This window comes from Cyprinus carpio, chromosome B24, assembly GCF_018340385.1.
Source record: "Cyprinus carpio isolate SPL01 chromosome B24, ASM1834038v1, whole genome shotgun sequence".
NCBI classification, from domain to species: domain Eukaryota; kingdom Metazoa; phylum Chordata; class Actinopteri; order Cypriniformes; family Cyprinidae; genus Cyprinus; species Cyprinus carpio.
Genome location: NC_056620.1, coordinates 15,754,697 through 16,036,821, shown reverse-complemented (window position 1 = coordinate 16,036,821; position 282,125 = coordinate 15,754,697). Strand labels below are relative to the sequence as shown.

The 282,125-nt window shown below is 36.1% G+C and overlaps 10 protein-coding genes across 33 annotated transcripts; 5 read left to right on the top strand and 5 right to left on the bottom strand.

Moving 5' to 3' along the window:
• Nucleotides 1-4,110: 4,110 nt before the first annotated feature.
• On the bottom strand, nucleotides 4,111-30,235 carry map3k15 (mitogen-activated protein kinase kinase kinase 15). 4 transcript variants are annotated; one of them, XM_042751696.1, is made up of 31 exons: nucleotides 29,392-30,235; nucleotides 27,643-27,782; nucleotides 25,871-25,894; nucleotides 22,556-22,633; nucleotides 21,777-21,970; nucleotides 20,923-21,091; nucleotides 20,733-20,839; nucleotides 20,436-20,606; nucleotides 19,384-19,496; nucleotides 19,129-19,288; nucleotides 18,887-19,037; nucleotides 18,697-18,804; nucleotides 18,563-18,612; nucleotides 17,184-17,280; nucleotides 17,010-17,096; nucleotides 16,792-16,925; nucleotides 15,735-15,862; nucleotides 15,508-15,638; nucleotides 15,321-15,426; nucleotides 13,717-13,874; nucleotides 12,789-12,972; nucleotides 11,739-11,747; nucleotides 10,509-10,686; nucleotides 9,176-9,350; nucleotides 8,913-9,098; nucleotides 7,974-8,079; nucleotides 7,659-7,890; nucleotides 6,926-7,041; nucleotides 6,454-6,565; nucleotides 6,250-6,324; nucleotides 4,111-4,913 (listed from the first exon to the last, which is right to left on the bottom strand). In XM_042751696.1, the coding sequence occupies exons 1-31, from the start codon at nucleotides 29,696-29,698 to the stop codon at nucleotides 4,802-4,804; spliced, it is 4,098 nt and encodes a 1,365-aa protein (XP_042607630.1). In that variant the 5' UTR covers nucleotides 29,699-30,235; the 3' UTR covers nucleotides 4,111-4,801. The 4 variants fall into 4 exon arrangements, with proteins under 4 accessions (XP_042607630.1, XP_042607631.1, XP_042607632.1 ...); XM_042751697.1 differs by lacking the exon at nucleotides 11,739-11,747; XM_042751698.1 differs by lacking the exon at nucleotides 22,556-22,633 and having other exon boundaries at nucleotides 29,392-30,234.
• A 4,461-nt stretch (nucleotides 30,236-34,696) lies between these two features.
• Nucleotides 34,697-85,793, bottom strand: sh3kbp1 (SH3-domain kinase binding protein 1). 3 transcript variants are annotated; one of them, XM_042751849.1, is made up of 18 exons: nucleotides 85,477-85,793; nucleotides 74,117-74,274; nucleotides 55,543-55,666; nucleotides 54,042-54,148; nucleotides 53,803-53,932; nucleotides 52,075-52,268; nucleotides 46,649-46,724; nucleotides 46,424-46,518; nucleotides 45,678-45,779; nucleotides 45,267-45,318; nucleotides 43,430-43,501; nucleotides 42,985-43,144; nucleotides 41,872-41,945; nucleotides 41,519-41,622; nucleotides 40,357-40,506; nucleotides 36,412-36,632; nucleotides 36,201-36,264; nucleotides 34,697-35,461 (listed from the first exon to the last, which is right to left on the bottom strand). In XM_042751849.1, exons 1-18 carry the CDS (start codon nucleotides 85,478-85,480, stop codon nucleotides 35,423-35,425), a joined length of 1,926 nt encoding a protein of 641 aa, XP_042607783.1. In that variant the 5' UTR covers nucleotides 85,481-85,793; the 3' UTR covers nucleotides 34,697-35,422. The 3 variants fall into 3 exon arrangements, with proteins under 3 accessions (XP_042607783.1, XP_042607784.1, XP_042607782.1); XM_042751850.1 differs by having other exon boundaries at nucleotides 41,519-41,592; XM_042751848.1 differs by having other exon boundaries at nucleotides 41,519-41,628; nucleotides 85,477-85,792.
• Nucleotides 85,794-88,687: 2,894 nt separating this feature from the next.
• LOC109049919 (kelch-like protein 24) lies at nucleotides 88,688-106,175 on the top strand. The gene is made up of 7 exons (XM_019067583.2): nucleotides 88,688-88,878; nucleotides 90,003-90,981; nucleotides 92,518-92,702; nucleotides 94,600-94,718; nucleotides 98,537-98,725; nucleotides 102,803-102,991; nucleotides 103,935-106,175. Exons 2-7 carry the CDS (start codon nucleotides 90,062-90,064, stop codon nucleotides 104,133-104,135), a joined length of 1,803 nt encoding a protein of 600 aa, XP_018923128.1. The 5' UTR covers nucleotides 88,688-88,878; nucleotides 90,003-90,061; the 3' UTR covers nucleotides 104,136-106,175.
• A 35,678-nt stretch (nucleotides 106,176-141,853) lies between these two features.
• On the bottom strand, nucleotides 141,854-144,209 carry LOC109049923 (calcium/calmodulin-dependent protein kinase II inhibitor 2-like). Its single transcript, XM_019067587.2, has 2 exons — nucleotides 143,813-144,209; nucleotides 141,854-143,178 (listed from the first exon to the last, which is right to left on the bottom strand). The coding sequence occupies exons 1-2, from the start codon at nucleotides 144,207-144,209 to the stop codon at nucleotides 143,108-143,110; spliced, it is 468 nt and encodes a 155-aa protein (XP_018923132.1). The 3' UTR covers nucleotides 141,854-143,107.
• Nucleotides 144,210-144,327: 118 nt separating this feature from the next.
• On the top strand, nucleotides 144,328-150,183 carry LOC109049920 (cholinergic receptor, nicotinic, delta (muscle)). The gene is made up of 12 exons (XM_042752064.1): nucleotides 144,328-145,501; nucleotides 145,924-146,069; nucleotides 146,237-146,281; nucleotides 146,492-146,601; nucleotides 146,687-146,842; nucleotides 146,944-147,056; nucleotides 147,136-147,336; nucleotides 147,408-147,519; nucleotides 147,699-147,813; nucleotides 148,744-148,954; nucleotides 149,056-149,174; nucleotides 149,769-150,183. The coding sequence occupies exons 1-12, from the start codon at nucleotides 145,444-145,446 to the stop codon at nucleotides 149,949-149,951; spliced, it is 1,569 nt and encodes a 522-aa protein (XP_042607998.1). The 5' UTR covers nucleotides 144,328-145,443; the 3' UTR covers nucleotides 149,952-150,183.
• A 5,707-nt stretch (nucleotides 150,184-155,890) lies between these two features.
• Nucleotides 155,891-242,996, top strand: LOC109049924 (connector enhancer of kinase suppressor of ras 2-like). 16 transcript variants are annotated; one of them, XM_042752426.1, is made up of 21 exons: nucleotides 155,891-156,611; nucleotides 169,967-170,130; nucleotides 179,802-180,004; nucleotides 186,642-186,747; nucleotides 193,548-193,589; nucleotides 196,278-196,397; nucleotides 197,325-197,384; nucleotides 198,463-198,531; nucleotides 201,097-201,243; nucleotides 202,128-202,264; nucleotides 202,451-202,644; nucleotides 203,457-203,546; nucleotides 207,416-207,624; nucleotides 212,644-212,692; nucleotides 214,105-214,280; nucleotides 214,966-215,039; nucleotides 215,116-215,255; nucleotides 217,665-217,768; nucleotides 219,375-219,894; nucleotides 226,403-226,602; nucleotides 240,874-242,996. In XM_042752426.1, the coding sequence occupies exons 1-21, from the start codon at nucleotides 156,548-156,550 to the stop codon at nucleotides 240,913-240,915; spliced, it is 2,910 nt and encodes a 969-aa protein (XP_042608360.1). In that variant the 5' UTR covers nucleotides 155,891-156,547; the 3' UTR covers nucleotides 240,916-242,996. The 16 variants fall into 16 exon arrangements, with proteins under 16 accessions (XP_042608360.1, XP_042608361.1, XP_042608352.1 ...); XM_042752418.1 differs by lacking the exon at nucleotides 240,874-242,996 and adding an exon at nucleotides 227,877-232,171 and having other exon boundaries at nucleotides 155,892-156,611; nucleotides 214,108-214,280; nucleotides 217,668-217,768; XM_042752419.1 differs by lacking the exon at nucleotides 240,874-242,996 and adding an exon at nucleotides 227,877-232,171 and having other exon boundaries at nucleotides 155,894-156,611; nucleotides 202,131-202,264; nucleotides 214,108-214,280; nucleotides 217,668-217,768.
• On the bottom strand, nucleotides 232,813-235,744 carry LOC109049928 (kelch-like protein 34). Its single transcript, XM_019067590.2, has one exon. The coding sequence runs from the start codon at nucleotides 235,655-235,657 to the stop codon at nucleotides 233,894-233,896; it is 1,764 nt and encodes a 587-aa protein (XP_018923135.1). The 5' UTR covers nucleotides 235,658-235,744; the 3' UTR covers nucleotides 232,813-233,893.
• Nucleotides 237,699-248,011, bottom strand: LOC109049929 (small muscular protein-like). 3 transcript variants are annotated; one of them, XM_019067592.2, is made up of 5 exons: nucleotides 247,939-248,011; nucleotides 243,138-243,202; nucleotides 240,836-240,922; nucleotides 239,803-239,937; nucleotides 237,699-238,887 (listed from the first exon to the last, which is right to left on the bottom strand). In XM_019067592.2, the coding sequence occupies exons 2-4, from the start codon at nucleotides 243,174-243,176 to the stop codon at nucleotides 239,812-239,814; spliced, it is 252 nt and encodes an 83-aa protein (XP_018923137.1). In that variant the 5' UTR covers nucleotides 243,177-243,202; nucleotides 247,939-248,011; the 3' UTR covers nucleotides 237,699-238,887; nucleotides 239,803-239,811. The 3 variants fall into 3 exon arrangements, with proteins under 3 accessions (XP_018923137.1, XP_018923138.1, XP_018923136.1); XM_019067593.2 differs by lacking the exon at nucleotides 247,939-248,011 and adding an exon at nucleotides 247,355-247,498; XM_019067591.2 differs by lacking the exon at nucleotides 247,939-248,011 and adding an exon at nucleotides 245,908-246,125.
• A 1,370-nt stretch (nucleotides 248,012-249,381) lies between these two features.
• On the top strand, nucleotides 249,382-255,172 carry LOC109049930 (membrane-bound transcription factor site-2 protease-like). Of its 2 annotated transcripts, none has more exons than XM_019067596.2 (11): nucleotides 249,382-249,562; nucleotides 250,283-250,431; nucleotides 250,876-251,014; nucleotides 251,134-251,237; nucleotides 251,849-251,976; nucleotides 252,154-252,272; nucleotides 252,355-252,535; nucleotides 253,057-253,151; nucleotides 253,494-253,689; nucleotides 253,770-253,845; nucleotides 253,965-255,172. In XM_019067596.2, exons 1-11 carry the CDS (start codon nucleotides 249,536-249,538, stop codon nucleotides 254,185-254,187), a joined length of 1,437 nt encoding a protein of 478 aa, XP_018923141.1. In that variant the 5' UTR covers nucleotides 249,382-249,535; the 3' UTR covers nucleotides 254,188-255,172. The 2 variants fall into 2 exon arrangements, with proteins under 2 accessions (XP_018923141.1, XP_018923140.1); XM_019067595.2 differs by having other exon boundaries at nucleotides 249,383-249,695.
• Nucleotides 255,173-265,872: 10,700 nt separating this feature from the next.
• Nucleotides 265,873-280,864, top strand: LOC109049932 (phosphate-regulating neutral endopeptidase PHEX-like). The gene is given in 23 exon segments (XM_042752120.1): nucleotides 265,873-266,051; nucleotides 266,180-266,525; nucleotides 272,150-272,206; nucleotides 272,453-272,614; nucleotides 272,695-272,778; nucleotides 273,838-274,064; nucleotides 274,184-274,252; nucleotides 274,357-274,470; nucleotides 274,583-274,666; nucleotides 275,457-275,599; nucleotides 275,801-275,894; nucleotides 275,991-276,119; nucleotides 277,134-277,235; nucleotides 277,327-277,404; nucleotides 277,527-277,630; nucleotides 277,715-277,773; nucleotides 278,539-278,593; nucleotides 278,693-278,760; nucleotides 278,854-278,984; nucleotides 279,086-279,151; nucleotides 279,607-279,711; nucleotides 280,151-280,227; nucleotides 280,321-280,864. Coding segments are annotated over 22 exon segments (2,235 nt in total). The 5' UTR covers nucleotides 265,873-266,051; nucleotides 266,180-266,401; the 3' UTR covers nucleotides 280,424-280,864.
• Nucleotides 280,865-282,125: the final 1,261 nt, after the last annotated feature.

Genomic DNA, 282,125 nt, shown 5'->3' with positions numbered 1-282,125 from the left:
TTTTCAATGCATGGAATTCCAGGCTTATACTGGAACTGTATTATCTGTGCATAAATCAAAGTGTGAGATTATTCTTTCAGTCCTTTATGTTGCAACTATGAGCGATCGCTACGATGGCTGTCACCTATAATGTAACCTCTGTTCTTAGCGTGAGTAAAATTCCCTCCTACACAAATTCCCTAAAAACTCTCCGCAATAACCACTTAATTTGGATAGCTGAACAACAAATATGACATCATGCACAAAAACAAGATGATTTCATTTCTATGTTAGATTTGCTGAAAAGAAATTTCGCATTGGTCAATGTTGTTTCATATGCAAACATCAATTTAGGCTAATGGGTGCACAATGAGACCTAACAACAGAACCAAACTTTCTGCATTTCTCACACATTTTTGACTTGATTCGTAATGACCAGAGTTAAAACGTCAATTTAATCATATTTATGTCTCAGAGGTCTGACAAATTTTATCAGTCAGTGTCCCTAGTTTATCCAAAGCATCACATTCCAACTACATTAAATATGTTACTTCAAGATCATCTAGATACTGTACTATCACTATATCAAACACCATAGAAATATCTGTTCCCTGGCACATGCACTTTCTTCTGAGGCCCAAGCAGAAATGCATGTCATTTTTAACTTAAAATCTTCCTCTTCACGTAGCGAGCTGTTAAATCAAGAACCGTTTGACCTTTCTGATGAGTGAAGCAGATTGATTCATGACCAAATCGCTTATTCAGAAGGTTTTTTTTTTTTTTTTTTTTTTTTGTAAGAATTGAGATTGCGCTTAAAATAATATAATATATATATATATATATATATATATAGAGAGAGAGAGAGAGAGAGAGAGAGAGAGAGAGAGAAATAAATGGAACTTGACTTAATTAAGCTGCATGTGATGTTAATGAGTAACTTTATCTAGCATCTCAGTCATGTTTTGACTGAATACTAAAACATATTCCAAAACATGACGAGTTTCCAGAGAGCAGTTGAGGTTAAATGTATTTGCAAAAATATGCAAAATGTGCAGGTATGACCTTTAGGTAAAATCATATCACATTGTGTCACTGACAGAAAGCATTACATTAATAGGCTACTGGATCTAAAACAGTAAACTTAGTCACCAAAAAAAAAAAAAAAAAAAAAATTAACACCATAGAGACACATTTTAAAATTTATAGAAAACACTTTCCTTTACATGATACAGAACAGGAAATGGTACAGTAAAAATTTTTAGGTCCTTATAAAATATTCCATTTTTATTTCATTCTTAGTCGTTAATGATTTCAAATGCATGTCTTTTCCTTTTGACAACGTTCCCAGCGATTACAACATTCTCCATAGCTTAGAATATGATATTTGAAGGGAGTCAGATGACTTGTTTTTACTAATAACTGCCATGTGACTTTTATGGGAAAACAAATTGTTTCAGCCATTACAGTAGCTCGAGGAGCGTGAGTCTTTTGCTTGTCTGAACTTCATTCACCTGAAGTGTTTTATCTCAGATGCAGCCTGAAAATCCAGTTTACAAATCATTTAAGTCAAACGTCAGAGAAAGACATCTTTCATCGTCACATCATTTTAGTTGCACACAGCAGATAAATCATTTAAATAGCTTTGACGGAACATTGGTTCTCAAAATTCTGCAGTTCCCACGATAGATCAACGCCTACAATGCATAAATGGGTCAAAATCATTATAATGTGCCTTTGGTGTCCTCATCAGAATCACTCAGTCATCATGAACATAATACAATATAATGAAATTCTGAAATTATATGATAAATGACCAAACATTTGCACACATATAACTACAACTACAGTCTCTTGACATTTATTTTTCTCATTTTATACCATTTTTATTTATTTATTTTTTTGATTGGATGTGTGATTTTAGCATGTCCCTCATGCAGCTCAGCTAACTTCAATGAGTGTAAAAAGTGGTTATATAACACAATATTGAAATGGTTTTTAAATATTGCCCTCAGCCAGTTGTTAATAAAACAAGTAAGATTGTTCATTTATATTCTGTTTTCATAAAAATATTAAGCATTTTGCATGTGTCCCTGAAATTGCTGCCCACCCTGTCATGATGTTTTAAATGCCCCTTTAAGAAACCCTCTGGTCTACTCAGTGAAATCTCCACCCCCATTTTGGCTTTCTTCAGTGGAGGTTAAAACATCTGCTGCAAGTACACTAAGTATCTACACTTATATTTCCTAATTTTCATCATATTGTGTTTGTAGTTGCATGTAGCCAAGCTTAACATGTCCACCCTGTCATAGAAAAATATTAATTTACATAAAAAGTTTTTCAGAAATTTAAAATATATATTTTAAGCGGTACATATTCAGATTCAACAATGAACTACTTTGCTGACTGAAGGTACACCATGTGTTTATTAAATGCTAACTTCCATGACTTCCATGACAGGGGGACATGTGCATAGTTTTTGCCAAATTCTGATAATGTTTTAACAAAGGCTATTGATTTAACATGTTAAACTGGTGTGATTAATTATGGGGGAAAATAGATTGAATTGATAAATTTTGCATTTAATGCACCCCAGCCCAGAACTGTATGCTATCGTACATTGTATGCATTTGTTTAGTGATGAACATGATGGAAGGCAATGACTCACTGTGATGTAGCCTATTAGAATGCAGTTAGAATGTGCCTATAATTCAAGATAAGTGGGCAAAAAATGCCCAAAGCAAATGGGCCATTTTCCTGAATATCTGCTTGATTGCAAATGTGATAATGACTTTATGCAACAGTTCAATAATGAAAAAATAAAATAATCATAGTTACATTTTAAACATAAATATTCCTCCAACAAAAATAGTTCCAAAAAATCCACAGTGAAACTGTTGTGCATTTCTGAGCAACATAAAGCAGTGTTTGGTTACTAAATGAATAGTTTTTTTTAACAAACCTTGTTTTTTTAAAAAAGTGAGTGGCTTTAGTTTCATATTTAGAGTATCATTTCATTTTTACATTACATGTTTAAAAACCCCATTAAAACCCATTTAAAACCCATTCATCTCATAGCATTATTTATGCAATTCTTAGTGCAGTGTATACAGTCTGTGAAAATAAATATTATATATATATATATATATATATATATATATATATATATATATATATATATAATGATTTCATTTGATTTTAGAACAGCCCCATAGTGTCTTATTATTCTAATTTAAATTATTAATTAAATTGTAATTTGACAAAATATCATGCATACATCCTATGATTTAAAATCTTTTTTTATTAATTTATTCTTTAAATAACTTAAGGGTTTCTTGTTGTTCCTGATGTTTATCTGTTGTCCTCTTCACCCATTAATGCTTGTGTCCACCCTGTCGTGCCAAGGTCCACCCTGTCATCTTCATCTTTTATAAAAATAAACAAATTATTTAAACAAGTTACCAAAACCTTTTGTGTGATTTCTTTATAAAGAAATGAGGGCCAGTTAGTATTCATTGAAAGTTTGACCAGATATCTTTGTCGTTTGATTTTATTTAGATTTAGTTTGATTATATTTAGACTTTTCCCACTTAGTAAAATGTATTGTTGAGAAAGGGACAAATTATCTTTCTGAAAATCTACATTTTATACTCATTATGTAATGAAAATGTATATACTCTACTCTGAATTTGTGGTTTACTCGAAAATTGTCTGCGTGCAGTTATTTTATAGAAAGTGCAGGAGCTTGACCAATAGGCATTTCTAACAGTCTACAGTCTCCTTAATACAACAAATATGAAGTTTAATAGAAAATCTCATATTTTTATTTTGGAAATTGTGAAGTCTTAAAGGCACTTTAAAGTGATATTGACCCAAACATTCAAAGACAGCATCTGAAATGTTAAACAAATTCAACAAACAAAATATATATATAAGAATCTGTGAACCTGGGACAAGCACTTTCGGTGCTTTGATCTATTCTGTCTTCAGCTCATAATGTAGATCTGTAACAGACTTTAGCAAGGCTAAATGAACTTGAATTTGAACTGCTTCTGACACAATAGGCCACTTCATTCTTAAGAAAGAAGATACATGTTTGTGGAATGTGGATGGCGGTTTAAGAAAAACACATAGTTTGCTTTTAGCAAGACTAGTCTTGCACATTTTTATAAAAAAAAGATAGTCAAGCAACACTTGAAGCACACGTATTGAATGCTACTCAAGTTGCAACTGAATGTTATGACTAGTTTGTTTATTCTTCTACATACTGGGGTAAATACATCTAAACTTATCAAAATACATCTAAAGAGGCTTCTTAGCCCTGGTCCGAGAGTTCTGTGGTCATTTTGTCCAGACAGTCCCTCAAAAACGTAATATGAATAACACATTTTCCAGACTTGTTAAGGTAAAACAAACAGAAACTTAGATAGACTTTTTATAATTTAAAATGGCATGATCTGAAGCTTGGCTACAGTACATTAAGTAGGTAATACCGTTTGCCCTGCAGTCTTAGGCCCATTCCCAAGTTACTTGGAGAGGGTCAGATGACCCTTCCCAGCCTGCCAATGCAAAAAGCGGAAAGTGCAGTCTTTCCTAGACAGAGCTGTTTACATCCTCATGGCTTTTCCTATTGAAATCAGATGCAAATGAGATGTAAAACTTGGAGAGGTTGAAAACATATACTAAAAGTAGCACAAAAACATTAGGTCATAGCGGAAAGACAAGTAAACATATCCAACTGGGGCAGAGCATGACATAATTACAAGGTTAGGGCCAGTAAGGATCTCTCATTATAGGGATGTATTATGCTGGCTCAGGTGTCGATCTACTTCCTGCTGCTTTCATCCTTCTGAATTTCCCTCGTCATTTTTTCCTTTCTAAGCCCTTTATTACGGTGTCTCTGAATGGCTTTCCAGATACGACACAGCGATCCTCCCCTATAGTGGAAAAAAAAATTATATTTAAAATTAATTGCAGACTTTTTATAAGAGACAACAAGTGTTCAATCAAAAAAAGTGCCTAGCCCATAATGTCTGAACACTAAGCTTCTATTGGTCTTTACACAAATTACTTGAAAGGAAGTCAGCAAGAATTAAATCAAATGCATTCCTTAAGCTGTCTATCAAGAACAAAGTTTTTGTCAGAATACAGGAAGTTTGTTTCAGAGTAGTTTGGTGAATTTAGGTTATGCAATGCACCAGAGCGGTGTCTGAAGATCTGGTGAGAAATACAATAGTGAATTAATTTCTATCACAGTGAAGCATGGAGGAGGATGCTTTGGAGTATGAAAGAATATTGCAGAATGGTGTGCTTCCCACAACTGAGAAGTTGTCAAAAGATGAACGATCAGATTTTATTTTTCAATAAGAAAATGCTCCTGTCTACACTGCAAAGACAACCATAAGTGGCTTGAGAAGTCCATTGGGATCATGTTTTGGCTTGGTTGGAATCCAGATTTGAACCCTATAAAGAATATTTGGTCTCACATTAAACTCCAACTAACTGGGAGACATTTTTCAACTAATCATTAACTGAAGACATCAATTTTGAGTCTTCCCGTAAAAAGTAGTGGGCATGTTTACCCACACAGCATAAACATTTATAGAAAACAAATGGCTGCTTAGTACTAAATTACTTGCAAATTGCCTGACTAATGATTTGTGGTTAAAATTGTATAATGTTCACTAATAAAAGTACTATTTTGGCTTTGCCTTTTTTTTACACCCAGGAGTGGTTCACATTTATAAATGTTAACATACAATTTACATGAAGTCTGTATACGTTTATATAAAGTCTAAATATCCCTTATTTTATATATATAAAACAATAAAGAAGATTTAAATAAATAATTATAGTTTGGGGTCTGTAAGATTTTCTTTTTAAAGAAATTAAAACTTTTATTCAGCAAGGATGCATAAAACTGACCAAAAGTCCCAGTAAATGTTTTTTTTTTTTTTTACTTTACATTCATTACATAATCATAGTTTTCACTAAAATATTAAGCAACACCACAGTTATCAACATATAAATAAATATATCTGAGGGGCAAATCAGTACATTAGAATGAATTCTGAAGCATTGTGTGACAATTAAGACTGGAGGAATGATGCTGAAAATTCAACCTAAAAACCTTAAAATAGAAAACAGCTCTTTTAAACTCGTAATAATACTTAATACATTTTAAGTGTGGCTTAGGTGACTAAATATTTAGGGCCATTTTATGCAAAGGAACAGAATACACAATCAATCAACATTTATAAATTAAGCCCTCACCTAAGCCTCAGGCAGTGCAGGTCTTCTTTAGTAACATCACAAAGAATATCGCTGAGCGTAAAATCTTCTTCAACACTGTCAAACACAGACAGAAACCACAAGAACTCGGCATTAATCTTTATTTATTTATGGAACCTTCAAACGGTGAGTCATTTTGCAATTGTGGGAAAGATAATATAGGCAGTGTTAATGGTGATATGTTTCACCTTGTCTATGGTCTCAGAGTCGGCACCCTGCTCCTTTAACCAGTCAGTCAGCTCCTCGTCAGGTGCTGGATGTGTGGCAATGTGAAATATAGAGGGGGTTGAGGATGTCTCTGTTGAGGGCAAAAGAAAGATGTAGGAATATTAAAGCACAGATGCTAAGATCTGCATTTTCATTTTAATTTGAAATCAGTCACTTATTGGATTCGGTATTATTTAGAAAGTTGCCTGTGTAGGCAGCAGACAGTACGGCGACTCACTAGTTTTCTTTTAACAGAACTTGTATTTGCTTTGTACTATAAACTTGTAAACAACTAGAGGTCAGAAAAGGATACTGGAATCAAACAGAGGTGAGCTGACACTTTCCCTATCACCTTAGCACACAGGCATATGATTTCAGTGTAAATAAAGACAGTAAATGGATTATAAGCGAGTCTAAATCAATACATGTGTGATTTAGTTGCACAACTAACCTGCAGCAGACTGCTGTCTGATCCTGATAAGCTCAATGTCGTGTACCCGCTGTTGGAGAGTCTGTCTCAGTACCTGCTGATATTCTCTCTCCTTCTGTACCAGTTCCTCAAGCAGCCTGAAGTGGCAACATTACATTAAGACACTCTCCCGCTAACTGTTCAAGCATTATGAACATATTCTAGTCATCTAAGATCACATTTCACTGACTAAATCCAACAAGAAAAGACAGAACACATTTAAAAAAACAACTTAAAACCATTAAACTCCATAATTAAAACTAGAGGCTGTCTTATCTTGCATATAATGTATATAATGCATATTATTATTATTATTTTTTAAATTAACAGCATATTAGAATGGTTTCAGAAGGATCATGTGACATGTGATCAAAATTCAGCTTTGCCATCATAGCAATAAAATAGGAAAAGTTTATAATAAATCCTAATATTATTACAGAATAATACTAATGTTTTTATTGTATAGTTGATTAAGTAAATGCAGCCTTGGTGGGCTTTTTGAGACTTTGTTCGAAAACATAAAATTGAGCTGTTGTGTATATTTGTAGTAAATAATGTTAAGTACAGATCCACAACGGGAACAAGTGTTTACAAGTGTTTTGTATTTTTAGTCAGTATTTAGTCTCACCATCGGAGGGGGTGGCACAAGTGTATTTTGTATACTGTTTATATTTAACTGTCGTGTTTTTTTTTTAAAAGGAATCACAGTGTGTACCTGCTGGTTTCCTGTTTGAGGCGTCCAAGCTGGGCTCCCAGCGGGTTCTGTGGCCGCTGAGCCTCTTGGGATATGACTGAACTGAGGGTGCTGACTCCAGACGTGAGGGCTTGATCTTCCTGCGTCGTACGTACCACTGATCCAAAGTCCCCATCTTCCTCTTCATCTACTTCATCTGCGTCCTTATCTGCACCTTCACTTTCCGATGCAGGCCCGAAATGTGTCTGCAGCTCTAGAAGAGAGACAGATGCAAAAGCATCAGAACAACAAGTTCTCTGTTTTCTCTATTTCTGCCCCTCTCTCACACATACACACCTGGAATTAAAATGGTAACAGCTGCCTGTACAGCCCGCCTGATGATGTTGTCCATAGCAAACATCCAGTGTGGTTTAATGTGGTGGTTCCTCAACACTTTATTTACCTGCAACAAACAGTCGCATCACTCTCAAACCAAACCACAGGAAGGAGACAATGATACACTGAGGCGGCACTAACAAAATGATCAGAGAACAGTCCCATCGAATGTTTTGAAGCAAAATATGCTCCATAATGTTGAACACTATAGAGAAAAAAATAATCATGTATCTTCTTGCACTGGATTTCTCCAATATTTGACAATAAAATGAACTGAAGATACAATATAATATAATAAATAAAAGCAAAATATGGCAGGATGCAGAGAAATAAGTATAATATAGGTGTAAAACAAAAACTGAACAAATCAGATCAGCAAAAAATGTAACAAGTTGAATAAGATCAATAAAAATACACAATACAAAAGCAGAGCTTAGAATAAATTATATAAAAAGTTATTCTCAGTGGCTCTGTCCACAGTTCATTAAAGATCATTCTTCACAAATAATTAATTAATTAGATTAGATTTTGAAAGACGTTTCTTACATTCACAAAGACTAAATATACTATATCCAAATATACTTTATCAAAATACAGTAAAAAATATCGTACTATTGTAAAATAATACAAAAATGGGAAATAACAGTTTTCTATTGGAATATATTTTAAAATGTATTCCTGTGATGGCAGCTGAATTTTCATACACACACTAACACACACAAATCTTACCCAAACTTTTGAAAAGTACTATATGTTCAACATTTGTCTTTAAGAATCTAAAAATGTATACTGCAGCATAAATAGGATTTTATCAATAGTGTATCATGCCTGGGTAGGAAACTTTGCATGCTGTACAAAGTAGCATTGGAAAACAATATATTTATACTGCACTCCACTCACAGAGTCCTGGAAACCAAACAGAACCAGTTGGATCTGGTTGATTGATGTGCTGTCGAAGTCCAGGTCCAGTTTGAGTTTCGAGATAGTTGTTGCCATGACACGTCGCTCAGGGCATCGTATAAAGTCCCGTAAGATGCAGATGATCTGTTTGATGTGGTCCACTGACAACTTCAGCTCCTCCTGACCCTAAAAGACAAGAACAGAGTCCTCATTGTATGATTCAGACATGCCATACACACAGTCTAATACACACGGATACACACCTGGATGTGGTTCTCCATGAGGTTGGAGGTCACTTTATCCTGGTCCTCATTGAGGACCTTGTAGAGTATGGCACGTCTCTCACTGTCTTTCTTCAGCAGGAAGAGGCCAGAGTCGCTGTTCTCAGAGGAGGCTGGAGAGCTGCGGTCTTCTGCTGTAGGACTCTCATCTGGAACACTGAATCACACATTTTACACTGATTCAGTGAGAACATATGAATCTAAATAGTTTCATGCAGCTGTAACATTATGTACAGTTCAATACTGTTCAGAAGTTTAGAGTTGGTAGGATTTTTTCAGTGTTTCTGAGAGAAGACTCTTATGCTCGCCAAGGCTGCATTTATTTAATCAATAATACAATAAATAATTTTTATTATTATTTGTTTTTAGAATTTAGGTTAATGTTTATTATATAATTTAATTTTAATATTAAATTTTTTTTTTAAATATAACATTTAATATATTAAATAATATTAAATATATTTTATATATGCCATTATTCCAGCACTATCAATAATAAAAAAAATCACAATTAATCTCTCTCTCTCTCTCTCTCTCTCTCTCTCTTTTTACCAAAATTAATCTCAAATAAAATAAAATTTAATTAAATTAAAAAAAAAAAAATTAAATTAAATTTAAAACAGTGTGTTCCACTCATAGGTGATCTCTCATACTTCAGCTTTAAATGTCAGTTTAGGCAAATTAACTAACTGAATTTAACCGTGTTAAACATTTAATTCATCTTAAATGTCAATGTTAACTTTAGCAGCAAAAGCATAAATACATCTGGAGTGGTGATTAAAAATCATGATTTCATTAGAGGAAAGAGGAAACGTGGTTAATGTGTGACAGCTCTGTGATTTGGTGTGTGTGTGCGTTGAAACCGAGGTGAAGAAGTGGTCGGTAAAGTGTTCATGGGATTATTTTATGAGCAACCAGAGAGTACCTGTTGTAAAAGGCATTATCTCATTACACACACATACATACACCTGCCCAGAAACCACGGCCCAGCACACCTGTCTCCTCATTCCACCGCGTTAATTAAACAGCGTTTCCAAGGAGTCAACTAGCTGTCAGGACAGGCCTCAGCGCTTCATGCCCAGGAAGTTGATTTACTGTTGGTCTGAGAGCTGAAGCGGCTGTGGATACTCAAGCTCCGTAAACACAGTCACATCATTAACATTCCAGGCGCTAATCCAACGCTCACATAGGCCCATACATATACACACTTATAGCTATCGCTGACCAGCGCGTGACCTAAACTCGTCTGGACCGGTTTGAGGAGGCTTGTAAGGTAGGCTCTGTATTCACCTTTAGTCTCATCTTCTGAGCTCACCTGAGGAAGTTTGAGTTGGGTTGTTTGATGAGGTTCTCTGAGCTACAGCGGTTTTTCTTGTTGAAGAACACGTCTTGTTTGGAGTCGCAGTCTGGAGACACGGAGCCCGGTTCACTGCTGCTGCTCCCTGTGGCCTCCGTCTGCAGCTGTACTGGTAATGAAACACTGCGAATGTAGTCTAAAGGGAGGAAAACACAAGCAATGCATGGTCACGTGTGTTAACACACATACAGTATGCACTAAAAAAAAAAAAATCAGTTAAACAGATCAGAGTTTCACAGCATTTTTGGCTTTTATTTCCCCCCTTTAGTTCGAACCTTTAAAAAATATGAATGATTACTAAATAACAAAGGGTTAATTTTTTTGAATGCGAGATCAGAGTCAAGTGTTATAATTTATAAAATAATATATAAATCGTGCCCCCTACAGGCCAATAATAGACGTACGCTCAATGATATGGAATTAAAACCAACAATATATTCACTTCTAAAGAAACATTTTGTAATGCTTGTTCGGTGAGAAATAATAAATGCAACAATAAATGTCTTTTAAATCAGATAATATTGATATATTATTGATATGAGAGTAACTGATTAAGTGGATTCATTAAAACAATAAAAACTTATAACTGACAGCTCCAATTTAATTGAATACAGTAGATATTTCTATCAAAATATATAATAGCACAATAATACAAGCACAATATGGTAACATTTTACAATAAGATTTGATTTGTTAATATTTGTCAACTACACAACAAAAAAGACTTTTATAGCAGTTAATGTTAATTTCAGCATTTACTAATACATTATTAAAATCAAAAGCTGTATCTGTTAATATTTTAGACCTGAGCTAACAAGAACTAACAATGAAAAGTTTTATTAACTAATGTTAACAAAGATTAATAAATATTGTAACTTTAGTTAAAACATTAACTAATGGGAACTTAATGTAAAGTGTTACCCACAGTGTTATAGTAATTAATTAGACTTTTCGAAAAAGCTTCCAAGGTAAGTTAAAACACTGGAACTGAATTAATATTAAACAACAGAGAAGAGAAAGCAAAACAGAAATGAAGAGAATAAAAAAGATAACAGGAAGAACCAATCAGAGTGCACAAAGAGCATAAACTCAACACAATCACCAGTAACCAGCCAAACACCAATGATTATGAGCATATGATACTCAAAAACACATAGACCTAGAACATAGATGGTGGATATTACAAACCTTGCCATACTGTTACACAGAGAATCCAAGCCAAAGCAGCCGATTGGGTGGCATTAAGGGAGAAGGAGATATTGAGTTATTAATATTTGGCCAAAACTGGGAAGACAACAGGCCTACAAAGCCCTTTCTTTGTTCCAAAGCCTCCTCCAAAGAGGAAACTTAACCAAATTTAAATGCAGAATCACATACATCCTTTGAAGAAATTCTATTTTCTGTGAAAGAAAGCATTGCAATAACCTGAAAAAAGAAATTCAAGATGAATGTTAATTATACACTACTGTTCAAAAGTTTAGGGTCAGTAAGTTTTTTTTTTTTTTTTTTTTTAAAGAAATTAATACTTTAAAACATTTTTAAAAATCTTACTAAGCCCATACTTTGAACTTGTATTTAATTAAAAACCAAAAAATATGAATAAAAATATTACAGTGTTATTAAAAAGTCTAACCAAATACATTACAATATTTGTGTGGGATGTATATTTTTAACTTAGCTTAGTGTCAAGCCATTAGCTTAGGAACATGCAAACATCAAACTATTGTACTAGTTTGGATAGCAGTAGGCAGCTCACTAGCTCACTTCTGTCACTCACTGACAATGTCAAAGAGAAACGCTAAGAATTTTCTGAGAAAGCAGAGCGCATGTTTGTGTGAAACACCACACCCTGAGAATGCTTTTCATGGACCGTGGGATATAGCTGCCATGTGCGGCTGGATGGAAATCATTTGTGAAGTTGGTGTAAGGCCATATTGTCGATTTTCCTCGGACTCCTCCCCTTTCCCAGGTCCTGTTGTTCCTACCCATCTCTTGTGTAAATTCAATCTGGACTGCGAGAGGCCGGCTGAGGGCAGTTTGGGCCTGTTATGAGTATCCCAGACAGCGGTGAAATGCAGGCATGCTGGGCTTGGGGGGTTTGGCAGCTCTGTGTGTTTGCCTGCGAAAAAATGTTCTCTCTCACAATGCCCAAAATGCCTTACACACCATGGATGTGACCAGAAGGGTTAACCCGGGTCGCAGTGTGATCACAGCTGCAGAAAGCATGTTAGACGTTACCTGAGGGTTTGAAAGCGATCTTGTTCTTTTTGCCTTTGATGTTTTGACGCAGGAATGGATCCTTGAGCAGGTCCCCGGCCATCGCTCGTTTACTTGGGTCAGGCTCAAAGCAGGAAAGGATGAAGGATTTGGCTTCTGACGAAAGAGACTCTGGGATCTCCGGATGGATCTTAAACATGCCCACCTGGTACAAACAGAACAGAGACGAATGGAGGAGATGATTTTGATTAATAGTCTATCAAAAATATGAAAAATACAATATTTTACAACTAATCAAAAAATATTGAATCTGTATTTTAAAAACATACTGTGATGCTCCATACTGTTTTATTCATATATTCACATATTTATAATCTATCATTTTTATAAATATATATATTTTTTATTTTCTTGGTTGATTATCTTCTGTATTTGCAGAAAATACAAATTTTCTGCAAAGAACTAGATTATAAAACAAAATTATCTGCATGAGCTCCTTCAAACTGAGTCAAATATATATACTATATATACATATATATATATATATATATATATATATATATATATATATATATGTAAAGGTCTAAATAAATAGATAACATTTATTAATATGAATACATCACTTTCTTGATTTGTTATCTTCCATATTAGCAACAAATCCAAAATTTTCTGTTTTATTTTTTATTTTACTTTATAAATATAAATTTGACATTACACTTGAAATAAATATTATATATATATATATATATATATATATTTTTTTTTTTTTTTTTTTTAATTTTTATTTGAATATATATATATACACACACACAAACACACACACACATTTTTTCCAATATATTATTTACAAATCTACTTTCTACTTGTGTAACTAAATTTGAATTTTTTTAATCAAATCAAAATCTGTGTTAACAGACTACTTCATATTTTTAAGTACAAATATTTCTACCTTAAACATGGCAGCCTGTGGTTCTCCCAGCTCATGGAAAGGAGGTTTGCCTGTCGCCATCTCTATGATAGTGCAACCTAGGGACCAGATATCAGCAGGTGCCCCATAACCTCGAGGGCCTTTATCGATGATCTCAGGGGCCATATATTGTAACGTGCCTGGACAGAGATTTACAGGGAAAAAGCAGAACTTCATGAGATAAAAATGTGCTGTGACAGGATGTTAAACAAAATAAAAAAATCAAGGAGAGAAGCGCAGAAGTGATGATGATGACAGTGGAAGGCAAGGGGGAGGATAGATGAGCACACCTGCTCTGATGCTTCAGCAGTCGCTAATGAAACACAAACACACTCCTGTCTCAGACGCTATGCTAATCTAATTACTCCCCCACAGAAGACATTATCATGTTACCAGTGACCACGACTCATAATCGCTCACCGCACTGGAAGGAACGCTGTCTATTTTGTGTCAGGAAATAAAAGTTATCCAAGCCCTGGAGAGGCGAGCCAGTCCACACCAGTGTATGGCCAATTTAGTCATTTTGCAAGGGTTTTTAAATATGAGAAAGGGTTTTTAACATTCTGAAATATAAAGGCAGCTATATATACTACCAGTCAAAAGTTTGGGATCAGTAAGATTTTTTCCAACACAAAAAAAATATGCATTAAATATCCTCGTGGTTAGTGCGATGACGTATAGTGCAACCGCGCTTACAGCGACACGAGTTCATCGAGTTCCCATCTTGAGGTCCTTTGCAGATTCTGTTCCCTTCTCTCTGCCCAATGCTTTCCTGTCACCTCCTGTTCTTTTGAACTTTCATAAAAGAATCCTAAAACCAAAAGTATCACAGTTTCTAAAAAACATTACTGTTTTCCAATATTTATAATAATAAGAATGCTTAAGAAATTCAGTTTTACCATAACAGGAACACATTTTACGTTTTTTACTGTATTTTTGGTCAAATAAATGCAGCCATGGTGAGCAACCAACTTCTTTCAAAAATAGCTGTGTCATAAGAATGTTTCTTAAAAATTCAGCTTTTCTATCAAAGGAATAAATTACAATTTCAAATATATTAAAATAGAAAACAGTTATTTTAAACGGTAATAATATTTTACAATATTACACTTCTTACTGTATTTTGAATAAATTCAGCCATGAGACTTCTTTAAAAAAACATTAAAAACTCTAAATAACTTTTGATGCATTTTTTCATTTATTTTATCTTTTAAAGATTAATCTATGCATTATTTTAAAAGTAGGCATTGCTATTTTTTACATTTTTTTTTTTAATTATTATTTTTCCTTTAACCTCTTTGTATGTTTGTAATTTAGTGATTTAGAGAATTTATAAATTTATAATTTTTTGATGTGTTGGGGTTGAGTTGGTGCATTATAAAAGAAGAAGAATGAGACTCCCTTAGATCCTGTATGTTGGGGCTAATGATAGACTAAACTTTAACTAAGCCTAAAACCCTGACCTGGCAAGAACACCAGGATGTATGATGCATGACACACAGCACAGGTCAAATGGAACGGGGAGAGGCTCACACGGAGGGTGCATTTTGCAATTAACAAAACACAATGAAAAGTGAAACAAATACCAGTGAACGTCTCTGTGCAGGGATTGACTCCAGCAAGCCTCTTGGACGTGCCAAAGTCAGAGATTTTCAACACTCCACTGTAGGTGTTGACTAAGACATTGTCTCCCTGTTGAAAGATGAGAGGTCAATGAACATCCACATTTTTGAGAGCACCCAAATATAGATCCAAAGGATTTGTCATAGTTACCTTGATGTCCCGATGAACGATTTGGTTCTCATGCAAATAACGAAGTCCTTCCAAGATCTGCCGAGTGTAGAAGATTATGGTGGCTTCTTTCAGAGGACCCCACTTTGAACGTAACAATGCTGACAGACTCCCTGTAGAGGAAATACGATGAATATGAAGAGCAAATCAAATTTAAAAAAGTAGAAAAGACGTACTTGATGTTCTTCTTTCAGAAACAATACATGTACCTCCAGGGACTTGTTCCATGAAGATCTTAATATATCCATCCTCAGACACCGAGCCCAGGTACTGAACAATGTTCCTGTGTTTCAGGTATTTGTGGAGGGCTATTTCCTCATGCAGCGGTTGGGAATACCTGAATGCATCAGAATTATTTTAGTATTTTTTAAATACTTTTATAGTATTTTAGTTATATTTCGAATTAGTTTTAATTTTTATATGTTTGTATTTTAGTTTACGTTTTAGTAATTGGTCATTAAGTAATTTGGAATCGTTTTAATAGTTCTATTTAGCTTTCATTTATTTAGATTTTTATAATACTTCAATTTAAACTCATTAAGTGTCAGTTATCTGACAAGGCAACAGTTCACATTTTCTTTTTCATCTCACATTTATATTTTATTTAAGCTTTTCCCATTTAAAAACTATTTTTGATAGTTTTAGTTAACAGTAACGTGTTACAACATGTGAAAATACCATCTAAAATCTACCGTTTGTAATACAGAGACCACTTTTTACAGTCCATTCATATATATATATATATATATATATATATATATATATATATATATATATATATATATATATATATATATATATATATATTTATATTTATATATATTTTATTTTTATTTATTCATTTATTTTAATGGTCAAATATCCCATTTCAGGTTAAATCAGCTCGCTCCAAAAAAAGTGTACTGTGATTTTTTTTTTTTTTTACAATCTAATATAATTTCAATATATATTTTAAAAGTATTCATTTAACTGAACAGTTAGTGAACATTCTCAGTCTCACTCACTCTCATGTTTCAAATAAAATATTTTGACAAACAGCATTGTAGCACAATTATCTTCATCGTACGGACAAAAATAAAACACTAACATTTTCTGAAATATCTTTTATGTTTCACTTAAGAAAAACATGATAAAGTTTAGGCACGACATGAGGGTCATCTTTGTGTGACCTAGCCCTTTAAGAAGCCTGACAAAAAACACCTGCATCCAAAATACAACATATGCTTGTGAACATCCATGCTGGTCTGCTTTTCAGATGTATCTCACCTGCTGTCTCTCTCTGGGATCTCTTTGATGGCAATGCGCACTTGGTTACTCAGGTCTCTCCCTGCATAGACCACTCCATAAGTTCCCCTACCCAGAACCACCCTGTCGCCATTCTCATTGTAGTCATACTCATACTGCAAAACAATTCAGGAATTAAGTACACCAAGCCTCACAAATCCAACAAAAACAAACTATAGGCGAGTTTCCGAAGCTCTTACCTCCAGAGTATCTCCTTCTCCCTCCCCCTCCAGCTCGACAGCATTTCCTGATCCGTCTGTGATCAGCTCCTTCACCATGGAGCAGAATTCAAATAAGCGACAACCATTCACACATCGGTTACCTGCATGTGCACCACAGTTTGAGAGCTAATTGATTAACTTCAAGAAAACTAACCTGCCACACTGGTCCTCTGTGGAGAAGTAGATCTGGAAGTCGTCTGAGTTGTCATGGACATACAAAAAGCAGCAGCGCTCATCGAATTTTGAGATGCTAGAGAGTAGAAGAACAGAAGATTTGTTTCACATCTCTGAGATCATGAATCAATCACATTTGAATGGAAAGCACCAGAGTTTCAACTTGTATTTAAATCATGTAGACAGTCAGAGATCTGCTGGTTTTCAGACAATGTTTGAAGATGACTCTGGATAAACATTAGGGGTGCTCTAATAATAAAAATAATGCCATTTTCATGTTATGGCTGATTGATAACCAATATAGTCAATTTAAAACACACACACACACACACACACACACACACACACACAAACACACACACACACACACACACACACACTAGAAATAAAACAAATATATATATTAAAAAAATGCTATTCTAAATTGAACAGTCATCACATTATTTTTTATTAATAATTTATTATAAAAGTTTATTTATTTTAATTTTATTTTAAAGTTTTAAGAATTTTGTGTGCTTTTGTCTTTTTTATTAGTTTTATTTCAGTTTTAGTGTTAGTGTTAGTTAATTTCAGTACTTCAGCTTATTTCACTTAGTTGCAAAGGCAACATTTCTCATTTTAGTTCAAGTTTTTTAAATAGACGTTTTTCATCCAGTATTCCTATTTTATTTCAGCTTTATTTTAAAATAAAAAAAATAGTTAAAAGTTTTAATTAACAGTAACGACACTGCAGTGAGCGTTCAATTCATTAAATAAGATCCGGCTGTGAATGCGCAGTCCTTGGCGAACATCTCAGAGTGCTGACTGTTTCTATAGCAAACGGGACTTCTAACAGCAGCTGCAGTGATGCGCTAACTTTACCGATTAGCTCTTTTGCTCAGAAGGCGGGGCTTCGTTCGATAGAGCGGCCATATTGAGTGTTGCATTTTTCCCTATTCAAAACTATGAGTGACACGTCTTGGGTATTCGGTATAGACCGAGCGGCAACCTTCCGGTCTCTCTCATGAAACCATCACGGAGGTGACTAAAACTGCAATTCATCGACTGGCTGGTAGAGGCTGGCTCCAAAAGGGACTCTATTGTTTTTGCCAAGTAATTGCCAAGTAAAACAAGTAGAACTAGTTCCTACTTAAGCACTGTTTGTTCATCCTTGAGAAACATTCCTGTCAAACAGACAGAACTAACCCTCCTAAATCTTTAACCATTAAGTACCCATAAATCAGTGAGAAATTATACTGTAGGTTGATAAGGAATGTTTTTAAGCCCTTGACCTATCTCTAAAATCAGGATTATTTAAATATGGTTTCCAGACTATAAAAAAAACAGAGACTGAAAGGTAGAGACAGAGAGAATGTCACCTTATGCCTTTGATGGATGATGCTGTGAAGTTCCACTCATGTATTCCCTTCTGCAAACATGTCAGTTAGGAAAATGATATTATATAAACAAAATAACATTATACAGCAAACATGGCTTCAAATAAACCACTGACCGTCTCAGCAGGTGACACATGCCATATAGAAACATTCTTCTCCTCAGCTTCACTGTTAATGGACACATACGAGGGCTGGTACACTTTTGTTGGCTCCAGAATCAACACCTGTGTAGTGGAAGTAATAAGGTCTGTTCAGTCAATACAGGTGTGTTCTTAGATGAGATACTCATGTGAGGTGATGCACTACCGGAAAACGCAGGCCGTTGGTAGTTCCCTGTGTAGCCTCCACGATAATGTCCATCCAGAAGTTGAGTCTCTCTCTTTGAGGAGAATGCTCAGTGTTCTGCTTCTTAAAATGCTGAATCAGCTGAAGGTTTTGGACGACTGATCGCAGATACCTGAAAGATGAAATGAATGTGAGCTGCTCCAACTCTATTTCTTATAGTTAACATGTACAGTATATCTGTAAATGATTTATTCTATATGTACCATATGGGTGGTTTGAGTTTGAAGAGTTTCTCTGCAGCCTGCACAGCTTTGGGGATGTCATTAGCCAGCATGCTGACAGTAAAGAACTGCCCCACGTCCCAGTAGTTATTCATCTTCTCCAGACTGCCTTTACGGCCAAGCAGACTGTTCAACCTCACACCTGAGAGAGAACGAGAGGGTGAGAAGGTGGAACCTGTCGTTAATGAAGAGAATGTTCTGAGAGAAACAGGAAACAGGAAGTGTGTTCCTCCTCACCGATCTTCCGGAGTTCTATGGAAGTCTCAAACTGCTGTCCGGACACTATAAGCAGCACTGCCAGATTAATGCCTGAATAGAGAGTGGGCTGCAACTCAAAGCCTTTTCTATACCTACAACATACGTGCATAAATACAAAATTACTTTTTTAATGTGATGCTAGAGTGCTCTGGGTGTTATAACACATTTAAGTTGGTTGATAGTGTGTTTTTAGCATCTAATGCATCTACTAGAGTGTTCTGGGTGACTTTAGTGCATTTATTGCAACTGCTTGGTTGTTTTGGGTGTTTCAGCATAGCACATTTAATGTTGTTGACAGGGTGTTCTGGGTGTTTTGTGCACATGTAATGCGGCTCCTAGGGTGTTCCGGGTGATTTTAGTACTTTTAATTCAGCTGTGTTGTTGTTCTGGGTATTTCAGCACATTAAATGTGGCTACTAGAATATTCTGGGTATTTCTGAGTGCATTTAAAGCAGATGCTAGGGTATTCTGGGTTCAACTACTTGGGTGTTTTTGACACATTTGATGCACTTCCTTGTTGTTTTTGTGCATTTAATGCAGTTGCTAGAGTTTTTTGGTGTTTTTAACACATTAATGTAACTTCTTGTTCATGATCAAGTCAACAGAGCCCAATATAAGGCATTGCTTAAAGGGATAGCTCACCCAAAAATTTTAATTCTGATATTAATTTCTCAGCCTCATGGCGTTCCTAACCCATAAGACCTTTGTTTATATTCAAAACACATATTAAGATATTTTTGAGGTCACATGGACTATTTTAATGATGTCCTTATTACCTTTCTAAGCCTTAAACATGTCAGTTGCGTTGTTGTCTTTGCAGGGTCAGAAAGCTCTTGGATTCCATCAAAAATATCTTAATTTGTGTTCCGAAAATGAACAAAGGTCTTACGGGTTTGGAATGACATAAGGATGAGTAATTAATCACAGAATTATAATTTTTTGGGTGAACTATCCCTTTAATTTAAAAAACATATATCACCTTTAAACATATTGAGATTATGAGCTTCAGGAAGCTCATTTAACTCACTCACCACTGGATGGCATTGTCCCTGTTCTTGGTGTCCTTGCAGTCAGAGTCGAGAAAGATGTCCTTATAGATGCGGCCACACAAGCAGAACATGTCAGGTGCAGGGTGCTCACATGACTGAAGAACCTGCAACATCACACGCAGCGCCTTCTCTCGATCTCCAGGGCTATTTCGCCTGTGTTCACACACACACAAACATAAATGCATTTGTTCCTGAGATCAAAGGGCTCTAAAGGATAAATGTCTGTTTGCCAAGCATATGAATAGGAGAATATACCACACAATGTAGATTTGTGGTCACCTATTGAGCGCAAAAGCATAGTGGAACTGAATCATGGGCTGGTCGGCCAAGTCACAGGTTGGCAACATCTCAATGGTCTGTACCAATTTAACCATAGCATCATAGTCCTGAAAACATGCACCAAAGATTATTAAAGCAACAACAAAGTCTTTAATTTTTAGACATGCTTTGTTTATACAGTAGTATATACCTGTATATCTCTGTAGGAGAAAAGCAGGTTCATAACAATGTCCTGAGTCAAAACCTCAGTGTTGTCGATGCGGAGTTTGATACGGGAAAGCTCCTTGGCCAGCTCCTCACCCTGGTATTTATCTCGAGCTTTTCGGATGTCGTTCAGTAGGGTGTCTTTGTATGAAGCACTGTCAGGAAAGATAGGATTTAGTTTTTGTGGATAAATTTGTAGGTAGTATCAACTTGAAATGGGATGCTTACAGACCTCTGAAATTCACTGACCATGTAATGATCTAAACACCATGCAACAACAAAACAAACTGTGGCTTGTCACTTTACATGGTCTTGGCCAGCTGCAAAGTGGGTCAGACTTCATACTAATAGTCCAAATCTGAAACTAGTTTGTACTGTTACAGGACGTGAAAATCTTGGCACTAGAATCTACAAGGATGTTCTAGACTTCTGATATCTGAGCTCCAGGTGAAAGGACACTCTGACACTTGTTATTGAAGTTCCTAATAAATCTTGCATGCACTTGTGCATGTCTGTCTTGATGATATAATATGAGCATTACATCCCATTTGGATTAAGTCCCATTTCATTACTCCATGGACGATGAGGATCATTGCACACCTAGTTTAGATCTATGATGCAATGTTCAACACAAGATACAGAATTCCACTGCATTATTGTTGTTATGTAAAAAGTAGTTTATATTAATCATTCATTTGATATTGTTTATGAGTCAAAAACTGGAAGACGCTTGCTTGATATGTTTAGCTAAATATGGCGTGACACTGTTACGTAACTCTGTAAAGGATCATCTGAGAATGGGCATCCTGCCAAAAGTTATCATAAATCTAGCAGTCATACCAAGACGTGACATGAATGTCTTTGAGCAAGTTGACAAAGCGGTCCACCAATGGGACGCACAGAGGTCCTAGAAGGTTGTCCCAGTTGGGTTGCATGTACTCTGATGCTCTCCGCTGGGCCACGTTCTCACAGCACAAGTACTCATTGTTAGGCGTCATCAAGTACGGGATGAAATAGTAATTCCCGCTGGAGGCCTACAAAAGATAAACAGATTCTACATTTTTGCATTAAAAAAATAATAAAAACCTTTTCTTAGTCATGTCATGCAAAACATGACAGTCTGCACCACTGTGTAAAAGTACAGACTGTCTATGTGTTAGTGATCGTGTACTCTGCAGCTGGCATCCAAGAAATTCAAAGTGCCAAGGAAATCTTGTTAACACCTTTGTGACCATGTACTGTCCCAGAATTCCAGAGTGAAATGGAGGAGGTGGCCAAAGCACATCTTAGCACTATGCCACATTAACACCTCAAATGTAAGGGGTCAGCTAAAGCATGATGGTTTATATGTATAAAGTATATTTTATTTAATCTGTTCTACTGTTATTTTACATATAAGCATACAGGCACCTAAAGTCTTTGAATTCACTTAATGGTAATGACTAATCATTTAAAAGTAACCAAATTTCTTTGGTTCAGAGCTTTTAATTCCTCAACATGTCAGCCAGACTGAAAGGAAGTGAGTCAGACAGTAACAGACATCAGTGGTCACTCTCATTCCAGTACATGCATATGGGATTTTTCCAGCATGCACTAGCATGCCTGCTGTACCTACATACTTTGTTTCTTAGGCCGGAGCCCCTGTACTCAGGAGGCAACTGGACCCATGGAAAGCCTATTTTAACTGGCTTTGCAGCCTACTCCAGGTAACAGACAAAATAAGAGAGAAAGAAAGGAAAAGAGAAAAAGAGAATGACAGAAAAAGAATATACAGACTATAGAGTACTAATGGAGGCAAGAATACATTGATGAATGAGTAAGCCAAGGGATTCCATCCAAAAATTCTGTTATCATTTACTTATTCTCATGTCATTGTTCATTTACAAATGAATAGCTTCAAATTGATGCAAAAACCTAAAGTATCAAATAAGTAGTTCATACAATTCATGCTCTATATTACAAGCCTTCTGAAGCCCCACAACAGTGTTGTATGAGGTAGTGTTGTGCTAAACTAAAAGTACAACTAAAACTATTATTTTTTTTATTAATTTAAATAAGGCAGAAATAAAATAATATATATATATATTTATATAAAATAAAAAAGTAGACAAATTTAACTGCCAACAAGCTGAGTACTAAAAGTGAAATAAAAACAAATTAAAGCTAGATAGAAAAAAATGAAATTAAAAATTAAAATGACAAAAGCACAAAAATTACTAAAACTAAAAAATTACTAAATTAAAAAATTACTAAAAAATTACTAAAACTTCAAGTGAAATTAAAATTAAAACTAAAAATATAAAAAAAAGCTAATTTCAAAATATTAATAAATATTATAATAGTATATTAAAAAAAATACTGGTGCGTGGAACTGATATACAGTACCAGTCAAAAGTTTTTAAACAGTAAGATTTTTAATGTTTTTAAATAAATCTCTTCTGCTCACCAAGCCTGCATTTATTTGGTCTAAAATACAGCAAAAGCAGTAATATTGGGAAATATTTTTACTGTTTAAAATAACTGCTTTCTATTTTAATATATTTAAAAAATTTAATTTATTCATGTGATCAAAGCTAAATTAAATTTTATAATGTTATAATAGATTTCTATTTCAGATAAATGCTGTTTTTCTGAACTTGCTATTAATCAAAGAAATCTGAAAAAATTCTACTTAGCTGTTTTCAACATAATAAATATAAAATGTTTTTTGAACAGCAAATCAGAATATTAGAATTATTTCTCAAGGATCATGTGACTGGAGTAATGATGCTTTGGAATCACAGGAATAAATTACATTTTAAAATATATTTAAATAGAAAGCAGTTATTTTAAACAGTAAAAAATGTTTCCCAATATGTGACCCTGGACCTCGAAACCAGTCATAAGGGTAAATTTTTCGAAATTGAGATTTATACATCATCTGAAAGCTGAATAAATAAGCCTTCCATTGATGCATGATTTGTTATGATAGGACAATATTTGGCTGAGAACTATTTGAAAATCTGGAATCTGAGGGTGAAAAAAAAATCAAAATATTGAGAAAATCACCTTTAAAGTTGTCCAAATTAAGTTCTTATTAATGCATGTTACCAATCAAAAATGAAGTTTTGATAAATTTCCTACTGTAAAAATACAAAATATCTTCATGGAACATGATCTTTACTTAAAGGGGTCATATGATGCAATTTCAAATTTTCCTTTCTCTTTGGAGTGTTACAAGCTTTTGGTGAATAAAGAAGATCTGTAAAGTTGCAAAGACTAAAGTCTCAAATCCTAAGAGATATTCTACATATTCTACATAGGCTGACATAGAAGAGTGTACGCTATCTGCGTACTGCTCAGAATTGTCAAAATGGTGCTACGCTGATTTGGAGAGACACTGAGGAGAGAATTTGTTGAATAAAGTTGTTATTTTTGTTTTCTTTGTGTACAAAAAGTATTCTCGTCGCTTCATAATGTTACGGTTGAATCACTGACAGCAGATTGACTATTCTGATAATGCTTTTCATACTTTCCTGGACCTTGACACTGTTATTTATTTGGCAGTCTGTGGGACAGTCTCAAGCCTCCCTGTTTTAATTCAAGATATCTTAAATTGTGTTCCGAAGACAAACGAAGCTTATACGGGTTTGGAACAACATGGGGGTAAGTGATTAATGACAAAATTTTCATTTTGGGATGGAGTAACCCTTTAAGACTGGTTTTGTGGTCCAGGGTCACATATTACTGCTTTCGCTGTTTTTGGGACCCAATAAATGCAGGCTTGGTGACCATAAGAGAATTCTTTAGAAACATTAAAAATCTTACTGTTTAAAAACTTTTGACTGGTATAGTGTAGAAAACAGAAAATAGAAAACAGTTACTTTAAATAGTAAGAAGTATTACTGTTTTGCTTTACTTTGGATCAAATAAATGCAGGCTTGGTGAGCAGAAGAGACTTCTTTAAAAAAAAACTTTTGACTGGTAGTGTACATTTAATCAATAATGAATAATAATTTACTCAAAATCTTGACAATCGCCCTAGCTTTTCTTGGTGTTCATGAGAGATGTAACGATTCTATATGATTCACTCATAAACTGACAGTGGTCAACAGTTCACTTTAAAGTTAATATTATGACAGATACAGATTTAAATTTCACGCTGTTCCTCACACAAAGCTATCATATGACCATAGAAGACTTTGAAAATAGCGCTCAATGGTTCTTTTACATGTTTTTTAAAAATATTCAGTACCCATTGTAACTGGATAGAAAACAGTGACCTGCAGAACAAAGAACGTTGTATCAAGTATGGAATATGAGACTGAGTGAACAATGACAGAAGTTTTGGGTGAACTATTCCTTTAGGCTGAGAAAATGTAAAGGATTGGGAGAAAAGCATGAATAATTCCTAAAGAATAAAGGCGAACATAGAATTTTCTTTTTGTTTTCATATAAAATAATGATTTAAAAGTTGATACATATTTTTATTTTTTTTTTTTCTGAGCCATTTCAATGAATCACACAGTTATAAAATACTGTCAAGGTCAGCTTTTTCTCAGCAGCCATTCAATATAAGAGGTTTATTTAAAGACTAGCACTTAACGACCCCCTCCTTTATCAAAACAACTAACACCCACTAACTCAAAGTACCATGACACCTTGCGAACCATTATAAGTTCATCAGAATCAGCAATAGTCTGACTGGGACACAGTGAGCCACCAGAACCTCGTGTCCACTCACAGGTTAGTGTTTGTGCATAAAGGAGAGTTCAGGAAATTTTCTTCTCACTATGTAAGTGTTGTATATATTTTAAGGCACAGAAGGGCATGTAAACATATGTCATAAGAGCTCCAAAAATAGTCTCATACACAAGGTTTTTGGCACACCAACAACAGATGCCAGCCTGTCCTCAAACTTCATCATGTCTTGCAAGAAGTGTTTTGATACTTACTGTGTTTTTCTGTGCCACCATGTCCTATGCAAGAAAAAAGAAAAGAAACAATTATTCAACTCCAAAAAATACAAGCATATGACTTCATGTCACAGTATTATATAAGTCCCAAACCACATGGAAATGTTTTGCCATCATGCCATTTATTACATTTATTCCATGACTGATGGCCATGTGATGCAGTGAATGAGACCTGACTTAATCAGTTGGACACAGCAGCATCCCAGAACATTTACAAATACACAAACAGATCGCGTGACGCTCCTCCCCATGCGTTATTGTCATCATCTCAGTATGCTAGAACACATGCCTTCCAGTGTCTCTGTGGAAACGTGGCCATGTGCAGCTGTCCTGGGACTGACTGCATGCCTTAGCTCGAATACAGACTGTGTTGTTCTGTCAGCTCTACTGTCCAGTGCCCAGAAAAGATAAACTCCCTCCTAAGCTGAGAATAGCAGGTCAGGACCTGGCAGCGGGCGGCCTCTTTGTTCAGATGACAGAAATACCAAATGTGAGTGTAACAGCCTATAGGAAGAGTATAACCTCCCACCAACCCTTCCTAGTGTTTGTGTAGTTATGAGAAGAATACAGTATGTAATTCATAAGCTATATTTGATTAAGTCTCATTTTATGGACATCTTAAAAAAAAAAAGTTAATGTTTTTATTATTATTATTTTATAAATGAATAAAAAGACTTCTTAGATGTCTTTAAACAGGAAAAGTACTTAAGTAGTTTTATTTTAAATAATTAAAAATATATTTTGTCTAGAAATTAGTTAAATAAGACTAAAGCTGCATTCACACTAGCAGTGACTTTTGTCGCTACATGTCACCAGGGGCTGGTGATGAGGTCACTAGTGGGCGTTTTCACGCTGACAGCAAATCAGTTTTCTTGCCACTAAATACAAACATTTTAAACATTGAAATATAAATTGAATCCGTACATAAAAACAGAAATTAATGATGATTGCAAAGATCAGCCTCATTTCCGTCACTGCTAATCTGAGAGGAGAACGATCACATGAGCTCTGTCTTCTTTTCTATTGGCTGTCACTCCTGAAAGTCGCAGTTCATTTGCATAAAGTTAAAGGATTCAGAACTTTGTCGTGTCGCTGGACACACCCTATTTGTCGCCAACAGCTGCTGTTGCTCGTGTCGCCAGAAAATGCCAGCTTTCCATTGAAATTATTGGGATTATGTCTCTTTGTTTTTACGTGCCGCTTGTAGTGTGAAAGCGGCTTAAGCCTCTTTTAGTTTGTCTTGTAGTTTTTTTTTTTTTAATTAATAAAAAACTTCTTTTTTTCTAGAAATTTGCTAAATTGGACAAAGCCTCTTTTGGTAGTTGTCTTTACAAAAGGTACTTTTTAAAATTCCTATTTATTTATTATATTTAAATGTACAGCACTAATTGTTCTTTCATCAGCAGCACTAAACAGAACTGCAAAAATATTATTACCAAACAGGTTTCCCTTTCCCAAACACACTCTCTAGCTTCCATTGTTTAGACAAAAAATTAGTCCTGCCTCAAACTCACAATATTGATGAAATCAATATTACTTCTCATTATCACTCTCAAAAAAAAAAAAAAAATATGACAGAGCTATATAGTTTTTGGGGAAGTCAACCTACAAATGGCCTTCTCAAAACCACTGAACATCTGAAAAATGACACAGACCTTCTTTATAAACAGAAGAAGCCTATGATATTTCCTTCTTTAGATATCTAGATAAACATATGTGTTTATGTGTGTGTATTAGACTGTAACTCTCACCTTAAGTGACTGTGCCGTGTCAGGGTCCGTGTCGTGGTAGAGGATGACATTGTTGGCCATGTCAAAGCTTTCACGCACACCGAGGTGATAAAATAGAGAGGGCTGTCTAAAAACATCGCTCATGTCCACAACTGCAATGTCTGCAATAAATCAGAGACATAGTAAGCATGTGAGACAACCATTGCCGTACAGTGTGCACTGTAGTCTTGCACACTGCATCAGTCTCAGGGCCTGTTCTTTTAGAAATAATTCATTTTCAATTCTATACGTTTTTTATTATTATTATGACTTTCCATTTAATCGTATAATATGAAACTTAACCATTTGTCTGTTTAAAGTAGTCCTAAGGGCATATTTGTTCTACTGCATATGGCCATATTTGTTCTGTTCCAGTCAAACACAACCTGTACTTATTCTATAGAAACTACGCAAACATCTGAAAATGTGTTTGAAAGACATGCAAGAGTGTAAGACGCAAAATACAAGACCAGACTTGACGTAACCATGAGCTGATGCATGACTCACAGTCTTATTAGGAAAAGGGTGAGTGGGGGTAATGCAATAACAAGAAACTGATCTGTAGAATGCTATATAGAGAGAATATTTAAATGGTTTTGTTCACTTCTGCTTTGATGAAAATGATATTTTCAGCTCTAAAATGCACTTCTTCTAGTCCTCTAGAGTTCCTTCTCCAGAAAAAGTGCTGCACGTGAGCTACATTCTGCATGCACAAAAATGCAAAGGATCAAACTTTTAAAAAGTTGCCATTTTCACCCTCCCAAAGCTCAAATGTAAGAGTGTTTTGATCACTCAGAGTAACATGTGCAGCCACACCTGAGAGAGAGAGAGAGAGAGAGAGAGAGAGAGAGAGAGAGAGAGAGAGCCTTCATACTAGACCTGGCGAATAAATTCCAGGAAAGGAATGTGCTGGAGGCAGAAGATCCTTTTTTGCACTCTTAATATTCCTTGAGAGAGATTGTCATGACCCTATAGTAACACCCTCCCATGGGAAAGCCCAATGACCCTAAGCCTAACAATTTGTCTCTTGCATAATACATTTAACAATAATTTTCTGATCTACTATACTGTTTTATGTATTAATTCAATGTAAATTTACTGAATTTTTATATTTTTCTAGCAATGATATATAATTACTGCTTTTTCTTGTTTTATGTTTGATTACACGTATGATATATATATATATATATATATATATATACACACACACACAGACACACACACAAATATGCACACACCCCTTTTGCATATTACTGTTTTTCTCTTCATTTTTTATAAAAAACATGGAGCTATGCCATAATTTAACAATATTATTTATACGTTGGTTTTTGTATTGTTTTGTTTATTTATGATTGTTTAATTCTCCATCTTTTTGCCCACTATTACTCACATTTCTTAACATATTTCTCATAGGAAGCAAAGTATTTCAATATTTTAAGTATTATTTCAATAACAGACACAAGCTCTAAATCTATAATGACATGTCACTGAGTTTCTATTCTTCTACATACTGTACCATCCTGCAGAATTGGCCAATTTGTGGAAACCCCTTATAAGTCTCATTTTGCATGCTTCCTTAATCCAACACACCTGATTCAACTCATCAGTCCATTCTGAAAACTAGAAGACCTGTACTGGGAGTGCCAGTAGGGAGACATCCCGCGTGCAGAATTGTGGGGCTGCAGGAATTATTCTCGCACATTTAAGCCTTGCAGTGCCATGTTAACTCACCTGCGTCATAAAATGTATCAAGCACTGTTGTCTCCCCAAAGTCTAATCGTCCGAAAGTCACTGTGGTTAGTATGGCACTCTCCGCGTCGCAGGCGCGCTGGAGACACTGGAGCGCCCCGGATTCCGGGCTGTTCGCGGCCACTGCCTTCAGTCCATCATTCAGCACATAAACCGCCCTCAGGGACCTCTGTTTGGTCACCGGACTCGGGCTGGTCACATCAGCCCTCTCGACGCCTGCAGACATGGAAGCCGCAGCGGTGTGGTCGCCACCAGCCTCTGCTGTAGGTTGATTGGACATGATCTCCATAGTGCGAGTAATTGTCCCTCTGCGCGGTCCTCCTTTTCTTTCCGCAGTTAATCAATAATGAATAACCAATGTTTAGTGCGCACCTGTGGCACGGAGAGGCGCGAGGCTGTGACGTCCAGCGTCTTGCGATTCATTAAAGCAGCGCGCATCACTACATATTACAATGTGCTCCAGTTTTATCTCGTTTGCGCCAGCGGTTATGCAATTATACAAAACGCTTTGTGAATTTAGTGCAGAAAGTCAGCAGAACTTGAGGCGCACTGCGCGCTGTCTCCAAAGACACGCATTACTATCCTATTTGAGGAAGTCGTTCCTCCTGCCTTTTCTACAAAATGCACAATCCGATAATTTCCTGTGTCCTTCCGTTCAGGCGTGGGTATATTTCACAAGCGAAGCAAAACTGCGCAAATCTAGAGCGCGAGGAACGGCTCGCTGATGTTACTGCATGTACAGTCACTATTAAATCATCTGGAGCAGATGTCTAAATATAAAACTTGTCCGTGTTGATACGCGCATGGCAGACAGGTCCAGGACTCCAGCTCCACAAACTTGCTTAACTTTCAACAATTATTTTACTTTCGTTTCAGATCAGGGGCCTGTTTCATAAAACAAGTTTACCAAATAAGCCAGGTTGATTTCAGTTAATCTGATTCATTTTGAACCAAATCAGCTGACAATAAATCAGACTAACTGAAATAAACCTGGCTTATTTGGTAAACTTGTTTTATGAAACAGGCCCCAGATAATAATCGTGAAACTGGACTAGCTCCGTACACAAAATACCTCGCGAGGCTTCGTGGAAACTTTTCAAACCCTCCAACAATGTGCATACATTCCAAACAACTTTGTATTTTTTTTTTTCATTTCCACCACATCTGAAATTCTGTTGTTTTTTTATATCATGTGATGGAAATTTTATTCCATCATTTTATTTTATTTTATTGTCATAAAACAACAGACTGCTTTTGTTTTGGCATTTCATAGTTAGCGTTTTATGTCCTGTGCTATATACACACACTTAAAATGTTTTCATACTTTTTGGATTATTTTTGCATAAAAATTCAAATTAAGCACACTAAAATAGCCTATAAATCGACAAGTAATTTTTACTTTAATTTTCTTTGTTTTTTTACACATCACATGTCTGATTTTGATTTTAACACACTCTTCGGTGACACTGTTGTCTTGGTAAACAAACACTAACTTTTTCAAATTCATTATATGCGCAAAATCGCTAAATTGTTTGTTGTGGTGGACGTGACGTCATAACTGAGGGACAGTCGTAATTGCTATAAACAGTTCACTCAACAAATATTATGTTTCTTTTTGTTTATTTCACCATTTTTATTATTATAAATACAATAATTCGTTTTTAAATATTTAACATACAATATGAAATGCTGATTAATTATATTCTAAAGGCAGTTTTCTAAACACCAACCCAAATTCAAATATACATTAATTTGTATGGGCATACTTATATTATTTATTATTATTATTTTTTTTTTCATTAAAGGGGTCATCGGATTTTGTAGTGTAACACCATTTTTACCCTGTCAAAAACATCTCGGTTCACAGCAAGCCGTTTTAGTGCATGTTTCTTTAAATGCTTATGAGCTCTGCCTCTCTCTTCCTGGGGTGACGGGCTGTTCTTGTGAGACTTTTTACCTTAGCAACATTTAGCCGCAGAACTTGCTAACCAGCACGTTATAAGGTAAGGCGATTTGCAAAGATTCATAAAAGAACCTTATACTCACTTCTTCTGTAGGTGAGGCTGGATCACGATTGATTCAAAAACAAAAGTAATCCACTGCGTCTTCAACGGCTCAGATGTAGGGAGTAAATGACGACTGCTATGTTCATTATTACATCCAACAACAAAGCACCTCGGTCACTTAGGAGCCTTTTTTACATTTAGTCATTTTGCAGAAGCTTTTGTCCAAAGCGACTTACAATTGCGAAATACATAATGCAATTCTTCTTAAATATGCAGACAGAGACAGGAGGTGCTCGTAATGCCAAAGTCCTTTTAAGGTATTCTATAGTCTTTGGTAATACCAAGTTTCAGGCATTTGTTCAAATAAGTACAAGCTAGAAATAGAAGGAATAAATAAAGTGAAAGACAACGTTTTTTTTATTTTGTTTTAAGATTAGTATGAAGTCAAGTGAGTTTTCAGCTGTCGCTTGAAAATTGTCAGGGATTCTGCATTCCGGATAGGGGTGGGAAGATCGTTCCACCAGCCAGGAATGGTGAACGAGAATGTTCTGGAAAGTGATTTTGAGCCTCTAGTCTCTGTGATGGTACCACGAGGCATCGCTCACTAGCAGATCTCAGACTTCTGGAGGGGATGTAGATTCGTTATAGTGAGTGGAAGTAGGCGGGGGCTGTTCTATATGCAAGCATCAATGTCTTGAACTTGATGCGAGCCGCAATGAGTAGCCAGTGCAAGGAGATAAAGAGAGGTGTAACATGGGCTCTTTTGGGCTCGCTGAAGACCAGTCATGCCGCTGCATTCTCAATCATTTGTAGAGGTTTGATTGTGCTTGATGGAAGTCCAGCCAGAAGAGCATTGTAGAAGTCCAGCCTAGAATGCAAGGGCCTGGACAAGAGGTTGTACAGCATGCTCAGTTAGAAAGGGCCTGATCTTTCTGATGTTGTGCAATGAAAACCTGCAAGATCGAGCAGTCTTTGCAATGTGTTCTTTGAAAGTCAACTGGTCATCAAAGATTACACCAAGATTTCTGACTGAAGTTGATGGGGTAATTGTAGTAGAACCTAGCTGGATGGTGAAATCATGCTGTAGAGTGTGAGTGGCAGGGAAGACAAGAAGCTCAGTCTTTGCCAGGTTGAGCTGGTGATGTCCTCCAGGCAAATGAGATCCGTGTAGCTACCGTTGGATCATCTGGTTGAAATGAGAGATAGAGCTGTGTGTCATCAACATAGCAATGGTAGGAGAAGCCATGTGCCTGTATTATGGGACCCAGTGATATAGTGTATATGGAGAAGAGGAGGGGTCCAAGAACTGATCCCTGAGGAACCCCAGTGAACAGTTGATGTGCTTTAGATACCTCCCCTCCCCAGGCCACCCTGAAAGACCTACCAGTGAGAAGGAGCCTTTCTTGTCTACTCCTGCTCTGGTTTCAAAACAATGGCGGACTGGTAACAGCTCACTCAGGGCAGGTCTAAGGTAAAATGCTAGTGTCAATCAACAGTCGTGAGAGGGTGACATCACATATCCAAGAAGCTGAGAATGATTTGATTTGAGAAAGGGGATAATAAAAAACATTGAGTGGATTTTTATCATTATAGGGTGGATGTGTACAAACAATGCCAACACACATTTATGTTCAAACAACATGTAAAAGTGATTTTGCATCCGATGACCCCTTTAAGTTTTAATTTACTTCACAAATGTCAAGCATCTCAAACACATTCAGTGAATTTAATTTTTTTTTTTAAAAAGATGGGGTCATACCATTTGACCACTAAATTTGCCAGATACTACTACTAGAAAAAATATTTACACATTTTTTCTAATTTGTCTTTTGTTCATCAAGATAAAGAATATATTAAGTTTTAATATTACTAATTTATCATCTACTTCAGTTGTTTATGGACAAGGCAATTCCCATATATAAGATTAGGTGAATAATACATCCCGTAACTCGCACAAATTACAAAAATATGTATTAATTACAACACAGGATTTGTTTCTTCAGACATGTGGTCGACAAACTGGCGTCACAGACTGAAATTACTTGATAAAACTGGTTTCTCAATGCTCAGCTCCTGTGTGGTTGTGGTGTAATGCTAACTACTATTAACTGTACTTCCTTAAACTTAACTCTTGCAGACAAAAGTGTGTTTAAGCATTTAGGATGATACAACTTTTGTGTTTGAATAAAATATGCATGTTTCCTAATATTCTGTCTGCAAATGTATTGATATATTAACATTTTACACATTTTTTTTTTTTAATGATTCACCCAATTTACATCCACATCTAAGGTGGGTTCACATCTGAGGTTTTACCTTATCAGAGCACTCAGAGGCTCTGATCTTCATTTCTGCATGGGCATCATTAGTGATGTAACCGTACTTGGAGACCCAGACATCTGCAGGCCTCACTGGACAGCACCCAGGAGACCTGATCCTCAATTACCAAATCAAATACCATAAAGAGCAGCAGATGCCTATGGAATGATATCAGTGAATGTCTTACATGTGTTTGGGGGGGGGGGGGGGGGGTTCCATCTGCACACTAGCTGCTGACTCTGTGTACTTCTGAGGGTGGATTGAATGTTTGTTTGTATCTGAGCTGCTTGAGGTGTGATCTTACCCTCTCTATGAGTTGAACTTAAAATGACCTCCATCTTATAAAACATCTCACATATACATGACCTTTAAAATGTTAAATAACAGTAATCCCTATCCAAACACATTTCTAGGAATTATCTGACCACAGAGCAGGTGTTAATGATTGAAGGGAGGCTTCTGATATGTTCTGGAAAGGGAAATCAGCTTTCTATATATGTTATTCTCATTTCAGACGGTCAGTAAGGGTGATCAACATGATGAACCAGATGATACTAAGACATGTAGGTTAAATAAATTTAATTAAATATTTTTAGAAATGCATTTTTTTAAGTTGTTATTTATAACAAATGTGAAGAGGCCATCAAAAAAAAAAAAAAAAAAAAAAAAAAAAAAAAAAAAAATAATATATATATATATATATATATATATATATATATATATATAAAATTAAATTAGGGTAATATTACTATTATTAATTCTATCATTCTATAAACTAAAGACACTGTTATTTTCTTACATAATTGCTTAAATGTATTCAATTGATTAAAATGCATTTTTAAAGTTCGGAGTATTGAGCAAGTAATAATAATAACTGAGAACACTTTGTGTGTGTATATGAATGACATCAAATAGGTTCATAACCATCTAGAATAAACAAAACAAACAAACAAAAACATTGCAACAATTTTTGAAATCTTTTTTAATAAAATCTGCACACATAATTGCATTTAGTACATTAAAATATAAAAGAATATATAGAAGATTTCAAAGAAATAGAGTCAAGAAAACAAAATGTGAGTTTTCTCATCGTCATCACCAACGTAAAAGAAATAGGAAAGACAGAAGAGTTTGGAAAACTCCAAATAAACAAGGCCTCAATGTGGGGTTGCTGTGGAAATCACAAGGGGTGTAAAATTAAATGCACCTTTGCATTTAAAGAAAATAACTGAAGGCCTCCAAGTCAAAAGAAAAGAACTTAAGGTGAACAGTATTTAAGTAAAATGCACTGGTTTCTCCTTCATTTGATGTGTTCTCTGACTAGAGTTCAGAGGCAGTACCAGAGAGGGTGATGATGGGGTAACTGTGTCACGGTTGTGCAGTTGACCAGCTAATCCCCATGTTGACTGCTATCACCTGTCTCCAGGTGTGGGTCATCACCACCCTTTAATCACATGACCCACAGTAAGGCCACACCCGGGCAATGGGTCTGTGAGTCAGTGGCCAGTCTAAGCATAACACGCAAAAAAAGCTTCTTAAAAAACGAAAGCAGAAAGAGTACAAGTGAATGGGGAGTAAACAGTTGTTTTCTTTAAGCAATTGTTCTGATACATTGTTGTTCTTTTTTTGGCACTATCTAATTGGCCTGTGGTGTGGAACCTCAGCCTGACCCTTCATCTCGCTTGAGTTCATTTGGACAGGGATTTCTTAATCTGCTCCACTTCCATCTAAAACAGAGCATAAAAAAAAGACACGGCCTGTTAAACACAGTCACGGGAAATGGAAACAAAATAAAACACACTTAACATTACATATCAGCAAAATTGTTTAATGTTCGAGAATAAAGGGCCAGATTTACAAAAATAATATTTAAAATAACGGTTTTCTATTTTAATACATTTTAAAATGTCATTTATTTCTGTGAATTTTCAGCATCATTAATCCAGTCTTCACTGTCACACGATCCTTCAGAAATCAGTCTAATATGCCGATGTGTGTGTTTAGTATTATTATTAATGTTTACAAAATATTTTTGTGAAAACCATGATAATGAAGACCAAGCATTTGAAAAAATCCGTAAACGATGTTAAAAAAAAGGTAAGTAAACTTTACAGTTTGATAGTTGTAATGTATCTTTACTGAATGAGAGTACTTCAATCTTTCGAATGGTAGTCTAAGAATTATTATTTTTTAAAATATTAACAAAATTGCTGAATTTAAATTAATCTAAATATCTTAATATCAATATCTTAACATGAACGAATTCCTCAAAAATTAAATAATATTTAAATGATAAATACAAATATTAAATGTAAAAATTAATAATGATATTCATAATAATACCTTTTTTAAAATAATAATAATAGCAGCAACACATATTTGGCTGGTTAAGATCGTTTTAATTACTATAAAAAGGTGTTGCACCTGGTTAGAGCTATGTTTATGACTAGCAAAATGCCTCCTCACCTGCAGTGATATGCGAATCCTCTTCTCCTCATCCAGTTCACTCACCAGCTGTTTGATTTCTTGTCTGAGAAAACAAATTTGAGAATTAACACACATTTCACAGACATCAATCAATCAACTCGTTCTTCCCACATCTGATTTCCTTCTAAACTTCTCTCCACTTCTACTTCACTATGTGTTTTATCTAACCCATTGTCCCGTCAGTTCATACTTGTGCTGGCTCTTCATGAGCTCCACAGTTCCTTTCAGGTCTCGTAATTGTGCTTTGAGCTCTTCCAGTGTTGGGGCACCCTGTTCGTTCTTCACTCGGGTGTCAACGGAAGGGGAATGGGGCCGCAGACCAGCGCTGCCCTGGTGGAGAGAAGCCCCTCCGGACCCAGATGATGATGGAAGGGCACTGGGCTTAGGCGGCAAACATGATTTTTCAGGAGCCTGTGGAAAACGCCCATGAGATATTAGAACAAGAGCATATCAATCACATTTAGTCTGTTTATCTTCCATTTCAGGCCGTTCCACAGGGCCTCAGTCTCTGTGTGTTTGTGTGTGTGTGTGTGTGTATATACAGTATAGTGGCACCATAAAGTATTTGGACACTTAAAGGGATAGTTCACCCAAAAAAACATTATTTACTCATCCTCACATCATTCCAAATCTGTATGACATTCTTTGTACTGTGAAATACAAAAGAATATACTTTGAAGAACTGCTGTCCATTGAAAGTCAATGGGGTCCAAAACAACACAGAGTGCTGCAGGGATTATGTATTTTTAGTAGGGCCAAAACCTGAACACGTCTGGTTTTATCAGCCCTGAAGTCAATTGAAGATTGGAATGAGAACTCAAGAACTGTCTTTTAGTCTCCCGGATTTGGATTGCATTATACACCCGGCCTCAAGTGGAGCTATCCTATCATCACCGATCTCAACTAGTAAGCCTAACCGACAGGAAGAGCGACTGAAGCGGAGGAGAGGCAAACGAGGGGGGCTGCATGCTAGGCTAAAGGCTCGAGCAACCAGACCACCCCTACCTAGCCTGTTACTTGCAAATGTTCGGTCGCTCCTAAACAAAATGGATGAGATCCGCACCAGCGTTTCAATTCAAAGGGAGTACAGAGACTGCTGTGCCTTAATATTTACTGAAACGTGGCTAAATGTGGATATGCCTCCGGTAAGAACAAAGGCGGTGGAGTCTGCATCTATGTAAACACCTCGTGGTGCTCGGATGTCAGTATTATGCACAAATACTGCTCACCTGATACAGAACTACTAATGCTGAAATGCCGACCTTTCTACCTACCGAGAGAATTTAGCGTTACTTTTATCACAGCTGTTTACATTCAACCACAAACAGATACACAGACGGCACTCAGTGTTATTCACGATACTATCAGCACACACGAGACCACAGACCCAGACGCTGTTTTTATTATTGCTGGGGACTTTATTCAGTGTAAACTGTGTTCATTTCTACCAGAATTTCATCAACACGTCAACATTCCTACTAGAGAACAGAACACACTGGATCATGTATATACAAAGTTAAAGGGAGCTTACAAAGCTAAGTCCCGACTTCAGTTTGGACGCTCAGACCACAATACAATTTTTCTATATCCAACCTACAAACAGAAGCTGAAACCAGAAAGGAAAACCATCAGAGTGTGGTCTGAGACAGCTGAACTTACACTGAAAAACTGCCTGGCATGTACTGACTGGGATGTATTCAGAACAGCAGCAATACAACATGAATCCACAGTCAATATTGATGAATATGCATCAACTGTTACAGCGTATATCAGCACATGTATTGACAATATCATACCACAGAGGACCATTTGCACATATCCAAATCAGAAACCATGGGTTACTGCACAAGTACGCTCCATTTTACGTGCTCGCTCAATGGTTTTTAAATCTGGGGACTCTGAAGCCTACAAAAAGTCAAGATATGATGTTCGCAAAAGCATTAAATCTGCCAAAGCATCCTACAGTCATAGACTGGAAACTTACTATGCTACACATGACCCAAGGAAACTGTGGCAAGGCCTAGCTCACGTAACAGACTACAAAGGCTGGACATCTGCAAACATCTCTGCATCTCCGTCCGATGAGCTCAATCTCTTTTATGCACGTTTTGAAGCCCTGAACACAGAGCGCTGGACAACACTGGAAGTGACTCCTGAGGAGGGGGAACGGGCACTGACGCTAACGCCAACACAGGTTTATAAGTCACTGAGTAAAGTGAACTCATGCAAGGCAGCAGGTCCAGATAACATCCCTGGACGTGTGCTTAGGCTTTGTGGTTCAGAGCTAACCAATGTAACCACTGACATCTTCAATCTTTTCCTCTCAATGACCACAGTCCCTGTCTGTTTCAAGTCCACCACTATCATCCCGGTCCCAAAAAAAAAACACAGTTTCATGTCTGAATGACTAAAAGCCTGTGGCTCTCACACCAGTTCTCATGAAGTGTTTTGAGAGTCTCGTCAAGAAACACATTCAAAGTATTGCACCAGCCACCCTGGACCCATTACAGATTGCGTACAGGACTAATAGATCAACAGAGGGCGCCATTTCATTTACCCTTCACAAAATCCTAACTCACCTGGAAAATAAAGACAGCTATGCCAGACGGCTTTTCACTGATTACAGTTCGGCATTCAACACTATCATCCCCTCCAAACTCATAAACAAGCTATATAACCTAGGCCTGCATTCTACACTGTGAAACTGGATACTGAGCTTCCTCACCAGTAGACCTCAACATGTCCGCCTCAGAAAACACTCCTCCAGCACCATCATAATGAACACAGGCACTCCCCAGGGCTGTGTACTCAGCCCGTTGCTGTACACTTTTTTCACTCATGACTGTGTTGCTAGCCATCCTAACAACATCATCATAAAATTTGCAGATGACACCACAGTAGTGGCCTTATCACTAACAATGATGAGACCGCATACAGGAAAGAAGTGTCTGAACTGGTCACATGGTGTGAGGCTAACAATCTCACACTGAACATCAGCAAGACCAAGGAGATGGTTGTGGACATGAGGAGGAGTGAGCGTGTCTATCAGCCTCTGCTGATCAGAGATGCTGAGGTTGAGAGAGTGGGCAGCTATAAGTTCCTGGGTGCACAGATCTGTGAGGACCTCAAATGGACAGTAAATACAAAGAAACTAGTAAGGTAAAAGGTAAGGCCAATCAAAGAATGTACTTCCTGAGGAGGCTAAGGAAATTTGGCATGTCATCACAGATTCTCCATAACTTCTACAGAAGCTGGAGAGTGTGTTAACTTGCTGCATTGCTGTGTGGTTTGGCAACAGCACAACACAGGATAGAAAGGCTTTACAGAGGGTGATAAATCTGGCCCGGAAAATCACAGGGACTGATCTCCCCTCACTACAGGACATATACAAAAAAAGGACATGCAAATGGGCTTGCAACATCATCAAGGACACCACCCATCCCATCCACAGTTTCTTCACCCTCATGAAGTCTGGCAAGCGGTACCGGAGCACTGCAGCCAGAACATCCAGAACAGTTTATACCCCCAGGCCATTAGACTGATAAACAGTCAAAACCCACTTCCACTTCCACCTGTATCACCAGGATAAACTCTGCATTTCACCTGCTGGACCGTCATACACTCATAACGCATCTGACTGACAATTTAAACACTAGTCTTTACATTGACCCTTTATCACCACTTGACACTTTACAATTTGTCACTTTATTGCTACTTACACTGCACATTTATTCTGTGAAGAATTTTTTATTGACAGGTTTTTTTTTTCTTTTTCTAATTAGCATACGGGTTCTCTTTTCCTTTTCTTTCTCTTTCATCGCTTTCTTTTTTTAAGCTATTATTATTTGTATTTTAACTTACTTTATTTTCTATATTTTTTACAAACTTTGTATTGCCTGTGTAAGATATATTTGTTCCCATTATACCCTGTCATTCTCGAGAGGATTATGCAAAGTAACAGTTTCATTGTACTGTAGTACATATGACAATAAAGTTCTTGAATCTTGAATAATACTTTTTGTGTCACTGTACATACAATGCTTGACTAGGGTGCTTCCTTGTGGTAGGACAGGGATGTGCATGCAAAAGGAGGGGAGGGTGTCCGGGTGGGGTGACTGGGAGGGGCGGGGCTTACGGTTATGACTGGCACTGCCTTGGGCATCTTCTTGGAGTTGTCAAGACTTTTGGGAGTGAACGAGTCCTGCTCCTCCTTTCCCATCTCCTTGTCTCTCTTCTCCTCCTCTGGGAATGGGGAGTCCAGGAGGTCAGGACTAGAGAGAGAGGACTAAGAAGGAGAGAGATTTTTAAACGATCGTGACCAGATAACCCACAGACAGGCAAAGCAGGGCAAGCCCATGTGACATTCACACATAGCAAATAGCACAATCATATCTGACCGATTTACGTTGAACACCTGAAGAGTCACAAATTTATGAGACACCGTCAGCTGATTGAATCTGATAGGTGTGAAAACAACCAAATGTGATTGACTTGACACTTTAATTGGTTAAAAATAATAACAAACGAGCATTTTTATGTTGTGTGGTAGGGCTATTATAAAGTAGTCAACATTTGAAGTGGATCAAAAAAATTCATCAAAGTTGTCCTAAGACAAAAACGGGTATTGTTTTGGTTTTAAGACAACTTTGATAAAAGGTTTTGATCCACTTCAATGGTTGACTATTATAGTTAACTAAAACTAAGATTTTTGTTATTTGAAATAAAATAATAATAATAATAAAAACTGTTGCCAAAGCAATGCTTCGTATTTTAATTTAGTTTAACTTGATATACTAAAATAGCTTAAATAAAAATGAAAAAATATTCATATTTAAAAGAAATAAAAAAAATATAATACATATGTCTATTTTTAATAGGGCTGCCTCCTAATAGTCGATGAGAAGAGGCTTGGTCGACCCAAATTTTATTAGTCGCAGAAACAAAGGTCCACAGAATGTGGCGAAGTCATGCAGTCAGTGACGGACAGATCGTTAATGGTTGGTGTTTGTGGTAATGCAGTACATCGGGCAGGACATCCAAACGCTCACCTATCATTCAGCAACCTCAAATATGGCTATTCATCTGTAAGATGTATGTAGTAGCAACTTTAAATGGCTGCTCAATCTAATGTAAACCTAGAAAAATGTGTGCTATTCAAGTGTCTTTAGTCGAATCTTTAGTCGAGGGCAGCCCCAATTTTTAATATAGACATAAAAAAAACAAATAAATATTGCAAAAATATAACAAAATTATTAAATCTTCAAAAAAAAAAAAAAAAAAGTATCTGGTGTACTCACAGACGTGAAGATCTGCGATCGTGGCCGTCGATCTGTTACACGGGGCCTTGACGCGGTCGGGTGGTTCAGCTTCTCTGTGGATGAGACGACGAAGTCGAAGTCTTCTACATCCAGCCGAGCGTCACACAATCACAATACACATAAACACACAGGACCACATATATATCACATGCATATGAATCACGAACACAGAAAAAAACGCCAGACTGTAATCACACATCTCCAGAATGGAAGTGAATGAAGTGAGATGGACAGAGAGCTGTTGTAATCTGATTAGATATGGATTATTAGAAGCCCTATTAGTCAGGACAGGGTTATTGTGGATTGAAATGCAACTCTAGACAGGGACTCACCGATATCTATGGATTTGTCTGCAGAGCCTCGGTCAGCTGCCACGCCACTGCCGTCAGACTTCGGACTTTCACACCTGTACAAAAGAGATAGAAACCAGAATGAGCTTTATTAAAACATGAAAATGTATTGAGAAATAATGTGATAAGAAATGGAGAGGATTTCTAATATGTAGAACTGGAAGTCTGATTAATTCTATTGATCGGTCATTATAGGTTTATTCGGAAGGTTTCAAATTAATCTACTTAAAATGAAATAATTCACTGATTAATTGGAATCACTGCAAATAAGTTGTTTTGATGGTTCTAAATAAATCAATTGAACAATTAAATGATTCATTGTTTCACTGCACAGAAGTCATTTGGTTCGGTTCCAAATGAATCCATTTGCTGCACAGATGCTGTTCGGATGATTCTCAAGGAATCCATTCAAAAAAACTAAATGACTCAATGATTCATTGAAATGACTGCATAGAAGTTGCTTGAATGGTTTTAAATGAATCAGTTAACAAAATAAAATGATTCACTGAATCATTGGGATTTACTGCACAGATGATGTTTGGATGGTTCTAAATGAATTCATTCCGAAATGAAACTGTCACTGTTCTGAGATTCAGTCATGTAAAATAGGGTGCCATTTTTATTAATTATTTAGTGTACATTTATCTGTTAAAAGTTTGTTTATCACACTAAGGTCAGCTTTTTTTGTGCCAGATAAAATCTGTTCTGTATTCATCTATCAAAAAAAGAATGATATCATCTGATACTTTGATAAGATATGATGCATCATCGTTTATTTAATCATGACTTGTGTGTGATTATGTGATCATAATATGAGGTAATTGAAGCTTATGAATAAATTAATCAGCGCTGGAAAATGCACTTCTGAAAAAAATCACTAGGGGTCAGTATAAAGTTTACAATCACTTGTATCAACCAGAAGTCTCCAAAAACACCTCACAAAACATTCAAAAGGAAGTAATTCACCATTATTATAGATATTTTGTATCTTTTTATAGTTGTATACAATGGGCTGAGAATCTTGTTACTTTGTGAACGTCTGTGTTCTGTAATCTAGTACATCTAGTGATACATGTGTTTGAGTGTGACACTGACGGTATATTGGGCACAGCTGGTCTCTCGGGTCTGTCTGGGCGTTTGGGTGGCAGGGATGACGGTCGATTCAATGAGTTGTTGTTCTTCGGAGGGAGAGGCTTCTTTGGGAGGAAAACTGGGAGGGACGGCTTTGCAATCTCACCCACCTTCGACTCCTCACCTACATGCAATCATCATCATCATCGTTATTAAAGGGCATAAAAAGTAATACAAGTTTGTTTACAGGAAACTAAGAGAGGGTTTGTTAAAGCAAAGAGGGAAAATGTTATTCCAACATTTTTTTAGTTTACTTCAGAGGAACAAGAAGTCTTTGAAAACACACAAGCAGTAACCCTTTTAGAGGAGGGCAGCATAGAGCTATAGGTTTTGCTGTAGTAGAAGGTCAGAGTCACAGAACTAGAGTTGACCAAAGCAAATTAAAACAGCTGAGAGAGACGTTACCTACCTTTTTCCTCAGCTCTGTGTGGGAGAGATTCAGGCCGCTCTGGTGGAACCTTTTTAGCCTCTGTCTTTTTGTCTGGGGATCAATACACACAATAAGAGGGTTCAACGGGGCACAGCTGACTCATTACTTAAGCTTTCAGCTAAAGTGACACAGAAACATGCCAAAATGTATGGGGTATGAGACCACACGGTACATCTGTAAAACAAACATTATAATATAAAATAAAGAAAAACACTTAAGATTTTGTTTATAGGTCACTAATGAATTTGTATTTATTATTATTTATTTAATGATCAAGTGGCTCTTAGTACAGATAATCAGGTGTTCTTGCTGATATTTTTGGGATAATCTAAAATCATGCTGGAGAATATAATCATCAGGTTTTAAAACTTTAAAAAATTTTTTGATGCAGCTTGACATATCCACTGTATCCCACAATGCAATACAGTTTAAAAGAGGTTTTAAAAAACTATTATATTATACTTAAAACATGATTACATAACTGTTTTACATGGCTGAGATGGCTGTCAAATCGATTAATTGCGAGTAATCGCATTTAAAATAAAAGTTTTTGTTTACATAATATATGTATGTGTTCTGAGTATATTTATTATGTATAAATAAATACACATACGGTATATATTTTGAAAATATTTACATGTTTATACATTTATATATTCATATTCTTATATTTTCTATTATATATAAATATCTTTAATATATAAACAACATTTTTCTTAAATATATACATGCATGGGTTTGTAATTATATATACACATAATAAATATACACAGTACACACTCATATATTATGTAAACAAAACTTTTATTTTGGATGCGATTAATCACGATTAATCATTTGACAGCACTAGAATATATATTTCTTATAATTACGTGCACATACATGCATATATTTATGAAATATATGCAATATATATTTAAATATATTAAAATCATACATAATGAATATATAATGAAATATATACACGCATGTTTAAATATACACAGTACATACACATATATTATGTGAACACAAACTGTTATTCTGGATGCTATTAATCATGATTAATCAATTTGACAGCTCTAGTTAGTATGCTACAAATGAACTTTTTACTCAAATTGTAATGCTGATAATGTAATTTGTGATGAAAACAGAAGTATTTTCAATAGTGGGCTTAGACTTTTGCACCATATTAAACAGTTTAATTGCAAGCACATCACTGAAATTACATAAACACTCAATTTTAACAATATTAAGTCGCATACAAACCGATAATGCAAAAACAGTCAAATATCTGTCTATATGTCTAGCATTTTTCCATATACCAGTGTTGGAAATAGAACTACTGAGTGATCTCTGCGTTCCCTCTTTGTCTCTCAGTCTCATTTCATGGTACATCAGTACGAAAATTATGTGGGCAGAGTTTCAAAACCTCTGAAGGGAAGCTTTGAAGAACTCTTGTTTATATATATTTTAAAAGCTTTTTGGGTAATCTGGTTACACCTACACATATTCACAGAGAATAGATTCCAATGATCATTAAACAGACAGCTGACAGATTTGTCCTCCACAAGGAGAAGACATGAATCTATAACATATAATAAATTATACTTTTATATTAAGATAAACCATTATTTAAAAACTGCAATAATATTTCATTACAATACTGTTTTTTTTTCTGTATTTTTGATCAAATAAATTCAACTCTGATGAGCATAACAGACTTCTTTAAAAACATTAAAAATCTTTCTGATCACAGATGGGCATGTAAGCTGACATACTGAGAGGAATTAAAGAAAAAAAACAGAAAGAAAAGGAAAGAAGAAGAATTTGTTACCTGTGATCTGTTTAGTGGTTGGTGCTGCAGGTGGAGGAGGTTTCTTAGGTCTCTGTAAGCACAGACATAGTTAAAACAAACAGTACACCTATTAAAACACCCACATGCACTCATTAAAACACAGTTCAACTCTAACTAAAACACATACAGTTAACCATACACATTTGTCCTATTAAAAACACAATCCCTTCAGACCAAACAGCACTAAAACATCAAAGGACATGCTGCTACATCAGGCAAAGGGAGAAGAGGGAGTCAAAGGTACAGGGCAGAGGGGAGCGTGTGTGTGTGTGTGTGTTTCACCACAGCTCTGCCTTCACTCAGAGACTGAGGCCCACTGTCATAAGGACTGGAGCTCCCCGCTGGCAACAGCTGAAGTGTGTCAGTGAGAGACAAACAAGAAGATCTCACCTCTTTTTCTACCTCAGGAATGAATAACTTCACAAAGTTGTCTGGAAACACTCCCTGCTTGCCGTTTAGCTCTCCAAGCCACCAGCCAGCGTCTGCACACTCCTACACACAGCGAAAACACATTTCATCAGTCTATTTGTGTTCTAAAAAGACCAGACGTGATGTCAGTAACAATTTGTACAACCATGTTGAAAGCGTAAATTGCAATTAGAATATATCTGATGTATAGTATACTGTAAAGATATCTGAAGAGGATTTTTGGATCAATGAGATTTCATTCTTTTCATTAAAAATGAATAAAATATGATTTTTTTATTTGTTAGTTTTTTTTTTTTTCTTTCTTTGTTTTGTTTTTAATAAACTAACTTTATTTATTGTTGTTAGTATGTATGTCTCTTTGTTTGATTGATAGTTTTTGTTCTTTGTTTAGTTTCGTACGGGAAAATTACTTTGCAAAACTCCTTTGCTGTAATTTGAATTTTCATAGTCACAATGTCACATCAAGCACCATTTGTCGTATCTGCCTACAATTTGACTACATAAACAATTTAAGAATTTAAATAATCCACAGCACAGGTGTGATCTATTCCTGTTACCTTTGGCCTTACTCTCAGGCTCCGCCTTCATGGTTTCCTGGGCAACAGCTGGAGCGGCTTTCTTCACCATCTGAAGCTTTGACTAATATGTAAAATACGAACCTCTCTCTGGTACAATGATTATGTTAAGCGCTACTCCACCAAGCTGTCCTTATTGATAATCGTAACGATGTCTCCCTCTTTGATTGACAGCTCATCTTCGTTTTGAGCTTCGTACGGGAAAATTACTTTGCAAAACTCCTTTGCTGTAATTTGAATTTTCATAGTCACAATGTCACATCAAGCACCATTTGTCGTATCTGCCTACAATTTGACTACATAAACAATTTAAGAATTTAAATAATCCACAGCACAGGTGTGATCTATTCCTGTTACCTTTGGCTTTACTCTCAGGCTCCGCCTTCATGGTTTCCTGGGCAACAGCTGGAGCGGCTTTCTTCACCATCTGAAGCTACGGAGAATCAAATAATATGTAAAATACTACAATGATAATGTATAAGCGCTACTGTTCAAAAGTTTAGGGTCAGTAAGATAAAGAAAATTTATTTTTAAAAATACTGTAATATACTTTAAAATGTCATTTATTCGTTAAATGCAAATCTGAATATATATATATATATACACAAAAATGTAAAAATAAGGTACTTTGTTTACAGCAGTATTCCTTTTACATAGTAGCAGTTAAAATATTGGCATAACAGGCATCTTACGAGTAGAGACCTGCACTAATGCGGGACCCAACGCAACAGAGTGTGGTGCAGGACAAGCGAGTGAGGGTGCGGGCGGGTAGAGACTCGTGTGTGTGTGGGATGCGGGAGAATAAGGGTGTACTCAAACTAGGCAATCTTAACGTTCCCAAGCGCGTTTGACCCTCAAAGCCTGGTTCGTTTGACTAGTGTGATCACTCTGTGCCGCGCTCGGGCGCAGTTCGTTTAGCCATCCCTGGCTCGGTTGGAAGAGGTGGCCCAGAGCGTGGTTCAGTTATATATAGATCAGTGAGTGTGAGCGATGACCGTGCTGGAGCGCAGAACTTCTGATTCATGCAGCATGACTGCGTGAACATTTCTTAGTGGCAAAAGTGATAGATCTGTAAATAAAAATATTGTGAGAGGGCTGTGTGTTACCACGTCCCAAATGACTCAAAATAATAAACCACAAAGTTAACAGAACAATGCACTCCATTTTGCTGAGCAAGAGCACTTCTCTGCTGTCATCACGTGCTATCCAAAACTTCCTATTTCCCACTTATGAGGTTGTGAGTGTTTCATGTGAACGCTAGACCCACGCCAAATGCTCTCATTGGTTGAGATATGATAAGCATGATGACACCCATCACCTCACCCACCAATTTGAAATGAATCGAGCTTTGTGACATGGTGCATTATCCTGCTGGAAGTAGGCATCAGAGGATGGGTACATGGTGGTCATAAAGGGATGGACATGGTCAGAAACAATGCTCAGGTAGGCCGTGGCATTTAAAGGATGCCCAATTGGCACTAAGGGGCCTAAAGTGTGCCAAGAAAACATCCCCCACACCATTACACCACCACCACCAGCCTGCACAGTGATAACAAGGCTTGATGGATCCATGTTCTCATTCTGTTTACGCCAAATTCTGACTCTACAATCTGAATGTCTAAACAGAAATCGGGACTCATCAGACCAGGCAACATTTTTCCAGTCTTCAACTGTCCAATTTTGGTGAGCTCGTGCAAATTGTAGCCTCTTTTTCCTATTTGTAGTGGAGATGAGTGGTACCCAGTGGGGTCTTCTGCTGTTGTAGCCAATCCACCTCATGGTTGTGCGTGTTATGGCTTCACAAATGCTTTGCTGCATACCTCGGTTGTAACAAGTGATTATTTCAGTCAAAGTTGCTCTTCTATCAGCTTGAATCAGTCGGCCCATTCTCCTCTGACCTCTAGCATCAACAAGGCATTTTCGACCATAGGACTGTCGCATACTGGATGTTTTTCCCTTTTCACACTATTCTTTGTAAACCCTAGAAATGGTTGTGCGTGAAAATCCCAGTAACTGAGCAGATTGTGAAATACTCAGACCGGCCCGTCTGGCACCAACAGCCATGCCACGCTCAAAATTGCTTAAATCACCTTTCTTTCCCATTCTGACATTCAGTTTGGAGTTCATGAGATTGTCTTGACCAGGACCACACCCCTAAATGCATTGAAGCAACTGCCATGTGATTGGTTGATTAGATAATTGCATTAAAGAGAAATTGAACAGGTGTTCCTAATAATCCTTTAGGTGAGGGTATATATATATATATATATATATATATATATATATATATATATATATATATATATATATATATATATATATATATATATAAAAGTGCTGTCAAACCATTAATCGGATACAAAAGATTTAGTTTGCATAATATATATATAAAAAAATTTATAAACATGTAAATATAGAAACTAATTTCATATTAATTTTAATTCATATTAAAAATAATAATGCTGTCTGTAAGTCAATGTCATCAATGAGGGCAACTACGAGTACTGACCCTGATGAGGGTTCCAACATTTTTGCAAAAACTGATGCATTTATTAGATAGTAAACAGCAATAATTTGACACACAATTTAATCAATTTACACAATATCGTACATTTCTGGGGCTATAAAAAGCTGTCAAGGGCCCAGTGAATTCAAACATTGAAAACGTGTGTGAATAGCATTCTGTCCATTTGGCTCTGTTTATCTGGCCTCTTTCCGGCAGGGGAGCCACAGTCCTTCCACAAACATGGCAGGGAATCAATCCAACCCGACATACAACAAGCTCTTTAACATCCCACACTCCCAATGTGGCTTTAACACACACACACATTTGCTGTGTTCGCTGAGGAAAAAAACTCACCCCTCTCTTCCTCCTTCTCCCTCTCTTCCTTTTCCTCTCATTTAGAGCAGTCACGATGGAGTCGGACTAACAAGCACCATGTGGCAGCCAAATGTTTAAACGACATAATAGGAACATCATTACAACATCTGGCTGCACTGCTCTTCTCAAAGGCCTCATGACATCTCTGTGAAGACCCTACGATGACTTCCACCCTCAGAACACCCATAATGCTGTGTCTCAAAGCCCAAATTACAGCCACATGAAAGGAAACACATCTCAGTCGTCGTTTAACAGCTCAATTCTAGCCAGTTTTACATCATTAGAATAGAAAGACAAATGGATAGTGAGGGCGATGCAGATAAAAATAGATAATTTTATATTTACCTTTTCGCAAAGCGACAAAATAATCCTTCAGAAATGGCTGGTGTTGATACCTACATCTGTGTGCGCAAGTCCTGTCTGCAACAGGAATCTCCAACAAGCTTTCAGTTCACTCCCCCCTGAGTCATGACAGTCTCTTACAGTCTTACAAGCCCTACTTCTGCTTTAAAACAGCCCTAAAGTCAGGAAACCACTCAGAGAGAGAGAGGAAGAGAGGAGGAGAGGGGTGGATATGGAAAGAGAGCCATGTCAGGGTGTGGTAAATTTGTATATGGGTAAACGTACAGCTTGCAAATGACATCGGATTTCTATATTCCACTGATCACTTGCCTTGTAAAATAGAAAATTGTCTTTGTATGTAACAGGTAGAAGAGTTAAGATATAATATATAATAATAGATATTCAGTGACAGTCTAGAATATATAATAATAGATATTCAGTGACAATCTAGAATATATAATAATAGATATTCAGCGACAATCTGGAGAGATTTCCTTCTCTTTCAGACTAAACAAAGAGACACAAAGTGCGGAAGACGTCCCATAAACACCTCTTTGACAATGACTTCCTTTTTAAGTGACCGAGAGTGCCAGATCAGCTATTTGTGTGTCATCTTCCTAACAGTGTTGGGCAAGTTACTCTGAAAATGTAATTAAATTACTGATTACTCCTTTTAAAAGTAATCAAGTTACTTTTCTGATTACTTTATTTCAAAAGTAATTAGTTACATTACTTTTTACTGTACATCCATGAAATTTACATGAAAAAGTAAGTTTTGTGTTTATAGCCACAACATTCCAGCATAAATGCTCCTGATAAATATATGTTATTAAAGCATCAACATTTAAAAACCACTTTTATTTTTAACCAAATGCAAGCATAGGCTGCTGTGTACATGGTTTGGCATGGCAGAATGCCAGCAAAGGGTGCTCAGTTCATCTCAGTTTATCGCAGTCTCACAAAGCTCTGTTATAAGACAATAAATATAATGAATCTTTCATAATGTCTACAATTATTGTGTTATAATGAAAGGATTCGTGAGCACGCAAATTTCAGCACTGCAAAGGAACTCCTGCGTTTTGAGTGGATTCTAACACGTCTGATTGGCCAATGAGTTCCAGAAATCAACATTGCTTAACGCTGCAAACATTTTATAAATAAAATGTATGCGCCTGTTAATCGTTTTTGTTATATTAGTTGTTTTTGTGCAATAGATGAATAGCAATTTATTTGTTTTTAGATATTTTATGTTTAGATATTTCTATTTTGCTGGAGTCCCGCGAATCATTTTATTCTCCTGCATCCTGCACTCACACTCGCCCATCAATTCTCGTCCCGCGCTGCTTTCTGTTGCGTCTGTCCCGTGGGAGAGCAGGTCTCTAATTCTCATTCTGTCTGCAATGATGTAACGCAGCGGTAAGGCACAGAGACCGCGGCTTGGAACTATAATCTAATTACCATTTTGGAAATTATAACGCGTTAAATTACTTTTTTTAGTAACAAAGTAATCAAATTACAGTAACGCGTTACTAAGTAATGTGTTACTGCCAACACTGCTTCCTACACACACACACACACAGACACAAATGTTATATTTGAAAGGGATTACTTGCTTACTGCATACTGTCAACTATTTCTTTAAATAACATTTGGAACCATATCATGCAACTATAAACATTTTTAAACAGTATAAGCCACATTGTTCCACATGACCTCACCAGTTTGCATCATTTAAGAAAAAAATTAAATATTTATTTTACATATTTATATTAATTATTTTTGAAAGGAATACTTGTTAAAATGCAACAAGTTAAAAATGCAACTAAAAATTCAATTAAAAATAAAATGTTAAACTAAAATCAAGTAAATTTATGCCCCACAACATTGTAATACATTTCATACAGTAAGAAAAATGGATATTCATTTTAATATTGGTTAAATATTACATTTAACAGTGTTAATAAATTATTTGTGCTTTTAAAGATTGACAAAAATTACCATGCATAATTAATTATCCAAAACCAAGCGATACAGCTAAGTTTAAAGAAATCAGTGACTGAAAATGAACCAATTTTGTGCATTCTTAAAGCAAATCACATCTATTTGGTATATACTGTATACTGCAGAAACAGTATGCATAGTATGCTACCTTGCTATTTCACACATAGCCACTGACTTCCTAACCACACTGACTGAGCAAGAACTCAAAAAAAGACAGACACACTAAAAGCAAAGTTTCCACAATAACACAAACCCAAAATAATCAATAAAATAATGTTTGAAAAAGAAATGAAAGACATAAATTAAATGTGGGCCTAATAATGAGAGCTAACAATGGATAGAGAAAATGAGGAAATGAGCAAAGGGATGTATGCCGCTCTCAGTGGGACAGGAAGACGGGAAGGTTTTAATGAACAAGAGACTGTGGGGCCGAAGGCAGAGTAAACGCAGGGGACCAAGACAGAGATGGCCTGACGGTAATTACAAAGTCGTAAAATCCAAGAAACGCACATACAATTTGCTTCATTAAAATACAGGGACTCCAATAATACAAACTCACCTTGTCTCCCTCACTGTCCATGTCCAGGGATCGTGGGCGGAGCTTGATGGGCTGGTCTTTGAAGATGTCCCCGAAGCCGAACCCCCGAACCTTTTTGGGCTGAATCTCAGAGCTGGAGGACACACTGCCCGTATCAGAGCGTAAACTACTGGAGTCGCCGCCATCACTCTCGGAGCCGGTGCTGTCCTTTATACCTACAGATACACAAACACGTTTCAAAGGAGGACTTGAGTATTTGCATGCATCCTTTGCATGCAGCATTCTTCACAGCTGAACTGTTAGAGTCCATCTGTCCTTGCCAAGAGTGCTGTGTAAGGCTGTCACAATAGTAAAAGCTCAGTAGGTCAGTGATAACTGATTGGGACCATTAGCATATTAATTTTAGCTGTGACATTGAAATTGACTTTGTGAAAATTTTCTGGTATTGGTATTATGGGTTCAATGTTACAGCTTAAAAGAATATGGTAATAAGCAGTAATTTATTTGAAAAATAATAATATAAATAATAACTACAGTATACACTACTGTTCAAAATTCTGGGTTCAGTAAGATTAGTTTTGTTTAATGAAATGAAAACTTATTAAGCGAGGAAGCAATTAAATGATCAAAAGTAACAGTAAAGACATTAATATTGTAAAAAAAAATCTATTTAAAAAAAAAAGCTGTTCTTTTGAAATGTCTATTATTCAATGACTAAAAAATCCTGTATGAAAAATGTATTAAATTGAAAAGAATATTAAACACCACATCATTTTCAACATCACTACTAATAATCATTTCTTCAGCATCAAATCAACATATTAGAATAATTTCTGGGTTCTGACAGTTATTTTTATATTGTAAAAATATTTCATAGTTTACTGTTTTTACTGTATTTGTGATCAAATAAATGCACCATTTGTGGGCATAAGAGAAATATTTCAAAAACATAAAAACCCCATACTATTCAACAGCAGTGCACATAATATTAATTAAAACAAAAGTACAAAAAAATTAAAAATACTTTTATTAGGCTAGGGATTCTCAAACTTTTTTTGTCAGCTGAACTCAATTGACCTTAAATACTTAGATAAGTGCCTCCTGTGAATGTAAGTTAATGTTTCAATTATTTTAAAAACACATTTGCATGTTCACAGTTCTCTGTTGCCAGTTAATGGTCACTAATAAATAAATAAAATATTTCAGATATTAGCAAGCTTTTAGCAAGTGTTTTGAATTGAACTGAATTGAATACTTGTAATTGGTTAACAGCATGGGAGGAAGTGAATGTTTAAAGATGATTGTGACATAATTGGTTAGACGTGGCTGGTTATTTTGTACAGTTTATAAGTATCTGGATGCATTTCTTCCATGTATTAAAAATGTTTCACCACTCATCCAAATGACTTTATCAGCCGTAGGGAGGAGGTGGAGATCCCCCCACACTTAACCTCATTTCACTCTGTAACATCCCAAGACTCGCAAATTACTGTGGGAGTCGCTTGCCTAATGGTGCGAATCACAATGTCATATGAGATAGGATGAAAATTTTATGTTTCACCATCTGCCTGCTTGATGCTTTACCACTTCAACAAGTCAATATGTCTTCAATAAAAAGAAAAATATGCTACAAAATAAATTTCATTTCATTTTTTTACGGCCTGGATGTCTGGAAATCTTCACAGAGATGTAGTTAGTAAGATGAGGAAGCTGTTTTAGTGGTCAAGTGAGTATGCAGTGCAGACTGACTGGTTCGTGTGCTGCGTGTATCGTCCTGTGGGGTCAGCTCTTCAGCCTCGGCCAACAGCTCCTTGGTGAAATTAGAGGGGAACATCCCAGATTTGCCATTGAGAACACCTTCCCACCATCCCTCCTCCACCTGAGCGAGCAAACACACACAGAGGTGGTTTTTAGCACTACAAATAAATTAGAGTTCTTTGCAAAAATTTAAAATTATAACGTGACTAGGATGGTCATGCAGTACACACCTCTCCCAGAATCTCAATAACATCTCCGATCTTCAGTTCTAGCTCATCTTCATTCTGTGGAGTGTAGCTAAAGGCAGCTTTGCAACGCCTTTTCCTGATTGCCTCACCTGTTTATATGAAATACACATAGATAAATAATGTTTGTTCTCTTTCAAAAATCTGGGGTCAGTAAGATATCTATCTATCTATCTATCTATCTATCTATCAAAACAACAAAGCAGCACTTACACATTCCACCACTAGGTGTCACTCTTCTCTTTAGTTTATGCCAACAATTAACTACACATTTTGGTCCAAGACTTCTCACTATACACACAGACCTCTGTGGCTCATGAAAACAAACAGCCTTTGACAACAGACACCCAAAGTTTCAGTTCTCAACAGAATGGAGAAACTGGGCAACCCGGCCCTCACCTACCGATATTAATATCTTGATGCCATAAAAGCAGTGAGATTACCTGAAGATTTCAATACTTAATACACTGGAGAAAACCAATGAGACACACATATTTTGCCTCACATTGTCTTTGAAAGTGAACTTCTCTATCTGCAAAACAAATTAAAGTCACATGAACCTACACTAGCGCTGTTGTCTGAAAATCAGGTGATATAAATTGAGGGCTGTAAACAGAGCTTGTGTTCCAGAAACCGGTTGAGTATCTGTCCCATTTAAAGTAAAACAGTGAAAAAGGTTTTTTTTTTTTTTTTTTTTTTTTTTTTGATAAACATATCTATGTGACCTTATTTAGTTAACTAATTGTTTAATTAGGTAAGTCATATTTTTTTTTAGCAATCATACTGAAAGTCATTATTTCTTCACATGATTACACAGTATCACAAAAAAATTTAGTCATTTTTATAAGATCAACGTAAATGTCTTATTGTTATTTTTTATTATTCTTTAATTGTGAATTTGTATTTAATTTAATTTGACAACATATTCACTTCAACTCAAACCTGACCAATTAGAGGATTCATATAACAGCCCCAAAAAGACAATTTGTAAAGTTTCTGTAATTATCTGAGTTAGGGAAATTGAATAATGTTTAATTACGTACCATCACACTCAGGAAGTGGTAGGAGTAAATGGTTTCTGGTCTGAGAGTAATACTGTACTTACTCTCAAAAGTATTGTGATTTACAGAAGAATACACACACACACACACACACACACACACACACACACACACACACACACACACACACACACACACACACACTGATTGTGATTGATATATTCTGGATCCATAGGGGTGACTTGGCAAATTTAAGAAGGGTTGAGTGTCTTTAAAAGAGTATTTTTTTTATTTAACTTTCACACTTTTCATCTGCCAAAGGCAAACCTGAGCCAGATCTCAGTTTAATTGAATCTTCGATCGACGGAAACTTTAACCGCCCCCCAAATCCTGTGCTGTGAGACATGAGGGGATGTATGTGTGGGTGTTTATGCTGAATAAGCACTGGACTACTTTTCGGATTAGGAACAGATCAGACACACTACCTTTCTTTGCGGGTCTCAGGCTGGGTTCTGATTTTGGGCTGGCGCTGCCATTGGACAGGTCTGATTTGGATCCGGCCAAGCTGGACTCCTTCTTCACCTCTTTTTTTGAGTCTTTCTTTATCTCCTGAAAATAGAAAAGGGGCATTTAATGCACAGAAACTCTAGAGGGAGCTCTAGTCCATTCTCATCCACTGTGTGTGTGTAAAACAGAGACAGACAGACAGAGATGCGATGTAGGCCTTCATGCAGCAAAGCAGAGAGGCGCTCATTTCCTGGATGGGCGTACAGTGACTCAGAATCAACCTCCAGCACACACACACACACACAGCTTTAAAACACTTCTCCATCTGTTTGTCCGTCTGTTAGCAGAAGTAGCAGTCTGTACTGCACTTCTCTCTCCCTCCACTAGAGCTGTTAAAGCTGTGAAAATGTGGCTGGTGATTAACTGTAATACAAATATGATTGTGATTTAATAATTTAATTGTCTATTTTGCTCATTACACATGAAGGACTCCACACTGAACTTGAAAACATAAACGGCTTTGTAAAAACCATAATATGAACAAAAAAATTAATATTAACATTTTAAATAATAATAGTAATAACAGCAATAATAAAAGTATAAACTTTAAATAATATTTTAAATATAAGGTATCTATTTTAAATAGTATCAATATAAATTAATTATATTTCTATTACATGAATCATAAAATAAAATAAATTTTACAAAGCATTTTACAGTAAAGCAATCTTTGCATAGAGGCAGTTGACCTAGCTGATTTTTTTATATACTCCTCATTTCCAAATAATTTTTTCTTGACTTGGTAACCTATAATGGTCAAAAGGGTAAGTAATTATGCAAAAGCGAACCACAAATGAATTGCATTGCATTGTAATGAACAATATATATGCAAATCACACTGTGGACAGCAAACTGACCATTGCCTGATATGTCCTGGGGTTGTTTGGAGAGGGTAGTCATTTTCTCGTTCTGTTTAAGACCTGTGCAAAGGTTAAGAAAACTGCAGAGATCTCGAGCATCTCTTGGCTCACGCAGAGCTGTCATCCTTTCTCAATTTCCTGTATGTTATCTTTCTCTGCTCTCGCTGCAAGTTCTTTCTGCGTGCTTTACTCTCTCACTCACTGACATGGTTATTTATTTAGAGGAATAAGAACAGACTATCTGCTTGCTGGATGCTTCATATTTGCAGATCAAGTTGTCAGTCTGCAGGTGGACAATATTTAAAACAGCAACATAAATCTCAACTGCATTTTCAAGAGAGCAGCTTAAATATTTTAAATCTGACTCATGTCTACATTTATCTTTAGCTCTTATTAAAGACTTATTAAAGACTCTATAAGATATAAAATATATATACAATTCTTTTTTCCTGTGGTGGCATGCTTCCTGCTGAAACAGGAAGTTAAGTTAGAACACATTCAAGGGCTTGTCTTTAATTTCAAACAGTTTAATTAGTCCAAAAATCCATTAGAGAAATGGCATTTTCAAGCCATTTGCAATTTTACAAAAGCAGATTTTGATTTTTAACATTAAAACAAGGTCTGTGGTTAACATTACTTGTAGAACAAAATGTGACAGTCCTTTCAACAAAGATAATCAGTATTTTTTGGTCCATCTCTTACTAATTTTAAATATGTAAAAGCTATGAGTGAATTTATCAACATTTAGGAGTGTATAAAAACATAGATGGCTTCAAAGCTATTAGATATCGACTACACACTACACACCAATTTCTAATTTTGGAATCACATGATCTTTTATCGATCGATTCAATTCTTCATTAGAATTACAAAACATCCAGTCTTCAAATATCCTTCAGAAAAGCCTCTCCCAAGCTTTCTAAATTAGCTCAAAACCTCATTAACATTCAACAAAACACAAAGAAACCTGCAATATTTTATTTATATTTCATACATGTTTACAAAATCCAAGAAATATATATATATATTTTTAAAACTAATTAAAATGGGAAGATTTATCATAAAACACAAACAAGGAAGTGTCTCTCACACAGGAAAATGTGATTTTATTTTCTGTGCAGAAATATTACATTTAAAAGTTATCAGCCAGGGAATGAAATAAGGTTACAGTAGTTAGCTTTCTTTATGTCGACTGCATGAGTGTGTGAGAGAGAGATAAACTGAAGGAGAGAGAGAGCAGTGAACAGTCTAGACGTGAAACGAGAATGCAGCAGTGAAAATGTGTGCATTCAGAAAGAATATTCAAGCATAATAATTGTGTTTCATCATGCATTTAACATCTGCTCAGCAGACCAATCATATGCACAAGAACTTTAATACAGACCACAAGATTCTCCTGATATTAGGCAGTTTGATGTCAATGTTTGGTATAGTGAAGAAGTCATTAACAGGGATGCACATATGTTTTTCAGTCTGGTTCTCATGAATGCATCTGGAGATTTGATTTGGTGCTCACACTGCACAGCGTGACCCATTAAATATTACTATAAAAATAAAATAATTAAAATAGCAATTAATAGTATTATTGAACTCATTTTTTTATATAAAATAATAAAATAATAGAAAATAATAAATAAAGTGTGAAAATACTTTTATAATTTAAAATAAAAAGTGAGTATTAAAAATAATTATTTTATAGCACACTTAAATACAATACTAATATTTCCATTTCCATTTTCTTACTTTGCTTATTTACATATTTTTTTAATTCTGAATTTTCATAATTTCTAACCCTAAAATCAGCAAGTTTTTTTATATTGGCTTTTTATATCAGGTTTCCGGCGAGTAAGTAGGATATGCACTGCTGGTTTTAGTGCTGCCAAGTGAAGCGCGTCAGTGAATGAAATGTCAAAGTTTTGCATTTTACTCTGAAACCGGCAGGATATAGCCTAGTTCTAATAGAAATATTATACAATATTACAGTTAGTCGATCTAAAATAGTGATTGTGCATTAACAGCAACCAGGTCAGTATTTAAATAAGCAGTCTGAACTTATTTACACAGTGAATTGTTTTATTTTGGTCAGGTGCACCCGCGCAGCACTTATGTGCTTATTAAAGTATTTGCTCATCTACACCTAAATATGACACTTAAAATAGAACACAATCAGCAATTTTGGCCAGTTTTCTTGGAAGAGAGACAACAAACATTGCAATGCATATACTGTAATGCTAAAAGCTAATTTTGCTGACATTTAGAAATACACTAGTATATGTATTGGAATTAATGCTAAAGTCACAGCAAAATAAGATAAAAAAATATAAGCTTAAACAGCACACAGTGTGACTTAAAGCTTAGCTTAACTCAGCTAAAAAGAAGCTGTTTTTGCCTGGAAATATAGGAAATATAAGTAAGAGAGAATGCTACTGAGAGGTAAAACCAATATATACACACTCAAACACACACATTTGCAGGGAAGCCAGGAGATAACCAGATAGACTGAAAGGACAGAGCCCTCAATAGCAAATAAGAGTTGACCTTGAGCAGAATATCACACACTGGATCCTGTCAATGTCTGTATTGTGTGTGTGTGTGTGTGTGTGTGTGTGTGTGTGTGTGTGTGTGTGTGTGTGTGTGTGTGTGTGTGAGTGTGGGTACTCATCTGTGCTTATTCATGTGTGTTTGTTTTGAGTGCGAAAAAATCTGTGTGTATAAATTAAATTTTCTCTGCCATAACTGCCTTATCAAGTTATTTATGATGAAAACAGCACACAGCAACCAACCTGCTAAAAAAGAGCAGAAGAATTTCATGCTAGCTCAAGCTGGTTTATGATGGTTCCTGCTGGTTTGGTGGACCAAAAAATAAATTTAACTTAACATTTAATTGAATGTGTCCATGCATGTCAACATCAATCCCAATGAGCACAACAAAGAAGCTGAATGCAATAATTTCAGTCAAAAACAAAGTAGTTATTACAGAGCATTTTACTCTATTTAGAGAAGGAAGTGTGTGTGTTGCAGGACATCTTGACACTTTACAGTTAGTATTTAACTTAAGGTAACTTTTCAAAAATACACAGGTATAGTCCGTGTACTTTTGCATCCATTCCTTTTTCTTTTTCTTTTTTTAAATCAAAAATGAAATGGGGAAGATGTGGTTTCTTCTTTAATGGTTTTAACACAGATGAACAGAATAGGCAAATACAAACAATTTTTCATAATAAAAAATTCTTAATGTATCATTATTTTTTAATGGTTTTTAATTAATAATTATTTATATGTGTGTAAAAATTTTTTTTTTATTTACTTTTCCTTAATGGTTCTAACACTTCATAAGCAGATACAAACTAATTTGCTTATTTCAATAAAAACAATTTAATGTATATAATTTTTTTTTTTTTGCATCACTATAAATGTGTCTGGTAACCCATTTACTTTAACAAACCTTTGGCATAGACTGACTCAAGAATCAAAGGAGTCTATACATTTATGACCATAAAGCAGCTTATCTTTATAATTTTGCACAACTAAAAAAAGATGCAAGACATTTTGACTGTGCATTTAATTTTTTGCATTTAATCAGCTGTTCCTGTATCTTAAAAGGATAATTTTATACCCTAAAATTGCCATTTGTAAACAATATAAAACAAAAATTATATTTGTAGCACTCAAACACGTTGTGCTGGATGTCAAATTCCTGCTTCTTTTCCGATCCCGTACTGTCCTATGTGAATAAAGATAAAAAAACAGTATCCAAAATGATTATGACTGTACTTTTATCTGTCTGTTATGCCTTTTATACTGTTTTGCATTGAGAAATTGTTATGTTTAGAAATCAGAGTTGGGTTATGCACTTAAAATCTACAGCATGACTTGCCACTAAAATTAAACAATGAACATTGCATGCAAAACAAATTTCACAGCTATATTTACAACATTTTCACAGCATTACAACAGCTATTTTTTGCACTCACTGTTTAGCACACACTACTAAATAATTTAATCTGACACTGTTTGAAGAACATTGCAAAATGATTTGATTATCAAAATAGTTGCAGGCCTAGCATAAATTATATTGTTTGTTAGTGTGCTAAGTTCTCTGTCACTGTTAGCAGAGAAACAGTCCTATTGATTGATGTCATCTCCAGACTCCACATCTCACTAAGTCCTACTGTGTGCTTGGGATCGGCCCGTGCCAGCCATCAGCATGGAGCTGATGAACTCTGAAAACATCTGAATACATCACAGTGTTTAGAAGCAAGCCTAATTGCAACTATTTTTCTTCGTGTAAAGTACTATCACTGAAAAAAGCTGAATAATGTTTTTGTAGAAGTTGCAGCTCCTCTCTAAAAGGATGAATGGACTTTAACCAATGATTCAAACCACACTTGGTTACAGTTAGAGAGTGGTAAACAAGTTACAACAAGGTAGATGTATCATCACCAACCTAATTAAAGCATAGACGGTATAGCATATGTGTAATGGGCTACCTGTATACCTTATGGTGCCACTGCCATGGAAACGTATTAAAGCCAGGCCCCTAGGGGCCAAAGTACAGCTGGAGATCACATACAGTAGTAGGTCCAACATTGAAACTTGAGCAAGAACAGTGGTGAGGATCATACAGACAAAAACACATTCGAGATGCATCACTATGGCGAACTAATCAAAAAAAAAAAAAAAAAAAGTTTCTCTAGATTGTTAGAATTTAACTTTTTTTATTATTATTTGGCAACCTGTAGAGATTTTGGTCTATCATCTCTATCATGGTTACACGCTCACGTGATGTTGCTGTGATGCGTGGTTGCAAAAAATGATCATTTGCACGCATTTTTAAGCATGCGCTTTTGCTGTCGAGTATCCTCGTAAACACAGTAATTTATGTCTTAAGTGAAAGCAAACAGCTGAGAAAGAAAACATGATTTAACAGTATACTGAATCCGGGAGGTTCTTAAAGCGACAGCAGTCTAATATTCCTGCTGTCTGTTATTCATGTTAATCAAACAACAAATGAGAGAAAATCTCTCACTGCTCTCGGCTAAATCACTTTTGAAACTTTAATAAGAAGAAATACACATTTAATTTACAAAGTGAAGAAAATGCAGTGTTTTTATACATTTGATTACTTTATACAACGTATGTAGCATGTCTTTTTTTTTTTTCTACTGCAGTTTTATTTTTGTCCTATTGTTAAAATCGCTGACTGTTTACTTGTCTTCAGTGACCTTTGAATTTAGGATAGTATTAGTTTTTTTTATTAGTATTAGTGACAAGAATTATGAAATTTCTATGGTATCAAAAATTTTGATATCATAAAGACCTTATTTAATCAGAAATAACTATATTGTGATATATAGTGATGCCGTGAAATAAAATTACTCTTAAGATTTTTCATATTGCCCACCCCTAACTTCTATTTCAAATAAATCCTGTTCTTATGAACTTTCTAATTTAAAAAAAAAAACAGATCACAGTTGTTTTTAAATTGATAATAATAAGAAATGTTTATTGAGCAGCAAATCAGCATATTAGAATGATTTCTAAAGGATCATGTGACACTGAAAACTGGAGTGTTTTCACTAATGATCACTAACTGATTTTTCTTATATGTATACATATTTAGTTCTGATATTTTTAGCAGCATTTATTTAAGCAACAACTAGTACATTAGCTGTTAGTCAGTTTGAAAATGTTGGAAAATTGAAGCAATCCATCATTTAAGCAATCCATTAACTAGTCGACATCGGAAAATACATAGTTTCACTTATCACTACCATATACACAAATATTCACACATTTGGATAGCTATATTAAAACCATTTAGTGTTCTCAGTAAAACATTTCATACACAGTTAAAAAGTCATTTTACAACAAAAATCATTTAAGTAGGTAACTGTGGTGTTTGTGGAGGGGACAATCACAACCCGCCATTTCTCGCTAATCTCGCTTTATGGCATGCAGCTGCAAGGCTCACTTTTTTTTAATATACACTTCCTGCCAAAGTCATAGGCTTCAACAGAGCTCAAGTCACATCAAACCACAGTATGTAGCTGCAAACTTCTGCAGTGCGCCCCTTCTAACGCTACTGTATGCACACACAGACATACAGACCAGACCAGACGAGACCTCTTCCCTTTGAACTGTAAAAATAAACATGCCAGCAAAAACAGTGGTTTTGCAAAGCATTGTGGGAGCTGCAAAGGCCTAATCAGACTCACCTGACAGAAAGGGTCTGTTTATCAAAAGAACAGATTAGAAGGGGGCGTTCACATACTTTAGACCACAAAGCAGTCAACTTTCATCTCAAACTGGCCGACTATGCATGCATAGATCACTAACACGGTCATTCATTTAACACACTGACACAAACAAACACATTCAGCTCCTACTCTGTCATGAGACTCCTATTCACTGACTTCCTGTTCACAAGAGCATTAACAGAGCTCTGAAAGTGTGTGTGTGATCTACATTCCTCTCCCCCGCTCACTGGGCTGTTCCAGATGGTCAATAGTAGCTGGTTTTCACAGTGTCCCATCATTCCTCGGGTCTTCCACTACACAGGGAGGAGAAAAAAGTCATCATGTGCTTCGGGGAATGACAGGCCCTCTCATACACAACAGCGTAGACGACCTTGGTACGCTGGCGCTGCTCTTGATCAATGCCACAGGCCTGCCCCCGCTGAGAATCAGGCTGTACGGCGTACGAAAAAAAAGTCTTGCAATAATTTACTCTGGTATAAAGAGATTTCACAAGATTTTCTGCTTTTATAAGCAGTCAAAACACTCTACACTGTGAGGGGGAGTCTCCTCGTCCACCACCAAATACAAACAATTCACATGAAAATTATCAAGTTATTGCATCTGGGTCAGTACGATCGACTAGTTTTGGATTGTCTTATGTTTTAAATTAATTAGCATGCTAACTGTTATACCCTTACACAACCAGCAGATTAAAATCCTCCTGACTATATTGTGTACTGTAAATATTGTTGGTATTTCTGATGAAATGTTCTGATGTTCCTCATTTGAAAGTCCCTTTGTATAAAAGGTGCCTACTTAATGAATACATTTAAAGGTAAATGTACTTTTAACTACCTTCAAAATTCAAACCACAGCGTTCTTTTACATTTGGTTACACTCCAACTAGCTGATTATAGAGTTTTAATTGTCTTAAGGTCACATCTACTGTTGTTTACAGGCAAAATTCAGTTATTTTGATATGAATACACACAAAGAGGAATTTTGTCGGAAGATTTCACAACGGGTTCAACTGGTCATGCAAATTTGCTGTGTTTACCAACAGAAAGCTGCTTGGTTTGAAAGTGACTTCTGTGTGAGCTGTGCTTCATGCATTGCTACACTACTGACAACAGATAAGGGACCTTTTTGTCTGCAAAATAATGTAACCTCACCTAAGTTCAACCCTTTAACAAAACAGTCAAATTATTCAGTGCTTCTTTAAGACCGATCAGTCGGCTAGGCTATTTATTGTTTAGACGACCCAATGTAGCTCTGCACATGCCTAGTCTTGAAATGAGTACTACATTTGGTAACTTCAATTGGTTAATTTGATAAGTCCATCAAAGACGTTCAAAAATTTCCAAGGCTTTGTGAAATCCCCCATAAATGTCTTTATCAACAGTGGTGGTGGCTGGAAATACATCACGTCAAGATTGCAGTGAAGTGCAGTTTTAAATAGAACAGAAGAATGGAACCAGAACAATGAATGATGTAAAACTCTAAGAATCCAGCACACAACCTAAACCTCTCTCTCAGGTTAGGAGGTTAAATGCTCTACAACCCAGTTACATCAGCAAGTGCTTCAGGATGTTGGGTCCAGGATACAGAATTGCACGTTTCAGGGTGAAATGCATCATTGCCTATGACACAGTTTTGCGAGCTGCCGCCCCATGGATTATCAGTGCAGTGAAGCGACAACAGAGCCCCATGCTGAGACACACATTCCCACATACAAAAGTACAGATAGGTAGAAATGACAATCACATTCAGAAAAACAACATACACATGTAGACATATCCCATGATTGTGAAGGATTCAGTTAGACATCTAAGTGGCCAAAAAGGCTGCATGTGTAAAAAAAATGTATTAACATTAATAAATATGTCATCTCCTTTTCTCTCTATAATACACTCCTTAATAACAACAAATAATGGTGACCGTTTCTGTGAAATGTTGCAAAGACAACACCAAAAAATGAAGATCTGATTAAGCTCATCATGAATATATTCCAAATTTTCAATGCCATGAATGTCAACTTTGCCAATTCCAGTGATTAACTGTTCTGCGTTGCGGACCATCTGACACAGGATCTGAGCAGATCGAGCTTGTGCTGTTGAATCATAAATACACAGGAGATGCTGGTGAGATACATGGTCGTTGCAATTTACTGCTAAATGTAGCAGTGATGGCACATTTATTACACATTTCACTGTCGATTGCGTCAAAGTATGCAAGCTGTAAGTACGCAATAAGTATTTGAAGGAATTAATTTGTTTATGGTGCATAGATCACATTATGATGATGAAATCATAATCTGATCTATGCTACAGTATATATATATATATATATATATATATATATATATATATATATATATATATATATATATATATACACACACATACACATGTGTAATACATTCCCCTTACCCCTGTTTGAAAAAAAAATATTACAATATATTACTATATTATAATATTATTATATTGGTATAAACTAATATTCATCCATTTTATATAGATATTCACCCAACACAGCTTGAAACAAAACATCTAATACTAACACCACAATTTTTTAATAAATTCAATTAATAATAAAAAATGTTCAGTAAGCACTCTTTATGGCATTTAAGTTTTGTGCTGAAACCCAAAATATAAAAAGAATTAAAAATAAAATCTAGGGAGACTAAAATCTATAATTACCCTGAAGGACAGAAAAAATTAAAAGAGGAAAATGAAAGGTTAAAGGTCATTTATGACAGAACATAATCTCCTTATTTGAATTCAGAGAATAGCAGATTATTGGAGTTTAATTTAAAAACGTGATACTGAAACAATCCTTGCCAGCTGTGTCGACTTAAAGAGAATGAAAAAGAGATCAAAAAAGAGAGGGAGAAAAGCCAGCTAGAGGGATGGCATGAGTCCAGACATGATTGAGCACTTGTGAAGAACGGATGCCTGTCTATTGTAAATTACATCGCTCATTTAATCACAGAAGAGGCTAAATTATCAGTCCATTATCACATCACCAAAACAGGACGCTGGAGTGCATGCATGACTGAACCAATCTGCCAGAAAGGAAGACCCACATACAAGAACTAACCGGCCCACGAGAGCGTTAGCGACTGTGCATTTATCATCCTTCATTATCATAACCTCCCCTTTGCATGTGGCGGCTCAGCTGAACTACAAGAGATCTAACTGAGCTTTGTGAAAGCACGAGCATCATGGCAGATCAAAAATCAACAGACTAACAGGATAAGGGTGAGATTTAGTTGTGGCACACCTCAAACAGGAAACACCTGTAGATGGCAACATGCATTCTTGTCTCTTTCACGTAAAGATAAATGCACACAATTAATTTGTTAAATTTAATAAATTCAAACGATTAATTGCGATTAATCAGATCCAAAATAAAAGTTTTTGTTTACATAATATGTGTACGGTGTATATTTATTATGTATACATTAGAAGTCGACCGATTAATCGGCCAATTTTTGGCATTTTTTAATTAATCGGCATCGGCCGATTGTGCTACAAATTAGGCCAATTTATAGGCAGGTGCACCAGCGGACAGCTAAACGTTATTACGGAACTCCCTCTGAGGCTGCGTGAGAGATGGAGCAGTTCACACTCTGCAGCAGCGGCTTGTTCACACGCAGCTTCAGCTAATGGCAGGGAAAAACAGCCCGTTTCGAAAACGTAATTACGTTTTACCCGACTAGAATTGATGCCGGAAAGTTATCATATTCATAAGTGCAACAAGTCATTTGCATGTCAAAGTAGAAACACGTTCAATTAAGACAAAACTTCTGGGCCGATTATAACGTGCATGCTAACTTTCCTCATTAAATGTGTGTGTAGGTCCGACAATATCCTCCACAATGTCATCGCTCATGGTCTCGTGGTTTGTTATTACTATGGCCTTTTTCCATTACAGCAGTGTCCAGTGTTTCCTATCCATTGAGTTATTTGTGACGGCTTGTCACTATATCCAAACTGACCACCACAAATAGATTTTCCAAAAGACTTGCTTCGTTGAAAATGCTTTGTTGAATAAAATGAGCACTTCACATTTCAAAATTAAAATGCAGCACGGGTGTTTTTATATGAATGTATCTTTGAAAAGAAAAGAACCGACTGTCTTCAGAAAAGCTTCGATGTCATTATTTTGTCTTTCCTGAAATGCCTGATAAAATAGTGTTTGTGAGCAGTGCTTATTTGATTACAGCCGTTACTGGAGAAACTGCTATACCTCCGCTCCAACAGTGCCTCCTGCTGGCAGAGAATTCATTTGCAGTCTGTGGAAAACACTGGTGTCTGTCAGTAAACATAAAAAAAAAGTGCTTTAAAACTGTTTTGAGAAGTTGCTTAAGTTTTGAGCCATGTATTATTACTCTAAATTGGGCTACTACTATTACTATCTTGTACCCTGCAATAATAATTTGCTCAAACTCACTTTTATGAGATGAATGGGGAAAAAAAAGAAAATTGGATAAACATATCGGCCAAAAAATATCGGCATCATATATCGGCCATCGGCTGCCCTGATTTCTAAATACCGGCATCGGCCAGTGAAAAACCCATATCGGTCGACCTCTAGTACAAATAAATACATACACATGCATGTATATATTTTAGAAAAATGTTATTTTTATATATGAATAAAAATATATAGACATGTAAATACATGTAAATATTTTTAAAATATATACTGTATGTGTGTGTATTTATATATACATAATAAATATACACAGAACACACACATATTATGCAAACAAAAACTTTTATTTTGGATGCGATTAATCGCGAATAATCGTTTGACAGCACTATAAAATATAAATATAATATGAACTAAATAAAAACAATAATTATAATTAACAAAAGTATACATAAACAAATAAACATCGTTAAGTCATGTACATGAGCTAAGAACAACGAGACTTTGTTTACTAAACTCTGGTTTGTATGTAAAAGTTTCTTTATTGCTCTGTTAACCAAAGACTCTTGCTCTGATAAGTGATTATGTAAGATTACATGCTTCTCAAGTGAGCAGGGGGCCTGAGAATGAAGCTAGAGAAAATTCGACACATTTTTCAGATGCTTATTTCATGACACACTGTGTGTCTGAATGTTCACGCTCTCTTTCTCACAAACCCACAGGCAAGACAAGACAGTACAGAGATTCTCAACAGTTTCTCCTAGAAAGAATTACAATTAAATGGAGAGAGAATGGAGACTTCTGCTTCTCAGTTTCTGCAAGTTTCTTGATTCCTCTCAAGAGAAAAAACTAAAATATGTACACACATGCTTCTCCAAGATTTACCAAAATGAAAAAAAGCACAAATCAGCATATTAGAATGATTTCTGAAGGATTAGGGATGTAACGATTAACCGCGAGCCGGTTGAAAATTGATTAAAACATGAGATGATTCAAATCGGTTGAGATGCTAAACAAATCGCGATTCATTTAGGGGTAGGAGTTTATATGAATGCATGTCTGAGGGGAACTTGCTGTCTTAAGAAAAGTTTAGATGGTATTTTTACTTTTCATTTTGCCTCCTAATAATGCATATTAAAGTTCATAAGTTCAGCGAATCTGCGTCTCGTTCAGCTTGTCTGCTGTTTCTATTTCATGCAGATATATATAATTTTTTTTTTTTTTTTTTTCTGAAAACTGAAACCAAACCATTCTGTTTTTGCTTCATATTTAATGTAATTTAGATTAAAACTGCTCATATTGAATGTATGCAGCATCTTTGTTTGGATCATGATTAAAATGCAGTGGTTGCCTTTAATTTTAAATGGAAAGAGCACAGACAAAGCCTTATTTTGTTTATATGAAGAGATTTATTTTATTTGTGTTATTTATTTGATTTAGGGCTTGTTTTTAAATTTCAATTTAGTTTTGTTATTTACATTTACATTATATTTAAATTTTGTCATTTCATTTTGTAATTTGAATCGAATCGAATCGTGAAACCAAAATCGTGAATCGAATTGAATCGTGAGTTGAGTGAATTGTTACATCCTCTGAAAGATCATGTGACAGAAGAGGTAGCGGCTGACGAAAATTCAACTTTGCCTCACAGTAATAACATTTGACAAATTATTAAACTAGAAAAATTGTAAATTTTTATTTAAAAAATGGTAAATTGTAAATAATTCACAATATTACTTTTTTAAAAAAACTCAAACATTTAACTGTTATATGGGGTGAAGAGATCGTTTAACAGAGAGCATCACTGTTTGGCATTAGCGTCACAGTGTTTCCCACAGGACTGTATGAGACTTGTGGCGAAACCCACAAGTAGAAACCCCAATCAGATAGCAATCATCAAAATAAACAGGCCAAATGAGCGACCTTAGAGCAATAAAACTTTCCTCTAGAAGCGACCTCAATACAAGCCAGCACGTTGACTCACACTCACACATCTTCTTTTTGCGCTAAACTTTTAAGGCTATCAAGCTGCTGAACCCTGAACATGGTGCATAACTTATGATAGCGTAAACACAAATAAGTGTAAATGCTCTGACCTCGCTTTGGTGCTCCAAGACCACTGTGTTGACCGTGTGCTCTGAGCTGTTCAGGTGGAAATATGACTCACAGACCGTTTTACTGATACCCCAAACTCACCACTATCCAAACTCACAGAGAGAACATAACAAAACTGGCCCTGCTTCAGTATGCAGGCACCATCAACCGCTTCTGAAACACTTCAATGCAGCCAAAATCTGCTGTTTACGTTAGCGTTATTGTTCTGAAAATGTGCTTGGATGTGTAAATACTCGTGAGCAACCATTTCGAAGGTAGATTTGCGTTTATTTTAAACGACTATGCAGGATGTGTGGGTGTATGGTAACTATCCGAACCATTTTGAGAATGGAAATCTCGCTCTTGCTTGTTTAGAAGCCATTTATTTGGCAAGCTCAAATTCAGCATGCACAAAATACAATACGCATGGTAGCAGTAAACAAGTTATTATGAGACAGTGTGATAACAGGCAGATTAATTGACAGTAATATTAATCTAACAGTTACATTAAAATGTTTTCTTATTATAAAAACAACGAAATCACAGGAAAATGAGTTTTAGTTGTCTTGTCACATCAAAATTTACTTGCATATTTGTTTTGGAAATGATGCTTGATTTGTGCATATTTTGCACCTGATTCAGACGACTTTCACTGAAGAAAGCAATATCGTAATAAGAGGATTCGTATTTTACCCAGACTCTTTATCTCTTGGCTCATAATAAAAACAAGAAACATCGCAATATTGGATTACGTGTTTTCGAGTTATGCTTTGGTTAATGTTCATTTTTGAATGAACTATTCCTATAAATCTTTATGACTTTTAACTGTTTTTGTTCATATAACAAAAGGGAAAGACAATGGACCCCATTGACTTTCACTGCAATAAAAAAAAACAAAAAAAACACTGTACTTTACGTTTTCACCTTTGGTTGAACTATCCCACTACCTATTTTTATAATCAAGTTTACACAGCCTGTGAAGAAAATCATCAGATTATTTAAAGAAATAACTTGACTGTGATTACATGACGACTGTTTTAGTGTCTTCAGAATGAGTTCATCGGTTGTGCACAAGCTAGGAAAAGTGTGCTTAAATTGCACCCGTTGAATTTCACACCATCTCACTGTTAAGCATCTACCCTTCCTTAGTGCCATCAAAGGAAGTCTGCACTTCCCTCTACCATGAACCATAGAAAAGGAAGTGACCTCACGAACCTGTAGAGTCTCTCTGTACACCGCATCTTTTACAGGCCTACAGACGAGCTGAAGGCTATGAAATCAAAATGCTAATGCTAAAACCAGAACATTTACGGCATTTTGTGATTTTTAAATCCATCACAAAAGATCAAAAATAGTAATCTGAGACTAAATTTAGACTTGATTCAGAGTTGAAAGACGCAAATTTTGAGTGGGCTTTTACAGAAGTAGATCAATGGTTTGTTTTTTAGATGAACGGTTCCTTCCTTACCAACTTTGATTCAAGTAAAATTTCACATGCTTTCATTTACACAAACATAAACCGAGACTAAAAGAACAAGTAAATGTATTGACTTGCAACAAAGTTATAGAACATGCAAAATATAAAACTACTAAAAAACACAAGGGCTTTCGAGACTTTACTTGTAAACATTTCATCCAACCACATGATTTTCACTAAAGTTCACACCAATATTATTGTTACAGTACTGTATAAATAAAATGAGTGTCCGATGAGAACTGTACTAATAAAGAACTAAAACCTATCCCAGTGTAATTAAAAAGAGTCTCATATATCATGCCTTCCTGGTGCTAACAAGTATGTAGCGCTACAACGCTAACAAGCTTTCATGGACTCCTCACACCTGAGCTCATGACAATCTGCTGGTGGAGTTCACAAGTTTCTTTCTGGAATACGCCCATGATGTACTGGTGTCACTGAAGAGAGAGCGAGAGAGGGAGTGCACAAGTCACAGAAATACTCTCTCTCACTTTCTCTTCAAATCAACACTAGCATCCTTTTCATCTGTGACCAATCCTCTTCCAGTCAGCGCACACACTGACACACAACCTCTCCATCCTCTGACAGTCAGCATTAGCGGCCTGCTGAGTTCAGCTCAACACAAACATACATACACACTTGTGAACACACACTCAACAATATAGCTCAACAATTTAACAAGTGATGTAATGAAAATTCAATATAGATCAAAACATGTAGAAATCTTTTTTAAAGCACTTTTTATTTGGAGAGACAGCGCCAAATGTACTAAACATTAGTGCGAGAACGCAATCCCATAAAAGGACAGACAGGAGTGGAAAGTTTTGCGGGTGATCTACTGACAAAGCACAAATTATAGAACACAGAAAAAAGCTGGCTCGTATACATTAAGGACCAATGCATTCAACAAAGAGCAACACAAGTGCAAAATATTAAGACATGCTTTTTTTAACGTTAAATAATGGCAAAATACTAGTAAACTGACTACTGCAAATCTTAGTAAATCATTTGTCAGCTGCAAAAATAACTGTCCATGCCTTTTCATTGCTAATGCTTCAGTGCACCTTAGTAAACTTATTAAATTATTAGATTTTTTACTGTTATTAACTTATTTAAACATTAACTTCTCCTTTCACTAAACATTTTAAATCTACAGGTGCTGGTCATATAATTAGAATATCATCAAAAAGTTGATTTATTTCACTAATTCCATTCAAAACGTGAAACTTGTATAGTATATTCATTCATTACACACTGACTGATATATTTCAAATGTTTATTTCTTTTCATTTTGATGTTTATAACTGACAACTAAGAAAAAAATCCCAAATTCAGTATCTCAGAAAATTAGAATATTGTGGAAAGGTTCGATATTGAAGACACCTGGTGCCACACTCTAATCAGTTAATTAACTCAAAACACCTGCAAAGGCCTTTAAATGGTCTCTCAGTCTAGTTCTGTAGGCTACAGAATCATGGGGAAGACTGGTGAATTGACAGTTGTCCAAAAGACGACCATTGACACCTTGCACAAGGAGGGCAAGACACAAAAGGTCGTTGCAAAAGAGGCTGGCTGTTCACAGAGCTCTGTGTCCAAGCACATTAATAGAGAGGCGAATGGAAGGAAAAGATGTGATAGAAAAAAGTGTACAAGCAATAGGGATAACCGCACCCTGGAGAGGATTGTGAAACAAAAACCCATTCAAAAATGTGGGGGAGATTCACAAAGAGTGGACTGCAGCTGGAGTCAGTGCTTCAAGAACCACTACACAAAGACATATGCAAGACATGGTTTTCACCTGTTGCATTCCTTGTGTCAAGCCACTCTTGAACCACAGACAGTGTCAGAAGCGCCTCGCTTCAAAAAGGATTGGACTGCTGCTGAGTAGTCCAAAGTTATGTGCTCTGATGAAAGTAAATTTTGCATTTCCTTTGGATATCAGGGTCCCAGAGTCTGGAGGAAGAGAGGAGAGGCACACAATCCATGTTGCTTGAGGTCCAATGTAAAGTTTCCACAGTCAGTGATGGTTTTCGGTGCCATGTCATCTGCTGATGTTGGTACACTGTGTTTTCTGAGGTCCAAGGTCAACACAGCCGTTACCAGGAGTTTCCACAGTCAGGTCATGCTTCCTGCTGCTGACCAACTTTATGGAGATGCAGATTTCATTTTCCAACAGGGCTTGGCCCCAGCACATAGGGGCCAGACCCAACAATGCAGAAGAGCTGAAGGCCACTATCAGAGCAACCTGGGCTCTCATAACACCTGAGCAGTGCCACAGACTGATCGACTCCATGCCACGCCGCATTGCTGCAGTAATTCAGGAAAAAGGAGCCCCAACTAAGTATTGAGTGCTGTACATGCTCATACTTTTTATTTTTATACTTTTTAGTTGGCCAAGATTTCTAAAAATCATTTCTTAGTATTGGTCTTAATTTATATTCTAATTTTCTGAGATACTGAATTTGGGATTTTCCTTAGTTGTCAGTTATAATCATAAAAATTATAATAAATAAACATTTGAAATATATCAGTCTGTGTGTAATGAATGAATATAATATACAAGTTTCACTTTTTGAATGAAATTAATGAAATAAATCAACTTTTTGATGATATTCTAATTATATGACCAGCACCTGTACACTACCATTCAGAAATTTTTACTTTAATATTTTTGAAAGTCTTCTCCAATGCTCACCAATGATTTATGTGTCCAAAAATAAAGTAAAAATAGTAATATTGTGAAATACTACCATAATTCAAAAAACTGTTTTCTAGTTTAAAATATAATTTGTTCTTGTGAGCTAAATTTTCATGATCATGCTCCAGTCATAAGTGCCACATGATCCTACAGAAATCATTCTAATATGCTAATTTGCTGCTCAAGAAACATTTCTGATTGTGCTGATTAATATTTTTGTGAAAACACTGTACATTTTCTGTTAGGATTCTTCATTGAATAGAAAGTTCAAAAGAAAACCATTTATTTGAAATAGCAATCCTACATAATGTTTTTACCTGAAAAAAAAACTGTAAATATCTTACTGTACTAAACCCAAAACTTTTGAACGGTAGTATAATTGGTCGTGTGCTGTGTTTGACTGAAAGAATGTTTAAAAACAAACATTTTCAAAGTACATATATACAAATTGAGATATGTATTAGGTGCTGTCAAAAGTGTGAAACTTCAAGTTAGAAGTGTTGTTGCATTTTCGCTCAGCCCTAACACTCTATGTGCACTCACTCACACTCTGAAAAAAGTGTTGACAGCTTGGTCATGCTAAATTAAGGTGAAGAACCGATGGCCTGTGGTGAGACTAGGCTGTGAATCCATCCACTACTTCCTGCAGGGAAAGGTCAAAAGGGAAATGCTGAGTTCAGCGCTTACTCTGACAAAGTTGTCGGGGAAGAGCCCCCTCCGACCGTCCAGCTCTCCCTCCCACCAGCCGCCCTCATCCTTCCTGATGTTACTGATGATGTCACCAACAGCGATGGTCAACTCGTCATCGTGCTGGGCCTGGTAATCAAACTCCACAATGGCTTCCACTGAGAGAGAGAAGAAAACAAACATAGAGATTTAGAGGTCATGGTTACATGCAGGAAGCAGGATATGCAGTATTACTGTACAAGACTCACACAGACACGTAACTTTCACCACTGAATGAAAGTGACAACACCATCTACACAACAACCATTTATATCGCTTATAAAAATCAAGATATTATTGTGATCATTACACTTGACCTTACAGAAAATGCAAATATTTTAAATATGGCTTTTGTGATTCAACACAGGCAACCCACAGAGACCCTGTTTTTGGTAACAACAACACTAGGCTGTTATAGGTGGTTGCTAGGGTGTTGCTATCCAAGTACTAAAATGATTAAAATGTTTTTAGTGTGTTGTTATGCTGCTGTGTGTTCTGGGTTGTTTGAATGGCTCTTGGTTGGTTGGTCATTCTAAAGTATTCCGGATAGTTTCTACTGGGTTGCTATGTAATTTCTAGGTGTTGTGGATGGTTTCTAGAATGTTGCTAGGTGATTCTAAGACATGGCTAGATATTCTAGGATGTTATGGGTGGTTGCCAGGGTGTTTTTATGTTTGGAATATTTTTAGTGTGTTGCTAGGTGATTCTAGGGTGTCCTGGATGGATTCTAGAGTGTTAAGTAATATAAGCGGTTTCTGGGTGGTTGCTAGGATGTTGCTATGTTGGTACTAAGGTGTTTTTGAGTGTGTTAGTGTGCTACAATGCTGTTATGTGTTCTGGTTTGTTTATAAGGTGTTTCCAGATGATTCTAATGTATTCTGAATGGTTTCTAGGGAATTAAATAAGTGATTTTAATGTATTCTGGATTGTTTCTAAGGCATTGCTATTATAGGGAGCTCAGGGTGGCTGCCAGGGCATTGCTATGTGGGTACTAAAACGTTTGAAAGGTTTTTGTGAGTTATTATGCTTCTATGTGTTGAGAGTTCATTCTAGGGTGTTGCTAGATGACTTTAATGTGTTCTAGACGGTTTATAGATGTTGCTAGTTGATTCTAGGGTATTCTGGGTGGTTTCTAGTGTGTTGCTAAGTGACTTTAATGTGTTCTAGATGGTTTATAGGTGTTGCTAATTGATTCTAGAGAGTTCTGGATGGTTTCTAGGGTGTTGCTAAGTGATGTCCTAGGCATTTTTATGGCATTTTGAGCAGTTGCTTATTATTTCAAGTCAAAAGAGCCCATTCTCAAATCACTATGACATTTTGGTCTCTGTATATGACTTGGGACTTTTTTTTGATACAAGTCAAAGGGAGTTTTTCATAAGTGTTCTTCGTAAGTGTAAACACTTTTAATCACAATGATTTATTTTTATTGCAATTTCATTTGTCACCACTATGGTGTAGAAATTACACATTGCACCCTTCAAGGTTTATGCAAATCCCCAAATGAACAATAGAAATAGTGATGCTTACCACAAACAAATACTTTATCATGTCTGCTCTGACAACATCATAACTTATTTTAATCATATATTTAGAGCAATAAAACATTTACTGAGATAGCAAGAGAATATGAGTCCTTCCATAGGGATAAGAACTTATAGGCCCCTGGAGCATAAGCAGGCATCATGTTTTCGCTGCAGATAGGAGGATCAAGGCAGGAGCGAAAGCAACAAAACAAGGATCCGAGAAATTAAAGTGACAAGATATTTTCACGTTACAGCTTATAATATTAAAAAGAAGCTTTTTGAACTCTAGTGAACTACACATGCTATTTCGGGTAGGAAAGTGCAAGATGAGAATGTCATCCTCTCAGCTTTGGATTTAAACTGCATTGTGTGTTTGCATGAGGTCATGACGGTGAGGAGGGGTTACCGTGAGGTTGGGGATAAGAGATGGAGATACAATCTCAATCACAATGATTCGTTTATGAGTCATCAAGACGAGATCACACCCATGCCAATGCAATGCACACTGCACACACACACAGCAGGACACTGCAAACATCCTTTGTGACTTCTATATGACTTTTGATTTATATGGCAGCTCTGACTACAGGTTTCATATCGGATACACCCGGATTATCACTCCATGCACAAGGATATCGATAACCTACTATTAGATACTCAAAAATACATTAATGCATGGTCAATAGGATCCCTCATATGACCCTGCAGAATATTCTGGAAATTGCTGAGCTGTGCAGGGAGGAAAGCATGAGGTCGTGCCCACAGCCATAACAAACACAAAGGTAATAAATACTTCCAAACATCTGGTGGACCAAGCCTATGCATATGCACAGACATAAAAAAACCTTCAGGTACAAACCCACACACATATAAATACAGAAATGCTACAATCTGTTTTATTATATGGAGATGTATCATCTCTAATGGCTGATCAGGCCCAGCCAGACTATTCTCTCCTTTCCTCCTCCATTGCTTTGATGGGAAAGTGTAGAATTTGCTTTTAAAAAGCTTAAATTAATCAAAAACATAAAATAAATAGGAATGGACAATATACCGGGACAGTACTGGTTAACAGTCAATATGATTGATGATTTTTTTCATATCAAACGATTTTGTATGATTTGACTTTTTCATAATATAATATTTATGTATTGTATTGGTCAGTACTAAATATTCACTGTCCAATATCTCAAAAGAATTGTTTTCTATGTTTCATAATGTAAATTATAATGTTGGGATCCCTAAACTAACAAAGCTAATAGTTTTCCATTTTAGTATTTTTTATTTAATTTAGGGGGGAAAAAGTTATAATTTTCAGTATTGTCTAAAATGTCCATCCTTGACTTTTCCACAGGCTAGGAACACAATATTGGATCTTTTATTCTTTAAAGGACTTTATGCTAGACCTTGATAACATTCTGAATGATGACAATCAAGTCGGTCCATCTGTGTTTTTCTTTTGAGCAGTGTCTTCTCTCTTACTCTCAATCTCTTTGTTGTCTTCCAGCTGTTCGAGTTTCTAAAGATGTGACATAAAGCACAGCTGCCATGTTAATGTTGAAACATCTTTCAAAAAAGCCTCCCACCCACACTTACACCCCATACCCCCCCCCCCATTGAGTTTAGTTTAGTTTGTTTTGTATTTATTCTCTGCAACAACAAATGTTGTCATCTTTTTTATTTTTTTTCTCGACCTTCCTTCAACTGTCCCACACAAACGCATTTACACACAACAACACAAAAACATAAAATAACAAAGCTGTTTCCTGTTGATTCTTGTCTTTCTTCTGCTTTTTTATTGGTCACAAGAGAGACTGGAACAGTATTAGCCAGCATCCAGTTATCATATTACTGATACTTATATATAAACTACATTTCAGCCTTTAAACCATTGTTAAGAAAATGGATGAGTCAAAAATTACGATATTATCACAGACCATACATATCGCACACCCCTATGTTTAGAATTTTATAATGTTTTGTTTTTTTTTTTGTATTGTATTTTTATTGATCCACCAGTTCACATTCAGGGTAAAAACATGGGTGGATTTTCGTATTGGCCTGAACTCTGAAAAAACAACAGTTTTATTGAAAATGCTCATTCATTCTCTGCCAGCAGGTAGAGCGTTTGGTAGACATATGGTAGAAAGCTTCCCCGGTAACAGCAGAACACAAAGCAGTGCAGCACCGGACTTTGAACGTGCAGTGCTCGTGTTTATTCAGTGAAATCATAACGTTAGCCTTTTGAAGTTTAATCATCACATTCAGCCATATCACAATTCTGGTCTTTCTGTCCCCAAATTTAAGACCTCTTGAAATCATAATTAAGACTTTCTTGTACAATTTAAGACTTTTTAAGGCCTTAAATTTGATTCAACTAAATTTAAGACTTTTAAGGACCTCCGGAAACCCTGATACATACATATTGTGTATATAAATTTGTATTGATTTGTTTTATGTGTGTAATTAATTATATTAAAGTATAAAGTAACTGATGTAACAAAACATTTTTATATATTTTTTTATAAATAAAATCTATTATTTAAAATATAATACAATAAATGTAATATATTTAACTACTATTTATATTAGTTAATTTAAATAAAATATTTAATCAAAAAAGTCCCCATAAAGGTAAAAATATACATGCAAATTCATTCAAAAGGCCAAATAGTGTCCATTAACTGGAAGCACTGCAGTTTATACAATGCAAACACCACTCACTTTTTTCCAGAAAATAAAAAAAAAAAAAAAAAAAAAAAAATTTGTAATAATTCCTACAACAACATTTTAGCTAAATAAGGACTATGGGTGTTTAACAGGTCAACCACCTGATTCTGATGTCATGTGATTCCTCATTTCATGTTTAAAATGACCTATGCACCACGTGTGCACATTAAAGAGTAAAGGTATTGTTTAAACCAGCGTCATTGCATGCTGGCCAACTCCCCGAGCAGCTATAAATATTCCTCTTCTTAAACAGCTCCTTTAGTCTGTGTGCCTGGACTCAGCTGATTTGCACTGATGTGAGTCAAGTGTTTGTCAGCGTTAGAGGACCTCAGTAAAACCATGTGATGTGCTTTTACGGCAGCATAACTCTCTGAGCTCATGCATTAAGCATCAACATGCTCGATTTTTAATACTGACTAAATTTATGTAGGCCTGATCCATTACCCCATCATATAAGCCTTATATACATAATCCACTGCATATCTTAAGACTTGCAAGCATTATTGTTAGGTTTCATTGATTCAGAACAAGATCAATAATGTTCCAGCGTTGTACAAACAACCTTTTTGGCTAATGATGTGACTGAGCTGAACGAAAATCCCTCATTGTTCTCGTCTATGGGGAGCTTGTGACTTACAGATGATTTTAATTGGTCATTCTCGCATACTGATTCAGAAAGACTGCCTCTCCGTCGAAAAGGTTAATCAAATTTGCAGTATTAGATTGCATTAAATGGAACAGACATGAATTAAATTAATTACATTGGCGAAAGTATTTTTATACAGCAAGAGCTCATGCTGAAGTCTGACTGGATGAGCAAGATGACTGCAAGATGAGTCAAAAAAAAAGAACACAGCTGATTTCATTTGCAGCCAAATCATTTCATGCCATCCTGACCTATTGCATACCTTAGATTGAACTGTAGGCCGACTATAACTGCATATAACCACTGCAAAAATGGCCCAGGCATAAACAAACACTTCGAAATATAGCAGATTCCAACACAACCATACTACATTTAGAGCAGTGCTGTGATTGCAGGCATAGTCCTGACCCATTTCACTAGCTACACTGTGCTGTGGTCTGGTTAAAAGACACATCAATGTCCTTCCGTATGAGTTGAAGTCAGATCTGTAGTCACTCATCATGGCAACATAGGAAGTAACACTGAGATGAATGTACATTAATCAGCTGATGTAATGCTGAATCACAACCACACCTGACCAGAGACATAACTATTAAAGCCCAGAGCCATCTGTCAACATTACCATGGAAACACATGTGCTGAATGCAAATTCTATGCTATTTGTCTAAATTTAAAAAAAAAAATAAAAATCACAGCAGTATTCTTAAAGGTTTTTATTTGTTATATGCATTCATTTTGTATTTTGCCAAAAAAGCATGATAATGATTTCATGATTTCAGGCTTTCCCAATAAAAAAAAAGCAACTAAGGCTGTAAACTTTACAGAGAACCCTCTCATTTGGTACATTAAGATAAGCTTATAGCAATTATTGGATGGGAGAAATGTCGACAAATATGTTTAGAGAAGCTTTATTCGCATATCAACTGAAAACAGAATAGACTAAAAGACTGAGACTGAAATTTAAGAATCAATATAAATGTACTTAATGTTAAAAGGAGCATCTGAGTGCTTCTGGGATGTCTAAAGTTACCTTGCATCAGCCTCAGTTCTCTCAGACATTTTCTCTGCTGCATGTGTGTGTGTGGGGTGCAAGTTGAGACTCTGACTGGCAGTCAAGGGGAATGCATGTGCAGGTGATAGTCTCTGTTCGGCTGCAGTATAAGTAAGCAAATGTTTAGGGATGGGCAATGAATATACCGGTAGACATGATTAACCGGTACAGATTTTGGACTGTCGTCTCTATTGCAGTTACACGCTCATGTGAAGTTGCTGTGCTCTGTGGTTTTTCTTTGCTGCTTTATGGGCCTTGAACGGTTACACACACTTGTATGTGTCAAAATGCCTGTCTTTGCAAGTATCCTTGTAAACATGGTAATTAAGTCTTAAGTGAAAGCAAACCGCTGAGAATGAAAATGTGTGTAACAGTTTATTGGATCCGGGCAGCTCTTAAAGTGATAGCAGCCTAATATTCCTGCTGTTTGTCATTCATGCTAATAAAAAAGAAAATAGAGAAAATCTCTCACTGCTCTTGACTAAATCACTTTTGTAACTTTAGTATGAAGAAATATATATTTCATTTTCACTGTGAAGAATATGCAGTGGTTTTATACAGTTGATTACTGTATAAAAATGATGTAGCATTTGTTTTTTATTTGTTATACTGTAGTTTTTTATCCTATTGCTTGTAATTTTTTTTAGGCTAGTATTAGTTTTTTTGTGGATATTAACACCGGTGGCAAGAATTATGAAATTTCTTTGGTATCAAATTTTGATATCATATATACCTTATATATCGTTACTGTGAAATAAAATTACTCATATCATGATATAAGATTTTGGTCATATCACCCCCCCCCCCACAAGGTATCATAACCATCAATTTTAATATCATGATATACATGATACCAATAACGCTACAACCCTAGTTTCTGGTGGACAATCCACATATTTACAGGACCTTTACAGAAGAAAAGGGGAAGATCCTCTTAAATGCATGACCACATGTGGCTCTTCATGTATCCCGGCTTCTCGAAATGTGTCAGCCAAACTACTGATTATGTGGGTTAGACTTGGGTCATGTGCAGAAATTCAGAGAAACTTACAAACAAATGGTGCAAGATGCAAAATAACGCACTTTTCCTAGAAGCATAAAACATGCAGTAAACATGCCATTAAATGATGTAGTATGTAGGACAGATACTCTTGCGCTCAATTCCTGAGCACAAAGTCTAAAACTACTTCCTTAAAGCCAACACTCACAACTCTCTCTAAAGTTACTGCTCCAAATTCAGACACGTTAATAAATCATGAAGTTACAAAGGACTTGGTTCTTTGTATGTATTACTGCGGATAGACGAGAACAAACGGCAGAGTTCAGATTTCTTGCAAAGTTTCATCATAGCATAAACACATGATTTAAAAGCAAAATGTTCAGCGAGTGTAACAAATCTTAAATTAGTAATCAACAAAATGTTTTTTTCGACTGTATGTTATGAATAAATCTGGAACTATTGAACAATTTCGTACAAAACTCCCTAGCTGTGGTGGAACTTCTTTACCATCACATGAGATGACTCTTGAATGGAGCAATCTCCTGCAGACTTAAGAAATCAATTATTACTCATGCTCCAAAACACATAACTTTCTTTTTCTTTTTTTACAAGGAAAACTTTATTATTCTTCCTTCTGATACAAAACCTTGTGGTTTTTATTATTGCATATTGTGCATTTCTCTACGGTGCTATGCACAGGAAATTATTACGTTGATTCCATCCAAAAAAGCTTTCTTCTGGAATATTTTAAAAAGATCTATGAATACTATTATCCAACATAGGGATGCCCAGAAGGCATCTGCAGAAATTTTCTGTGCTGCATTCAGGGAAAAATCAGCAGTAAAGGATTTAAACATGGCAAGATGTGTTAGGCCTAAATGGAGCAGAAAGTACTTTTATTGGAAGCTGAAAGAATAATCAAATTAGCCAAAATATTTAATAACCATAAACAAAAGAAGTTGAAGATGTGTAGATCTTTCAAATCTTGTGGTAAGTACAACTACTACTGGTTCCCCTACATTGTTCCCACTGGCAATAAAAGAGCTACTATCATAATATGGAGGAACATAGGTAGATGTGTAAATGCTCCACTATATAACAGGAACTCATCATATACAGAAACATGCCTCTCTCGCCACTTCCCTGTTCTCTGCCAAGGAGAAATGACTGAGCATGACACAGCAGTCATGATAGTAAAGAGACCCGAGTACAGTGCCACACTTTCCGGAATCCAAAGCTCACCGCATCAGTTGGGAGGAAAAGCAAAGCTTGAACTTGCAGCAAAAAAGTAACAGAGGAAGCCAGGGCTTCATTAACTTGCATGCGATATGAGGATTCACAAGAAGCCCTTGATCACTATGAATTAATTTACTGATAGCATATTTTATTAAAAAATAAGAGCCGAAAGAATGCTGTCAGTCGGGATATTTAATGCTGAACCCGAAATCACAGGTGGGTCATATATACTAGTCTGAAAAGTAATTATTTTGAGGCTTGGCCTGTTAATACTGCTCATTAAATCACTAAATAATTCAACAAATATTTCATACATGCATGTCTTTGGGAGCGTCACATGAAATCGCTGATTTAAAATATTAATGTAGATGTTGCAAAGTGTTTATCATATTAATGTTGCGAACCTTTTCCCCTTAAGGGGTGCGTATTATTACCTTAAAGGGATAGTTCATCATCAAAGGCCTGTTCACACCAAGAATGAAAACTATAAAAATAACTATATTAGCGTCTACACCAATGCACAATAACATTTTGTTTATTATAAGCTTGCACTGCAGTTTTATCATCTGCCTCTTTAAATGCTTGAGCTCTTTAAAAGCAGGATGGATTTTGATTGGCTGTCAATGTTTTTATAGTTCGTCAGCTGAAAAAAAAAATCATTCTGAAAGTGATTCCAATGATATTGTTCCTCCGTGGTGTATTTGGTAAAGTTATGGTGTGAACCCCGCTACTTTCTTAAAGTTAAAAGCGTTATAGTTATAGTTATTGTTCTTGGTGTGAACAGGCATTTATTCCCCCTCATGTTGTTCCAAACCTGTATAACGTTCTTAATTCTGTAGAACACACATACACAAAAAAATGTCTCATTGTAATTTTGTCTCTACAATAAAAGTTAATGGGCTCCAGTGTTGTTTTGAACCTCACTGACTTCCACTATATAGACGAAAAACATTGAAATATTCTTCAAAATATGTTTTACATAATTCGACAGAAGAAAGGAAGTTCTACAGGTCTGGGACGACATGAAAATGAGTAAATAAGAATATAATTTCTATTTTTGGGTATCTCTTTAAGGTACTAACATGCAGTTTTTAGGGGCGGATAATGTACAAGTTGTTTGCACATTTTTTTAACAGTGAAACGATTTTTCCACACTTTTTAATTTAGAGCAGAGCATGGATCATTTGTCAAATTGATTTTAGATCATATCATATCCTGCAGTCCTGTTTGTGTCATTGATTTATGTTTTGAAATACTTTGTACACACAGCTGGCCCTCAGTCATTAATAACTGTTAGCGTTTATATTTATGCAGAAACGAACAAACCTTTTCCTAACAATCAATCTGGTGGGTTTGTACACGCATGGCTTTACTCTCTAAAGAATGTAACCAAATGTGCTGCGCAATGTGCTCAAAACCCGTTTAAATTTTCAGCACGCATGTCTGTTGATCTAAAGGCTTTGATGAATCTTGCCAAAATATCAGAGACACGTGTGCAACTGTTTCACACTTGTGTTTTGTCAGAGACGCTCCCCTTTTGATGAGCTCATCACGGGAGAGCGCATAGAACAGAATGGATCATAAGAGGATTGTACATCTGTCAGTGCTTCAGTCCATAAGAAGTTGTTTTTAGTTTCTTTATGTAAATCATAAATGGTTGTAATCCAATGTCATTGATAGGCTCTGATCTGCTTAGCATGACACTATATTTGAGATTGCGATTATTTGACTGCAGTTCGGACTATCTCTTTCATAATAGTGAGGCATTCTTCAAAAATGTCTGTCTTCCTGTTTATCATCAATGCAATGTAAGAAAACCACACCAGCAACTATATTTTGGACTGAAATGCTAAAAACAGCTTTGGCTGCAGTTGCCCAGTTATTGACCGTGATAAGCTTGTGGGCGTCAGGGGAGGCCGTCTGTTTAAAACACAAACATCCAAACTAATTCAACTCTTTTTAAAGAACAACACATAGTATGATGGCAACGGCTACAACCTCATGCGAGAAGCATTTGTGGCCTTTTGAACTAAATTGACAGAGAACCAGTTTGACCAATATTATTAACACTTTTCTACTTAAAGGTCATGATGAAACGGAAGTAGCAACCAACCTTTTCTTCCGTATTGTTTGTGACCTATATCAGAGTGAAACAGATTATCGAAAAAGTACCAGGAGATCATATTATGACATTTCGATTAAAATCATGTCAAAAAATTATAAAAAAATAAAACATGCATGGTTGAATTTTAACAATAACTTGCATTAAGAAAATAGATAGGGTACATTTTTATTTCTTGCCGCATTTAATGTTATGAAACAGAATTTTAACTTTAATTGAATCTCAAAAACATTTTTGTTCCATTTTGGGAAAATTTCACCGATTTTCAATGAATGCTTAATTTACATAAATATTTACTTGATATTCTCCAAAATATCTGAAAATAGAAAATGTGAATTAAGAGCCAATCAAATACAGTTAATGCTGATACTTACAATGTAAAATATCAACCGATCAATCACCCCGCCGATATCGGAGTATATTACTATTTATGGATCATTAAAACTACTTATTAATTTTGTAGTCTAATTGTATTTATTAACGTCTAGAAAACATTTAGAGAGTTCAACATATCTATCTATCTGTCTATCTATCTATCAAGAAACAATATCGATGGATATGTATTCGCAACTATGTCTATATTACCTAACTATGTCTCTGTGTAATCCAAACAGACAAACAAATAAAACACGACGAGTAGTTGTATGCAATTATATACATAGGCTATTAAAAAGAGCGTTCCTCCACATGAAACAGAGTCGCAAAAGCCACATCTGTGAAGAGAAACATAACGGACATCTGGAGGAGAGCAGGAAACCTCAGAGGGAAATGAAATTCAGCGTTTAACTCTTCACGATATCCGAGCCGCATAAGGAAACATGCAAACGTGTCCACATCTTGAAATCATCAGATCTTCTTTCAGTGTAGTTCTAATAGTGCGACGGATGCATGATGCAAACACTATCAATGCTTTTCAGTTTCATTAATGTTTCATATGACACATCAACAGCACACTCAGGTCAATATCTGGCTTCAAATAACCTGACTTTCCACAAATCCAAAATTGTACTCACCCATTTATGAACTTGTTTACGCGGCGTGTTTGTGTAGGATGTTTTTCAATGTAGAGGAAAAAAACAGAAATTCGCTACTTTCGAGAGATGCAGCCCCCGGGTTGGAAATACTGCAAATAGTCACTTAAAATGAAAGAGGAAAGCGGCTTCTAAGCATATTTCTTACAGATGATTCTGCCCCTCATTCAAAAGAGCACAAAAAGGCAGGGGCAACAACGCAGAGGGGGAAGAGATGATGTGGATGTTGCCCCAGCCGTGAGGCGCCTCACTACAGTTTTGCCTCCGTCGCTTTACGAACTCCAGCTTGCCGTCACTGCGCTCAGTGGCGCTCGTGAACCGAAAGTTCTCGCGAGAACTGGAGGGATGCGCTGTTATGATCGAGGCCATCGAACGGGATTTTCCGTTCTGCTTTACTAACAAATACCTGGGGCTGTAAATTGCAGGTAAATGGTTCTAATAAAAGAAAAAGAAAAAAGATGTTGTCCTTCTGAGGACATATGGACTGCTTTTAGGTTTACGCGATAATTATAATGCTTAATCAATTGAGTGTAAAATATGTGGTTACTTTTTAACTTTAAAGTGTTTGAAAGGAATGTAAACTGTAGGGAGACTTGGCAGTGTTTTGTTTAAACGTCTGAAGCTGTATGCCAAACTTTGATGTTCTCAAACTTGTATGCTAAATCTACTACTTATTTCTAAACCATGTAATGTCAAAGAGGGATGTTGTTACAACATGTAACACTTAGATAGGAAGTTATACTTTCCTTAAATGATTGTATGTTACAACTCTCCCGTATATGAAATGTTGTTTTATAAGAACATTCTGGTTGATTGGACCTTGGCCAGTAATTACAGGTATATTTTAGAGCATGGGTTCATATCAATTTACAAATGAGCTCTAAATTACCATTCTTAAAACAAATACAATCCCAAATCCCCATTTGTTAACCTGTGTGAGTTTGCAAATTTCCTGTTATACTGTTTCCTTTAGTCTCTGCTGCCACCCTGTGGCTTGTTTAGATACAACTGCCAGTTTGAATTAATTTTTGCCCATGCCTCCTTAATGAATATTCAAATATAAAAGATTAATTTTTTTCAGTACCTGGTTATTCTGCTTGGCTTAAATCAGTGAACTTGTACCGGGCTTTCCCCTGTTGTGCTGTAGTGTGGCTTAACTGACTGGATCCAAGCTCTATTATTGCACTATTAATGCTGGGATAACTACTGATCACATAAACACACAGAGACAGGAATGTGCTTTAGACAGCAGAAAGTACAGTCAGCTGCTGTGGACTAATGGTGTGGAATCCAAGAGAGAACAGAGACACACGATAGCAACAGAACACAAACAGGACAGAGACAGACTGCACGTGAAAACACTGAAAGAGGAAGAAAAAGTCTGCCCATGAATGCTTTAGGCATCAACATGCCTTTTTTTTGGCTGTTTATCTTCACAGTCCAACAGTCTTCTCAATATCAAAGTGAGATTTCAGATTTGGAGTATTTAAGTGTGGTGCATTGCTTGCTCACCAGTGGAACATCTGAGCCAGAATGAGCGTTCAAACAGCTGATAAAAATATCACAATAATCCACAAGTAATCCAAGTGGCTCCAGTCCATCAATTAACGTCTTGTGAAGTGAAAAGCTGCTTGTTTGTAATAAACAAATCCATCCTTAAGATTTTTTATTTTCAAGTACTCTTTCCATAATATTGCCATCTCCAGTAAAAAAAGTCGTCTTGTCTGAACCAGGAGAGAAATATGCACAGATCCATGGAAACAGTCTAAAACCATTCTAGACAATTATGTCGGTGGATTTTAATGTGAGAGGATAACATGGGATGGAATTTTTCATTGAGGAAGAGTTATTATAAAATATGGACTCGTATTTTGGTCAGAAGCAATGGTTGTTTCTTACAAAGCTTTTAACTTTACAAGATATTAATTGATGGACTGGATTTCTTTCTTTTCTCTGTTTGGCTCTCATTCACTGCAGAGGATCCACTGGTGAGCAAGTGATGTAATGCTAGATGTATTCTGTTCTGATGAAGAAACATTTACATCTTAGAAGGCCTGAGTAAATACTAATTTTCAGCAAATTTTCATTTTTGGGTGAACGGTTCCTTTTTTTTTTGAGGTCTAAAAAATGTATCTACTGTCCTACTGAAATGACTGCAAGATCAGACCTTAAACTTATTTTATTTTACATAGTTTCCAAGAATACATTTCTTATTATGAATAAAAACGACAAAACACAACAAAATGACTAAAACTTTAACTAAAATTTAAATGAAAACTTAAAATATAAATAGCCTATATATAAAAAAAAATAAAACTAACTCAAATTTAAATATATATCTTTAAATTTAATTGTATATTTTTGTTTAATGGTATTTTTTTGTTGATTGAAAATGTGTTTTTTATTGGTAAGTTTTGTTTTAAGGGATTCAGAAGAAGAGAGGAAGTCCAACCGCCTCGCCTGCTTTCCAACAGAGCCAGGTGTCTGTTAAACTGTGCCTTTGTTGAAAGGACTGCAGCAGAAGGAAATCTTTGTCTTGAAACTCACACAATGGAGGCGAGAAAGAGCATTGAAACTCGACCACATTGTTATTTAGGCTACTCGAAATTCAACCGTTGCCTAAATGAAACAATAGTATGAAACACAGACGTCTGTGCTTCTGTTTCATATAGGCTACAGTAAATTATGAAAGTAAAAATGTCCTCACAATGTAGGAAAAACAGCAGTTCAGACGGCTAAATTAACACATTAAGCGAAGTCTTAAAAAGAAACCTAAAGTCTTCTGTGTTGTTTAGGGTTAGGGGATAGAAAATAGCCTACCATTTGCGCAGTAGACTACAATAACAAAATACGTCAATGGAAAGTCATGTGTGCGTGATTATTAGAGATGAGAGTACAGTTGTGATTGTTTACTAAAATGTGCATTTACTGTCTCATAGTTTCAGGCATATGAATGTATTTTGTAACATTTAGAACCTTCTATGAAACTCTTAAGAAGAAAACAGAACGTCTTTCAGACACGAGAATCACCTCCGCCACTCTTCTAACTGTTGAAACGTTTACAAACAATCTGTGGCCATGTGGCGTTTTTAGAACTCTGGTACTTGTAGTCTTCTGTGCCTCTACCGTCATTCCTTCAGTCTGCATTGACGACTACATTTCCCAGAACTTCTGCGTCATCAGCTGGTTGCCGCTTGTGTTTTTCGGATGTGATGATGGCAATAAAGCACCCTGTGGACCGTTTTTTTGCCAGACGATCTTTTGGGTTCACTGCTGGGATAGAGATGACCGCCGACGGGTAGACGAACACAGTTTTCCTTGATTGATTTTTACATTGTTGATATTGACGAGACTTTCATAACAAACTCTTCACATTTTAAACTGGTGAGTTCATGATTGTTATATTGTGAAGTTTATTCTATTCTATTCTATTCTATTCTATTCTATTCTATTCTATTCTATTCTATTCTATTCTATTCTATTCAGTAACAGTTTTGTAGCCATAAATATATAGCCATTAAAATACATGAGTATGAAACACATCTTGTGACATTTCATTTAAAAAATATGTATTTATAATGTATGTATTTACATATGAGTCCCGCGCAAACAATGCAAAAAAATATTATTTGTGCACTCTTATCTAAAATTCTTGATATCGAAGTATCTGTTGTTAGCAGTGAGACATAACTGCGACACAAAAATTATGGTCTGCCCTTTTAGGACTTTTGGCTAAGCTTACAGTATGCTATAAATATGTTTTAAATAACCGTTTATAAGTTAATGCCATTTAACTTAATGATTTACTTATGCTTGACATTAGTCGCGATTTAGTGGTATAACAAATATATATGTGATTTAATTTGTTAGTCGACACGTGTTGGCAGGTCCTTTTTTGAAGTAGATTTTGTTGACGTTCCCCAAGTTCTTTGTTTTGATCCACTTGTTGAATACGGAAGTGACCGGTAGAGGGCAGCAGGACCAGAAATGCATCATGTTTAATGTAAAGGTGAATTCACCTGGGGCATTGAGGGGGCAATGTGAGACAAACAAAAAGGTTGCCAGGTTGTCTTTACAATGTCAACTTAAAGTTGATAAAGGCTTTAAACCCTTTAAAGTTGATAAAGGGTTGAAAAAGTACATAAATGTTAGAAAGTACATTTTTGTACTTTTATGTTTAAAAAATGTTTTTAACGTTTATTAAAAAATAGGTTTAATAGGTAACGTGAGACACGTTTACTGGCAACATGGCAACACTTTGTTCACATGAGACTGTGTGGTTGTGACATTAGCTACTACTTCATGTTTTGTGCATTTAGCCTGAAATCTGCATACGCTTTAGTTGTTGTTTCAAGCATATTTTAATTTCATAAAGCATGTTTTTATATTTTATGTATCACCACTTAAAGGTTACAAAAGCTATGACTCAGAAATGTGATTCTTTGTCATTTTATATAATAATAACAAGAATTTCCTGATTAAAATAATGTTTCTCTTTTTCATTTCAGCTGAGGCACCATTTTTGTCTGTTGTTTACAAGGCCTTGGGCCTCATTGGTCTAAAAGCAATGGTACTTATTCTGGGCAGAAGACTGAACCGGGAGGACTCTGGAGTCCGTGAGTCCCCAGCAGTCAAGAGAAAGGTTCTGGAGATGGACAACAAGGCCCTCAGTAATCACGATGTGTTTGATTTCTCCTCGGGCCCGTGCCACTCTGAAAGCATTCTGCAGATGTTTAATGAGTTCCGTGATGGCCGACTCTTCACAGATGTGGTGATCAGCGTGGAGGGTCGCGAGTTTCCGTGTCACCGTGCCGTGTTGTCAGCTTGCAGTAGCTACTTCCGTGCAATGTTCTGCAATGACCACCGGGAGAGCCGTGAGATGTTAGTGGAGATCAACGGCATCCGTGCTGAAGCCATGGACACCTTCCTGCAGTACGTCTACACCGGACGTGCCCGCATCACTACAGATAACGTTCAGTTCCTCTTCGAGACCTCCAGTCTCTTCCAGATCGGCACTCTACGTGATGCCTGTGCCAAGTTCTTGGAAGACCAACTTGATCCCTGCAACTGTCTGGGCATCCAGCGTTTTGCCGACGCACACTCCCTCAAGCAACTGGCCAGCCGCTGCCGCTCTTACGCGCTGCAGAGCTTTACCGATGTGGCCCAGCATGAAGAATTCTTGGACTTGCGTAAGGAGGAACTGGAGGAGTACATTGCTAGTGACGAGCTAGTCATTGGAAAGGAGGAGACAGTGTTTGAGGCAGTGATTCGTTGGGTGTACTACGACATGGACCACCGCCGAATCATGCTTCGAGACCTTCTCACTCACGTCCGCCTGCCCCTGCTGCATCCGAATTATTTCGTGCAGACAGTAGAAGGTGACCAGTTGATCCAAAATGCACCAGAATGCTACCAGCTTCTGCACGAAGCAAGACGCTATCATGTCTTGGGCAATGAAATGATGTCTCCTAGAACCCGTCCACGCAGGTATTACTGGCATCTTACCATGTTCCCTGAAGGTGACGGTCTTTATTTAATTTATTACCTACCTAATGTTCACTAATGCAAGCACCAATCTAAGGCTTAGTCTTTAGCAGTTTAAACTACAGAAAGAGGAGACAGAAGAGTCTTCCATGCCTTGTCACAAACTGATTGTCCAATTCACTATCAAAGTGTTTGTTTACCATGTCTTGAATTCAAATTATTGGCCACCAAGAACTTAAGAAATAAGCAAATGGTGGTTTACTAGTCATAGTTGTCTAGCTTAGCTGAAATGCATTCTTCCAAGTACTTAAAGATCCCAGATACTTCTGGGACCTTTTCAAAAAAGGCTACAATTATAGATTCAGTCATCCTCAAACCGCTAAGACATGATTCAACTAGTGAAATAACTTGAAGGCTTGTTTTTTATAGCTTCACACTCAGTAGTTGAGCACTGGGAAAATCATTGCTTAAATTTTTGGATATGGAACAATTCAAGCCACATTGTAAGTACAGCGAGACAGAGCAAGAAAAGACGGCCCCTTCAGGCCTGCTGTATTGCAGTGCACTGAGGGAAAATAATGTCGCAGTGGGGCTTGCCCATACAAATTCTTCCTCCACAAGCTTCATTACACACAAACACCTAAGTTTCGAAGCATGTTCCTGTTGACCTGATCCTGGTTGCGGCGTGCACCCTTTGTTTTTGTTATGTCTGGAGGAACGTGGGGTGAGAGAGGGCAGGGCTAGGGGAAAACGCACACCTGTGTTTTCCTCAGAGCCGAATGTATAGTGACCTGGAATCTGCCTGAGCACGAATCGCTGAAGGATCTGCCAATGTTACAGGGCTTAGGCCTGAGGCCTATGTAAGAGTTTTCAGAAGGGTGTCGGTTTACAGTTGGCAGAAGTTCCACCTCTGTTTCCAGGCAGATTTGGGATGGTTCTTAAATTTGAATTATTGAATAGGGCCTGGCAGATCTCCCCTAATTATTTTCAGGGATTGTGTGGGTGCGGCGCATTTAGACTAATTACGTCACAGATGAAAGACTGATCTGAATTTTCCATGTTTGCTTGAATCGACCGTGCGACTGGCTCAATACGTTCTAATCTCTTTCCCCCGGAGAGTGTATTCAAAGTTCAACTCTAACTTTAGCGTATGCACTCTCCAACCCCCTGATCATTTACACAGAGAGCACAGTCTTCTAGGCAGATGATTTCAGGGGAAAAAAACTGGGGGGAGTTAGTTCTGGATGAATTGTATTTGCCTGTGTTTTGGTTCTTTGCACAGAGAATACATGTTGTGTTCTGGGCTCTAGTAGACACTAGTGTTGTTTACTGCTATTCTTAGAAGGGGTTCTAAACTCTTCTCATTTCAGTGTCGCTGCAGAGAAAAAATAGGCCAAAAATGACAAGAAAACAAAATGTAAATAATAAGTTGTGCAGTGCTAGATGTATGACTTGAGTGTCCCTTTCCATGTTTCATGACTATTAATGATTTACTTTTGTCCATGTGTCCAAGTTTGACATCCTGTCATGTCCCTGTAGGTCTACTGGATTCTCAGAAGTCATTGTGGTAGTTGGAGGGTGCGAGAGGATGGGGGGTTTCAACCTGCCGTATACCGAATGCTATGATCCTGTAACCGGGGAATGGAAATCCTTGGCCAAACTCCCAGAGTTCACCAAGTCAGAATATGCTGTGTGTGCCCTCAGGAATGACATTCTGGTCTCAGGTAAACATGGATACTTGTAATAATGTTTCATGAATGCTAAATTGTTTCACAGGCAGTGGTGGAAAGATGGGACTTGGTATTCTTCCTTGTGTCGATTCATTTCCTATCGAGACATGAAGTTTAGGCAGGAAATATCAAAGCCCTCTTTCTTTTGAAAACACCAGTAGCCTTTTGTTTACGTCTGAGCCAGGAAGATGATTTGCTGCTTGCTAATGCTAGGATTCAGGGGAAGCACATTCTCATTCTAAACAGCATTTGATTGGATAAAATGTTGAAAATCTTGTCAGTGCAATATGAGCTTTTAATATTTTTGGTCTGACATAGACTATACAAATTTTGTCCGTTTTTAAAGATACATTAAGATACAAATGACATTATATTGAAGTATTTAATATGAGTATTACATATTGTAAAATAAAAGATTGATTGTGTATTGTGTTCATTTGATTCTAAGGCTTGCTTTTGTATGCCCTTCATCTGCCAATCATTTGTATCCTCTGTCATTAATTTCTCAATTATTGTAGATGACCTAGTTTGATGTTTACCTCTTGGCTGGTTAAGTCTGCAGGGATTTGTTAGACACAGCAGGGTACCACACTTTACAGAGCAGCTCGCTTTGAACAGCAAGCATGTTCAGCAAAAAGACTGTGAGACATGATTAAAAGAGACCAGGACTACCAGCTATCTCATGAGAAAAGACTGTTAGAGAGGGAGAGAGAGCGCAAGAGTGAGTGAGGGGGCTGAAATCCTGAGCGATCGGTTTGCATTCTGCATGTGCCAAGCGCTCACGTGTTTCCATGAGAACAGTTCTGCTAGTTAACACTTCTCCCTCTCACGCTCTCTCTAGTTTCAACCTCATTTAAAATCATTCCTTCCCCACACATCTTGTTTCTTCTCCTTCTTTGAAGTTTGTTTAGTAAGCCAGGGCCAGACAGGCTTTTCCAAGGCAGGAAGGCTGTATATGTGTCAAACTATATATATTGTATGCATCAGACTCAAGATGTGAGTCAGAAAGTAATGGAAATTGACACAATAGAAAGATGAGTTTCAGGTTGAACAGCTTTGCTGAGCCTAGTGTGTTCTTTCCACACTGCCGGTGCTTCCAGAAGAACTGGAACAGTTATGTAGATGATTAGCATTTGTTAGCATAATGACAGAGATGTACGTGTGTTAACTGATGCAATACTAGTCAAATGTTTGCTCACATTTACCACTTACCCAGTCATTCTTTATTATGACTATTTTTGCATTGTGTAGTTGTAGTTAAGACACTCAAACTATGAAATAATGGAAAAATGGAAGTATGGGAATTATGTGTTGACTAAATGAATGTTATACAAATCTTATAATTTTAGTTTTTCAGAGTAGCTTAGATTATAGCTCTGGTCAGTTTTTCAAAATTTACAAAATTTGTGAGCTGCATCCTGGGATGCTTTCTAAACAGTAGAATGCCAGACATTTGTTGGCTGATTTTTCTTTACTATCTGTTGTAAAAATAAAAAATTAAATTAAATTAAATTAAATACAATTATGTAAAATTTTATTAAAAATGTCTGTTGGTAAAGAAATGTATATGTCATTTATATTTACATTTTAGTACAAAACCTATTTTAAGCATTGAAGGATTTTTTTAAGTTATTACAGGATATTTCTAGTTAAGCTGGTCTCTAATTACGTTGCTTCACCGGGAATCTTCTCAGAAGTGGTGTAAGATCTGCAATTATTGTTTTATTATTCACACATTATTCATGTGTTTATGTGAGATAACAAAGAACAAGGAAGATTCACCAAATGTGTCATGGGTCATTTACCTATTTACATTATTGCATAAGTATTATAATAAGTGCATACTGAGACATAAAATATTGGTTGTGACCAATTGGTGATGCAATTTCAGGTGGTAGAATCAACAGCAGGGATGTCTGGATGTACAACTCCCAGCTCAACATCTGGATCAGGGTTGCCTCCTTGAACAAGGGCCGCTGGAGACACAAAATGGCAGTTTTGTTGGGAAAGGTGCGTTCAATCACTCCATGATCTGTTTTGAAAGGTAGCAAAAATGATCCTAAACACAAATAATAAAAATGAATAGGTGTATAAGCTTTTAAAAGGAAGGAGAAAATGCTTCCCATATCTTTTGTTTTGAGAGGCCACACATCCAATGAAACGAGAGTATTTCTGCATGAATTCATCTGCCACTTTATAGATGCTAGCAAAATTTGGCTCATGCTAACATGGACAGGTTGTTTAACATGTCCTCAACTATGAACAAATCTACACAAGGAAGACTACACAGACTATGTTTAATACCAGTTGACTGAAACCAATATGTTCCAACTTTTAAGGGTGTTTTTGTTGGCTCAGCTCTCACATTAAAGAAATGATTTCTTGTTTTGATGATGGCTATGGTTTACATAACTCTAACCATGATTAATATTTCCTACATATAGAAATGGGTGTTGTTAGGGTATCTTAACCCATATTTAACTTTCAAACATGTTCCCACCCTTATAATTGATTGCCTGTTTGTCATTTACGGCTCTTTGTGTTGTCCTCAATTTGTCTATTACTTTCAAAGCCTCCATTTGTCCCTCTTTTCCCACTTGGAACTTGTTCCTTGTTTTTATTCAACAATGACATAATTTTTTACCTCTCCCTTGGAGCTGGTTTGCTTGCTTGAAGTGACGTTAAAGTGATCAGACATGTAAAAAGCCCGTACCATAAAGGAAAGACTCTGCCAAAAGCATTTGGATCTGTATACTCAAGCTGATATTGCATCACTCATATCAGGCTGTTTTCAACATTTTTTTTATTACAACCATAATCAGCTCCAGTGATCTGATTTACTTTGGCAGGGGGTAAAACAACTTTGTTCTGTTCTGTTTGTGAAAGATCTGCTGCATTTTATGCATTCAGTGAGGAACCAGCTCAAAGGTACAATAAATTCTTCTTAAAGTAAAGTCTTCTTGTTAATGGAATGAGCCGAGTCAACAAAAGCTACTTGTGCAATAACTAATTAACATGCGCTGTGAGTTATAGCCAGCTGTCTGCATGAACGCCTCTTTCGCTTGGTTTGTTTGTTTGATGCTTTGTATTGCGGATTATTCAGATATTTTCCCCTCAGCTTCCTGTCTCTGGGTGTCTGCTATAGTCCCTCCAACTCTTTGTGTTTCTGTTCAGGCAGATAATAGTTTTGGACTCAAACTAATTTGACCCCAAAAGATCATTTGGGTTTGTTTTTGAGCAGCAGTCTTTCAGACATATGGACTGTTTGACTGTGGTTGGATTTATCAGTCATGAAAGATTCATGACTGATGGATGAAATCTAATCAACTGAAGTCACAACACCAAGACGTTGAAAAAAAAAAACGTTACCACATGGTTATGCTGCAATAATGTGATGTGAGCCATGCTGTACTGTATGTACTGTAGATATACTGTATGTGATTATTGTGTATGTGTGATGCAAAATTTTAATTAATAATTAAATGAAAATGACTCACACTTATGCACACAGTGAACAGGAAACTGAATTCCACTGAACTGATGAAGCATGTTTTTTTTATAGCTTTTTTTTTTTAATATATATACAATCTTATCTCCCGGGGTGAAAGGACTGTCTCAATAATATCTAAGTCTGAACAAAGAGCTCACCAGAAAGCACATGGCTTTGTTTTTGTGTAAGTGCCATGTGGCCCCTCTGTGTTTGAGCATGTTCGTATACCACCACTGGTCCAACCGGTTTTCTTGGTTGTTCCATTAAGGGAAACATGTTTACCTTCTTCTTTATGGAGACATGAGGCAGGAGAGGGAGGAGACAAACTCATCAGGGTTTTTGTGTTCCACTTGTTTTCATTTGAGAGTTAGCGAGAAATTTCTCGAAATCTCTTTGGGGAAGTAGAAAAACAAGAGTGATTGAGTGATGCATTACAACACCGAACTGTTAAAACTTTGCACTCAGAAAGGTCATGTTTTTGCAGTGGTTATGTTTTGGTCACATCTATTGGATGCTGCCAATATTGACTGGTTAATAACCCAGGTCACAGAAATGCCTTCAACTGTCTTAACTGATTTATGCAAAACCTGATTTGCTCACACTGACTTTCACTCTGTTACCCCTATTTTGCTCTGCATGTAAACATCTTTACTGGCATCCAGTCGACTTATGATAAGGGCATATCTATTTATGTTTTGACATCAAAACCAGAGAAAACCTGAAAAGTGTAAACAAGGTTCATTTTCATTACATAATATTTTTTATTTATTTAAAATATTTACACTAAAGCAGTATTAATATAAAATATTATTAGAATTGGCACTTGTTTCTTCAAAAAAACAAACAAAAAAAAAACAGTTCATGTTTTTAAAATATCAAATGATATAACCCCATTTAATGGTTTAATATAACCCCATGGTTAATTAAGGTTTTTTAGATGTCAAATTGTACAACTCCTTATAATGGTGTTTAACCCAAGGTTTGTTTAAGTTTTTTTTTTTTTGTGTATTGGTATAACCCCATGTACTGGTATAACCACAAGATTAGTTCAGTTTTTTAATGTCAAATGGTATAACCCCATATAATGGTATAACCCCAAGATTAGTTCAGTTTTTTGACATTGTCAAATGGTATAAGACCAAGATTAGTTCAGTTTTTTTTTTTTACGTCAAATGGTATAACCCCATATAATGGTATAACCCCAAGATAAATTCTGTTTTTTGACATTGTCAAATGGTATACCCCAGGTTTTTTAGTTGTCAAATTGTTAGTTTAGTTTTTTTGACATTGTCATTTTGTATGTGAAATTGTTTAGTTCATTTTTTTTTTTTTTAGTCAAATGGTTTGTTCAGTTATAATGGTATAACCCCAAGATAAATTCTGTTTTTTGACATTGTCAAATGGTATTTAGTTATGTTTTGGTATATCCCCAAGTTTAGTTCAGTTTTTTAATGTCAAATGGTATAACCCCAAGATTAGTTCAGTTTTTTGACATCGTCAAATGGTATAACCCCATATAATGGTATAACCCCAAGATTAGTTAAGTTTTTTACATTTTACCTCAACAGAAGTTTGAAAACTTTTTTTTTTTTAAATAATGAACAACATTTGTTTTTCACTTAGTGATTATATATACTACATTGCCCATGTTGGCTTTGTTGTCATAGCATTCTCAACTCCTCTCTTTACACTGTTTTATGAACACAATGAATTCATACATACTACTTATTCCACATACTGCTGTACACGTACCATTTAGTAGGAAAGTAGGTATATTCAGATGCACAGTATTTTGTTGGAAATAGACAAGGAAATTGACATTTCAAAGAAATTTTCTCTCGTGTGTGTGATTTATTTTTTTAATTTTTATTTCCTTATCTTAATCTTAGACTTGCCACAAAGTTATTCAAAGTACTTGCCTCTGGTTACTCAAGAGTAAACCAGAAGAGTCTAACCGCTGACACATTTAGAAGTGATGTGTTTACCTCATGAATATTTATAATGCAAACTCAGTTGGATGTAGAATTTCCTTTGAATTGCCATTTGTCGTCAAGCAGTGCTAGCCTCGGGGTTTGTGCATGTGCGTGTGTCTGTAGTAACCCTTTGTCATTACATCAGTTTCAGAATAGCAATATGAAAGGGTAAACAGTAGTTCTTGTTTGGCTAGATCTACATGCTTCAATTCACCTCCAGATTGTGTCATCCTCAGAAACGTCATTCAATGTCAATTCAAAACAGACAAAAAGAGTTTTAAAGTACTTACATTGCACAACACTAATATGGTGTTTTGAAATGTATTGTGTACAGGCTCCATAACTTAAATTGTGTTCATCTACAGGTGTATGCCGTTGGTGGATATGACGGTCAATCACGACTAAGCAGTGTTGAATGCTACGACTCTTTCTCAAACCGCTGGACGGAGGTGGCACCCATGAAGGAGGCCGTCAGCTCACCAGCCGTCGCCAGCTGTGTCAACAAGCTGTTTGTGATTGGAGGAGGACCTGACGACAACACATGCTCCGATAAGGTTTGTTGAAGAGTATGACGCATGGTGTTGAGGAGTAGGGTGTCTTTGAAAACCGCCCTGTTAGTTATCTCTGCATGTCATTGTGCATTTATTGCATGTAAACATTAAATTTATTTTTGGGCCATGCTACTGGAGGGTGTGACACACTTTGTTTTCCAGTGTAGTCATCTTGGGATTTCTCTAAACAGTGCAGTGGACCATAAACCCAGCCACAGTAAATAAAAGAGCTCTGATTATACAGTTTGAATTAAGATATGGGTGATGCTGTCTTTATTTGTATTGCTATGCTGTTACTTTAGTTAATCCTTATGTCCTATTAAAGTCTGTTAGCTATCACTAAGGATAGTTAGAGAAATTTTTGTCATTGTCACGTGCATTATTTAGTTGAAGTACTACTACTACTACTACTACTACTACTACTACTACACAGAGAAGATGTTTGGAAAAATGTTGCTGTATAGACCAAAAAATAAAAATAAAATAAAAAGTGGAGTCCTTTGCTGTTTTGGACCCCTCTTTTTTTATTGCATGGGCAAAAAAAAAGAAACATTTGTCAAAATATCTTCTACAGAAGGAAGAAAGTCATACAGGTTTGGAACAATGTGAGGGTTAACAAATTAGCGTTATTAAAACCACTGTTATTTTAGTATTATTCATGTACTACTATTATCGTATTTATTAATACACTGAATTAGATTTTATAGTTAAATTTTCATTTTTAATTTTAGTTTAAGTAATTTTATTTATACGTACTTTTTTTTTATTATAGTTTTAATATTTATATTTATAATTTCAGTTTTATTTTTTGTTATTTTAGTACTTTGTTATTTTTATTTCAGTTAATTACCAAGGCAATATTTCTAAATTTCATTTCAGTTTTTTTATTCTATTTACTATCAAACTATCAAAAATGATTTTTGATAGTTTTAGTTTTAGTTAAAGGGATAGTTCGCCCCAATATTTTGTCATCATTTACTCACCCTCATGTCGCTCAAACCTGAGTTTCTTTCTTATGTTGAACATAAAAGAAGTAGGGCTGTCAGTTTAATGCATTAACTTAATAAATTAGTTATGAAAAAAGAATGGGATTTAAATTATTTTAACGCAGTTAACACACTAGCCCTGCCCCCAGACTGGTACATCATCTTAATTTTCATACAGTTAAATTTCATACAATGACTTCATAAATGCAGTTATGCACTAAAATTCAAGAGATTGGGGCAAAAATGCCCCTGTATGAGTAATATTTGTCTCATATTTATATTGTATGGTAAGTTATGTCACATGAGCAGCTAGAGCAGGGGTGCCCAACCCTGCTCCTGGCGATCGACTGTCCTTCAACCCTAATCAAACACACCTGCCCTTAATTTTTAAGTGAGCCTGAAGACCTTAATTAGTTGCTTCAGGTGTGTTTGATTAGGGTTGGAGCTGAACTTTGCAGGACAGTCGATCGCCAGGAGCAGGGTTGGGCACCCCTGAGCTAGAGCAATATCATGCGAGTGCTGTATTTGTCACCAGGGCCGTAGCTGGGGTTTGCGGGGCCCCGGTGCAGGTTGTACCAGTGGGCCCTGTTTGAAATTGTTAAATTTGTTTGTTTGTTCTATTTATTTATTTGTGCTATTTACACAATGTTTACGTTTTTTCAAGTTTGTTTTTCAGGTACAGAAACCGAATAATTAAATGTAAAATAGCACAGTCTTCACTGTAAAAATTAAATATACAATCAAACCAAAATTTATTCAGACACCATCAACATTTCTCACATTATGACAGTTTATTTGCTATAGTTTAGAAAATGGTAATAAAATATGACAAGAACTCAGAGTTAAACTGTGTCAGAAGAACAAATTCATTTTGACAATGTCAGATGACTTTGATAGAAAGATATGTAATGGATTACAATCAACTAAAACTTCAGACAACTGTTAGTATGACAGTATTTACACAACTATCAATACTTTGCTGACCAATTATCAAGCAGTGCTTAATTTAGTTTAGTCTGTGGTGTGAAAAGGTTGCATTAGTAATTCAGGAAAAAACACGTAAGCAAAACATGGTTAGGTCAAAGTGTCTGAATAATTTTTGGTCCCAATTTTTTTTATCAATTTCACTAGTAGTCCACTGTATGAAGAATGTTTGGGTATAATATGTCACAGTTTGCTTTATTTTGCTATACTCACTTACATAAATGAACTATATAGTGTCCTGCACTCATAAGTAAACAATATAAACAATTATATCTGGTGTCTGAATAATTGCTGGTTTGACTATGCATTAATTCTTGTTAAAACTACAAAGTAGTTCAGTCAAGAGCAGTGAGTGATATTTTTTCTTTCATTTTCTTGGATTAACTAAATTATAGGCGCGGTCACTTTAAGAGACAATTAATGCATCCAATATAATACACATCCGATTTTTTTCTCAACTGTTTACTTTCACTTAAGACATAACCGAGAGTTTTTTCGAACATACTCTCCAAGACGGGTATTTTGACATATTTTGTATGTATTTATCAGTACAAGAGCAAAAATAGGCAAATTCGGTGTTCAAGCGTTTTGAGACGCATTTCTCTGCATGAGCCCTGAACACCAGAACACCGTGGTGCTGAATTGGGCGCTTTCACATCATTTTGTGTTTGTTTAAACTGCGATTTGTATTTGTTCGTTCAGGCGCAGGAGGAACTTCAAGCAGAACTTCGCAAAGAAGAGCTCGGTACGCGGCTCTCTGCGTGCGCACCGAACACAGCGCGCGAGTAATGCTTTAAACTCTTTTGAATGTTTAAATTTGCAAGTTGTTAAGCTTAAAAACACGTGAAAATTATAAGCTTTCGTAACGACACGCAGCAGTTGCCTGTCATCTGTCCTGATCGTCTTTTTAGGCTGGCCTCAGCCAGACGGTTGAGATCCCCGGGGGGCCCCCCCTTAGCCGTGGGCCCCTATAATTGTCACCACCTTTCACCCCACTAGCGACGGCCCTGTTTGTCACGATCGAACATGAGTGCAAATATGATTTTATACAAAAGTTCATATTTTAAACACAAATTACCTATAAAGCCACAGCAGAACTGTTGTGCATCTCCGCCCAACACTGTCTGAATGAAGCCATCAATTGCTTAAACCCTGAATGTGCCAGCTGTTAGATTCTCCCCTTTGTGGCATGATAGCAGCTTGTTTACTTTTACACTGTGTATATATATTTTACACTGGTTTCCCTTCATCATGGCCTAACTTTGCCTTAAGTATACAATAGATTGGAGAGACGTTGAATGTGCTTTCCACTGCCCCCTAATGGAGATCAACAGTTACGACCATCTGACCTGGATCTGTCAGCCCGCTCTGATACATTCTCCAGGTGTCTCTTTGGAGAGAAACACTTAGCCGCAAATATTTCATTGGATTCCCTTAATGTATTTTGCTGCAATTCAGTGTCGTGGTTCTGAACTAGTTGACCTTTAATTCCCAAACAACACTTCTTTGGACCCATAATTCCACTGAGTACAGCCTGGTGTCTTATTTTTTAAATATTTGTTGTGATTGTTTTTTATGATATTGAAGAAAACGGCCTCAGGGAATTCAATACAGTTGTAGCATTTCCTGCTTCCTTATAATAAGTTCTTATGGTAATAATACCACCTGTCTTAACTCTGATTGGTTAAAGCATGTGTTGTGTGTGTGATTTGACTATTATCGTTATTGTAGTCATGTTTCTATCCTAATAGTCTCCCGGATCATTTGTGCCCAGACCGTTCTTTTGCACAAGTGTAACACCATCCCCTCCCGTATCACATACTCCACACAGAGAGGGAGATAAAAATGCATTCAGGCTTTTCTCAGGAGATACTGTGTCTGTGTGATTATGTTTCCTTTCTATCAGGACACATGATCGCTGATTTCTGTTTTTGTGAGTTTGCATTTCCTCAAGGCAGTTTCATATTTTTAAGTGAAATTGTTAACAACACCCTTGTTTCTAAAATGACAGGGGGATTTATAGATGTCTGTGACTCCGGGAACTGTTTTGCAGGTTTTTTTTTTTTTTTTTTTTTTTTTTTTTAACGTCAGCTTGTGTGTTTTCCCCCAGGTTCAGTGCTATGACCCAGAGTCTGACTCCTGGTTGCTAAGGGCAAACATCCCCATTGCTAAGCGCTGCATCACAGCAGTATCGCTGAACAATCTCATCTATGTTTCTGGAGGCCTGACCAAATCCATCTACTGCTACGATCCTACTGAAGATTACTGGATGCATGTAGTCCACACATTCAGCAAGCAGGTACTGCCCGTTATAAAATTAAGATTAACATGCATGTTTTTCTAATTCACTTTCACAGTAGAGAATTAAAAAAATTCACATTGTCACATTAGAAAAAAAAAATCTTAACATATACATATATATTTTTGTATTTTAAATTTTAAATTCTAAATTCTAAAAATGAAAAAAAAATATATATTTGCAAAATTTGGAGGCAAAATATATATGGTATAAATATGTATGATTTAACCATGTATTACTATGTCTTTGGAAGGCATTTGTCATTCAAACTCATTAAAATCCTCAATTTCTTATTTACATGTAATGCAGGGATTCTTAAACTTTTTTTGTCATGAACCTCTTTGAACCTCTTTCACCTAATATATTTACTTAAAGTACCCCTAAGATTTTAAAATAAATATTTTAAGTGTCACATTGACATATTCAGGGTTCTCTGTTGGTTAACGGTCACATGACATCCAGGTAAACTAATAAAATGTTTCATTTTTTTTAGTAAGTATTTTATTTTGATTGGTGTTTTTACATTTTTTATGATTTAATTAAATATTAGCTTTTTGTTGAACTTACGCACGCCCTGCAGTTTCTTTACGAACCCCAGTTTTGGAAACCTTGTCTTAATGTAATGTTGTTAATTACAACAAATGGAATATATTTACTTACTCTTTCTATTTTTTATATCAATATAGTACAAGATTATTCTTTTTAAATCAGTGTGATAAATGAGTTAGGTTAACAGTAATCAAAAAGTAGTCTGATTACATTACTTTAAATGTGTAATGTAATGGATTATGTTACTAACTACAATTTTTGTTATGTCATTTAGAATCAGTAATGGATTATTCTACCTAGCTCACAATAACTTCCTGAACTCATGTGTTGCACTCACTTGACACACACTTGAGTAACAGACCAGCATGTTTATGCTCTTGTTCTTGTTTTTCAGGAAAGTTGCGGTATGTCGGTATGTAACGGAAAGATCTTTATCCTGGGTGGCCGTGGTGAAAACGGAGAGGCGTCAGACACCATCCTGTGCTATGACCCGTCCACCGGTATCATCACAGGCGTGGCCGCCATGCCCCGCCCCATTTCTTACCACGGCTGCGTCACCATCCATCGCTACAATGAGAAGTTCTACCATACGTGACATTAAAAAGCACACTCACACAGAAACATGGATAAACTGAGCCTTACTAAAGATAGCGTAGCGTTATAATAGATAAGGTGAGTCCCAAACCCCTCAGTTCACAAGCTTTGAGACCAGTCAGTTAAACTGACAGTTACACAATAACTCATTTCAGTTTACAGTATAAACATTCTATCAGTCATTCACCCTCACGTCGTTACAAACCCATATGACTTTTCTTCTAAAGAAAACAAAAGATGATATTTTAGCCAAAACAAAACTTTCATTGTGACATTTGTTATCTATCTTCTACCAGCCTGATTGACAGATACAGATTGTGTATGGATTTGCATATTTCCAAATCCGTTATCCAAATACTTTTAAACTTATTGACAGCTGATTGGCTGTGAATTCTAGCTGGTCTCTGCTCTCATCCTCACTTTGTTGTTCCCGTTGTTTATGCATCTTTATTTGTGATTTGTTTCTTCCACTTTATTACTATTATTGCATTGTATTCTAATGTATGGTGTAAGTGGTTGTTTTGAGTGGGTGGGTGAATGGTGTGATTATTTGTGGCTGGTGGATAGAGTGTTCGATTGTGATGGATCCATGTATATATAAGTGTGTTTGAAAAGATTCAGATGGATGTGTGTGCGTGATGGACAGACACAGAATATCCAGGAACCGCTTTTTGTTGAGCTCCCATTTCTAATGGGTAAATAGTTCACAAAAATCCATCAGGCACCGAAAATTATTGTTTCTTTTAATATTTCTTTACATATGCATGTGTGTATTTGGGTGATATTAATTGTATTTAGAAGTAGAAATTGTGACTATCATGACATTTAACAAAACGTGTTTGCTCTTTTATAGTAATGACATCCATATGGAGCGTTACTGTGTTGATTAACCTCTGCGTTATTATTGCGTATCATTTAGCAACATGCCTTCTTACATATCGTGTAGAATACAAGCAGTGATGTCTTGTTTATAAGTGAATCATATTATGTTCTTTCACTTTTTTAAGTTATTTATTCTTTATAGAATCCGAAAGCCCCAACCAGGCACTTAAGTCAATATATTGTAGTGTCCCAAATGTAAATATGAATTTGATGATCCTTCTTCAGGTTTACTGTATCAGTAAGTGTTTGCAATGGTAAAGCATCAGGCCAAATGGCCAGTTCACACTCTCTGCTCCCATAAAACTCAGTATTTGTGTGTACAGTGCAGTGACGTAACAGCAAAAGATTGTGTTTGTGCTCTGGGGATTCCAAGAGCAGTGATGTCAGCTCTGTTGCCTGCTTTTGGTTAGCAGGATTGTTTAGCTTTGTCAGCTGCAAGAACAGAACAATAGAGGATACACATTTTTCGTTTTACTCTGAGAATTGTATAATGTGACTGCAAGACCCTGCACACATACAATATGCACATAACACAACATGGCCTTTCTATAACCTTTTTGAGTGTAGCTTTTTGGTGTGTGGTTTTGTGACCGTATTTTTGTGTAAATAAATGGTGTGAGTTTGGTGACTTTTTGCTATATGGGCTTGTTTTTTCTGATAACTTTCAGTTGCTAAAAGCCATAGACAGAATGAGTGCCTCTTTTTATTTTACAAATGTTTCTTTTTGAATGAGTCCTTATACACTTTAGAGTATTGAATTATATGTGCATGCCACAAATTATTTAACTTGTATGGCAAAAAAAAAAATTGTTATGGCAAGGATGCGCCTTTAGTGCTAATTAGTGATGGTTTGGTAGAGGAAAGTGCTAACTTAAGAAAATATTACTTAAGTGCATTAAAAGAAATTACTATTTTGTGTCTTGTGGGGGAACGATACACATTTGACAACTAGCCAAAGATGTGTGATTGGTTTTGTCTGCGTTAATTTTACTACATTATTGTAAAATAAACTGCAAGCCTTTTACAGTATGTCATCATTTCATATGTGTAAAACTGTCACTAAATTTTTCATGTTCTAAGTATCTGAAATGTATGAGAGCTTAATGTTGTGTACATGCATACGTTTCTTCAATAAAGCTACTTTTAATATGGATTTGTACACTATTGTTATTAGTTTTCTTTTTCTCAAACCTAAAATTTCTATGAAACAAATACACTGAAAAACGGTGTGGGATTTTTTTGAAACAGTGTAAGTATTAAACTCATCTTGCACTGACACAAACAAGTATAATACCTCTTATTGTGAGGCATGCTATTATATTTTGAACTGATCAGATTTACAGTTTTCGCCTGGAAGATGATTCCAATCCAATATACTTATGCTAAACAAGGGAAACAGAATCAAATATGAAGACCACAATATCTTTCAGATATTGAATACTTTAGTAAGCTCAAAGCAATACCCTGGCATCACTGTGGTAAGTTTTTACAGGTAAATACTACTCATATTTTCTAAGTAACCTTAACCTAAATAGTAAGTACTCTTAAGTTGTCAGGTCATGTTTATCTGCTGTAGCATTGCCAAAATCCCCCAAGCCCTGGTTTCCATCCAGTCTACTGAGGCATTAATTTGTGTACTAAGATACTTTGAATAAAAACTGTCTGCTTACTGACAATAACGCCACACTAGTCAAACAACAAGCAGATGAAGGGTTGAATTACAGAACCACCTGCAGATAAGTGCTCATGAAATGGAGCTACTGTACCTGTCACTGCACACAGAACCCCACCAAGGGAGGAACTGTATAACTGTCGCCACAGGCAACATGGGAAAATTTATCAACTGGACATACTGGTGTTGAAAATGGTACAACACGTGCCTACATGGAATCTGGCTCTTGCTTAAGGCTGTGACTTTTTTTTCTCATGAATGATGATATGTTTAACTGGAAAAACAAAAAGAATTCATAGAATTCTACATTCATAAAATACACACAATTTCTTCTGATGGCTTTAGGAATCAGTATTTGTAACAATTTTATTGTCTGAATTTATGTTAAAAATGAAATAACTGACTACCAAACTTGAGAATTTCTAAACAGTATAAAATGTAAGGGCAAAATGCAGCCAGGCGTATGCAAATGAGAGATCCAAAACACAATCAAGTGTAGTCTATATAAAAAATATATTTTAACTTGTTTTGAGAATGGTACACTTCTTTTCAGCACACATAAATGCACCACCTGTTTATTTGAATGAGCTTCATTGTTTTCATTTTTGTTGTCCATAACTGAGATTGTGTGCCAATATGTGAATGTATTGCATGATATATTTTTGTTTTTAACAGATATTAGGCCACAAGTACGAGCACAGCTGACTTGGGATAGCAAACTGAGGCACTTTGACTGAAGACTTTATTACAAAACAGCAGGATGGGGTGAGAGAGTGTGTGTTTTAGCACAGGTGAATTTGGTTTCCTCGTGCATGAATTACATTCAAATGAGTCATGTGAATTATCTGGAATAAGTCAAGGAAAAGGTGTTTTGTTCAGACCTGTGGAATCCTTCTTAGAAAAGTCGTCGTCATAAATAAAGAATATTTACCCTCCCAGGTATGGATAGAATTTACCTTTAACCTACTTCTGATATTACAAAAACCTTCAGAAAACCGCCAAAGCTCAACTTGTCTTCTTTTGTCTCAACAGACATGCCTGCCATTCACAGGGTAAACAAAGGAATTATTTCTTTAAAATAAAAAATCACTTCTGGCTGCAGGCAAGACTGTTTGAGACATTTAATGCAGTTCATGTAAAATGAGAAAATGTGTTTTTGTTGTCAGAGACGCTGGAAAATAGGAGTCAAACAAGAATTTTGTTGTCATGTAAATCAAATATATAACCAGAAGGTGTCAGTATAAGACGGGAAATGTAGCTTTACTGTGAGCATTCCAAATAAAACTGCTGAGGGGTTGTTCATTATGATTTCACTTTTTTAACGTTAGTTGGTGTGAAATGTTGCTATTTGAGCAAAAACAATATCTGCAAAGTTACGAAGCTGAAAGTTCAATGCAAATGTCTTTCAAAATTCTGGCAGTTTAATGCCTACAAAAACGGATGGTAGGGACTACAACATGTTACATTCCTGGGTTCGTGACATCACAAACCCAGATAAACCCTGCCCTCGGGAAAAGGCAGCAAAGCGGGTGAGGCCATGTGCTGCTTTAGAGAAGAGGAAGAGAAAACTAGAGGTGCATCTAAAAATCTGTTCATATATGAATCACGATTCTGTTTTCTAATGATTCTAATAGATTCACAAGTTTCAAAATCAATGTTCTAAAGCAGCGGTTCGTAATACTGTTCCTTGCATCCCCCGCTCTGCATCTCTCTCTCTCTCTTTCTCTCTCTCTCTCATTCAGCTCAGCTCCAGTAATGAACTGTTACAATTATACACTTATTTTCACATAGCTATGAGAAGCATTAAACAATGGACATGCGTTCACTCAGCAGCGGAAGTCATCATAGTTGAGTTAACTTCGAGAGCAATAACTGGGAGAGTAGCCTACCACAAATATGTATGGGGGTGTGTCTATATATTATGAAAGTGAATGTTCAGGATATCTGAGTGGAAGCAATCATTAGTATTTTTATCTAATGTTTTAATAAAAAAAATTTTTTTTTTTGCTACTAGTAGAGGAAAGATAATTTAAGGCAGTGTATGGGGAATATAATGGAAATATATGCTATATAGCTATACCCTCGTCAGCCCACAGGGGCCACTGTTGAGCTGCAGCACGCTGATGAACTGCGCAGTAGTTTATGTATGTACAGCATCACCTCTGGGGTTTGGAAATCTGTGTTAGGGAATGACGGGAACTCTCTCCACTCTAATGGACTGGCACGGCAGCAGCTATGGCTGCAGAATCCCTGACAGTCACTGCAACTGTCTCTCCACTTCTAATTGAATACAGAGTTTCTGTCCTATGCGTGTTTTGTTTAGCAGCCCAGGCCAGCCACCCTCAAAGCTGTGTCATTTTTCATCCTTCATTCTTCACTGACACGCATGTAATGTGGTCTGAAATCCATGAAGAAGGTAGAGGGTGGGAGAGGAGGGGGATATACATGCGCAGCAACAGAAACACGTGTCTTTATGCTTCTCCACACATGCGTGTTTAATGTAATGCCCTAACCAAGCTCCTGCACATTAAAACATGTTGAACGTTTACCCACATTATACGGACTAGTAATTTTAGAAACACTGCATGCTTGGCTACCTGCTCAGTACTTCTAAAAAAAACTGATGCATACTGTTGTACCCCTTACTAAGATTCACCATGGTAACCATAGTTTCTGCCAAAGAGTCAAGGCTGGTTAGCATGGTCCAGTTAGACCCTGCTGGTAAATGGCGTAACTACACCATCTGGCTGCAAAAAGCATCTTTCTCCACTGATGGCAAGTTTGCAACTCAAAAGGAGCTTTATGTTTTCACTAAAATATTTTGAATTTTGAAAAATTCCATCCATTTGAATGACATGATAAAAATAAATAAAGCAAACATAAGTAAATAAATAATATTAAATGAAATCAGGTAATATTTCTGTAATGGCACTAATACTGAATTTGTTTAAGATACACAATAACTATGTTTATATAATCAATAAATCTAATTTGTTTCAAATGCACACATTCTTATGTATGAATAACAAATATGCATCACATTACGTTTATTTGTTTGTTAAAATGGTGCATATATACAGTCTCTCTCTCTCTCTCTCTCTCTCTCTTTATATATATATATATATATATATATATATATGAAGAGTTAATTTGCAAAAACAGATAACTCCGATTTTAACAATTTTCAAAAATCAGGTTTTTTCATTGTGCATTCTGATTAATCTCAATCAAACTGCAGTTCTATGGAGGACGAGACCTGCAAAAACAATAAATAAATAAATACGCAAATAAATTAATAAATGTGTGTATGAATACACATATTTTTGTTTAAATACATATATAAATAATTAAACGTGATGAAATTAGCCAAATAAATTAAATAAATTGGTGGGCAAATGGAAAATGTTTAAGGTAATGCTAAACTCATCCTAACTCTTTTCTTTTAATTACTCATTTATTTAACATTTATTTTTCCTCTGCACAACATGCTAATCAGAGGGTGTCAACCATGGACTTGGTCAGTGGTGTCATAGCTGGGGGCGCGGCTTTCCCTCTGACAGGAAATGCATGTAAATCCAGTATATATACACACGTTTATATACACACACACACACACACACACACACACACACACACATACATACACACACACACGCACAGGATATTTATTTACACCATTTTAACATATTAGAGTAAATATATTTTTTTAGTATAATTTTAGTATTTTTTATTAAGTAACATTATATAAAATTATATATATACTGTATATGAAGAGTTTATTTGCAAAAACAGATAACTCAGATAAATATGATACACCCATTCTTGTTTAAATGCATATATAAATAATTAAACGTGTAATGAAAGTAGCCAAATAAATTAAATAAATTGGTGGGCAAATGGGAAATGTTTATGGAAATGCTAAACTCATCTTAACTCTTTTCTTTTAATCACTCATTAATTACTGAATGTAGTTTCACATTTATTTTTCCTTTGCGCAACATGTTCAACATGCCGTAATGTCCGTACAGTATCTGTGGCTTTACAAACGACCCAACGGAACGGGCAGAGGCGTCTTTCCCGATGGTCAACATTCACAAGGGACTGTCTCTTAAGTTACATAAGACATTGGTATACACTTTTCTAAATTCAATAGTATTTGAAGAGAATGACTTAAAGTTTTTCTATGTATCTTGCTCTGCTCTTACTCTCAGCAAAAGTGACTTTACGTATATGTACATGTATATGTATATGTATATGTATATGTGTGTATATATATATATATATATATATATATATATAGCAGGTAAAATAAGTGTTGAACACATCACCATTTTTCTCAGTAAATATATTTCTAAAGGTGCTGTTGACAAAATTTTCACCAGATGTTGGTAACAATCAAAGTAAGCCATACATATAAAGAAAACAAAACAAAACAAAACAAAACAAGTAAGTTCAGAAATTAAGTTCTGTGTAATAAAGTAGAATGACACAGGGAACAAGTATTGAACACATGAAGAAAGGGAGGTGCAAAAAGTTATGGAAACCAAGACACCAACAGAAATCTATCGGTAATTAGAAAGCAATCCTGCCCCAATTGTCAGTGGAAATTAATATTAGTTGGTTCAGTCCCAAACTGATGGCCTATAAAAAGGTGTCTCATGACCAACATGTCACACAAGAAACATTTCATGATGGGTAAAAGCATAGAGTTCTCTGAAGACCTTCGCAACCTTATTGTTGCAAAACATACTGATGGCACTGGTTACAGAAAGATTTCTATACTTCTGAATGTTCCAGTGAGCACTGTTGGGGCCATAATCCAGAAGTGGAAAGAACATTATTTCACCATAAACCAGCCCCGACCAGGTGTTCCTCACAAATTTTCTGACAGAGGGATGAAAAGAATTATCAGAAGAGTTGTCCAAGAGCCAAGGATCACTTGTAGAGAGCTTCAGAAAGACCTGGAATTAGCAGGTACAGTTGTTTCAAAGAAAATAATAAGTACAATAAGTAAGTAATGCACTCAACCGCCATGGCCTGTATACACACTCACCATGCAAGGCTCTATTGGTGAAGAAAACACATGTTGAAGCTCGTTTAAAGTTTGCTGCACAACATTTAGACAAGCCTGTGAAATACTGGGAGAATAAAGTCTGGTCAGACGAGACAAAAATTTTACTCTTTGGATACCATAATACACACCATGTTTGGAGGTCAAATGGCACTGCACATCACCCCAAAAACACCATGGTGTAGCACTGGCAAAATTCAGGGTCCACACACTTGGCCCAAGGATGGTATCCAGTGCTGACTGAAGGTTTCTTGTGTGTTTGGTCTTTTCAGCGCGCAAAGTTATTTAGTTTAAAGTTCAATTCTAATCTGACTCCATTTAATGATCTAATCTGACTCCATTTTAGTATGACCTCAAACCTTAAATTGAAAGGCAAACTGTCTCTAATTATTATTATTATTATTCTGACATTTGTTTATTCTAGTTAACTCTTTACTTTATATTTACTCGTTCATTAGGAATCTATGTTGCTCAGGGTGTATCACGCTGGCTGATGTACGGGTACCCCCCGATCAAAATCTCTCCATTTTATTCTGACATTTGTTTATTAAAGCTCAAACAATAATCAGAGGTTATGGCTAGCACTGTGAAATATGCTATTCCAGTCGTGTTTTACCTAGCCCGCTATAATTAATCTAATTATATAACAACTTGAATATAGTGAGACAATAACCAGAGGTTATGGCTAGTACTATGAAATATGCCTGAACCATGCTAATACTTCAATAGTATTTTGTCTAGCCCCCCATCGTTAATGCAACTGCATAACAACTTAACTAAAGTCAAGCAGTTAGTCAGAAATCTAGAATCTCACCTGATGTGCCCCATGCTTCATCTAACCTGAGAGTTAGTATGTACTACTAACCCTGGATGCAGATACACCTTCACTTAATCTACTTGAGAAAATAATTTCAGAGTAAGTCCGAATAAATCAAATGTAACAATTAAAATCAGTCAGGTAAAAATGTATTATGCCAATTACATAGCCAATTCAAATATATCAAATCAATACAAGGCATCAAATTCTCAAAGATGAATCTAAGAGTAAGCCACAGCCAAGGAAACTCTCATTTGGTTTCCGAGAAAGAAAGTAAAGCTGCTAGAATGGCCAGCCAGTCACCTGACTTGAATCCAATAGAAAGTCTATGGAAAGAACTAAAGATTAGACTTCATAGAAGAGTCCCAAAGAACCTTCAAGATTTGAAGACAGTGTTTGTGGAAGAATGGGCCAAAATCACACCTGAGCAATGCATGGGACTAGTTTCATACACAAGGCGTCTTGAAGCTGTCATTACCAACAAAGGCTTTAGTAAGTGTGTTCAACACTTTTTCCCTGGGTCATTCCATTTTATTACATAGAACTTAATTTCTGAACTTATTTGTTTTGTTTTCTTTGTATGTAAGGATTAATTGGGTTGTTACCAACATCTGGTGAAGTTTCAAGTCAACAGCTCAATTTCAAGTCAACAGCACCTTTAGAAATATATTTACTGAGAAAAATGGTGATTTATTATTAGAATGGTATATACAATTTCTATCCATTTGTATATATTATTATATTTTACAGTATAGAGTACATATACATATATATTTAATTTATTCACATTTCTGGTAAGGTATGACAATGCTGATATTTCCAAATATGTTTTGGGTGATCATTTGATTGTACCTGACAGAAAAAGTGTTGTCACTCATGCCCTGCAACACATGATATGCATCACAACAAGCCAGACAATACTCCCCACATTCATATACCCTGCGGCTGGGAGTGAGAGAGGGAGAAACCAAAGAAGCTTCACCCTGCTGAAATATCCATGAGCATGCCAAAGCATGAATTATACTCAAGAGCTGTTATCCACTGCACTCTGTGTGTGTCAGTGTGTCTTGAGCACCCTTGATATGTTCTAAAATATCATCCAAATGGTTCCTCACTTATCTGTATGATGAGAGAGACTACATTATCTGTGCTTTCTCTTTCATCCCCTACTTAGTATGCAGGTGCACGGTTGGGTTCGGTATGCTCTCTGCGCTCTCATTGATGTTTTGCTGGTATTTTGCAGCAGAGAGAGAGCCGGGGTGATTCCCCCCTCCTCTGTGTAGTTCTGCTTCTGTCAGTGGTGCTGCTTCTTATGAATGAGATTCAGAGTTGAATGGAAGGCAGAGGGGCTCCACAGTATCCCCCTAAAGAATCCAATTGCATTCAGGTCACAGACAACTCGAGAAGGAGAAGGAGAAGGAGAAGGAGAAGGAGAAGGAGAAGGAGAAGGAGAAGGAGAAGGAGAAGGTGAAGGAAGCCTGGGCTTGCATGTGCAAAGACAGCACAGCCAATGGGAGGCTTCCATCAGCAGGGAGGATGCAGTGAGTTTGTGAGATGCATCCAAAATTTCTGATTCCTGGGCAATAGAGCCCAGGTGAAAGACAGGGTTGTGCTGAGAGAGGAAGCGAGCTGTGTCAATAGAATGTTAACATTTATCTCTTAAATGGCTGTTCTCACCTGTTAAATTAATCATTTGAAACAGGAGAAAGCTTTAGTGTCAATACTAAAGTCTAACTTCAAAAAAACAAAAAAACAAAACAAAAAAAAAACACTTTCAGTGTTGCAGTATATAAAAGTTATTAATGTTATGTTACCTTATTAGGTTTAATGTAGCATTTTTAAACTTGAAGTACTGCAATTTAATTTTTTTTTTAAAAAAGATGTGTTTCCTTACAATGTACTGTTAAAGACACTATATTAGAAGAACATTCCTGGAAAGTCCTTACATGTTGCATCACAGTTGTTTATATTTTAGTCCTTTTTGTATTTATTACTGTATATATTTTAACAATTTTCTTCATATTAAAATATATCAATAAATAAATAAATAAATAAATAAAGTCAAATATTGTGGGTTAAATAATTGTAATATGAAAACATTATATAAAAACAATTACAATATAATAAGTATATAATGCAAAATTTTTTTTATTTTAATTCATTAATAATTAATAACTTTAAAATATAATCATTAATGACAAATGTATAAACCTATAATGGTTTTTTTTTTTTTATTTTTTTATCTGTGAATTTCTGGCATCCACAGCTGCTAGGTTTTTTTATCTTTACTTTAACAATTCAAATATAAAAAATAGAAAATGCGATAATAAATATAAAATATAAATGTATCATTGTTTTTCAAGCCATCCATAATGCTGCCAGTGCTATCAATTTTTGCTGTCAATTTATAGTATCAAATATATATATATGTATATATATATATATATATGTATATATATATATATATATATATATATATATATATATATATATATATATATATATATATATATATATATATATATATATATATATATATATTACAGAGTGTTTATAATAGGATATTCCTGTATATACTCTTTAAAGGCCATAGAAGTGAAAGGATGCCCCTCAAGACCGTTATGGTGTCACCCTGTTAATTGAGAAGCACAGGGAAGCACAGGTTAGTGGGACAGACGTCTGTGGAATTGAGAAGACATGATGATGTCATCGAGGCATGAGTTCATCTTTAGATACAAAACAAATGACCATGGTCTTAATATATTATAGATTGGATTTGAAGCATTATATCATTTTGTGTTGCATTCTATAATGTATTTATCTGTTAATCTGCAATCACTGTGTTATTTCTATATATCAAAATCTAGAACTACAAAATTAAAAACATAGTGAAGCCAACCCAGAAATATGCCCACACCTTCAAAATCTCTCAAACACACACACACACATGCATACATGCACACCAGTAATACGATGGATTGCATCTGCTGGATTGCAGCAGAGAACACATCTGCCCGTGGTTTTTGCATCTTGTTTGTACAGTCTGTACGTTTCCACTCTCTTACAGCGCAGGAAATCTAATCTGTTCAGGAGCTAAACCCCCTAATAAGCTCTCAAAAGCAGAATGGCAAACATCTATGCAGAATTTCACTAATGAAAGCCCAGCTCACCGACCAGCTCCCCCTCCCAGACACATCACAGAATTTACTAGAATGCTTGCAGACCTTCTCACCAGAAGAAAGTCAGATGACATACGGTAGATATTTCAATGTGTCGATAAGAATTTAGCACTTATAATGAATGCAAACTGATTGAATGACCTGATGTCATAATGTTAGGTCTCCTGTATTAGTCTTTCACCTACCCAAAGTTTGTATCATCAGTTGCCAGCCAAATCACCAAGGTCACCTTAAAATATAATATTATCAATGCTAGAAAATGCAGCACTGATTTCATCTTAAGATATATCTAAACAAAAATCCTAGTAATGTAATATTGATTGTATGTGCTGTGTGCAGTATGTAGCTGTAGTATTGGCTGTTTTAAGATTATAAAAAAGGTTAAAAGAAACTGCCTCTATAATACTGTACAAGGTTAGGATCAGGTCATCATGGACACTGTGTGCTGATGAGACCGCACTGTATGATGTGAGTGTGAGATTCACAGGAGATTATCTGATGTTTCCGCACTCCTGATTCTTCCCTCCCTCGCTGTTTCTCTCGTTCTCTCTCCTCTTCAGTGTGTGATTAAAATCTGCCAGCAAACATCAAGAGTATAAAAACCTTTAAAACCCAATCACTGTTCACACACACACACACACACACACACACACACACACACACACACACACACACACACACACACACACACACACACACACACACACACACACACACACACACAAACACACATATACACATGGAAATAGGAGACCTTGTGTTTAGCAAATGTTTTATGACTACAGAGTTTTTATCCTGGACTGCATCTCTGTTAAAGTGCTCTGCTCTATGGCCATATGTACCTAAAACAATATATAGTTTATTAAACACTGACCCATTTTCTTTCAAACACTGGAGTACGAGCAAAAGGATGCAGATTAAAGTGTGAACTATGATTCAATCCATTACCATGAGCTTTTATGAGAAAGGCTCAAATGATATTTCTTGCTGATTGGTGAGTCTGTTTTTCACAGCATTAAAGGGTTAGTTACTCACCCTCGTGTTGTTCCAAACCCCTAAGAACTTTGTTCATCTTCGGAACACAAATTAAGATATTTTTGATGCAGTCCAAGAGCTTTCTGACCCTGCATAGACAGCAACGCAACTACCACATTCAAGGCCCAGAAACGTAGTAAGGACAATGTTAAAATAGTCCATGTGCCATCAGTGGTTGAATCTTAATATTATGAAGCTATGTGAATATTTTTTGTGTAAAACAATGATTTTATTCAACAGTTTCTTCTCTCTCGTGGTACTCTTGTGAATGTGCGTTGAAGACTGACACAGAAGAGAAGAAATTATTGAATAAAGCCGTTATTTTTGTTTTCTTGGACATTAAAAATATTTTAATTTTTTTTCTAATAACGAACGGAGGTCTTACAGGTTTGGAACGAAACGAGGGTGAGTAATTCATGTCAGAATTTTCATTTTTACATGAACTATCCCTTTAATATGGTGGCCCAGTAGCGCAAAACACAATGAAATCTCCACAACAAAACAAAATTGCCGCAACACATTGGAAACCAGCCGCAACCCTATGAAATCAGTACAGCACTATGGAAACAAGCCGCAATACAATTTGCAGCACAATGGAAACAAATCGCAAACACAATGGAAACAAGCTGCAACACAACAAACTTAGTCCTATGCGTTGTGTTGTGCCAATTTTGTTGTGTTGTGCACTACTGGACTACCATTCTTTAAGGCCTTTTTAGTAAGGTTAATTATAATGCTACAGATTTAATGTTGATGAAGGAGTACTTAAGCATTTCTGTGATTTGCGCTAAAAGAAAAAAGTGTAGGCTGCACCAGATCGAGAGAGAAATCTGAGCAATCAAAGGTGTTTGCACATGGACACAAATATATTCTGAAAGTCAAAATCCCAGCATGCAATCAATTCTCTGACCTCCTTTCTTATCATGCCTTACTTTGGACATATGTTTGGTCCATCCCGACCTTGACTAAAATCTGCTGCGCTTCCCCAGGACTGCGGGTCGACAGACCCTGATTGACAGGCAGTAGGCCTGAAAACAGATCCCGGTCCTCCTCATGTCCGCGCTGATTAAAATATCCCCCAGGATCAGTGATGTAACGCCACAGGCTGGACTACTTCCCCTTCTTACTGTAATAGACCTCTGGCCGCTTTTCCCAAGAGCATTCCTCCGAAAATTGAAGGTCTTAATCTGCCCTGTAATGCTGTCTTTCTGGACAGGCCGAACAGAGGGGATCAGCTATATGAGGGACAGAGTTGTTCTGTTGGCACCGCTGCAGGTTAGAACTAGGAGTTCTGCTAGTAAGTTTGGCTGTACTTTTGCCTCTGAGATATAACATCAAATAAAATGGCGGTACATGCTGTACAGGGGTTAAATACACTAGTGAGAGCACTAGATGAGGAACTATGTGTGCATCAGTCATCTGATTTTGTTTGTGTGTCAGTATATGGGCCCCGAGATTCTCCTTCTATGGAAATAATGGGTCAGGAAGAGACAGACTCATTTTCTTCTTACTGAATTCTCAATGAATGGACATTCATGTACACAAAACACACACACAAATGCAGTACATTCGGATGAAAAACATACATTTAGAATAATGTCTATCATTAATGTGAATCATTAATGTGAATAATGTGAATCATTAAATCTGAAAATAGTTGTTTATTTATTTTGGAACATACATGGAAAAAATGGTGCCGAAACCATTGCTAGTAAATTTCACAAACAACTACAAAGAAACAGCAAGTAACACATTGAATTAATGTCAAATTAAAAAAAAAACAGAAGTTTGATTTTAAATGTATTAAAAAATGTTCCAATATTTTTTTAACTTTAAACATTCATTTCTTTGCAATGTAAGAACAACAAAATACAGCGAGGTTTATATTTAAAAGAAGACAAAAAAGCCAATGGGATGATAAAAATAAAAATATATTTTCTGAAAGAAAACAAACTTAATATCATTTTATGCATAATTTTACTTCTCTGGTATTTTACTGTAAAACAAGATAAAAAATACTGATTAGAATATAAGTGCATCTTTATAAGCATATTTGAAAAATATGTATTGGTTAATGTTAAAGTATATGTGTGTTTTTTTTTGTGTATTTTTGGGATTATATAATGTATGCAGAAACTGATAATGTGGCCTGAACTAAACCAACAGATGATGTAAACATTGAATATCTCTCTTGCAATATATTTTGCAGATGTTGATTTCCCTAAAATCAAAGGGATGTGATAAAGCAGAGAGACTGAAGTGAACTCTTTTTCTTTCTCTCTTTTTAAGAAGGAAGAAGTGCTCAATATAACTAATGGGATTAAAGGAGTGAATGTGGGACTAATAGTCTGGATAACACACACACACACAGACACACACACATACACATACACACGCACACACACACACACACCCCTACATGCTCTTAAAACACAATCACACAATGAAAGTTTGCCCATGAATGTTAAGTGAATGCTGCCATGCATAAATAATGGATGCATTTGCTTGTGACAGATCAATTTGGAGGCCTCATCATCACTAATTAGTGGAGCCCCTCGGGGAGAGTGTAATTGGTGGCAGTTAGGCTGCTCTCTACAGCACCATCCAAGCCCAGTTTCACACACAGACCCAACTCAGCCTCTATCTGTGTGCTTCCAGTATAAAGTACCTCAGAGACAGTGAGATATCAAGATTTAAAGAATGTATCTTGTATATTCTGAGTAGTGCACTTTTCCCCTCTTCTCTCTTCCTCTTATCTTTTCTCAGACAGGAAAGAAGGATGGCTGTGCCAGTAATTTGTATCATTAGGGTAGATTTGCAAATCTAAAACTACTGCCTGCAAAGAGAGTTGCATGGAGAGACTGTTGCTATGGGAACAGTTTTGTGTGGCTCAACCTCTCCAAACTTTGAGAGCTGATTTGGACTGTTGTGTGTGCGGGTATGTGAATATGTGGAAGATAAAGTTAAGCGTATGTGTGTGTGAACAAGACAGAGACAGATGTGCATGCATGATTTACAATTACGTTTACACCAGAACAACAGGGCATTTCATCAGCACTGGATGACATCATAAAAATCATAATTCATATACACTGTCTTCAGAAATTGATAAAAATGGTATTTCATATGCACTGTTTTGTATTATAGAATTTGTAATTAATTTGCAATTTGTTTATGAATTAACATAATCTTACATTTATTTATTTATTTGTACTTAACTGGTATATATCATATATATAATATTATATATATTATATATATATATATATCTATATATCATTATGTCTCGTTATATATATATATATATATATATATATATTTCTATATCATATATCAGTCTAATCATACACATATATATATATTATATTTATATATATATAGAAAATAATATCTTATAACCCCACACCTGTTTCTATCAACATACACACAAAAACAATCATTTGATTATTTTGTTAAAGTCCCTAAACAAAATAAAATCTACAACAACTATTATCTATTAATTTTAATTCTCTTAATTTAAACTTCTAGTTTGTTTGTATATATGTTATACACACACATTAATTTTATTAATTTTAATTTTTAGTAAAGTGTATAAAAAAAATTGTTTTTTATATTTTTTTTTATGAAGACAAAAAATGCAATCATGATAAGAAAAATAAAGATATAAGTGTATCTTCTGCTTATGCTTAAGATTTAGGCATAACAAATTTTTGGCAACATGATAAACTTTAAGTCCGATAAGTAGAAGCAGCAAGCTGTTTCTAAGAACACACATGGCTGGGGGAATCACGTAACAACTGCTCTGTTCGCCTCTGGATTGCAGCGGCCGAGTATTTCAACTGCTGTATGAGTGATAATAGTCTGGTGGGTCCCTGGAATAAAACCTCTCATCCCTAAGATGACATTTTTAGTCTGAGGCATAATGCCAAGTCATTTAAACGCTAAAAAGGTTATGTAAGTCTGTGATTTTTCCGTCCCTCGGCTATCAGAAACACAGATGAACCCACACACACGTTGTCACTGTGCTTTTATCACGGGCATCAGGGTCTTTTCACTGCCTACGAGGCACAAAAACAATAAACATCCCACCAAATCTTCGCACACCTCCTCCTCCTCTTCATCTCAGTTCATCGTTATGTTCTCTTTCGCCCCTCACATCCTTTAGTTTGACACAAAAGCCGCCCGCTCTCTTCACAAACACCTGCCTCCGACTGAACTGAACCGTCAGCGTGTGTGTCTGATAAACTTATAGCTCTGCACAGCTGTTCACCTGTGTGTGTATAATGCACATATGTTGCATTAGAAAGTCTGATTCATTCTAGTGAATCAGTCCATCCTAAACTGTTGTCTCTCACATAGACCTATGTAATGTTAGAAAGTCTTAAACATTCTAGTGAATCGGTTCTTTCTCACTGTTCTAGTGAATCAGGTCATCCTAAATGATTCTTTCTCACATGTTACCTTATAAAGTCTGATTTATTCTAGTGAATAGGTTCGTTTTGAAGTGTTTATTGTTTTATTTGTAGATTTATAGAGTTTGGTTTGTTATATTTATTTTTTTGATCTTTTTCATCCTAAGTGGTTCTCACTCTCTTATCATTAAGCGGTGGAATGTCTGATTCATTCTAATGAAATGGTTCATCCTAAATTGATCTCTCTCATACATGTAGCATTAAAAAGTGAGATTCATTCTATTCTAGTGAATCTTTTCTTCCTAAATGGTTCTCTCTCACATTATGTCAATATCAAAACATTATTTTTGATTAGTAATATGCATTGCTAAGAACTTCATTTGGACAACTTTAAAGGCAATTTTCTCAATATTGTGATTTTTTTGAACCCTCAGATTCCAGATTTTCAGATAGTTGTATCTCTGTATCTCGGCCAAATATTCTGGTAGAATCCTATCCTAACAAACCACACATCAATGGAAATCTTATTTATTCAGCTTTCAGATGATGTATAAATCTCATTTTAAAAAAAAGACCCTTATGACTGGTTTTGTTGTCCAGGGTCACGTATGTTTAGGAAAGAAGACATAAGAAAGTCAGATTTATGCTAGTGAACTGTTTCATCCTAAATGGTTCTCACGCTCTCCTTATGTAGCGGTGGAATGTTTGATTCATTCTAATGAATTGGTTCATCCTAAACAGTTCTTTCTCTCATAGTGTATGGAGCAGTATTCTGAATGATTTAAGTGAATGGATTTAGAAGGTGTAGGTTTGGAAACCCTCGCCGTTTTTGCCAACTAAAACATAGCACTGATAAAATTAAAAAATCATATGCCTGGATATTTTTAATAAACAAATAAGTAACTGTTTGCAGGTTGTAACGTAACTAAAAAACTTTAACTTGAGGCTTGGCAAGCTAGTTTCTCAACACTGTCTATTTGACACATACAGGACAGAATATAATTGTGCATAGTGCATGGAGTGTGTCTGTGAAATCTATAGGGCATTTTCTGAAATGATTCATCCGTGAGGATCTCTGGACAGTGACCCTTTCATCCGCCCACTTACATGGCGAATGATATTTGCCCGTGTGACAGAAGAGGTCAATCCGTGATAAACTGCACCCAATCAAATGAACGCTGATCCCCAAAACATACAGAGGCATCAACAGAGCAACACACTTGCAATCAGTTTCTAATTACAGTACACTCTTTCCACCAGATGTTTCTTTAAGCATGTGTATGTGTTTGTGTGTAGGTGTACGTTTGTTTGTTTGTGTGGTAATAATGGCATTTGCCCCAAATCCTTTGTAATTAAGTTGTTTTCAAGGGGACATGAGTGATAGCTTGAAACCTTGAGACAGAAACCCATTTTTCAAAGGCAGAAGAGAAGCAGCAGAAGATGCTGTATGTGGGAGAGAAGAAGAGAGAAAACATGAAAGCTGTTTCATCATGAGGAGCTCAGTGAATATTTCATCATGTGATCAAAAATAGCTATACACTCTCTCTGCTGTTCCGCTTCTATCCGTGCTTCTTCATACAGCAGGGAACTTCCTTTAGATGTGTTCTAACATGAAATCGAATTATGTTTTTCTGAACTCTCACCTTTACATCTTTATCAAGCAAACAGACATGATTATACCTTTATATCGTAGGGCAGTTAATGGATATACAAAAGAAAAATAATTGCCATATAAATCTAAATATACAATTAGTTTACATATATCCATGATTCTGTTTTGCATTTGAATTTTGTTTCCCGAGGTAGTAGCTTATTCTTCCAATAAAATTTTTGTTGTAACAATTCAGCAATTTTTTTGACAGTGATAGGCCATTATAAGTCTATCATGAAATTAAAGAGTGAAAGGAAGAAATTAAAAATCTATCTGTTATCTCAGATTGCTGATGGTTGTCTGTGATGGGAGCAAGTTATGTAACCTTCCAGGGAATTTCTGACTCCCTGCCCCCAGTATCCACTTGCATTTGACTGTGTTATATACACTATTGCTAGGAATAATTGACTAAGAGGAAGAGAATGAGTATCTAGTTGAGAGAATGAGTATCTAGTTTTTCACATACAAACATACTAACTCTCTGTAATTCAACAGGCTAAATAAACATACTAAACAATGTTTTATTAGGGGGTTAGGGGATAGAAAATATGCATATGGAAAGTCCTTGTAATGATATGAGTACCAGTGTGTGTGTGGGAGAGAGAGACATGGGAGCCTGAGGCAGAGCCCAGCAGGTCGCCATAGGCATACTCTTTGATAGTATCCTGCCTGTGAACTGATGCTGGAAGCTTCGTTTTATCCCTAACACAACCGACATTAACTCTATGCAGCCCTATAATGCCTATCAATTATCAGCATGATCAAGACTTTAATGAAAACATGTTGTTCTCAATCTACTGCATGACTTTTGTTGTCTGACTGATATTTCATACTTTTTTTTAAGCAAGTACAGACTTTTAGCATAGTTCTAAAAATGTCCCCCATCAGATGATGGTATGTCTTTTTAGTGTGAAATATTGAAATCTTAGTAAACATAATATTTTATATTGTTAGTAATATTTCAAAGTGAACACTAAATGGACTGAAGCAACTTGATTATCCATGCATTGCTTTTTTATGACACACCAGGCTTTTGAGGGACATTTATTCATGCAGTGCATTGATTAAATCCTATATAGAGTAACAACTGATATTTATATGCACTTTATGTAAGTAGTCTGCTGTATGGTGTTTTCCCCCTTATGTTTTGGCCATATAAATATCAACAACAGCACAAAAAGTTCATATTTTGCTCATTCTGGGCCCCTCAATATAAGGCTTTTTTCCTCCTTGTTTTGCACAGACATGCCAGTTTATAGATATGGCATGTATATTTTTGCAGTAAATGCAGCATAAACTTTTAAACAGATAACATTTACAGTAATCACACACACACACACACACACACACACACACACACACACACACACACACACATATATTATATATATATATATATATATATATATATATGATTATTGTTACATGTTGCAACAACTTACTGTACCTTTCATCATTTGCTTTCAATACGGTTATGTATTCCTTAATAAAGTAAGTACTTAAAAAGAAACAACTGCAACATTATTACATATGAAGGTGAACATGGCATGTCATCCAATATTTTCTCATACTTTGGCGCTCTAGCTCCTTATTTAGTATATTATTTTACTTCAGTTTTTTTTAACGTTAAAGAGAGTAGGCTGTGAGGTTCACATCAGTTAAATCCTTTGACTAAATCTTATTAGAATGTAGATTGAGACGTCTTTACATGATTGAATCCTTTGTGTAGTATTGGGACAAAAAAAACATCGCTTAGCAGAGTCATGGTCTGAATTCACTGCTGAGTTTATAGTGATCTGTGCACAGCAGGAATAAGCGAGCTGAAACTAGTCTGTCTGCGGTTGTCACACATACTGGATATTTGCCATAATTGGGTCATGTGATCAAAGGGTTCTCATAGCCTCAGCACGAGCTCTTTAGTAATGAGGGTTGTCTGCACTGTCACTGCAAAGACAAGCTATGGACAATGGGGTACCGGGCTTGGATTCAGGTTGCCATGGTGATGCACATCCCATCTAGAGTGGGTGCCGTGAGTTACCGTGGAAACTGGAGATGCCTGAGGGGGCCAGAGGTAATTGGCAGGAATGATAGTGGCAGCCACTTTCTTCTGTGGTGCAGAGAATCTCTTGATGGCTGGGAAAACTTTTTTTTTTGCTTTTTTTGTTTGTTTGCTTTTTTCTTTTTTTGGTTAATCTCTGGAGCTGAGGGCTTTTTTTCCACACGGGTAACTCACAGCCGATGATGGATGTGTGAGTGGGTGTGGATGGGTCAGAGAGGGAGGAAGAGAAGAAAAGAGGCAGGAGAGGAGGTAGATATGTGTTTTGGCTCAGGCCAAACTGTGTCAGCCAGCTTTGGAGTAAGATACATTTCAGATACATTCAGATCAAGGCACAAGTAAAAGATATGAGTCAAATAGTTTGAAAACTTTGGATGTTTTTGTGCATCTTAAATACACTTTTTATATGTCACGCCATGCATTATGTGATATACGGTATATTCTGCAGTGTTTAACATTACATTTTAAATGGCTATATTTTACAAGTAGTAGACACAAATAAAAATAAAAATATTTAGGTATCATTAAACAAGTATCATTAAATAAGATAAATTTACTTAAGAATAAAATTGTTTAAGATAATACATTTTCAAATAATATTTCATCTCATCATATTTTTTAATTAAAGTTTTTTTTTCTTGTTTTACATGTAAACCTTAATACAGTAAAAAAATTACAATTAGGAAATTAATTAATAAATTAATTAAAGATGATTTTACATGATGTAAAATTTGCTTTTATATATATATATATATATACTGAAATGTATAGAACATATACTGATTATTAGGTTTTTTTTCTGTATAAAAAGTGTTATAACTTCATTAATTGGAAATATATAACTTAATCTTGTGAATAAGTTTGTTTTGTTAAAAAACATAAAGTTTTGTTAAATTTGTACTTTAAAAATTTTATATTAATGTTTAGATATTAAGATATTAATGCATTCCTAAATATTAAGGTATATTTTTAAATGTATCTTAATGTTGTCTTAAAAAATTTGCTTATGAATACATTTTGTTTATATGTAACTTTTTACTAAACTTATAACTAAATCATATAAATAAACATTATATTCTAACCAAGCTGTAACCACAGAAGAGCCTCGGGATGTGAAAATAAATGATCGCAAATGTCACTTCTGTTCATAACAGGTCCTCAGTAATGCCAGCCGTTTTCACCCTCCGTACTCTTGTAATCCCACTCTCTCCAGTTTTATCTGATAATTCTCTATATTTCTAGGTCAAGCTAAAGATATCTAGTCCTACTACCTGTCACTCTGAATTACATTTCATATGCTGTGCTTGATATGAACGCTGTATGTGCTTCTTAAACTTGCAGGATTTTGTTCTTGTTGCAGGGATGAAAAGGGAAACAAAACAATTTAAAAAGATCCTGTTTAGGAGGCTCTGGGTTTAATCTGGTAACCAGGCAACAGTGGAGCCCGGATCCTCGCGAGTGAGCATAGCCTCTCCACGTGAATCTACCGCACGTGCTGCAGCATTCACACACACACAGGCACACACACACACACACACACACACACACACACACACACACACACACACACACACACACACACACACACACACACACACACACACACACACACACCTTCTGTACTGTACACACACAAACACTTGCACACAGTACTGTTAATGAGCATTGGGATTATCTCATGCATAAGTGACTTCCACCGCTGTCAACAGCATTGAGTTTTAATTGGGTCAGTCATCCAAACCTTTCACTGTGCTCCTGATCTCACCCAAGGAATGTCCATGTGGACCCCTTAACAAGAGAATCAACCATCCGTAACATACTGCTCTCAACCACAGGACACAATCACGCACATAGACTATAGCTGCATAAAATATATTAGGAACAGCATCTCACATTTCAATTTTTCCATATATTGCCTGATGTAAATGGCTCTTTTAATGTGAAATGAGTTTTTGATTATATTGTATATACAGTAGCTTTACATTTACCTTAATCTGCTTTTTATATACACACTATCCTGTGATACACTGATTCTAAATAACTAGGACAACTTTATGCGCCTTGCTTATTTGCATTGTTTTGCATAGCGTATGTCTGCTTATATTTTATTGTTTTTTCTATTTTATTAACATTTTATATGAATGATTTAGGTACAGACATTTCCTGATCAATATGAACTATACTGCAAAAGCTGCATAAGGTTGTTTTTCTGAAAAATAACAGCAGCTGTACAGATTTTGGAACTTCATGTGGGTGAGTAAGCTAACTGAATTTTTCATTTAACTTTAGCTGAAGGCGGGTGAAATTAACAGCTTTGTCTAAAAGCTGTCAAACTTGACCAGATACATTTACACTGCAATACTTGCATAGACTCGATTTGGTTATTATTTAATCAGTTTGAAAAAACGATTCACTAATGAATCAGACTTTCCAACTTTATACACATCAGAGAGGACCTTTTTGAGTGCATTTGATTGCATCTTTTTCCTATGCCTCATATGGAGCTTTGTGCAAATTATGGGAGTGTTTACGCTGTAAACAATTAGCAAAAGATTTGCTCTATGAATGCAGTAATAAGCATTTTTTTAAAAAACTGGGTACAATGAGGTGGCATATTATTTTACTTACCATACAATAATCAATCATTAAAAGGAAATTTAAACTTTTGAGCCCTCTACAGTTACGTAAGTGATATTCACTGTCATAAATATATCACTATTGTAACTACAGTGGATAGCTGTACACATGCATTGGTTGCTGGCCTGTGAACTAATCCGCATTTTAGCAGAATTTTAATCCTGCTCACTAAACATACATCCTCCCAGAATGACACACAATAACACACAAAACAATTTCAGTATAAAACTTGTTTTGAGTATTTTAAACGTATTGTTTTGCTGAACTATAGTATTAAGTTGTGCTTGATTGTAAGCCGCCTGTTTAATTTAGTAAAATAATTTGAGATGTGTGATTATTTATTTATTTATTTTAGTTTATTCTGTATGGACATATAACGGTATTCATTTTATTTGTGCAGGTCTTAAACAGTATTAAATTTGATTACAACCTCTGCCGATACCCTGTCTACTTCCCTCTGTACAGTAAAAATAGCTCTTAAATAATTTACCCTGACATTAAATTTCGACTGATGTTGTTTTATCTTCTTTCCCTTAATGAGTGTTGTTCAAGGCATAATCTGGAGATATTATTAGCTACAGAATAGATAAGGCAGATCGTGCAAACCCATATTCATACACAAAAGCAGCACATCTCTAATATACCTTGCTCTTCTTCTTTCTTTCTTTCTCTCTCTTGAGGGAGGGGGGATCCAGCCTCACCGCAGATTTTAAATGTAGGTCACATGAACGTGAAAGAAAGAGACAGGAATTCACCAGGTGCCAAGACAATCTCTGACTGTCAGCTTATGGACCACTGATAAAAATGGTAAGTGACTGTCAGTGGCAATTGAGGTTGATTCAACCCCCATGTTTCTCTTCACATTTTCTGGTTGCTTAGTGTTGCTTTCTCACATGCTTTACAGCATGGACCAAAAAGTGGCAGTCTGGTCTCAGACTCTTAGTCCCATCTGAGGCTATACACAAACTGGAAAGCATTTGCTGGAAAAAAAAAAAACTGACTAATTTTATCACCTGTTCACACCATTTCTAACTGAGCTTATATTTTATGTTATGAGTTTCACTGCATCTGACTGAAAGTGTAACTGGGTTTCCTAGTCTGATAAAATGAAAACGTTTGCTCAGAGTTTCTTAAGAAAAAGTTGGGTAAGCAGTCAGAAACTTTGGTAATTAGACTGTGCTTTCATATCCTACATGCTCATCTCCAGTGGGGAAAAGAGAGTCGGAGATCACTGAAAAGTTGAGGTTATGAAGGAAAAATGTAACAAATGATCTAGTTCTACACTAGTTTTTACCTGTGTTCATGTCTCCAGCAAGAAGAGAGGGCTACTGTCCTGGGATGTGGGTCTCTGTGGATTTTTAGAAATTGGACTCCCTTTAAATGTTCTTCAAGTATAGTAGTTTTAATTTTTAATTTAATTTTACCCTCAAGTTGTTCCAAACCTGTATGAATTCCTCTCTTCTGTTGAACACATAAGAAGATAAATAATATCAATGTTTTTTTGTATAATTTCACTGGAAATTACACAATAAAATATTCTATTCTGATAAATATCTTGATTTTTTTATCTTTGTTTTTGTTTTGTTTTTAAATATCATCATGTGTCATATTTCATCTTAGCCTCTTCACAGATGCTGTTGTCGTTTTGATAACAAGTACAGTAAAAATATTTATAATGGGTAAAATGGTTGTGTTGAAGAAAAGGACACCACAACAAAGGTATAGTCACAAATTGGGTAAAATAAAATGTATAAAAATAATATTGAAATACTTTATTGAATTCATGGTTTAGAACATTAAGTAAATATATATTGATAGAAATATTATACAGCATTAATTTTATTATGGATTTTCATAGTTTAGCTTTACATTGAAATCCTGGCTCTAAGGCAAAATTAAAACAATAAAGTCTAAACATAAAAGACATTTTAAATAACCCAGTGGCATAAAAATCTCCCTAGCTGGCAAATGATTTAGGCTATGCATAATGTGTCCAGTCACTGATTAATGACAATTGACATAGTTGTTACTCTTATTGCAAACATTTTCACGGTTCATCACCTCACACAAACACTTTAGAGCGTTAATGATTATTCTTTTCCCTCATCAGGTCGTTTTGATCGGCAGGAAATGTTTCTTGGCTCAGTGGAAGAACACATTGATTTATTATTGTAGTGATTGTACTCACTCTCTTTCTTTTCTACTGCAGGACTTTTCAGACAGGCATCATTGGACAGAACATGGACAAGTCCTCCGTCTTGCCTTTGCTGAAAACACACGTCAATGACATCTGGGGCCAGATCAACATATGGCTGCGCCAATAGCTGAAGGACCCGATTAATTCTGAAAAACAGGAAGGTTAATGCTTCCCTTGAGCAAACATTTAATGCTGATCAAAGTTCTTTAACTAACTTTTGAGGTAATGCATCAGGCATTTGCAATGATAATTTCACTAATACATGGGTGTGAGCTTATCAGGATAATCATTTACCCATTTTTCTATCTTTTTTTGACGTTAACCCCCCCCCCCACACACACATGTTCAGAGGCAAACTTGCTTTGTCTCAACTTCTCTCCACAGTTTCTGTAGTCGTGCTTTGTTTTAATAAGAGTCAGTCAGTAACAGGCTGCCAGCTCTTGCTCATTGATCCAGGCAAACACATCTCCCAGCTGCCTAAAGAACCCAGGCTTGCCACATTGATTGGAGCAAGCGAAACTTCAGCAAGCAAACGCCAGGCAGCCTCCTGAGGGAGCTTCACACATTCACACGGACACACACACACACACCGCCTGTAATCTGCTTTTATGGGCTGTTTTCGAGTTATCAACAGGAGGGAATTTCAGAAACACAATGCAGAACACATGGCCCTAATTTCTGTGAGAACTAATGCTACTGTACTTAAAGTTCAATTCAGTGTATTGCAGGATTAACTTAATGTGTTATTAGGCTATTTTTGTCATTTGTTTATGAAGCTCAAATTGAAACACACAGGGAACAGGATTATTTAAAAAGTGTAAAAAAATTTAACATTAATTGTCTGTTTGCGCTTTTGGGCCTGTTGAATTTTAGACATTAAAATTCCTTAAAACACATTTTTCAAACTAAGTAGGTTATTTTAAAAATATCGATGTCTTACAGTGACTGTAATGTCTTGCAGTGTCCAACACATAAGAAAAAAAAACAATACTTTGGTAAATCATAATTATGACTTTGTCAGATAAAAAGTTGAGATGTGGTAAAAATTTATAATTATGACATAAATCAAAACACTTTTGTAATGACCCAATATTTTATAAATTTGGCTTTTATGTCATAATGTTGACATTTTGTCATAAACATTCGTCTCATAATGTCATAACTAAGTTTAAAAGTCATAATTATGACATAGGTTAAAAACTTTAGTCACAACAGCTTTTGTCAATTTCAACATTTATTTGATAATATAACTCTTTAGGTCATAATTGTAGATTTGTTATCTTTTTTTTAAATCATAATAAAAACTTATTATGATTCAGTTTTGGGAGGAAATTAAATTTCAAACATTTTTGGAGTAAAATGGCCTACTGCTTTGTTTTCTTAAGGACACAAATAACATTTTCATACTTTTTTGGCAAACAGCTTAATTAGAAATGATGTACAATAAAATATTGTGTTTACAAGTGTTGGTCATAAAGAAATTTTTATTGCTACTCTGAGACTGGCCTCCCATGAAAAACGACCCAGGAGGTCATTTGTGCAAGCAGAGTGTTACAAACTATTATTACGTTTTAAAACCAAGTGCCCTCTAGAAACGTTTCTAGGTTACGCATGTAACCATGGTACCCCGAGGGAACGAGACACTGTGTCGAAATGCTATGGGATCACCTTCAGCTTGACCAAGCTCCGAAACAGGTGTGTAATCAGTCCAATGGATGGGTGAGACTTCACAGGCGGGATGACGTAGAGACCAGGAAGCTTAAAAGGGATGCCAGAAGTATGGCAATGAGACGCAGCGTCTGGTTCCCTTAGGGAACCATGTTTACATGCGTATTCTGGAGATGTTCCCCTTCAGGAACTCGAGCTGCATCGAAACGCTATGGGAACAAGTATGCCCACTCCGCAAAACGTACAAACCGCTGTCTAGTGTGGAAGAGCACAGCTAGGGTGAGAAAATGGTGGAGCCCGGAGTGGCTTGAATAACGAAGCTGGCGAACGTTAGGAGCGTGGACTAACCCGCAGCGTTGCAGATGTCCTGCATGGAAACAACTGACAAAAAGGCCTTGGAGGCCACCACACTTCTGGTAGAGTGAGCCCTGACCTCCAAGGGCAAGGGGAGATCAGAGGACTCATAAGAAAGAAAAATGACATCCACTATCCAATTAGCAGCTCATCCTGGCCAACTTCGACAGAACAGAACGTCTGACTGATAAGGTCAGACTGACATCTAATTTTTCGGGTTGGATATATATTTAATAAATTGAAGAAAAATGACATCCACGAAATTTTATTTTTAGTTTTGGGTATATGTTTATTTTATTTGAAAGTGAGCAAAAATAATGTTTATGTAAATCATTTGTTTGACCAATCTTACTAAATTCAAATATCCAAAATATAAAGTTCTGTGGTATTTGAATTATGTGGGTGAGTAAATGATGACAAAATTTAGATTTGCTAGTGAACTATGCCTTTAAGGCAAAAGATGCAACCAAAGTGTGTTTTCACACCAACAAGCTGATCGTATGCAAGAGAGACATGTTAAACTCCAGGATTTGTGCTTCATGATATGAGAAAATTTACACTGTCATCAGATTTTTATTTCAAAGCAATTCAAAATAAGAAGACAGGTAGAGCAAGAGAGAAACAGAAGGATGGCAAAGACACAAGGCAGACATGTCACCCACAAGAATCTCCCCCACACTCTGAGAACAGTCACATCCCTGGGGCCTGCAGAGGTGGCACGAGAGACAGACAGCTTGCCCTACTTTTCCTGAAGCCTCTGAACAATAATTACTCTTCAGAAAACAAGATGGAGTGCACTCTTACCCAAAACATCTCCTGTTGAAGATGGATTGTGCAGATAAATCAAAAGACACACTTTCAGATCATGAATAAGAGACTAAAGACTAATTTTGGAGCAGGATGGTGCAAAACTTCAGCATCTCAATGTGTTATTGCTTATTTTGGGAACAGTTTGAAGGATTGTACATTTGTTTAATAGTTTTCTTATACTTTAACATGTAATGGTAAAACATACCAGGTTTTTGCATTTAAAAATGTTTGTATATATAGATTTTCCCCTTCTTAAAATCATTCCAAATATTTTCTTATCCTGTCGCAGCCTTTTCAAGTCTTATCAGCATAGTACATGAAACTTACATAACAGGCAGTGAGGATCCAGTGGAAGACTGGCTGTCTGTGTGGCTCTTATTGCCAGTTTGCTTCTCTCTACGGCAATAATTCCAGTGGTTTGCTCAAAGATCTCACAGATTTAATCAGCAACACAAAAGAGCATGAGTCACTGTGGTCAACATATTATCAGACTGTGATCTAACAAAGCCCAGAGATTTCTTCCTCGAGCTTGGTTGAATGAGATGGCGGTATAGGTCTGTTCACAGTCCTGTCAAAGAGAGGTTCTGATAACAATACAAACATTGCAAAGCAATATCCTCTATAAACAGAGCTGGTCTATATAGGCTACAGCATCATCCAAAAGCCTGAGCCCACTGTAAATATTTTATATTTAAATATCTATACCTAATATTGTATTTTTTCAGAGTTTGTTTATTTTTTGTGAAGGATCTTAATAAACTCAATCTGACATAATGACATCATCACATGGCGCTGCTGATTGGTTCTTTTTCTCGCAGCAGCCAATGAGCTCACTGCTCAACATTCAAATACTTAGTTTGCTGTAGCAGTTGCAGCAGAAACCCTCCACCTTCCCCAGCTCCATATTGGCTCTTTTTCTCGCAGCAGCCAATGAGGTAGTTGTTTGAAATGTAATGCCCCTTTCCATAATCGTGAGCTTCATCTTTCAAAATAAATGTATAGACAGTTAATGTCCTTAGTTTTACCATCAGTTCAAGCCCGAAAGGGGAACAGAGTCGCGTGAAGCACAAGCCACGGAGGGTTAAGACAGCTGTGATGTGACCCTGTCTCTCTCTCTCACACACACACGCACTCTCTCACACACACACACACAACACGCAAAACAAAGCATTTGAACAGTCAATAGCAAATACTTAAACTAATAACAAAACATACTTACAGTAGCTGATTCGGAAGCACCAGATTGTTGTAGCAAAGTCAGAATGACTTCCTGTCTTAGGTTCACGAAACGGTCGTCCATAAAATCTATCTATCTATCTATCTATCTATCTATCTATCTATCTATCTATCTATCTATCTATCTATCTATCTATCTATCTATCTATCCATTTATCTATCTATCTATCTATCTATCTATCTATCTATCTATCTATCTATCTATCTATCTATCTATCTATCTATCTATCTATCTATCTATCTATCTATATTATTTTGTTTTGCAAATCCTAAAATGTGTCTTATTTCCAGGTTTAAATTAAATTGTGAATCCTAGATTTTCAATATTATTTCAGATTTTTAGATACCAGTGTAAGATAAGAGGCTTTATTGAAGCCCGTTTCTGCCACAGAATAATAATAAAAAAAGATAAATAGATAAAAAGTAAGAATTACTTTTTTCATTCCATGACAGAAACAAAAACAGAACTGTCAGATGTAAAAATTCAGAGAAAAAAAAAGTCTTTTGAAAAGAATTTCGAAAGTTGCAATTTTACCCATTTTTTTCCTGTGGTGAAAATGCGTTTCCATAAGATGCCACTCTACAGAACACATCTAAAGTTTCAATGTTTTCTTTTTAATACATAAAAAAAAAAATATTTGTCTTCTCCAACAAAATGGCATACAATCGCTACTGAATGCCTGCTGGTGTTGCTTGCCCCACCCCTGGCTTCTTCTGATTGGTCCACTGTGTAAAAGGACATTGGTAAACTGCATAAAACAGTAAAAGTCGCGATTTGCGGTGCAACCATCAAAGGCATTCATTTAGCAAGGTTTGTAAGAATCTGCTCCTGAGGTATTTTAGTGGCTGTATGGTTCTGTCAAAAAAATATTTTGGATTAATACATGTGTGAAGAAAATAGTAATGCAAGTTTTACAAAATGAAAACATTTCACTGAAGAAATGTCACATTTTCACACTCAGGCGGAGTGGGAATGTGATTCAACTAAATGATGTTATATGCATCTGCTACACTATTCATTCAATAATTCACATTTTCTTCTTCTCCTCTCTCGTCTCACTCTTTTAATACAGTATATTGAGTCCAGAACAGGTTGCCATGACGATAGGTCTCTGCACTAGATGACAGTGTATGCTTCAAGGAAAATTGTCTGACTCATGCAAAAGAAATGCCAGAACTGATGTGTTCAAACATAAACATGTGAGAAGGTCACCTTTAGTGTGAAATGGCCCGTTATTTGAAAATATGAAGATGCATAAAACTTACTCTATGTCCTGAGGTGTAGTCATTTTGAAGTGCTGCAACATTTTAAAGGTTTTAAAGGTTATGTCGTAATTTAAACTAGTTGCTGGTAGCATGGATTACTTGAGGGTTATTGTGATGTTTTTATCAGGTGTTTGTACTCTCATTCTGATGGCACCCATTCACTGCACAGGATGCATTAGTATGCAAGTGATGTATTGCTAAATTTACTGAATCAGACTGAGTCAGTTCTGTTTGTGTTTTATTTATTAAAATCTTAATGACATAATAAAAATCCCAACATGACTTTTTCTTTGTTTTTATTTCAGAGGTTTTTCCTTGTGATAACAGACTTGTTCTGTAAAAAGTCAGTAGGAACCCCTCAGATACACACATCTGTTAAAGACAGACACACACACTGACTCACTGGTCAAGAGACACAGTGGCCCAATTTAGCTTGAATTCATTCCAGTAGCTGGTGTTTGAGGGAAGCCCCACAGTGAGCTAATGAAGAGTGAATTATGGGTCACATTCACACATACAGTGAGTCACAGCTAAAATGTCATTAATCATCAGATCAAATATATACAAAACATAGTCTGTTAACATTATGTGGGGTTTGAGGTAGGAATTTTAAATTAAATTAAATGCTGATTGACCTTTCCATCGCACCTTCATTTATATGATCAAAAATGTTAGCATTTCTTTTTACCCACATTATATTCCTGCATCAATTTTTAATAAAATGTAATACACTTTTCACATCACATTGTCATTAAGGGGGCTTTTAGTCCCTCACCCTTAGGCCATGCATGATGTAGATGAGCTCTTCATCAGAACAGATTTGGTGAAATTCAGCATTACAACACCTGCTCACCAGTGGGTCCTCTGCAGTGAATGGGTGCCGTCAGAATGAGAGTCCAAACAGCTGATAAAAGCACCACACTAATAATCCACAAGTATATTCCCACAACTCAGTCCATCTGAATCAGGAGAGAAATATGCACAGATCAAGCACCCTTTTCAAGCCAAAAACTGTCCAAAACAGTTCTAAACAAGCATTTTGTTGTGAGAGGATTTTGACATGAGATGGACTTTTTCACTTGAGGAAGCATTATTATGGATCATTGGCCAGAAACAGTGGTTTAAAATTTGTGATGAATGATGAATTTGTTTATCACTAGCACAAAGCTTTTTTTCCACAACATGTTAATTGATAGACTGAAGATGTGTGCATTACTGGTGAATTATTGAGGATCCATTAGTGAGCAAGTGATGTAATGCTCCATAATTTCTCCAAATATGTTCAGATGAAGAAATAAACTCATCTTGGATGGCCTGAGGGTAAGTACATTTTCAATTTTGGGTGAACTATTCCTAGAACTAAGGAGACTTATCTCTTTGTCAATCTAGTGGGTAAGTAACAATATATTATCACTCTCTGCTATTCTCCAGACAGCATGTGTCTCCATTTCTCACATTTGGGTTATTTTGAACTCAATTGTAAGTCAGCAGTCACTGTTTATATCTGTCCTGCTCTTTTAACTGCTATCAAGAGAAGAACATCAAGTGATTTATTTTTAGCTTTTCAGGGAGGACAAATAAACAATACACATCAGACACAGCTTAGATTGGCATATTTAACACTGTGCAGTGTTACTAAGAATAGTATATGGATGATCTGAGTCGTGAGAGGAGAAGGGTCTTTCTTTACCCCATAGTCTCTACCAGACTGACCTATTTATTACTTCATCTGAACTACACTGGAATAAAAATGAAGTGTTTATTAGTTTTTGTGGGGTATATAATCAAGGATGGATAATATAATATAATATAATATAATACTATTAATATATTAATGGCATTTTATTTTTATTTAATTACACTTCATTATATATCTGATATTCAAAATTCTCCTGTATTGTATTTAACAGATTAAAGATGTAATGAATTAATAGAGAAGGTGGCAATGCAACCTTTTCTAGGCATTTTCATAGACATGTTAAATTGTGTCTTTGTAACTTTTTCAATTAATGCTGATTCTCTAGAAATTCACTGTAGTGAAGGATGAATGAGAGTGAAGTACAGCTTGTGAAGGATGTTCAGTTAATCCTGCTAACGTTAAGGACATATACATCGGCTTACTTCACCACTGCATACAACTTTCCATAACTGGGATTCCTATGGGATGCTCCCATAAAAGGATAATCCCAGGCTCACGGATTATATAAAAATTTGCATTCATGAAACATCCATGTAAAGCTTCTTGTCATTGAAGGACAATGTTTAAGTCCACCCTACCCCTTTCTTACAGTCTCCTCATCTGCCTAGAATGTCATAGTTATGAAGAGTTTATAAGGACGAAAAGTGTGTGTTACTGCTGAGGTATAAAAACAAACAAAAGATACCATAGATGTGCAGTATATGACATATTTCAGTTTAACCCTACACAAACCTAAATTGGCTAATGTACAATTCAACACAATCTCACAAAAGTTCAGTGACAAAATAATAATGAATTGTTAACTGTTGACTATTTATTCTGTGATATGAAGAACTGCATGGTTAGATATTTCCGAAAATATTCTGAAATATATCCAATATTGTCAAAACAACTAACAAAGCAATCAAAATGTCCATCATATTGTTTATTAAATGTATGAAAATAATAATTAAATATAAAATAAATAAAATAATTATCTGAATAGTTTTATTAAAATATAACAAATGTTATTTAAAAAATCAATAAATTAATAAATTAAATATGCAATTGAATAAATAATTAATATAGTCACACCAAAATATATATAAAATTAAATGAGATTTTAATATATAGGAATTAAATACTAATTTTCATAGGTGGCATAGTGTTAGCATTATTGATATATTGTCATAGTTTCCATTATTATTTTAAATAATATTTTATTTTATTTTTATATTTCCTCTTTTCACTGTCATTTTGAAGTTGTAGTAATTTTGTTGTTTTTGTCATTTTTATTAGATTTTTAATGTTCATATGTTTACATTTATTAGTTTTAGTTTATCTAGTTATTTTAGTACCTATAGCTGAAATAATATAGGTTAACATTTTTTTTAAATATTTTAAGTTACAAATATTTTTAATTTTAGTTCTGTTTGAAACACAATTATTAATATCAGCTTATGTTCATGCGAAAAAATATCCTCAGTAATCTATGATAACGTTTATGTATTATTAAAAAAATATATAGTTTTTTTAATTAAAAACCACACTTACAGCAGTTATTTGAATTCTATTTCAGTTTTACTTCCTTAATTTCACATTTGAATCATAATTCTTTATCCTTTTTGGTGCCTCAAATTAAATCTGAATGGTGCACAGTCCTGGTCACTAGGCAATTTTCTCAGTAAACTTTAATCACAAAGAATGCATGTGAATGCAAATGATATCTGAGATTATGGGCGATAAAACAAAGATATGGCATGAAAAAGTGCTTCAAAAACAAGACAGTCTGACCCTCCCTTCCTCAAAAAAACTTGTTTGCCTCTTCGTTGTTTTTCTGTCTCTCCTCATCTGACCTTTCTTATGTTCTTTGGATTTGCATGATCTGTTTTCACATACTCAGCAGCCTCTCTCCAATTCAGAATGCTGCCCTAAATATTGTCTAATATTCAATCTGAAATTCAAACTCAGAATGACATGCTGGTGTGTGTGAGTCAGCAGAGAGGTGCACCACATGCAGCTTGTTCCTGCAGCGAGCGCTGGGTGTCCTGCCTCCTGGAGCTCCTGTCGTGCTCCGACGCCTCTCCTCTGGATTTGTTACAGAGAAACATCAAACGCAGCACCGTGCCGCAGCAGAACACAAACTCTTCTGAGGCCTGCATTAATAAACCAGAAATCATTCATTTTTAATTCTCTGCTGAAATGTAATTTGTGTCTGTTTTAGAGCTTTATAAGAAAAGGAGCTTGAGGGTTGTTTAGATTCTTCTGTGCTATTTGAGACACTACTTCATGGCACATTACACACCCCCTAGGAGGCATTCGTTTGGGTCATCAAGAAAACTGATACAGCAAATAAAACTTTTGAACTGAAACTGAACCTTCTTGGGTCAGGATTTGTGGTTGTAAGACAGAGGAATGCACATTTGAACTGCTGAATGGAATTATGCATAATATGCATGAATATGCAAATCAGTCTATTTAAAGAAATGTTCATTTAAACCCATAGTGCATTATATATATATATACATACACACAAACACACACAATTTCCTTTTTCATTTATTTAATTATTTTCTGCAAAAACCGGTCTGCATCGTATTTGCTGAATGAAATCCAGTACTTGTTTCTTACTAGACACTGATTCCAAAAATAGTGTCTGTTTGCACATAATATGATGTGCATTTCAAAGCATTTTTTTGATTACAAAAACTACTTGAAGATGAAGATGAAGAAATCAGATTGCCATCTTCCTCTGTGTAAGGTTACTAATATCTGCAATTCTCAGGCAACAGGTATGAATTATTCTAAAGACATTATTTTAGGCTATAATCCAAGGTTATGAAAACAAGATTAGAATGTCCAGGGACAGAAAAAAATACAAACAATACCCAGATGTTTTAAGCTACATCTGTGGGTATTTTTTGCAGGCTTTTTTTTAATATGACTTATATTATTTAATTGCTGTCACCTAAAGCAAAGATGTTCTCTACTTCCAAAAACTTGAAAACTGAGAAATAACTGAACAAGCATCTCCTCTGTTGTCAAACTGGTCAATTTTAAACTCAGAACAAACGTCACCTTCCTGTTCCGCTTGTTTGCTTAAGCCTGGATGGAAGAGTGCTCAATAATGGCTTATGTGCTCTAGTAGTTTAAAGTTGTGTTTATCTCCGAGGGGTGTACGGATATGTGTTTTAGGTGAGTGGAATTATGGGAACACAGGAGAGATATGCGGCTGGTTTAGCGATGTGTGCTGTGCGGTGCTCAGGTGTCCTGTGATGACATGTTACTTTATAGTTGTTGTTTGTTTTTAAATTGGTTTGGTACTATTTTCACAAGCAAGTGGTACATTTTCAAAACTCTTAGTATTAATCTCAAAGTGCACTTTTTTCAAACATTTCAGCATATTTTCAATTGTTTTAGTAAAATACACACAATCACAAAATATCCTTTTCACTACACAAAATAAGTGTTTCATCTATATAAATGTTTCATTCACAGTAACTGCCTTTCATAAAGCTCTTACTATCAAACTTTTCATTTGCATGACTTCTCATTCAGTTTAATACATTTGTCTATTATTTAATCTAACTCATCTTAATGGTTAATCAGTGAATCATTTTGTGCATCTATAGATATAGATTCAATAGATATATAGTTTCTATACAACTTGATTGCAATTTAGGGATAACCAAATGCAATGAATTATTTTTACAATAACAGTGATTTATCTAAGATGATAACCACTATTTTGTTAACCACTAAGTGTCCCCACAAAGATGCCAATATCTTAAATCATTGTCTTTTTAGGGCCCTATGAGAAAAAAAAAATCATAAGGGTAGGTTTAGGAGTAGACTTAGTGTAGGGGGATGCATGGAATGCCACCATAATGATAGGAAAACTTTTGTGTGTGTGTGTGTGTGTGCCTACCTACTGTAACAGTATTTTGAGGACAAATTGGTACCCAGAAATAAGCAAAACTTTTCTAACATGACAGTTATTGCCTGTTTTAGGCCTACTGTAATTATTTCAGCAACAAAGGTGATTTGAAACATGAATCTTGCATTAATTGCTCTTGAATGAACTGATTGTTAAAAGTACTAAATTGAAAGAAGATCATACTGTTGTGTTTTGGTGATTAATTCAGATGTTCTCAATACATATAAAAATGATCTTGTGTTTTGAAAATTATTATGTGGAATGAAAATATGTGCAACTGTACAATGAAATCATGAGATCAGGTTTTGGAAGAATGACTAGTGGTGTTACAAGTGGGATCAGTTTTAAGTTTTCTACTAAGAGTTTTGAAAATGTACACCTTACTTATGAAAATAGTATCTTATTAAAAAAAAAACTGTAATAAGCAGCCTACTCTGTGATGAGTGATTTCTTACTCACCTGAGAAGAACAGATTAGACAATACCATGAAAAACACCTCCACATAAGCTCACATTTGGATATTATATAGTCATCCCCTGATGGAAGTATCCAATTTCATGAAGTTTATAATTATCTGGTTATATATAGTAACAGTTTATTATTAAGTTGTTTATTGTGTTGTTTTGAATAGAGAATATTTATATGAGTATGAATTTTCATTAAAATCAAAAACTGGGCCGCAAGACGAAATGTATGACGAAAAGCCTGCGGAGTTGTACGAGGTGATGTGAATATAGCGCCGTGGCCGTGTGGCAGCTTTGCAATAGACAACAGTAAATTTTAGCTGTAATTGTTTTCAGCAATGTATTTTTATCTGCAAGTTTATTTAAACCAGCTGAAGGTTTGCATGCCTGCTTGGCACTGGCAGACTGAGCTATGAAGCTTGTTTGTTTGTGGATTAGTTCTCATGCTGTCAGCTTGGCTGAGGGGGCAACATTTCTGAAAACAGCTGAATTGATCCGATTCAGTCTCATTCCTGCATTAAGATCCACAGATACCTCTTAAATTCACCAGATTATATCTAAATTAAAGGACAGCCCATGACCTGCAGTTAATTCTTTTTCTTCTTCACTCAGTATTTATTTTTGCTAGTTATTTAGTCTATGGATCTATATTCTGATTTTTCAGTTATTTAGGCAAAAAATGAAAGAAACCCCATAGTGAATGACTCATCTGAATTCATTTATTCATTCATTTGTAGAATGTAGAGACATGTGTGCACATTTTTTGCTTCATAAATTGTTTATAAGCTTGAAAAATATTCCATGCACAATAAACCATACACAAAAGAATACAAAAACAAACAAATAAATAATCAACTGAGATGCTCAAAAAACAAACAAACAAACAAACAAAACAAAAAAAACACTGATGTAATTACAGTGAGTGTGCTGTTGAACATACTCTGAAATTATATTTCCTAACCATTTCGTTATCAACAAAGGCATGATCACTTATTGCAACGGAAAGCATGTTAATGCTGATGTGTGAAAACCCTTCCCCAAAATAACATTCAGTCTGTCCTTTTTGATTACGTTTTATGCCTCTGTATCTACACATACCCTGTCTATTAATATCGTTCTGAGTAACAAATATTCAGATATAAAAAATACAAATATTGATTTCGGTAAAAACAAGCGTGCCTGGGTTTAAAAGAGGTGGAAACACCCGCAATGGCACAAGAGAAAAGTTCATGCAAAGAGAACCGTATATATTAATCTATACACAACGCCAAACAAATAAACAGTCATAGAAAAGACGCAATAAATCAAACAAGAAGTACTCCTTCTCATTTTCCCTCCATTGCAGATTCTTCAGATCTTCCTTGCTGGCGTTGAGTGGCTTTGTTGGCTATAAAATGTATTTTGGGCATGATCAGTCAAGGATTGAAAATGGAATGGATGTAGATGTGGAGGAAGTGAATAAAACATGTAATCAATCTTCCCTCGATTACATACATCATCCCATTTCCATGCAAGATATAAATATAGCTTATTTCTCTGGAAAGACAGTCAAGTTGTGCTTCAGGTGCTGAACTGGACAGCTCCCTTGAACGAGTAGCTCATAGTGTGATAGATGCCTATGAATCGTGGAGGGGGGTGGGGGTCTTCTGTTTGTTGATGTCGTGATGAAATCTCACACCCAGAACCACAGCGTCTACGAGACGAGGGGCTAAATGACCAGAAATCTTGGGCAGCTTTCTTCACAGCAGCAGTTTGGGATGGGTTTCAGTTGGAGAATTGCCAGCATCTTCATTTCTCACTATTTTAACCCATTGTCCAGAGTGGCTCTTCATCCTTCGTCCTGTACTCGTACACTGAATCATCATCTTCACCTCTCGTTCACATGCACAGGCGACAAGTGCTTCAAACCGGTGATTAAAAGAAAAGGTTGACGAGGTATAATCATTCAATTTTACACGCCGGGAGACGATTTGTCTGTCATCCCTTTCAGGACTTCGTCTATTCGGTCATCTTCAATGACCACTGTGGAGAGAAGACAGAGACGTTTAGTGGAGCTTTCAAATAGTATGCATGAATGCAAGAAAAGGGGCATTTATCTATTTGTGTCAGCAGGAAAACGTGCTATTTAGAGCTGTTTTTTTTTGTTTTTTGTATATTTTATAGAATTTTTTTGGTGGAAAAATGCTTTATATAAAAAAATAATGTTGTTGTTGTTTGTTTCATCATATAGCCTACACTGGAAAATATTTCAACTAGAAATATAAATGTAAATTTACTGTAAAATATTGTAAGAATAAATGTTAAATAAAATAAACTATGAATTACCATATGATTCACAGTGAAAATGATAATACATTTAATAAGACAATACATGTATGTTTACCGTAAAGTATTATTAAAATGTTTTATATAAATTCATATTTCATATTTATAGCGACAAACAGTAAACGGACATGCTCCATCAGATCTGATTTTCTTTTTTTTAAATCTTCACATTTATTTCCTCATATTCATGCTTTTTATTTTGCATTAATTTAGTCTCATGTGTTAACCTGATGTGAATTTATGTTTGTGTCTAACTTTGTGCTCTGTTTGTCATGTTTATTATATTATATTATTACAGGTAAGTAGTTAAATTAACTCCCTTGATACTTACCGTGTTTTGCCCTGCCAATCTGTCCGAGTTTCGGTGGCCTTTTGGACTGTGATGTTCCGAAGAACGAGTTCGTGTCTTGTAGTCGACAGCTGAAGGAGAGCTGACTGACATCACTGTCCGCCCCGTATCCGTTCATCTTCCCCTCGTTGTATGGCAGCACTTCGGACATGGCTATACTCAAGTTCCAAGCTAAGGTCGAGGGGAAAGCGAATATTATTTGTAAGTAGTTATCGATAACGTCTTTGTAGACTACTTTTAACTCAGTGTCGGTAGATACAGTCCAGCCTAAGACCCTGGAATGACTATCTGCAGGTCCGTCGTTTGTACCGGAGAGAGGACGGGTGCGTCCGCCTGCAGATGAGCTCTTGTGAGAAATACAGGGAGATCCCGAGACCATAAAGGAAACCCAGACGGAAAAATGAAGTCATTCATCCGGGTTTGAAGGGGGAGGGAGTAGGACAAATAAATAAATAAAGACAGTAGCTGCACAATAACTTACAATAGTTAGACGTTTAACTAGGAATTAAACTAGTGTCTATTTTACTAGTGGGTTTCTATTACTAGAAAGTAGTTAAAACATGTGTAGTATTTCTTAATTTAGTTGTACACGCCAATATAAATTAGTCATCCGTTTTTATTCCTTATTCCGCATCCCAATAGTTTCAAGTAACTTGTTACTGGTAACCAATTGCAAATTTGTGGTTCAGATGACTATTTATTTTCAGTATGTATTCCAATTGTTGATGGCACCCAGGTTTACTAACTAGTATCCTAGTATTCATCAGCTCTTTTAAATACTTAAGAATACAAGAATTTGACTAAATTAAAATATAGGCTATGCAAATAATTTGAACAATGTAACCAGCTTTAGCAGTGCTTCTTTATTTAATTTTTTATTTAACAGTGCATTCAGACCTCACTGACCCTAAATTGTATGCCAAAGCACTAAGTAAATATGGCTTAATGTGTAAAAAGCTTTTGCTCATCGTGGCCTTGCTCGGGTTGTCTCCTAGTTAAAAACCTTGAGTTATCTTTTGGCTCCCTCTGCTGGGTATTTCAAAGGCATCCTGGAACTTGTATAGTAGTAGGCTTATGCTAAAAACAGTAATGAAAACATGACAATCCACCTCTCTTTTACAATCTAGCCATGTCAGCCACCACTGACAGCTTCCAACAGATCTGACTTTTGCCTTAAAGGCTCAAGGTCAGTGTAAACACATTCTGTTTTGTTGACAGGTGGCCTGCTATAGGATCACTACTGGAATGTAGTTGATCCATTTTTAGTCTAGCCATGTGTACAAAAGTGGAGATTGGAGCAGTTGGCATCCCACAGTTGATGAGGGGTGGTTTAGGTTAACTTTTTAGTTGAGATAAGAACGACTGTTGGGAAGATGACATATAGCTCTATATTTCTTGACCACCTCTCTCACTCATTTTAGGCCGTTAAATATCATTGAGCATCTCCTACTCTCTCTTTAGTGCAGATAGTCAATATTGGAGATTATGTGTGTGCTTAGTTCCTGTCTGGATTGATCCCACACCTGTCTGTGTCAGTCAAGGGAAAAGCTGTGCTGGAAAGCCCTAGACGGGCACCTCAATATCAGTAACAGAAAGTCATACAACAGCATTACATGATGGGAAGCTTTCTTCATCTGTTGACGGTGTCCTTGTTTTTCTTCTTCCTGCAAGGTAGGACAAGCTAAATCAATATTTAATAGCTTAATATTTAGAATGTGGGATTTTATGACCCTTAATCTGTCAGCTGTTATTCTTTCGTGTTTATGTAGTAACACAACTACTAAATGGTAAGTTACAGCACTTTAACTAAAGACTGAATGCGTTATATAAAAGATTGTTATTGAATCAATAGATGATCATTGTTGTTTTTACGAGTTGCATACCTCTATGATTTTGTTTTTTTTGTAAGAGAACTACATCCATAAAAGCTATTTTCTTCATAAAAATGTGGTAAATACATATATTTGATAAAACTTTCTGAAAGGTGAAGATGTGTTTGTTTACAATATTGAACTGTTAAAGGGATTCTGAGCATATTTTATCAGTCAAAATCATCAACTACTAGTAGACTTGACTTTCAGCATGTTTTGCAGAATGTTGGGGCCGGAATGAAGAGGAACGCCTCATCAACTACCTTTTTAAGGAGCGCCGCTACAACAAAGAGCTTCGTCCGGTCCAAAATAAAGATGATACTGTAGATATTTACCTGGCGCTGACACTTTCCAATCTTATTTCTTTGGTGAGTACATAATATTGACACTATAAGCAGTTTTTGTACACAGAGCAGAGAAAATATTATAAATCAGACATATTAGTATGTGCTATTTCATATACTGTGATACAGGTCAAATAAATATTGTCTGATACTGTGCAAGTCTGTCTAACAAAGGTGTTTTTCCATGACAGAAAGAAGTTGATGAAACATTACTAACAAATGTGTGGATGGAGCATGTAAGTACATTATTTTAATTGTTCCATTGTGCCATATATAATCTTAATGTATATTTAATATATAATGAAATTCAATGCAAATATATATATATATATATATATATATATATATATATATATATATATATATATATATATATATATATATATATATGCATTGATATGTATTTTATATATTGTATGTTTTTGTATTCTCTCTGGTTTTCTTAAGGCTGGACTGATTATAGACTTAAGTGGAATGAAACAGAGTTTGATAACATTACTGTCCTGCGTCTGCCACCAAGTATGGTGTGGTTACCAGAAGTTGTTCTTGAAAACAAGTAGGATGCCTTTCTCTATCATGTTTTATTGCTCAATAGTTATGTATTTTACATAATTTTTTTATTTCATGGTTCTTTAAAATAGCAATGATGCCCAGTTCCAGGTGGCCTATTACTGCAACGTGTTGATCTATCCCAATGGAAATGTGTACTGGTTGCCTCCAGCTATATTTCGCAGCTCCTGCTCTATTAATGTCAACTACTTCCCTTTTGATTGGCAGAACTGCTCACTAAAGTTCAGGTACGTTTTTTTATCTCTATCGAAATTATGAACTACTATATGAATTGCTTCATGTATTTTACTGCCTAATGACCCCCATGGCACTCATTCTGTCTCATCAGCTCATTAACTTACAACGCCAAAGAAATTAGCTTACATCTGAAAGAGGAGAAGGATGAGGATGAAAGGTCCTACAAAGTGGAATGGATCATTATTGATCCTGAGGGATTCACAGGTGAAATCTGACATAAAGATATTTCTCTTTTTCTACTGTTTCATTTATATACAAAATCTATCTCTGGATCCTCTTACAGAAAATGGCGAGTGGGAAATTGTTCACAAGCCTGCCAGGAAAAACACTTATAAAAACATCCCAATGGAAAGCAATAAGCACCAGGATATCACCTTTTACCTCATCATTAGACGTAAACCTCTGTTCTACATTGTGAATATAATCATTCCCTGCGTGCTCATCTCTTTCTTGGCCTCACTCGTCTACTACCTGCCTGCAGACAGTGAGTGATCCTTCCGTTTATGGTATATATGTGACAAATCAGTATGTCATTTAATTTTTTCCCTGTTTCAGGTGGTGAGAAGATGACGTTATCCATATCTGTGCTGCTGGCTCAGTCTGTGTTTCTGCTGCTGATTTCACAGCGTCTGCCTGAGACATCTATGGCAGTTCCCTTAATCGTGAAGTATGCCATCATCAGAGACATTGCATGAGAATGTTTTAGTATCACTAATATAGTATACTAAAGTATTGATTTTAAAAACATATTGCACAGAAGTATGCTATAGTTATTTTTTTAAATAAATTATTTTTCTATTAATAACAGAAAAATAGTTATAAAATTAATGTTTTTGAATTTGACAGGTATCTGATGTTTATCATGGTACTGGTCACTGTAGTGGTATTGAATTGTGTAATTGTGCTCAACCTTCATTTTCGGACCCCCAGCACCCATGTCATGACAGAATGGACCAAAGAGGTCAGGCCCTCTCTTGTCTGTGTGATAATTGTTTTTTTTTGCATGTGAACCCAACTGATAATTTCAATCATGACAAACTTTGACTATTGTGTCCAAAATGTATGTTGTGTAATAGTAGTATATGTATAGAGATGCACTAAAATTTTTTATTTTAAATTCAACATTCTGTAGTATTTTTTCCTAAATAAACAAAAATAAAAAGGGTTAAAAAAGCAAAGTCAAGTATAATGTACAGTATGAAAAACAGGATTGAGATTTGCTAAAGATTACATTTATTTTTTACATATGCATTTACCAGATGCATAAGTGACATATAAAAGAGGAAGAAAAAGCAATTTATTAATTTATTTTTTATTTATTATCCATTTAGTAGATGCTTTTATCTTAAGTGACTTATAAAAAAGAAACAAAAGCAATTTGTCAATTAAAATTTGATGAAAATTTACTCACCCTCAGGATGTCCAAATTGTAAATCATTGGATCCTCTCCAATGAATGGTCGCCATCAGAATGAGAGTCTGAACAGCTGAAAAAGACATAATAGTCTATAAGAAATCCACATAAATCCAGTCGAAAAGTCTTTTTTGCTTCTAAAATATATATCCATAATACTGCTTTCTCCAGTGAAAAAGTTGTTTCATCTGATGAATCAGGAGAGAAATATGCACAGATCAAGCACCGTTTACAAGCGAAAACAGTCCAAAACAGTTACTTTAGTGATTGTGATGTTTTTTTCAGCTGTTCAGACTCTCATTCTGATGGCACCCATTCACTGCAGAGGATTTACTGGTGATGTGATGCAAAATTTCTCTTAATCTGTTCTAACAAAGAAACCGATTCAGTTACATTTTGGGTGACCTAAGGGTGAGTACATTTTCAGCACATTTTAATTTTGGCAAATTTTCATTCTCTGTCATTTTATCTGTTACAGTTCTTTTTGGAGAAACTGCCTCGTCTTCTGCACATGTCCCGTCCAGAAGATGACAAACCCAGTCTGGAGGGGGCGCTGCCACGGCGTTCCAGCTCACTGGGGTACATCGCCCAGGCCGAGGAGTACTATAGTGTTAAATCACGCAGCGAACTGATGTTTGAGAAGCAGTCTGAGAGGCATGGCATGGCTGCTCGCCCCACTCCCAAAGCCAGTCAGTCCCATGTGATCACCATGACACTTTAAACTCACATTATGATCATATTTAAAGTGTTATCACAGTTTAATGCCATTAAAAGATTAAATTCTTTACAGCGTACACATCCAGTAATGACTCAGAGGTGTCTGAACAACTGTACAACGAGATGAAACCAGCTGTGGAAGGAGCCAATTACATTGTTAAGCACATGCACGACAAAAATGACTATAATGAGGTAAGAAGACAATTAAATCCAGTAAACACTTTGCAGGAGAAGATTTCCTCTTTTAACCCTGTAAAGCCTCAAGACTTTTAAACCTATAGAACAAATGTCAAACTATTTGATACATTTTATAGTAATTTAGGTGTCATAATAAAAATATAAGATAACTGCATCTATTTCGGAACCATTTGTAGTTTTTTTTTTAGCCTTTTTCGGGAACTTTTCATTTCACTTTGAGTTTGAAAAGATGAAACACACACACATACACCAACACACATATATACACATATACACACACAAACTTTTTATTTATATGCATATATATATATATATATATATATATATATATATATATTGGAAACTTTTTATTTTGCTTTGCGATAATATAATACATATAATATACATTTTTAATATTTTGATATTTTAAAAATTATATAGTTGGTTGCATATAAAGTAATACATACAAATAATAATTTAGACTATAAATGTATCTTATAAAAATTATATTTAAATTTTAACTTATTTAATTTCAATGATTAATTTAACACATTTTTAATCCATTTTATTGAATGATGAATTTAATTGATGAACATGTTTCTACTTCAGGAAAAGGACAACTGGAGTGGGATTGCCAGGACAGTGGACCGACTCTGCTTCTATGTGGTCACTCCAATTATGACTTTAGGAACCATCTGCATCTTCCTGATGGGCATCTACAACCAGCCACCAGTGCTGCCCTTCCAAGGAGACACTTTCACCTATACAGAAGAAAGCAAGCGCTTTTCGTGATCTCTCTACGCCACACCACTGTGCCAGATGAATAATGAATAATAGCTACAGCACCCTCAGAAATGTCATAAAGGATATTCTGACTGCAATGCAAATCACAAATATAAATTACTCTCCATTTAGGCTGTTTATGCAGGCTTGATTATTAATATTATTTATGTGGTTTAATAAGTGTGCAGAATGAGCAGTCTTTTGCTGTGAGAAGGGGAATAAAATAATAATGCTTCCCTTTTCCTTCTGGGTGTAGTTGTTGTTTCAATGGGTAAATAATCAAAGTTTTTCCTCAGCTATTTTTGCTGTGTTTTTATTGCAGAACAATCTCACAGGGACATGTTCAGAAGAGAAAAAACCTAATCCATCGAGAGGATCCTAGACATGCAAGGAAAGCAGAACCCACTATTTTAAATTATAAATACAGTTAAAAATGGAACAGCTCACAAACCGGCTGCCTGTCTGTCATGCAGTTATATAAATAAATCATAAATACTGCACTGCAATGTTTCACCACTAGGGTTTAGTATTGCACTCAAAATCTGTTCATCATCCTTCCCTTTCATAATTAACACCATTGTGTTATTGAAGCACTTGAGCTATTATACAGCACCACAGGGACAGGAGAAGGAGAAAAGTGACTGGAATGAAAAATATAGAGGTTTGATTATGCAGAGTGTAATAGACCGTAGTTGATTCATTCAACCTTTAGGTCTAAATCACATCCTGTCATTAAAGTACATAAATCTTCCTTGGTGGTGGAAACACAGTAATAATAACAGGTCTGAAATGGAGAAAACTTGATTTTGTGTGCAAACCAATCCATGCAAAAGTCACTGTCATGATGCAAGGATTTGTGGGTTGTTGCCAGGGTGTTACTAGGTGGTTGCTAGGTGGTCACTTATTGGCCTCAGTCAAAAGGCCCTCCTTCACATTTTTCCCCTTCTTTAATGCAAGTCTATGGAATTTTTTGCATATTTTGTCTGCCAGGTGAAAAAACAACAACATTTGATTGCTTAGAAAAGTAATAACGACTGTCCTTGACTTGCACAAACAGTTCAATTTAGCACTCTCTCCCTATCAGTGCACACACAGTCTTGTAATTTATGTAAGTCACTGCTTGGAGACCCTAGTAAACTAAGACTGTCATTATCATTTTTTAACAGAACATGCAGAAAAGACCAAGCCTTAGATAGGAGGCCACACTGTCCTCGCTAGAGTGTCTTTGGGGCAAAATGAGGATTTCCCCGCCATTACAGTCCAAAACCCTTCCCTCCAGCTCAACCCTAGCTGAAGTTGTGAAATGAATAATTAATAGTCCACATGCTGTGGGTTATTAAGTGGAAATAACTCTGTCGTGTCTGGAAAATGATCTAGAAGTTGGTAGTAACTTTGAACGATTGACTCTTAAAAACCTTGTTACTGTGGTCCACACAAATTGGCCTTGAGATTGGATCTGAAATCTAAACTGGAGATTAATCCAAAGTTGTTGACGGTCGGGGGGCTGAAGAATGGATCTATATCCCCACCACAGGGACCCCAGCTCCTCTAGACATTTGTCCATTGGTCTTGATAGAATGGCTTAATGGCCTGCAATCGCTCTATTGGAGAGTGTTTGTTTAGCTTTGTGGAAACGGCCATCCATCAGCAGAGTGGTTATGCTATTATAGAGACAGAAAGAGAGAGAAAGCGCAGACCAGGGAGACCAATAGCTTCAACTAGCCTCATCAAATAGCCATTGTGACTACTGAACCAAAGTGATCTACTGTATCAATCTTTAGTTGAGCAACACTGATGTAAGAAAGCATCATACTAAAAGCAGAAATGTAAAGCTCATCTTTTTTTTTTTAACAAAAAGTGCAAAAAGTTAGTCAGAAATATACATTTACATACAAACTGACCACCAAATGGAACTTTCAGATGCCATCCATCTTTATAACCGTCACGGAATGGAATGGACAGGATTGTGGGATATCAAAGGCAGCGAAAGGATATATCTATGCTGCCTTCAAAATTTGATCAGCAGAAGGTACCTCCGGAGACAGGAAGTGAAGCAGAATTTGTATTTGGACGTGCCTTCATTCCTTCATGCCTTGCAATCCTGCCTCTGAAGGCAGCATTTTAGAGCATTCGGATGCAGTGTCAGTATGGCCACTGCCATCTTGAGTAAATGACATCATTTGGAGCCCAAGTCTGCGCAGTAGAGATTTGTTTGGAGCCAGTCTACACAGTAGTGTTGTGAGGTGGAGCTGCGGTATCAAACTCCAGCCCAAACTCCCACAGACCCAGTCAACCATAATGACATGTCCCATTTTTATAGCATCAAATTACTAGCTAAAATCAAACTTATCACAAAAACGAAAATTTGAAGATATGTTTGTGTGTTTGTAAGTGTGTTAAATGATACCTTAAATGACCAAAACCATCTTTGAGAATTGTATTGTATTTTTTTTATTTTGACTCAAGTCCCATTCGTTTACGTGGAGAGAGCAGGGTTTATGACCTGTCAAAGACCCTGCAGTACTTATTTTTTGCTTTGTTTTATTTTATATAAGAAGGTGTAACATATTAAAGTACACATAAACACACACAAAAGTCAAGTACATATGGAGGGAGGGGTTCTAGCAGACCAATTGCAGTGCTTGCAGTCCGCGTAAAATTGACGCACTGTTAGATTTTTGGAGAGGTGCACGTCAGACTACGGCATAGGGTGTGCGTCTATGCGCAGTCTGCGGCATAGGTTTGACGCAGAAGTATAAATTGGGCTTTAAAAGGTTACTCAACCCCAAAATGAAAATTTTGTCATTAATCACTTACCCCCATGTCGTTCAAAACCTGTAAAAGCTTAGTTCGTCTTCAGTACACAATTTTAGATATTTTGGATGAAAACTGAGAGGCATGTGACTGTCACATAGACTGCCAAGTAAATTACACTGTCATGGTCCAGAAAAATTTTGAAAAAAAATTGTCAGAATTGTCCATCTGCCATCAGTGGTTCAACCATAATGTTATGAAGCGATGAGAATACTTTTTGTACGCAAAGAAAACAAAAGTAACGACTTTATTCAACAATTCGTCCTCTGCCTTTTGTTTTCTTCGCGTACAAAAAGAATTCTAATCGCTTCATAACGTTATGGTTGAACCACTGATGGCAGATGGACTATTCTGACGATGCTTTTCATACTTTTCTGGACCTAGTAATTTACTTGGCAGTCTATGGGACAGTCACAAGCCTCCTGGTTTTCATCCAAAAATATCTTAAATTGTGTTCTGAAGATGAAAGAAGCATTTATGGGTGTAAAACGACATAGGGGTAAGTGATTAATGGCAAAATTTTCATTTTGGGGTGGAGTATACCTTTAAAGTTCAACACATGTAACGTCTCCTGAAAGACTCTGCAGGTAAACATATTGTAATAAATTGGTGAGCTTCCTTATTGCGGATTAATACCTATGCTGCCACCACCTTTAAAGGGGTCATCGGATGCCCATTTTCCACAAGTTGATATGATTCTTTAGGGTCTTAATGAAAAGTCTGTAACATAGTTTGGTTAAAATTTTTCAAAGTTAGTGTAAAAAAGCTAATTTTTTACCCTGTCAAAAACAGCTCTATTATAAATATTTATTCCAGTAAGAACATATGTTATTTTTTATTTGTTGCTTACAAACTGTGGAGAAATTTTCTGTAGAAACTGGCAGCATGATAGAGATACTGACCATTTCTTTAACACCATGCTACCTAAAGGAAATTCTGGCTTAAAGGGAACAAGTATCCTACTTGGCACCAAGATACCTGTGCGTCCTGAGAACAAGCTGAGAAGTTGTTTACTTGAAGTATGCAACCTCTCAGCTCGTTCTCAGGACACACAGGTATCTTGGTGCCACACAAACATTTTCCACCCTGCTATGTTTATTATGGATAAGCAGCCCTGTGGCAGCTGTCAGACAGCACTGCTAACCCACTTCATTTTCCAAAACAGCATACGCTCTCTTTTTTTTTTGCCATTTGAGAAGAGTAGGAGCAGCATGGATGGGGGAATAAATTTAACATCTCCACAACATCTAGGCCGGCAGGAAATAAAAAAACCTAGTTCCACCCACTCAAAAGCAGCAATGCCTTCTGAAGCCGATCCCCCCTCCATCCATCTGGAGGTGTTTGTTTACCACCCTGTTTGTACAGCAAAAACAGCATAAGGAAGCAGAGCTGACAGACTCTTTCTATCTGACGTTCCATCGCCTCATGGGAAGCAGTGCTTTCCCTGCTTTTCATAGCACTTGTCCCAGAACAAAGGACAAGCTTTTCTTTTGTATCTAAAACGATCCGGATCTCACTCTAAGCATGTGATTATTACAAGATCACAACTCATATATGCATGTATCTATAAACCTGTCCTGGCTATATTATTAAAGAAAAACATACATAAAGCTTGAGATAAATCTTTTCTGTTTTGTTTATTGATGCTGGTAGAGGAATGAGTGTTGTTTGTGTATGGTTGGTAGGGGGGGCACTATCCCAAATGTTCAAGAAAAAAAAACTAAAATGTCATACAATGTGACAAAGATCAGTTTCAAAAGCAGTTGCGGCTACACAGGGCTCTCTTAAAGAGCACACTTAGGGGACAAATATGAAATCAGGTGCAAAAAAAAACCCATGAGCCAGACTATGCTGCAAATGAATCTGACAGCTCCAGTTTTCCTGCTCTGATTCTTTCCTCCCCGTGTGATTAAGAGTGCATGTTTATGGGGCAGAGCCCACTGATCACTGAATCTCTATGGTGAGGTTCCACAGAATCTGTTGTATGATTCATGCTGACATACTGGGGCCTGATCTGGGCCCGACTCCAGCCTCATGGCTCCATCTGCTCTGGTTCTGAAGTAAGGATGAGTTGGAACAAAATCAATAGGCAGCCAGGATGAAGGCCAGGGACGATGGTGAACTGGCGAAACTGTTCATGTTGGATGAGTTTGCTAGACCAATTTATAAAGAAAACACTCAAAAAGGGTTTGTTCAGCATCATATGACAAAAACCTAAAAAATCCTCAAAAAAACCCAGAAATGTTTATGACAAAGTATTTAATTTATTATATCTGTGTTTCAGTGAACCACTTAAAGATGTCTAAGACAGAATTCCTGAGGCAAAGAAAGTTTTTTCTTCTTTACACATGGCTGCCAACAATAATAAACCACATTAAACAAAGTGTTTGTATCTAATTGTTATGCTAAATACATATTTTGGGGGGGCTCTTTCTGTGAATAATTGATGCTGTATAGCTGTTTACTTTAACACAAGGAATATGATTTGGAGTTTAATTTTCAGATATTTTTTTCAGTATAGTCCTATGTAATTTTACATTAAAATGCCTTCAGCCAAATGGCTCTGTTTATGTTGTAAATAGTTGTTTTATACTTTAGTTTCAAAAACCTAGTTTCTTTTGAAATTCAAGTGTATTTTACTTTAAATGTTAGGGACAGGGCCACCATTTCAGCCCAAAACAATAGTTAGAACAATGTTTTTGCTGTTTCATGAATGCTTGTTTTGTGTTCCACAGTTGTTGTATGTTTTGAAAGGTTCCAAATGATAAAACTTACCAATCTATTTTCACCAAACATTTAAACAAAAATTGAAATGTTTAATAGCTTTTTAAGACTTCAGGGTATGTTCTTGACTTTCAGAAACTGACTTTCAAAAATAAAACCTACCCTGAGAAATATTTACTAGAGTAAAATGTGTGGCAACTAGCACCGATTGACCTCCCATTTATATATTTTTGAGTAATTCCTGTCACTCTTATGGTTTATGCTACCATAGTCCTCCATAATTTTGGTCTAGACCATAACATTAGCCACACATAGTCCCAAGTGGCCAGGTCTCATGCAAATATAGCTCCTCTGTGAGCATCATTACATATTCCAGACAAATGCTTTGCGTTCACTGCTTTTACAGAGTTTCTGAAGCAGGGCGAGCCAGCGTGCCCTCATTAAAATGAATACGGCCGAAAGCCTTTTATCCTCGTGGGAAATAAACCGAGCGCGCGAGTCAAATTCACTTTGCCGCACCACCCACAGGAGGAGTGCGCGCCCAATTGAATCAACGCTCGCCGCCGCTTTTGGAAGCGACGTTCACTTGAGTCCCCGTGGGTACAACGCTCATTTCTCTCTGTCTTACTCTATATACCTACTAGTCCACCTCTGAAAGGTACAGACCCCTAAAGAGGAGAAGAAAACGAAGGGAGGGGAAGGGAGAAACAGGAGAGACTGCAGTTGGTGCATGGCACGAAGACGCGGCTGTTGGGGACCCGGCTGAGCATGGCACATTATGCCAGGATCTGAACTGAAACGGGGACCTGGCTTGAGCTCTTAGATATGAGTGTTATATTAATAAGAAACCCTTGAGTTTACAGGAGTAAAGGGTTAGGAATGTGCTTGATGTCGTTCGGTGTGACGCTTTTGGATGCGCAATTCTGGATGGGATGAAATCGCGTAACCGGCGGCCAAATCTAGGCGCTTAACGTGAGACCACCGATCTGAGCTCCCCAGAGCTGCGCTAAACCACATCTTCTACCCTTCGGAGCAGTGCTAAGGGGACAATCACAGAAAGTTTCGCGATGGCTCTCGTCATGGAACCCGTTAGTAAATGGAGCCCCAGTCAAGTTGTGGATTGGATGAAAGGTAGGCTACGTGATGCGTTATGCTCCCTAAACCCGCAAAGTCGTTCTAATGTAATGGTGCAGTAGTCAAGAAAAAATATTATTTGATATCTCAGATCATTTATAATCTTGTTGGGCATTCTTGATGTCTTTTTCCCAAGTAGTGAAGCGTACAGGTGTCTGATGTTAATAATGGCAATCAGGGTGCGAATTACTGTAGGCTATGTGTTGGAGTCTGACCCTCAATGCAACGACTTGAAGGAAGTCAAAACAAAAGTCTTAAAAGTCAGCATTCCTTTACTAGTAACTATTTATAAATGTGTGTTTCAATTACAGCGTTCAGCATCCACAAAAGTTATTTTACAAGTTACTCGGAAAGCACTATATAGCCGCTAGCGAACCGAAGTCCCGTTTGCCTGAGGAGGTAACCATAGTAACAGTTCACTGCTCGAGCGCTTTCCGTTATGGGATGGTACGTCAAAACACGATTAATGTAATTAATATTAATATCTCTCTTATATTTTTACAAATGTATAAGCTTTTTTTGTTTCAAATGTCTTTAACATAGTTGACGGTTAGCTATAGGGGACACTAGAAACGTCGACAGAAAATTACTGACTGAAATTCCTTTAAAAACTCAACCGCACTGAACGCTATAGATTAATACATATCAAATCTCATCATTCAGCCAACAAAATATATTTAGCGACTTATTTAACTTTGTTATGGTACATCAAGAAGCTTTCACTCCGAATTGCTCTACAACTGCAGTAATGGGAGTGCTGGTCACAGAACATCAAAAACCACCTTTATCGTTCTAAGATGATTTCCTTAGATGTGATGTGAAGGAGCTTCCTCGTGTAGGCTATAGCTGAAGAAGAGAAGCAGAATCTTTGATGCGGAGGCGGAGGGGGCAATTACGCACCTTCTCTGCTCTCGTGGGCGGCGTGTCCAGATTCGTCATCACAATAACAAATCAAGCAGTGAGTTATCGAGGTTGTATGACAGGATTCGAGCGCGTCCCAGTGGGATAATGATTCACAGATCTGTGATATAAGGCTTGTTATCAGATAACAGACATAAAATTGTTCTCCATATCATGTCTTCGAGCCAATATGTAATGACGAAATAGAAATATGCGAGAATTGCATTAGGCGCTCTGCATTTGCAATAATGAAGGTTATGAAAGCAGCATATTGTGCTATTTTATTAGTTTTTTGCACTGGTTCACTGGAAACCTTGGATGAACTAGGCCTACTATAGACTTTGGGGAGTAACATCACCCTACTGTATAGGGCCTATTCATATTACTGACACAGAGTTTGATTCTGAAATGAATACATTTGATCCCCCAATCCTGAATGTGTGGTCAAAGCTTTAATCCTCTCATTAAATGATGTTTTTTTGCATGTGCATGTGTACTAGAACTGCAGTGTTTGTGTCTTGTCATTTGTGCATCAATGTGAGCATCACATTCATCATTCATCCATTCAGACTTGTATTTATTAACTATAATATCTACCTAGACCCATTAGCGGCTTGATACTGACCCTCGCTTACTGTCCCAATTACAAGCACATGACCTGCAAAAGACAGAGTTGCGGTATTTTACCTGCTTGTGAAGAGCAGATTAATTTAATAGCGTGGCTAATGCAGCTTACAGAGAGACAGGATGTAGCTGAATCAGGCTGGTTCAAGCTAAATTGAAGTGGAGGCTTATGTGTGTGTGTTGGAGGGGTACATATGTACATGAGCTTAAGGTCAAACTGCATCTGTGACTTATTGCAAATCTATTTTTCAGATTGTGACTCAGAGAGTCAGTGAGGGTTTTGATCGATGCTTGTACATGCTGTGCACACCCCCAGGCCTACACATTACACTCAGCACACCCCCTCTATGGCCCTCTCTAAATGCCATTATTAAAGTCTCGCTAATGCTGGAATGGTGTATTGGTGATGCCTGGAGTGGCACAAACTCATTTACTTCAGAATCAGCAAAGCATTTGGAAGAGACCACTGAATGGTGGGAGGGATGTCTCAAACTTCTTTGTCTGTTCTTGACACTTTAAAGTGATCATGTGGACACAAGACCAAGTTTGTCTATTTTGCAGAGCCAGAAATGATATCCAGCACTTGAAAACAAAAATCTGTCTTTAGGCCAGTCCAAACCAAGAACGATAACTATAAAGTAGGGCTGTCAAACGATTAATCGCGATTAATCACATCCAAAATAAAAGTTTGTGTTTACATGTGTGTGTGTACTTTGTACATTTATTATGCATATATAGCCTAAATACACACACATGCATGTATATATTTAAAAATAAATGTTATATTTATATATAAAATATTATATATAAATTATAAATAACTATAAACGAACGGCGTGTAGGTGAGTAAATGATGACAGAATTTAAATTAAAATTAAATATACATTTCAGACATATAGTATGGATTTTGGTCGATGTGGCTTCAGAAATCTTGCAGAGAAGAGAGTGGCGTGTATTTGATTAGCCTGAGATGTGGAAGCTGTCTGGGTCATTGAGATCAGACTGTGATTAATATTCATTTAATAAGAGGTGTGGAGCTGAAAAAACAGAGACGGAGAAGGGCCGTGAAGATGAAGACGCAAGCAAGTGAGACGTAGTGCTAGGACTGATTATTGTTAATTGGAGGATTCCTAAGACTTGCATTTTTAATGCTCTTTAATGAATATATTACTTTTCTATGTTTAATTGTTGTGGTTTCTCAGAGCCATGCTGGGCCTTTTAATAAACAGTGGTTAGGAAAGATGAGGCTGAGGATACAGCAGGACATTTAATGGTACATCAGCCTGTACCCTGGAGATGTACAAGATTTAACAGAATGATTTGCTCTGTTCTGAAATAGCATGGCCTCAGTGTCTTGGTTAAAAGGTTACTATCATCAGATGTCGCAAACCAGTAAATGACAATGTGTTTGCTTCGGTGTGTGACTGTTTGCAAGAGTGTTTGTGATTTAAACAGCAATATTATAAACCTACTGCTGATGCTTACATAATCAAAATCATATATAACTGTAATTAAAAATAATTGCAAATAATAATATAAATAATATAATACATAATAATAATAATAAATTTTTAATTTTGAGAATTATTCATCACACCGATGCTGTTTTGACTAGAAAGATGACAGAAAGATTTAAGTTAACTTAAGAAATATTTATTTAAATATTCTAAAATATAGAGAGCAAAAAAAACTTGAAAGCTATTAAGCTATAAAATTAATTAATTTTTACATTTGATAAAAAATTTTAACGGTATAAATATTTTAATATTTTTTTCTAAAACTCAGTAGTTTCATGTATTGAATGTTTAAGTCTCATGTTCCATTGTTGGGTATTTATGATGTTTTGCTCTCATTGAAAACTTATTATGACATAATATCGCAATTTGCATAGAACAACTTAGAATTACTTAACCTAAATTTGTAATTGTTATAATTATGGCAGATTTTTTTTTTTTTTATGGAGACATGACCTTTTAAGTTCAGTCAAGGCATTTCCTTGGAAATAATTAAGCCAGCTGTGGCCTTCATATCCTCACTTTTTAAGGATCGAACACCTTTTTCTTTTTTTTTTTTTTACAGTGTTCGGAATGCAACAGCTGGAAACACAGCTTTAGGGTGTCTGTGGGTGTGTATGACTGCTCCTTCCTCTTGATTAGCTTTCTGACCGTGGGGCTTTAGATCTAATCAAGTTCTGTCACATCACTGCAGCCTCACAAACTCTGATAGACAGCAAGTCTGCTCTCTCCATCTCTCTATCTCCAGTTCTTACTTTGTTACTCCTTTTCTTGCTTTTTCCCATAAGTGCTATGTATAATCATCTCCTGCGGCTACCAGTGTGCGTCACTTTCCATGAATACAGTGTGCTTATTTAGTAAAAGCATCAGAGACACAAATCCCATGTTTTTTTTTAATTTTTTTGTAAGAAGTGTTAGAAATGTTATGTAACATAAAATTAACCTAACGATAAAACGTTGGTGTTTACTGTATTCATCAAGCTCAACCACTAAATCCTGTTATCTAAATTATTGTTCGAAAAAAACTTTTTTCAGGCTATTTTTTATATGTCTTATCCACTATTTGTAGAAAGCGCCATGTATCTGCTATGCTGGCCAACAGATTCCAGAGAACAGAGTAAACATTTCAGCCTCTGACTGAAGGCCTGCCTCTGATGCCAATGCCTCCATCTCTGTAAAGATTAGGGTGGAGCTCTTTGGCTGAACTAGAACCAGCCTCTGTGGTTTCCCAGTTAGACTGCGGTCCCGATCTTGCTGTGCTTTTGTGGCTTGTGGTTTTACTGGGAGGCAGCAGTGCTTCAGATAGAGTCATTGAGGGAGTGTTCAATATAACTGACGGACCCTGGTAGCTGTGCACTAGAGCCTATAAATCCGCTGATGGACCATTCAAGTCCTGAATCGGTACCTACTGAGATATTTTGGTATCAGAATCAATTCAACTGAGAATTGTTCATCACAAAATACCGTAAGTCTATAAATCTATGTGCAGGTGTCGAAATACAGTAAGTCTATAAAACTATGTAACAATAACGTGGATAAAAAAATCTGAATCTGGATATCATGGTCATTTAAAGGGGTCATCGGATGCGCCATGCACTTTTACTGAAATGTGTGTTGGCAGTGTGTGAACACAACCACCCTATAATGATAAAGATTTACCAAGTGTTTTTTTTTCTCGTTAAATAATTTCCCCTTTCTCATATCAAGCCATCACATAGACCCAGGCCCCTCCCACAATTGCTGACTGACACAAGTGTTAGCCTTAAGGCCCGTTCACACCAAGGATGATAACTATAAAGATAATGATAAAGATATAGTTCTAAAAATTGTTTTCAGTATTAAAGAACAGCAGAGTCCACACCACAACTATAACGATAAAGACAAAGAAAAACGATATTGTTGGAATCACTTTCAAAACAATTTTTTTTCCAGCTGATGAACGATAAAAAATTGACAGCCAATCAGAATCCATCCTGCTGTAACGAGCTTGAGAATTTAAAGCGCCAGACGAGCGTGCGCTTAGAATAAAAAGAAGATATCGTTCGCTGGTGTGGACGCTAATATCGTTATCTTTATAGTTATCTTTATAGTTATCTTTATAGTTATCGTTCTCGGTGTGAACGGGCCTTTAGACCCACGCTGAGTGAGCTGTCATCAGTCCGCCATTGTTTCGATGCCAGAGCTGGAGTAGACAATAAAGAACATAGCAGTTGTCATTTACTCCCGACATCTGAGCCGCTGAAGACGCAGTGGTTTATGTTTGTTTTTGAAGGGAATGCTCCCCCAGTCTACCTAAATGCATTTATGATCCCGCAAATCATTCGTGATCCAGCCTCACCTACAGAAGAAGTGAGTTTAAGGATTCTTTTATGGATCGTTGCAAATCGCAAAGTTCCATGGGTAAAGTAAACAGTTTTATGAGAACGGCTCGTCACCCCATGGAAGAGAGGGGAGGGGGGAGCAGAGCTTATTATCATTTAAAGGAACATGCACTAAAACGGGTTGCTGTGTCACAGATGTTTTTGACAAGGTAAAAAGGGTGTTGTTTACCATTGAGAAATTTTAACCAAAGTATGTTATAGACTTTTCATTAAGACCCTAAATAATCATATCAACTTGTGGAAAATGGGCATCTGATGACCCCTTTAAATGTCAACTTTGTTTTTAGATTTTTTTTTCCCTCAAATTCCTTTCTAAATTCCTTTGGAAAAACAAAACTTGGATATTATCATTATTAAAATAAAATAAAATAAAATAAAATAAAATAAAATAAAAGCTTTGTTTCAGGTTTTTGCTTGAATTCAGTTGGAAAAATTAAACTTGAATATTAAGAATACATTATTAAATAATAATGATTTATTATTATTCAATAAAAAGTCAAATAAATGAAACCATTATCGACATACTATATAGAATATATACAATATAATATATAGCAAAATTATGGATGGAGAAGCTGAATACAGCAGTATATCATGCCTGTCTATGGGAAAAAATTGAGATATTAGAGAGACAGCTTTTTTGTTTTCTTCCCCTTTAGCTGCTACATGCACATAGATCTAACGATTATATATAATTCAAAACGCTTCAAGAGTTTCAGCAAAAAACCTGAACTCATTTTCCGTCCCAGCATTCTTCACTTAAACTTTTTCTTTTTTACCAATCGAGCAGAAGAAGAATCGCCGCTTCAGCTGAAATATCTTGACAGAAAGATGAAAGACCACGTAACGGCACGTCACTTTCTCTCCACACCATCATAATTGATTGTCATGTAGGAAGGTGCATTAGCTGCTTTTTAGGACACTTCCCTGAAACGAGGCGCTGCCGTTTTGAGCCGTTCAGCTCTGAATGGTTTGGTGCTTTCTTTGATGGTTTATGAGGTTATAATTGAGTGGAAAATGTATAGCACGCACTTATGGAGGTCATTTGAGCATATGTATTCACACACACACACATGTATCAGGCTCTCCAACTAAAGCATTTTGGGGATTCCAGGCCTGTCTTCGGGGTGTGTCCTAAGGCAACGCATGAATATTGTATTTCATATGACATGTGGCGGAGCTGGGGAGGATTGACTGAGTGTGTGTGACAGAAATACAGAAATGGTAGAGAGCGAGAGGAAGAAAGCGAGGTTAAAGACCTTTGAATAATAATACACACACACTCACGCAGAGCTGTAGCGCTGCGTCCTAGGCTGCAGCTTCGAGGGGCGGGTGTGTGGGTGTGTGGCTTGGCTCGGGGCGACTCTTCCCTCCTGTGAAAAAGTGTAAAAGTGTGTTTGTGTGCTGTCAGTGGGTGTAAAGGGTGTGAGTCATCTCTGAATCACTTTATAGAACTGAAGAGCCGCAGTATAGAGAGAAATATTCAGCAAAACACTCCGATACAGTATATACTCTGTAAGAGACTGAACACGCTGTGCTGTTTCTCGTCTCTCAGAGCTCACATTTGTCCTGGACAGTGATCTGAAGATCATCTAAGGAATGAAACCACAACAACTCTTCAGAGGCCGCTCGCAAAAACAGGCCAAAGCTGCAGAGTTTTACAGATGGGAGGAAAACGGTGACACTCGCTATCCTCTTGAACAATTGTTTCATGTCTGTAGGGAGGAGAGCATCTGTTAGGAGACAAACTGGGTGGGGAACACCTGGGCTCCTCTGCTGATGCTCTGGATTCAGATCGTTACTCAAGAGTCGGTACCTGAGAGAGATCAGAAACAGGCTTTTAGGCAGTTGATATGAAAATGGAGTTCATGAGTAGGTGTTGCTGCTCTAGATCCATTAGAAGAGGGACTACAGAGTTTGTCTGTAATGTTGTTGAGTCTGTGATGCTCCGAGTCAGATTAGTTATCATACTTGTAGGAAAGAGAAGTGGCAAATTAAATTTTAATATATCCTGAGTGCAAAATGGAGACTTACACCTTCATAGATTTTCTTCTGAGAAAAAGGCCGCAGCAATTTTGTGTGCACTTTAAAAACTTAAATTATGATGTACTATTTTTTTGTAAAACATCTAAAATGAGTTGAAAGAAAGCTGTGAATTCAATGAAGTATAACTTATGAATTTAATAAATGAAAGTAAAAAAGGACTACATTTGGTACCATGGCGAATAAGCCCTTTAAATTATAATACAACATAACATTAAACATGGATAAATCTCCTATTATATTAATTTTGTGCAAAAACACACAAAATAATACCTTCAACATTTGCTCTCCTTTTACAGTCTGTATCAAAGCATGCTGGAAATATCAGATTTCCATCTTTCTTTGCGAGTGATTGTTACATTTGTCCAATAAATTTACTACTCATTTCTTTGTTGATGTTAAAGTTAGTGTTAAAGATGAAGAATATTTATGGAATGAGGAATAATTGTAGTTTTAATCAGGATAATTTCTCTATTCCCATATATTTTGATAGAAATTTAACAAAAATTAATATCTTAATAATATAGTAAATAATATATCGTAAATTTTAGACAAAACTATTGCGTTTGTTGACATTTATCTAACTCAAACAATCACTTAAGTGATAATCAGATTTTACAAATGTAGTGTTGCTATTTTTAATGTAGTAATTTTCTGTATTTTCTGTAATCTTCTATAGATTTACAGAAGCTCTCAAACTGCACACAGAAGATAAAATCTGCAATCAGAAACCAGATATTTCAACATTATCTCAAACATTTCTTGTTAAATTCAGAAAGCGTCTCAGTGGAGATCTCATGAATTTCAACTTTGATTTGTAATTTAAGATTTGCCAAGATTATGGAATCAAAAATCAGATTTCAGTATGAGCTCATCTATCCTAATTCACAGTAAGTGTTTGGGGAATTTAGCTGTTGAAAATATAACATTTGAACTCATGAACAAAATGACTTGAATAAATAAATATTTTAAAAGAAATTGAAAGACCAAGTCATTGATATGATCTTCCCATTACTACAGTAGTTTTTACTTCAGTGAAACCTAATTAAGAACTCAATTAAGTCTCTGAAAAAGAAACGTCGGAGCTATTAAATTTTGCGAGGGTCCTTACATGTATATGGTTACCATAAGTATATTATTTCCCATGCATTAAAACCTACACTCATCCTTCCATTTTCATCACAAGGAAGGTGAAGAGATAAGAGGAAAGAATAGGAAAGTGGGATTGGAAATGATTCAAACTCAGGTTGCCTGTGTGCATTGTGTGTCAAAGCATATGAACGCTTTTTTTCTCAGATAAGAGCCGTAGAACAAGCTGATCTGAAGAACCTACAGTATAATGTAGCCTCAAGAATGTTACTCTGAAGACCATATAACCTCAAGAACATAAAGAACCAGTTATATTTTGTTCAAAACCACAGAGAAGAAACCAATCTGGAATAGTGAGTTTATTTTTTTGTAGAAGACTGTATTTATGAACATTCACAGTTGGTCCAAGAACCAGCCCTTCAGCTCTCCTACTCCAGCAGAGGCTTGAGGCCAAGCTCTGCACAGCTGGACGGCTCAGGGTTTATTTAACTGAAGAATTTCTCATCTCCAGAAAGTCCCCTATGGCTTTGAGATTAAGTGATGGCGGAGGAAGGACGATTCATTGATGGACACACACACACACACACACACACACACACACATTTGGAGCCTCATCGCAGGTGGTGTCATGGCAGAACAGCAAAAAGCCTGTGTAGGAGTTCACAGCTGATTCATGGGTATTCTTATCCCATCTTTTTGCAATCTGTGTTCATGTTTCTTTTCAGGGATGTTACACCTTTTTCTAATCTAACTAGGGCTACATTCACACTGCAAGAATTAGTACTTAATTCTGATTTATTGCTCATATCCATTTTTTTTTTTTTGGCTGCTCACATTATTAAATGTGGCCAGTATCGGATTTGAGTGTGAACTGGTCACAGTGGCAAGTAGCATGTGCAGGTAATAAGGAAGACGTGGATGAGGAGAAAGAGAGAAAAGTTTTTCTTGTATATTTTCCCCTCAAGTTTTGCTTGTATAGAGCTGTCACTGTGTTACTAATGAGTTCTAACACCTCACTGTACCTCCAGCTGAGTCTCTCCAGCTGACTTCCATATTAACCGATTGATAAAAAAACAATTGGTATGTGAAATCTTTAGAGTGACTCCAGTCATCCAGAGTGACGAAAGTTGCATGAATTCTGATAAGACTGTTCAAACATATGGAAATGGCCCAAATCATCAAGGCCCAAGCATCAACACTTGCAGTTTGAACGTAATCTAAATGAAGCAATGTTACTAAGTTAAATACATTATTTTTCAGAAACATGCTAACTTTCCCAACAAGTAGTTTTGTAACATATCAAGATGCTTCATCACTGCTTTTTTGATGACAGTCTCTAATAGCTTTCAATTGTCTGATTAATTACAGTGAATTAATCAGTTAAAATTATTCAATGATGAATCCTTGTGAAAAGTGAAAGATTATTACAATTTAAATTTATTGTATCGTATATGTATCCTGAGATTAGTTTAACTACTTAAAATTATATATATCTTGTAGCTTTGAAATCAACAGTTTCGAAGTAGTTACCCCATCACTGCTCTCTGTGTGCCATTAAATTGCACAAATCACCACAGTAGCCTTAAAACAAATCAGGGAAACACTATGAGTTTCCCACAAGCCCTTGAGCACTTTGTGGCCTTGAACGGTTGTCACGACAACCCTTTCAGTGGTCACCAAATCTGCATAATACACAGCACTGCTGGCAGAAATGAGATGAAGAATGAAGATGAATAGAATATTGAAGGAAGAGCATGACTAAATGACGTTAATTAGAATGCATCTGGGAGAGTTGGGAAGGTTCAGAATATCCATAACTCTAGAGCTTTTTGCCAGATTGTTTTATCTAGGGGAAGCCGGGGAGGTGTTTAATATGTGTCATATTTTAAGTGCTCAGGCTAAAGTTTTTTCTTTATATCCTTTTGGCCCATTTTCCAGCGTTTTCTCTCTCTCCCTGAATTTTTCCTGTGCTACCTGTCAGAAGAGCAGGTTGTGTGCAATGAATAATGCACTGTAACAGAGCGAGGCTATTCTAATACCCCTGTATGACTGAGGGTTTGCAGAGACAGCAAGACAAGGGGGTCTGTTCAGGACAGAATATATGATCTGTAAATAATACCTCAGATTCGTTAATAAATCCACTACAGTGATTAATTATTTGCAAGCTGCTTGAGTGTAACCAGGGGGCACCTTTGCTGTCTGATAACAGTGTGTCTTCACTGCTGCTCTCTGCGTCTGCTCATTTAAGTGTGTATTTCTTATCTTTTTCTCTGTTCTTCCATGTACATTTGGATGGAACAATATATTGGTGGAAGCTGATGTTTCTTTACTGTACTGGATTAAAGTCTCTTTATAGTACAACAGAAGGTAATTCTTTAGTAATATGATTATAAAGGGGCTTGAGAAAGAATCTTTTTAGTTTTTAACCAAAGTTTAAAAATTAATAATCGCTACAAGTATCAGCCAAAATTTCTGTAAGGGACCATTCTTGTCACAGGTACATTCTTAAGATTAACAATGGGATTAATTTCATTATTTTCATTCTAAATCACTTCATCCTGTTGCCCACACATCATTATTAACAGTTAATTGTTCACTGTACCTGTCTAGTACGTGAATCAGATTTCCCTTCGAGATTCTCTTTCTCAGCAGTCCCTTCCAGGTTAAATATCAGACCTCAGATCACCAACTAATTATCTAACAAGTGAAGCAGTCTCTCATTAATGAGTCTGATATTGTTTATGAACAGTAATGACAGCTATTGTTATTCTTGCTGTCTTGGCCAATGAGTTTCGGCCCGTCCTGTTAATGAGCTGGATGATGATAGTTGCATTAGATTTAATTATTTAAGGGCAGCTAGTGAGATTAAAAAGAGTTCCGATGACCTTCCTTCTTCCATACACTATCATAAACACATGTACATGCTGTAAGCAAAATATGCAAATCTTGCAGTTATGTACGTTGTGTCGAACAGCAGCTGTTCGGAGAGCGCGGCTGCTGTGAGACATGCTGTTGGGCACCAGAATGCCCAAGACTGACAAATGCAGTCTAACAAGTGTGTAGCATTATGGAGAGTGTGTGTCGTCACCTGTTTGATGGTGACAGTTGTGAATGGTGGTGTTTTTGAAACTTTCTAGATCACTCATTCTTTATTACTCTATTCCTCTGTATTTATAGCCTTCGCAGCCGCATCTATCCTGTACAGCTGACGGTAGCTTTATTATTTTGATTTATGTGCGCATCCTATTGGTTTTCAGAGGCATTACTGTAGATGGTGCAGCAATCATTTCTGATTTGATTTAGGACGGTTTTTATTCTGGACACGGAGCTTTCTAGACTGATATAGATCTTAAAATGGCTGAAGTTATGGTTTCATTTAAACAAACTGTTTCTGTCCATCACAAATTCTATTTACATGCAGCTTTTTTGGACAGTTATGTTTCCTTTCCATCAAATATACTTCTCGCTCAAACATAGGAAGGTTGCGATGTGGCTTAGCTGTCATTTACTGTCAGTTTGATGGATATGCGACATAGTTAGGGTGGAATACAGGTTGTCAGTCAACATGTATAAGTGTGGCATCCATTGCGTTTCTTAGTTGTCACTGATTTTGGGGTAAACAGAGTCTGAGGCAGATGCATTTATTAAGATTTTGTGCTGCACAGACATTTGGCATGAGCAAGCCTGATGAGGTTATACAGTAATTCATTATCAATCACTGCTGCTTTAAAGGAAAAGTTCACACAAAAATGAAAATTTGCTGAAAAAGTACTGATCCTCAGGCCATTCAAGATGTAGATGAGTTTGTTTCTTCATCAGAACAAATTCAGAGAAATGTAGCATTACATCACTTGCTCACCAATGGGTAGATATTCCACAATAACTCCAGTCCATCAGTTAACATTGTGAAAAGTGAAAAGCTGCATGTTTGTAAGAAACAAATCCATCATTAAGATGTTTTTAGCTTCAAACCATTGCTTCCGGCTGAAATATGAGTCCTCTATCCATAATATTGCTATAAAAAGTCTTCTCTTCTGAATCAGGAGAGCAATATGCACAGAAAACACTGTTTAAAAGTAAAAACCATTTGTAAGCAAGTGATGCAATGCTTAATTTCTCCAAATATGTTTTGATAAAGAAACAAATCATCTAGATATTGGATGACCTGAGGGTGAGCACATTTTCAGCAAATTTTCATTTTTGAGTGAACTAGCTGTTTATGTAGATATAAATCTTAGTTTGCGCAGTATGAGGCCTATGTATTGTAGTAATGGGCATGTTTATGTTTGATAATATACAAATATGTATTGTACAGTAAATGGCAATATTTATTTCTGTGTCAGACAATGCAGAAGTCTAAATTACTCTGTTATTGCCTAAACCATTAACAGTGGTCAAGTGAAAGGTTTTTGAAATTAATTAACAGAAAATACATAAATATTTATTTCAGAAACCTTGCACTTGTCCACTGTTATTGCTTTGATGAGCAATTATTAAATGTTCAGCACCATCTGCATGACTCATGGGCTCTCTAACAGAAACCAGGTCAATGCTTAATATACCAGTATCTTCATGCAAGGGGGTGTGGGTAATATTAGATACTTTTATTATTACTTTTATGATATATCATCTTCTTGTACATCCTACATTCATCTCTAAATGTTCCAATATAGTAGTAATGTCTTGGAGGACATCTTTCCCCACTATCCCCTATCATTTGGGCACTTTGGGATGTTGTAATTTTGCCAATGCAAATTAGGAATGAGCCTAGATTGCTGATATTTTCTTGATGTCTGGACAGGTCTGGACGACTGCTTGCAGCAGTATATAAAGAACTTTGAACGGGAGAAGGTAGGAGGTGACCAGCTGCTGAGGATCACACATCAGGAGCTGGAGGATCTGGGGGTAACTCGCATCGGACACCAGGAGCTGATCCTGGAAGCTGTGGACCTGCTGTGCGCTCTGGTGAGAGTCTTCACGCTCCTTTACGCGCTTGATCCTTCATCTGCTGTTCAACACCCCGTCAGCTGGTGGACACTGAGTCCCCTACTGCACGATGTTGACAAAGATATCAAGATCGCTTTGAGAAAAACAATATCACATTCTGAAAAGACTACAGTTGTTGAAATTGAAAATGACTCTATTTACTTATTTAATGACTTGGACAGGTCTCATTTCACACAATATATCAGGAGAAAAAAGTAAGAAAGTAAAACATTTAAAATAAAATTTAATAACTGAAAATTAATAATAATAATAATAAAATGTTTAGATGATATGATTAAATATGAAAAACAAATAATAAAATAAGCCAATGACTCAACGTACTTATTTAATCAGTTTACCTGGTCTTATTTTGCTTAACATATCAGAAAAAAGTAACAATTAAGTACTTTTAAAATATTAAACATTTAAATAATATTAATAAATATAAAAACTAATAAAACAAAAAAATTACCTATTTCTTATTTCACATAATATATCAGAAGAAAAGGGAAAAAAAACTTACAGTTAAAAAATTTATATTAAACATCTAAAATAATATGAATGAATGTTAAAAAACACAATAAAAAACAAATCAATGGCTCTATTTAAATATATTATCAATTTACATAATCTTATTTTACACAATATTTCATGTGAAAAAGGCAGAAAATCAAATAACTTAAAAATAAAAACAATAATATAAAACATTTACATAATATGATAAAATATAAAATATAATAAAGCAAAAATTACCTGTTTTAATTTCTTATTTCACATAATATATCATATAAAAATGTAAAAAATAATAATATTAAACATTTAAAAAAATACCAATGGCTCTATTTAAATAAAAAGGCAAACAATGTAAAAATCTTAAAATGAACATTAATAATATAAATCATTTAAAATAATATGAATAAATATGTATTAAAAACATGAATAAATTAACCATAAATCAACTGAAAATGTTGGATCCTCTTTTTTTTAAATCCAGTCAAATTAATATTCTGTTTCAGTTTGAAAAACATCACTTTACAGAGGTGAAATCATTTGCAAATGTCATTTCATGTTCTCTTAAAAGTCAGCCTCAATTTTAAAAGAAAATAATGTTGCTCTCCTTGGAAAGATTTCCACAGATTTGTTCTCAAAATGCCACTCAAGCAGTATTTAAATGTGTCTTTTTGCTAGGTGGCTTTGTTCCTGTGGCCTTAATCTGTATCTGCTCTGTGTGCCTGTGTGTATGTGTGTATGTGTGTCTTGACTAATTTTTATTGCTATGTGATGTTCCACGGCTTGAAAATGATTTTCAAAAAGGTACCAAGAGTACAGACAGTGTGGGAGATGGGAAAAGGATTTAAGCTGAAATTTGCTCTTCACCGCTTGAGCCTTTTACATTATCTAGCATTTAATAACTAGCTTTCCATCTAATTCTCTCTCTCTCTCTTCCTCTTCCTCTCTCTCGAATCTCTCAGTTGAGGTATTAAAACAATGACTTACCAGCCCACGCTTTCAGAATGTCAGCATCATGACGGGGGGGGGAACAGACGACAGGATGATGTTTATCGCGTCCGTGTGAGCTGTCTCACGTGCCGTCCAGCCTCAGTCTCTCCTCAACCTGTCCTTTTGCTCTTTTTTTCTATCTTCACTTCAACTTGTCTTTCTAAGAGATTTGTTTCTTGTTGTCTTTTCCTGAGATTGAATTTCAGTGTAGAGTTAGCATTAGGTGAACTATAATGAATGTGAGGTTTTGTGAGGGACTGTGAACCACTGGCCTGTGCTGCTGACATTTAGGAGAGCATTAATCATAAATAGATGAGTTTGCTGTGCTCTCTATCTGCTCTGAACACTGATCCCAAATCAGAGCTGATGACATTCACGTTACACAGCCCATGTGAATGTCAGCCTGTAGAAATTAGCCATATTGTACATTTCGGATTTCATATAAAAGATTCCTTAACTGTACAGTTTGAAAAAGCTTTTTAATTTAAAGGAATCGTTCAGCGAAAAAATGAAGATTCTGTGATTTTATTTCTTTTATTTATTAATAAAATTTTATTTATATTTATTAAAATATCTTATTTTATATTACACAGAAGAAAAAGTCAAACATGTTTGCAACAACACAAGGGTGACCAAATGATAGAATTTGAATTTAAAGGTCACTGTCCTTAAAAATTTTTGCTCTCAAATCTCATTTGCAGCATTTAATGTCCAATTTAAACTTATTAGAAATTCAGAATTGAACTTTTAATGACTGAAAGATGAAAAGAAAACACTATTTGAAATCTGTGTGTTACTGAATACCTATTAACAAATAGTACAACAAATTGTATTTACAGTATGGGCATTTAAATATGGCATGTCAAAACAATAACAAAAAAAAATTGTTATTGTTAATGGTATAACTATTATATTAATTTTCATTTTTGAAATAAAGCTAAATATAAAGCTAAATAAAATAAAATATAAATATTAGATTAAAAAAAAACTTAAAATAAGTAAGTTGAAGTATGAAAATTACTATTACTGAAATAAAATGAACAATTTGTATATAAAAACAAATTTACCAAAAAATAAAATGAAACTGAAAAGGTAAAAATATTTTTTTTAAATCAAAATATTAATGAATACTGTAATAGTATCAAATTACAGTTTTTTTTTAATTGCTTTGGCACAGTTTTCACAAGCAATTTGTATATTTTCTAGGGGTGTTCCGATTGATCGGCTATGGCGTGGGTGAAATAATTAGAATGCTTTAGGTGAGGTACAATTCATATTTCTTCATTAAATAACTGATAAAGTAATTTGAAAAAGTTTCTGAGACATAATTTCACAAACAGTGTGAATGAATCACCGCAAACTCTCTTTCTCTCTCAAATTACAAATGGGTTCAAATCACATCGCGTCTGCACTGTAAGTGTGCTGCACGCTGCACAGTTGGCACAGGAATTGTCACTTGCACTATTGATGTTGTGTCGGTTTTGATTGTAGTTTAAGTTTATAAATTGCATTTTTTCTTTTTAATTCTTGCCGGTGTTTAAACCATTCAATGCTCACGCGCTTTCCTGAAGACCATGCGCTCATGCTCACTTGCAGCTCACACACATAATGCCAGGTTCACATTACTCTGTTTGCAGTGCGTATGTAGTGCATATTTTTCCGTACTTTTTTTAGCGGTTTTGTTAGTTCACAATGCACACACGGTTGCGGTCTGGCAGTGTTTAGGAGCGGTCCATCTGCAGCAGTGCAGAGATAGTTTCCGCATGAGTTTATTTTTTGCTGCACTGCACATGTTGAAAGTAACAATTAAAGTAACAGCGCATTGTTTGCGGTAAATATGAACATGCATTGACTCAAAAATGTAGTAATTACACCATAAATGCATATAATTAAAGTCTACTGTGTTTCACAACCAACACATAGGCTATAGTTTTTTGGCTAGGTTTAAAGGAAAAGAGCACTTTTAGATAAACAAGGCAATAATTTTAAAGTTCTTAATTAAAGTTCTTTATGAACAGCAGGATTGTTAGTAATAAAGATTGAAATGCAAAAGTAACGGCAGTAGAGCTGACTGTTTCTGTCAGTGGTAAGTTTTAATTTAGAATGTTTTATGTTTTTTAGTTAAGGTTGTTAGTTTAAATGTTTTGCTTTAGCAACTTAATATATAAATCTAAAAGTAAATGCTAGATACTGCTTTCTGTGATCGGCGATCGGTGATCGGCTATAAAAATCCTGATCGGAGCACCCCTAATATTATCAAAACTTAATAATAATATCACAACTGATCATCAAAAGTGCACTTTTTTTAAACATTTCAGCATATTTTCAATTGTTTTGGTACAATATACACAATCACAAAATATCCTTTTCACTACGCAAAATAAGTGTTTCATCTATATAAACGTTTCATTCATGCACTGAATTATTTTTACACTAAAAGTGATTTATCTAAGATGATAACCACTATTTTGTAAGTGTGCATGTGTGGTTCAGGTTAACCCTATTTTATGGGTACAAAATGTCCCCACAAAGATGGCAATATCTGAAATCATTGTCCTTTTTTGGGATCAATGACAAAAAAAAATATTTTCATAAGGGTAGGTTTAGGAGTAGGGTTAGTGTATGGGGAAACAAAAAACTCATAACTCTTGTTGAATGTCACCATAATGATAGGAAAACCTGTGTGTGTGTGTGTGTGTGTGTGTGTGTGTGTGTGTGTGTGTGTGTGTGTGTGTGTGTGTGTGTGTGTGTGTGTGTGTGTGCTTACTTACTGAAACCATATTTTGGGGACAAATTGGTAACCCAGAAGTAAGCAAAAACTTGAACAAAATCACCTAAAACACCTTTCTTTGAGGATGCCAACATTTGTAAAAAACCGTGTGTTTTTGCTTTGTGAACATACAGCAGGACACAAGGGAGAGGAACTGATCAGAGATGTATCAGAAGAAGGGAGACAGATGGCATCAAATACAGCATTTTACATTACATTATGCCATGTGATACTGTATGTAGAAGCAGTGTATAGTAGTAAAGACTGCACATTACTATTACCACGTCACCCTTCATCTGAAGAATTCAGCTAGAATATAGATTCAGTCATATGGCACAGTGAGGACATTTACTGCATTGACAGTAACTCTGTTCTAGCACAAAACCTTATGGCCATCAACCGTATCTTCATCACACCTTTTGATAAACACACTGGAAAAATACTTTTATAATATGATGATTTATGTGGATATGCTAGTCTAGTACGTGAGAGGGTACGCTAAAACTTGACAAAATCATAAAAACTTTGAGAGATGCCATCATTTGTAAAACCGTGTGTTTTGCTATTTGTGAATATACAGCAGGACACAAGGGAGAGGAACTGATCAGAGATGTATCAGAAGAAGGGAGACAGATGGCATCAAATACAGCATTTTACATTACATTATGCCATGTGATACTGTATATAGAAGCAATACCGTGGTAAAGACTGCACATTACTATTACTCACCCTTCATCTGAAGAATTCAGCTAGAATATAGATTCAGTCATATGGCACAGTGAGGACATTTACTGCATTGACAGTAAACTCTGTTCTAGCACAAAACCTTATGGCCATGTCATACCTTCATCACACCTTTTGATAACACACTGGAAAAATACTTTTATAAATATTATTGATTTTATGTGAGATATGCTAGTTAGTTAATGAATGTATTTTCAAACATAACAGTTATTGCCTGTATTACTGTAATTATTCAGCAACAAAGATGATTTGAAACATTAATCTTACTTTTAGTGCTGTCAAATGATTAATCACGATTAATCACATCCAAAATAAAAGTTTTTGTTTACATAATATATGCGTGTATGCTGTGTATATTTTATTATGTATATATAATTACAAACACATGCATGTATACATTTAAGAAAAATATGTTATGTTTATATATTAAATATATTTATATATACTATAAAATAATAAGAATATAAATATATAAATGTATTTGTAAATATTTTCAAAATATTTACTGTATGTGTATGTATTTATATATACATAATAAATATACACAGTACACATACATATAGTATGTAAACAAAAACTTTTATTTTGGATGCGATTAATCGCAATTAATCATTTGACAGCACTACTTACTTTGTTTGCCTTTGAATGAAAGTGATTTTTTTGATTAATGTATTGAATTGAGATTGTTCTGTTGTGTTTTGGTGATTAATTCAAATGTTCTCAATACATATCACGATGAACTTGTGTTTTGAAACAGTTATTATGTGGATTGAAAATATGTGCAACTACTGTACAATGAAATCATGAGATCAGGTTTTGGAAGAATCACTAGTGGTGTTACAAGTGTGATCAGTTTAAAGTTTTCTACTAAGAGTTTTGAAAATGTACACCTCACTTACGAAAATAGTACCAAACCAATTAAAAAAAATTGTTATACTAAAGTAACACTGTTCAAGACTTGATGAAGCAGGTTTGAAACAATAAAAGGGTGGGTAAATAATGACAGAATTTGAATTTTAGAGTTTAGATGTGAAGGTGTGCAGGATATTACTTTATTACTAAAAATAGCTGAGAGAAAATAACTTCAACACTTAAACAATGAAGCATCCTGCAGCATTGTCTTGTGAGCATGGTATTAATTCACTACGGTACCGTTCCCCACTGTTAGGTGTCTTTGAAACCATCACAGACACAAATATTGATGGAAGCCAGAGAACTGTTGAGTCTTTATTGTTTGACAGCATATTGACCTCAGAGACACAGAATGGCCCACTCTCTCCTTTCCCGCCTTTCTAAACTCTCAAAGGCTGTCATTCTCTCACTTATTTGTTTATCTCGCTCTTCCCCTCCATATTGCTTTATCTTTCTGTCATTGTGGTGTGTGTTATCTGCTGCATTCATGCAGAGAGCTTCTAAAGAGATTAGCATGGAGGATTCTGAGCGTCGATCCCCCCCACATCGTCTGCTCCCCCTGTCTCCCTCCACTCACAAGCTGATTAATGTGTCTTTTGTGTGTCTGTGTGTGTTGTACAAACCTGTTTTAGTGTTCAAGGTGTGTTTATTACCTGTACTTGTACTTTGTGAGTGAGTGTGTGTGGGATTGTTCTTTGGACAAGATGGAGCACATTACTCTCATCGATCTCCTACTGATGTGAGAGGAGATACTGACACACACTTTACACGTACACACACACACACACACACACACACACACACACACACACACACACACACACACACACACACAAGTTTTTCTATCATGGTGTGCACATTCTATTGACTTCTGTTGTTTTATGCTGAATTAATGATATTTTCTATTTTCAGCCCCTAAACAGCCCTCACAGATACCTTTCTCCATTTGTGTTTTAAAAAAGATGTTTTGTATTTATTAATCCATTAACATATTTTGTGAGCAACTCTATAAAACATAATAGTAATAAATGGTGACTGTTATTTTATATATTAATAGTGCTGTCAAACGATTAATCGTGATTAATCGCATCCAAAATAAAAGTTTTTGTTTATATAACATATGTGCATGTAGTGTGTATATTTATTATGTATAAATAAATACACACACATACAGTATATATTTTGAAAATATTTACATGTATATATTTTAGGGCTGTCAAATGATTAATCATGATTAATCACATCCAAAATAAAAGTTTTGTTTACATAATATATGTATGTGTACAGGGTATATTTATTATGTATATATAAATACACACACATAAATTATATATTTAGAAAATATTTACATGTATATACATTTATATATTTATATTCTTTATATTTTATATTATATATAAATATTTTAATATATAAACATAACATATTCTTCTTAAATATATACATGCATGTGTGTGTATTTATATATACATAATAAATATACACAGTATACACACATATATTATGTAAACAAAACTTTTATTTTGGATGTGATTAATCGTGATTAATCATTTGACAGCCCTAATATATTTATATTCATATAATTTATATTATATTTATAAATATATTTAATGTATAAATATAACATATTTATCTTAAATATATACATGCATGTGTGTTTATTTACATATACATAATAAATATACACAGTACACACCCATATATTATGTAAACAAAAACTTTTATTTTGGATGCGATTAATCGCGATTAATCTTTTGAAAGTACTAATATATATATAACATTTTTTATTTTTTTTATTTATCACACAGACACAAATATATGTTTGTTATATTTATTATATTTTGTTATATTATATTAGTGTTATTTTTTTGTTTATATCAGAAATTAAATGTCAATAAATCAAATTATATATCTTATTTATCAGGGAAATTCTTCATTAAATTATAAAATATTACATACTGTATATTTCTTTTCAATATTTTTTCAATTAATAACAATGTGTGCTGTAGTGCATATTCAGATTGGATTATAAAAATAATGATGTATTTCAATATTATAATATATCTTATATATATACTTTTTATAATCAAAATTCTATAATATAACATTACTGTTTATCAATAGATACACACACACATCATTTTTATTTATATGTGTGTGACCCTGGACCACAAAACCAGTCATAAGTAGCATGGGTATATTTGTAGCAATAGCCAACAATACATTGTATACGTCAAAATTATAGATTTTTTTTTTATGCCAAAAATTATTAGGATAATACGTAAAGATTATGTTCCATGAAGATATTTTGTACATTTCCTACCGTAAATATATCAAAAGTAAATTTTTGATTAGTAATATGCATTGCTAAGAATTTCATTTGGACAACTGTAAAGGCGATTTTTTTGCAGTCATCTTCCAATTTGTGGGAACGCGTGGCCACAGCATAAGGAAGTCATTACCTTGACAAAATGATCTTGTGGCCCCGACATACTATCATGTTTCCACAAGTTAATATGATGTTCCCACAAATTAATATCTTGTGGCCACGACATTATACGTTCCCACGAGTTGAACTGAACATGTCCCCTCCTGGTCACCGTATACATCACCTTCTAATAATGCAAAAAGATTTCTGTGAGGGTTACGGTTAGAGTTAAAAGTCAGTGGATTGAAAAACAATTTGTGTTTATGCTCTTGAATGTATGTGCATAATGTTGCGTTTATTCAGTCTCTGCCCCTTGATCAGTGCTCTTTATTCAGGAACAAGGTTATTTGGTTCTCTGCCAAAGGCACCTGCTGCGACCTCACTCTGACCCAAACACACACATCAGCAATTTCGATTTAAGATACAGCAAAGAGGCCTATAGAAGTAAACGTGCATATGTGAAAACTAAAGTGTGCGTTTTGGCTTTGTTCTGACATGTTTTTTGTCAGATTTAGATATGCAGATTTGTCTGAGCTGATTGCGTTATCTCAGCGCGGAGCGTGGCGTGTGTAAGCTCCTATCAGCTGGCAGCAGTGACTCTCAGTGCATTATTCATAGCCTGAACTTTATGTTCTGTCTCCACCCACTCAGCGCACCTCTGCATATGAAGCACTCACTCTTTCTCTCTCTCTGCCAGGTGCTGAATATTCATTTGGGATCTCTGAGTGATCTTGAGGGTGTGAGTTAGAGAGAGAGAGAGAGAGAGAGAGAGAGAGTGTGTATCTCTGCCAGTGAAAGATTTGCTTTGTGCCTGTGTCTATATTACTAAATTTATGCTCACTGTAATCCATTACAATTTATTCTTCATCTTTATTTCTAACCTAACCAATTTTATTTTATTTTTTTCAACTTCTAAAATATATTAAATTAATATAAACTTGTATTTATTTTATTTGATTCTATTAAAATAATTAAAATTTAAAATGTATTTTTAAATTAATATTACATTAATTTAAAACAATGTTTTCTTCAGGCAGTTAACACAATTTGTTGTAACAAACTTTCATTTTCTATTTTTACTTGTGCAGTTTACACAATTACAAAGGCACAACTTCTGTCATGCCAATAAAGCTCAAAAAATCTGAAATTGAAAACAGAGAGAGGAGAATTGTATATCTAAAATGGAGACAGAACAGCGGGGAAACGAAAAGCAATTCTGATTGAGTCATTCCTGCAATTGTTTGCCAACCAGTTTTGTCTCTAAAACACTTCATTGTCTTTATCTCTGTTTGACAGAACTACGGGCTGGAGACTGAAAACCTGAAAACTCTCTCTCATAAGCTCAATGCCTCTGCCAAAAACCTGCAGAACTTCATCACGGGCCGCAGACGCAGCGGTCATTACGACGGCCGGACGACCCGCAAGCTGCCCAACGATTTCCTCACATCTGTGGTGGACCTCATCGCTGCTGCTAAGAGCCTTCTGGCCTGGCTGGATAGGTTAGTCCTGCTAAGAGCCACATACACACAAAATCAATACATGATTTAATACATACTTAACATAAATAAACACATATTCGCTTTAATTGAATTCAAATTCAACCGCATTGATGTGTCAAGGTTTTAAATGCTTACTTGTTGGAGTAAAGCCAAATTCAGCACCCGCTTCCTTAGAAATGGACTCCTCTGAAAAACACTATAGAAAAGGTAATTTGATATCAAATAAAGATTTAAAGAATAACCTTAAAGGTTAATAGTGGGTTTATTCTGAGCTCCAGCCTTATCATCTTTCGTTGTCGATAGTCAGATGAATGCTGTTATGACGTGAGCAACTGACTGAGATGTCTGGTGATTTGATAATGATAGATCTACAGTTACAGCTAACTTGATTAGCTAGGTTATTAAGTGATTAATCTGACATTTATAGATTTGAGTAATTAGATCTTAAATACTACAAAGGTAGTACAAAATATTAAGGTGTTATGAGTTTTATTTTTGTGTTGTGTCAGTAAAGAGCAAGCAAATCAGCATATTAGAATTATTTCTAAAGGATCATGTGACACTGAAGACTGGAGTAATGATGCTGAAAATGCAGCTTTGCATCACAGGAATAAATAATAAAAACTCAAATAGTTATTTTAAACTGTTATTTTATATTATAAAATATTTCATATTTTTTGATCAAATAAATGCAGACTTCATGAGCATAATAGACTATTTTAAAAAACATAAAGTCTTACTGAGCGAAACTGTACATAATGAAGTTTAAATCTTGGTTTAATCTTGGATCAGTATGGATTTAAGATGTATTGCTGACCCCAGACTGACTGTACATTATGAAATTATGAGTTTTAGTCTTGGTTTTTATGGATTAGTATGGATTTAAGATGTATTGCTGACCCCAGACTGACTGTACATTATGAAATTATGAGAGTTTTAGTCTTGGTTTTTATGGATTAGTATGGATTTAAGATGTATTTCTGCATCAGCATCCTTTGTAGTTCCTTCCCAGGCCGCTGATTTTGGGCTTAGGTTCAGAGATGAGGCTGTGATTCCCGGAGTGTTGTACCAGGAACAGCAGAGGGTGTTGATCCAGGAACATTTCCTGTTTGTGTAAATCATGTCATGCACGGTCTTCCCTCCAGTCAAGGGATGGCACTGAGAATTGGAGTGACACTTTGTGTGGCAGGGTGGGCAGAAATTACAGACTTGGGGTCTCTTGTGTAGTGTGTGCGAGGTCAGCTTTTGTCTGTTCAAATTCAATCATGTTGATTTGTGTTCCTCCCCTCAGCAATCAGGTACAAGTATGAGTGAAGAGGTCTTATATAACACAGACTCTTTCTCTCTCTGTAATTCAGCTTCTTTCGGTTCAAGGTTTAACCTCATGTCTTCTGTTCATGTACGGTTGTCTTTAGATTGTGATTTCTTTCTGATGTATTAATGAGCAATGTTTCAGAGAGAGCAATACAGTATGTAAGGAAAGTGAGGTCCACATTGAATTTCTGTGCTTTTTGTGAGGAAAAATCTGTAGAAATTCTGTTTTCACTGAAAATTTCACGTCCATAAATTCTCTATGTCAGTGGATCTCAACCTTTTTGACTCAAAAGCCCACCACTGCCCAATACAATATTTGAAGGCGGCCAATATAATATATTATAAACAGAAATATCTATCTATCTATCTATCTATCTATCTATCTATCTATCTATCTATCTATCTATCTATCTATCTATCCATCCATCCATCCATCCATCCATCCATCCATCCATCCATCCATCCATCCATCTATCTATCTCTTATTAAAAGAAGCTTGAGTGTCAATATAGATAGATAAATTAACAAGTTATTTTTCGATTCTAGATGTTTCAAGAACTATTTGTTCTTCACAAAAACTTCACTCACGTTTCTATCATATATTGTACATTACTGCAAGTTTTGATGATTTGTCATTAAGATAATGTTGTCTAGCTGGCTAATGTAAAGGTTATTTTGTCGAATTGGCAAAAAATATTTTATAGACTTGAAAGCATCAGTAAGAATAATAAATAATGTTTTGCATCATATTCTGTTGTTTAAAATAAATTTGTCAGATTGTAGCTGTATAAATTCCAGCTTGTTAAATTTTTTTGTAGAGAAAATTTAGCAAAATTTTGTATTGTTAAAAAGTACAATTAATGAAAAAAATATAAATCTTTATAGCAAAAATAAAAATGTGACCCTTGACCACAAAACCAGTCATAAGTAGCACGGGTATACTTGTAGCAATAGCCAACAATACATTGTATGGGCCAAAATTATCGATTTTTCTTTTATGCCAAAAATAATTAGGATATTATATGTATAATATATTGGATATATATATGTTAGGTAAAAAATGTTAGCCTGAATGCACTGTAAGTCACTTTGGATAAAAGCGTCTGCTAAATGCATAAATGTGAATGTAAATATTACGTACTGTAAAGATCATGCTCCTTGAAGATATTATGTAAATTTCCTACCTTAAATATATTAAAACAAAATTTTTGATTAGTAATATGGATTAATAAGAACTTCATTTGGACAACTTTAAAAGTGACTTTCTCAATATTTTATTTTTTTTGCACCCTAAGATTCCAGATTTTCAAATGGTTGTATCTCAGCCAAATATTGACCTATCCTAACAAACCATACATCGATAGAAAGCTTATTTATTCATCAGATGATGTATAAATCTCTGTTAAAAAAAATTGACCCTTTTGACTAGTTTTATGGTCCAGGGTCACAAATGTATTACTAAAAATAAAAATATATTTTATTTGTTGTAGCCAATAATGGCACAGCAATTTAAAAAACTTGGACCGCAGAATATATATATATATTTATATATATATATATATATATATATATATATATATATATATATATATATATATATGTATTACTAAGATCTGACATGGTAAAATGTGTTAAACAAAGCTGAGAGTACATCAATTTGTTATTGTTGTACTGCGTCACTTCTCATTTGCGAGAAATTTCTCCAGCTCTCATTTCAAATTAATCGTTTCCAGTCACTTTGTTGCAGCAAATCACTGTCAGTATTAAACACCTCATAAGACACTTAAGTCATAGACTCTAGTGCTGCAGTATTTCTACTTTTTCATCTCGAAATGAAGGTAAATCAGGCGAGTGGTTTGTGCTGAATGATCCATTTGGCACCCAACTGCTTGATTCGGTCCAGCTCCCTTTGGTACTGAGCCTGGCTTAAAGCTCTGGACTGGGACAGCACCGCACAGTAGGACCCTTTCCATCAGACAGCATTTGCTTCACCCTGCTGAGAACGCCATCTCTCTATTGCTGTGCCCGGGCACCCGCCACCCTGCTCTCTGATCCTGGAGCTGAGAGCTGTCCGTGTCACACACAGTTCACATTAGCACAGTCTGGATTGGGATCAAGCTGAGAGGACTTATCCACATCAGGTTGCTGACTAAGGTGAACTTGTAGCCAGTCAGTGTTTGGGTTAGGGAGGTTTCGGAGTTTCAGTGTCCATAATCAGAAACGTACGCTGTAGGAACAAGGCCACCAGTTGGGAGGGGTGCCCCGTTCCCCTCGTTCATTAATGCTGGCCTAATTACGCTCCCCAGCCTCTCTTCTCTGCCAAAAGAGTCCCCAGTAGAGCTGTCGTCTCCCCTGCAGACATAGTGGAAGAACAGAAGGAACTCTGAGAGAGAGAGGGAGGAATGGAGTAACACTAACTCAGGTGAATGGATCTGAAGCCAAGAGACATTATGACTGACTTGAGAGTCTCGGTCCCTTAAGTGTTATTGGTTGATATCCATCCAGCCTGACACCGGCTCTCCTCTGTCACTTGCCAAGTCAGTTATCATCATTTTAATGGTATCTGGCTGCTTCTCTTGGGTTAGTAGTGGGCTTTCCCTCATTTTTATTCACTGTGGGCGGAGCTCCAGGTGGGAGGGGCTTACTGTAATGCAAAGGAGGTTCCGTCACTTACATTAAGGGGCATTATAGATCATAGTCAGAGTACAAGCCATATTGATTGTTGATAATTCAGGTAACTAAACATTGATGTCTTTTTTTTCCCTATTTGAAATTTGTGAGAAGACTGAATGTTCAACTGAACACACTGTGCTTTTATTCCTCAAAGCCTCATTTTCATTTGTGCCACTTTCAATTTGGCATCTACTCTAACTAAGCCTTAAAGTCTTTGTCTTATGTTCAACTCAGCTGTTTTCACATTCATTCTTCTTCAAAGTCAAAATACTGAATAATACTGAGTAACTGAGTGCTGCTCACGTACGACGCTGCTGACATGTTTTCTGGTGTGCCCAATAACAAAGATAACACGTCAGCAGCGTCGTACGTCAGCGGCATCACTGCAGTGTTGTGAAAGCACTCACAACAGACCTGGAAGAGAAGACAATGCTGAATAAAGTCGTAATTTTTTTTATTTTTGGACCAAAATGTATTTTCGATGCTTCAACAAATTCTAACTGACCCTCTGATGTCACATGGACCACTTTGATGATGTTTTTATTACCTTTCTGGACATGGACAGTATACCATACATACATTTTCAGTGGAGGGTCAGAAAGCTCTCGGACTAAATCTAAAATATCTTAAACTGTGTTCCGAAGATGAACGGAGGTCTTATGGGTTTGGAATGACATGTGGGTGAATCATTAATGACATAATTTTAATTTTTGGATGAACTAACCCTTTAATGTTAATTTAAAAATAAAAGAAAATAGGGAATCACTCACTGCACTTCATTGAACTGCTTTTGTAGTTTTAATAATCGATTTATTTGTAATGAACACACTTAAATTATTTTTACATTTGATTGTTTTTCGTACATGAATGCTCTAGTTTAGATATAAAATGATAAAGGTAATGCATTATTTTTCTCTATCTAGGCTATTTGTTCTACGTTTTTTTTTTTTTTTTGCAGCTGTTCTTATTTATAATAGCAAAGATAAAAAAACAGCTGTAAGTAATAATAAGAAAAGACGGAGGACTTCACTATCAACTTCAAATGGGTGTGACTGTCATTTTTTGTCCGATTCCAACAAATCATAAATAATTCTGAAGGCCTTTTAATGGAGAATTTCACCCCCTCCCCCCATTTTTTTAATAAAAAAAAAAACAAAATTGAATGGCTCATTGTGACTTGTTTTGTCAGCACTTGTCACATTATTCTCACGAGGAAGCACATGTGGAGGCGGTAAATGACAACAACACATGCGCGATGTTTCAGGTGGTATGGCAAGTGTAAACACATGAATCGGATATGGGTCACAATTGAAAGAACATGTAAACGGACAGCCAAAAAAATCTGATATAGGCAACAAATCAGAATTGGGCATCAAGACCTACAGTGTAAACGAGGCCTTAGATAAAGGTTCTTAACTCTTTCTTGAAGCTCAAACTATAGAGCATGGCACTAGTGACACCAAGGTCTTGGGTTTGATTCCTAGGGAGATTGTGAACTGCATAAATGTGTACCTTGAATGCAATGTAAGTCACTTTAGATAAAAGCATCTGCCAGATGCATAAATGTAAATGCCCTGACAGTAATAGTGCTAATGCGTTTTCATTGATTTGTTCAGATGGGAGCTGAAAGTATTCTGATTCTCTCTCCGGGTGTAAAAGGATCTTTGAATTGAAAATAGACAGCAGCGCATAAGCAATTACAAGCACACACCAGCTTTCAGACTCTCACGCATTGATTTAAAAAAAAAATGGAGCAGGATGGGGTGAAACTTTAAGGCCTGGCCTTGAGGAGATGGTAGTCATCTTTTTTACCCATCTGATGGATTTCCTGTCAGCCTGGAGACGTCGTGCCCAGATGGTAGCATGTGCTCAAATGCTTCAAAAGAGCAAAGGTTGGATGTAATGAAGTCTACTCAGTCCTGGAGAGAATTGAATGAGCTGCATAGATTTAGCATCTCTCTGTCTACTTGGATGGCTTGGTTTTGAACTTCTTGCTATCTTTTCTCTCACATTTGGTCTTTTCTCTCCCTCACATTCTCCATCCATCCCCTCTTTTTCCAGACATTTCTCGTGGAGTCTCTGACCAGTGCGTCCATGCTTGCTGACAGGTGTCCTTGAACCGAGGTCAGACACTGTCGGCGTGCTTATCTACCACGAAATGATATTTGGGAGTCAAGTGAAGCCGCTGACATTTAGGAGCAGAGTTTTGAAGGAGGATTTGGTATTTGCCGAGAGCTGCATCCCAAATCCTGTTTCGGAAAGCGAGTTTAGTGTGTTCGGGTGGTATAAGAGTGCTTGTGAGGTCTTTGAAAGAATGATTTTTAGCCCAGAGGTGAAAGATTGTTAGAGTTTCTTAAATTGTGAGGGGCTTCTGGGCGTGCGTCAGCTGGTGTTCCCAGCGGTCTTAGAGGAATATTTAGAGACAGGATGGAAACGATGAACCAATGTTCCTACAGCCCTGTATATATAGAACACAGCCTCAATACACACGACCCACATTCACTTCGTCACTCACAGGAAGTGAGAAACTGGGTCTGGAGTACATTGACGGTCAATAGGGATAACATATACACATCTACAATTTGCAAACACACTCAAATTGTCCGTCTTGTGGGTCTGGCTCTAAGAATGATCTAATGGTTAATTCCAGGTGTTACTTCTTTTGCAGGTCACCATTTGCTGCCGTAACAGATTATTCCATGACCAGGAACAACGTGATCCAGCTGTGCCTGGAACTCACTACCATAGTACAGCAGGTAATGACATTCACCAACCAAACAAACTAGATCAACACTTTGACAGTCTTGTGTGAAATGCAGCAAACACACATGAATACTCATGATTGAAAAAGATGAGTCTAATTCTCAGAAATATTTTATGTAGGTCATATATGGCTCTACTCTAGGCATGGAGAAGGACGTTCAGAGTAGATTCAGCTCTGACGTTGAGTTAAAAGAATAGTTCACCCAAAAATGAAAATTTTGTCATCATTTACTCACCTTCGTGTCGTTCCAAACCTATATGAATTTCTTTGAGTTTAAAATTGAGTTGTTCAACATAAAAGAGGATATTTTGAAGAATGCTGGTTATCTTTTAGTTGATGTTCTATATTTTTTTTTTTCTTGTTGAGTAAGAAACTTATATAGGTTTGGAATGACATGAGGGTGAGTAAATAATGAATTTTTTTAAATTTTTTCCATTCTTTTAAATGTTGTATTAAATGTTGTTTTTAATCTTTTTTGACAAATATGATGGTGAGTGATTAGAAATATAAAATACAAATGCAGCTATATATTTTCATGTATAACAAAATAAATTTGTGTAAGTTTCTGTTTCCAAAATTATTTTTTTTACTTTTTCTATTATTGTTAAAAATAGGTAAATGAGTTAAATTATCTGGAAATTATTTACTTTTTTATCAAGATTAACACTTAGATACAGCTTTTTTACACAGCTTCTAGCAGTTTTCCCCTTAATACTAAAATTGAATGTATTTTATTCTACTCATTAGAATAAAAATTATTTTGTCATTAATCAAATAATTTCTTACGAGTCTCTTACTATAAAAATTTAATTTGTGAATTTGTGATTGTGAATGCAGTTTTAAATGAATACACTACTGTCAAATGTTTTTAATAAAAATAAAAAAGTTATATTTTTTAATAACTAACTTATTGCTCACCAAGGCTGCATTAAATTAAATTTAATAAAAAAAATGACAAAACAGTAATATTGTCAAATATTAATTTATTACAATTTACAATAACTGTTTTGTCAATTTAATACATTTTATACATTTTTAATTTATTAATGTGATGGCAAAATTTACAATAACTAGTAATTTTTCTTCAATGTCACAGTATACTATAAGATATAAACTATTATGAGTCTGTAAAATATAATTTCAATATAAAAAAATTATTTTTCTGAGATCTTAATATGAAATGTTTTTTAAACCTCTCTCACACACATCTGCTCTTCCCATATTCTTTCACATTTTAAAAAGTCTTTAGAATGTTTGGAAGGTTTTAGAATGCACTCTGAGGATGTCAAGGACCTCCTCAGGATCTCAAATGAGGATCTCATTTGCTGCTGAGGCAGTGTGCATTGTGGGTAATGTAGTCTTGTAGAGCAGAGTAGGAAAGGAAACACGTTCAGTGTGAAATAACCATGTCAGACAAAAGAGAAATATGAGAAAGGAGAGGGATTCAAGGCCCCTGCCTGCAGTGATGTGCGTGTGTGTTAGTGTGTGTGTTTGTGTACCCAGCAGATTATTTCTATTAAGGTCAGAAGATCATGGCCAGCAAGAGCAGCATTAAATGGATGAGTCTGTCACAGCCAGCTCAGCCTAAATTCTGCACACAATCTCTCTCTTAATCCAGGACAGATTACAGCATTGAAGCCAGAGATCTGGCTCTAATCTTAACTAATGCAACTAGTATTAAGCGCTCAGGACCAGCAGGGGCCCTTTCTCCAAATCGGCCCCTGAAAGATTAGGTCAAAATGGAACAGATTCCTCTCTCTCCTGTTTGGCAGGTGTGTTTTTAACTGGTTTCTACCTGATCCAAGCCGGTAATTAACTGATCCAAGATAATCCATACTGGTTTATCTGACCAGATGGACCACCAGCTGGTTGGGACCTGACCGAGTTGGTAGACAATCTTGTACCAGCCTAGCATGTTCCAAAAACCTGCTTGACCATCTGATTTCTCCGCCAGGGCACTTGACCAAGATGGTCGCTTGTATTCTATCAATGGCCACAAACATCTAAACAAAAGCTTCGATGTCCACGGTTCCCATTACTATACTATCGCATTGTAATTTACATAGACCGTATGGATGAGCGCCGCCTGCTGGCATCACTGTGATAGTGATCTGTCTCTATCTTTAGTTTGGGTGTGTTTGTATCTTTCATTATCTGGCTCAGTGTGGTGTTTACTTATAATTTAAAGTAATATTGCATCCAAAAATGAAAATTTCTCATTAATTTGCTTTTCTTGTTCCAAACGTACTTTCTTTTGTGAAACACAGCTGTTCTCGATTAAGTGAAAGTGAACAAGGTCTGTGGCTGCTCCAAGATGCAAAATAATGACAAAAAAAAAAAAAAAACACACCATAGAAGTATGACTTGCAGATATATTCCTAGTGTCCAAAGCAATACTAAAGGTTTTTGTGTTGAACAGATGTTGTTCCAAACCAGTAAAACCTTTGTTCATCTTCGGAACACAAATTAATATATTTTAAATATATCAAAATAAGATATCAAAGGATTCTTGATGAAATCTGAGAGCTTTCTGACCCTGCATAGACAGCAATGCAACTACCATGTTTCAGGCCCAGAAGCGTAGTTGCTAAAATAGTCCATGTGACATCAGTGGTTTAACCGTAATGGTATGAAGTTGCGAGAATACTTTTTGTGCACAAAGAAAACAAAAATAACGACGATTCATCAGTTTTTTCCTCTTCTGTGTCAGTCTTTGATGCATGTTCACAAGAGTGCCACAACTTTCTGGGTCTTGAATGGGTCAGTTCCATTTATGTCTATGCAGGGTCCGAAAGCTCTTGAATTTCATCAAAAAAATAGCTTAATTTGTGTTCAGAAGATGACCTAAGGTCTTACGGGTTGGAACGACATGAGGGTGAGTAATTAATGACAGAATTTTCATTTTTGGGTGAACTATCTTTTAATATTTTTCATCCACAGAGCTCTCATTGGAACGTTTTGCAGTGTTTGATTTGTGAATAAATGGTTCTTTTGAGTCAGAACTTTTCAATGAATCATTTAATCCAATTTTCAGAGACAGTCCAAATAATTTGTTCATAAATCACACTAATCTGGATCTTGAGTTCAGTTTACTAACTACAGCATAAGAACCAATAGAAAAATGTGTTGAGCCAGTACAAGCCATTAAATAAAATAGTTCATTTATTTTTTTCATTAATCTGGATCTTGATGATTTTGGTCATGCTATGTATGTTGATGTGATGTGATTTTGGTATGCTATTTTTATGTATGTATGTATGTATGTATGTATGTATGTATGTATTTATTTATTTATTTTTTTCAATCATATTTCTGTGCAGTTTTAGCAATACAAACATTACCTTTAAAATACACTAGTTCGTACAGTAATTTTTATTTATTTATTTATTTTAAAAACTCACCAAGGCTACATTTATTTGATCAACAATAGAGTTAAACATTAATATTGTGAAGTGTTATTACATTTTAAAGCAACTATATAGAACCATTTTTATGATAATTTTATTGTGATTTTAAAGTCCCATGCCATTTTCTTCAAAAACTCTTCTTTTGTGTAAAAGAATAAAGTAATTTGGATTTGGAACAATGTGAGGGTGAATAAATCATGGCAGAATTGAATTTTTTGTGTGATCTTTAAACACCATACTGTAGCATAAGAATGCATGTGCCTTATGCGCGCCTCCAGTCACACATGCACACACACACACACACACACACACACACATACACACACACTGGCGTCCTGCTGCGTGATGATCCATGGCTTGAGTGACAGCACTAGAGAATAGGTACAGAGATGCTCAGGGGTGATCAGAAGGGAAGTGAATCAATGTGGTTTCATTTGCCGGGAACACTCTTTTCTTTCGCTCTCTCTCAGGGCTTTGGCTGTGCGAGTGTCTCAGGTGTGAGGGCTGGTTATTACTTTATTGTTATGAAAGAGAAGAGGTGCAGGTAAGAGCACCAAAGACGATGACAGAAAATAAGCCCTCTCGGTAAGATGCTGCAGAAACGGAGACATATAGTTTCAACGACCAAAGAAAAAGAGAATCATGTCCTCCTACTGGGCATTGTTAGGTTTGGGGGTCAGTGATGGATACAGGAAGCAGAGTGGGTGTTGCCATGGTGATGGCTGATGGCCAGAGATCAGTTTCTTCAGTACATCTTCTTTAATATTTCATAAATGCTCAATTTATCTGTATACATGGAACAAGGGCTTATGATCTTGTTTGTCTGTCCTTGGAACAAATGTCCTCACAATGTCATTTTTTTGAATGATAAAGCCATTTGCTCCATGGATAGAAAGCTATACCATATTCTTTGGTTGATGAATATGATGCATTGACCATTTATCAAATAATACAGGACTGTTAAGAATATTAAATGACTTACTTGGCTCCCACAAGAAAAAACCTGTTTCACAACAGCACTACATTATGCCTTATTCAGTAAAAATGTTAAATGTCACTTCCATTATAATCAACCACTAAACTGCTGCACATTGCATTGTGCCTTCAGCCAAAGATTATTTTCCTCCTTTGATTAAAATGAAAGGAGTTTATTGATTTAATTGCTCTGTATCAATTACACAATTGATTATGACTTTTATTTATGTATTTTTTGTTTTGTATTTGATGAGTTTATTGATTTAATTGCTCTGTATCATATAAATATGTGTATATTTTTAATATATATGTTTATATTTAGAATATATTCATATTTATATGCAGTTGTAGCAGTTACTAACATTACGTACATTTACAGTAGCAGTAATATTTTTAAAAATGTCATCGGATGCCCATTTGATATAAGTTGATATGATTCTTTAGGGTATTAATGAAATGTCTATAACATACTTTGGTTAAGATTTCTCAATGGTAGTGTAAAAACACCTTTTTAACCCTGTCAAAATGAGCTCTGTTTTTAGCAAGCCATTCTATTCATGCTAATGAGCTCTGCTCACCCTGTCCCTCTCTTCTGTGGGGCAACGAGCAGTACTGTTTACTTTAGCCGTGAAACTTGCTAACTAGCGCATATTAGGAAAGGCGATTTGCAAAAAACCTTTTGCAAAATACTCACTTCTTGTGTAGATGAAGCTCGATAACGAATGATTCATGCGAACATAGAATCATTCAATGATTAATCAGAGACATTCTTGTCTTCCCTTGCACTGATGTCGACACAATGGCGGACTGCTCTCAGCTCACTCAGGGCGGGTCTAAGGTAAGACGGCCTTGTCAGTCAACTATCGTGTGAGGGGCCTGTGCAGAACTACGTCATTCTGACTGGAATCTCAGAACAGCCGGATTTAATAAAGAGAATTTTAAAATAGGGATTAAAAAAAAAAAACACTGTGTTGATCATTATAGAATGGATTTTTACACACACTTCCAACACACATTTATGTTCAAACAACAATAAATGTGAATTTTGAATCCGATGACCCCTTTAAATATTTTTACTATTTTAATATATTTTAAAATGTAGTTTATTTATTTGATAGCAAAGCTGAATTTTCAGTAGCCTTTACTCCAGTCTTAAGTGTCACATGATTCTTCAGAAATCATTCTAATATACTGGCTTGCCGCTCAATAAGGTTGTGCTCCTTAATATTTTGTGCAAAATGCAATGAATTATAATACATTTTTTTAAAGAACATTAATTTGAAATAGAAATCATCTAAAAACTACAGTATCATTATCCTAAAATACTGTGTCAATGAACATGTCAGTGCCATCAGAATGACAAGTCCTTGTGTCATTGTGTACGGATAAGACAGTCAAATTGCTTAGTCGTGTTGTCAATATAACAGTGTACTCTGGAGGGATGTTCTGATGTAAACTATGGCTACAGTTTTGATGACAATTATTGTAAATTGTAGGTTACACCTTAGTGTATGTGGGAGTTTGATTGCAAGAGACCGGACAAGATTCACATTTACGCTTTTACTGTTTGTACTGTAATTTGTTGACAGACCATGTCATTGCGATACAGAAAGGAAAAGACTGCACTGCATAGCACAAAGAAAAAAAAGTAGAAATGTGAACATAGGACAATCTCCTTAGGGAAAACTGTACATGCAGTGAGGGTGAGACTATTCAACAGAGACCCATTGTAATACATTTTGATCAACATGACATACAATAAGCAATTCATAATGTAGGAAACAGTAGATAATTGTACATAATCATTTGCATTGATGTACCAAAACATTTGCAACTTTTTCAAATAAATGAGAAACTGCTTTTTTGATGTGCACAAGTGACACAATGATGTGATGATTGAACGGGTAGTTTTGAGAATTTCAATTCTAAGAAAAACTATAATATTAATCAATGTACTTGATAAAATTGATGTTTATGACCAATGGACAAGCAAATAAATGCAGAAGTTTCCTTCACGTTTGTCCGCTTGTATATATCTTATTGTATATGACACCTGCACAAACACAGTCACACTGCAGGTTTGCTATTTCTCCATGAACTTTCACAGCAGTCCCGGCCCACAGCGGGAACCTCAGGAGCTCCTTGAAATGTCTCCATCAGAGCCTGAATGTTAAATTGAGCCCGGGGCTCTCCTCTGTTCAACCTTCCTATATTAGATCAGCATCTGAGAGAGAGAAAGAGAGAGAGACATTTCTGAACACAGTGACCCAGCTGTTTGGTAGATTATCCCATCTGCAGAGATACTTTGCTCAGTAAATGTTTTCTCAAGCGCTCTGTGTGGGTGAGTGTGTACGTGAGAGGCCTAAACTGTTTAAAATGGCAGTAATATCTTACTCTTTCCTCTTCACAGGACTGCACCGTCTATGAAACCGAAAATAAGATCCTCCATGTGGTAAGTGTTTCTCTTCTGGTTTACACTGCAATATGAGGCTGATAATGAGCTCTAATGTTTCTCCTGTGAGCTCTGCCCTTATTTCTTCATTTACAGGAAGTACCGTAAGGATGCTCAGACACATACTCTCTCTGCCTGTTATTTCTGTGTGTTAGACTAAATTTAAACTCCTGACTTGATTTTATGACCACACAGTGATGTGAATAGACACTGTAAATGTTCATTTTCAATGAACCATTTACCAAACAGATTCTTTTGAGTCATCATTCAGTAGTGCCTGCATTTTTGTCCCCAAAGAATCTTCCTTGATCTTTTTTGCAGTAAAAATAAATCTATTTTTAGATTGCACTATATAGTTTTTTGTAAATTAAGGCTTCAGTTACTGTAAGTGCTGTTTATCTAATAGTTTTTCCCCCAGACAAGGACCATTTTAAGGCCTTCGAATCTATAATATAATATAATATAATATAATATAATATAATATAATATAATATAATATAATATAATAATATAATATAATATAATATAATATAATATAATATAATATACCTCTTTACAACCAGCTTATTATATATATATTATTATATTATATTATATTATATTATATTATATTATATTATATTATATTATATTATATTATATTATATTATATTGAACCAACTCACTGCCAATTAATACACAAACTTTCCCAAACAAAATAATTAATAAAATGTAAACTCCTGATGACTCATTTTATAACCACACAGTGTTGTGAATAGATGCTTTAAATGTTTGATTCATTTGAGTCATCATTCTGTAGTGATTGTTAAAGTCTTTGCATTTTAGGCCCCAGAATCTTTGATCTTTTTTTTATAGTGAAATAGATCTTTACATTAAATAACACTATTTCTTACAGTTGTTGATACATTCTGTGTTGTACATTTATGAGTCTGAGTTTGGTGCTAGTATGCTTTTTTCAGGATAAGAACCATTTAAGGCCTGATTATATGTTGTTATGTTATGTTATTTGTTATGGTATGCTATATTATGTTATGTTATATTGTTTTCACATATTATTTAAAGTATAACTCTCAAACAGACCTCTAGTTGAGGGACTTCTTTTTGATGAATCATTTAATTAAAACACGATTCGAATGAATGCATATACATTTTGATCACAAATTTTTATATATTTAATTATTATTATTTTTATTTTTTTATATATATATATATTTTTTTTTATATTATGTTTTTAATAGTTTTAATAGTTGCTTTTATTTCATGTAAAAGACATGATTCCTTATCTCAGTTTTTTTATATTTGTTGCTGTAACCATTGTGTGAACATGTATTTTACTAGTTCAAGCCCTGAGGTGAAGTTCCCTTTGCAGTCACAGGAGAGCCACAGCTAGGCTCTATGTGAGATTCCCGTCTCATACACACTAGCACACAGCAGTGTGTGTGGCAGGTCCTGTTGTCACCACAGACTGCTGGGCTGGGCACAGCTGTCATTCTCACTGAGTCCCACAGCTAAAAATACCTACACATTGCGCCTGCTAGCAGCAGATTTCATTCCCCAGCACCACCCCACCTCAGCTACCAACTGTAGGAGGAGAAACAAACACACCAATGACACCAGATGAAAGCAGAAGCAGAGAGAGAGATGAAGCCATAAAACAAAGTGAATTAAAGTGCTACAGAACCCTAAAAAGCAAATACAAATCATAATATAATTGCAGTCATACTAGGCAGTGAAATCCAGGTGCATGTTTTGCAAATCCAGTAGCAAAGTGAAAAATGGCAAGCATGACAATAGTGTTGCTGCTGTACATAGATATAGCTATGTGGTAATGTTTTCTAGATAGGTAGGTAGGTACAGACAGATAGACAGACAGACAGACAAACAGACAGATAGATAGATAGATAGATAGATAGATAGATAGATAGATAGATAGATACTGTAGATAGGTGTTTTGCTTTGTGATTAGATAGATACTGTATATTTCCTTCCAATTATGTATTGTAGTTTTTTGCTTGTTGCTTACTGTACTTGTAAAGTTTCTTGAATGTCTCAGCACTTTTGTAATGTACATTACAGTCATGCCAGTAAAAAGCTTGTTGAGAGAAAAGTGGAGAACAGAGGAATAGTGCAGTGGTTAACAGGAAATGAAACGACATCGATTCCCACCTCCTTCACCTTGAGTGAACTACACCAATAGCCCAGACAGGTGAAATCTGATCATAATTGCTGAGAGTTTGATATAACGCTGTAGAGATAATGAACGAAAAGGGGTGAGAGTACAGGGAAGACTGATAAACACATGGGGAAGAAAAAAAAGATATGACTTGAAAAAATGAACTCTACTAAACCAGGATGAAACCCAACTTCCTGACAACTTATATAGCACATTTTCCAAAACAAATTATCACCATACCTGACCAACCCATAGCTTTAGTCCTAGTCTTTTAGGCATAACAAAGTCCTTCCCAATGGAAATGGCCTCAGAACTTCACCTGTTTATTAAAACTGTGCCCCACAAAAGCTGAATATTGACTTTAGCTAAAGATGCATTCTGTGGTCACGGGACATTAAACCTAAATTTGATCATGTCTATGATGATGAGTTAAATCTAATAAATGTTCGCCCAGTGCAGCATATCTGTGCAGAAAATAATTGATATGCTTTCTTCATCTTTTTCTCTCTCTCAAGTGTAAGACATTGTCTGGAGTATGTGACCACATCATCTCACTGTCGTCAGACCCCCTGGTCTCCCAGTCGGCACATCTGGAGGTGGTTCAACTGGCTAATATTAAACCTACAGAGGGTCTGGTAAGATCACACACAATTATATTGTGCTACAGATGATTGTGCTAATTACTGCTGTTTATCATTATGTTTTACATCTAATTATTAAACTAAAAAATCTAGTGTAAATATATCTGCCCGATTGTAAAAATAATGAGTTCTGATAATTAGTATCAGTACAGTATAATCTTCCTTTCAAAAGGTTGGGGTTAGCAAGATTTATTATAAATAAATTAATATTTTTATCAAGCAAGCTTACATCAAATTGATCAGATGTAACAGTTAAGACATATAATTTTACAAAAGATTTAGATTTCAAATAAATGTTTTTTTGTTTTTTTAAACTTTCTCGTCCTATAAATTATGTTTTCAACAAATCAACATATTAGAATAAATCAGCATATCAGAATAATTTTTGAAGGATCATGTGACACTGAAAATTCATCTTGTCATACAAAAAAATAATAATTGTATATATGCAAAATATATACAATAATAGATATATATACATGTAAAATTGTATATAAATGTGTGTATGTATATATAAATATATTATTATGTATTAATGCATCCTCGGTGAGCATATGAGATCTTGAGAAAACTTATGCATATGAAAAATCTTAATAACCCCAAATGAATGAATATGTAATGATAACCTTTTGTTAGCAGTGAAGCTTGGCTGTAGCTTAACTAATTGTAATTTATAAGCAGCTTGTTTATATTCCCAAACAGTTTCAAAGTAACTTCCTCAACATTGATCTTTGTCCTAATGTGTGTGTGTGTGTTCAAAAATCTCTTTTATTAAAAGTAATTTCACATCTCCATATACACATGAATAGGCTAAAAGCATTTTGAAGTGTTCTTCAATGTGTGCATGAGACAGAAAGAGGAAGAGATGAGGAGATTATTCATTATAGTCTATTAATTTCATCCTGTGTCTTTTATATCTTGGGAATGTACATCAAATCCACATATGATGGGCTTCATGTTATCACAGGAACTACAGAGGGGGTAAGAGCCAGTCGGTGTTAACGTGTGCGCTCTAATTCATGTGTCTTTTATAATGTCCTGCATACTGCAGATAAAATTAATGAATCTCAGCAATTGATTGTATGGCTGTTACTGCACACGGTCAAATTAAAGAGCAGGAGAGAGAAAGAGAGAGCTATACAGACAAGAGTGCTCTAAATAAAGATCCACTGATCATGTGACTGAAAGCTCTTAGTTTTTGTTGTAGCTCTAACAGTGGGTGGAAATCACACGCTATACTGCAGTACCCATAGAAAAAAGCACCATGATATGTATTTCATGTCATATTTCAGTTGCATATCCTAGACCACACTGAGATTAAATGAATAACAATTTGAGATGTCTTCCGTTTCTCAGACAGATTAATTTTTTTATTATATCTCCACTTATTACAAAGTATGCTCAGGTTTTACATGATGCCAAAATAAGCATATCCGAAAGTCTGAGATTTTAACTTAATCTTTATTTGCATCAAATTCTTGCCAGACCTAATCATCTGAGCTCTCCTCATTATTTTTGTATCTCTGCTCAATACTTATTGTTTTTTTTTGTAAGCTGTAACCATGATATCATAAATATGATCAAGTCACATGATTAGAATAGACAGTTTTTTGATGCAATTCCTGTAGCTCAAGTGGTAGAACATGGCGCTTGCAACATAACCACATGGGTTTAACTCCTAGGGAAAGCATAAACTAAAAAATTTAATTAATATTTTTTAATGATTTTCAAATGGCCATACTATCTCTGATTTAACTACTAGAAGTATTAATTCTTAAAAAAACCCAGACTTTTAAGTAAAGGCCAGTGTATGATGGTTTCCACAAAAATAGTAAGCAGCACAAATGTTTTTAGCATTGATGGTATGAAATATTTATTAAACACCAAATCAGCATATTAGAATGATTTCTGAAGGATCATGTGACACTGAAGACTGGAGTAATGATGCTGAAAATTCAACTTTGTCACCACAAGAATAAATTACATTTCAAAATATTGAAATAGAAAACATTTATTTTAAATCTTTTTATATCTCTCCATTTTTCTGTCTCTATCTTAGTCTCCAGCAGATCGTTGTAAGAAGATCCACGCAGGTGATGAGGTCATCCAGGTGAACCATCAGACAGTGGTGAGTGTCAGTCTCTCATCAGTCACTCAATCCGTTTGGCTCATTTATTCTTCTATTTTATCATCCATCCATCCATCTATCAATTTTGTTCCCTATATATGTAAGCCTCACTTAAGTTGGCATTCAACAACAGTTCCCCCTTTCCTGTCTGTTTGTGAATTATGGAACTGAAAATAAGGTGCATTTGAAATTGAGGGCTTTAACGTGTCCTTGTTAAAGCACCAAGGGCTTTAAAACGTATTACTAGATGTATTTTTAGCTTATTTCTGACTAGGGCAACTATATTCCAATTTGACTGAATTCACAATGCTGATTGAGTGTGTTACGCTTTAAACTGCATTTCTGAGTGAGACTGGAGAGTGTTTAAAGGGCATAAGAGGCTGTAAATGTAATGAAGGGCAGTGGAGTGTGTTTTTAAGGATGGTCGAATTTGAGAGATTTCGTTGCGTGCATATGGAGTGCGTCAATAGGTACTCCAAAGATCGTACCCTGTGGAGTTTCTTTTTCTGCGTACATCTGTGTACAATTAATTGCGCATGGAGTTTAGCTTGCGAAATCAATTCTGTTTGAAATGACTTCCTTAGTCTTTGATGTGCATAAGGTGCTGAATTATTCGTTGAATATTTGAATTTAACTCTCAAGTGGTGGCCATGTTTTATGAAGTTAAAGAAGCTGCAGAAAGCTAAATGTTCCCTCTTCACCATCTCTGATCACAATGATGTTGTTATTCAGATTTAAGATGGTCTTTGCACTATGGTTTTAAGTCAAGGCATCAGAATTCAACTTCTACATCAGTTTTTCTTGTTTGTCTTAAGTCATCTTGTCGCTGTGGTGAGGGATGCTGAGCTTGTTTTGTGATGAAACATCAGCAACACTAAGGCCTCATTAATCCTCATGTAATTAGACTGTTGTCACCTTCATAATTGGATAAAGGCGCTTCTAATGTGTGATAAGCGATACGAATTCGGCTTGTAGCGAAAAAACACAGACAAATAATTACCATAACAATGCTCAAAAACAACCTAAGCGTTAAAGAATGGTGCATTGTGGGTTTTTCTTGATATGTCACCTCAGTGATTAGACTCTGTATGCTATAGGATCAGGTCCGAATGTCCAGCCCATCTCAGTGTGTGTGTGTGTGTATTGTGGTTATTTCTGTATGTGAAGGACATGGTTAGTGTAAACTGTGTGTGGGTAACGTTTTGCCTACATTGTGGGTACTAAATGTCCCCACAAGAATATTAAAGGATAGTAAAACCTCAAACCAGCCAACAGTAAACTGCTTAATAAACATAATAAATTATGTCTTAATGACAGTCTAAAAATGTGAGGGTAAGGCTAAGGGATAGAAAGTATCATTAGCTCTGTATAACTATAATCAATCAAAAGTTTCCACTATGATAGGAAAACAAATGTTTGAATGTGTGTGTATTACTTAATTTCACTTCTTCTCATAGACTGACATTGTAGTGATTAATGAGGTTTTTTTATAAAGTTAATATTTATGTTGCATATCAAATAAAAAACTATCTGAACTAACAGCAGAAATGTATATTGTGATTATTCATAAACAATTCAGTTAAATATTGAACATCAAACACTGAACATCTGGGTTTTAAACTTTATGATGCCACAGATCCCCAAATATAATTATATTTATATATCCTGTAATATAATAGCAGTTCTATTTTTAATGTGTGAAGACCATTTTATTTTATTTTAACCCATTTTATAATGTTTCTGTTGTCACTGTAATAAGCCACTCGAGTCAGTGATGATGTACAATTATTTTTTTCCATGGTTAAGTGGCCTTGTATCATCTAACAGTACATCTTAACCATAGTAAAATCACTTGTGGTACACTGCACAGCTTTATTACTTTACTAAACTGTGAAATGTCATGAATTTATGTAGTTTAATAATTCATCAGTAATGTAAACATGTTTAAAAATGTAGAGTTTGCATATAGTGTGTCACATTATTTTAGAATTATATTTAAAGAGTTGCCTCCAGCTATTAGCTTCGCTTGCTGGCTCAGTAAGCATTTTTATAACAGTGTAACATTAATATTTCAACAATAAAAAGGTAGTCAGTGTATAGACTTCATGTTTATCTTTTATTATCTTTCATTTTTTTATGTTTAGTTTTAAAATAAAGTCAGTATTGTCATTCATAGTTTTTCTCCATAATAGGCATTTGGTTAATTTTTCATGCTTCAGAATTCATGATTATACATAATTTATAAAGAACTGAAGGCTCAAATATTGACATTTACTGGGAATGTCAAGTTCTACCGCAGACTTTAATATGGAATCAATTAAATGATTAGCAAACATCACGCCTCATTAGTGTACACTCATTTCATATAGTAAACTTAATCAACATGTACTGTGTCAGGAAATGTGTGTGTGTGTGTGTGATACATAGTAACAGGATATTCTCTCCATATTCACCGGATATAGAGAGACGTATGTTAGGATTTGCTAGCAGTTCCTTGTCAGGTGACGTCTCTGTGTGGTGTTCTTGTCGAGTCTGTGTATGTTGACCCTGTGTTTGTTGCTGTAGGTGGGCTGGCAGTTGAAAAACTTGGTAAGCTCTCTGCGAGGGGATCCTGCCGGTGTGACATTGACCCTGAAAAAGCGTCCCCAGAGCACGCTCACCTCTGCCCCAGCCCTACTAAAGAACATGAGATGGAAGCCCCTGGCCCTGCAGGTAGGATTCAGATCGCCCCGTCCCAAAAGCTTCATCATTTTGGGCTGCACTTTCCCCCTTTATCTGCCACCCACTCCCTGGCCTCATTTTAGATTCGGAACTGACACCTTTGACTCCATTTCCCATAACGCACCTGCCTACTTTCATGTCGCTTTCCATTCAAACGTCCTACTTCTGAGTAAAAATAGTTTATTTTGTGTAAATAACAGGACTGTTGGATATCGAAGTTGCCTTTGTGGGTCTTACAGTGCTTAAGTCGTTTGCAGTAACATCACTTACCTGCCTTAGAAGTGGTGCGAAAGTGTGCGCCAGAGAGAGCATATTAGCTTTAATCGGCTTTCGGTGAAGGATTTAAGTCTGGCTCTAGACTTGTGACTTTAGACTAAACTTTTAGCTGTTTTCCTCAAACAGATCTGTGTACATCTCCATCTTGGTGGCTGTCATCTCACATGCTCATTTCATTGCTTATATGCACGTGTCTCTTTGTGCATGTCATGTCTGTGCAGTCTGTGTCACAACCCTTGTTCCCAGGCATTCAGCTCACTGGAGACACTAATCACACGTCTATAGTCTCTGAAGCCATTGTGTTCTCTGGAAAAGCCTCAAATGTTTCCATAGACTCCCACTCATTATGTCAAAGCATCGTGAACCAGAGATCCTAGTGCACTGTTTACTGCAGACAGTAGAGGGACTGTGCCGCCGTTTCGCTGCTCAGGGACATCTTATCTCTATCCCTCGCCCTTGTGACTGTCTGCAGATATCAGTGTCTGGGTCATGTCCTGGAACAGAGCTCCATTATTACATTTAGTTGTGCTCTCAGACGTTTTACCAGCTCATAGTAGATGTGAACTTTGATCTTTAATCAAATGATCTTGTCTGCCCAGCAGCCAGTCGTTCCCAGGAGTCCCACCAGCAGCTCAGCCACGCCCACGAGCACCATCAGCACACCCTCCAAGCGTGATAGCTCCGCCCTCCAAGACCTGTATATCCCGCCCCCTCCTTCCGAGCCGTACATACCCAGGTAAGCTCATCCAGGAAAGGATTTTTTACACTTCAGCTGGTTTTTGGCTTGAAATTCACTTGAATTCTTATAAAAGGTTTCTTACATCAAAAACTTGTATTTTGTCCAAACGTCTTTAGAATGAAACATGCTGCTACTTTTGCTACTGTACATTCGATGTAAGAAAACATATTGCTGTGCTTTTAGAGAGGAAAAAGGCTGTCTCCTGGGTGAAGGCGGGGTACCTGTCGCAAAAGGGTCAGAATCACCAAACTCATTCCTGGATCAAGAGTACAGACGGCGATTTCCTCTCATGGAAGAAGAAGCAGTCCTTTACTGCTATGAGTACGACCCCAACCACGGACCCACAACGTCCCGTCGAGACAGCACACCCACTTACGGTACACAAACACACACAGACAAGAGCACATTTCTGTACAAGCTTAGATGGTACATCAGGGTTATTCACTCTTTTAGCATGGGAAATTTGGTTCTTCCTTTCTGCACACCATAAAATGATTAGTTATTTTTTGCTAGCTTTTACAGCAGATGCACGAGAAACTGAATATTGACCCAGCAACTAATTCAAGGCACAGACCAAACTTCTATGAACATCTACTGATTATAAAACAGCACATAATGACCTAAAACACAATTTACTCCAATTATGAAATAAATTTTAGATCCAGCTAAAGAACTGGTTTTGGAAGCTTCTGCTTAACTAAATTATTTCTGTAAACTATCCTAAATATTTTGCAATTCTGTGTGATTGTATGTTTCTTGATGGTTTATAAAGCAAGCGTGTCTATAACAAGTTGCCTGTATAGGGATGTTGGTTTCAGATTTTCTGTAATTAAACTCCAGGGAGCTGGGCTGCACTTGTTGTAAATGTGTGTTTGTGTGTGTGTGTGTGTGTAGCATTATATCCAAAACCAGAGAACACAGCTCTAGTCGTTAAATGCCAGCATGAGCCTCTGCAGTGGCACAGAACTGCTGACACACTCCATGCCCGCTGCTTCCCTAGAAAACGAGAGGACACATGAACTGTGACAGTTTGTCTTACACAAACACACACTCACACAGACTTACCTTGACGTCTGTGGAGAAAATGGATTGTGAGCTGTCATTTTACTTCCATCTTTCTATTCCCTGTCTTTCCACACACACACACAGAGAAAGTGATGTGTGTATATGCACATGCATATGCTTTCAGGTCGTCTGAGGCCCATCTCTATGCCTGTAGAGTATAACTGGGTTCCTGACTACGAGGACCCAGCTAGAATGAAGAGAGAAGGTCGGAGAGGTGAGTTTGTGTCAGTCACAGTACTGTAAATACACATGGTTATTCTCTTGTTTTTATTTTATTTTTTCTCCTTTTTACTCTTAAGTGTTCTGTTTTTCTTTGTTTCTAGGTATTTGGCACAATTTTTAATACAACATTAGGATTTTTGGGTTTAATAACATTATTAGTTAATAACATGTTATTAAAAACTATTTTAATTAAAAATTAATTTAAAATTAAAATTTTCTAATTTATAAGCAGAATGAAATTACATTTTATAGATAGCCTTTTCATAGACTTTACTCTTCTTATCCATTAGAATTTCACATTGGTTCTGTGGTCTGAAATGATCTGAAAATGATCACATATAAATCACTATATATGTGATATATTATTAGTTTGTGGTCATGCTGACTTCCAAACACTTTTTGTCATTAACTTTTTATTGCTTTGTTTTAAATGGTCCTGCAGTGTGATAAATCAATTTTTAACAGTACAAATATTCCATTTAATCTCTTAATTAATATGAGGCCATAAAACAGCATGTATAATAAATATTGATGAATTGGAAAATATTTGATTTAAATAGTTTTAGATAGCATGTCCTACTGCAGGGAACTGTTGACACTCCTTGAATTTTTATGCCAGCATCTCTTTCTTGATTTTAACCGCCAGAATTATACTGAATCATGAAAAGTGGGTTGTGGTATTAAATCAGTATCAGATGAGCAAAAATGCTGTTATACTACAACATTGTGATATTGCTTTTATGCAGCAATTTTACAAACATTAAGTTAATGTAGAGTATTCTTTAAAGTATCCTTTACTTTCAAATGCCTCTCCGTTTTCCATCTGTTGATCTTCTTTCTCAGTTTTGGTCTCATTCTGCCTGGATTTCCCTTCATTGTTTCTCACTGTTGCCGTGTTATTACATTCTCATGGCCCTTATTCAGGATTGATGTTTAGCTGAGCTCTTTTCCATGGATCTAATTCTCCTCGCTGCGCCGTGGCTCTGAACTGCGCTGGGCATTGCTGATTACTTCCTGTGGCCACGCTGCATGCAGTGCCAGGATAACAGTGGCAGTCTCTGAGCACCAACACAGAGCCAGTGTGCGCTAGGCCCAAGACCGTCTCAATTGGCTCCTGCTTTAGAAAAACAGTCCAGAACTCCCTACAGAAATAGTTGGACTGCAAGAACGTAGACAGATAATATCAATGAAGCTCTTTCATCTATCATTTTACTTACTGTGTTCTTTATTATAAGTTCAGGGTAAAGATTGGCTGGTTAGTCAGTCTTCGTCATTTCCTCATCACCATCTTCATTGAGGCTGCGGGGGCAGCATCTTTTGTTTTGACTCACTCATGTCGTGTCTTACTGCTTTCCCACGCTAACGTGTTTGTTTTCTTTCGGTGGTCTCTTCCAGGACTTGCTGTTGCCCAAACCCTTCTCTTCTGTCTTCTTTGTGGCATTTGTGTGTCTTTATATGTGTGTTTTTGTGCGAGGGGGTGGATGATCACCTGGCTGTGTCTCCTGGCTGCTATTTGATCCCGTTAAGCAGCTCTGTCTATCTGCATTGTGTGGAGATTAGCGCCTTGATAGCTCTCTTATTTCCTCACTTCTCCGGTTCCCTCTCTTCCTTAAAACTCCAGAGAGAAAAAGCTGGTGGTGAGGCTGCCAGATGATGTTTAGCTGAGAGTAAGAAAAATGGTAAAAGAAGAAAGAGACACTCGAAGGAGATTGCGAGAGTGATGTAGGAAGAAGATTGTGATACAATGTGAGAGTGGAGGGAGGGTCAGAAAGGATAAAGATATATTAAGGTCACCCACAGCTCGGAAATCTCTGTAATTTGTCATTTCTGGGTAACAGTGACAGGTTTTTTTTACTATCAGAATTGGTGTTCTACCAAAGTCATCCTCTGTGTTGTTGGCAATGCATTCAAAATGAAGAAAATGCATAGATTCGGTTTTGGGGCTTGCTTTTCAAAAAACAAAGATAAAAGAGAATGGCTGCAGAATTTGAAATTTAATTCTGTTTTTGAGGGGATAAAATTTGGAATTGTGATTTAGAAGTGGATTTAAAATAAATAAATAATTAAATAAAAAAACATCAGGCTTGTGTGTAGAGCTGCACAGTTTGGCCAAAAAATGTTGCGATTATGGCTATATACTACTACTACTACTACTACTACTACTATTACTAGTACTAATTATAATAATAATAATTATTATTATTATAACTGAATAAAAATATGAAACAAAAAAAAGGAATGTTACATTTGCTGCACCGTTTCACAAATATTATTATTATTGTTATTATAAAATATTATTATAAAATATTATAAAAAATATTATTATTATTATTATTATTGAATAAATATTAATACAAAAATATGACAATAATGAAATAAATACCAAGTATTTAATAGTTATAATAATAATAATTTTATTCTACAGTAGCACTGTAACATTACAATATTATTTATGGTGGGCTGAATTTTTTTTAAATGTTCAGCCATCAGAGAGCACTTAAAGCTTCTCTTTTCTTGAAAACAGCTGGTTTATTATTTCCCATTACAAGTTTAGAAACATGTTTGGTGCATGCTGCATTCCCAAATTTAAATAATTGGATAAAACTCATAACAGATCTTCATAAAATTACAGTTGAAGCACTTATGTCACTTGGACTATTTTAACTTTGTTCTTACTACATTTCTAGGCCTTGAACGTGGTAGTTACATTTGCTGTCCATTCAGGGTCAGAAAGCTCTCAGATTTCATCCAAAATAACTTAATTTGTGTTCCGAAGATGAAAAAAGGTCTTGGAATGACATGAGTGTGAGTATAATTAATGACAGAATTTTCATTTTTGGGTGAACTAATTGTGCAGCCCTAGGTAAAGGTACATTGTTACTGGTGGATCATCCAGTCTGATATTTTAGATCCATCCACTTCTTGTCCAATTTAATGAGTTTTATACTCCAGTTCATTCAATTTTTACAACTCAAGAGGGTACAAATTAATTAAATAGTGATTTATAATGACTCTGCAAGGCTGTGTACCCTGTCTAGATGAACGTACGGTATGCAATTTAAAATCTGCCACCTCTTCAACTTTTCCATCAGCATGAGGTAATCTGAGCCGTAAAGAAGAGGGAACTTCTTCTGGAAGCATGCTGTTGCCATGGAAACTCTGACAGGAGCTCTCCTGAGTGTTTCACGTCCCATTGGCTGCTGCCGGGCAACAGTGGTCATGGGTGTGAGAGAAGGGAAACCCAACAATGGCTGCGGTGGCTCCTAAATCAAAGGACGAGCAAAAATCGGGACTGCTGGGAGCCCGTTGGTTTGGCTCACTATTAGGGCTGTGACCAATCGGCTTGTTATGCTCATTAGGCAAGAATGAGCCTATAGAGTTTGATTGGATTCGACTGATTTGGGAAGAGTGCACAGGCTTAAGTAGTGCTAATGATAGACCTCTATTGAGGAAATGAATCATTGTGATTGGCCAACTGAGGTTTAGAGTATTTCGAGAGGGGTTTGGGATGCTTGATTGATGGAATACTGATGCGAGCTTATTCAGTGATTTGACACAGTACAGCCTGGAAAATGGGTGTACTGTTTGAGAAGGACTGGATGTACAAATGTAATTTTGATTTACTGAACATGCCAAACAAAATCTATAATTTCCTGATTAACCATAAAAATGGTAACATTGTTGGAAAAAATGCATTTAAAGGAACGGTTCAACTAAAAATGAAAATCATGTTATCATTCACTCACCCTCATGTTTTTCACCCCATGACTTTCTTTTTTCCATTAAACACAGAAGTTTTGAAGACTTGAGTTGGGACTGTCAGCTACTGTTATTAAAGATATCGCTCTTTCTCCCTCTCAGAAAACACTCTGTTGCGGTATGTAAGTGATGAAAAGGCCGCTGATCTGGCAGGGCGCAGCATGAAGAGAGACACAGGAAAACGTGGCAAGAAGAAGAGCGAAAAGAGCGGGAGCCCCACCCACTATGCCCTCCTCCCGACCCTCCAAATGGAGGTGCTCCGTCAGGAATCCATGAACACGCCTAACCCAGACTCCACCTCTCTTTACCATGTGAGTAGTATGTCTTCTGCTTTTATTCAGCAAGGAGACAATAAACTGATGAAAATTGACAGTAAAGACATTTATAATGTTACAAAAGATTTCTGTTACAAATAAATGTTGTTCCACTTTCTATACATCAAAGAATACTGAAAAAACCTAGCACCGTTTCCACAAAAATATTAATCAGCACAACTGTTTTCAACATTGATAACAATAAGAAATGTTTGTTTAGCACCAAATCAGCATATTATAATGATTTCTGAAGGATCATGTGACACTGTAGACTGGAGTAATGACTTCTGAAAATTCAGCTTTGCCATCACAAGAATAAATAACATTTTTAAAATATATTCAAATAGAAAAGTTATTTTGAATTGTAAAAATATTTACTGTATTTTACTGTACTTTGAGGATGTTACCTGCGAAACAAGACAGAAATACTGATTAAGAAACTTTTTTTTTGCTTTGTGCATTTACAAAAGGTTCTTTGCTATTGAGATGAGTGGTAGTATGTGTGCCTTTTATCTGACATATCTCAATCAGGTTCTTTCTCTTTGTCTAAGAATGTCTCTTTTTGAGTGTGACAGTCTGGATCAGGCTAAACTCAGAAATTGTAAGGAATATCGCACAGTGTCTGTGTTCCTTTTATTTTCTGTTGCTCAAACAAAGTAACAAAGAGTCATTCTTCAAGGCCTGGCTGCTTTCATCGGTTCTTGGCTCGATCAAGGTCTCTGTGATCATTGCAGGTAGAGTCTTACATAAAGAGTTTTCACTGAAAGCACCAGGTCATGGTGTGCAGAAGCAGAATGTATACTTACGCCCACATGCTAGGTGAGTGTTTGTGTGTGTGTGTGTGATTGTGTGTGTGCATATAATGAGTGTGTTAGTCCTCTACCTTTAGTCAGAGTGGAGGTGTGTGGGAGTTTGTGCTCAGCCCTGTGTATACTGTGTATGTGTGTGTGTGTGTGTGTGTGTGTGTGTGTGGGTGAGTGGGTTTTCTCAGTGAGACTAGCCGCCCATTGTGTGTGAAGTTATTAGGAGTGGAGGTGAGATCTAGCTGTCATTTTTAAGAGGGAATGTGGCAGCCGATGTTCTTGAGCGCACACACACCGACACAGCCATTACCACACAAACACCAAGGGAAAACTAATAATCCTGGGAAAAGTGACTCGCAGTGGTGTGTCACAGTGTACATATGGATGCCGAGTAGGCAGATGGTGGCTCTGTGGGGGTGGGCGGGGCTAAGTCGTGTTGTCATCTGTCACAGGGCACGGAGTGACGTGATTGGCCAAGCTCCATCTGAAACAGAACTGTGATTGGCCAAGACTCGGCCATGTGCTGTCTTCATGTCAATATGCTGTGTTTGATATGTCCGCCAGACCATGAGAAGTGATTATGTGTGTTTAGTTCTATATATTTTTTCAAAATGAGGCTAATTATAGGTCCTTGTGAAGAAGTGTGAAAGGGGCCACTCTGAGATCCCAGCTGGGGTGATACAGTGTTGCGTTAGAGTGACTTTCACAGTGTATCTTACCTGCGGCTTCTGTTTATAGACACCCTCAGCAGGGTAGTGTGTCCATGTGTCCTCTGACCTGATCTGGGGTAAAGGGTATGCAGCGGTGGGAAAACTCTGCTGACCAGTCCATCACCATAAGTTTGGACCAGAACCAATATGCTAGTCTCAGCACTCTTGCTATTGTTCTTGCTCTAGCTCATGAAATTTGCTAGCAACTCCACAAATTTATAATCTGCATATACCTCTGAGTTGTACATGATTAAAGGGAAGAGAAGAGACAAGATGAGACAAGACGAGACCAGAAGAGACACAACAAGATAAAATGATACAAGAAGAGAAGGTAGGATGCAAAAAGAGAAGATAAAGAAGAAAAGAGACAACACAAGATTAAACGTTGAGAGAGAAGAATATGGAAAAAGAGGAGACAGAAGAAGAGACAAGATGATGCAAAATGAGAGGAGAAAAGGCAAGATGAGAAGTGAAGAGACAAAATGAAATGAGAAGAGAATGTAAGATGCGAGAAGAGTTGTGAGACAAGAAAAGATGATTCAAGACCCAACGAGACAAAATGAGAATGGAAGATGCATAAAGAGAAGGGATGACATGAAAAGAGACGATATAAAATCAAATGTGAAGAGAAGATGCCAGATGATGCAAAAGGAGAAGAGAGTGCACAATGAGACAAAAACAGACATAAAAGTGAGAGAAAATCAGAGGAGAAGTGAGATAAGAAGTGAAGAGACAAAATGAAATAAGAATGTGAGAAGAGGTGAGATGAGACAAGAAGATGAGTGAAATGAGATAAGAATGTGAGGGGATGTGGAGATGAGGATTGAAGAGTAGGGGATCTGTGAAGGGATTAGATGAGATTAAACAAAATGAAATGAGAGAAGATGGAAAAGATGAGACAATCAGAAGAAAAGAGGCAAGATGAGAAGTGAAGAGACTAAATTAGAGAACCTAAGGTTTGAGGAGAAAAGATAAAACAATATGAGCCAACAAGAGATGCAAGATATGAAGAGAAGATCAGAGAAGATTCAAGAAAACATGTGAGAAGAGAGAAGAGGAGACGAGATAGCAATGTTAGAATACTATTAAAAGAGAAGGTCAATTAAGATAAAACATGAGTAAAATGCCAGATGAGAAGATGTGATGAGATGATGCAAGAACAACAGACAGGAGAGACCATTGTTTATGGCTTTGATTTAATAAGCCTGCAGCTGTTGGTATGTGCAGTGTAACTGAATTAAGCTCTATTGTTTACAGTGGTGTTTTATTGCCTGCGTTGCAGTCCGATAAGAGAGCTGCAGTTTGTCTGAAGAATGCCAGTACACTAACCTCACACTCAAGGAGAACGCTCACTCACTCCGTCCACCGGACACACACACACAAGTGTTTTGTCTGACTGTCATAAGCCCAGTGCCTTCAGTCCTGTTCATTTGAGCAACCCACTGCTATTATTACATCATTTGAAAACTGCTAAAACAGCCTCCAGAGAAGGCAGTGCTTACCTTTAGTTTAGGTTAATGCTATGCTTTAAGGCCATCACATGGAGCATATGTCAGCATATGTCAGTTGTTGATATCACAGCTGAAAAGGTTTGTACCATATGTCATGTGAACTGAGAGCCTGTGTTGCCATGTGGCATTCAGTTGTAGCCTGATGGCAGATCTTAGCATGCTATCTAGGGCAATGTGTTAGTGAACAATAGTAGATGGAACAAATTCACTAGTTTCTGACAGTGACCCTCAACATCAGAGACTGAGAGAATGGATGAACAGAACCATTTCACCATAGCAGAAGGCAACCAGAAGAAACTGTAGGAAGCAAAAACAATATTCATGTCACATGCTGAGATGTAACCACTGTGTTTATTTGAGTAACATGGGTCATAGTTGTCCCATAATGCTCTATCTCTCTCTGAATATTGTGACCCCTGAGGCATAAGAAATGAGATTTAAAAGATCTTTGGACTTGGTTTGCTGATGCACATCTCATGTTTACATCTTGTAGGATTTGTTCAAGAGCTTGAAGTGCCCCAACATTTAGACTTATTCATGAAACCCAAGCAAAGATCATTTCTGTGCACGTCATTCCTAAAAGCGTTCCTACACAAGAATGATTGACAAATATTGTTCTGCTCATGTTTCATGAATGAGGCCCGTTACACGATCCCTAGTCACTGTAGAAGTTGCTCTTCAACCCCTACACATTTTCAGTGATTACCAGTATTCATTTCAAGCAAGTTTGAATGCTATTTGAGGGTAACTCAGCGAGACCCCCCTACCCCGTTTGTTAATTACTGAAAATAAAGGTTGCGTTTGCCTTCAGGCACGCGTCCCTCTATGTCATTCACTTAGTGTATACAGTACCTATTTTGTTTCTTGATATATTTGCTGTCATTATATATACTGCTATTTCATTTTGCTTTGTTCAAATCTAGGTGTTGAGTCCTTAGGGAAGTTTGTCTTGCTGTGTCTTAAGTGTCTCTCACAACTTGCTCCAATTCACATACCAATCACGATTCGCACCATCTGGGAGGAGATTCTCACAGCGCTTTGGGAGGGAATTGCGTTGACATTGAATTGTGTCCTGAGGTATAATACTGGGAAAACCATATTTTTTGTCATTTTATATTTTTTGGGCTTTATTTTATGGGAAAGTGTAGTAAAAGAGAACGAAAGGACCCTGGACTTGAACTTGGGTCTCTGAGACAACTACCATTTTAGTTGGATAAGTGTACTTAAACAAACAGGAAAATGTCTTCAAGAAGTGGACACAGTATTTTCAGAAACTCCTGAATAAATAAAGACATACTATGAACCGGTTGACTGAGTTTCTAAACATGTTTCATTAATCAATTTCAGTTATTCCTCTTGGGCCTTGGGGCCTCTTCCCTCCTCAGGCACATATCAATAAATCAAGTAGTGTGATGCTAGTCAGTGTGTTCTCCATACTGTTGCTAATAGATGCATGGCAACAAAAGTTTACCTCTAATTTAATGCTCAAGCTTGCAGGAAGTTTCTTCATGGAAGAGAATTGCCACAGGGCAATCATAAATATGTTCTTGGTCTGGGCGTGCTCATCCAAGAAATACTGCTCAATAAACACATGGGCCAAAGATGTTTGAAATCTTATTTATTTTCTCTCCTGCCTTCCTTCTTTCTGACTGTTTGGGCTCTCACGCCTTCATCTGCTCAGATGTCGCCTCTGATTTTAATTTGTTTTGCGATGGATTGATGCTCGGAGATCATTATGTTCACACATTTCCTCCATGTGATTCCACTCAGGAGAATTGGATGTGTTGACTGATAATTTTGGCTTGTTTTACTTCCTCCTGCTGTATTTCCCAACATTTCTCCATTTGTATTTATTCATAAATTTAATATAAATGTAATTCTGATGTATTTGTATAATATGTATGGATAAATAAATAAAAATATGCAAAAATGTGTGTTCGTGTGTGTATATGTGTATTTTTATATATATTTATGTTGTGCCTCTCTTGACAGACATTCCAGGGATCCTCTCTGCTATCCAAGACCAAGAAAAAGAGTAAAGGTGATCACTTATCTTTCTTATTCTCATGTTTAGGAACATTGTCTTCATTGCGTACAGTTCTTGCATATTTTGCCTGCATAATGCAAATAAAATAAAATAAAATAGGCCACCAACATAAACCTAAAAGACTAAACAAAGTTAATTCCCATAATACTTATTGCATACTTTTATTGTATACTTTTTGTATAAGTATTCTAACACATTTTGGCAGCTGCCTAGCACATTATTTAGATTTAACAGTGGAAAGACCTCTAAAGTTGCAACACTATTATGATGGTACATATCCTCAAAAAAAATGGTACATTACTGCCCGAAAGAACTGATGATTGAGATTGACAATCTCACTATGATTGAATGAGACTGAGCTTTTAAACCAAAGTACAACTAAAATAGCACATAATCAAGTTACAAACTTCAGGAATGTTTTCTATTTTAATCAGTCTGAGGTCTTCTGCCTATTCGCTCACAAATATTGAAATTTGTTATAATAAAACAATAAGCCATAAGTGGCTGTGCATTACTATCATTTTGCTATGAGTAGGAGATGTTCTTAGCCATGGCATGTATTGGAGGTTGTTTATATCTGATAAGCTATATAGTAATAGGGCATATTTAAGAACAGTTCACCCAATAATGAAAATTGTTATTTATTGTCCTTATTATATGACTTTCTTTCTATTGTCAAACACAAAATGAGATGTTCACGCTACCCGTTTTTCTTTTCTTTTCCATTCTAAGGGAATTTTGACTGAAAAAAAAATAAACAGCTTGAAAGTGGTTTGTACAGCTATGTTATATTGTCATATATTGTAAGCCTTCTGAACCAGACTAAATTCCAAGTCTTTTGAGGCTTTTTGTGTGAGTAAAAGACTAAAATTCAAGTCATTATTCACTTATCAGTTGTATTCATTATAAATCAAAAATCTCATTCACGTTCACAAATATGTTGCATATAGATGTAATGCTAGTTTTGACGTAATTGATAGCCAACATTTCTTCTCATGAGTCTCATAATGAGTCATGACATGCCAAGTTTAAAAATGTGCTTATTCAAAATGCTGAATGAGATTTGGTAAAATTTTTCACAATTGTCATAATTTTGGCCTATTTTTCACACAAAGTTATCAGAAGTATAGTGCACAAGCCAAACTGATTGTCCATTTTAGGATGTTTACTAGTCATTATTCACTTTCATTATAAGGAAAAGTTACAATGTGGTCTACAAAAGAATGAAACTTATACTGGTTTGAAACAGCATGAGTTGAAGAATGAGTTGGCAATGAGTAAATGATCCCTTTAATACAGAAATGAACTGATGATGCTATTATACAACAGCTCTCCTCAATCAGGATTCTGAACTATTCATTTTATAACAGTTATTAACACACACTGTTCTCTTATATGGCATCCAGCAGCTCCACTGTCCTCCATCAGTAAGAGAAGAATCTCCTGTAAGGACCTGGGTCGTGGAGACTGTGAGGGCTGGCTGTGGAAAAAGAAGGACGCAAAGAGCTATTTCTCGCAGAAATGGAAGAAGTATTGGTTTGTTTTGAAGGACGCCTGCTTGTACTGGTACATGAACGAAGAGGTGAGTGTGTGTGCGTGTTTGGCCAATAGTCTCGTCTTTGTTGTTTCTTGTATCCACCAGCGCAGCAGAAACTGTATCGATCTAGAGATGAGACTTTAATTGGTGCCGACTTTACCCTCTTGTGTGGAACAAGATTAATGCTCATCTACCGCAACAAAACAGTCTTCTACACATGCTGTTGCTGTAATGAAGATAAGGAACTTCTCCCAACAAACACTCCCCTTCTCTCCCGTACTTGTTCCCTTGCTCCTTCGCTTTTGATTAATTACCCTCAGTGTTTTTGCTTTTTATCACGGCCTGGGTGTAGGATACGGCTGCCGTTCTGGGGATTTCGGGAGGAAGTATGGGCGGGGAGGGTTCCTCTCAGCCTGATTTTGGTCCACTGAGAATCCTGCAACATAGTCCGGCTCTGCTATAATTGATGATCTTCTACTGTGTGGGTTTTGTAAACACAGACAGGCTTACAGAGAGCTGCAACAATTTATGCTTTTGGTTCATTTATGCAGAGCTCCTGTCAACGGTGCTGCTGCAGTTTAATGCTGGGGAAAAAAAGTAATGGAATGAACCAAGAAAAAGATGAATAATGAGATGTAACTCCTAACGAGGATGTAATGACATTACAGATGAGTGTAAGTGGGGTGAAATCTCCACACAATCCTCTCTCTTTCTTTTTTTCACCTTGTAGGATGAGAAGGCCGAAGGGTTTGTCAGCCTCCCTGAGTTTAAGATCGACAGAGCCAGTGAATGTCGCAAAAAATAGTGAGTAACTTTACAAACTTTTGAGTGACGTGATGATGCTTGAGGAATTCTTATTGTGTCTTTGCTCCCTACACAGTGCGTTTAAAGCATGCCATCCCAAAATCAAGAGCTTCTACTTCGCAGCAGACGGTGTGGACGATATGAACAGATGGTTGAGTCGTCTCAACATGGCCGCGGCCGGCTACGCAGAAAGAGAGCGAATCCGTCAAGAACAGGGTGAGAATTCCTGTAGTTAGAATGGTTATGAGTTAGATTCTCAGGAAATATGTGTGTCTTGAATGTAAAGTAAATCGCTTTCATTATAAGATTCAATTTGAGTACTCCATTTTAAAAAATCCTTGATTGCATTTTGCCCATGTCATGTAACCGGCAAAATATCAGAAGGACGGGAATCCATGAAAAGCATTACTAGACCATTTTTCAAGGCTGCATGTAGGGCTGGGTGAAAAATTGAAAAATTTAAATCTTGATTTTTTTCAGAACGTTTGACCGATTCTTGACTGTTGCACTTGCATCTCATGCAGCGTATCATACATTAAACGTCATTCTAAATATGCGGTGCTCAAGTAAAAAGAAGTTCACTCCCATTTACTTGCATATTTTTCCCATTCCACGGCCCGTGTCTCATCTTTGTCAACACAAAAGCGCATTCTGTGTGAATGGCGCCTAGTGATATGAGTGCACGTGAGTGGTTAATCACATGCACAGATATGCGGTGAGTTTATTCTTTTCTCTTTACTGTTATCATTGGCATATTGTCAAAGTGTCTAATTCTAACGTTTGATAATATTTCTATTCAAAATCACGATTCCTCAATTTCTAAAAAAATAAAATCATAGCAAAACATTAAATTCTAATTAATCAATAAATTCTGAAAAATCGCCCAGCTCTAGCTAATATATAATTTTTTTTTAAAAAGCATAATAAAGCATAATGCTATTGTGAATTTCACAAATGCTATGATTCAATTAAATAAATACATGCAATGCTGGTTAAATATATGCTCTTTAATTATTTACATGCGTGTAGGTTACGAACGTGCATCTCAGAGCGCCTCTGTTCACAGTAAATGATGCTCCACACAAACAGTTATCATTTATCATTTTTATCATGTGTGGAGCATCTCAAACTCCATCTCTGAATATTGTTGTGGGTTAAAGAAGCACTGAATTGTAAAGTACATACAAGTGTAACAGATTATCGAACTTGGTTCTATCCATTGGTTGTTGATTAGTTTTTTAGAGATGAGGGTGTTGCACTCAAAAATGAAGGTCAGCTTGCAGTCAACTGTGGAAGAGCAGGGTTTAAATGAAGGGAATGGAGAAGTCTGGCATACATTTGCCAGTCTCACTGAAAGGTTATATATATTGTACATTATATATTGAAATTTTGATAAAAAGTTACAAAATATTAAAAACTTGAAACATTCACCGATGACATATACATTAACATAGACATTTACAGTAAAGTCTAAACTGATGTTATGTGATCCACAAGTCCACAACAGAGGTCACGGTTTGGCTAGTCTTAGCCTCAGACGTCATACCCATGGATCGTTGACTAAATGTCTGATGCATATGGCACACAAAAGTGGAAACACTTCAGGATTTTCAAAGTCGTCATCGGATTGGTTGAATCTTACAGGAATTCCGGGAGGCATGTGTGTTGCGGTCTTTAACGTTCCGCCTGGAAACAAAGATGCCATATCACCAAACCCCCTCACGAAACAAGAAAGCCGTCTTGTTTACAACTGTGACGACGAGTGCTTATCAGTATCAACTAACTAAACTTAGAATTTCAAAAGTATGTGAAATATTTTAAGTTCGTGGCATAGAATCTTAAAAATACGTATGAAAGTTTTGCACACCGGTCTGTTATTGTGGTGACATTTCCACGCCCCGAAACATGACGCTGAACGAAACAAACTGTGATTCGTTGTTTGACATGTCGGTCAAACTGCCTCATGCCTCATGGTTAGCTGGTTACCCCCTGCTGGTAGATGCTGTAATTACACCATCAAGTTCTTAAAAGCATCTTTCTCCATTGGTCATTCAAAACTGGCAGGTAATATTTTGGATTTATGGATTTATTGATGATTTGTCAGTACCTGATTCATTTAAAAACTTAAGGTGACAGTTCACCCAAAAGTGAAAATTCTGTCATTAAATACCCCTGATGTCACATGGACTATTTTACCGATGTCCTTGCTGCATTTCTGGGCCTGGGAACATTACAGTGGTGTTGCTGTCTATGGAGGGTCTGAGAGCTCTCGGATTTCATCAAAAATATCTTAATTTGTGTCTCGAAGATAAACGAAGGTCTCACGGGTTTGGAAAGGCATGAGGGTGAGTAAATAATGACAGAAAATTTTTGGGTGAACTAGTCCTATAAAATTAACTTTTGTCTTGGATTTTCCTACCTGCATTTGACAAATCAGGGAAGACTATAGTGAAGGTCTAGGGACTGTGCAGTAGAGCATTTTACTACAGGTTCTCATTGAAAAACCTGCATGTGCCTTTGTGCCCCACATGATCTCCAAGGCTTTAATTTAATTATTGTTTACTTTATGGAAATGTTTTGCAACAAGCTAATGACTCCCTGCATGTTCCTCTTTCTCTCTTCCAGCAGACTACTGGAGTGAAAGTGAACACGAAGACAACGAGACGCCCTCGACGCCCAAGCAAGACAGCCCACCGCCTCCTTATGACACATACCCACGGCCACCCTCAGTGAGTCAGCATCCAGCACACACACAGACACACACGGCTCCCTCTCATTGTGTAATCCCACACAATAGCACGGCTTCATAATGTTTGACATTTGGCATTGGTAAAAGAGCTGTTTTGTAGTGCCGTCCCCCAGACCTGGCCTTACCACGTCACTGAGTGACTGTGTGTGTGTGTGTGTGTGTGTGTGTGTGTGTGTGTGTGTGTGTGTGTGTGTGTGTGTGAATGAGTCAGACCACCTCATCTCTGAGCCCACTGTAGAGATGTGATGAGATGGAGTCTTATCTTTCTGTCTCTCTACGTATCTCTCAGTCTTTGTGAGTCACTATTACATTTACCCTGTGGTCTTGATAGACAGTATTGGATATTTATTTACTTTTTGGCAAGTCTTATGAAACCTGTCATATTAATCATTGAGTAATATTTCACACAAACTCAAAAAAATATATTCTTCATTTGTTTTGTGAAGAAAACAAAGCCTATTTTTAAGATTTCTATTTATATGCAATTATATGTGTATGCGTTCCTGAATGTGTGTGGTTTAATTTGTGTGTGTGTAGTGGTTAAGAGTCACTGTGATTTGTGTATTTTCAGTGCAGGACTGCAGGGCAGGTCAGCCAGAGGCCACATACAGCAGCAAAGCTTTTTTTTAAGAGTGAACAAAGACACATGAATTAAATGCTTTTCTTTCCTTCAGGTTTTCTTTTTTCTTCTACAAGGCCTCTCCATTTCTCCTTCACACATACACACACATTGTTCCCATAGATAAACAAATTAGGCAAGATTTACATTGTTAACTATTAGACCGCCATAGTTGTTTGTTTTTCATGACATTACAAAGCATCTATCTATCTATCTATCTATCTATCTATCTATCTATCTATCTATCTATCTATCTATCTATCTATCTATCTATCTATCTATCTATCTATCTATCTATCTATCTATATTCAGTATCTACTGTATCTATCTATCATTCTATCATTCTGTCGTTCTATCTATCATTCTGTTGTTCTGTCACAACTATAATTAAACTTGTTTTTTGGAACTTTGCCAATTGGTTGAAAGTTGGAAGAGTGGTTGGCCCATATTCAGAGTCTAATTTCACAGTAACACAGCTTCAGGTTCTCCCTCCACTCCTCTGTCCCCATCCCTTCATTTTTCTATATTCGGCAGTTTTCACCGAAACAAGAGCTCTCTCTGTTCATTATTCATCTGCCTGTCTTAGACGAGAGCGGGTATTCAGGGGCCTGGTCTACTCTCTGAGTTTCTTCATTAGCACACTTTATTCTTGCCTTTTGCCTGAAGGTGATACGTGCAGGAGAGCAAAAGCATTGTGTCCATTCATGATTTTTAACCCTAATGAATTTTAAGGGGCATGAATGATTTATAGCTTTGAAAATGTAGTTACAAGATGAGCATCAAAATCAGTCGTACTTAGTGTTTCCTTTGCTTTGGGTATTTTTTTTTTTTTTTTACTTTGGTACCCCAAATAAGAGAAAAAACGTGGCTGGCACCCCTGAGAATAAGAGCAATGTTGTGTAAAAGCTTCCTACAATCTAACAGATACTTGGGTTTAACCTAATGTTCATGTTTTTCTGTTACACAGAACCAGGTGAGTTGTGCCAGTCCTTACCTAGAACCCAAGCACGGCCGCCTCTCATCCACAGAAACTTCACAGTCTCGCTCCTCTCACGAGGAGTACCGCTCTGAACCACAAGGGGGCAGCAGCAGTGGAGGAGGTTCCCCAGCTCGGAAGTCCGCCAGCCAGCGGCGCTCATGGCAGGACCTGATTGAAACCCCTCTGACCAGCTCAGGCCTTCACTACCTGCAGACCCTGCCCCTAGAGGACGCTGTGTTCTGTGAGCCAGGGGCGGGTCTTTCTCCTGAATATCGCCGCCAATCCACTCTGCCTGCCCAACGCACACTGATGCAGGAGCATTACGGCCCCTTCCCAATGCTTGAAGGGGAGAGGCTCCGAGACCCCGTTAATGCAGCCGGGAAACCCCGCAGCTTCACCTTGCCTCGGGATAGCGGCCTGCATGCCCTCCTCACACCCTCCGCCAGCATGGCAGAACAGCGGGACCCCAGCCGTAGGGAGCTCAGCCGTTCACACTGCATCAATAACGGTGGGTCAACAGTGGTTCAAAATTATAAGAAATATATAGCATACTGTATATATCACCCCCAGAATATAATAGAACTCCAAACTGCTGATACTTGGGTTGGGTCTTGGGATATATATATGTATATATATATATATATATATATATATATATATATATATATATATATAGTGTGTTATATATATATATTTACATATATATACATTTACAGTGCATTCAGAAAGTATTCAAACCCTCTTCGCTTTTTTCAATTTTGTTATGTTGCGGTCTGATAATACAATTGCTTAAATTCATTTTTTTTCTTATTAATCTAGACTCCGTATCTCATAATGACAAAGTGAAAACAGAATTTAAGAAATGTCTCTAAATTTATTAAAAAGAAAAAACTGAAATATAACATTGACATAAGTATTCAGACCCTTTGGAACAACACTTGAAATTTAGCTCAGGTGCCTCCCATTTCTCTTGATCATTCCTTAGTTGTTTCTGCACCTTGATTGGAGTCCACCTGTGGTAAATTAAGTTGATTGGACATGATTTGGAAAGGCACACACCTCTCTATAAAAGGCCTCACAGGTGACAATGCATCTCAGAGCGAAAACCAAGCCATGAGGTCAAAGGAACTGCCTGCAGAGCACAGAGACAGGACTGTATCGAGACACAGATCTGGGGAAGGCTACAAAAAAAATTCTGCTGCACTGAATGTTCCCAAGAGCACAGTGCTTTCCATAATTCTCAAATGGAAGAAGTTTGGCACAACCAGGACTCTTCCAAGAGCTGGCCACCCAGCCAAACTTAGCTATTGATGAAGATGGGCCTTATCTTGACTGGTGACCAAGAACCTGATGGTCATTCTAGTTGAGCTCCTTGATCATATATGCAGATGGGAGAAACCTACAGAAGGACAAACCTCACTGCAACACTCCACCAATCTGGGCTTTATGGCAGTTGGCCAAACTCAATCCTCTCCTCAGTGAAGAAACATAAAAACACTTCTGAAGGACCCTCAGGCTCTGAGAAACAAGATTCTCTGGTCTGATGAAAAATTCTAAGTATCATGTTTGAAGGAAATCAGCTCTGCTCATTACCTGCAAAGTACCATCCCAAAAGTAAAGTGTGCTGGTAGCAGCCTCATGCTGTGGGGCTGTTTTTAGCGGCAGGGACTGAGGGACTCGTCAGAGTAGAAGAAAAGCTCAGTGCACCAAAATATTGAGATAGCCTTAATAAAAACATAGTCCAGAGCATACAGAACCTCAGACTTGGGCAACGGTTCACTTTCCAGCATGGCAACACAGGAGTGGCTTAGGGACAACTCTGTGAATGTCCAAGAGTGGCCCAGCCAAAGCCCCGACTTGAACCCTGTCCAACATCTCTGGAGAGACCTGAAAATGGCAGTCCACAGACAGTACCCATCAAACCTGACTGAGCTTGAGAGGATTTGGAAAGAAAAATGGCAGAAAATCCCCCAATCCAGGTGTGCAAATCTTGTTGCGTCATACCCAAAAAGATTTGAGGCTGTAATTGCTGCCAAAGGTGATTCAACTAAGTACTGAGTAAAGGGTCTGAATACTTATGTAAATGTGATAAAGTTTTTTTTTCTTTTTAAGAAATTTACAGACATTTCTAAAATTCTGTTTTCATTTTGCCATTATGAGGTATGGAGTGTAGATTAATGAGAAAAAAAAGGCTGCAACATAAAACTGAAAAAAGTGAAGGGGGTCTGAATACTTTCTGAATGTACTGTATTTAAAGTGACGTGACATACAGCCAAGTATGGTGACCCATACTCAGAATTGGTGCTCTGCGTTTAACCCATCCAAAGTGGACACGCACAGCAGTGAACACACACACACCGTGAAAACACCTTGCTCAAGGGCCCCTCAGTCGTGGTATTGCTGGCCCGAGACTTGAACCCACAACCTTAGGGTTAGGAGTCAAACCCTCTAACCATTAGGCCACGACTTCCCCAAGATTTTTAAATAATGTAAATTATAATTTTTAATATTATTGTTAATTTAATTGTATTTTTTTTTTTTTTGCCAGGGCAAATAAAAAGCTAATTTGCTAATAAGTTTATAAATGATTGATAATTATTTATTTAGATTAGGACTGTCAAATTGAGACTTCAAAAGTTTAATTTCCCCTGACCCATAAATTCTGTTATTAGTTAATTTTTTTATAATTGATTGACAGATCAAATTGACACAAAAATTGGTAATGATTACAAATGGGGGGGGGGGTCCGGCTTTTGCAAAGGTACTACTGAATACCCTTTATTATTATTTTGCAATGTGAGTTGCTGTGCATGGCAGAAAATAAACGGTTCTGAGGACAAGATCAGCTCAAATCAGTCCTCCAAAACCTCTTTACCACGTTCTATTAGATTTTAATAACCCCTCTTATTATGAGAACAGTAGGCACAGCAGAGTTATTTTAATACATGTGTGAATTTATTTGAGTGCTTCGATATTAAATTGTTAAGAGCAGTGCTCTCACAGAGGAACGTGTGCAGGGATTTGAGGCTGTTTTTCTGTCTGTCTCTTCCTGTTTTCTTAGCTCTGCGTCTTCCTCTTTTTCCCTGTTTGAGTGTGTGTTGGTGCTGTATGAAGCATAAACAGTGTCTTAGTTGCAGATTTTCTTTAGCTGTGCTGTGAGCTTCCCCACTGAGATCTGTCCACTCGTTTCTTACATACACACGTGCACACATGCGCATGCAGGCATCTTCTTCCAGAAATAGCTGCATGCTCTTTCCTATGAAACTCATTTTAATCCTGCAGTATTGGTGTGGTTCTGTCACAAGCTCCTGACCCACTTCACTTTACTTTACCATAATTGGTTTTGATTTACAAGGACAGTGCATCTTTGTAGATATTTCTGTAAGCCTGATAGTTTTCAACTTTAGTGCCTGGACATGTGTCATGACCACAAATCAAAAATTGCTTAAGAACTTATAAATCAGAAACATGGATACTAATTTACATGTACATTACATTTAATTTACATTTTAATTGTTTAATTGGTTCATGAGGGAACTGCAGGGGGTTTGTGAGATGATGAAAAGCTAATAATTAATTAAATTAATGAAGAAACTGATTTTGAAATTTAGAATAAAAATTATAAAAAATACTTTAAAAATAAAAAAAAAACACTGCAAAAGACAGAATATTTTATTTCTTTATCTGCATTTGACCATTAAACATCCTAAAAGAGTTATGAACATGCAAGCATGATGTTAAATTATTGAAATATTCTCAAGCCGTACTTCACACTGACAAAAAAGTTTGGGAATACCTGGTTATTAATCACCTTTCGAAGAACTCGTTTTATAGTGCATAATCACACTATTGATTATAAAACAAAAGTCTATATTCTATATTACTACTTGCTTGACAGCCATAAACTACAAATATGCAAATTAACTTTATTACTTGGAGGAATGATTGTTTATTTGGATTATTACCGTAAATGTAACTACTTTTTACTTAACTTTTTTAAATGACTTAATACTCTGCCTCATGTATTATTGCTTTAAGCTTGTAGTTAGCATTAAATTCTGAATGGGCTATTCATTCTCTCCTGTTTTCTGTCTGGTCTGGTGTCCGGATAGACCCATTTCTCTCCACAAACCTCACAGGAAGCCACCCATTTGCTGCTGGAATACCACTCTGTTTATCTCCCCCGTGTTACTTTTCATCTTCCCCTCGTCTCGCAGTCTATCGCCTCATGGCTCATTGCCATCTCACCATCTATATTCCCCATCTCACTGCCCATCTCCACTATCTCACCACCAATCTGCCCGTCTCACTTCCCATTGGCTTTTCCCCAACTTTCTCTTCTAATATTCCCCTTTTTCGTCATCTCAGACGGATCTCCAGCAGCCCTCTATATATAATCCCAGTGGCTTTTAATGAGTATCCCTCTTATCTGTGTCTTTTATATCGCTCTGTTTCTATCTCTCTCTGGAGGAGTAGGGGGCATCTGTTAGTCATCCACAGAGCCCATGCATGCTGTACTACATACTGAAGAGAAAAGAGAGGCACGGCCTATTGATCGTGACTCTCGCTAGCAGGTTCCCCAGCAACTGGAGAAAAAGATTGTGTCGTGCAATGCCAGAGTTTTCAGAGTTCTGTGCCATTAAACAAGTTCTAAAAGAATCACAAAGAGCTTTAAAACGTCATTGACTTACTTCGGTTAAGTCGTTGTTATTGTACTCCATCACATGGCTAACCAAGCGATCAATAAAATGCTTTTTCTTTCCAGTTATTGCAGGCGTGTAATAAAATCAGGGCTTGTCAGCTTGTACACTAAATATACAAAAAGTAATATGCTAAAAAAGTTAGAGAGACGTTGTCTGACTTGCTGTTCTAAACAGACAATGATTTTCCAAAGATCTTTGGAATATCAGACATATATATGTGGCCATAAATGGATAATTCCAGAATGAATAATTATTTAGACTTTATTCACAATTTTTTTAGTTCTCAACTGATTTTCATTTACAGCCACTCTGTTTTAACCTCCTTATTCAGTATTCATTCAAACTTGATTACATTGCCAAATATTACATCCTGCATCTGCAGGATGTGGTGGGGGGGCGCAGTGTGGGACTGCTGCCCTCTTGTGGTTGTCCAAAAAAGTGTCTAAATACACGCCCTACATACAGTATCTGCTAATAAGTCCCAGCACTAGATACTGTTCATAGCCCACATGTTTTACCTACACAAACACTACAATAACAGGACTGGAGTGACTCAACCTATTTCCTGACTAACACATGAGCACCTGCATATACAGTACACATGCAGACAGAAAGAGCAAAGAAACCAACAACATGCCACCCGCTTGACAGAATGTCTGTCAGAGTGATTGATTGCCAAACCTGAGTAGCCTTAAGGGAGTTTTGCTCTGCTTTGAAAGGTGGGTGGGTTTAATGAATTGAACATGTAATTTTAAACACTCATGCAATCTATCTTCTAGTCTTAACTACTCCTTCTTTAGGTGTCTACCATCACCAAACTGCACTTACTCAACCCGTTAGACCATCCACTTAAGACCATATAAAGACCATATTAGACTAGCTAATAATTATGATTGAGCTGACCAACTAATAACCAGCTTAAATCAGATGATCTGCTTATACCATGTTAGATTAGCTACTGGTTGTTGCTGAAGTAAATGACTAGCTTAAAGCAGCTAATAGACAGCTTAGATCAGTGAATGGCCATCTTAGACCAGCAAATGAGTATCACATCTTAGACCATGTTACACCATCCTATCACCATTTTAGAACGTTAGACCAGCAAATGATCAACTTAGACCATGTTAGACCAGCTAATGATTATGTTGGCCTGCTGATGATCAATAAAGGACCAGCTTAAACTAGCTAATAAACAGCTTAGGTCAGGAATGGCCATCTTAGACCAGCAACCATTTTAGCATCTTAGACCATGTTAGACCATCTAATGACAATTTTAGACTGTTAGACCAGTGAATTATCAGCTTAGACCGTGTTAGACCAGGCTAATGATTATGTTGACCAGCAAAAGACTGGCTTCAACCAGCTAATGAACATTTTAGAGTATGTTAGACCATCTAAAACCAGCTAACGACCCACTTAAATCATGAAAGACCATCTAATGACCATCTTAGACCAACTAATTATCGTGTTGGCATGCTAATGACCAGCTTAAACTAGGCCAGTGGTTCCCAATCCTGGTCCTGGAGAACCCCCAACACTGCACATTTTAGATGTCTCCCTATTCAAACACACCTGATTCAACTCATCAGCTTATTAGTGATGACTCCAATACCTCAAATGTGTGTGTAAGATACGAGAGACACCAAAAACGTGCAGTGTTGGGGGTTCCTCAGGACCAGGATTGGGAACCACTGAACTAGGCAATTAACGGCTTAGTCCATGTTAGATCAGTAATGACAATCTTAGAAACCATCTAACGTGTTCCAAAATACCTCTTTAGTTCTAAACTAGATTTTTAAGCAGGAAAGTGTTAAACACATTGAGAAGGGCAGATGTGTGTGTGTGTGTGTGTGTGTGTGTGTGTGTGTGTGTGTGTGTGTGTGTGTGTGTGTACATTGCAGACAGACGGAGATGGAGAGAAAAAGAGATGTTGTGTTGGCACAGAGAAACCCAGCATCCGTTTCTTCAAACGATAACAGATAAAAACCAAGACGATGACAGAAAATGTTCCCATATTTACATAAATCTGAGCCTGATTAAGAATTTATCTATTCTAGCCTGATGAAAGACACTTCTCGTCCAAGTCTTATGTCATTTCTCTCTTTCTACCTTCACAATTCCAGACTAACGAACTAAATAAATGAGCTGAGCATCATCAGCATACAAATACCAGCCTACACACCTGACTGAACATTATAATGCACAGTTTAAATGTTGCAATCTGTTTATTTCTGTTCCAATCCCACTCAAAATTCTGCCTTGCTGGTCGAGCCACCCCTCGTTAACTCTGGCTTTCTGTGGCGCCCCCCACAGGCGGGGAGCAGGAGTGCCATGGGCAGGCGGATTCGCTTGGTGATTTGTACCGGGCACTGGAGCGTGCCAGTCTGTCGCCTATTGGTGAGCACCGCCTTTCCACCCGTCTGGAGTACAAACACCTTTTCATCCGGCGTTGCAACGATCCACAGCTAAATGACAAACTGCATCACCTCCGCATCCTGCAGAGCACGCTAAAGGTATCTGACCTCTGCTGCCGCATGGGTCCCACTGCAACGTGTGTGCCTGTTTGTTTCATCTGTCCCGTCTGCCCGTCCGTCCCTCTCCGTCTGTCTGATGTCTGTGGAGTTCTGGGGAAAGCAGGAATTTTGTGTTTTTGTAGTCCATTTTGACACAATGACTAAGCCAAACTGCTATCCCAGAATCCCAACCATGTTAGACGGAGTTCTCTGTCTGGTGTGGAAGGAGGGTTTTGGCCAAACTCTGAACCCTGCTTCTCTTTGTTGGGTTAATCTGGTTTAGGCTTTGCCTGGTGCCATTGGGTCTTCCCATGGTTGGGTCAGTCAGTCTGCGCCTATACTGTGAACCCCCCCTCCAACCCCAGGCTGTTACACTGTGCTTATTATGTTGGGTCAGAGCCTCCAGTTGCATTGTGGGTATTATAAACAGTTGGTCAAAAGAAAAAGAACTATTTTGATTCAGTAGTTGCTGTTTTTTTTTGGTTATTTTATTAAGTTGTTATAAACTTATTGATCATCAAATAACAAGTTTAAACCAACTAATGACTATCTTAGACAAACTAATGATCATGTTAGATCAGCTAATCACCATGTCGACCAGCTAATAACCAGTTTTTACCAGCTAATGATCGTCTTAGACTGGCTAAACACCATGTTGACCACTTAATAACCAGTTTTGACCAGCTAATGATCATCATAGACTGGCTAATCACTATGTTGACCAGCTAATATTAGCTAATCTGATATAGTCTTTAATAACAATAACAGCTAATAACTTAAATGAGCTAATGACCATTGGTAAGGCCAAACTCTTCTCTGAACCCCGCTTCCCTGTGTGGGTTAACCTGGTTTAGGCTGCGCCTGGTGCCATTTTTTTTCTTCCTGCGGTTGGGTCAGTCAGTCCGTGCCTCTGCTGTGACCATTCTCCCCTCCTCCCCACCCTTCCGGGCTGCTGCACTGAGCTTATTATGTTGGGGCAGAGCCTCCCATTGCATTGGAAGGGTATTATAAATATCCCTTATCACTCAGACTTGAATGAAAGAAGGTTAATTGGGGGCACAAAGCTCCACAGTGCCAGAGGACTCCAGTCAAGTCTGAGCATGCTATGTGTGTTTGCGTGTGTGTCGCTCTGCTCATCTAGGTTAAGTCCACATCGCTTCACGTCTACGCTAACCGCCTGTGGCGTGCTTTGACTATGACATCCTAACCACTGTATGAAGGAGACTGTATCTGTAATGCCCACCCTCCACTGCTCTCTTTCTTCACTCCCATAGGACAGGGAGGGCGAGGTAGCACTGATTGACAAGCTGCTGGCCAATCCTAAGCTCACATCCTCAGAGTTCCAGGAATGGAAGAAAGTTTACATGGAGCTGTTTTCATCAGAGCTGCAGCGGGACCGTCAGCCAAGCCCCGCCTCCGAACCCAGCCCTGCAGCCACACCTGAACCCACCCCTCGCACTCCCTCCCTCTCACACACACACTCCTACATCGAGACTCACGTCTGACGCACACAAACGCACGCTTCGATCACTCTACACAAAAATGCCGCCACATTATTTGAAGTAGTCGTCACTCACAACCAGCTGACACAGTCTCACTTCCATGGACCTTAGGCTGGATGTTCAAGCTAAAGTAATGGTTGAATTGGTGTTTGTGGACTGTTTGAATTTTAACTACGAGGCTGTGAGGAATATTAATGTGCAGAATTAACATTTAGGGATATAAAAATGCATTGATGCATGATTCAGTAAATAAGTTACATTATTTAATAATCAAAATAAAATTAATCAAGACGACATCTCAGATTATATGCACAGAGTGCACTTTAAGTTTGGCTTTCTTTGTCATTATTCATATTTATTTGTATCCATTTATGTAATGCAAGTTAATATTTGTTATTTTCTTGCTCAGTTATGAAATATAGTGTTTATGTTATATAATATTCAGAGAATGTATTTGGAATCACAATATATTTTCTAGGGGTCACAGTATATTAGTATCATATCAGTTATAGCCATGTTTTTTTTTTTTAATTTATAAGATTTTTTAATTTCAATTTAAATTTATCATGCAATTTTTTATATATCAGCCAATATTTGATATTTAATTGTGTATGCGCTTCTATTTTTACCTTTGGATTACCTGTCATCTAACACTCACTTAAAATTAATGTTTAAAAACTATTATTAACTAATAATTTAAAAACAAATCTTAAAATGAATATCCATTTTTCATTCTGTTCATTATAATTTTGTGATGCCTAAATTCACTTAGCATTTTACAGTAATTTAAAAGTATTTAGAAGAATTGTGTGACTTTTTAAATGTTGGGCATAAAAATAATTATTGGCACAATTTTACGATTTTTGATTTCAGTTCATCAAAAAGCCATCAAGGCTGAACAGTCGACACCAAGGTCTCCAACATTTTAACCTATTAAACATACTGTACTTTTATGCCTCACAGTCTCATTTTAATTGATGTCAAATTTGATACAGCATCTTCCTTGATTAAGGTCCATAAACACAAATTCTTCTCACTTTTCCTTGTACTTTCACATCCTGACAGCAATCGCAGACTCAGTCTACATGTGCTTTTTAAATACTTGAAAAACATTGTTTACGCAGGCACAGATAGCTGTACAAACAAAGCTCTCTCAATGGCTCGACTCGCAACCCACAAGCTTCAGAGTATGCTACTTCTGTACACGGGGTTGCCATGGTTACCAGTCCTCCAAGCAGCTCAGACCAGGAGAGACAATGTCGTCGCACCGAGAAAAAACCTGGCCAAACCACCACTAGACAGGAAGCCGAGGTAGAACCTGAGCACTTGATCTTGGAAATGGAAGCTACTGACTGAACTCTGAAAGGAAATGCACATCTGAGGCGCCGTTCGAACTCTAAACACACCGACTGGCACACTGTACCTGTGTTTGTCTGTCTTTTTGAAGCAAATTTCTCAGTGGACACACAGACGGTCATCACACAAGTTATCTGCCATATCTGCCATGCTACTTTAGCATACTATATACTCTACTGTATCATACTATATATTTATGATCTGCTGTTATACATCGGCTGGCCCCGACTTATAGCACTTGTACATTAGTGTGGAAGTTGTGTGTGTGTGTGCATGAACATGGAACACTGATGTGGTTTTCTCATCTCACCACAATCTCCGTAGAGTGTTTGGATAAACCAAGAAAAGGCCTTTAAAGGAATATACCTGGTTCAAAATCAGATCAGTTCTATTGACAGCATCTTTGGCTCTGTGCCAGTTTCCACAGTCAGTCATTTTGGCTCTTAAAATGGAAGTCTATGGGGCAAGGCAATTTACGGGCAGAAAAGTGCATATTGTATTCGTCTAAGTAATCCTTGTGAGACTTTTCTAGGAGCAGAACTTCCCGAGGGTGGATTTGTCTCTGTGTCAACAGACCTTTTCTGCTATACATGTGCTTATCTTACAAAAGTTACAAAGTTTATAGACTTCATACAATCAAAAGTTAAAAGATTGGATACAGACATTCAGTTGTAATTTGTTTTACTATGTTTTATTCGTTATAAGAAATATATATATTATTATTATTATTGTGGATGTACAGTCTACCATATTAATATTTTTGATTGTATCAGTCAACTGCAGACAAAATTAGATATTAAATTCAATGCATAGATTGTAAATGAATAGCAAATTTTTGTGTTTTATTTGTGATTTATTTAGATTTTTCTTTAAATTTATTTACAACAGAATATAATTTTTTTATTTTATCAATTATTGTCCATAACATAGATATAATTATTGGCTTATCCGTATCGGCCACTTTATATATTTACATGTACCAGTGCATCTCCAATAACAATAATGCTTATTATTATGATTATCATGCATAATGTTTAAGTCCTTTGGATCTATGAGTTTTTAAACATTAATTTTAAGTGAGTGTTCGATGACACTCACAAACAGTTATGTTGTAAACATAATTTTCTACATATATTGTGTTCCAGTGCCTCGTCCCAGTTAGAAACGAGTCAAAATAATTAAATGTGGTAATTGACAGAATGCTAAAATTGCTGTAGATAGCATTCATCTTGTATTGAACCTGGAATATTTCTGTGCCTGTGCCGTGAACACTTCTCGACAGAGCATAACGCCTTGCCAAACTCAGCCTCTGATAACGGATGAGCATCCAGTGAAGTGTGTGGGCTTTGATTGGTAGAAAATTGCACAGGCTTCATTATCCAGAAGCAGCATTATCTCTGTAACTTGAGTCAAATTATGGAAGTTCTCTCTTAACTACGGTTTCCTGATATTATGAGGTGAAATTATGTGTCTCTTCGCAAATAAGAATTCATAATCAAAAACAGATTTACACGTGATGTTCCTAGTGGAAAAATGTGCATCATTGAGTGAGCAGGGACGGCACTTACACGTGATTGTGTATCCGTGCACAAGGTGTGTCATTCATTTTTAGTGCTTAATCTCAAATTTTTATGGACTGTTGTATTCAATTCAAAAATTTTAGGAAAACTTAAAAGAAAGTGTTATGTTACAGTATTGTATAGTTCGGTTTGGATTCAAATTTTTAGTTTCTACAAGCTGCCATGCAGCTGTCCTGAACAGTGCTGCTAATTTAGGGACATTTATGTCAAGACAACAGTGAGTTTTTATGACAGCCGTGGTCATCACGACACATCGCTGGTCTCAGCCCAGGGACTCGCCGCATGGCTCGGCCGATCAAAGCTGTTGCCCTGAACTCACCCCAGCATCTGTCAGAAGCTGCAACTCGACTCCTGAAATTACATATATCTCAACGTTCGGGAGGTCATCCATCTTTATAAACTCAAAACATCTCTTGCTGCATGGCTTGTAGATACACCACAGTCACATTTGTTTTTTGTTTCTAAACTGAAGCTGCCAAATGATTTAATGTCAGTGTTTCAGCTGTCAGGAAGGCTGTGCAAACCAAGAAGCACTCAGGCGCTCAGCAGACACAAAGATGCTTTATGTGAGATTTTTAAGAGCACACTGAATGTTCTGAAGAGAGTTTATTGTATGATAAGATGTGTATTATATGATGTACATTGACATTTCAGGTATGCCATAATGGAGCACATTTCATTCTGTATGTAATCGAAGACAATATTAGCTTGATTTTGACTCAGTGAGTGACTCAGGTGCTAATGTGTCCATGGGAATCATGGGAATGCATTAGCTCTTAGAGAAAGTGATTACCAGTGGATTTAGAGCTACTAGAATGGATGTTTATTGGTATTTTACCAATATATTATATTATCAAAGTTATTCTTAATTTAGTGAAAACCATGTTATGTTTGTTTAGGAGCCCATTTTTTAACACAAAGTTGTCGTCAGTTCATCAATATCTGTGCTGCTGCCTGTCTTTATTATGAGTAGGGCATGTAATTTGGGCAGTGCAGTTTCCTATGTGTTGTGTTTAGCGTACAACCTGGTAAAGTTTACTTTATTTATTACATTATTTAAAAAGAGACTTGTTGCTTTCTCCAGATTCCAGTGTGGTTATACCTAGAGTCAATAAACTTTTATGGATGTAATCATGCTATATTTTTTGCATTTGCATGGATTTTATTTATTTATTTATTTTTATGCTTGATATTTACACTTAAATGAGGCTCGAATTTTGAGGCTGGTGAATCCTGTAAGTTTATGTTCTAACTAGAGAAAGCTATCTGTTAGTATTCGCATTCATCAATGGCAATTTCTCAGCTGCCATTTCCAACCTGGATGTTGCCATCTTTGGCTTAAAGGTGAGTGCCTGACCATAAACAATAGCCTGAGAGCTCGGCAGCCTGTCGAGCAATGAGTAAGGGCACCTTTCTCCAATGGGCGATTAAAATAGATGCCCATGTAAATATCCTAGAAAGCTGTTCTTTTTTTCTTACAGAAGCTTGCTGGTTTCCAGGCTGTTCAGTGAAGGTAATGGACTCAGGTTACAAAAATGAATGGAGATGAACTGTTGGGTTTGTTCTGAGTCTTGGGGTGACGATGGGTTTCCTTTCTTTGGTCAGTTCAGATGGGAAATCAGATTTTCTACATTAGTCTAATCCGCAAACCAGGTTAGGCTGCTCATTATCAAATCTCACTAATTTTTGATTATTACCAGCAAATTTGTGTTCACAGTGATTAGTAAATTAGTACAAAAGACTTTAAAGAAACTCAAAAGCCGCAAAATAAATATTTAGCAGTCAAATCTTTTATTTACGCTTTTCCGTCTTAGCTACTCAATTGCATTGATTAATTTGTAGAATTATGCCAACAGTATTAATTTTACAAACTCAAGGCTATTTTATTTTTATATAACCCAGAAATGGTTACTACTACATCTAAAATTATATATTATGAAATATATGAAGAAATACATGCCAGCCTAGTTACTGCTACTGATGTGTATCTCACTGTTTTACAAGATTTCTGCTCAACTACTGTATTTGCAGTTCACTTTATTGTATATTGGTATTCTAATGACACTGTATTATCTGTGATGAGTAATCTAGATTTCCATGCATGGCCTGAGTTGTCAGATATATGTGTGACTATGCAGTTTTGTTTATCACCGCTCACTAAAAATCTCCTCATCCTCCCTCCTTTGGAAGCATCCCACACACACTCAATGATCTTGATACTTGTCCTTGCCCACTTTGACTTCCCATGTACCCTTCCAAATCAATGGTCTAATTCGGCTTTCTCGCTCAGAGTCTGTGAGTGTAGCCTTCTTTCACAGTCTGTATCCAACATTCATGGCAGCTGTCTCTCTGTCATAAGACATTATGATTGTCACCATTGATTTTCACGCAGTGCCAAATAGTCAAATCTTGTCCAAATTTGTCCTTATCTAGATTACTTTTCCATTTGTTTGTCTGTCCTTTCTTTACGCCTTTCAAGATGCAATGACCAGAGTGTGCAGTGGTCTGAAATTCCATCCTTAGTTCTGTCCTTTTCTCCGGTGGATCTATGCCATTTCTCAGGACAATATCTTTATGACAAGTCATCTATCATGTCATGACTTTCTCTACCCTATTCATAGTGACCTAGTTTCAGGAGCTCCTTACTGCTTGCTGGAAAACACACTTAACAGCAATATACCCCCACCAAGGTCTTCTATATTGTATCTGGGTAAATAGAAATCCTGTTTTCCCTGCCACTTTACAATCCATAGATCCATGACACAAAGATAACCCCTGTCCGTCAACTCTTTTTGCCTCATGACAGCCATCTGTTTGTCTGTGTGTATGTGGGATGGTGTTTGTAATTGACTTTTAAGTCTCCGGAGGGTCTTGAAGAGTCATTATGGCACACTGAATCCCACACAAGGGTCCTGGTAGTTTACACACTTCTCTCCAGGCATCATATTCCGTATCGTACTCCAGCACATTTGTTGTACACACCTCCTGTCCTTCCTGCCATTTTCTGCCTCCAAACATAAGCACACGTCTGTCCCCTGTTGTGGTCAAACCATAGCAGAAGCGGTCATTGAGTAGGGGCTTTAGACGGGTCCACAGGTCTTGCTCAGGACTGTAGCGTTCAATGTCACAGAAGGGCTCATATATTCCCAAAAAGGTGTAAATTCTTCCCCTCGCTGTTGCCATCTGGTGGCCAAATCTGGCAATGGACATGTTAGAACATCTCTGCCAGGCATACCCTTTAACGGCATTCAGAAACAGTACTTCTTTGCTACTCTCTGGGTTGTTGACGTGGATGCCACCTGAGATGTAGATTCCTGTTCCAATAGTGGCACAGGCATGCCCATGAACTGAATATGGTAGGGATACGCCACTGTGCCAGCACCCTTCCCTCATATTGTACCTTTCCACAGATGACAAAGAAGGCTCACCCCTCTGGCCCCGTCCACCGATAGCAAATATAACACCTTCCACCACACAGCAGGCAAACTGTGCCCTCTTCTGCAAGAGTGGCTCCATCTCCTCCCACTGCTCAAACCGTGGGTCATAGCGCCACACCTGGTCAGTCACAGTCATCACAGCACTCTTCTCGTTCTCCTCATCCACATGCACCACCTCACCACCTAATACAAATAGGAAGTTCCCAACAACACATACTCCCTGGTTCTGTAGCTTATTTGGCAGGGATGTTGAGAGCGGCTGGAATTTCTTACTGCGAGGTTCGTAGGTTAGGATCTGATTCTGGGGCCTGTTTTCATCTCGTCCTCCTCCCACCAGAAGAATCTTGCTCTTTGTGGCTCTTAGGCTGGTGTGGACACTTTGTAGTAGAGGCTGTAGGGGACCCTGAAGATGGTAGTTAAGTGCTTTCTGCACTACACTGTGGACGAAGGGTGTCCGTAGAGCAGGTTTAAGTGCACTGAGTTGAGACAGCTCTTTAGGTGGAATCAAACCAAATCGGATCCGACTGAGCAATGCATTACTTTGCAAGGCAGATTGTGGGTTGCACTCTAGCCAGTCCAAAACCAGCTGCAGAAGGTCTATCTCCTTCACTCCCGGCATTTCCTCAGCTACGAGCACCTCTTGCAGAGAATCTATGTTTAATTCCATTAGCTCAGCCTTGTATTCCTCAGATGTAAGTATTCTGCACATGTTACTGCCAATAAAATAGTTGCTGTCATCGAATGCTTCAGAAAGGCCGTATCGAGCTGCTATGTTTGCAAAAAAGCAGCAGTTGTCAGGAGCAATGCTTTCAGAGATGTACCGAGTGCAAAGATCCACAGCATGGGTGATCTGTAGATAACAGGCAGCCTGTAGTGTCACCTCCAAAGTGGAGAGTGACAGTGAGATCCATGAGGTGTAGATGAAGTCCAGTATCTGCTCCAGGCCCAGAGATGACAAGGCTGGCAAGCTTATAGTACGGGCACCGGATTCCAGAGTGTAGTCCTGAAACACGGACCAGAAGTAGTCGCTGGAACAGGCTAACAAAGTGCGATGAGCAGGGAACTCCACACCTTCTGCCTTCAAAACAACATCACACATTCGACCCTCCAGACGCAAGCTCTGGTATCGAGACAAAACACCTTCTCCGTGACTGTTGCTGAGCATCAGGTAGTAATTCATCACTAGGAGATGAAGGGAGAAAGATAAGGGAGTCTGAATTTAGGACTGAATGAAAGTAAGATAAAGCACAAAAGGAAGATGAAAGAAAGAAAAGTTTAAGTCGACTTGCTCCTTCAAAAGTTGTCGAGATTAAAGAAGACAAAAGAAAATAAAAAGGTCAGTACACCAGCAGCATATGTTGGGATGTGGTCCGTGACTTCTGCTGGCATCAAATGCGTAAGTGCAAAGGGGAGGGTCAACCATTTCTCCTCCACCCAGTGGGCAGACAAACCTTTTGCCTCAACAAGATAGGCATGTGTTTTCTACCAGATCTCTAGAAGGGAGGGGGAATGATGGGCAGACATTTTGGGGCCAAGGGGGGTAAACAACTTCGAGCTAGTTACCCTTTCCATTTAGCTAGATGGGAACACAGAGAGTGGGGGGATCAGACTGGGGGTTTATTATGATATGTAGATCTGAGGTCATCTCTTGATAAATAAGGAAGTTAGTCAGCACTGTGGATTTCTTTCTGTTGCCACCAGAAGCCATATCACACTAAGGTGACAGGAATAGAAACTCAGTTAAGCAGAGGGACAGTCAGGACACAGTCTAAAGCCAGAACAGAGAAATGAGAATGAGAATCTTGCCTAGAGGACAATGAGAACGACTGGGAGATTATTCAGTCAGGAAGAAACAAAGACAAAGAAATTAAGATTGTTTACAATCACTGAAGAGTGAGGTTGATTTATAGACTTGTAGTGTGAAAGTGTGATCCACAGCTAAAGGGACACATCCCAACCTCGTGAACATCATACCCTTCATCCTCCCTGAATAGCTGCTGGCTCATAGCTGAGATAGAGCAGCATCAGGCTAGATTGCGGGAGGGGGTATTAAATATAAGAGCGAGGGTCGATTATGATAGAGCTTCTGGTTACATTCTCACACCCTCTGCTCATGATCCCACTGGTTTCTCCACTGTCTAGAGCATTTGCAATACAACACATCTACGAGGTAATTGGTAGCTGGAAATACTTGTGAATGCACTTGCACTCAGGTGCAACTGCAACGGGTCATGATGAATCATAGAGGGGCGTGCTTGTGTGTGTGCTACTTGTGTCTCAAGTAAGTCATTTTGTAGACTCACTGTTTGTCTTGCCAAATCCTGTGCTCACCTTACAACCCCTTTGGATTCTCACTTTAAAACAAGTAATTGGTCTTTTAGGGACCTTGGCATGTCTTTCCACTCAAGCTCATTGTGCATCAGTGGATATATTTAAACTTCAGGGCTCTAAATTAGACGCATTAGTTATGCTGCACTTTTTATATTTCGTCAACAAAACCCAAATCCACTTACTTGCTTGAAGATCTTTTGCAGGATCATGCTCTCTTCTGTCACTACAAAATCTATATTTACTATTTATGATGAACAATTTCACATCTGATGGGTGCATTTAATTGCAGATACAACCGATTTATGTGTTCACTCACTTTTAGACTCTCTGGTCTCCCAGTTTTGACCTGTCAGTCCAGAATGCTGTCAGACCTGAGTGGCGTTCTAAATATAACAGTGTCTGTTCTTCTTGTTAGGGGTTTTGTTTGGCTATGGTGGTCATGGTGAACTATTTTGATATTATCTGGTGTACATAAGGCTGACATGTGAGAAATTCCTTTGAATTAACACACACATTTCATAGATATACAATCTGAAATGTATAATGGAAAGCATATGGTAGCAGAAAAGAAGACTGTATCAAGAAATCGATGGAAGTTTAGGTATTCTCAGCTTCTCGGTTAGAACTACCGGCTCTCTCTGCATTGCATTGTGGGTAATAAGGGAATTATGAAGGCTTTGTTGATTAGTTAGACAGCTGCTCACTCTCTCTGTGTTCCAGGCACCACTGCCAGATGCTTAATCCAAAAAAAATTCCATTCCAATTCCAAATGATTGATAGGTCCTGTTATATTAATGTACTTACAGTCTCTCATACTCTCAACCATGAGGTGCATCCTGGGAAGCTTTTCCAACAGGTTTGAATGTATTTCAATGTACACTGGACACTTGTTGGTTGCTTGTCTTTCATTTCATGAATCCATTCACAACATACATTGTTTCAAAGCAGTCTTACAGAAAATAAAGCCTTACAATTGAAAGAATGTAGACAATGTATCTGAATTATATATGCATGTGTTTCCCAGCTCTTAATGCAGACTGAGGAGCAATACATGATCTTTAATAAGGACACTTTCACTCAAAGGTTATGACACCTGCTGCTATTAAACTAGATCATAGAGCGGTACAGACACATACGATGTAATTAACAAATGAGGAGACAAGCAGCTTTACACTGTTAAACTGATCCCAGTTTATGTACATAACAAACCAATGGTGCGGCATTTGAAATCCAGTTCTATTTGTTCAAGGATAACAAGTGCTGGCTTCCTCCTACTGGTTTGCTCTTGGAGAGAACGTGAAATCATGTTTTATTATGCAACAGCCTACTCATGTACTGCAACACACAAGAACAAAGCCATAGATAAAGAAAGAGATGTGTAGGGAGTGAAAACAAGCCTGCAGCGTGAGGCGTTTTAAGTAGGGCTGTCAATCAGAGGAAACTTAATCAAATTAAATGCATGACATTCTGACTAATTAATCAAATTTATAGCAATTATTTGCATTAATCTTCTAGACATAAAATACATTAAAAGAAATTTGATTTTATGGTGCCACATTTGTTCAAGTTGTTTTAAGACACAATCTGGCTTTTTTAAAGGAGAATGGAGGAATTTTAAGATGAATCATACTAGCTAATGTCTTCAGTCTGATATATTCTGTTTTATGATTCATTGATGGTAGTAGGAGAATACAGAACTTCTATAAAATCAAACTTTAAAGGGATAGTTTACGCGTGAGGGTGAGTAAATGATGACAGAATATGCATTTTTGGGTGAACTATCCCATGAAGTTAAAGACACAGTACATTTTAAAACTAAATACAGAATAGCATACAGGGAGGTTTAAAAAGTGGTGACCTATTTTAGACAGACTAAACCCTGGTTCAGAGCTTCGAGTTGCTCAATTCCCATCAGTCTTTGCTCTTACAGAATCCACCCCCTCAGTTATTCTCGGGTCAGTTGGTAGTGTCATCATTAAGGCTTGTCGTTGGTTTCTTTGCAGACGATTCTCTGGGAGTTGTGGAAAATACATGAACCTGATTGGATGGAGATAGTAACCAAAATGGGGATGGAGTCACCTGTGAAAATGAGAAGAATTAGTTAAATGAGTTCACTGGCATTAAAACGTGTAATCTCAAGGTAGTTTGCAAAGCAAATTCTGTTTGTATTTCTGCAGAGTGGGTCACGGAGCATGTTTTGCTCTATAATTGGAAGGTCTGGTGAGGCATGCTGGGACTGCACACAACAGACAGACTTTCACTGCCCCACTGATCTGTGGGGTATTAATAGTGCCTGATTCAAGTTCATACCCCTTTACACGCTCCAGCACTGACATATGCACACTAACACACATGCAAACTACTTTTACAGCTACTGACACCATGTGGCCATTTGTGTGAACAGCATGGCGCCTTTCTAGATGATTTCAGTGATGTGACGCATTAAGAAAAATGATTGCTCTTTTGTTCCTGCCATGTTTGTTCCTGATGTTTTTATAGGGGTGGCCAGGGAGGGGCCAGCAACCAGTCTGGGGTGGCACAGAAATCTTCATTATTTCAATATAAAAATGTGACTGACTATAAAGTTATGGACTGTTTTAGTGCCTAAAACACAACTGAATACAATACATTTCTACTTAATTTTATTTGAGATATTTGTGAATTAGATCAAGTAATGCTGAGTGAATATGAAAATTTGTATATTATTCCTCACATCCAGGTATTTTAATAAAGGGGTTCACTATAGATTTATTGATTAGTCATCTTGGTTCTGATTCTCAAAACCCCCAAAAGCTTGTTCTCCATCATTGCATACTCATTGATGAGACATGCAGATAGTGATAAGAACTGGTTAATAAACCACCCCTGGTTCCTGCTCGTATTTGTGTGTGTGTACATAAGATTGACAACCGCCAAATTTTTTTGACTAACCAAAAATGGTAGATGGGAAAAAATGGGTGTGAGAGTGTGTATTTGAGAGTTTATCAGATTTACCTGTATTGTTTAGTCCTTGGTGACCCATTTGAGTTCACTCTTTACATTCTGGAGCTCGGAAAGGTCGACGGCGGGGCCCGGTAGTTTCACAGCACCAGGCAGGGCTTTTTTCTCCTCTGGGGTCACTGGGGATGCCTATAAAACCAATTGTGAGAGATATTACATACAATTATATAATTGTGAGTAGCCCTCACAAAATCTCTCAAGAATGTGTCAGATTTTACTCACAAAATAAAAAGGAATAAACTTAATTTTAAACAAATAAAATTTAAATATATATAAAAAATAAAGTTTATTTGAGGAGCACAGTGTGATATCAATATTGTTTTCTGACATTTTATGATTTGCCCATTCTTATTTAATTTTTTTTTAAAAGTTCTGTTTTCTTGTGATTAAAAAACTATCGTAAAGCAGATCTAAGCACATTTCTTATTACTAAATATAAGAAAAGCATGTTTAAATAGTTTATAGTACTTGTCATTTAAATAAACAGTAAAAATTGTCCACACATTACATCATTAACACGTTAATAACAATGAACAACATCTGTATGTTGTTATTTAGTAATAAAAAACTTCTTTCTTTCTTTCTTGTTTTTTAGTTGGCTACTAAATGATAGTAATCATGTTGATTTATGAATTATGTTGAAAACATTGTTAAAAAAGTACTACATCACATTAGTAATATTCTAATGAGACTCATTAATAGGAATAATGTAGATCTGATAAATAATATCAATTCTATTACCAAATTGGATATGTTCATATTAAATGTTTTGATAGATAAATAAAAAAAATAAATGTGTGTGTGTGTGTGTGTGTGTGTGTGTGTGTGTGTGTGTGTGTGTGTGTGTGTGTGTGTGTATTTGAAAAAAATGTAAGTGGTACAAAATTAAGCTAGCTTATTTATTTTTTACTTACATTTAAGTGTGATCTGGTTACATGATTACAATTGTCTCTATGTGTGTCTAATTTGTTTATTTATAACATAGTGTAAATGTGTGTATGTGAGCTTTCTTCCAGCAGAAACTGACCTCCTCTGCATCTATTGTATCTTCTCTCCTCTTCACAGGAGGTCCTGCCCCAGGACGCAGAGCCCCCATCGGAATATTAAGGTTAGCCTTTGAGACAGACAAGAAAATCCAATGAGACGGTTACCATCGCTGCTATACCTCACAGAGCGCTGAGGTGAAACCACCCCTGACACTGTTCATTTCCTCCTGCAACCGCGCCTGTAATCCAATCACCAGAGTACCAAAGTCATTTAAGCTCACGTAATATTGTGCAATGGTCAAGCGTAGCTGTCGAAACCAAACCTTTCCACAAAACCTGCTGGACGTGTCTTCCTGCTGGAGTTTGTATTTCATAAAGAGCAAAGTGCCTGTATGAAAATGAGCTGCGGGCAACACAGATAAAACAGTGAGATTACTGACATCCTTCTGTTTGCTGAGGCCCGACGCAGACAGCCTATCTTTTTTAGTCTGGTCTTTGTTATGTCATCTAAACGCAGCATGTATTACAAAAACAAAGTCCAAATGTGAACATGTAAATGTGTTTACAGCTTTACATTAGAAGGAAAGTATATGGATTGTTGCCACATCTCTTCTCTTATATATTACTATTGTTTTTTCTCAACCATCCTATGATTTTGGTGAATCTCATGAAAGCAGGTCACATTTTACCCCAAAATCAAAAGAAAAGAAATGATATTTTGCAGTATAATTATTTACATTTCAGTCAGTATTAAGTCTAATTAATACTGTTATCCAACTGTTTTATTTATTAAAAAATATATATTTTGTTTATTAAATGTAATACTAATTATAAATATAAAATAATATACTCTAAATATAAATATAAATATAAATATATAAAATATAATTTTACGTAAAGAAAAGAGAATGGAAATTTTGTTGCATTATGGTAATGAAAATTTGGAGGGGAAAATGTTTAATTATTATAAAAATAATCTGCAAAACTGACTTTTTATTTCTATCTTTTTTCATTTTCATGTAAAACCGCAAACGCTTTTTTTATCTCTTCTGTTCTGCCTCTTTTTATAAATTATTGTCCTGCTCTATTGGTCACACAAGGTCAAACACTCAATTTACAGTTTTGCAATTTAGTGTTTCGATTAGAGCATGTGACATCTCTCAACGAATCCCGAACGCTCTTAAGGATTTGACTTTACTGCAGTTTTGCATGTATTTCATGGTCCAGTACATCAAACCCTTGAGTTTCTTCTCTTTTTTACTCTATGTCCTTCTTTCATTTCTCTGTGTTTCCATCTGTATAGGCTGCTGGATGAAATCTGATTGTTGGCTGTTTTAGGCTGTACAGTACAGTAGTGACCATGTGCTCCTGTCTTTGCATGCATGACCAGTCTTCCTTCTTTCTGTGCTTTCTGACAGACCGTATCCTGAATCTTGTGTATGCTTGGGCTTTTTATGGATTCATGTGTATCTGGAGAGTTTTTATGGAAAGATAAAGGTGTCTATTTTTGGCTGAAGTGTTCAGTGTTTGTAAAAAATTGTTCTCTACATTGTGGTGAACTGTTGCAAATCTTTCTTTCTGTCTACGTTATTGCTCCTAGCCAGACGTATAGTTACGGGGGGAAAAAATAGTATGTGAACACTTTGGATTTCAGCATAAAGTAGTCATAACGTGATCTGATTTTCGACTATGTCACATCAATAGACAAACAAAAAAAAGTATATACATTTTCATGTCTTTTTTGAACACAAAGGAATGTTTTATGGAGGTCAAAAGACGTTTAACCAGATATTAAAACATACTTTCACATACGTTTGCCTGTGTGTAAAATAAAAATATGAAAACATATTTTTTGTGGTTATTTGTTTAAGCAGACTTCACATTCAGATCACATTTTCACCAATTTATGCAAAACCCACAGGGTTTACATAGTTTTCCCCTTCAAATGTATACCGGTTAGCAATAGGAAAACAGCTGTAAGGACTTTAATTAAAGTGTATTTTTATATAAACTGTTTCTGTTTGGATAAGAAATGTTTTCCTACCAAGAAGAAAAAAGCTGGACACACATCAACACCATAATGTATTTCATGTACTTGTGAATGGCCTTGTGTGAGTACTGTAATGCAATGTACATTAAAACGTGTTTTTACTCTGTTCAAAATAGGGAATTGGCTTTTCAGATTAAAATATTTAATGTTGACATGTTTGAGTGTTTTTGAGCAAAGAAAAGCACACTGGGAACCGTTTGAGTGCCAATAAAATCAATACAGAAGTTCAAAACTCACACTTTACACTATTTTTACATTACATACAGTACACATAGAAATCACACGTTACTCACCTGCAGGGCTTTTACATTGGTCGACGGCTGTTTAGACATTCTGTGCAGTTGTGTCCACGTTCCTGCTGTAGAAAAGACAGAAAGAGACTGAATGCATTGATCAGATGGACAGAGCGGCCCGGTGTGGGTTTGAATGCATGTATTTTGTCTGCAGCTATGTGTATGTATGTTACAGAGAGCCGGGGAAAAGTAAAGCCCCCCTGCAGCTCTCAGGTGCCCGTGGATAGTCTTTCAGTTGCTTAGTGACTCCTGCAGTGAGGAGCAGGTAGCAGCTCTTACCCCTGAATCATTTATGTTAACATGGAGAGAACAGGGCTGGGATAACACACACCTACACACTCTTTATACTGGATATGAAACATAAAGTGGCATGTCTACTCATATTGTAAATTAATAAATAGCTGCTCATTAATAGCTCAGAGAGACTTGAGAGTGAAAAAAAAAATCAGATATGCTTCATTGAAGTAAAGGAATTTTGTCTCAGATGATTCTCCAAACACTTTATTAGATAAATTCAAAGAGAAACAATTAGAGTTTGTCATGAACTTTCATATTTTGGTGTACAGGGAAAACTAGTTGGTGACAGTTCAGATCATTTTCTTAAAAACAAGATTACCATTTTTGTTTTTTGTTTTTTCTTAAGAGAACTATCATAAAAAGAATACAGGTTTAACAGTCTTCATTGGGTCTCATTCCTGTCTAGAAGAAAGACACTGCTATAATTTCACTCTTTCATTAATAAATAAATAAATAAACATTCAGATTAATAGTTCAGTTATAGACTCACAAAATAGCCTACCAATGGATATTTATCATTGCCTTCATTATTGATTATCAATGAATATTTATCATATGCATTATCAGTATCAGTTTTAGTATCATTTGAACATTATGGGATTCGTGGTCTGCAAAAAAAAATAAAAAAATTAATAACAGCCTTATTTTGAAAAGTCAGAAAGAATATTAAATTCTGTATTTAAAAAAAAAGAAGCATGATATTTTTATTAATAATATAATATATATTTGAGATTGAATATATACATATGTATCTATGTATGTAAATATAATATTTATCTGTGTGTATCATATATACATATGAATATACTCAGTACACACACACACACACATATATACAGTATATGGGGGGGTGGGGGGGTTATGGGTGTACAGAATTTTATTAATATTATTCTATAAAACTAATGGGGACATGCAATGAGAAAGCAGCATTTCCTAAGAATGACCTGGAGGGAAATTTAAAAAAAATATATTTACATACTTGACAACACAAACCAAACCAATGTGGAAAAAAACACATTTCACCTTCACATTTCAAACAGAGGAGACTGCTGCTCGGAAATATGTAAAATCATCCCATGTCCTAATGAACACCGCTGTAGGCAGATGAGCTTTGATTATGTGCTCGTGGGGAGCTTTCTGCCTGTAATTTACTCGGTTATGCTGCTGATGGAACATCCCGCTGAGAACACATGGGATATAAGAGAAACCCTCCTGAGTACTACAGCCAGCATGCATGGTAATGCATCTGCAATATTCATATCAATACTTTCTGTCTTTCAATGTCTGCCTCATTTTTTTTAATTAATAAAGGTCTCAGTGGGGCAGCTAGGATAGGTAGGGTTCACAACCTTAGCAACCGTAACCAGGGATGTTGTTTGCACATCAACAACAGTGCATTAGTACTAGTGGTGTGGAGTCACTGCTGCCGAGTGTTGAGCTAAATTTACCTTTCAAAGAGCAACAGAGCAGCTGTCTGAAACTCCTCCAAAATACCCACAAATATGTCCACAATATTAGTCAAAGATGAAACTAAATGTCAGTATCCAAAAAAAAAAAAAAAAAAAACATAACTAAAGTATAAAACTATGACCAAATCACCTCTGGTAAAAACAAATTGTGTTTTAAATTTCTAGATTTATTACCTTCCATCTCAAACTCTAAATTTAACCACCTACAGTATCACAAACCCCGCCAGATCCTGAAATATCACACTGAATATTGCATCTTCAAAAACTCCCACAAAGGTTTCACAGGCACAATTTATTTGCATTAAATCCCCACTATGACTGGAAGTCTCCCAGAAGTTCTAGACCTTTCCAACCGGTCTGACAAGATTTTCTCTTTTATAAAAAAAAAAAAAAAAAAAGTGTATTTGATATTCAAAACGTCCAACAAAAGGTTGAATGGTTTGTTCATCAAATTCATTGAATGTATTATTCTGTTTACTATGTAAATCATCAAACGTCATCACAATCCTATGTTTAGATGCGATCTGATTGTCCTGTGCCAAAACCACAAGACATAAAAGAAAAAAACATTTACATGTGTATCATCACAGAATGCTAATGCTTATGTAAAAGTACAGTTACAGTTCATATTAAAACGGCCTGTTGTTTTAGAGTGAGTTACTGTATGTAGGCCCGAATCCTGCTAAAGGCCTGAGACATTATCAAAGAGTCCCACGCAAACAAAACATATACATAAATCATATGAAATTAGTAGGAATGAGTGTACTTTTAGAGAAAGCTAAAGGAAAGGTCAGTTTAAAAAAGTTCAACTTTGGAATGTTCTGATTTAAACAAATTTTATTTGTCTCATTATATCATCATAATACTATTTAGCATAATTTACATGAAAGAAAAGCCATCTAATGTATCTATTGTGACCTTAACACTGATATTTTCACACACATGCAGATGAACACACACACACATCCATACACATCCTCCCTCTGTCCTCAAAAGTTGCATACCTGCTGGCGTAACAGTAAACCGCTGTTCCCCACTGTGAGACAGACAGGACAAATGTCAATCTTTCTCCCTCTCCTCTGTCTTTCCCTTAATGGACTAAAGTGGTCTTGACTTCTGTGGTCTGGTTCTGTTTCTGTTCAACACCTTCTATCTCTCTTTCTCTCTAACTCTTTCTGTCCCTCACTCCAGGCTATAGAGGAGCAGGGGACTCTGCTCATATCTTGGATTTGTTCACACTATAAATAGTAGTGTGATACACAGAGGGGACCTGCTTTCTGTCCACCCTGACTGTTCACTTCACAGAAGCTATATGTGATCATTCACAGTCCTGTTACTACATACCGGTACACATGCAGTGGGGTCCAAACATCTGTAAAGTGAGAATCTGAGATTCAAATTGTAATTTAAACATGGAAACAAATGAAAGTTTTAAATAAGAATATTAAAATGAATAAGAAATATTAAGCACTATTTCTATGTAAAATTTTTGACCCTGGTCAAGTTTTCATATGAATCCTTCATATTAATGTTAAGATATTTTTGCTTCTATTTAAACAAGATGGTCCTCGGATCATTTTCAAATCATGCTGAAAAACATGATTATTTATTTATATTAATAAAAATTATTAATTTATGTTATTAAAAACTTGGCGATGATAATAATATTGTACACACATTCATTTATTTTTATTTTATAGACATAAAATATTTATTTAATATTAATATAAGCTTGAAATATGAAATACTAATGATTAATAATAATATAAAATATTAGTTTTTTAATATCTGTCTATCTAACACACACACATAAACATGTATATATATATATATATATATATATATACATACAATAAACTTATTTCATATTATTTAATATTAATAATACATATTTTATATCGAAATTAGTTTATTTATTTATTTAGAAGTAATCTGAATACATTTGCTGAAAATAAATAATATACTGTACTGCATATATCATTTATTATGTTATTCAGTTATTTATAAAACAAGTTTATTTATATTATTAATCAGTTAATTAGTAATTATATATGACAATATATGGAAAAACTTGTTTTTGGGTATATCCTGTTTTTTATATTAATTATAAAAATACATAAATAAACTTAGTCTAGTCATCTTAGACTTTTTGGACCCAACTTGATGTGCTCACCAGAAACACAGAATTACAACAGCATTGATCTAAAATTTGAAAATTTAAAATTGCATTTATGAATGAATGTGTGCTAAGTGGGTATATTTAGGAGACCTAGATCGAAATGTCCTCAATATGCCTGAACCTAAGAGAGAATGTACACATTACAGCATTATAGTTTGCATAATGAAAATGAAAGAAAACGGAGTTCAGAAAGAGTGACTGGTGATAGATGAATAGACTTTGACCTTTGCACGACACAGGACACTGATATCATGACCCCCCTGTGCCCTTACCTGTTCAGCTGCCAGCATGAGGTCCGCACCTCCTCACTGCTTTGTGTTCTACTATGATGGCTAGTCAAAAACCCTGTCTGTTCTCTGTAAGGTCCTCTTCTGCTCTCTTCCACGCAGTCAGAGAATCACAGAGCGACAATACTTATTAAGATCATGACCTAATTTAGGCTCCAGCATGCAGAGCCCAGGGATACATCTGATTGGCCCATGGTTTGACATGACGACCCATTCCCAGTGGTAGCAGCACTGCCAGTTTAGAGGAGTTTCAAATCTTAAACGAGGCAGATTTTGACCCACAAGCGGACAGGTATAAACAAATGATGGAAGTTGCACACAATTTCACTGGAAAAGTAGATTTCTTAAACAGAACTTGGTGCTATAGTGACATCAAAATCATTGGGTTTAAGTGCACAGACCGGAATAATGCATACTTTGCTTCCACTTGCAAGGATAAAGGCATTTGCCAAATGCATAAATGTTAAACATGATTAAGCCTAAAGCAATAAACTATTTGCAAGGCTAAATATCAAACTACAACCATAAAATGGTATATTAAAGACTGTTAAAGCATCTTCTGTCCTTACCTGGTGCCACTAGTACTTGACGTGTGATCCTGCTCACTAAGTTCCTTCACTGCTGAGTATAAACCTCCACTGGAGTTCAGAGCTGATGGGGAAGGTGTCCTCTACAGAAAGCAGAGCTATGCAAATCCTCACCTGAATTCTCCTCCCTCTACCTGCCATCACACACTTCCTGCTCATCCTGCCAGTCAGCACATATATTACAGGTCAAACACAAGTATTAAATCCTAGAATCCTTTTTAATGTGCATGTAACATTTACATGCAAAGATCCCATTACAGTGTGACTTGAAAGTGGCTATAAATACATGGTTGGACAATGCAAATATTGCTGAATTTTATTAACAGGTCATAGATGGTGAGTGGAATATTAGCAGCACGACACTGTCCTTTCAGTGTCTGTTGTCTATTTTACATGAATCCCACCTTATGGGCACATGGCATTATGAAACTAGCGGCATCCTCTCTTATGTATTCATAAAAGGCTGCCATAATTGCTGTCTAGCTAGACCACCATCTCAGGTATTAAATCATGTCATAAAACCTTTAGGAGCCTGAGGGACAGAAAAGATCACTCCCACCCAGAAAGGCTTGGTTCTCGGATGGAAGTTTGCAGGGATGTATCACACTTTCGAACCCGTCATTTGTTCCTATGTGCTTTACATTCAAAACCGCTGCACTTTTTTATAAGGTTTACTATAACAGTGACTTTTAGTGGCAAATTGACCAGCTTTTTGGTTGACTGCCATCATTTGCTTAAAGGTCAACAGTAATACCTGATACATCTTAATTAAAATGCACATTTAAAAGCAAGTCTTGTGAGTACAAAAACCACAGAGGTGAAATTTATCCAGCTGGAAACTAAAAAGTGTACTTTACAGATACGTCTGTGGTGCAAATAAGATGTGATCTCATGCTTCAGCAAATGCAAATGAAAAGCACTTGGAGTTTTTTTAGCGGCACTGCAGAACAGAGACATCCGATTTCTGAGCAAATCGCTTTGTGTGTCAGATCTTTCAATTGAAACACTTAAACAGGCTCAAAAAACTGCCAGATTCCTGTGACTGCTTCATTAGTCCCATCCCTAAAGCCCACACTAAATGTACTGGAGACTGGGGAGTCAGAACCCATTCATGAATCAGACTACTGTAAGCAGTTTGTGCAAGGACAACAAATAATTATTACAAATAAAACATTCTGGAAATGAACGACTTGTATCGTAATTTTAGCAACACACATAGCCTGCTGTATATGAAATTGAATTTAGTATTTGTAATGTGAAAATAAATTATATTAAGTTTTGAATTCTTATTAGCTGAAACATAGCAGCAACAAACTGAACCGAGACACACAAATTACCACAATGACCCTTATTTAATTAAAATTAAAAACGTCAGAGAACATCCGGAATTAATTCGAGGGACATCGGAATTGTTTCGCGGAAATGATTCGAGCTACGTGCTCGATTGCTCTGTTGCTGTGAGCCACTACGTGCTCTGACAAAAGTAAACAGTCTGGCTCGATTAGTTAGACTGCGTTTGGACATCGTAATTCACGCAAACGCGGAAGCGTCGGCTTCCACGGTGTTTCGTACACAGTGGATGAGTGGTGTCGTGACAATCGGAATCGTAAGTTCATTTGTCTCTGTATTTGGACGCTCTTGAGACGCATGAAGCCTGGTGTGCCATGATTCCTATAGCGGTGGTGGTGTGTGTGATGGGCGGGTGGTGTACAGTGTATCTGGCGGACACGCTGCTGCGGGTAGGCGGATCTCACCAATACAACCTTTCATTAGTGACATGACATACAGACAAGTATGGTGACCCACACTCAGAATTCGTGCTCTGCAGTTTACCCATCCAAAGTGCACACACACAGCAGTGAACATTACTAAAGAATGTTTTTCAGGATTATACCATGAAGCCACCATGGCTCGTAGTATGTACCATTATAATTTTAGTAACATTGCATATCTCAGTATCATAATGTTATTATCTGATGTATTACTGTACCATGGTACTGCCATGTTTTTAGTTCAGTTTTTCAGTTGCAACTTTAAAAGTTATTCAGTGTTAATTCTAAATGATTATCATAATACAGTTACTCTCACTAATGTAAGATTTTATGCAAATGTCTGCTTTTGAAGTAAAAGTGGCTTTAGACATAACTTGGCAACACATGGTAAACAACAGCTGTGGTAAAAACTTTTTAAATTAGATCATATTTCTATACAGTAGCAGCACTACTGTATTTTTTTTTTTAGCACAAATGATTGTACCTACCTCATTATAAATCCCTATTGCATCATAACAACTGTTTTTTTTTCTCTCTCTCTCTTTCACCTTCAGTCATCCAGTTTGGTGAAGAACCGCTATGAATCCTGGTTATCCTCGAACGGATTCACTCTCTCTCCGTTCCACATTAAATGGCACACCGGCATCTTCAACCGTCTGTTTGCCAGATGTGCTCATCTCAACCCTCACTTTCTCTACATCTGGTATGATTTCATGTTATGACCCCTTTAACATTTATTGCTGTAATATACAGAGCTGTCAGTCTTCTGATCTTGTGATTCTGAATGAAACAAATCGACCAATTTTAATATAAACTATATAATCTATATAAAGACATGTAAACCTCTCTTGCATTGCTTTGCTTTGCTTTGGTTTCTATCGGTGTGGCTGTTGCCGTATTAAATCCACAGTGATGAGATTTATTTAGTTTTTTGAGGACTTAAAGCTTTAGTCATTAAAAATTCTTAAGCTGCTTATGATGAGAGCAGGGCATTATGGGTAACCACCCTCCCTCCCCCACACATACCCACATATCCACAAACAATCTCCTTTTAATTTCTCAATCATCATAGTAAAAGAATGAAAAACCCAGGAGTTAAAATCTAATCTGAAAATATACCGAAATGTTTTGCTTGTTGCTGTTTTAGGTTCAGTGCTGGAATGGTGTTCGGGGTTCTGGCGATGTTTGGGTCTGTGGTTCTCCTGAGCAAAACATTGTTGCAGACTTTGAGTCAGATGATGGCAGACACACCAGAGGGGTCACACGAACAGATCTTGCAAGTGGTGGTGAGTACAGAAGAGCTCTTAGGAATTAGATGGTGATGGTGCACTTTTGTTTTAACAGTGATGAAACCGTGAACCATCTGTGCTCAACCTGATCATTCCAGTCATTTTTTTGTCATCAGGTGCCTGGTGTGAACCTTCCTGTCAGTCAGCTGGCCTATTTTTTCATTGCTATCTTGGTTAGCGGAGTCATACATGAGTTTGGCCATGGGGTGGCAGCACTAAGGTAAACTAATCATTTCAAAGATGCAATGTAATTTGTCTCCGTAGCAACGGCAAACATTTTAACACTTACTTGTCCCAAATAAAGCCAGTATAGGTTAAACTTAAAGTATTCTATAATAAAGAAAAAAAAAACATTTTTGGAATCATTTTGCAATTCCTGTAGCATTAAGATGAATGTGACCTAGTGGAGCAAAAACAAGATTATCTGTTCAGTCATACATTTAAATTCTCACAGAGTAAATCTTTAGATTTTTGCATAAATGCAAAAATTTAGTTTGCTTTTGGAAGGGTCACTAACATTAAGTCAGTTTGTTTATAATGTCTCATAAATTATAGGAAAATTACTTGTGCAATAGTACTTGAGTCTTCGAAAGTTTGCATGCATGTTTGAAAGAGTTAGCCATTATTAAGTATTATCAGTAGTTTTGGGTCGAGCTGCTCCATCGCAAACTCAAATCTCACTCCATTTGACTAGTAAAATTCTCTGAAGTCTGCGTGTAATATAAGTAAAGTGTTCCAAGTCTAGTTTTCTAGTCAAGAGAATTTGGTGTGTTCTGTTGAAAAGAAGCTTGTTTTAAATTTACGTGTAAAGTGTAAACATTTTCTTCTCAGGGAGCAGGTGAGGTTGAATGGTTTTGGCATGTTCATGTTTGTGGTTTATCCTGGAGCATTTGTGGACCTCTTCACCACACATCTGAACCTCATCTCTCCAGTCCAGCAGCTCCGAATATTCTGTGCCGGTAAGTCTTTTTAATCAAGTACAATGCCACAAATCTCGCATATGCAGTTCATTAAACCTTCAGTAGATGGCAGCACTCTATTATGAAACTTAACATTTTGTTTAGCAATTATTACCTCTAACAACCTTTATAAAAGTATGTAACATTTTTCTACTCTCTCTGTCTGTCTTGGTGCAGGTGTATGGCACAACTTCATGCTGTGTATTGTGGCCCTCAGTTTCCTGTTCCTGCTGCCCATCATCCTGTTTCCCTTCTATTACACTGGAGCAGGGGCGCTTGTCACTGAGGTGGTGGAGGTCAGGTCATCTTTCATCTTTACGTTTAATATTTAGATGATGTATTTAGTGTCTGAGATCAGTTTTTGGTTGGGTTTCACAGGGCTCCCCATCAAGTGGACCTCGTGGGCTGTTTCGAGGAGATCTGGTTACCCAGCTGGAGGACTGTACTGTCCGGGGAGTGCAGGACTGGCACAACTGCGTTCAGCATCTATCCCATAATCCTCAGACGGGATACTGTGTTCACACTGCAAAGCTGCAGCTCAGTTGGACAGCCGGAAGAGGTACTGACCTGCCTTATACTCTATTGTTTAAAAGTTTGGGGTCAGTAAGATTATTTTTTGAAAGGTGTTATTGAGCATAGATGCATTCATTTGGTCAAAAGTGATAATAAAGATACTTATAGTGTTACAAATCTTTTTATTTCAAATAAATTCTATTCTTTTGTACTTGCTATTCACCAAAGAATCTAAAAAAGTAACATGGTTTCCACATAAAAATATTAAGCAGAACAACAGTTTTCAACATTGATGAAAAGAAATTTAAAAGCAGCAAATCAGCATATTAGAATTATTTCTAAAGGATCATGTCACATGGAAGAGGAGTAATGATGCTGAAATATTTTCAAAACACTTATTTTAAAAATATGACTGTTTTTACTGTACAAGAGACTTTTCAAAAACTTTTTTTTTTTTTTTTTTTTAAATCTTATCGCCCTCAGACTTTAAATGGCAGTGTAAATAGAGATGTTCAAATTCAATATTACTAATATTTGTTAGCTGATTCTGATTTTCCTTCCACTCAGCATTCAAGCGTCTCGATGGCACTATGGAGTGCTGTGGGAACAACAGCTTGACAGATCTCTGCTTCTCTTATAGTAATAATGTGGAGAGCAAATTGGTAAGACGACAACTTTTCTGAAATAGTCTCAGTATTTGGTAATTTTATACAAATTAGAACTGTTATAAAACTAACATTGGTTGATGCTGTTTGCTCCTTTTAGTATTAGCAATAAGCTCTATGGCATCTAATTGCTAAACACTGCAAACATTTTATCAGTGTAATATTGTGAATATTTAAAGTGTGTTGTTGGCTCAAACAAGTCTTTACATGTCTGAAATATCTGAAATAAAAACACTAATCCATTTTACACTGTAAATCTTACAAAAGGAAGGGAAAAGGATTTCTTGGCACCTCAGTCTTGGTGTTTTTGACACTATTGCTGTTTTTCCCCCATGCTAGTTTGCCTGCCTGCCGGTCAGAAAAACCATTGAAGCGAGCCGTACATGCCGTACAAACACAGACTGTCAAACAGACTTCATCCCAAGCTTGTGTTTAATCCCGTCGCTGGAGAACCAGACCAGACTGATTCGGGTCAAACACCCGCCGCAAACAGACATGCTGTTTGTTGGCTACCCTTCACACCTACAGTATTCAGGTCAGACAGCTTCTGTTTTTATTGAATCAGGTTTGTGCAAAAAATCTTGTTTTAAAAATGCTAATTTCTTTATTTTTTAGTGAGCCTCACCAACTTCGTTCCTCGTTTGGGCTTTCTTCATCCAGATCTGCCTGTCATGCTAGAGACTTTCTGCAAGTATCCTTCCCACACTATAAGTACTGGTTCGCAAACATAATAAATTAACCTTGAATTCTGACCAGGAGGTATTGGTTTTGTCACTGCTGTTAACTAGCCTTAACTTCCTGTGTGTTGAGATATCTGGTCTCATTATCGGGGGCCCTGGCGGTGGTAAACGCTGTCCCGTGTTTTGCGCTGGACGGCCAGTGGATGCTCACAGCATTCCTAGAAGCTACATTGAGATCTGTGGTCCCAGAGAGGAACAACCGAGAGCTAATTGGCTTCTTTTTTCTGCTGGGGGGCAGTGCCCTTCTAGCAGCTAATGTGGCTCTGGGTCTGTGGATGGTCACAGCACGATAACATACAGACGTCTCCTCCAATCAGACTGTTTGGGGGAAATTGCTTTCTGAAGAGTCAATCGACTGGGTGGTAATTGCCGGATTGCCCACCCTGAGAGGGCAGCCAGAGGGTTTAGAGTGCTGCTGTACTTGAGAAAACTCTTAATCGATGTGTTCTTGGGTTTGAATGGCTCAGCTATAAGCAGTAAAATAGGCTTGAAGCTTTATGATTTACACAGTGACCTCAGGACAGTGCCAACAGTGCCCTCTTTGATAAATAAATGATCATATTGTGTCAAAAATGTTTATGTAAACCCAGAAATGGCACTATACATACAGGATTTTGTGGGCATTACTTGCCTGTTTCATCCTGAAGTACATATTAGTCACACATAATATGTGTAGTTTTACATTTGAGTGTCTGTAGTTCAGTTTTCTTCACACCAGCTCAACCCAAAGTGTACTACATCAATAAAGCCAATAAAAAGGCTTTTTTGACCCCAGTTGAGAAATTTGGGAAGCAAGTAAAAACAGGTGCACTGAGTAATCTATAAACATTTTGGAAAATATGTTTGAATTCATGTAGACTTGCATTGTAATGAAAAATTGAATCATTGACTTAACATACAAATGGCGACATCTTTAGACTAGACAACCAGCCATTTTTTTATTTTTTTATTTTAACTCAATGCTAAAATTAATTGTATGGTGGCATCTGGAACTGAAAATGTTTGCTGCATCCACACCACTAGGTTTCAATATACTGTTCAAGATGATTGCCATCAACTAGAGTAGCATCCAACCAAAAAACTGAGTGCACCTTAAAAACAATTGCTAAACGTGCTCTGATGTGCATCTGTATACTGTGAATATTTTCCCCCTGACAATTAGCCTGTGGGTTGAAAATGCACTGAAGTAGAAATGATTTGTTTTTAAGGTACTTCATCTTTGTAGTCATTCCTGACCCATTGTACATATGTTAATAAAGGAACAACATTTGCATAAACCTTCCTTTGTCATTGACTTATTTGTTTGTAGAGACATCAGTGCTGCTCCGAACATGTTTACTAAGTCTGATCAACCTTCTGCCAGTCCGAAACATCACATGGAAGTTCATAATGTGAATTTTATATTTGAAAATGGATTGGGAAAATTAGGATGGAAGCCATATAAAAATATATAATAATTCTTGCAGAACATTTTCTGCCATTAGATGTCAGTATTGTCCCATTTGAAGCTGAATTTTAAGTTTTAGAAAATTCAACCTTTGGAAAAGTGTTTCATCCTTTTGTTGTTGGATATCATTTTATCGTGATGTAAAGACCTGATTGTAATACTGAATGCATTTCCTTTTTTTAGAAACCTCTTACCACAGTGACTGACAAGAGCTGCCAATCAGGCTGCAAATGATGTGAGGACATTTTGAGAAAAAGAGGAGTGAAGATGAAGAGGAGTGCTATATTGAAGTGATAGAAATCTGTGATAGTCTGAAAATGCTTGGAGTGGAGTGGGTGTTGTCAGGACTGTAAGAAAATGAGCTGCTGATGACAGCCGCATTTTCTTAGCGAGGAGGATAGTTATTTTACGGCAATGGAAAGTGACGTCTTGGTTCATCTGTTGTCACAGATAAGGGTTTAGCACGTTTGTTGGCTAATGGACACTGCTACTCTGTTGAATGTGTGTGCGGTGTCGTTCTCAAGGACATCAGAATGTGGATTGATCTCAAAGATGGTGGCTGTCAGCGAGTTAATGGATTCTGCATGTCTCTTTTCCCCTGCTGCAAGGCTCTATGGGAAAATGATAGCAATTATGTGGTCAGCTTGCCAACATTTGTTGTCTCCAACCAAATATATTTGAACTTAGATAACTTTGAGGTTTTTCCTGCTTCACTTTTTACAATGTTCATATCCAGAGTTTCTCTAAAAGGATCATTCCATAGGAATCTTGGCTTGTTGCTATGGTCAGACTTGATATCCGTGTTTTATTTATTTATTTTGTTAGGAAAAAGCTTCAATCCACGGAAAATGTCTAATGCGAGGCTTAAAACATAGTGAGGAGAGCAACTGACTGATATGAAAAGCAAAAAAGTGAACACTTTGAGAAAGGGACAAGTTCATGGGTCAGGCTGCAGTTTTCTCTCAGGTCCTTTAGTCAGTCATTTTGTTTATGCTCCAGCTTTTCTGATTTCCGTTAGTATGTGAATCACATGGTATCTGATTATTGAAGATCTTCATCAACCTGGTCCATGATATCTGATGTCTTCACATCTGAGAAGTGACTCCATTTAGTCATTTTGTTAAATATTTCCTGATGGAGGTGTAGAGCACATCCGTCCATCAGTTTGTCCTTCGTCTCGTTTGAGGGTTGCATCTTTTGGCTTTATGTGTCTCAGATGTACTGCTATAATTAGCTTTTGTTGTGCATGTTTCTGGGTTTTTCTGTATTTTTTTGGCTCATTTCCTCAGATGAAGGGTGTGTTCGGAACGTGCCCCCAGGGAAGATGGAGGACTGTATGTCTGTGCTATTTCAGAGGGAAAATAATTACACATGGATGTGGTTATGCGTGGGGAGACCAGACTCCTCCCTTCTTACCGTCACCCAGAAAGCCTTAAGGCTGTTTATATGTGTGTCTGTTCTTAGTTTAGGAAGATCAACTAATTGCTGGCTTTAATATATGTATATACATATGTGTATATATATATATATATATATATATATATATATATATATATATATATATATATATATATATATATATATATATCTGGAACAGTGTCCGGAGAATGAGATCTGAATTATTGTACATGCATCCTTCATTGCTGTTTTATTTTATTTATTCATTCATTCATTTTTAATGCCTTCCATTATCTTTTAATCCAGGGTATATTCATGGAAGTAATACTTCATACTGGCATATTATTTTGGGGAATACATAACTCAAGTCAAAGCACAAACTACGTAGTTTCATTTAATATGTAATATTTTAAGATTTATTCATAAACTAGATAATTATTTTAGATATAAAAATAATTATTATCAAATTTTAAAAAGTTTAATTTAATGCAATATACAGACAGTATATATATATATATATATATATATATATATATATATATATATATATATATATTATACATAAATATTTTATATTATTTATATATTACTTACTATTTGTTAAAGTACAAAGGATGCACATATTTCATTAGTTATCATGACTTGAATATTTTGTTATTAAAATGTATCAGTAATATATATTATGTAGCATTATAAATTTTAGAGAAATTAATACACTGTTTGTTTATTTGCCGTTTATTTGTTCCTTTTCATGACTCATTTGAAACCAGCATTTCGAAAGGCATTGTGAGCTTGTAATGTGATTCACAAGCTCAGACAATGTACTTGGGAACAAAAAACACTGGGAGTCTCAGGTTTTATTTCATTTGTATATACTTCTATTAGAAAAAAAAGAAGTGTTGACATAAATATTACTGGTGCAAGTGTAATAGAAAGGTGTTTATTCCAGGTGACTTGTCTGTTCACACAAAATTCAGTAAACATATCATTAGACAGCTATTTTAGTGAATGTAAAAGCCACATACAGGTAATGACCCATGTTTTTGCTGTGGGCCATGTGGTTAACAGAGGCACCAAAAATCTCAAGTGGTCAAATCTGGGGGTTTTTTTGTTGTTGTTTTTTTTTGGGTGGGGGGGGGGGGGGGGTGGGGGGGGGCTTGGTGTACAGCAAATGCAGCTATATGATTGATAGGAGTGCTTATGTCTGCCATAATACTCAAAATTGGCGGTTTGCTCTGATAAATGATATAGTAAGCTTGGCTTCATACAGTAGGCTAAGTTTGGGTAACAGAGACCACAATTATCTGGAGGGTATGACCAAGTTAGACAAATCACAACAACACTGTTTTGTGAATATTTCTGCTGGCATTTACAAACTGTAAGTTGACGTAAGTTCCATAGTTACTGCAAGTTTTTTTTTTTTCTTTTAACTGACATTGCTAATGGTCATAATATTAGGCACTACTACATATAGGTAATGACCCATGTTTTTGCTGTGGGCCATGTGGTTAACGGAGGCACCAAAAATCTCAAGTGGTCACATCGGGGTTTTTTTTGGTGGGTGGGGGGTTGTACAGCAAAGGCAGCTATATGATTGATAGGAGTGCTTATGTCTGCCATAATACTCAAAATTGACGGTTTGCTCTGATAAATGTTATAGTAAGCTTGGCTTCATACAGTAGGCTAAGTTTGGGTAACAGAGACCACAATTATCTGGAGGGTATGACCAAGTTAGACAAATCACAACAACACTGTTCTGTGAATATTTCTGCTGGCATTTACAAACTGTAAGTTGACGTAAGTTCCATAGTTTCTGCAAGTTTTTTTTTTTTTTTTTTTTTTTATTTTGCTGAGATTGCTCTCCAGAAAAACGTGATTATGCGATCGCCTGATTTCATGCATAATCAGCCAAAGGCCGCATATTTATGCGGGGGTCGCATTTTTTTCAAATACGCCGCACTTTCGCAGCATAAATTGCCAATTTCAGCAAGCAAAATATGCGGGGCTAGCATGATTTCATAATCCCTGTATTTTCGTTGCAAAAAAGTCATATATATCTTAGCAGAAAGTTGAAAAATGTTGCGTTTACTTCACACAAGTAAAGCGCCATTATTTTCTCCCATTGCCATGGGAACCTTATGAAGTGACGTAATTCCACGACGTGAACATCATCTGCAAACCCCGCGGTGAAACCAGGGTGAAACCATGATGTAAATAATTTACGTTGAATTAATAATTAATAATGGAATTAATAATTTTAATTTAAAATAATTTACGTTGCAGTAAGAGATTGCACTTTGTGCATTGGAAGCACTTAATTTAACAGAAGATGTCTGTTTTGTATAGCTACCTCTGTAAAACAGGAAGCACACATTTTTTTTATATATATATTTTATTTATACATTTTTACAGAAGTTGCTGAATATTCCTTTTGTAAAGCTACAGAACTTGTTTGACTCAATGTTTTGTAAGTTTGAGCCATGTGTTAATTTAAGTCTGAAATAAAACAGAATGAGAACTTAAATATTCTGTGATTTAGTATGCTTGCTAATCATAGGAAGCAATAAGAAATGACTCTTTACATTAAGGTAGTAGCCTAGGCTAGGGAATCACTTTTTTTTTTCTTTTTCATCAAACCGCAGTTTTTGCAAGTTCCCGCATTTTCATTGCATAAATTCGCAGTTTTTTGCAAGTTCCCGCATTTTCATTGCATAAAATTGCAAAAATATCCTGCATATTCACATCGCGTTTTTTTTAAGAAAACGTGCCGCAAAATCAAGGATTTTTGCCCGCAACAATCATTAATATGTGTTTTTTTTTTTTTGCCAAAAAAAATCCGCGTATAAATTTGCATTTTTTCTGGAGGGAGCTGTGTGTGTGTTTTAGCTAGTGGGACTGGCTAATGGTCATTGTATTAGTTTTGGATGAGTTGCGATGTGTCTGCAGTCCTTCCCCCGTATCTCCCTCTCTCATTGACCCGTCTTCTCATTCAGTTTCCTCCATATGTTCCATATCTCTACCGCCTGTGTTTAAACTAATGTTTGTGTACCCTTCTCTGTCTTGCCTTTAAATACTGGTTTCATCTGTAACGTCTCGTGCTGAGGAGCCAACCCTCCTGCTCTGTGTATTTGGTCTTCCTGACCATGGCCTCCTGTTCACTAACAACATAATGAGACACGATGCGCTCCCCTGGAAAATGATGTCTTTAAAAAGAAGCTCTCGTCTCCTCACTAACCACAATTGCTTTGTGTATAAATATAGCTTTTGGAAGGCTCAGTTACATTCTTTATAAAGCTACTTGGGAATGTTTTTTTTTTAATTGTGAAAAGTGCTATAGAAATACATTTGAAATAAACTAAAATTTTAAACTGATGAAAAGAAAGTTGATTTGATATTTTGGTGCAAATTCTGTAAAAAAAAAAAAAAAGATGTGGAGACTCAGACTAAAAGAAGTCTTGCTGCATGTTCGCAGCTGTTATTCAGCATCATAGTTTATACCAGAAAACATGAAAATCTAACTCTACATGTGATAAAATACTGGAGAATGACTCGTAAATAAACTCAGAAACTCATCTTAAAAATGCTTTAAAGGAACAGTGCACACAAAACAAACTTGCGTTATTATTTTCTCACCCTCATGTTTTATCAAACTTGACATTGTAGAAGTGACTAAAATCTAGGGCCTCAATAAGATTTTTAAAATGTTCTTGAAAGAAATCTTTTATGCTTACCAAGGCTGCATTTATTTGGTCGATATCATATTGTGAAATGTAATTGAGATTTGCTGTTTACTGTTTACTTTTCAGGTCCATCTGTAATTGACTGTTTCCACTTGAAAGTGATGCTACAGCAACCTTTTTTGAGCCATGAGTAACATTAAAGCTGCCACAGTACATCAAGCTATCATTTTTATATCTTTCAGTGCTTCAACAAGAGGGGAAGATGACCAGTGAACAATCACTTACATATCAGCCTGTTCCTCTTATGAGAGTTATCAATATAGCACATGAGTCATATGGTGGGTTTTTTCAGCCCTGTGGATTATAACATTATTCCAGCATTATTCCATAAGCATTTCAAGTTTTTTCTTCAATGCCATAAACTCTTCTAGTACCATAATGGTAAAACTTTCTTTGCAAAAGAATACAATTCAAAATAGTAACCGATAAGATACAGGTGCATCTCAATAAAAAATGTAGTGGAAAAGTTCATTTCAGTAATTCAACTCAAATTGTGAAACTTGTGTATTAAATAAATTCAGTGCACACAGACTGAAGTAGTTTAAGTCTTTTCCACGACATTCTAATTTATTGAGATGCACCTGTATAATCAACATCTGTGTTATCAGTCTTCAGGGTGAGAGACCAGATGTGGCTTTTTGTCACTTCAGGAAGCCTCTCCCTGATGATCTGTCAAGGGTCTAATTATGAATGTCGGTGTGAAAGAGGTTTACAAAGTGAGAGTTTCATCACACAAAAACAGGAGCTCTATCTCCTTTAACCCATCTGAAGTGATGTGTGATTTAGTGACTGCAGGATGCACATAGCAGCGTGACGTCACTCAGGAACATGTTTTACGCACTCATTCAGAAATAAGGACAGAATGTTTCAGTCTGAACAATCAATAAAAGCCTTTTTCTGGGGAATGTTTTTTTTTTTTTAAAAGGGTCCTTTAACCACTGAATTTATTTGATCTCTTTCCGGTATAATTCATGGGAGTGGCGTGCTGTGTAATTCTAATGTCAGTTAGGAATGAGTCCCAGGTGATGAGGCCAGGCGATAAGAAAATGGTCTATGCTTTGTTGATACATTCCACATTCATCTCATTTTGTTATCTGCAGCTTATAGTGTTTACTTTTATGGAAAATAGAGATTTTCCAAGCAATGTTAAAAAAAAAAAAATTGGTTTACAAATCCACAGTGCTGCAGCAAAATTAAGACCACATTAATGCCAGTTTTATTTTGGTATAATTTATATACTAGTATAAATGTTATTAAGGGGGTCATATGATGCTGCTAAAAAGAACATTATTTTGTGTATTTGGTGTAATGAAATGTGTTTATGTGGTTTAAGGTTCAAAATAACACATTATTTTCCACATAATGTACATTATTGTTTCTCCTCTATGCCCCGCCTTCTGAAACGCATCGTTTTTTACAAAGCTCATCGATCTGAAAAGCAAGGTGTGCTCTGATTGGCCAGCTATCCAGTATGTTGTGATTGGCCAAATGTTTCAAGCATCTGAAGGAAATGTTACGCCCCTAAACATATACTGTTATGGTGTGTCACGGTCAGAAAACCGGCGTGACAGGACAAAAACATTAAAACCCATTACAAACGAAGCATTTGTTGCATCCAGTGGGAACATAATTACTGATTATAATGACTTCTACTGTCTTTTTACAAGTTGCGTTGCATATCATGCTGCGTAAACATAAAGCCATGTCTGCATTTGTGATCGAAGAAACTACAAACAACAAGCGCTACTTTTCACTGCTCAAAATTCGCGTTTGAATCAACAGTGGCAAATCCTTTACATATGTAAACCTACTTACATAACGTGAGTCAGAAGCACCAGACTGTCCTTGCAAAGAGTGAGGAATGGCCCAAGGCTTGAGTGAGCGGCAGCCAGTGGCTATAACGAGGAACAGTCTGCGGATTCAACGAAGGAGCGGCCGGTGGTTGCGGCAACCACATGTGATGACCCCAGGCTGGACTCGACTTCGTCCACGGTGAAAGCCGAACCGGTGATCCACAGCCCGAAGCTGATGTATTTCCTCAGCGACCAGCACGGATCAGCTCTAGGCATGACGAAGCGGATATTGTGCTCTTTTGGAAGGCCAAACAAAGTAGTTTCACTTTCACAATGAAACACACAGCTTCTCCATGAAATGGCGCCGGCCGCAACAGTGAGAATAAAAGCCTTCTTTCTTTGCGTGAACATCTGGGTGGCGTTATGCAAATCTTCCCACATAGTGACGTAGAGATGTGGGGGGTGTTAGAACGAGCTGTTTCAGGGGAGCGTGGACGAGTCTTAACTTTTATAAAGAATATCTCTTTGGATTTGAGACTTTAGTCTTTGCAAATTTACAGATCTTCTTTATGCACCAAGAGATTGTAACACTCCTAAGAGAAAGGAAAAATTTAAATCGCATCATATGACCCCTTTACTATTTGTAGCTTTAGTTTTCATATATATTTATTTGTAATTTTATGTGCTTTTGTCATTTTTATTAGTTCTTTTATATTACCATTTAGGTTTCATTTTAATTCAGATTACATTTTTATTGATTTCCAGTAAATGTATTGCTTCAAATTTGCCAAGGCAAGATTACTCCTTTTCATTTAAGATTTAGTTAAGCTTTTCATGTAATATTTTTATAGACGATTAGGGCCAAGAAATAATAAAAAAACTTGACATTAAAGTCATTAAATTTCAAGAAAAAAATCTAAATAAAATTTTGAGAATAAACTAATTAAATTACGAGAAAAAACTCATTACATTTTGAGAAAAAAACTCATTAAATTTCAAGAAAAAAGTCAAAATAAAATTTTGAGAATAAAAGAGAAAATTTGTTAAATTTCAAGAAAAAAAATGTAAATTTTGAAAAAAATAAATCTAAATAAAATGTTGAGAATAAACGTAAATTACGAGAAAAATAATAATTACATTTCGAGAAAAAGATGAAATAAAATGTTGAGAATAAAATTGTTAAATTATGAGGAAAAAGACGTTACATTTCGATAAAAAAGGTAATTTAATATTGAGGGGAAAAAAACATTTTGAGAAAAAAGTCTAAATAAAATGTTGAGAATAAACTCATTAAATTATGAGAAAAAAAAGTAGTTAAATTTTGAGAAAACAAAAAACGACATTTTGAGAAAAAAAGTGTAAATAAAATGTTGAGAATAAACTTGTTAAATTGCAAGAAAAAATCTAATTAAAATGTGGAGAGTAAACACATTCGTGTCAGGTTCATTTCATCTCATTGGATAGTATCAAACAGCACCTGCAGTGGCATTGGTTGGAGAGTAATGCACATGGATGTAGCATATGAGATTTCAAAAAGGGTTCGAAACTCCTTGTCGAACTCGCTTTTCTTCCTTTTCTCGTCACATATCACATTGGAAAAGTGGAAACCAACTGCCTAATAAGTGTTTAATAATAATGTATTAACTGGATAGGTTTAGAGTTACTACAGTTAATCCATTGTAAATATTAATTTGTGGATTAAAAATCATTCTAACTGGATTGTTAATGTACAGTTCTTCTCCTGTTTTCTGCGTCAGTGTTGTTAAGAATGGCAGTGCTGTTCCATCTGCCTTTAAACTAGTATAAATTATTAGTGGCTTAGATATGTGACCCAAAGCTTATATTTTATATATAAAACAAGCAATCATCTTAAAGGAAATTTTCTCTGTCATTGGTTCAATTTTCATTAACAGTTTGAAAAATTGAAAACTGAAAATCTTTTTTGTGACAAATGTTCATTCATGGTACTAATAGATATAGGTGTTAGCTGTATCTGTTCTGTTATTTGTATTTCAGTTGTCTAATCTCTCAAAAACATATTTGTTTGAGGTGGGAAGGGTCGGGGAAATGGTCCTTGTAACTGTGTCCTTCCTCTGTGGGAAAATGTACATTTTATCCAATTGTCATAACATGCAATATGCATCATTGTCAATAAAATCTAAATATAATAGAGGTTGAAGCAAATCCTCAGATGATCTCACACCCACAGACAGGATCTTGACCATTACTTTTGTGTGATGTGTCAAAGTGATTTGATATTCGAGGCTTCAAATTGGCTCATCTGCTGATGGGATTAGGTTTTACTTTCCCTTTACATGTAAACTGTTTATTCATTTTAGTACATGCATCATCTGTTGGACAAATGCTCCTGGAGTGTGACGTCCCTCAGAGACACACTGGAGAAATGACAAGATCAGGTCTTCCCATTTGCACATTCCAAATGGTTATTCACTCCTGCTGCTAACAGCTGTGAAACTTCAACCCTTTTGACATCTTTCTGACTCAAGACATATGGAAAGCTCCCCTCCATTAACTAAACAAGATAGAAGTCCTGTCATCTCCTGATGGCTCAGCAAGTGCATGTATTTCTTATCAGAAGATAAGATGAAGAATTCTTTGGGGAAACTTGGCAGACATTGGATGTCTACAGGAATCTCCACCGTCTGTTTGTTCAAATTGATTAAGGAAATACTTGCATTTACCCATACGTAGAAGTACAGTGTTACTATGATGCTAACATGGTACTTAAAGTTATAACATGAACAAAGTATTACAATGCAGTGTTATTTTAGTATGCTTTTATATTATTTTGTTATTATATTAGAATTAATTTTGTATATTCTGTTGTAATTTTAATTAAAGTTCCAGGAATTTTGTTGTGCTTGACATTTTTATTAGCTTTTTTTTTTTAAATATTTATATAGTTTTATATATTTAATATAAACACATTTTTAATATATTATTAATATTTTAATTAATGTTATATTAGTTGATTATAATATAGATTTAATATTCTAAATACTCATTATATGTAATATTTATATTCAAAATACATTTCAGAATTTAATTTAACTTGACAAATGTATATAATTTGTTTATTTTATAGCTAAAATTTTATTTAATTAAATACATGGAAAAAAAACATTTAATGATGTTTCAGGCTATTCAAATTGTGATCCTGTCTTTGAAAATCGTCACATACTTCCGAAAAATTCTTTTTTTTAATTTAATTTAATTTTTTTTTTTTATCATAAGGAGCATCTCAAGTCAGCAGTTAAACTGATAAATAAACATTGATGTATTTGTTAGTGATAAGATCAGACCACAAACACATATTTATGATAAAACAGGGCTCCTAACTCTCAAGTATTTAGGATGAGACTCATGCAGTTCACACTATTTACATGCTCTTGTGCCACATTTCCATTTTCATGTCCACACAGCCCAGATAAAATGATCAGATTTATTAGATAAAACTTTGTCTAGGAAACTCTGTATGTACAGCAGATTGTGTCCTGGCACAGACACATCATCATCATCACACTGTGTATGTTCCTCATTCTATTTTATGTTGCGGGACATTCTAAGAATAAACAGGGAAGTGGTTACATTTAACCATAGGGCTCATCATCTCAAACTTAGTGTTGAGTGGGCAGGTGCAAGGACTCAGAAAACACACACCTTGCGCATAAACACAGACTATATAGAGGTAGATCCACATATACACACACACATCCAGTCATCCCGCCCTTCCTGCAGGACGCCACATAATTACTCCTGTAAGTAAGGTGCTCCAGTTGGCACTAAGGAAAATAATTCCTCCTACTCTTGGATCTCCTAACACTCTCCTTCACCCTCTTTCCCCTCCCTTTTTGCCTATTCTCTTCTCTCCTATTCTCTCTCTTAGTCTGGGATACTCTTTGGCAAGTAGAGCATGACTCTTCATGCTGTGCATCTGCCACTGATCTGAGACCTGTGAAGAGAGACACCTCGACAGGGCCCCAGTAGGACCACAGACCTAGGATCAGGACTTAAAGCGCATATCTACAGGCCAGGCAGGGTGAAAACCGGGTGAGAGAGACAGAGGGAGTAGTAGAAAGAGAGAGAACGCACTCAACTCAGTGGTAGTATGGAAATGGAGAGGCTGGGGAGAGAAGGATCCAAAGCGAGCGCGGGCCCCAACACTCTCCTGAAAGCCGCACTAGCAGTGTGTGTGTTTGTCTGCATTGCACTATTGATAGCTGTCATCACGGGTGAGTAAATTGCATGCACAATTACCTACTCGCTACTAATTTTATATTGCACATTCAATTTAACTAGATATATATATAGATAGATATTTGTGCTCTAAGGTCAGTTGAACTGTGTTCAGATGTGTGTTTGTGTGTGAGATTATTTTTGGAGCGTATTCTGTTACACACACCGCGTATTTTTGAAGGCTGTAATTAGCACAGTAAGTATACGAGCTCTGGTTAGAAAACATGTATATGTGTCTTTAAAGTTTTGAGGCTAGAAGGCTGTGAGTGTGATTTTTTGTGGCGTTTGGGAATGTGGGTGCTTATGTTTAGCAAAAAGTGTGTTTTAAAGTGATAGTTTACCTAAAAATTCTAATTCTGTCATTAAGTCATCCAACCCTGTTTCCATCCTGTATAACTTGTATGGAAGTAATTGTAATTACTTGTATGGTAATTGTGGTGTTTTTTCTTACAATTCTGGAATTTTTGTAATTCTGTTTTTATGGCTCATTTATAATTGTTTTTTTTCTCAGAATTGTGAGATATAAAAAAAAAACTGAATTGTTAGACATTAACTTGCAATTACAAGAAAAAAATATGAGTTTTGTGAAGACTGATTGACAGGCGATCTGACCAATCATAACACTGAATCCACTATCTTGTCCAACAAGCAAATCAGACAGGAGAGAGTAGATTAACTTTGGTTGACTTAAACTTGACAAATGGTGTGTATTGACATCTTTCTGCGGTTGAAATAAAATATGTTCTGATGTTCATTCATGTTCATTTTGTGCTTTAAGTAAATATGAAAAGACAATCGGTTCACGTGTGCTGTTTGAACTGAGGTGCTACAGTGGACTGTCACAGCACATTAAAGAGCCACAAAACAGTATGATTGCTTTCATTTCTTACAAAATGATCAAATTTAAAAAGCTGAGACCTTGTTTCTAATCAGAAGTAACCTGATATGTCTTGTCTGTCAGCTTGTTGTCAGTTTCCTCTTTCCTCCTCAATGTATTTTTCACTGTGTGAGAACGTGTAGTGTGAAAGTGCACTGCTTGACGGAGATAGCAACAGTAACTAAGGAGGGTGGGTTTTTTGAGAAAAGTCAATTCTGGTAAGAAATGTCAGATTTATAAGATAAAAAGTCACAAATCCCTTTTTTTGGAATTGAGATAAGCTGAAGTCAGAATTATATATATAATATATATAATATATATATATATAATATATATTATATATATATATATATATATATCAAAATACATTAATTCCATAGACTTGATTTCTTATGTGAAACGATATATAAAAGATATTTTATAGAGTGTTCATGCTGCTCTTTTTTCTCAAAATGAAAACATGTAATGACCAGGGGATGTTAAACTCCAATAAGCACCATACAAATGCCCCTTACAATTTGTTGAATGACATTAGGGTGAGTAAATGAAGGCAGATTTTTCATATTTGGGTGAACTGTCAATTAAGAGTGCTGAAATGATGTGAATGGGTCTCGTGGAACCTGTACGAGTGTGTGTGGATGTATTTTGGTGTACATAAGGGTTTTCTGGGTGTTGTACAGTAGAGACAGCAAATAAATAATGCACTTCTTATTGTTCTCAGTTGTTGAGGGCTGCCTGCATATTTAAGGTGAGACTAGAGTGTAATTATACTCATTTCTGTCTGTACATATTCCAGTCACACACACGCGGCTGTGTCTGCTGCTTGTGGGGATAATGAGGCTCAGTCCCACAGGGCTGGGTGCTGGATCCTGCTGTGGTCATCTGCTGTCCAGTTGTGGACTGAACCATAAACAAAGGCCTTTAAAAACAATGCTTGTCCGATTTCACAACATACATACAGTTTGTTCTCAGTCAAACTCACTGAAACAAATTCACACAGTTTCACCGACCTCTGCATGGAGAGTTTGCGCAGATCAGGTTTCAATGCGCTGAAGCAGATATTGCAAAAATGTATTTGTTATTTTGCTCCATTAATTCAATTTACTGCAGGATCTATGCACACTGTATTTGGATGCAATATTGAATTACACGCCATTGTGTAACCAGATTTCTGAATTTACACCATTTTATGACAAATGTGAAGAAACTGGATCGTTCACATCCTAATCAGTGAAGATGTATACATTGCAAGCAGTGCATACAAATGAATATAGTTCTTAGAGTTCTTAGGCAAACAAAAATTAAATTAAATTAAATTAAATTAAATTAAATTAAATTAAATTACAAAAATAATTATTTGTAATTTTTTAATTGAATTTAATTTTAAATTCCATGTACATGACACAATGAAATCATAGTGTTATTTTAGTATTACTAAGATACTATTGTAGTTTTTTATATATTTAATTTTTTGTACTTTTTTATTATTAGTTTTTTTATTTTAATTTTATTTTAAATATTTAGTTATTTTGTTGTGTTTTGTCGATTTTATCTTTAATTTGTATATAGTTTATATAATTATTTATGTCAGTTTTGTTTACTTTGGTACATCACATGAAAATGAAAAATATTGCTTTGTCAACTAGCTAAAATTAGTATTTTTTAAAATAAATATTTTATTTTATTTTCCAATTATGAAAATGCTGTTGTTATTGTTATTATTATCATGGTTTTAGTTTTAATTATCTATAATAACCCTAAATTAAACTAGATGTATACATTGCAACAGTGCATCTACACAGGAATATAGTCCTTATATGGGGAAAAACAACTTAAATTAAATTAAATTAAATTCTGTAAAAAGCTAATTGTATTAAATGCAAAAAAAGCAAGTAATAAATATTATTTATATATTAAATATAATGTTTCTTTAATATTTTGTGATTCAATTTAATATGGTGGATGCATACATACAGCTAAGAAAATGTCATTCAAAAGTAATTAACTTTTTTTTTTTTTTTTTTTTTTTTTAGAAAATTACCTAGTTAGCTGCTTTTTAAGGGCATTATATTGTAACATGTTACTTTCCCCCAGCCCTGTTTGTAGATGTTTGGAAGTGTAGTAGAGCATGCACTTTTTTTGTCCTGTGACATCCAGAGCATGGACAGCTAAAGGCTGAGCGCAGTGGGATCTGAATCTCTATGTGTGTGTGTGTGTGTGTGTGTGTGTGTGTGTGTGTGTGTGTGTGTGTGTGTGTGTGTGTGTGTGTGTGTGTGCTCGTAATGCAATGTTTGGCAGTCATTTCAGGGCATAGCTGTCTTGATCGGTCTGCTTGACAGTTTGTTTGTTTTTCTCTGCCCCTATAGTTTCACACAAAGCAAGCAATGATGACTTCTGCCTCACCCCACATTGTATCGAAGCAGGTAAACTTATATCATAAAGCCATGCAGATATAAATTCTAGAATATCATATTTACTTTTTTACAACTTGGGCCAGTAGGCAACCACCTACAGCAGCAATTCCCTTAACTGCACTCACTCACTCTTACTTTGAACATAATAAGCAGGTGTTATCATTCAGAGAAAACCTCTCCCTCAGTTGGAACACTGTGTTTACGTCTCTGAGGATTACTGAAGGCCGAATCGCGTGTTTGCTGATGTGTACTAGCTCTAGGCCGGTTCCATCCTTGAGTCAAGATTACGATCAGTCAGTAGAACCATGTGATGATTTCTTTTCTCAAAATGAAAACATGTAATTGACCAGGGATGTTAAACTACCAATAAGCACCTACAAATGGCCCTTACAATTTGTTGTTGAATGACATGGTGAGTAAATGAAGGCAGATTTTTTCATATTTGGGTAAAACTGTCAATTAGAGTGCTGAAATGATGTGAATGGTCGTCGTGGAACCTGTACGTGGGTGTGTGTGGATGTATTTTGGTGTACATAAGGGTTTTCTGGGTGTTGTACAGTAGAGACAGCAAATAAATGATGCACTTCTGGTATGGTTCTCAGCTGTTGAGGGCTGCCTGCATATTTAAGGTGAGACTAGAGTGTAATTATACTTCATTTCTGTTTGTACATATTCCAGTCACACACACGCGTCTGTGTCTGCTGCTTGTGGGGGATAATGAGGCTCAGTCCCACAGGGCTGGGTGCTGGATCCTGCTGTGGTCATCTGCTGTCCAGTTGGTGGACTGAACCATAAACAAAGGCCCTTTTAAAAAACAATGCTTGTCCGATTTCACAACATACATACAGTTTGTTCTCAGTCAAACTCACTGAAACAAATCACACAGTTTCACCGACCTCTGCATGGAAGAGTTTGTGCAGATCAGGTTTCAAGCGCTGAAGCAGATATTGCAAAAATGTCTTTGTATTTTGCTCCATTAATTCAATTTACTGCAGGATCTATGCCACACTGTATTTGGATGCAATATGAATTACAACGCCACTTGTGTAACCAGATTTCTGAATTTACACATTTTTATGACGAAATGTGAAGAAACGTGGATCGTTCACGATCCTAATCAGTGAAGATGTATACATTGCAAGCAGGGCATACAATGAATATAGTTCTTAGAGTTCTTAGGCAAACAACAAACTGTTAAATTAAATAAAATTAAATTCACAATTAAATTAAATTAAATTAAAAAAATTAAATTAAATTAAATTAAATTAAATTAAATTAAATTAAATTACAAAAATAATTATTTGTAATTTTTTAATTGAATTTAATTTTAAATTCCATGTACATGACACAATGAAATCATAGTGTTATTTTAGTATTACTAGATACTATTGTATAGTTTTTTATATATTTAATTTTTTGTACTTTTTTTATTAGTAGTTTTTTTTGCCACGGATTTTATGGAGTTATTCTTAAATATTTAGTTATTTGTTTGTGTTTTGTCGATTTTATCTTTAATTGTATATAGTTTATATAATATTTCTGTCAGTTTTGTTACTTTGGTACATCACATGAAAATGAAAATATGCCTTTGTCAACTAGCTAAATTAGTATTTTTTTAAAAATAAATATTTTATTTTATTTCCAATTATGAAAATGCTGTTGTTATTGTTATTATATCAATGGTTTTAGTTGTAATTATCTATAATAACCCTAAATAAAACTAGATGTATACATTGCAACAGTGCATCCTACACAGGGATATAGTTCTTATATGGGGAAAAACAACTTAAATTAAATTAAATTCTGTAAAAAGCTAATTGTATTAAATGCAAAAAAGCAAGCAGTAATAAATATTATTTATATATTAAATATAATGTTTTCTTTAATATTTTGTGATTCAATTTAATATGGTGGACCTGCATACATACAGCTATGGAAAAATGTCAGTTAGCAAAAGTAAAGTAATTAACTTTTTTTTTTTTTAAAGAAATTAGACATAGTTAGCTGCTTTTTAAGGGAGATTATATTGTAACATGTTACTTCCCCCAGCCCTGTTTGTAGATGTTTGGAAGTGTAGTAGAGCATGCACTGTTTTTGTCCTGTGACATCCAGAGCATGGACAGCTAAAGGCTGAGCGCAGTGGGATCTGAATCTCTATGTGTGTGTGTGTGTGTGTGTGTGTGTGGTGTGTGTGTGGGTGGTGTGTGTGTGTGTGTGTGTGTGGTGTGTGCTCGTAATGCAATGTTTGGCAGTCATTTTCAGGGGCATAGAGCTGTCTTGATCGGTTGCCATGGTGATACAGTTTGTTTGTTTTTCTCTGCCCCTATAGTGTCACACAAAGCAAGCAATGATGACTTCTGCCTCACCCCACATTGTATCGAAGCAGGTAAACTTATATATTAAAGCCATGCAGATATAAATTCTAGAATATCATATTTACTTTTTTACAACTTGGGCCAGTAGGCAACCACCTACAGCAGCAATTCCCTTAACTGCACTCACTCACTCTTACTTTGAACATAATAAGCAGGTGTTATCATTCAGAGAAACCTCTCCTCAGTTGGAACACTGTGTTTACGTCTCTGAGATTACTGTAATGCTGAATCTGTGTTTGCTGATGTGTCTTCTCTAGCCGGTTCCATCTTGAGTAAGATAGATCAGTCAGTAGAACCATGTGATGATTTCTACCAGTACGCATGTGGTGGCTGGCTCCGGGACAACCCCATTCCAGAAGACTCATCCAGCTATGGGATTTACCCATGGCTCAGACAGAATGTAGACCTCAAGCTGAAAGGTGCACAATCCACATGATTCTGACCGAAATAAACCTTTGGCCCAAATAAGGTGATTTAATATTGAATCTTTGTGGCACAGAGTTGTTAGAGCAGCCCATCGGAGGAGATGACATAGAGGCAGTGAAGAAGGCCAAAGTCCTCTACGTGTCCTGCATGAATGAAAGTAAGAACTGAAGTTGTTATTGATTATTTGTGGTAAGGATATCTCAGATCTGATGTCTATCTATCTATCATATACTATCTATCTTACTTACTATCTATCTATCACTATCTATCTATCTATAAATCTAACATTCTATCTATCTATCTATCTATCTGTCTGTCTGTCTGTCTGTCTGTCTGTCTGTCTGTCTATCTCTCTCTCTCTCTCTCTCTTTCTCTCTCTCTCTATAAAGTATGTCTGCAAAACCAAAACTGACAAAACTAGTTCTGTCTTAATTAATTAATAATTATTACATCAAACATTTTATTATTATTATCAAATTGTATTTGAATTTGAATGAATTTTTTTATGTTTAAGAGTTTCATATACTGAGTTTTTTAATTTTATCAGTTTAAGTTTTTATTTTTGAATGAAATTAATTTCTTTCAAAAAAAATAAAAAATTACTTACCCCAAACTTTTGAATGGTAGTGTATATTGTTACAAAAGATTTCTATTTTAAATAAATACTGCTCTTTTTTACATTTAATTCATGAAAGAATCATAAACAGCATCACTTAAGCATATTAATGATTTCTGAAGGACTCAAGACTGGAGAAATGGGATAAAAACTGAGCTTTGCATTACAGAAATAAATAATTTTTTAAAAGTATATTAATATACAAACCCATTTTTTTAACTTGCAATAATATTTCACAATATTATTATTTTTCCTGTATATTTGATCAAACAAATGCAGCCTTGATTAGCATAAGAAACGTCTTTAAAAACATAAAAATCTTACTTATCCCAAACTTTTGAACGACAGTGTATATATATTATTTTTAATGTTTTTAAACAATAAATGGCATCAGAGAACTTTGAATAAGCAAATATGCTGTTAACTTGTTCTTAATATATAATTAATATTAATTGACAATCTCAGGGGGAAATTCAATGAAATGTTTTAGAGCTTCAGTTGACTTAAAAGTTTAGGAATCCCTGCTTTACTAATGTAAGCATCTGCCAAGTGAATAAATGCTATTTCTTCATCACTCCCTTCCTCCCTCTATCCTGACAGCTGCTCTGGAGATTGTGGATGCAAAACCTCTGCTGAAGAATCTAAAGCTGAAGGAATTCCGCTGGCCGGTCTTAGGCAATGCCTTGGGCTCTTCCTCGCGGTGGGTGGAGTCTCAGTTTAACTTGCTGGAGACACTGGCGCAGATACGCAGTCAGCACAGCAAGTCTGTCCTTATTCGGCTTTATGTCTCTCCTGATGACAAGAACTCAAACCAGTACATCATCAAGGTGAGACCTGGCTACATGTGTTTAGGCTCAAACAATGTCGTGAGTTTGCGGCGGGGCTACCTGTTTGTCCAAACAAAAAAAAATTGAGGGAAGGATGAAAACTCCATTTCTTTTTCTAGCTGGATCAGGCCTCTTTGTCACTGTCATCCAGAGAAGATTACATCACCAACACAACTGAGGCACAAATGGTACATCGGTATATCTGTCAACCTATATATCATTACACACTGTCACAGTCACCCCTGCTTATTTCTCAGCATTCCCAAACTTTTCTTTTCATGCCTCTCTGCAGTACCGAGAAGCTCTTTTAAGGTTGATGGTTGATGTTTCTGTCATGCTGGGAGCCAATGACTGTGCTGAGGCTCAGATGAAACCAGTACTTGACTTTGAAATCAAACTTGCAAAGGTGAGCACCAAAACACTGGAGAAACCAAATTCCTTTAGAGCACTGGCATTGAGAAAGAAAACACTGCTGTCAAGGTCCTTGATGCTTCAATGGACTGTGTGCTCTTCTGTAGATTGTGATCCCCTACGAGAACCGCACCAGTGAGAACATGTACAACAAGTACAGCTTGAACAAACTGCAGCGCACTGTTCCAGATGTAAGTACATTATTATTCACATAAATGTATATTACGTGCTATGATATACACACACATTTACTTGGTAGTAAATAAATATATGAGCCAGTTGAACAAAAAGGATGCTGAGTTAATTGCGTTAATCATTTTTAAAATGTTAAACAGCAATTATTAATCACATAACAAAAACTACTGTACAATTCCATTTAATAAGCATTTGACACTTGAATGCCCCACTGCTGCCTTTTTAGAAAAATTCTTCTTTTAGGTAACACTTTGAACTCTAGTCCAATTAGTTATGCATTAGGTATCATAAACTAACAGTGACTGTCTCTTCTTTTCTCAAAATTGTGAGTTTTTAATCTCACTTTTTTTTCTTTTCAGAATTGTGACTATAAATTGCAGTTGCAAGTTTGAAACTCATCAGTTTACATCTTGCAATTCAGTTTTTAAATAAAAAAGGTAATTGCAAAAAAAAAAAAAAATTCTCACAATTCAGACTTTTTTACATCTTACAATTAACAAAAATATCAGAATTGTGAGATATAAACTCATAATTGCAAGAAAAGTCAGAAATGTACATAAAATGTTTTTGCAATTACCTTTTTATTTTTTTTATTTTTATTTTTTTTATTTTTTTTCAAGACTGGTGGTGGAAACAAGCATCCATACAAAACATAGCTATTGTTATATATATATATATATATATATATATATATATCTATATATATATATATATATATATATATATATATATACATACACATATATATTATCTGTTTATTTACTATTGTTTTTTTTTCTTTTGCAGTTTAACTGGCTGAGTTTTGTCAGAGCAGTGATTGACACTGAGCTATACCCAGACCTGAAAATCTCCTCTTCAGAGCAGGTGATTGTACGTGTGCCAAAATTATTTTAAGGACTCTTCAAACTCATCAACGCCACAGAGACCAGGTATCCAGACAGCTTTTAAAAATATTAAAACCTCATTAAAACCTACATCAGAGCCCTGAGGCTCTGCCTCTGTTGGTCTGGACAATGTCACTTGTGTGATCACTGTGTGTCCTAGCTGTTTATTACCTGCTCTGCTCAATAATAGAGTCAAGATTACTCTTTAATTCATCTGCTCCAATTCTTTTTCCACCCTCGCCCCAGGACAGTTGCCAATTATGTCATATGGAGATCAGTTTTTTCCAGAATCACCACCTTGAGTCGACGCTTTCTCTACAGATACCTGGACTTTGCTCGGGTTAGTGAACAACAACCTCATTGTAACTCTCCAAAAATCTTTGGATAAAAATGGATTTGCTGCGGTTTACAATATTAAATATCCGTCTCTTCTCAGGTTACCACAGGGACCACCTCTCTGACCCCTCGCTGGGACAAGTGTGTGAATTATGTAGAAAACACACTCATCTATGCCACCGGTAGACTCTTTGTCGATAAGCATTTCCAAGAGGATAAGAAACACATGGTACGACTTATAATAAGCAAAACTATTCATATATATTTACATTTAGTCATTTAGCAGACGCTTTTATCCAAAGGGACTTACAAATGAGGACAATGGAAGCAATCAAAAGAGCAATGATACACAAGTGCTAGAATAAGTCTCAGTTAGCTTAACGCAGTACACGTAGCATATGTGTACTATATAACGTATATATATATGTATATTATAATAAGTCTCAGTTAGCTTAACGCAGTACACGTAGCATATGTGTACTATATAACGTATATATATTCAAATGATAAATCCCTATTAATTGCATTCAAATAAAAATTTTTTTGTTTACATAATATATGTGTGTGTGCTATGTATTTTGGATGTGATTAATATGGATTAATCATTTGACAGCTTTTGGATGTGATTAATATGGATTAATCATTTGACAGCACTATATACTATTATAGGTTTTGTTAATAGTTATATTATATATATATATATTAAGCTTTAGCATGCAGTAATAAATAACATTTGAATTATATTAAAATAGAAAAACAGTTATATTAATATTTCACAATATTTCTATTTTTGCTGTGTCTTAATACACAAGTTATGCGAAACTATTCATATAAATATATGCATTGCTTCAGCTTGCAATAAAAGGAATAAATAACATATAACATATGTGACAGCACTTAACATTAACATATGCTACTGTTCAAAAGTTTGGGGTTGTTAAGATTTTTAATACCAAGGTTGCATTTACTTGATTAAAATATGGTAAAAACAGTAATATTGTGCAACATTATTACAAATTAAAATAATTAGTTCTATTTGAATCTATTTTTAAAAAGTGAAATTTATTCCTGTAATGGCAAAGCTGAATTTTTTTTTAGCAACCAATACTCTAGTATTCGGTGTGATTGATTTCATTTCTGTCCCCATCTAGTGGAACTAATCCTGAATAACAGCATTTTACTGTAAAACTGATAACATGCTGTTGAATGCTTCTCTGATGAATGTCTTTCAACTTTTATGAAGATGGAGGAATTGATAAATGGTATCCGATGGGCATTTATTGACATGCTTGAGAAGCAGAATGACTGGATGGATAAAGAAACAAAGAGAAAAGCAACAGAAAAGGTGATTTCCAGTGTATTTGTGACAGCTATGAATACACAGCATCAATGAAACTGCTCTTTTTCACATCGTTACTGTCAATATCTCACGTTAGGCTCATGCAGTCTTGGCGAAAGTGGGTTACCCAGACTTCATCTTAAATGACACTTATATTAATGAGGACATCAAACAAGTATGTTTGCAAGCTATCGAGATTTAGTTCATTCTATTGATTTTGTTATTCAATTTAACTGTTTTGTGTTTGGCAGATATCAGTGCAACTCAAAGTCATTAAGGTTTTATGTTTATGCACAGTTGGCGTTCACTGAGACAGATTACTTTGGGAATGTCATGCAGACCCTGAAGTTCATAGCTCAGTCTGACATCGGCTGGCTGAGGAAAACAGTCCCACGCACAGAGTAAGTTGTCAGTATTTTCAAAGCCTGTTAAAATGAGACGAATCTGCCTTTGAACATGATGAAACATCACTTTTTTCCCCTCAGGTGGTTCACAAACCCAACAACAGTAAATGCATTTTACAGCTCGTCTACAAACCAGATCAGTGAGTAATGATTTTCAGTTCATTAATAAATAAAGAGCTCTATTAAATACTTGGTTTTGATTGGTTAATTACAGTGATTGTAATATTTTCCTATTTTTCTATAAAAAGTATATAGACTTTTGCCTTAAAAAATATTAAGACCTGAAATATTTTTTTGAAAGAAATTAAAACTTTTATTTAGCAAGGATGCAATAAATTAAATAAATAAATAAATAAATAGTGTTCTTTTGAACTTTTAAATTATTATAGAATATATTAAGAAGCACAACAGTTTTCAATATTGATAATAATAATAATAAATGTTACTTGAGCACCGATCAGCATATTAGAATGATTTCTGAAAATTCAGCTTTGTCATCACAGGAATGAATTACATTTGAAAATATATAAAAATATAGTATACAGAACACTGTTATTTTTAATTGTAAAAATACAAAATATTGCTTGTTTTATTCTATTTTTGACCTAAATGTAGCCTTGATGATCATAAAATACTTGAATACATTTGTGCTGGTGTATATTTTGCTACCCTCATACACAATTTGGTGTTCATATCAGCCTCAGTAACAATGTTTTACTTTTAAAAGTGCATTACTAATAAGGATAAATGATATCCAGTATAATAATAATAAAAAAAAAACATTTCTGGTTTGGTATCTATCAAGTGTTATAGTAGTGTGTTCTCTGTTTTAGATGTTTGATGTGTTTAGATATACTGTATCACATTCTTTTATTTGGTGGCTAATTGCACCGTCTTCTACCCAGGATTCCCTGCGGGAGAACTTCAGAAGCCATTTTTCTGGGGACTTGACTACCCTCGGTGAGACATAGTCACTCTTTTGATTTATGTTTCATAGTATGCTTGAGATTATGTGGATTTCTAGCAATAAATAATTCATAAAATGTGTTCTTGTGTCAGATCCTTGAGCTATGGAGCGATCGGAGTAATTGTGGGGCATGAATTGACCCATGGCTTTGATAACAATGGTGAGGCCATTTGATTTATAATGAGTCTCAACACGTGTTGCCATGGTGACAGCTGATTCTTAAGGACATCTGTGTTTATCTGTGTTCATCTAGGCAGAAAATATGACAAAGATGGGAACCTGGACCAATGGTGGAGCAACTCCTCAATCACCCGCTTCACTGAAAAAACACAATGCATGATTGACCAGTACAACAGATACCACTGGAAAGAGGCGGGACTAAATGTACAGTAGGCACCAGCCTTTTAATGCATTCCTGTTTGAACATGCCATCAAAATGTAGCATAGCTTCCAATCTAATACTTAATACCCACAATCCCCTCTCAGTCAAGGGGAAGAGGACTCTGGCAGAGAACATTGCTGACAATGGAGGGATAAGAGAATCTTTCAGGGTATTACAGCATTTTTCACTATAATTATCCTAAAGTGACCTGAATCTGATTTACCGTCAACTCAGTAAGTCTCATTCCAAGCTTTGATGGATCACAAAAAGGGAAATTTGAAGAATATATTACAATTTGTTGTTGATTTGTGTACACATCATTCAGGTTGCTAATTCGATCAATTGATGCATAGAAAAATGTGGCTCAAAACTATGATTCATTCACAAACTGGACATTGGTATCTTATTAATTTCATCATATTTTAATGGTTTTTCTTCTTTTTTGAAGCTTGAAAGCACTGTTTTAACTGCACAGCAAGAAATGTCAATTCCCCAGTTTGTGTTTCATAGATGAAAGAAATTTTGGAATGAAATGAGTTTTTTTTTTTTTTTTAACTTAGCAATTCCTTTAATAGTGTGTCTGCTTTGGTGTATATATTTATGTACATGTGAACTTGTCTGCAGGCGTATAGGAGATGGATTGAAAAAGAGAGAGCAGGAGTCGAGGAGCCTCTCCTGCCTGGTGTGGGTCTGACCAACAACCAGCTGTTTTTCCTCAGTTATGCTCATGTCAGTATTCTGCATTTCACACATAAATATTTAGGCTTAAATGACAGATGTCACAAACATTATATTTTATTCTTAAAAATTAGAATGGGTTGAAAAACTGTAGTTATATGGCTTACTATACTATAAGTAATAAGGCTTTTTTTGTCATTTTAGGGGTTGCATGTGTATCCTAAATAGCATGCAAGATTAGAATTAACATTTTATGACATGGTAGTTTTAGTACACGCTCAAAAGTATGCACTTTGTCGTTACTATCAAAGTGAATACTTCAAATAAATATTATTTGCAAATGTACTTTAGACAAAACACTCCAGGTAAATAGGGTAAAAATTTAACTCATAGATATGACCATACTTCCCAAGCTGATTGATTCCATTATGGAATTCTTGCTTTAAATGGGACTCTGTTGATTTGTTGTGCATATATTGTAATTTGCTAGGTTCGCTGTAATGCCTACAGAACAGAAGCAGCACGTGATCAGATCCAGAGTGGAGCTCACAGCCCTCCTAAATATAGGTGCAATGCATTAATATATACACAGCTCATTTACATCTATTTTGCATCCCTTATCCTTCAGTGTCACTGACTTTCCTCTTGTTACTATGATGAGGTTATCGGGGCGATGAGCAACTATGAAGAGTTCCGTAAAGCGTTTAACTGCCCTGAGTCGTCAGTCATGAACAGGGGGGCAGAGTCCTGTCGAGTGTGGTAATGAAAAAGAGGACCCTGTGAAGATTTCAATCACAGCACAACCCAAACCTCCTTATTTTGTTCCATTCACTGGTTTCTTATAGAAAACAGCGGTTACTAACACTGAACCCTGGGGCTGTGCTGACCACTGAGTGCCTGGCCCTCTTTCAGCCACTGGAACACTGTAGAAAATACTACAGTGCCTACAAACCTGAGCGCTTTCAGCCAGATCTGCGTTTTACTGTCTGACCTCAATTAAAATGTGCAAATGCCAAACGGACCATCAAAATTCCCTTGAGGCCTTCCTTTGGTTCATCACTGTTTTTTACGCAAACAAATTAGGTCGCACTGTTGCTTTAAGAGTGCTTTAAATTATTATTGTCATTTTCAGTGTTGTTGATAACAATTAACATTGTCAATTTATTTTATTGAAAACGTAATTAAATAATTATTGTTTTCCTGAGGTTTTCAAATTGTTCTTGTGCATTTTTCTTTGTAGAAAAACCAATCTATTTTGGTGTATTTTACATGGTAAAGTCATGATGAAACTTTGCTTCAGTAGTACTGTATGCCGTACAAACCGAGTATAATGAAATTACGAAAAGTAGAAAACATAGCGTGTGGATTTTTGTAGACTGGCATACGTCAGCACAGAGAAGTCAACTGTTTTCACTGGAAAGATTAATAATTTATTGTTCAATTTTGATTAAAATCACAAGGTCAAAAAAATTAAGTAAAATAAACACAGTCATTCACAATATGATCTATAAAATGCATTTACAAAAAAAGACAAGGTGAATTTTAATTTCATGTTTAAAGCTGAAGTAATTTATGCAAATAGAAATATTTTTATATATACCATTTCCTGTCTGTTAAAATAATATTTATTTATTAATTCGGCCATGTAATACGCAGCATAATATACAGGCCGCCAGTCATTATACTTTCGCAGAATAAAAACAGACAGGGTGATCAGGTCAATTATCCCTTGTCTCTACATATTTTGCTGGGATAAGAGATTTTACTATTTTAATAAAAATAAAAAAAATATATATATATCTTCAATAACTTTGAATGTTTAAAGTTAAAATGCCTTGATGTATTTGTTTCATACAAACATGCCAATTTTTGCTTCAAAAGATGTTAATTGATGGACTGGAGTCGTGTGGATTACTTGTGGATTATTGTGGTTTTCATCAGCTAATCCTGATGGCACCCATACACTTCAAAGGATCCATTGGTGAGCAAGTGATGTAATACTACATTTCTCCAAATCTGTTTTGATGAAGCAACAAATTAATTTACATTTTGGATGTATTGAGTTTGAGTAAGTTTTCAGCAAACTGTAATTTTTGGGTGAACTGTTCCTTTAAGGGTGTAGGGAGAGGAAATCAATGCAAATGTTCTTTTTCATTTTTCACATGACCAATTAGGAAACAAGTATGAATAACAGTCTAATCAAGCACAGGAGGAAATTGGATGAATGAAAAATGGAACCAGCCCTGTTGGACATAAACTCAGAACATGAATTAAGCACACACACATACACACACTGCAGCAGTCCAATAATGCAGATAGGATGTGAACCAAAATCAATTGCTTTGACCTCCATTTAAGCAGAAATAACAGAAGAAGTCTTGTGGGGACAAAACGGTGGAACACAGAATTTCATTGAATGGAGTACTAAAAAGGAAAGGTCTAAAAATAGCCCAGAGCTCCTGAGG

Bases quoted from the DNA above. Each gene is read 5' to 3' on its own strand.
- map3k15 (XM_042751696.1), bottom strand. From the start codon at position 29,698: ATGGAGATCATGTCCAATCAACCTACAGCAGAGGCTGGTGGCGACCAC. The intron at 19,497-20,435 runs GTGAGTGAGTTA...CGTATGTTGTAG, and splicing joins AGGGACAATGCCATCCAGTG to GTATAGAAAAGGCTTTGAGT. The intron at 12,973-13,716 runs GTAGAAATATTT...TGTTTGTACCAG, and splicing joins CACAGGCTGCCATGTTTAAG to GTGGGCATGTTTAAGATCCA.
- sh3kbp1 (XM_042751848.1), bottom strand. The intron at 53,933-54,041 runs GTGTGTACTGCA...TTGCTCGCTCAG, and splicing joins TTATTGAGATTCTGGGAGAG to GTGGAGGAGGGATGGTGGGA. The intron at 35,462-36,200 runs GTGAGGAGGCAT...GCTCTGTTTTAG, and splicing joins GGATTCGCATATCACTGCAG to ATGGAAGTGGAGCAGATTAA.
- LOC109049919 (XM_019067583.2), top strand. From the start codon at position 90,062: ATGGTACTTATTCTGGGCAGAAGACTGAACCGGGAGGACTCTGGAGTC. The intron at 92,703-94,599 runs GTAAACATGGAT...ATGCAATTTCAG, and splicing joins GAATGACATTCTGGTCTCAG to GTGGTAGAATCAACAGCAGG. The intron at 98,726-102,802 runs GTTTGTTGAAGA...GTTTTCCCCCAG, and splicing joins ACAACACATGCTCCGATAAG to GTTCAGTGCTATGACCCAGA.
- LOC109049923 (XM_019067587.2), bottom strand. From the start codon at position 144,209: ATGGTCTCGGGATCTCCCTGTATTTCTCACAAGAGCTCATCTGCAGGC. The intron at 143,179-143,812 runs GTAAGTATCAAG...TTCTCTCCACAG, and splicing joins GATTGGCAGGGCAAAACACG to TGGTCATTGAAGATGACCGA.
- LOC109049920 (XM_042752064.1), top strand. From the start codon at position 145,444: ATGATGGGAAGCTTTCTTCATCTGTTGACGGTGTCCTTGTTTTTCTTC. The intron at 146,282-146,491 runs GTAAGTACATTA...TGGTTTTCTTAA, and splicing joins CAAATGTGTGGATGGAGCAT to GGCTGGACTGATTATAGACT. The intron at 147,520-147,698 runs GTATGCCATCAT...TGAATTTGACAG, and splicing joins GCAGTTCCCTTAATCGTGAA to GTATCTGATGTTTATCATGG.
- LOC109049924 (XM_042752413.1), top strand. From the start codon at position 156,548: ATGGCTCTCGTCATGGAACCCGTTAGTAAATGGAGCCCCAGTCAAGTT. The intron at 196,398-197,324 runs GTAAGATCACAC...TTTTATATCTTG, and splicing joins TTAAACCTACAGAGGGTCTG to GGAATGTACATCAAATCCAC. The intron at 197,385-198,462 runs GTAAGAGCCAGT...TCTCTATCTTAG, and splicing joins TCACAGGAACTACAGAGGGG to TCTCCAGCAGATCGTTGTAA.
- LOC109049928 (XM_019067590.2), bottom strand. From the start codon at position 235,657: ATGAATTACTACCTGATGCTCAGCAACAGTCACGGAGAAGGTGTTTTG.
- LOC109049929 (XM_019067592.2), bottom strand. From the start codon at position 243,176: ATGTCTAAACAGCCGTCGACCAATGTAAAAGCCCTGCAG. The intron at 240,923-243,137 runs GTGAGTAACGTG...TCTGTCTCAAAG, and splicing joins CCAATGTAAAAGCCCTGCAG to GCTAACCTTAATATTCCGAT. The intron at 239,938-240,835 runs GTCAGTTTCTGC...TTGGTTTTATAG, and splicing joins ATACAATAGATGCAGAGGAG to GCATCCCCAGTGACCCCAGA.
- LOC109049930 (XM_019067595.2), top strand. From the start codon at position 249,621: ATGATTCCTATAGCGGTGGTGGTGTGTGTGATGGGCGGGTGGTGTACA. The intron at 251,238-251,848 runs GTAAACTAATCA...TTTTCTTCTCAG, and splicing joins CATGGGGTGGCAGCACTAAG to GGAGCAGGTGAGGTTGAATG. The intron at 252,536-253,056 runs GTACTGACCTGC...CCTTCCACTCAG, and splicing joins CAGTTGGACAGCCGGAAGAG to CATTCAAGCGTCTCGATGGC.